This window comes from Bubalus bubalis, chromosome X (genome assembly GCF_019923935.1).
Source record: "Bubalus bubalis isolate 160015118507 breed Murrah chromosome X, NDDB_SH_1, whole genome shotgun sequence".
NCBI classification, from domain to species: Eukaryota; Metazoa; Chordata; class Mammalia; order Artiodactyla; family Bovidae; genus Bubalus; species Bubalus bubalis.
Window position 1 is genome coordinate 8,472,739 of NC_059181.1, and position 288,358 is coordinate 8,761,096.

Genomic DNA, 288,358 nt, shown 5'->3' on the forward strand with positions numbered 1-288,358 from the left:
TTTCTTTGCCTTGAGTGTCTTTAGTTTCACTTTCAGTACAATTTATTTAGGTGTCATCATTTTCTCATTTATTCTGCTTGGATTTTATTAGAATTTCTAATTCTGATGATTCAAGTTTTTCGTCAATTCTGAAAAATTTTAGTGATCGCTTCTTCACAAATCACCACTCCTGAAATCTATTATTTCTTTGGAACTCTTTTCATGTGATAGATCTACTCACTGCATCCTCTATATTTCTCTTATATTTCTCTATACTTCTCTATATTTCTCTCTTTCATGTTTTCAAATTCTTTGTGTCCTTGTGCTATCTTTCCAGACAATATCTTTGGTCTCTCTTGCAGTTCGATAGTAATCTCATATGCTATATCTAATATGATATTTAAATAGCTCATTGATTTGTAAATATAAATTATTACAGTTTTAATTTCTAGGTATTGTATATAGTTCTTCTTGAGCCACTTATTTCTCACTCATCCTTTGCTTCTATAATTGTTAAACATGATTAATACATTTATTCTAAGTTTGATACTTTTAATATCTGAAGTGTGTGAGTGTCTTTATTATTCATTGCTTCTCTTGGCTCTTTTGGAGGCCTTGTTTCATCATATGTACTGTGATTTTTGTTTGCAAATCAATTTAGCTGAAAGAAAACTTTGAAGTGTGTGTTGAAATGTATCTCTCTCAAGTGGACTAGCATCATTTCCACCAGAGGTGTTTGAAGCCATCAACTTAGAACAACTTTAAATAAGTTCTTGGTTTGAGGTGTTTGAAGTATATATGTAGTATCACAAGCCCATATGATGTCTTCCTGTGGTTACAAAGTCTCAGATATGTTTTAGTTTCATTTAGAGTCAAGTTTTAGGTAGGCAAATGCTTCTGCATTCTCTCTCCTTTTCTGTGGTTTATACAGAGGGTCTCCAAATAGACTACCCACCTTGTCTAGGATCTAGGCTTTCTCCCTCATTCTCCCTCTCCCAACCCACCAAGCTGCCATTAAAACTGAAGTCATAAATCTTGGGAAATAAAGAGATACACCAGGGCAACTCCCGTCTTTAGCATTTAAATTGTAGTCTGGATTCATGCTCTCCTGTTTTGGGTCCCGGAGAATTTCTCTCAGTTCATGGCCCATTCAACTTTGCTTTTAAAAACATATTTTATCCACAAATTTTAGGTGTTTTGTCTTAAGAGGTTTTTCTACTCTATCTATTCTTTATTGTTTGAATTGGAAGATGACACAACACTCTCTGCAAACAATACTGACAATCCTTTGACATGGTTCCTATAGTTAATTTTCAAAGACAATTGCCCAGTGAACCATACCCCCTAGTATTCATACCCTAGAGAAGTCTCCTTCCATATTGAAACTGAGTTGGCCATGTGTAACCAGTAACATGTAGCAGAAGTGACACAGCATGACTCCCAAACCTGGGTCATAAGAATCCTTGCAGCAGTATCTTCCTTATTCTTTTAGAATGCTAACTGTTGAGACTCACCTTCTCAGAACTTATGGCACCATGGTGTATGAAGCCCAAATCTTAGGGAAAGGCCATGTGTAGATCCTCTGGTTGACTGTCCCAGCTGAGTTCTCATCCAATACCTAATATGCAATATTAATACCAGTCATGCAAAGAAGCCATCTGGAAGTCTGACCTAATTGAGCCCTCAGATGACTCAAGCCTCAGCTTCCACACTACAGCTTGAGAGATCTTTGACAAGAATATCCAGATGAACTAATTCCACATACAGAAACTTGAGACAGTAATTCTAATAGTTATTTTGTTTGTTTGTTTTTAAATCAAAGTTTATTGAACTGCATGTAATGGCATTCTACTTGGACATCTTTGTTGTCATTAAGTCACTAAGTCATGTCTGACTCTTTTCCGACCCATGAACTGTAGCCCACTAGGCTCCTCTGTCCGTGGGATTTCCAGGAGTCTATAAATGTACTTGTAGTCTGGGAAGAAATATAAATTGGCAATTGTTATTTTATATATTTTTCACATAGGCAGAAAAGTATGAATTGTTATAAAAGTAAATATGTTACTTTCTGAGTTTTCTACTTTATCTTTTTCTAATCATAAAAGTTAAATATGTTCCTAATAGAAAATCAGAACCTATATTTAAAACAGAAATACAAAAAAATTCAGTAGTTCCATCATCCAAAACCAGAGTTAATATTTTTGTACATTTATTATGATTTTATATTGAAGTTTGTTTCTTTCTAAAAATTATTATATTATTTCCTTTTCTTATTATACATCTAACATTTTTAAAATTTATTTATTTTTATTGAAGGATAATTGCTTTACAGAATTTCGTTGTTTTCTGTCAAACTTCAGTATGAATAAGCCATCAGTTCAATTCAGTCCCTCAGTCGTGTCCGACTCTTTGTGACCCCATGAATCGCAGCATGCCAGGCCTCCCTGTCCATCACGAACTCCCAGAGTTTACCCAAACTCATGTCCATCAAGTCGGTGATGCCATCCAGCCATCTCATCCTCTGTTGTCCCCTTCTCCTCCTGCCCCCAATCCCTCCCAGCATCAGGGTCTTTTCCAAATGAGTCAACTCTTCTCATGAGGTGGCCAAAGTATTGGAGTTTCAGCTTCAGCATCAGTCCTTCCAATGTACAACCAGGACTGATCTCCTTTAGAATGGACTGGTTGGATCTCCTTGCAGTCCAAGGGACTCTCAAGAGTCTTCTCCAACACCACAGTTCAAAAGCATCAATTCTTCTGCGCTCAGCTTTATAGTCCAACTCTCACATCCATACATGACCACTGGAAAAAACATAGCCTTGACTAGATGGACCTTTGTTGGCAAAGTAATGTCTCTGCTTTTTAATATGCTGTCTAGGTTGGTCATAACTTTCCTTGATGCAATCACCATCTGCAGTGATTTTGGAGCCCAAAAAAATAAAGTCTGACACTGTTTCCACTGTTTCCCCATCTATTTCCCATGAAGTAATGGGACCAGATGTCATGATCTTAGTTTTCTGAATGTTGAGCTTTCAGCCAACTTATTCACTCTCCTCTTTCACTTTCATCAAGAGGCTTTTTAGTTCCTCTTCACTTTCTGCCATAAGGGTGGTATCATCTGCATATCTGAGGTTATTGATATTCCTGGCTTGGAAAATTTTGAGCATTACTTTGCTGGTGTGTGAGATGAGTGCAATTGTGCAGTAGTTTGAGCATTCTATGGCATTCCCTTTCTTTGGGATTGGAATGAAAACTAACCTTTTCCAGTCTTGTGGCCATTGCTGAGTTTTCCAAATTTTCTGGCATGTTGAGTGCAACACTTTAACAGCATCATCTTTTAGGATTTGAAATAGCTCAACTGGAATTCCATCACCTCCACTAGCTTTGTTCGTAGTGATGCTTCCTAAGGCCCACTTGACTTCCCATTCCAGGATGTCTGGTTCTAGGTGAGTGATCACACCATCGTAGTTGTCTGGGTCATGAAGATCTTTTTTGTATAGTTCTTCTGTGTATTCTTAATATCTTATGCTTCTATTAGGTCCATACCATTTCTGTCCTTTATCGAGCCCATCTTCGCATGAAATGTTCCCTTGGTATCTCTAATTTTCTTGAAGAGATCTCTAGTCTTCCCCATTCTGTTGTTTTCCTCTATTTCTTTGCATTGATCGCTGAGGAAGGCTTTGTTATCTCTCCTTGCTATTCTTTGGAACTCTGCATTCAGATGCTTATATCTTTCCTTTTCTCCTTTACTTTTTGCTTCTCTTCTTTTCACAGTTATTTGTAAGACCTCCTCTGACAGCCATTTTGCTTTTTTGCATTTCTTTTCCATGGGGATGGTCTTGATCCGTCTCCTGTACAATGTCACGAACCTCTGTCCGTAGTTCATCAGGCACTCTGTCTTATCAGATCTAGTCCCTTAAATCTATTTCTCACTTCCACTGTATAATCATAGGGATTTAATTTAGGTCATACCTGAATAGTCTAGTGGTTTTCCCTACTTTCTTCAATTTAAGTCTGAATTTGGCAATAAGGAGTTCCAGTATACATATATCCCCTCCCTCTTGAACCTCCCTCCCATCTCTCTCCCCATCCCACCCCTCTAGATTGATACACAGCCCCTGTTTGAGTTTCCTGAGACATACAGCAAATTCCCGTTGGTTATATATTTTACATAAGTGTAAGTTTCCATGTTACTCTCTATATACATCTCACCCTCTCCTCCCCTCTCCCTGTGTTATAAGTCTGTTCTCTATGTCTGTTTCTCCATTGCTGCCCTGCAAATAAATTCTTTGGTGCCATCTTTCTAGATTGTGTATATATGCACTAGTATATGATATTTATCTTTCTCTTTCTGACTCACTTCACTCTGTGTAGTAGGCTCTAGATTCATCCACCTCATTAGAACTGACTCAAATGGGTTCCTTTTTATGACTGAGTAATATTCCATTATATATATGTACCACAACTTCTTTATCCATTACTAATAGCTATTTTAAACCATAAAAGTTTGGGGGTACTATATTATACAATCACACATTATCAGAACAACATTTAAGTCTTTTTTGGATTAGCAGCCATTTTATCTTTTTAAGTGCCTTTGCAAAATTGGGCTATGATGTGCTATGCTAATATCATAGGACATTTTAATTTCCAAATCCTTAGAAGGACAGCATCCAATTTCTGTTTTCATATATGATCTACACCCATCAATTAACAGCTAAATGTGCATGACAGTCACATAGACAATTAAAATAGACAACATTTGCTCTAGGTATGAATCATTTTAAGTGTGAATAACATTAGAAACTTAGAAGATAATAGAAGAACACATCCTCATAATCACAATATTGATACTTGTAAGCCAAAAATAACAAAAAGCATAAGGGGAATATTAATAAATTTATATTAGTAATACAATAATCCCTTCATAGATCACAGGCTTGTCATGGCAAAAGGGCTTGCACAACTCAATGAAGCTATGAGCCATACCATGCAGGGCCATAAAGGTTAACGGAGTTTTATCAAGAGAACACACTTTTTTCCAACAACCCAAGAAACAACTCCACACAAGGACATCATCAGGTGGTAAATACCGAAATAAGATTGTTTATATTCTTTGTAGCCAAAGATGGAGAAGCTCTATACATTCTGCAAAAACAAGACCTGGAGCTGACTGCAGCTCAGATCAGCTCCTTATTGCAAAATTCAAGCTGAAGCTGAAGAAAGTAGGGAAAATCAGTAGGCCATTGAGGTATGATCTAAATCAAATCCCTTATGATTATATAATGGAGAAGATGAATAAATTCAAAGGGTTAGATCTGGTGAAAGAAATAATTGCTCAGTCATGTCCAACTCTTTGCAGCCCCATGGACTGTAGCCTCCAACATCCATGGGATTTTCCAAGCAAGAATACTGAAATGGGTTGCCATTTCCTTCTCCAGGGGATCTTCCTGGCCCAGAGATCAAACCCGGATCTCCCACACTGCAGGCAGACTCTACCATCTGAGCCACCATGGAAGCCTTAGGTCTGGTAGACAGAGTGCTTAAAGATCTATGGATGGAGGTTTACAACACTGTAAAGGAGGTGGTGACCAAAACCATCCCCAAGAAAAAGAAATGCAAGAAGGCAAAGTGGTTGTCTGAGGAGGCTTTACAAATAGCTGAGAAAAGAAGAGAAGTGAAAGGCAAGGGAGAAAGGGGAAGATGTATCCAACTGAATGTCGAGATCCAGAGAATAGCAAGGAGAGATAAGAAAGACTTGTTAAGTGAACTATGCAAAGAAATAGAGGAAAACAACAAAATGGGAATGACTAGAGATCTCTTCAAGAAAATTGGAGATATCAGGGAACATTTATTGAAAGGATAGGCATGATACAGGACAGAAAGAGCAAGGACCTAATAGAAGCAGAAGAGGTTAAGAAGAGTGGCAAGAATACACAGAAGAACTATACACAAAAAAGATTTAATGACCTGGATAACCATGATGGTGTGGTCACTCACCTAGAGCCAGATATCCTGGAGTGTGACATCAAGTGGCCCTTAAGAAGCATTACTATGAACAAAGCTAGTGGAAGTGATGAAATTCCAAATGAGCTATTTAATTTCATAAAAGATGATGACTGTTTAAGTGCTACACAAAATATGTCAGCAAATTTGGAAAACTCAGCAGTGAGCCACAGGACTGGAAAAGGTCAGTTTTCATTCCAGTCCCAAAGAATGTTCAAACTACCATACAATTGTGCTCATTTAACATGCTAGTGTAGTTATGCTCAAAATCCTTCAAGTTAGGTTTCAGCAGTTTGTGAACCAAGAACTTCCAGATGTACAAGTTAGGTTTACAAAAGGCAGAGGAACAAGAGATCAAATTGCCAACATTTATTGGATCATAGAGAAAGGGAGAAAATTCCAGAAATTCTTCTGATTCATTGGCTACACTAAAGCCTTTGACTATGTGGATCACAACAAACTGTGGAACATTCTTAAAGAGATGGGAGTACCAGACCACCTTACCTGTCTTCTAAGAAACCTGTATTCAGGTCAAGAAGCAACAGTTAGAACCAGACATGGAACAATGGACTGGTTCCAAATTGGGAAAGGAGTATGTCAAGGCTGTATATTGTCACCCTGCTTGTTTAACTTATATACAGGGTACATCATGCAAAATGCCAGGCTGGATGATGACAAGCTGGAATCAAGATTGCCAGGAAAAATATTAACAACCTCAGATATGCAGATGATACCACTCTAATAGCAGAAAGTAAAAAGGAACTAAAGGGCATATTAAAAAGCAGAGACATTACTTTGCTGACAAAGGTTCATCTAATCAAAGCTATGGTTTTTCCAGTAGTCATGTATGGATGTGAGTTCACTTCAGTTCAGTCACTCAGTCATGTCCAGCTCTTTGCAACCTCATGGACTGCAGCACACCAGGCCTTCCTGTCCATCACCAATTCCTGGAGTTTACCCAAACTCATGTCCATTAAGTCAGTGATGCGACCAACCATCTCATCTTCTGTCATCCCCTTCTCCTCCTGCCTTCAATTTTTCCCAGCATCAGGGTCTTTTCAAATGAATCAGCTCTTCACATCAGGTGACCAAAGGATTGGAGTTTCAGCTTCAACATCAGTCCTTCCAATGAACACCCAGGACTGATCATGAGAGTTGGAGTATAAAGAAAGCTGAGCACTGAAGAATTGATGTTTTTGAACTGTGGTGTTGGAGAATACTCTTGAGAGTCCCTTGGACTGCAAGGAGATCAAACCAGTCAATCCTAAAGGAAATCAGTCCTGAATATTCATTGGAAGGACTGATGCTGAAGCTGAAGCTCCAATATTTTGGCCACCTGATGTGAAGAACTGACTCATTGGAAAAGACACTGATGCTGGGAAAGATTGAAGACAGGTGAAGGGGATGACAGAGGATGAGATGGTTGGATGGCATCACCCACTCAACATGTGTTTGAGCAAGCTCTGGGAGTTGGTGATGGACATGGAAGTCTGGCATGCTTCAGTCCAAGGGGTCACAAGGAGTTGGACATGACTGAGTGACTGAACTGAACTGAACTGATGAGGGTGAAAGAGGAGAGTGGAAAAGCTGGCTTGAAACTCAACATTAAAAAAACTAAGATCATGGCATCAGGTCCTATCACGTCATGGAAAATAGAAGAGTTAAAAAGGGAAACAGTGACAGATTTTATTTTCTTGGGCTCCAAAATCACTGCAGATGGTGACTACAGCCATGAAATTAAAATCTACTTGCTCCTTGGAAGGGAAGCTATGACAAACCTAGACATCATATTAAAAAGCCGAGACATCACTTTGCCGACCAAGGTCTGTCTAGTCAAAGCTATAGTTTTTCCAGTAGTCATGTATGTATGTGAGAGTTGGACCATAAAGAATATTGACAGGTGAAGAACTGATGCTTTCTAATTATAGTGCTGGAGAAGACTCTTGAGAGTCCCTTGGATGCAAGGAGATCAAACCAGTCAATCCTAAAGGAAATCAACCCTGAATATCCATTGGAAGGACTGTTGCTGAAGTAGAAACTTTAATACTTCGGCCATCTGATGCAAAGAGCTGACTCATTGGAAAAGACTCTGATGGTGGTAAAGATTGAGGGCATGAGGACATGGGGGTGGCAGAGGATAAGATGGCTGGATAACATCACCAACTCAATGGACATGAATTTGTGCAAACTCCAGGAGATAGTGAAGAATAGGCCAGCCTGGTATGTTGCAGTCCATGGGGTCACAAAGAGTCAGACACAACTTGATGACTGAACAACAACAACGGTACAATAAATGTGAAAAGCCAGAACCTGGAAAAAGATATCTGTAACATATATTACTAGCAAAAGATTGCTAGAAAATAGATTTTACACATAAATAAGGAAAAAGAAACAACCTAATTGAATAGTTTTCAAAAGAAATAAACAGATTTTTCATAGATATAACACAAATGGTCAGTAAACATATTGAAAAGGTATTCAGGCTTATTAATAATTAGATAAATAAACATATACAGACTAAAAGCACAATGAGATGCTATTTAACATTGGCAGAAATTAAGAAGTCTGACAATGCCAAATGTTGGTGAGTATATAAAGAAACCAGAAACTTTCTCTCCTATGGTGAGAGTACCAATTATTAGAACACTGTAAGAAACAACGTGGTATCAGCCAGTGAAATAAAGCTGTGCGTACCTTAGGATTCAGTAACTCTCCCTCCAAATATGCACATGTACGGGAGAAGAAGTGAAGAAGAATATTACGCAGCAGTATTTATCATAGCAAAACACCTGGAAACAACCCAAAAGCCCATCCATCAGCAGTAGAATGGATGAATAAATTGTGAAATGCTCAGAGAACGGAGCAATACAGTGTGAAAATGAATGACTTCTTGCTACGTGCAATAACATGATATGGACCAAACAAAATAAGTCACAGAAAAATACGATCTCATTCAATTTATGTATGCATCAAAACATGAGAAACTACACAATATGTGTGCATGTGTGTGTTAGATAATAAAGCAAAGCAAGAATATGATGAGATCTTAGATTAGCATTCAGGGGGCTTCAGAAGTTTTGGTTTTCTATGTCTTACACCATATGTGGTTACATAGAAATTTGTTTTATCATTATTCTGCATATTCTATGAATATTTCACATACATATTTTAATAAAAATGTAATATTTCATAATATACCATTTTCAAAAAGCAACTTAAAGTATTAATCAGCCTGGCCTATGAGTGAGAGCTCAGTCGTGTCCAACTCTTTGTGACCCCATGGAGTGAAGCCTGCCAGGGTCCTCTGTTCATACTTCCCAGGCAAGAATACTGGAATGAGTTGCCATTTCCTCCTCCAGGGGATCTTCGCAATCCAGGGATCGAACCTGCATCTCCTGCATTGGCAGGTGGATTCTTTACCACTGCGCCAGCTGGAAAACCCTATTAATTAGCAGTGGAGTTGATTAGAAATAGAGCATGAAAAAGAGTAGTCTGAGAGCTTGAGATGTCTCTTTCACTCCATTTGAGATAGGATCTACTCAACTTTTTCACATTTCAACCATATGGTAGAGATCCTATACCTCTAATATCTGTAATTTCCGGTTTATCCCTGTTTATCATGAAACTTTCCAGGCAGAGTGCACACAAGAAGCTTACACATCACTCAGTCCACATGGGTTACCTGGCAGCCTGATAGCAACATTTTCATTCTATGTGGTTTCTATGTCAGGTTTATATCATATATAGTTAGTATGTCACATCCTAACATATTTGGGGCACAGATAAGATTAATTTTGTGAACCAGCCAAGCTAATAACCAAAGTTTAAACTGAAGAATCCATAGGTGAATGCCACATTTTGAAGCTCTTAGGTGTCAATAAGGTGATCTCTGCAGATGATACCCTGACCTAGAGACCCGATTCTATAGTATTTATTTTTCTTACCTTCACATATAGATCATAAGTCTCTAGAGGATCAAAATAATGTTGTATTACTTTGCCTCATCTTCAGAGAAATACAAGTATTTTGTATATAGTAAATGCTTGATTAATATTTGTTGACTGGTTGATTGACAGAACTGTTGATTACCTATATTCTTTACTGTCAGTATCTATACTACACTTTACAACAATAATAAAAATGCCATCATTGAATACAATGAATGGAACTCCATTTCAACTACTAAGTGTTATATTACTTGCAAATGTAAAACTATTGCTATTGTCCAACTGAAAATAATTCACTCTTTCAAAATCAGCTTCTTTTCAGTCTTCTGTGAACTTAGATGAGGCATTTTATATGGGTGGGGGCAAGCATCAAGTCAATAATGAAAAGTTAAAACCTGAGAACTCTCCAAAAGAAAATTTCAGCAAGAGTATAATAATAACTACGGTGATGTTGAAGTGGTTTTTGCATCAGTTGCAGAACCAAACTTAGGAAAGTCTAAGACAAGTGATACTGCAGCAGTCAATCTTATTGTTATTCATTATTTTCATTTTTAGAATTGTACCAAAGAAGGAACCTTTCTAATACATTCAAGAGGGACTATATTTGATTTATCCTCCAAATTATTGTTTGCCTTATTCATGTTTATGAAAAGAAATGCTGTATTTTTCACATTAGCCAACAGAGAAGCAATCATTTGTATGAATCATCACTGGAAATAGAAATTGTTTCAAGTGCTGGACACATTTGTGGTCTGTAAACATTGAGCACTAATAAGCAGAAGAATTCCAATCATAAAATGATTTTTCTGACTTCTAAGTCATTTTATCCAGAAATGCTCTGGACAGACATCCAATTGTCTGCATGGAACCAAGAAGAGCAGTGATTTCACATTTACACTTCATGGTCTTGAAGCCTGCCTCTCTATATGCGGAGCATCTTTATTCACACCACAAGATTAAGAAGAGAGAATTTAGCTGGATTTCTAAAAATTAAAAAGAATAAATATAGGGTGACATCAGCTCTTTAAGCATCCTTGCTCTGTAGACAATGTTGGACATTAAAAACAGCTTTAAAGTCCTGAATACTAGTAGCAGTGGGAACTATGCTTCATTTTTTTACCTCCCTGCTAAAATTCCAGCCCTCCTATCAATTTATTTAACCCAATGCAATGGGCTCTACAGTGTGTCTTTGATTTCCAATATAACCACTGCAAGGAGATGAAGGACATAAAGGGCCAGTGAGGGGCCATGCGAGTTGACAGCCAGTTGCTGACTCTGCAGTGGTAGCTTAGAGATCTAGGATTTAAGAGACAGACTCTCTACCTGATCCCTGAGATATTACATATAGCATGCCCACTGCGCCCCCCCGCCCCCCAAATGGCAGGAGCTTCCCTGGTGGCTCAGTAGTAAAGAATCCTCCTGCCAATGCAGGAGACACAGGTTTGATCCCTGGTCCGGGAAGATCCCACATGCCACGGGGCATCTAAGCCTGTGGGCCACAACTATTGAGCCCATCCTCTGGAGCCCAGGAGCCAAAAGTACTGAGTCCACGTGCCATACTACTGAAGCCTGCACTTTAGAGCCTGTGCTCCACAACAAGAGAAGCCTCCCAATGAGAAGTCCAGGCACCGCACTCCCCACAACTAGAGAGACACCTGCACAGCAACTAAGACCCAGCTCAACCAAAATAAAGAAAGAAAAATTTTTTTAAATGGCAATCACTAATCATTGATCTCACAAGCTATGCATTTTAACAAGTATCATAATAACCATTCAGGCTCATGTCAAAAGATTTTCTCACTCAGAAATCTATTCTAACCTAGGGCCCTCTAGTGAGAAGGTCTTTTGGATGCAGAAGAATTTCTCCTAAAATTCAGAAGGTGCATTTTATCAAAGTGAAATTGGCTTTATCATTTTCTGTGAAGAAGCATCCTTAAGCAACTAAAGGTTTGGTAAAACAACTTCTTGCCTTAATTTACCTCAAACCTCTGCTTCTCAGTTGGTGTCAATTATAAATTAATGATTCCTTTCTTAATCACTACTTCCTCTTTTCAATGGAAGACAGGATGCTCATATTTGAGAAGGACCATGTCTCTTCACGAAGACCTGTAAGAGTTCATGAGGCAACCTGATGCAGGATATTGATCTATTAGACATCTTTCAACTCTTTTCCTAAGGAAATAGACTTTGAGACTCTTAATAATGGGTTTTTCATTTGACATTCGTGTGTATGAATTTAATGGAGACCAAAATTCCATCAAGAAAGGGGCATTACTGCAATGGAATTATAAACATAGTTTTAAAATAGTTAGGTATATAGTAGCTTCTCAGTGACTTGAAAAATATGAGTCATACATATGATAAGAAATAAGTCCGTTCCCTGGATAGGGAATATAGAAAGGATGACTTTGTCACTTAACAGTCATGTGGACTTGGGAGAATTGATCAACTTACATGAGCTTTACAGGGAAGCAAGGCATGCTGCAGTCCATGGGGTCAGAGTCAGACAAACTGAGGAATGAACAACAACATCAAATTCCTCACTGGAAAAAATAGTGAGAAATCATTGTTCTGCCTACACATGGTATGTATGTTTGTATGCTACAAAGCACTATGTATGTTAGAAATTTATCAATGTCTGTAAATAATACTTATGTTCAAATGATACTGATGTTCATAAGAAACATCTCTTTGTTTACATCTATTTAGAATTTTTAAACATTTAGTATCATATAGACCAAATACTGTGTATTGATCCTTATGATGTTATAGGAAGGGTCAGAATCTTCTCATTTCTCTAATGAGTACAAAATGAGGGTGCCACATGCCTTAACCAGCTGTGATTTAGTGAATTACAACCATAGGTGGATTTGACTTCAGGATTCCATTGCATTGCAAATATGACCTTTTTCAAACTTCAGAGACTTAACTCTCCTTGAAAGTGGAACTGTCCAAGGGACACAGTGAAAACATGAATTTTAGCAGTCAATAGATGCTAAGAACTGAGATTAAGAACCCAAAACACACAGTCAGCTATGATTTCATAAGACTTTCAAGAGTATTCTATATTTTATATAGCAATATTATCATCCATATTTTATATATTATGACAGTGAAGCTCAAATGACTTGCCTAAGGTCATGTAACTGATCAGTGTTAGAGGTGGTACCTGAATTAAGGACATCCGGTTCATAGTCTCCTACTTGTATTTTCATTTCATGCTATAGACCCCCGAGCCACTGAGCTGGCTTTTCTTTCAAATAATTATATTCTCAACTTGTTAATCCCTTAACAAGTAATTTTTGACAGAATGATACATATTTAAGTATATTGGTTTTTTCAAGCAGCACTTTTGGGTGCTTTCAAAAAACTACATTCTAATCACCATCGATACCATTATGATTCCTGTCATTAACATTGAATGGATGGATATACTATGGTAGAAAAAACCAGAGGCCCTCCCTTCCCCCATCCATTACAAAGCTCACTGAAAAAATGAAAGTTGCTCAGTCATGTCCGACTCTTTCTGACCCCATGGACTATACAAGTCCATGGAATTTTCCAGGCAAGAATACTGGAGTGGGTAGCCTTTCCCTTCTCCAGGGGATCTTCCTAACCCAGGGATCGAACCCAGGTCTCCCACATCACAGGCAGATTCTTTACCAGCTGAGCCACAGGGGAAACCCAAGAATACTGGAGAGGGTAGCCTATTCCTTCTCCAGAGGACCTTCCCAACCCAGGAATTGAACTGGGGTCTCCTGCATTGCAGGCAGATTCTTTACCAACTGAGCTATCAGGGAAGCTCCACAAAGCTCATTATCTAAGCAATAATTGTACACATGTATACATGCAATGGTGACAAGCTCTTTGAATCAAAGTTGCTGAGTAGTAAAGAAATCTGTAATAGGGAGAGTTGACAGAGTCATGCAGGTTAGGAAAGCCCTTCTTGAGGAAATGACATTTGAAAAGAGATTTGAGAAATAAGATAGGCAAAAAAGACAAAATGAGAGGCATGAGCACTCTCTGGGATTATGCAAAATGGCAAATGTGAGGGACTAAAAAAAGACCAATATGGTTAGAAGAGAAGGAATAAGATGAAGGACAATGTGCTGCTGCTGCTGCTGCTGCAAGTCGCTTCAGTTGTGTCCGACTCTGTGCGACCACATAGACGGCAGCCCACTAGGCTCCCTCGTCTCTGGGATTCTCCAGGCAAGAACACTGGAGTGGGTTGCCATTTCCTTCTCCAATGCATGAAAGTGAAAAGTCAAAGTGAAGTCACTCAGTCGTGTCTGACTCTTAGCGACCCCATGGACTGCAGCCTACCAGGCTCCTCCATCCATGGAATTTTCCAGGCAAGAGTACTGGAGTGGGGTGCCATTGCCTTCTCCGGAAGGACAATGTAGGCATGGGCCAGACCATGTGGCACTTTCAGATCACGTTAAGTACTTTTCTTGTTCTACCTAAATATCAATAGAGAGTCATCATGTTAATCAGAGGGCATGACATAATCAGATTTTGATTTCTGAATAATTGTTCTGGCTGCAGTGTAATAATGAAGTGGTGGAGGATCTGCTGTTGGTGCGGGTAGAGAAGTAAGGTAACTATTGCTGCAATCCAAGCAAGAGATAGGCTAGCTAAACTAGGGTCATGGAGGCTGAGACAGAAAGAAGTGGACAGACTTGGTAAATATTTGAGAGAGAAAATCAATAGGGCTAGGTAAAGACTGAATACGGTAGGTGATGGAGAGACAGTCTTAGAGTTGATGCCTTAGCTTTTGTTTGGTGATAATGAAATAGGAGCAGCAGAACAGAAACAAGATTTGAAGGAAGTATTATTGGTTTGGACATGTGGACTTTATGGAACCTTTGAGACATTCAATGGGAATTGTTTAGGAAGAAGTTGGATGTGTAAGTCTGCATGAAAGTGAAAGTGAAGTCGCTCAGTCGTCTCCGACTCTTTGCGACCCCATGGACTGTAGCCTACCGGGCTCCTCCGTCCATGGGATTATCCAGGCAAGAATACTGGAGTGGGTTGCCATTTCCTTCTCCAGGGGATCTTCCCAACCCAGGGATCGAACCCAGGTCTCCTGCATTGCAGGCAGACGCTTTAACCTCTGAGCCAATATATTTGTGTGTCATCTGCATAAAAGGAAAATGCAAGTTATAGATGTGTATAGTATTGTCTAAGAGAGTGTAGAATGAGAAGATGAGAGGACCTAGAATACAAACTTTAGAAAATCCAACTAATATAACCCAGGAGGATGAGGAAACGCTTGCCAAGGAGACAATACACTAGGCAAGCCACGGGTGTACTGTGTCACAGGGTCTAGAGAAGAAAGCCCTTGAAGAGAACAGAATGGTGGCTGCTAGGGGTGGAGGACAGGGACAAATGAGGAGCTGCTAATCACTGGGTATAGTTTCAGTGATGTAAGATGAGTAAGTTCTAGAGATGCACTGTATAGTTTTGAGCCTACAGTTAAGAACATTGTAGCTTACACTAAAAAATCTGTTGAGAGAGTAAATTTCAAGCAAAGAGCTCTTTCCACAATAAAATAAAAATAAATTTAAATAAAAGAAGGGAAAAGAGATGTTAAGTGCCATGGAAATGTCAAGTAAGATGACAACAGAAAAAATATCCTTCGGCCTTAGTTACAAGGAATTCATTGGCAAACTCAGGGAGAGCCGTTTCTATAGATTGACAGAGCTGGAATCCAAACTGAGGAGAGCTGAGAAGTATAATGAGGTTACATTAGGTCTTCTCTAAAGTTCCCTCCAACTCTAAAATAATATATACTTTGATTTCATGCTGCTAGCCAGAGTCTCCCTTTGTCACAGGTTTCCCTACTCACCCTACTCTCGGTTACAAACATTGAAAGAAATGACTGGCAAAGAGTTTATTACTTGAAGCATCATTACAACCTCAAACACTTTTTGGACAAATAATCTTCCTATACTTTTACATATATAGTTTCGCTTTTGGAAAGAATCTTGAGCACAAAAAAAATCTTGTATGATTTTTCCATAGCACCAACTGAAGAAATATGTTTCCAGGAATTGATTTTATTTTTTGGGTCAGGACTGCAGGGATAAAATCAGGTCTAGAGTTTCCATGTGGATGAATTTGGAAGTGAACAGATTCAAACTGCAGTCCAGGGATGTCTCACTTTACACTAGACTGTTTTTCTTTTAAACTGAATCACTTTTTTCTGGGTTTTGTGAGTTAAGAACACACTTTCAAAGAACTGATTTTGTATGTAAACAGAATGCTTGTGCACTGCTGCTTTTCATCTAAAGAAAGGTCCTATATTCTCACTGTCTTGGTGAGATAGAAATCTGATAAAAGGGCATACATAACATTGCCACTCAAAGTGTGATCAGTGGGGCCAGCACCATCAACATCAGCTAGGAACTTGTTAGAAATGCAGAATCTCAGGCACCACCTCAGACCTACCAGATCAGATTATGCATTTCAATAAGACCATCAAGTGATTTATGTTAAGATTAAAAGGTAAAAAGAATGTGCATTTTTCCTTAGAATTTCCTTTTTAAAATCACAGAATTCCTTGTTACTCTGCTATGATATTTAAACTTATCCATGCACATATTAGTCATTTATGGAATAAAAACTAATCATTTTATTTTATTTTAAAATTAAGACCTGCAGTGGAGTGCCAAGGAGATGGACAAAGTATATTTTGCAGACAAACAGTAGGTTACTCACCCAGCTCATGGCAGAACATGAATTTTTCATCTCCCCTTGCCAGAAGTTGATAATTACTTACAGTGAACTATTTATCCTTCCTCTTTTTTATTAATAATATTTGTAAGTTTAATTTGAAATAGCAAGGTTACCTGTCATGCTTTTTGTACAGGATTTATAAACTTGCACTATTTTCTGTCTCTTTAGCCAATTTAGGAGAAGAACATTTACACTTTATGACTCATCCCTGGTGATTAACATCTGTAATGGGCAGAAGAAACTCAACCTGCAGTCTCACCCTTCCTTGCTCCAGCTCTTACTGGGAGCCCTAGTCTAACCTTTAACCAGGGCAGGAAAAGATTGCTACTGCCCCCTGCCGGCCCATTTTATTTTTTCTTTATTACAAATCCGTGACTTGAAGAGGAAGCCCAAGGATTTTGAGCCGCTAAAGAAAGCTCAGTGAAGGGGCTTTCCCTAGTAAAGAAGTAGAGAGATTCTTTGGGAACAGGCAGCTAAAATCAAATGAAAACACTCAAGGGGCGAGGAAGGTATAAAGGGCTTCTAAATTAAATTATCGATCCTCAAGAATCATTTTCTGCATATGGGTTTCTCTATGCCAAGGAAATGTCCCCTCCTTTTCAGTACAGGATTCCTCTTTTGCCTCTAGGTTCCACTGATAAGGAGTAGACTACCCACTTCCCTACTGTAATTTCAGTACTATCGATTCTGTTCTCTGCTTCGCCCAATTTTCTTTTCCCACGCCTAGATCGTATTCCCTTCTTTTTTTCAGCCTCAAACTCCCGTCCCACCCACCCACCAACAGACTCGCATTTCCAGGAGCTCAGACCCTAGCCTCCTTCACCCTCTCCATCTATCCTGACCTCTGCTCCTCTCTGGTCATCACCGCACCCCTTCAGCAACCCTTCGCTGAACAGCCAGTCACTCCTTGCCTTCAAATAGCAGGCATGTCCGCTCTGGAATGCCTCTCCCCGACCCCCGCCCCAAGCGACTGAAAAAGGAAACATGCGCACTTCAGAGCTAGGAGCTGTCCGAGTGCTGAAATTTATCGGCTGGGTAAGATCACGTCTCCGTCTCTGTAGCCCTCATTCCAGCACAGGATCTCAGCAATTTTGCCCTCTTCTTCCTACCCACTCTAGCACGCAGAGTCCTTTCTTATCCCTCATTTGCAACTTCTTTTAAAAAGAGAACATTTTCTAGAGAAAAGAGATTCGCTAAATAGAAAGGACATAAAACAAAAGCCACTGCAACCGACTTCCAGCATGGCATTGTCACCAGCCCCCTTTGCATGGTGATGCGATTAAGGTAGCAGCATTTTTATTATTCAAGAAAAGCAGCTGGGGATCCATCAGTTCTAAGGCTTTGTCTCTCCTGGGTTAACTGATGGTCCTAAGCCCCCGTTTGACCTGACCATGATGCCTAGTACTGGCACTTTTTGTTTTTTCTCAGCAAACTGTACAAACCCAAATCTCTTTTTGATTTTCAAGGAAACTAGATTCCTGCCAAATTTTGAGTCTGGACAATAAATAGATACTTTGCCCTAGCTTCTTTCTGGAATCATTTCGGGAATATTTTCCACAAGCATCACAGATACAGGAATGAACCGGCAGCTAGTGAACATTTTGACAACCTTGTTTGCATTTTTCTTAGAGACAAACCACTTCAGGTAGGTGAAACGACTTTGCATGCTGATATTTTCCACAGGAAAACTGTTTGAAAGAGAATGTGCCATGTAATTTTTATCTATTTTTCTATGTCCTGGACCATATTATGCTAATTTTATAAAGGAGAGTTAGAGTTCTTTTGTTCTTTTAAAAAGCTTAATTATGGTGGGAAGGTGGTAAATTTTCACAAAGGCAAGTTTTATGATGCATAATCCTACTTTATGCACTTGAATGCTTTTTCACAGCCAATGTGGTATTAAGATACTCTGATGAGTTGCATGCTCTTTATATTTCTATATAATGGTGATTTTTTTGTTTTCAAATTCTTCTGCAAGTCATTTAAAGGGATTATTGAATGCAATGCTTTTCATATGGTGCAACTGATTGAATTAATTTGCTAGGAGCCTGCTCATTTTATAGAAAATATAAAAGAACCCAAATTCTTAGCCAACTTGGGACTTCTATTGTATTTCAATAACTAGATGCATACTATGAGAACTACAATTCAGGAAATTTCTTGAAACATCAAAAACATTTAAAAACTCATGCTATCACTGTAGTCTACTGTTCAATAAATTTAGAAATGTTATTGCCTATCAAAACTAAATTAATATGACATCTTTGTATTTATCCATGCATGAGAAATGGACTATGCATAATTAAAATAAGCAAGAAATCATTATTTGCATGCTTGCATTTTCTACTTAATTTATAAATCATTTAATCAATTGATACCTCAAAATATCAGATTATTAGCAGTAAGTGAAATAGCCATCCTAATAGCTAAGAGGTTCTAAGACAAGATAGAGATAAGAGATGTTCGTACAACAAAGTATAGGACTCTTCATTTAATTTTCACCAAATTTTATGGTATTTTTTCACAGAACCAAGAGAAATGGAACATATAGCAATAATGCTATGAGTACTGGGAAAACCCTCTATGTTCCTTTCAGGTTCACACCTCCTACTATGATTAAGAAAAATCGTAGGCTGGGTTTTATTAGAATCATCATCATCATCATCTTCATCACCACCATCACCATTATAATCAAATAATACTTGATTAATCAGATGAATCTGCTTATGGGAATGTGAGTATTTCTAGGTGATTGTATCAATTTTAACTTTTACCAAATGTTTGTATCATCTTTGCACTTATATTTAATATTACTTCTTTGAAAAACTGTCAAGAATGTGGTATTTTCTTAGTGATAAGAATTAACAAGATTATTTGTTAAACTATTGAAAATAAAGCTTGAAAATACATACTTTGTGGAAGAAATCAACATTCAGTCAACAACTATGCATTGTGAAAGAATTCATTTCATTACAAACCAAATATGCTCTTTTTATAAGCCTTTTCAGGAAAATAAAAATCTGAGAAGTTGTCCAATTACCATTTAGTGTCTTAACAATGCAAAAGACAAACTGATTTAGAAGTTCTTTTTCATGAACACTTTACTAGAAAGTCAACAATTTAAATGCTAATATATAAATAACAATGATAAAATAGAAGTACAGACATGCTCACTGTTGACCTATTTTAGAATGAAGTTAAATTTACAAGTGAAGATTTTCTTTTAGACAACACATTGAAAATAGCTGAAAGTTGGAACAGAATCTAGCAGGTGAGAAAATAAGCAATGGGATAATTAGTTCATGGTTTACTTTGTTCTGCCCATCTTATTATATATATGTAGAGGACTTATATTAGGGGCTGAAATGCTGGAAGAATATTTTGAAAATCATGGGGAAATGAGACAATCACATAAATTTTAGAAATTATCATCATTTCCCTGATGACACTAGAAAGAGCTTTATATATCCATAAAACCTATAACCTAAAGCTATGCATGCTGTGTCATCTTAAACATCTTATGGCGAAGTTTGGTAACTTAGGAAATATGACTCAGGATTTATACCACTTAAAGTTACCTCAAGACCATATACAAGTTAGGAAGTTGACCAAAAAGTTTATAATTTTTTTCTTCTTATTAACATATCAAATATATTTATAAAACACGATGTCAAACATTGTGTGAACATTAGTTCTCAGGTGATAAGAATGGAATTGTTGCTAAAAGAGTTAATGATGTGTTTAGGGCGGCTTTCTGCAAAGACCATGACTCCAGGTCTGGAAAACAACCTTCACAGACCCTATCTCCTTCAGATTTCTTGGACAAATTAATGGGAAGGACATCAGGATATGATGCAAGAATCAGGCCAAATTTTAAAGGTAGGTTCCACTTAAACTTATGTTAATTAAGTCTATGGGAAGTCCAGATGCTTGAATACACTGAAAACAAGTTTTCAGGACTTCTTATTACGAAATGAAAACAAAAAGCACAGTATTCATTTCATTTTCCCATTCTTTCGAACTAGTTGATTTAATAGCTTAAATTTTATGTGTTGTTTGCACACAAACACATAAACTTGCAAAAACTTTCCTCATTTGTGTTATGTTCCACAAGAAAAACTAAAACCTGAGATTATTGCCACATTCCCTATGTTATCTTGAGTGGGAGTGTGACCAGAAACGAATATAAGAGCAAATGATGGACGTGATTCATATGAACGATTACACCAAGGTCTTTGGTTTGGGTTTTAAATATCTACTCCTAAAATGAAGTTTAAAATTCAATATATAACATGCCATTATATATACTTTCAAGCCCTCATTTTTAAACCTTGTAAAGGCTCTAATTGAATATATTACAAACTATTGGGTCCTCTTGTTTAAGCATTCTCATTGTTTATTTGAAATTATTTATCAGAAATTAACAAAGAAGATCATAGAATTGTAAAGTGCCTATGTCAAATATGGTGGATACTTTCTTTGTTCAATTAGAAACAAACCAAAAACTTTGGTGTTTTTGTATGTTTAGCATTACAAAAATGTAATTAATAGTCTGCAAAAATTACTTTTGATATATTTGATTAATTTTTATTCTGAATCAGAAAAATACTGAAATAAGAAAGAACCAGTTATTTATTGAATTGTTTTGATGTTTTAATTTTAAAACGTATTTTAAATAAGTGCATTTTATTTTGTAATTTAATTTAAAATAATGCTGTGTGAAATATTTATAATATTTTATAAAATGATAAACCTATGATAGTCTAGGTATTATGTCATAATTCATGCATTGCTTTGGTTTTGCTTATTAACTATTTAATTGGATTGCTTTCTTTGAGGGTTGATTAATTTTTATTATTGGCAAATATGAGCATGAAAACTAAATTCTAAATTCCTATCTTTTTTAAATGTTGCACCTCTGAATATACCCAGTGAAGGGCACATTACTTAAAGAAACATATAAGATTTTGGACAAAACAAATATTTTGATTTATAGATTAAATATAAAAAAGAGACAACAGAACTTAGTTCAAAGCTCAATTTTCCTAAAAATTTTCATGTTCACCCCATTTCATATTAATTTTATGGTTACTGGAAGTCAATATTTGAAATGAAATCCTATGAGTAACTAGTTGAGAATCAGCTTTGTCAATGAGACTGCTCACTCATACATTTATTCACTGAGCCATCTAATAACTTTTTAATCTGAACTACACACAAAAAACTAACTACTGCATGCTTTGAAAACTTGAGAGATGTAACAGGTTTGGATGCTACCACCACAAATTTCAGTGGAGAGAGCAGATGTTACATAAATACATGTATAATAATATAATACATAATACTAGATAGAAAGAGATAACTAGTTAATAGTTAAGTAACATTAAGAAGTACAGATAAAATACTACAGGATTCCAACAAAAGGAAAGATGATTTTCTATTAAGCTATTCATGGAAAGTTTCATAGAGAAGGACCAGAGATGGAATTGTTTCAAGTTTATGAGAATCCTGTTTAATAGTAGTTATTAACATTATTTTCCAGAAATAACTTTTTAAAAGGGAAGAAAAATACAAAGAGTAATAAAGCAAACACCCATGTTGCTAGTGCTACTTTCAGTTCAGTTCAGTTCAGTTCAGTTGCTCAGCTATGACCAACTCTGCGACTCCATGGACTGCAGCACGCCAGGCTTCCCTGTCCATCACCAACTCCCGGAGTTTACTCAAACTCATGTCCATGGAGTCGGTGATGCCATCCAACCATCTCATCTTCTGCTGTCCCCTTCTCCTCCCACCTTCAATCTTTCCCAGCATCAGGATCTTTTCTAGTGAGTCAGTTCTTTGCATCTACTTTACGTGACCACAGAGAATAAGCAATACTTTCCACACCGTTTTTTTCTGGTTCTTTTGGGGATGTCACTCTTTGGAAATGACATTTCTCATGATTCTAAAGAATAAATAAATGAGGAGAATATCAAGTATAGCAAAGCATCACCATGTTTTTGAGATCTGTCCTAAAGACCCAAGTACAGGATGTTTCAAAGACTTATCAAAGGGAAATAGGTGAATATAACTTAGGACTCTTAACATTAATGAACTTTACTGACTTTTCTCTCCCTTTCCCTTTAACTCTCACTTCAATGAACCCTGATACTCTTTCCTAAATGTTACTTATATGGACCGTTTATATCAGAACAATTATAGAACAGCTCCCACAATTCTCTTTACTGTGAGGATTTTGGTTTTTCCTGGATGTAAAACATTCCCCACTATTTTAGACAGATGTGATCTTCCCTCATTAGTGTTCCCATGGAAGTTTATATGTCTAATATAGTTCTATTGCATATTTATGATTTATCAACCCATTGCCATACCATACCTTATTTTATATATATAAATATATATATATATATATATATATATATATATATATATATATATATATAAAGAAACCCTCCTTTTCTCCAGAATGAGGAAATAAGGACCAAGAAAGAAAGGAAAATGCAGATCAATTTTTGAAAATTAGTGCTTACAATAAATTGTAGTAGAAGTTGAGGGCGGAGGGAACATTTTTAAGAAATGAAGTATAATTCACTCATGGTATTTTTTAGTTTTAGGTGTACAGCATAGTGATTCAGGTTTTTTTGCAGATTATATTCCATTATAGGTTACTATCAGATATAGGTTACTATCAGATATTGGCAAGGGGTGGGAACTTCTGAGGAACACACCAGTGGTTCTAGTGACCAGCAAAGATGATTTTAGCTGAGTTGAGGAGAAAGAAATAAAAGAGATAATAAGGAACTTGCAGCAATAAGGAGACTAGGAAAACAATAGTACTTACTATAGCTGATTAGCAATGTATCAATGAGAAATTTTATATAGTAGATAGATATGAAAGGTGATTAGGAAATGTGATTGTATCTGGAATAGTGACAGACTCCCTGTAAATGCCCAAACCAAACTATGATAACAATAAACATGGTGGCAATGAAGACAATGATACGGAAAATAACAATAATGATGATTAATAAGAAGACAAAAGGGCAAAATCTGACCACAAGAATACAAGCAAAAGCCAAATATGCGCTGTTGAGAAAAAGGGAATGGCTTTTCTAGAAGCTGTAAGAAATAACAGCATATTTCTCTGTTTTCTTTTTGATGCCATGTACTGGCATGGGAAAAAAAGTGTATATGCACAATTTTTTTTATTGGAAGAAATTTTCATGCATACTTTCAAGTCAGTAAAATACTTCATGTCTATTCCATATCCCTAATGGGCTCTGAAAGATGTCATAATGGGCATATATACAAGGAAGGAAGATGGATGTATGCTAGAAAAGGGAGCCAGAAATGATTCAGACTTAGACTCTGTAATTGAGAGCCATTCTTAGAAACTATCGAAAAAAAATAGCTTTTCTGATGTGCTGAAGCATAGTGTATAAACAAAGTCATGAGTCAGAGCTGCCAATTGCATTCCATCTATGAGATCCACAGAGACTTGGGTCAGATCTCGTCAAAACATAAATTTTGAAAATCCTCACTTCAGATAAAAACACAAGCTATATCTACTCACAATTACCTGTGTTGAAAACATGGTAAATGTCGATTCTGTGTCAACAGAGAAGCCTTTTTCCCCACTGGGGTGATTTGTCTCATTCTCAGTTGATTTATCATGGTGTTATTCCATCATCCTATCAGATATTCCTTTGTCAGTATTATTGTATCTTGAAAATGCCACTTTAAACATTAAGCTTTTCAAGAAGCCAAATGAAATGCTCAAACCTGGGCAAAATGCATTAGTTCTGATTTTCTCTCTTTGAAACAAAGCCTTTATCTATTTTAACGAAATTTTCTTTGAAAAGAAAATTAACTTAGAGTTATATCCTAAGTTTCATCCCAATGTGAATAAATGCATTTCACCAGAACATTCATTTGGGGATAGGATCTGGAATAGATAATGCCAGGAGATAATTATTCCCTCCACTTTTTTGTTCATGCCACGCACACTGATTTTTTCCCCATATCTGGAGACCTAAATTTGAAAGTGTGATGTGTGACATTAAAACCTACATTTGCATGCAATATGGTTTCCTTTATTTTCCAAGAAGTTATCAGCTCAAAAGGTGTTTCAGATGCAAGTAAGAAACAGATTCACTTCCAAAAACCTCGAGGTCTTCAGGTTTCTCCCCTTGAAAAGTCTCTTGTCTGTAGCCAACAGGAGCTCACATCATGTGTTGTGCTTATCAACCCCTGTAGGGCATGGCCTGGGCATAAATGTCCAGCAGGGACACTTGGAAAGAGTGATTCTCTCAGATGGTGGTAATGAAGCCCTAGCATAATCATTTCTTTGATCACCCTGGTAGATGCAGGCATCAGATATTACCATGGATTCTGAGAAAAAGAATAGAATGCTTACAAGTATCAGAAATATTTTTTGCAGAAGTATTTGACTTGAATGCAGAAAGCAGTCAAAACCTTCAGACACCTAAAAGGGTACAGCCATATTAGAATCACACAACAGGAGATAAAAGGGGGAACTAGTTACTGAAAGGAAAGTCTGGCTGTATCAAAGAGAAATTTATATATGATAGTTTTATTCAGGTATGATGTACATGAAGATTTTTGAATATCCAAAATCTACTAGCCGTGTCACAATTTAGTTTAGCTTCATTTGTATATACTACCCAGAGAAGGCAATGGCACCCCACTCCAGTACTCTTGCCTGGAAAATCCCATGGACGGAGGAGCCTGGTAGGCTATAGTCCATGGGGTCGCTGGGAGTCAGACATGACTGAGCGACTTCACTTTCACTTTTCACTTTCCTGCATTGGAGAAGGAAATGGCAACCCACTCCAGTGTTCTTGCCTGGAGAATCCCAGGGACGGGGAAGCCTGGTGGGCTACCATCCATGGGGTCGCACAGAGTCGGACACGACTGAAGCGACTTAGCAGCAGCAGCAGCAGTATATACTAGGCTGCTATGATGGGCCTGCAAGGTGCTTGTTAGGAATTTGAGGTAACATCAAGAAGGAGGCATCTACAGTATTCTAACACACTCAGGCAATGTCTACTCCAAAGTATAAGTTCATTTATTGAAAGTATGTCTTCCATCCATGGTGACAGAGTAGTAGAGTGGGAGGGGTCTTGGACTTGGATCCAGAAACCCAGGTACATGTCCTGGTTCAGCCACTTTGGAGAAGAGATGTCTCCATCTCTCTATGACTCAGGTTTTATTCTGACTTTGCTCACCTCATTTGGGTTGTTCTGAATATCCAAAGAAATCATAAATCTGAATGATTTGCTTCTAACTATTAAAATTATTACAAGTAATTTGTATTATTATTACCAGTCTTCCATTTCTCTTTTATAACTGACACTGACTATGTATTCTCAAAACTTACCCTTCATGGTGATTGGGTCCTTAAAAGTTGTTTGAATTTGTTTTAAATGGGAAAAAAAAGAGTCAAAGAAGTTCTAGCATTTTAGAGTCCTACCACAGTAACCAGGATGTAGATGTCATATGTCTCAACTGGTTCTTTTTTTACTAGTCCAGTGGGAAGATTTTCAACTTGAGAGGGCTATTGCATATTCCTAAATATGAAACAAAGAGGGAGCCATTTGTGTGAAGGAATTATCTTTATCAAATCTTTATTCAAATCTTATCCTTTATTATTTTCTTAGATTCATTTTTTAAATGAACCAAGTAAAAGACATAGAACCAATTTTGCTTGGTCTAGAAAGGACTCTGATGAATTTGATGCAGGATATGTGACTGTCCTTTCTGATGTATTTTCTCGTCCAGTTACTGCGGTTGCAAGGGTCACTGCACAAACGTGCTGAATTGATTTCCAATTTTAGAATAAGTATTTTAAACAGAACATTTAGTCTCTGCAACATGGCAGGTTAAGAGCACTGGAAATGGAAGCCCATAATTTAGTTTTTGAGAATGTATTGCTCCTTGGTTGATTCTGTGTGACTTCATATCCTTAATTTTCATTATTGAAAGAGCCTAAACATTTTATCCTGAGTTCTATAGTGCTTTCTGTTACTCCCCATGCTGAAGAACAATCAGTCCATTTTGTTGATAATCTGAGACCTCGTTTTAAGAAATAATGACATATATATCAGGGTGTCTCAGTACTTAAAGTGTAGACATTATAATGTGTCTAGTTGATATAATCAGGTTTAGAGAAAAATAGTTATCACCTTGTTCTTGGTGGTGTTGGATCAGACATGTTTGGTCTTAAAAATGAAAATATAGTTGATTAAGCCTCATTATAAGGTCTTTGGAAGCATTCTATGTTCTCCTCGGAGTTAACACCTAAGAGGCTGTCTTGACTGTAGGAGGCAACATTTTCTCATTGACTTTTTTCTTGAGAGGACTACTCTGAACACTTGTGACTGATTGCAGATACTTTAAGCCATGTGAAGCTCACTAAAGGAGGGACATGAGTAAAAAGAATAGGTCTCTAACTGGTATTCCTGTGAAGGACCTGTAGGAATAAAGTAACTAGATCTCCATTTTGGAGTCTAGTCTGGCTAGCCAACCAAATGTGGTCGGGGGCAAGTACAAGAGGGAAACTGGACACTCTCTCTGACTCATGTCCTGGCTTATGCACCCTCCACCCCTTTATAAAGTACATGAGTACACCAAACGGTGGCTCTGTTTCATTAACATATCCATCCAAGAGGGAAAATCAAATCCTGGGTCACATCAAAACGTGGAAACCGAATAGGCAGTTACCATGAATGTGACTGAATAAGTCTTGTTTTCTATTTTTTTTTTTTCTGTTGGGAGGTGGCTCATAATTTCTTGAGGAAAAATAAGCTACACCTGCCCATGCATTGTCAAAGCAACAGAATAAATTTGCAGCTAATGCTAATGCTAAGTCACTTCAGTCGTGTCTGACTCTGTGCGACAAGGGAGCACAAAAAATTACATGTAAAGGTTTTCCATCTTTATATTTCTATCTAAACATGCAATTCTTTTGTTTATTCCTTTAATAAATAAGCAGTGAGCAGCATCTATGTGCCAGGAACCATGTTCCTTGCTAAGTATACAGTGGTAAACAGAAAGTTAAGCTTTTAAATGTCAGTTCTCACTTTTGTAAAAGCTGGAATATAATTTGTAAGTTTAATGCTGTACCATCCAGGATCTTTGCAGGAAAGAGACGGCACATTCCAACTGGGTGTGGGAGAGTTTGGAAAAAACCAATCCCTAAAGGGAGAAGGTAGTACTCTGGGACTGTCAACAGTAGACCTGAAGAGGCGAGAAAGGAAGTAGCTGCCAGAACCTAGAGAAAGTGGCTCTAAAGAGAAGCCATGCAGTGAGATCTATGGAGCAATGGAGTCGATATGTGCTGGCTTAGCAAGGAGGAAGCTAGTGAATAAACACTCTGACCTCACTCTCCTCCTGTATTCCATTTTCTTGTGGACCCTCTCATTGGCCAAATCCAACTAGAAGTCTGAAGGCAAGGGAGCTCAATGATGTAACCCAGAAGGTCAGCTTCCCAGAGTACAGAGAAGAACAAAAAAGAGAAGACAGAATCTTGAGATGGGTGGGGAGTGGAAGGTAATCAGCATGAAGTCAGCTTATGAGCAAAGCCACCCTTCAACTTCGGGTGACCAAACAGACAGTTCCCAAACTGACAATAGGTTTAGTAAGCCTTCCTTTGTCACTCTCGGGAAAGGAGGGAAATGAAAACGGGATGCCACCTGGATATATTATCCCGATAGATACATGATACCTCCAAAAGCAGAGGAGAGAGAGGAAGATAATGGAACGTGATAGTTCTATTTCCTAAACAGATGAGTTAAAGAGGTGCAAAGGGGTGGGGGCAAAGAGGGAAAAAGGGAGGAGAGAGAGGTCTTCCTGTGGAATATACAAAAATAATTAATATTGTTTCCTTTCTCTCTGATTTAACATGTTTATATGTTTGCTAATATTGTTGTGTTTGCCCCTCAGTAATCCACCCCCCTCCCCTGCCCCAGGCTTCCCATGCTGGAATGTGTTGTGGGCTTAGATTTGAAGCACAAGACTTAAATGCCAAGTCTCTTGGGGCAGCATTTCTGAGACACAGCCTTTCCTCCTTGCTCTTCTGTCTGTACAGAGCTGAAGAAGTGTTAGATGCCTAGGGGCAGAGAAGTGTGTATTCTGAGGAAATGGTGGGTCTAAGGGACAGTTGCTTGTTTTCCACTCTTGGTTGGTTTGATTACTGCACCTGAAATACAGCTACTTATCATGGCAATTCTAACTACTTTAGGAAAACCTCAGAACCACTTTACCACCTAATTTTTCTTTCACTTTTAAAACCCAAGTGTACATAGAAGATAATATAATCTATCTTCTTCTGATTTATTTACATTTAAATACTTCAAGATGTGGGTTTCTAAGAACAAATTCATGCCCGACAAGGCAGCTGAGATTTCTTTTATCAGGCTTTCTCTTAGCAATAGATAAAGCACCCTTCCCCCTTAAATGTATTCAGAAAACAAGGAGTCTGTTTATTTAGCTTTGAATCTCCAAGTCTGAAAAGTGAAGGATACACACATTTGGTAAACCACACTGGAACAACCCCAGTAGGATCATAATTCAGGATAATTTATACATATTCTCACAATGGATTTCTCATATTCTACTTTTTCTTTTGAATTAACTGTGGTTTTAATACGTGAATGTTTTATAGAGTATGCCAAGTCAAATGACTTAGGATTTAATGCTAAACCAAACTGGGAACCAGTCAGATGTTTTTCTCAAACCACGCTTTTCAGAACACCTGCTTTAGAGCCCTGTGAGTACTGTTAAAAAGGCACATGGCTGGTCCCACCTTTCCAACTCTACCTCTCTAGAATCAATGAATGATGGGATGTTTAAACACCCACTTTAACAAATTCATTACTCCCTATAGTTTAAGAACTACAGGTCCAGAGTGAGAAATTTTGCTCCTGTAGCCAAAGAATAATATCTTCCTTATAGTATTTTTCCCCAAGATACTGTGCTCCAGTATTGCCTTACCAAATAAAGGTGGGGGACATCCTACAAGAAAAAAAAATCTAAACTGAGACTCATGAGGCCTTGTTTTAATTACAGTTTTGCCTGCTGTGACCTAGAACATGCCACGCAACCTCTCTGGGGTTAATTCTTGTCATCTCCAAAATAAAAGACGGACCAAGATGTCTATTTCACTTCTAATTTGGATAGTCCCTAGTCTTTACAGTCTAAGTGAATATTTTTGAGTATGTCCCTTTCTAAATTATTGGTTCACCCACAGAAGAGCTTGGATGCAACCAATCTTCCCAGAGAACTGGTCTCTGAGAAATTATTCTGCCCAGAATTCTTTACAGTTGCTTATATCTTATTTCAACTCCCAATATTTCAAGGATGATCATTATTCTCTGGAAGACTCTGGAAGCTTCCGAGAGGATTAGTGAAGGAATCAGCCATTCACAATTTTTTTTCTTGCTCTTAAAAGATTTGCATGTAGCAAATTCATGTACAGAGGCTGCTTCTAGGAAAAGTAGCTATCGTGTTTCTTTAGTTCAGCATCTGGTCAAAGATGTTTCTCAAAACACTAGTTCCATGAAATGTTCTCAGATATAAGGTTTAAAATGTAAAATAAGAATGGAAATTCTGCAAAACATCCTCTAAGAGACTCCAATATTCATTAGCATGTTAAAATGTTTTGAAAAAAGCTACAGTAAAAATATACAAATAAATATTTTAAAAACTTTTATTTGTAACACAAGGGCTTATCCTCCACTTATTTGATCATAGATTCCTTAAATGAGTAACATTCTCGGGAACTAGTGTTTTACAGACTGTACTTTGGAAAATGTGGTCTTGGTAATGTGGTCAAAGATGTAATGAAAGCAGAGTTGCCTGAGATGAAGGCGGATGAATGAGTTAAATGAATTGAGCTCATGTTGAACAAGTCCACGGTGCTTCGAGGACACGTGATACAGACTGTTTACTGACTGGCAACCCAGGCCGACACCTACAGGGCGGGGGCTGACCTCAGACACAGCAGCACCAGCACTCAAGGTCAAAGAAGAGCCCAGTCGGACTCGCCTCCAGCAAAACAAGCAGATATACTGTCTTCTATTCCTCCCACAAGTTCAGCCTAAAACTCAAGACATTCCAGAGAGAGTAAGGAGAGAGACTCTGGAAGGAGGAGAGAAGGGCAGGCTGGCCTCGGGCCTCGGGCCTGAGGGGTAATGAGTGGGGCATGTTGTCGAGATTCAGCCTCTGTTCACTGGTGCTGAACAGAAATGCGGAGACAGTGTTTTGGGTGAAGTAGAAAAGAATCGCTTTATTGCTTTGCTAGGCAAAGGGAGCCATGGCAGACTAATGCCTGTAAGACTGTGTCCAGCCCTGGAGGGCGTAGTGAGGAGTCTCATAGTGATGGTTCAAAGAGGAGGGCGTGAGTAGTTCATGGACATCCTTCTGATGGGCTGGTGGTGAGGTAAGTGGGAATCAGCATCATCAGGCTTCTGGTTCCAACTGGTCTGGGGTCTAGTGTTTATGGGCAGCATGCAGTTAACTTCTTCCACCTTGTGAGAGTTTCAGTAGCTGTAAAACATCTCTTAGGACGTAGCTCAGAATATTACCTATAGACCTTGAGGAGGAAATAAAGGTCCTTGACTTTGCTTAAAAAAAAAAAAACAAAAAACTATGGGACCAACTGAAATTTTTTTTAACATGAAAATAGCTGCTGCTGCTGGGAAACCTACATATATATATATATATATATATATATAATATGATTATCTGCTAGAAAGATAATATTCATAAGAGTAGGAAGGCCCCAGAATTCAGTAAACATGGCTTTTGTTTTGATACATGGTCAACATTAGCATTCCGATGCCACAAGAGAATTACGATACAAGTTAGATTATTATTGCAGACTATTTATCTCCTGCTTCATTTACATGAATAAATAAGCAAACAGTGGCATTTTGAAAAAACAAACATTGAAAACAAAAGAAAAGACATTAGTCAGTACAGCAAAATACTTTGATCTGATAATCACCTTCTGTTTTAGTCTTTATGATTCTTGAATGCTGAGTGACAAATATACACTTAAATAAGTGACCTTTAACCTTGAACTAAAGACATTTTTTTCAGCAGAACATGACAAAATTTCATGGCTACATGGAAAATTTCCTTTTGGATTGCCATTCTCTTTCAGGCAGTTTTCCAAGATGAATAAATCTCGTATAATTTCCATTCAACTGTTTGTTAAGATTTTTTTCCCTATCACTTCTTTGAAATTAAAAAAATTTGAATGCATACTAAAAAAAACACTTCATTTAACAATTGAAATTATGCAGTATTTATCTCAATGTGTGTAGATTTAGGGTTAAGGTATTCATAGTACTAAAATATATTCTAAGTTGGTCTGCTCAAAATTGATGCTTCATGTGCTGCTGCTGCTGCTGCTGCTAAGTGGCTTCAGTCATGTCCAACTCTGTGCGACCCCATAGACGGCAGCCCACCAGGCTCCCCCGTCCCTGGGATTCTCCAGGCAAGAACACTGGAGTGGGTTGCCATTTCCTTCTCCAATGCATCAAAGTGAAAAGTGAAAGTGAAGTCGCTCAGTCGAGTCCGACTCTAGTGACCCCATGGACTGCAGCCTACCCGGCTCCTCCGTCCATGGGATTTTCTAGGCAAAAGTACTGGAGTGGGGTGCCATTGCCTTCTCTGGATGCTTCATGTAGTTAGATATAAATTCCCAGGAAGAACTATTGAAAATTGTTTTCAAAGAAGATAGATGCAGAAAGAGAAATGTCTTTGAAATATCACTAAATGTCTTGAGAAAAGAGTTACCTATATATAAAAGTTTTTAATTACTAGTTCTTCCCTTATACTTTCTCTGAATTTGTCAAATAAACAAGTATGATTTTTTTCTTCCTGTTTCTTATTTCAAGGTCTTAGTAAAATTTGGAAAACAAAGTAGGGGGTGGGGAAATACTAAACCTGTGCATGTGCGCTCAGGCATATCTGACTCTGCGACTGCCAGGCTCCTCTGTCCATGGAATTTTCCAGGCAAGAATACTGCAGTGGGTTGCCATTTCATACTCCAGGGGATCTTCCCAATCCAGGGATGGAACTCGCATTTCCTGCATTGGCAGGTGGATTCTTTACCATTAAGCCACCAGGGAAGCCCAATACTAAAGCTCCCTTAGCCTGAATGGCTCCTGATCCACATCATTTACAATTGACTCTCGAACAATGTGGGGTTGGGGTGCCAAATCCCAGCAGTTGAAAGTCCATGTGTAACTTTACAGTGGGCCCTCTGTTATTCAAGTTCTGCATGGGTGGATTCAACCAAAGAGAGTGGGTTGTATACCACTAGTAGGCTTTTATTGAAAAAATATTGCATATAAGTGGATCCATATAGTTCAAACTCATCTTGTTCAAGGGTCAACTGTATCTCATACAGTAGATGAAGACACATTGATGATGGAACTGCTACACATTCTATAGCAAACAAGCCCCTTATTTGAAACATTGCTTCAAGGTATCCATGTAATGGCATTGGTGCTGATATTCCACTGTACAACCCACAGATAATGGAACAGCAATTTTTCAGCTTTTCTGGTCATTGAGGGCTTCCCTCATAGCTCAGTTGGTGAAGAATCCACCTGCAATGCAGGAGACCCCGGTTTGATTTCTGCGTTGGGAAGATCCACTGGAGAAGGGATAGGCTACCCATTCCAGTATTCTTGGGCTTCCCTTGTGGCTCAGCTGGTAAAGAATCTGCCTGCAATGCGGGAGACCTGGGTTCGATCCCTGGGTTGGGAAGATCTCCTGGAGAAGGGAAAGGCTACCTACTCCAGTATTCTGGCCTGGAGAATTCCATGGACTGCATAGTCCATGGGTTGCAAAGAGTCAGACATGACTGAGCGACTAGCAATTTTTCAGCTTTACTGGTCACTGAAGGTTGGTATAAATTGGACCCAGCAGAGGAACTGAGTGAAGATGAACTATATAGAAGTGATTTAGCAAGCACACAGCTTGCTTGCTCTGTCTTCAGATTTTGTATCATATAGCCTGAGTGCCTGACTCAGATTCATTGCTATCATTTGCTTCCAGTATCAATGCAGCTTCTACATTTCTAGGAGGCAGATAGTGGCATTATACTGGGGGATGAGGAGATGGCTTTGCTGAATCCTAGTTATAGAAGTCATGGGATATGAAGATAAGGATAACATTTTCCCTAGTATTTTCTGAAATTTGATAGTAAAATGATGTATGTAGTGTCTTCTCAAAGTATAAAAATTTAAGAAGAGATCATCTCTGTTTGAAAAGAAATGTCACAGAGGTCCAATGCCACACCTTGTGAATAGAAAACCCTGGCACCACAATTTCTATTTTTTTCAGGAAGGTGTTTTTTTAATAGATAAAATGCCACTCTGCTTGTTCTCTCTAAAATTTGAGGTCATAGCTTGTTAACAATAAGGTTGCTATACTACTCAGCATTAATTTTCTCTGGAATATTCCTATTTTATTTTCTTGAGTTAGTGACCTCTCTGTGACCAGTGGCATACTTGACCTGACCCTTGCTAGACTAATCCTATATTATCAGACATGTTTCTCTAGTTCGAAATAGGAGGAATTACCCACAGTCTGGGATATGTATTCCTTTTATTTCCCCCAAGCACCTACATTTCCGATATTCACATTTGTTTATTGTGCACATATGCCTCATTTAAGCTCATCCTTTATTCAAATCTTCAGAGCAAATATTCCCACTTAAAACTCAGCAGGCAGCTTCCTGTTCCACAGATTTGATGCCAACCAAGTTTGTAACATGGAGGGCTTTCAGCAAAATGTATAAATCTCTGACTTGGGGCAAATATCCCAAAGCCCATAAAAAAAGAATTTCCTCAGCAAGAGAATACACTTATCTCAAGGGGAAAAATTCCACATTTCTACTTGTCAACAAGACTTTGCAAATGGCATAATCACATATACACACATAGACACACATACATACACATTTTTTATTTCCTGCCTATGGCAAACTGGGCTTGCATGAGCCCCTGGGTGAAAAGTCTTCTTTAGCACCCATTTACCTCAACTGTATTCATTTAAGAGATGTCAGTGTACAATTAACAGCAATATAGCTTGTGTGAAGGAATCTTTGAAGAACTCAGTGGAAGTGGATGAACACGTGAGGTGTCCATGATTGAGTTACGTGTCCTTTACCATGAGACCTTCCTCACTCCTCCATACATTGAAAGAGCATAATTATTACATAAGAATCTGAAACCAGATGCTAATAACATCTGCCACAATAAACTGCATATGTAAAGTCTCAAGGAAGCAAGTATCACCTCAGTGTCTAACTTTCCACATACATGTCAGAATAAATTATCTGCTTCAGTGATAAAGCAAAGCAGTTGAAGGTATTAACAAAAAGTACCCATTAGTGACATCATGCAAAATTCCATATAAATCACAGAATAATGCCTCTGAAAAAAGTCACAGACTTTTGAGGGAGATGTGGCAGGTGCAAATAAAGCAAAGAATTATAGCGTGAATAATAAATAGATTCTTAAGGAAAGCTAAGATCAGAAATAAACTCTTATACTTTTTTTAGAAAATCCATAGTGCAGCTGCTCTGGGGTGCCTGATTGGCTATGTCTCTATTTGAATGCATAGGAAAAGCAAGCTGAACTGTCATTCGAGGGAGTGAAGAGCTCAAAATACTAGTATCCTTGAATTTCTAGACCCTTCCATGACTCTTAAAACTCTCCTGGGACTTCTCATCACTTCCAGATAAAGTCTATACACCTGTACATGGCTTACTGGGGTTTTCACGGTTAGAGTTTTGACTACATCTGTTTGAGGTTGGGTTTCTGAGAAGCAGATGCTGTGTGGAAGTGATTTATTAAGGATAACTGAGCAAGGGAGACATATAAGAGAGTGATGAAATTAGACAACAACGGGTGGTAAAAACCCAGTTAAGAACATGATCTCAAGCCAAGCCCAATAGTAGGTGAGTGTGACCTGATCCCTCAAGGGAACTCTGAAGTGTAAGATATACCCCAGAGTTGTTCTGACTAGAGATAAGAGAGCTGACTATTCATATCCCCCTCTGTTAGTTATTGGGTAAAGATGGCTCTCAGGATGTGTATGGGTGGGTTGGGAGAGTAAATTCCCAGATAGAAGGTGGGTAAAGTGAGCTTCCCCGGTGGGTCAGAGGTTAAAGCGTCTGCCTGGAATGTGGGAGACCTGGGTTTGATCCCTGGGTCGGGAAGATCCCCTGGAGAAGGAAATGGCAACCCACTCCAGTACTCTTGCCTGGAGAATCCCATGGAGGGAGGAGCCTGATAGGCTACAGTCCATGGGAGTCTGACAGGACTGAGCAACTTCACTTTCACTTTCACTTTCAAAGTGAGTTCCAATAGCTCTGGAACAGCCCTCTGTGAGAAACCACATGTTCTGGCTGCTGGTGCTAAGTCGCTTCAGTCGTGTCCAACTCTGTGCGACCCCGTAGATGGCAGCCCACCAGGCTCCCCCATCCCTGGGATTCTCCAGGCAAGAACACTGGAGTGGGTTACCATTTCCTTCTCCAATGCATCAAAGTGAAAAGTGAATGTGAAGTCACTCAGTCGTGTCCGACTCTTCATGACCCCATGGACTGTAGCCTACCAGGCTCCTCTGTCCATGGGATTCTCCAGGCAAGAGTACATGTTCTGGCTACTGGAAGCAAAAGCATGACATTTTGCCACATGCAGCAACATGGATGGACTTGGAGGGTATTGTGCTTAGATAAGCAAACAGAGAAAGACAAATAGTGTATGATATGACTTACATGTGGAATCTAAAAAATACAACAAACTAAGGAATATATATAAAAAAAGAAGCAGACTCACAGATCTAGAGAACAAACTCTTGGTTGCCAGTGGGAAGAGGGAATGGTAAAGGGGTAATATAGGCATAGTGGATTAAGAGAAACAAACTATTATGTAGAAAATAAACTACAAGGATATACTATACAACATGAGGAATACAGCCAACATTTTTAATAACTGTAAATGGAGTATAACCTTAAAAAATTGTGGAATCCTATATTGCACACCTGTGCTTGCATGCACGCTTAGTTGCTCAGTCGTGTGCAGCTCTTTGTGACCCTATGGGCAGTAGCCTGCCAGGGGATTCTCCGTGGGTTGCCTTGCCCTCCTCCAGGGGCTCTTCCTGACTTAGGGATCAAATCCCGGACTCTTATGTCTCCTGCATTGGCAGGCGGGTTCTTTATCACTGGCACTACCTGGGAAGCCCTGTACACTTGTAACTAATATTTTACATCAACTCTACTTCAATTTTCCAGAAAAAGCATACTGAGGTGAGGGGTGCACGATGATAAATGGGATCCAAGGACCTTGGGGGGAGTATCAATATCATCCTCTTCAACGTCATTATTCCGCATCCCAAGCCATGCCTTCCCACTCTGTTCCAACCTCAATACCCTGTTTCCTGTTCCTCACACTTTTCATTGTTGTGCTTGGCACTTTTGTTTCCCTTTACCATGCCTGCCTTTTCACCAGCCTAATTCTTACTCATCCTACAGGCTTCAGCATCAGTACCATTTCCTCTAGAAAGCTTCCTTTAAACTGCTAAGTCCATCCTCTCTTACATGCACAGTCTACAATCTCTCTTGTGACTGGCTGCTTCCTTGTCCCTTCCCCTCCTAGACCAGGTCAAAGAGGCCATAGACTGGGCTTATCTCATTCTTCATTGTTTTCCTCCAATACATGACAGTAGACAAGGAGCCAATAAACAAGTATCAAATGAATATAAGAATTCATAACACCAATTATCAATCCCAGAATCTGAAAAGGTGGCTGGGTGTGAGCAACGGAACTAAAATAATAAATTATTATCTAATATTTGTGATTCTTTCAAAATGCATGAAGTCTTTTCCCATATATTATCTCATTTCATTCCTTAGGCATTTCTCATAATGGAAAGCAGCTGTAATTTTGCTCATCATTCTTGCTATTTATCGGGGGGTGGAGGGGGGAGTTCTCTTATTGCCAGACAGGATTTAGATCAACACTGCTCTCCAGATACATAAAGCCTAACATGGAGAGGAATATAAGTCATCATTTAGGTAATGATGACAATGACACTCGTTCCTGACCTGCAATACTTTATTGAATGTGTTTGTAACACAGATGTCCCCCCTTTTCTATATTACAGAATGATTCTAATTTATCTTCAAAGTTGCAGGGTTTTGTGTATTTCCTGTCTTTGTAGGAGTTTAACAAATGTTTAATCCTGAATGAATGGATTCATTCGCATATAGATACATATCAAGCATTTACTACGCACATGGCATTGTACTAGGTATCAAGTAAAGGAGAATTAAGAATTGTTAATGTACCAGCATTCTTATCCCCAGCCTTTCTATCCAACCCCTTCTACTTTACCACTATTCCAGGACCAACATCCCATGTATAAAAAGCTTTATTTCCTATAACCAATACTGAATAGGGATGTATGGTGGCATTAAGGTTACCCAAATAGAATCCACTGGCAACTCTCCTCTTCAGTGCTAGAAATGTTTAGTAAATAAAATCAATATAACCAATTGTTAATTTCCAACTGCTAAAGTAATGCTTGATGAGGGTGAAAGAGGAGAGTGAAAAAGCTGGCTTAAATCTTAGCATTCAAAAAACTAAGAGAATGGCACCCAGTCCCATCACTTCATGGCAACTAGATGGGGAAAAAGTGGAAACAGTAAACAGAAAAAAAAAAAAAAAAAAACAGAAAAAATGGAAACAATAAACAAGACTTTATTTTGGGGGGCTCCAAAATCACTGCAGATGGTGACTACAGCCATGAAATTAAAAGACACTTATTCCTTGGAAGCAAAACCATGACAAACCTAGATAGCACATCAAAAAAAAGAGACATCTCTTTGCCAACAAAGGTCTGTACAGTCAAAGCTATAGTTTTTCCAGTAGTCATGTAGGGATTTGAGAGTTGGACCATAAAGAAGGCTGAGTGGCAAAGAATTGATGCTTTGAAACTGTGGTGCTGAAGACTCTTGAGAGTCCCTTGGACAGCAAGGAGATCAAATCGGTGGATCCTAAAGGAAATCAACCCTGTGTATTCACTGTGAGGACCAATGCTGAAGCTGAAGCTCCAATACTCTGGCCACCTGATGCGAAGAGCTGACTTATTGGAAAAGACCCTGATGCTGGGAAAGATTGAGGGCAAGAAGACATGGGGGCGGCAGATGATGAGATGGTTAGATAATATCACTGATTCAATGGAAATGAGTTTGAGCAAACTCCAGGAGATAGGGGATGACAGAGGAGTCTGGCATGCTGCATTCCATGGGGTCGCTAAGAGTCGGAAACAACTCAGCGACTGAACAACAACGCAATGCCCGATTTCCTGGCATCGTGGTTATAGCGTTTAACTCCTTCCAACCAGTGAGCTTGTGGTTGATCCTTCTAAAGATTCTCCTTTTGGGCCTCATCTGCCATTCTCATCAAAAATTGAAAAGTGGTTCTCAAGCTACGGGATTGTCCCAGATTATGTATTAATGAACCAAAAATCTTTATAAAATCTGGGAAGCCCAACTAAGGTAGCTTCCACTGATGATAATGTTAATATTTCTCTGGAGCCCTTTACATGTAAGAACTCAGTCTACAGAGGAGAAAAAGAAGTAGCTCTAGGCTTCATATAGAAGGTGATGTTTTAGTTGGGTCTTGAGAGATGAGTTGGCATTCAAGGAATGGAAAAGGGAACTTCAGGTAGGGAACTCTCATGTCTGGAAAGAATTTGGCTAGTTTGGGGGATAACAAAACATGAGTATACCCAAAGAAAGTAAAAGGAGGGAAGTCATAAAAAATGAGGCTAGAGAATAAAGCTAGTTAGAGCTAGAGGGTCAAGTTGATTATTAAGGCATTCAGATCTAACTATAGGTAACAGGAAGGCACAGCAAGATTTTTAAGCAGAGAAGGGGTATGATTAGATGTAGATTAGATTCTAAGAAGATAATTCAAGATGCCTTTAGAAGGATATACTAGAAAGATGGTGGATCAGTGTATCATGACAATCATTCACAAGAGAGAAATGATGAAAGTTCAGGCTTCAGCTGTGGGATTGGAAAGGAGAGGCTAAATTAACAGGATAAAGTGAAAGTGAAAGTGAAGTCGCTCAGTCATGTCTGTCTCTTTACAACCCCATGGACTGTAGCCCTCCAGGTTTCCCTGTCCATGGGATTTTCCAGGCAAGAGTACTGGAGTGGGTTGCCATTTCCTTCTCAGGGGATCTTCCCGACCCAGGGATCGAACCCAGGTCTCCCGCATTGCAGGCAGACACTTTACCATCTGAGCCACCAGGGAAGCTAATTAACAAGATAAATGGAAGTCAAAATGCATTAAAAAGGATATAGAGGGTACAAGAGGAAGAGTAATGTTTGACTCAAGGTTCCAAGTTAGGCAACTGAGCAGATGATGCTCTCATTTGCTCAAAGAGGAGATGTTAAAGGAGGGAAGTGCTGAGGAAGATAATGAGTTCAGTTTTGAGCATTTTTTCAGATGACTGCCACAAATTCATGTGTCTAATCTGCTGTTTAAAATGTTAATCTGGAACTAAAAACAGATGTTGGGGCTATCAATGCAGGAATGGAGTCATCAGATCATGACAGTATTAATTCAGATCACTCAGTGCAAATGTGTAGAATGAAGAGAGGAGTAAGGATGAGACTTCCATGAACATGACCATTGATGGCATGGGGGCGAAAGAAGGACTGGACAAGAAATATGAACACATGGTCAGAACATCTAGAAGAGAATCAGGAAAAGATGTAGTCATTGATGTCAAGGAAAGAGAAAGCTTTTGGGTAAGGAAATCAAACCTGCCAAGTGCAGCAGGAATGCTGAACAGAAAGAGGTAAGGAAATGGGCAACTGGATTTGGTCAGTGGGACATTTTTAACCTTAGTGAGGGTGATATCTCTAGAGCAGTGAGCCCAAAGCCCAGATTGTAGCTGATTACAGAGTGAATGAGATCATAGAAAGTGGGAAGAAGTGTGTGTGTGTAGATTTCTCATTTAAAAGACTAATGCCAGCCCGAAAAAGGGAGATTAGATATTAATTCACAAAGTTTGAGGGAAGGGAGGTTTTTTGTTTTGTTTTTGCTTTTAATATTAAATGGCCTCTTTTCTTGGTGAAGCAGTGCTCTGTCATCTGGCACAGATGGGCCACCACCACCAGCTGGGCTGGCTAGTCCTGAGTACAGTAAGCATGAAGCTGAAAAAGAGCGCTAGGCCCTCGGTGCTTTGTCTTGATGGCCTTCTTTACCATCAGGACAGACCACCCAGACATTCAGGAAACACTTGTAAAATTTAAATACATCATAAAATAGAGTTTTCTATGAAAATGTACTTCTCAGTAAGCTTCTTGAGTAGGAAGAATGTTTTAATGTATTTTAAATGTAAGACTCAGAAGATGAAGACAGAAGGTATCAGATGCAATACTCAAACAGAAGATGAGGGGAAGTAAAGGGGCTCTGGGTCCAAGTTATCCATCATCTTCCTTCTTGACCAACACTTCACTACATCTATCCATATACTTTGTACCATTTTAATTGTAGCAGCTCAGAAAGCATTAACAATAACATTATTTATTTATATTATTTGAGTCCTTACCATGTGTTAAGCATTCTTCTAAGTACTTTGCATATTAATTCATTTAATCCTCCCAATAACTTTACAGAGAAGTACATGCATGTTATTATTATCTCTGCTTTAGAGATAAAGAAACTGGTAAAAGAGAGCTGATGTGTTTGCTCATAATTATATGGGTAATAAGGGTGCAGAGCTAGCTTTCAATTCCAGGCCATCTGGCAGGAGTCCATCCAGTTACCAGTGGTAAAGGCCTAGAAGATTTGTCTATTGTACACCAAGTTCATGAGTTAGCCTTATATATGTTTCTTAATTACAGAGCTATGCTAGGAGCTACGAGTCTGGAGGCCTGCAAGAGCCTTTGAACATTTTGCTTCAGAATCTGTTTATTATTCAAATTTGCATCCTCAGATTCAAGCACATTATTCATCCTCCATAAATGTTTGATGAATAATTAAATGAATGAGAAAAGCTGATTCCTCTCCAATCACCCAACAGCTTTCTGCTTGGAATGTATCGGAACCAGCTTGTAGATTGTTTGAGGGGGAATGGGGGAGGCAGTTAGTGGCTGAGCAAAGGAGATTGGATGCAGCAACTGCTACCTTGATGGGTTACACATTCTGTGATTCTGTCTCTGACTAATGGCATTTTGTAATCATTTACATCTCCTTTCAGTACAAATGTGTGAGGCATTTAAATATATTTCAGGAAAATGCTGACTATGACATACCAAAAGCATGTCCTTCCATCTGGCATTTTTCTCCAGTCCTATAGTCTGCTTCCTAGCGCAGTTTACTATCTGGGCTCTAGGAATGTTTTCATTTAATAATCTCAGTCGTTTGGGTGTAGTGGGAGAAAATGCTAAGTCTGAGACCAGAAGCTTGCAATTTGATTCTCTTTATGATTACTTTCCAACATATATGAGGAGTCCAAGCCTGCCAAGGAAGAGAGGAGGGAATGTTCTGAGCGCAGCTTACTTGCTAGGATAGCAGTGTTAAATAATTGAGACTGTTACCGGAAACAATGTAAATGGTTGTTTCTCAAACAGAGGGAGTACTCACTGCTTATGTACAAAGTCAAGTTTACTTTGTAGCAAGCTACAAATGAACCACAAAGTTTTGTGCCTAATTTACAGGGGCTTTGGGAACTTACTGAAAGCAGTATCAGACAACCCCAGTCTTCTAGCAATGTGATGTCTTGTGGAGCAAATGAAATTGCACACAGAAAACAAGTCTGAGCAACATAAGCCAATTCTTGTCGTATAAACATGCAGCTACATAGGGAATGATGTCATGGAAACTAGGAGCTCTAAGTAAGTGGAGTTCATGGCTCAAGTATAAGGAAGAGGTAGGAAACAAGTGAGGGTGTGAAGTGCAGGTGGGGTTTACAGAGACAATGGCGTGCATCATGACGTGCCAAGTAAATGTTAAGTGTGTTACCTGCATGATCTCATTTGTTCCCAACAAAATTGCTAAGTACCACTGTTATCAGTTCCTTTCTTCTAAATCTACACACTGATGCTCAGAATCCTTACATCTGGCACAGCTGTGAGAGGCAGGGCAGCCAGTCAAATCCAGGCTATTTGGGGCTGCAGCCTTCACACTTATCCACCACTCTTCCTTGTGGTGGTCTAGGCAGGCTACCACTGTCTGTGTGTGCACATGCACAGAACATCTGCCTGGAAGGGAGCATTTATAGAGAGGTGTGTGTTGACTCAGGCTAAACCTCAGAAAGAAGACCTAGAAGGGTGGATGGAGGGAAGGGAGGGAGGCTCATGAGGGATGGGATGTATATATAATTATGACTGATTCATGTTGTTGTATAGCAACAGAAAGCAACAGAACATTGTAATTTACCTCCAATTAAAAATAAATTTATAAAAAAGAAAGAAGACTCTCTTAGAAAGATTCCTGCCTTTTAACTTGAGGGACATGCTCTCTTCCTTCCCTGAGAGTTTGAAAATGGGGCCATTTCTCATCAAGTGATTTTCTTTGCTACAAAACTGCTCTATTGTGTTTGGTACAACACACCAAATTAGAACCTTTTTAGAAGCCTCAACAAATCTTGTCTCTAGTGTGAAAGGATTATGAGTACAAACCCCATTCTGTTTGTACCCCCATTCAAACTCCCATGTCTTCAAATTGTAAGCCTCTTGAGGTCCCAAGGGGATGATGCAGCCCATTGTCATGAGCCCATAAGAAGTATTGGCATCTTGTAGGAAAAAGGCATTTTTCACTTTAAGCATAAACTCAGCTGTGCTAAATGCAAGGAGGCCACTTAGCTTCTTGACTTAGCTTCTTGACTCTTGGAGGGACAGCTCTACTCAGCTCAGTATCGGAAATCCTGTCACACTGAGATGGAGGTGGAAATACATGATATTAAAACCCAGACATAGGAAAGTTTCCCCACAACTTAAAAAATTCTCTAACAGCAAAATTTGAGGATCTTTGAATTTCAAGGAAGATATGCAAAACAAAGATCAATAACACAGGTAAAACTTTCAATGGCTGATTACACTTTCCTTGTGATATGTACTTTTTATAAAATAGAGCCATATCTCTGTCCTCCTTTGTATAAAGAAATTCATCAACATCCCTACAAAGATTCTCTCTTCTTCTCTCCCTTTCTCCTTTTCCCCTGCACAATTCATTGCCTCCTCTGCTACAGTTTTTTAACATGTTAGACATTATCATGTTACATCATAATTAGTCTAATTCATGTCTTTCTGCCATGACAGATTGTGAGCTTATTGAATTCAAGGATCATGTACATGTTGGTATTCCCAACACCACAGAGACACCACCGTTGGCACTCAACCTATATCCCCAACCCCTTCCCATACCATGGTACCATCTGACTTCCCAACTCCACCACTTCAATTTCTTTGCTTGAGGGCTTTCTCTCACCTAAGCCACTTTGCCCACCCTTGTGACCAGCCAGAAGTGAAGATGAATTAATGCCCCCAAGAATATTCCCGTCTAATGACTGATGGGTGTTGATACAGAATAGCTTAGAAGAGTGTGTCTGCCAGAGCTACTTATGGGATAAAGCTTCATGCGCCTTTGGGAGATACTGGATTCACTAAAGCACCTTTCCTTGGCTTCTTTCCCAACTCTGAATCTCTTCCCTACATCCCAGCTGGTGCATTATTTACCTCCTTTATAAACTACTTTTACCCAAATCCCTGATTCCAGGGTAACCCAAACTAGGTAAGCACCCCATATAGAGAAAAAGTCCATTAAATATCATTTTAATTAAACTGAGTTACAAAGCTGGCTAGTATAGCATGAGATAAGAGAGATGGAAGCCTCTGCTACATAAATGCAAAAGGCTCATCAGTCAAATATGAGCACACAGATGGACAAGCACCACGATTTCAGGGCTTCCCTCTGCAGTAGGGAAGCGGCTGTCCTAGTTGTTAGTAGAGAAGAGTGCATGTCAGGAACTCTGGTTTCTATTTTTAGATAGCTTGCTGACATAGAAAACTTCTGTTTCCTCCCAGTACAATGGTGACCTTCCTACCTCCGAGAAATGGTGCAGAATGCCTAATAAGGAAACAAGTTCCCATTTGTGAAAGCCACAGATGAGCAGAGGAGGGGTGGGAGAGCTTAGGTACTATTCATTGGCAGACACGGTGTTCTAAGATCTCTTTTGACTGTGGAACAGGAAGTGCTGGGTTGCCTGGCACTGTCATGGCCTTGAACAGGATTTTGGTCTTTAAGTTTCCACAGCCTGGCTCTGGGTCTAACAATTCCAAAGGGTGATAATGTTTCTAAAAATTCACATAAAAAGATGATTTTCAAAAAAAAAAGATAAAATCATAACTCTTGTGCAGATATAAAATGAATACATGTTAAAGATTTTAACTCATTAATCAATGAGGGAACCAGGCAGATGGCATAACCAGTTCAAAATAAAAACCTAAGAAATAGACACATTTATAGATGAAGAATATTGGCCTGAATGTGCAAACAGAGGCAAAAACCAGACGCCTTCACAGTGGAGGAGGGCAGTCACTTGAACTTCTTTGGGACAGCACATGACAGGATTTGCATGTCTCTAAGCAAGCAATGGCAACCCACTCCAGTGTTCTTGCCTGGAGAATCCCAGGGACGGGGGAGCCTGGTGGGCTGCCGTCTATGGGGTCGCACAGAGTCAGACACGACTGAAGTGACTTAGCAGCAGCAGCAGCAGCAGCAAGCAAGCAATATTTCCCATTGCTATCAGTTATACAATTTAAAGAGTTGTAAAATAGCTCCCAGAGAATGAGAAGCAGGTGAGAGGAAGGGGTATACTATAGACAATCCACAGTTTGTTCTTAAAGCACAATTTTCCCCTACACTCATGATTGTAAGATTCAGTAATATACTCCATCTCCAAAAAGAAGAGCTCTCTTTTTTTTGCTAGAGATTATTTCAAATCCAGGTATTTTTCTTAACACAGTGAGTAGGGGTGAGCACAATAAAATGTAAAGCAGAGAGATGGTGCTTGAGAAAAGTACATCTGATTGTTAAATAAAGGGGAAAATCTCAAGGTTTAAGAGGGAGACCCTTCCTTGGTAGGGGAAGGAGATGGAAAGAGGAAAGAAGAAGGTGGCATATCACACACAGTATGAGATTCAGTCCTCCCAACAAACCTGTGATTTAGGCAAAGATTTTTTCTTTTATAGATGAGGAAGTTAGGGCCCAGAGTGATTAAATAGCCTACAGAGAGTTACACAAGTAGTAAAAAGCAGAGCCAGGTTTTAAATCCAGTTCTAGCTCTGAAGTTTATGATTTTTTCCACCATTATTCCATGCTGTACTGGTGAGGGATGTCAGGAGGGAGGGCAACAGTCTAGAAGTTTCCCTAGCCCAACCTCAAACATGGCAGCTCAGTAGTAGTTTCAAAGGGCCATGTTGTACTGCTGCTTGTTGGTGACTGTGATGTTTTTGTCATAATTTTCTCATTTTGTTGAGTGCTTTGGAAAGAGAGTAAACAAAATTCACTTTTGATTTCACAGGCTGAGATGAAATTATTGATTTAAATGAAAGACTTTTTGAATGAACTCCCCTTTGGAGCTGAAAGGATGGAGGCCAACTGATGGGTTAAAATGCCTTGTGTTGAAAGTAGCTCTGAAATGGAATGGGAATGCAGATTTCTTGGCATGCCACGGGCATCTGCTTATACAAAAAGGCTTATATTCTGCTCAACAGCATTCACTGAGAATTTATTGAATGCCTACTACGTGCTGAGTACTATAGAAATGCCTTGAGAAACATTACAGTGTATCAGATTTGAATCATACTCTGTCTAGAGCATACTAGAAAGAATTAGACAAGCGTGAAAAAAATTGACTATATTACAATATGGTAAGGGTTATGGGGCTCTAGAAGTTCCAAGAAAGATGATATTCAAGTGTGGAGAATCATGGGAAAATTCACTGAGTAGGTATTAATTGAAGAATAAGAAGATTTGAACATGTTAACATATATGTATATATGTGTAAATTATACCCACCAATTTCATTATCATAACCTCAAACACAGCATACTTCCCTCTTCAAAAATTAACTAATGCAAAACAAATCTATTTTCAATTTGTCAGGCCCTAACAAGTTGATGAACTTGCTATTCATTTTGCAAAGTAGTAGAGGATTCAATTAACGAGAGAAAGTCCTCTTTAATTCTATTTTTGTTGCTTCCTAAAATGAAAGGAAATATCATTTGGGTTGATGAGAAATTCTCAGATCTCCTCATTTCAAAACTAATTCCAAATGGCATTTAAAATTGTCTTCTTCTAAGGCTAAATGGGCCTTTATTTATTATCTACCCTAATCCCAAGATAGCAAGAACCTTATGTTTTCCAGCAATTCTCCATCTGATGACATTTTATTTATAGCATAAATAGAAATATATGTAGATTACACTTACAAATTATTCCCAACATGAAGGTTTCCACTTAGTATCTGAGATCTTTAAAATAGAAAATGAACCTTGTCACCACAAGCAAAGTGCCCTAAATCTCCCAGAACATAAACTGCTCACTTTAAGGGCACTATGATCCTGCAAAGAACAAAAAAGCAGCAGTTCACTTGTATTAGAAAGAGGCTTAACAAAAATGCCCTCTCTGTGATGCTTGGTTGAGCACACACTTTTTGTTTCATCTGACATTTCTTGCAGAATGACTCAAGGGCTTTTCAGCAAATTGTTTCTGACTTGTCCTTAATGCCCAATTTTCTTATATTTTGTCCCACAATTCACCATCTAAATGTAAAGGATAATTAGTACAAGACCAGCATATAATGGATACTCAATAAATGGTTGCTGATTGAGTGAGTGAATGAAGAGGTATAAGATGGAAATGCACAGAATTTAGCAAATGCCTGCAGAGAAGGCACCAAATTTAATTTCTTGATGAACACACCCAACAAAGGAGTACAAGTTCCGTAATACTGCCATGTGTTCATCCAAAGTATGTTTAAATATTTTTTAAAATCCACATTCTTGGTTGAAACACATGAGAAAGATGACTTTCTCATCATAAAGTCATATGACCAAAAATATAATACATCCCTAGCATTTGTTTGGCTATGCAGCAGAATACTCTGAAGCTCCTTTCATTGTTATATAACATTAAGTATCCTTATTAAGTAGCCTGTCCACTAATCCTGCATTTTTACCTGACTTTTATAATCTAGTAGTTCTCAACCAGGAGTGATTTTGTCCCCCCTCCCGGGGAGGGGGCACTTGGCAATATCTGGACACGTTTTTGGTTGTCATGGCAGGGGCTGTGGGAGGTGGGGTGCTGCCAGTATCTAGTGACTAGAGACCCAAGATGCTGCTCAACATCCTACAATGCACAGGACGAACTCCCACAACAGAGAATGATCTGTCCCCAAATGCCAATAGTCCTTAGGTTGAAAAACCCTAGCTTAAATAAGGAAGCTAGCAGGAATGACCCTGAGTCTATAGTGCTGTTTAGTAGTCCAGATGCAAAGAATGCGTATGCATAATTCCTGGAAGCAAGCTACAATTTATTTAACAACTATTATGGGCTTTTCTTACATCACTACTAATTCTCATAATTAACATCAAAGTAGGCACCATTATTCCCATTTTACAGAATTAACAAACCCAGAGAATTTCTATATCTGTTTAAAGTTCACAGGTCATAATAAGCAAAGCTAGTGGCAAAAACAAGACAGATTGGTAGTTACCATACTTCATATATCGGCTCCTGTCTTATTCCTTCTTTTTTAATCATGGAGAAATCCACAGTATGAAAAGATAGAGACTTGTCAGCATTCTCAAAGCCCTCTGACATGGATCTGAGCTATGTGCACATATGTCCACTCATTCATCCTTGTGTGAGAACAGTTGACAACTGGCAGCCATTAGTGGGAAGGACTCACAGGATCTGCCATTTGCTTCTCTAGATTCAAGCTACCTTAGTTGCTAATTCATTGCTTTGTCTGGCAGTTCTAACCTTTTATCAACAAGGCTGGTCCAAAGCAAATGGTTTGCTAGACTATCTCATCAGCCTGTGGGAATCAGCACAGACCTGAATGTCAGCAACTAAACTGAATGTAGTGGAACTGATAAAATCATTCTGACCATGTGTTGGGCAGAAGAATCAATAGTATATAATTTATTATATGAATTTTCAAGAAGATTTTAAAAATGCAATGAGTTAATTTGTGTGACTGTTTCTAATTAATGTCATGACGTTAAAAGAAAAAAAATCTTTCTTCATTCTTTGAATTAGATGCCGCAAATTACCCCTCACAAAAGGGAGTGCCACCATGAAAAGCCATTCCCTCCCTTTGCAACTCTCTCATCCTCCAAGACTCTCTCTTTCATGGGCATCAAAGCACCATACAACACAGGAAGCTGTCATAAGAAACACTGCTTCCCTGTGTTCAAACAAGTCTCTGACCATTAACTATACATCTTCTTGATTTCTCTATGTGCTTTATTTCCTCCCTTTATCACTTGAGCTAATGGTGACACTCTTTTTGCTAGATAAAAACCTTCTTATTCCAAAAGAAATTTAATTTCTATAGATATCAAGCACATAGAGTTACTACTGCATTCCCACCCAGGGGCCCCACACTAAGTCAACTGTGATACTTGAGGACACATTAAATTATTTAAAAGGAATAAAATGCAAAATCAAAATGTCATTCTTGTCTATTTGTGACAAGAGAGAAAAAATAACATTTTCATCTTAGAACTGAAAGAATGCTGGCTCTCAAGTCTTTTGCCCTAAAATGATGTTGGAAAATAACATAACTGAGGCAAAACTAATGAATAGTGACTAGTTGTTTTGGTGTTACAGAGATCTTCTACTCTTTTCTAGTTCTTATTTTTTACCTATGCTGTGGCCTTCATTTAAATTTTTTCAAGCTTTATTGAGATAAAATTGATATATAATACTGTGTAAATTTAGGGTGTACAATGTGTGGAGCTTATATATTGCAAAATTATTACCATGTAGTATTAGCTAACACCTCTATTATATCACATAATTACAATTTCTTTTTTATAGTGAGAACATTTAATATTTACTCCCTTAGCACTTTCAAGTATATAATACAGTATTGTTAACTATAGCCACCACCACTAAACTGTACCTTAGATCCCCAGAACTTACTCATCTTATAACTGTGTGTATCCTTTGACCAACACCTCCCTATTTCCCCTCCTCCAGCCTCTGGTAACCACCATTCTAATTTCTGTTTCTATGAATTTGGCTTTTTAGAGTTTACAAATAAGTGACATCACACAATATGTGTCTCTGGTGATTATTTTTAAATAGAATCCATCACAAAGCTTTAAAAACAGTATGTATTGTTAATTTAGAAAGCTTTGTTCAATATGAATATATATAATCTTATTTTAATATAGTCACTATGAATAATAGATAACCCTTTCATTACCATGGTAGAAGTTATAAAAATCAGTTCCAGGTTTTAAATATGCAGGATACAGAGTGCTCTTTTCATTGATTCATTTTTATGAGCAAGTCTGAGTCATATTAAATATAATTGCTGAGTCAAATATTTGTTATCCACGTGATCTGTCCTGGCCTCACTTTTCTTCCAAACTGCCTCCTAGCTCTTGTGACAATGCAGTGGTCTGACTGGAAATTGATGGTTTTCATCTGGGACCGCTACAGTGCAGCTGGCCCAAAGAATACCATTTCCCATAAATCCTTTCTGCTAAAGTGGATTTTACTCATTCATGCCACAATGCACAATATAAAACTCTTTACTCACATAAATAGTTCTACGGACAGTCCCTATGATCCTCCATGTCCATGGCCAGTCCTCACTTACAGGTATGGAAAGATTATGGAATTCCGGGACAATTTCTGTTTCTCCTAATCTCTGACTCTAAAAGTTCAGAGGAAGGCCCAGCAAACTTGTTGTTGTTCAGTTGCCAAGTCGTGTCTGATTCTTTGTGACCCCATGGACTGCAGCATGCCAGGCTTTCCTGTCCTCCGCTATCTCCCAGAGTTTGCTCAAACTCATGTCCATTGACTCAGTGATGCCATCCAACCATCTCATGTTCTCCCACCTCCATCTCCTCTTACCCTCAATCTTTGTCAGTATCAGGGTCTTTTCCAATGAGTTGGCTCTTCATGTGAGGTGGCCCAAGTACTGGAGCAAACTTAGCCAAATCTAGTTCACCACTTGTTTTATGAATAAAGTTTTACAGTAACACAGCCACATTCATTTATTTACATACTCTTTATGGCTACTTTCACTACAAAGACAGAACTGAGTAATTGTAACAGAGACCTTTGTGGTTCACAAAGCTTAAAATATTTACCATCTGGCCCTTTACCAAAAAAAAAAAAAAAAATGCTGCTAACCTGTCATTTAGCTCACTGAGTTTTTAAGAGAACTCATCTAGAAATTAATACATTTATAAAATCTGATTACAAGAAGAGTTTGTGACCTGCATCCCTGAATTACACTCCTAGACTACAGGACCATTACATAAATTGAGAGTCTTAGGCAAATACCTGGAAAAGATTAAGCTGATCTTTATTGATTCTTTGTTCCTCTTCCATTACTTCCTCATCCCAGGCACTGACGCTGCAGCCCCCAGTACAACATTCCCTCCTTGTAGAATCACAGGGTTTGATAAAAACCTCTACAATTGTCTTTAGTCTTATGATTATTATTATCTAATATATTTATTGTTCAATAAGAATTTGTTAATTGAATTCATAAATAAATTACTGTAGGTCAACATTTTCGAATGATGTTTTGAAGGATGCATGTCATCTTCGAAATGTGCTCCATGAATGGGATGGCTTATTCTACATAGAGAACAGACTTGTGCTTGCCAGAGGAAGAGGGGTTGAGGAGGGTTGGATTAGAAGTTTGGGACAAGCAGAGGCAAACCATCATACAGAAAATGGATAAACAACAAGATGCTACTATATATAGCACAGGGAACTACATTAAATATCCTGTGACAAGCCATAATGGAAAAGAACATGAAAACCAGTATGTGTGTGTATATATATATATATATATCTGAATCACTTTGCTGTACACCAGAAACTGACACAACATTGTAAATCAACTATACTTCCAATTTTTTTTTTAAAGGATGATCTATTTCAAAAAAAAACATAAAGTCTCCTATGTTCAAATCAAGTTGGGAAACAACAACACATACTTTGTTCTCCTTTAGAAGCACCATGATTCACATGAATGCATTAAAGTTTTGGGGAGGAAAAAGTTGACATCAACAAAACAGCAGAACAGGCAGCTCCAAGCTCTTGTTCCCCCCCTCCCCCACAGAAGTGTCAAAAAGTAAGTAAGATCTGTCAGAACTAATTTTGTTAGAGTTCTGGAAAATAGTCATAAGTCTATAGCAACCAAGAAACTACTGAATCAAGAAAAAGCTAACTTGAAAATGGCAGGAAAGTTTTGTGGTGTCTTTACTTGTCTTTGTCCCCTCCCCTCCCCAGCGGTGATTTTGTTTTTGAATCAATGGCAACCTACATTTCCAGTGTGGAACCCTGGTCCCTCATTGTGGAGAGGGCAAAGTAAACAAGCAAACATTATTCACGAATTATTCTGTCTGTCTATTCTAACCTGTCTGTGTGCTACCAGAAGGACATATGCAAAAAGCTTGTATTAGTTTGCTAGGACTTTCATAACAAAATAACACAGGCTAGGTAACCTAAACAATAGAAATGGACTTTCTCACAATTTTTTAGGCTAGAAATCCAAGATCTATGTAATAGCAGTATTGGTTTCTCCCAAGGACTCTCTCCCTGGCTTGCAGATTGCTACATCCTCACTGTGTCCTTGTATGGTTTTTCCTCTATGCACACACATCTCTGATATCTCTTTTCCCCTCTTCTTTTAAGGACCTCATTCATGTTAGATTAGGAACTACCTTCATGACCTCATTTACCCTTAATTACCTCTTTAAAGACCTTCACTCCAAATACACGTACATTCTGAGGTACTGGTGGTTAGCACTTCAACATATAAAATTTGAAGGAACACAATTCAGCCTATAACAGTGCTCATCTTTGTTCCACCTAATCCAGTAGAACTCGGGATAGAAAAGCAGTAGATATTGATCAAACACACTGCAAGAAACACTAAAAACATTCAGATGCCTGGAGTAAAAGATTATAGTTGAAACATACAATAGACCATTTAAAGGCCTGAGAGCAAAAGCTGAGAAGTTTCTTGGGGAAATCAGGAAATTCAAAATCAGCCATGCATGCAGGAGAATTTAAAAAGCCACAGGCATTCTCAGGGCAAGATGAATACTCAGAAAGGATCTGAGCAGATCCTAAGAGTTCACCTTGGGCTGATCGCTAGATTCAGTTCAAGACTGTCTAAGTATCAAAGGAGTGCCCCCAGAATAGAGACAATGAATAAAAACTGGGAGAGGTATTTTTTGTTTGTTTGTTTGATTTTTTTTAGCCCTTGGTGTTTAAGAAAATTTCCATCAAAATCCTAGTACATTACAAGCTGAGAAACAGACTATAATGGCCACACAAAAGTTAAGAAACATAGTCTTTACAAAAATGGTGTTACATTGTCACCAAATGGATGGCTTACAATAGCTTTCAACAACAAAGTCAAAAGCATCCAGAAAACTCTGGCAAAGGGGAAAAATCTACTTTCCCCTTCTCTCCTTGAGTTACCAGTTATAAAAGTCAAAGGTCTAGTTATCAACAAAAATCACAAAGCATACAAAAAAACAGGAAAATATGTCCCATTTGAAGGTAAAAAATAAATGGACAATAATCATCCCTGAGGAAGTTAACACACTGGACTTACTAGATAAATTCTGTAAAGCAACTGTCTTAAATATGCTTAAAGATCTAAAGGAAAACAAGGACAAATAATAAAAGGAAATTAGGAGATTGGTGTATGAATAAAATGAAAATATCAGTAAAGAGCTACAAATTATAAGAAGGAACCAAAAAGAAGTTCTAGAGCTGAAATGTGAAAAAACAGAAATGGAAAATTCACCAAAGGAATTTAATAGTATATTTGAACAGGCAGAAGAAAGAATCTGTGAATGTGATGATTGGGTAAGTGAATTATTGAGTTTGAGGAACATAAAAGAAAAAGAATAAAGAAAACTAAACAGAATCTAAAGGACCAATGGAACACCAACAGACCAACATACACATTCTGAGAGTGAGAGAGGGGTAGGAAAAATCTTTGAATAGAATATTTGAAGAAATAATGGCGTCTCAAATTTGATGAAAGATAGAAATCTACAAATCCACAATCTTCAATGAACATCAAGTAGGAAAGCCCAAAGAGATTCACACTGAGAAATTTTACAATCAAACTACTGAAAGCCAAAGACAATGAGAGAATTTTTAAAACAGCAAGAAAAAAACCAAATCATTACTCACACGGGATGTACAATAAAATCATTAGCCAATCCCTCGGAAGAAGCCTGGGAAGCCAGGCTACAAGAGACGATATATTTAAAATGCTGAAATTAAAAAAAAAATTGTAGCTAAAAATTTATATCCAGGAAAATTATCTTTCACCAATGAAAGATAAATTAAGACATTCAGAGATAAACAAAGGCTGAGAGAGTTCATTAGAACTAGACTTACCCTACAGGAAATGATAAAGGGAGTCTTTCAGGTTGAAATGCAAGGATGCTGGACAGGAACTTGAAGCCTAACAAAGAAATAAAGTTCTATGCTATTCGATGTATAATAAATAAAGATACTATTTGTGACAAGAAAAACCTAAAAGGAGGATGATGTAACTGTATAAGAGTAGAGTTTTATATGTTATAGAAGTTCAGTTGGTATCAATTTAAACTAGATTATTATAAATTCAGGATCTTAAATGTAATCCCCACAGTTACCACAAAGAAACTATCTAAAAAGTATATCTCTTTGAAATAAAAGAGAATCAAAATAGTTTACTAAAAGAAAAAATCAACTAAATACAAAAGAGGATGGCAATAGACAAAGGGAAAAAAAAATGCTGTAAAATATAGAGATCAAATACCAAATGGCAGAAGTCATTCCTTACATAAGTAATTACTTTGCATGTAAATGCACTAAACTCTTTCACACAAAGGATAGAGATAGGAAGATTGTATAAAACAAACTATGATCCAATTATACGCTGTCTATAGGAGACTCACTTTAGATCCAAAGACATGAGTAGATTGTGAAAGGATGGAAAAAGATATTCGATGGAAATAGTAACCAAAAGAGAGTGGAGGACTTATGCTAACATAAGTCAAAATCTCTTAAAAGAGACAAAGAATGACAATATACATTGATCAAAGAGTCAAATCATCAAGATGATATTACAGTCCTAGAAACACATGCACCAAACAACAGAATCCCAAAATAATGACGTAAACCTTAATAAAACTGATAGAAAAAATAATACTTTTACAGTAATAGTTGGAAACTTTAATACACCATTTCAGTAATAGATAGAACATCAATACAGAGATTGGTATGGATATATAGGATATGAACAACACTATAAACAAACTAGACCTAACAAACATATAAAGAACACACCACCCAACAACAGGAGAATACACAGTCTTCTCAAGTGTACATGCAACATTCTCTAGGATAGACCACATATTGGGTTACAAAATAAATATTAATAAAATTTAAAAGATTAAAATTATAAAAATATCTTTTCCAAATATAGTCAAATGAAGCTAAAAATCAATAATAAAAGGAAAACCAGGGACTTCCCTGGTGGTCCAGTGGTTAAGACTCCATACTTTCACTGTAGGGGGTATGGGTTCAATAATGGTCAGGGAATACAGATTCTGAATGCTGCATGGCACAGCCACAAGAATTTAAAAAAAAATTTTAAGAACAGGAAACTCAGAAAATTCACAAATATATGGAAAATAACACACTCTTATATAACCAACAGGTTATAGAAAAAATCACAAGGGAAATTAAAGAATGGAAACAAAAATGCAACATACCAAAACTTATGGGATGCACTGATAGTGTTCAGAGGGAAATTTTTAAGGTAAATGCCTACACTAAAAAAGAAGAAAGACCCCAAATCAATAACGTAATATCACATCTTGAGGAACTAGAAAAAGAAGAGCAAACTAAACACAAAGCTAGCAGAGGAAATAAATAATAAAGATCAAAGTAGAGGAAAAAATAGAAAAGCAATTAGAGAAGCAATACAACTAAAATCTGGCTCTTTTAAAAGATCAACAAAAATCACAAACCTTTACCTAGACTGACAAAGAAAAAAAAGACTCAAATAACTAAAATCAGAAATGCAAGTGGGGGCATTACTACTGACCTCACAGAAGTAAAAAGAATTATAAACGAAGATTGTAAACAAATTAGATAACCTAAATAAAACTCAACACTCTGAAACTAAGATCATGGCTTCTGGTCCCATCACTTCATGGCAAACAGATGTGAAAACAATGGAAACAGTGAGAGACTTTATTTTTTTAGGCTCCAAAATCACTGCAGATGGTGACTGCAGCCATGACATTAAAAGATGTTTGCTCCTTGGAAGAAAAACTGTGATCAACATAGACAGCATATTAAAAGGCACAGACATTACTTTGCCAACAAAGGTCCGTCTAGTCAAACCTATGGTTTTCCCAGTAGTCATGTATGGATGTGAGAGATGGACTATAAAGAAAGCTGAGCACCAAAGAATTGATGCTTTTGAACTGTGGTGTTGGAGAAGACTCTTTGAGAGTCCCTTGGACCACAAGGAGATCAAACCAGTCTGTCCTAAAGGAAATCTGTCCTGAATATTCATTGGAAGGACTGATGTTGAAGCTGAAACTCCAACACTTTAGTCACCTGATGCAAAGAACTGACTTATTGGAAAAGACCCTGATGCTGGGAAAGATTGAAGGTGGGGGAGAAGGGGACGACAGAGGATGAGATGGTTGGATGGCATCACTGACTCGATGGATGTGAGTTTGAGCAAGCTCTGGGAGTTGGTGATGGACAAGGAAGCCTGGCATGCTGCAGTCCATGGGGTCACAATGAGTTGGACACGACTGAGCGACTGAACTGAACTGACTGAGATAAAATGGACAAATATCTAGAAATACATAATTAACCTAAACTTACTCAAGATGAAATAGAAAAATCTTGGGCCTATAACAAGTAAATAAATCTATTGAAAACTCAAAACCTTTCAACAAAGTTTAGGACCAGATGGCTTCACTGGTGAATTCTTACAACACATAAGGAAGAAATAACACCAATCCTTCTCAAACTCTTCCAAGAAATAAAAGAGAAAAGAATACTTCCTAACTCATTCTATGAGGCCAAAATTACTTTGACACCAAAGACAGATAAATACACCACAGGAAAATAAAATTAAGGACAAATAACCTTTGTGGATATAGATGCAAAAATCTACAACAAAATAGTATCAAAACAAATTCAACAGCATAGTAAAAGGATTATACATCATGGCCAATTGAGGTTTATCCCATTAGAGGAAGTTTGTAAAGTTTGTAAAGTTTGTAAAGTTGATCTTTTAAGATAGTCAACTTTTGGTTCTGTTGAGGGCAGGAGGGAGGAAGGAAGGAGAGAATAGTGATATGAGTGATTAGATGTCTATATAATTCTTCTTCCCAGTCAAATTCTCATCAAATTCACTTTGGAGTAGCTTTGCTGATAAACCAATTAGATGAGTTTAACTACTGTTAACTCTTTCTGCAGTTTATACAACACATTCATTTGCTGGTGATCACATCTAAGAATGTGTTAATGTTAATTAGAACACCTTAGTAAATTATTGGGCTAAAACACAGATGGAAGGTTGTGTTGGCACATGTCAGGATAACTCTTAACAGTGAAAAACAATTCTATTATTCAACCCAAAGAACTTGCAGACATTGTCCCATATTCAGGTAACTTCTATCCTCAGGGTGATTTTATTGGCCTCAGGCATTTTATCCTTCTAGTTAAAAAAGGTGTCCCTAAAATTAGGCAATTTCTGCCTCTTATAAACTCTGTGACCTTGGGAAAACTAATGAATTTCCTTTGTGCCTCAGTTTCCTCATCTATAAAATGGGAGACATTCAGTTCAGTTCATCAGTTCAGTCGTGTCCAACTCTTTGCAACCCCATGGACTGCAGCATGCCAGGCCTCCCTGTCCATCACCAACTCCCAGAGCTTGCTCAAACTCATGTCCATCGAGTCGGTGATGCCATCCAACCATCTCATCTTCTGTCATCCCCTTCTCCTCCTGCCTTCAGTCTTTCCCAGCATCAGGGTCTTTTCCAATAAGTCAGTTCTTTGCATCAGGTGGCCAAAGGATTGGAGTTTCGGCTTCAACATCAGTCCTTCCAATGGATATTCAGGACGGATTTCCTTTAGGACTGACTGGTTGGATCTCCTTGCAGTCCAAGGGACTCTCAAGAGTCTTCTCCAACACCACAGTTCAAAATCATAAATTCTTCAGTGCTAGCTTTCTTTATAGTCCAACTCTCACATCCATACATGACTACTGGAAAATCCATAGCTTTGACTAGATGGACCTTTGTCAGCAAAAGTAATGTCTCTGCTTTTTAACATGATGCCTAGGTTGGTCATAACTTTTCTTTCAAGGAGCAAGCGTCTTTTAATTTCAAGGCTGCAGTCACCATCTGCAGTGATTTTGGAGCCCAAGAAAATAAACTCTCTCACTGTTTCCATTGTTTTTCCATCTGTTTGCCATGGAGTGATGGGACTGGATGTCATGATCTTAGTTTTTTGAATGTTGAGTTTTAAGCCAGCTTTTTCAATCTCCCCTTTCACTTTCATCAAGAGGCTCTTTAGTTCCTCTTTGCTTTCTGCCATCAGGGTGGTGTCATCTATGTATCTGAGGTTATTGATATTTTGCCCTGCAATCTTGATTCCAGCTTGTGCTTCATCCAGCCCAGCATTTTGCTGGGAATGGGAATGGGAGACATGGTAGCATGTAATTATTGAAGAATAAAATAAGGCACTTATTGGCATACAGTAAGGTTTTAATATATGTGAGCTCATTATTAATACATGCATGTGAAAGTTACTTCTTTTTTCATTTCCAAGGTTTTATATCCAAATGCAAATGATTCTTAAGGCAGTGTCCAATATTGAAATGATCAGATGTAAAGGATCAAATTATCCCAGAAGTATATAAACCAATGAAAAATAACATGGTTTGCAGGTCAGAGGATATTATGCAATGAATCTAGTACAGCAAAGTGATTGAAAATTTAGGATTTTGGAATCAGAATGATGAGACCTTGAGTCTCAGCTTCTTTAATTACTGTGGCATGACTTTAAGCAAGTTACTTAATTTTTCTAACCCCCCGTTTCCTCATCTGAAAATATTTATTGGAGCACTAAAACAATTCCTTTTTTGTGAGGATTAAAACAGACAGTTTTTTAAATGTGCTCAGTACAGTGTGTCAATATGTGGTAACTTAAAAATTATTTTGAATTCTAGCAGTATACTCACACTGCCATGTACTGGGAAGGATAAAAACAGATGTATGATGGTATGGCCCAGCTTTCTAATTGATTCCAAGCCAGTCGGGGAGGCCAGACAATCAGATAATCTACAGTACAAGAAAACCTACATTTGGATTTTCAAATTCCTCCTTTTAAGATGACGTTTCTCTCTTTCCTGTTTCTTTTCCCACATTATTCATTTTCTATCTCATATATAAAAATTCATGAAAGTTTTCCACCCTGAATTGGACCATCTAAAATGAAATATCTTGTTGTTAAGAGAGGAAAAAAAGTAATTTTTTACACACAATTTCTCATGACTTGACTCTACCTTCTCTACTTTATCTCTTACGCACAGTCGGACACGACTGAAGTGACTTAGCAGCAGTAGCAGCAGCATAAAAATATATTTGTTATAGAATAAAATTCTATGGACAAGAAAGAGACTCTTTTTTTTTTTTTTTTGGGCTGGGTTTTTTTTTTTTTTTTGAGTAACCTAAATAGAAAAACAAAATAAAGCAGAGCAGGAAGTGACCATGGAAAAGAAGTCATCTTAGCAGATGATGAAATAACAAGGGGATATAAACTAAAAAGACGTGGAATATTTCAAAGATGTAGGCTGAAAAATGTTTTGGTAATATGGTGATGTTTATGATCTGATGCCCAAAATCACTTTAAAAAAAAACCTATTTTTTCATTAAAAGCAGAGAAGTTAGTTATATTAAAAAGAAAAACAGCTTACTACATCTCTTTTATCCAAATTCTTTGTTGCTTCTTTTACCAAATGTTTCCTTGCCTGGAAATTTACATTAGCTGTTGAGCCCTTTTCTTTTTTTCATTTTGAGAACTCAACATGGACTTGAGAAGTAAAAATATGGCACTCAAGCGTTGCTGCAGCTGTGTTTTACTATCAGCCTTTGAAGGAGGCTTCAAGCCAAACTCCTCCTCATTCAGATCCTACCTACTTGTTGTGAACAGAGCCAACTGGGGTGTAGCTTGAACCAGGATACTGACACAGGAGAAAGCAATGAGTGAATAGACGGTTCATGGCAATATGAACCATTTCGTATCTTAGAAAGCATTCTGTGGAAACCACATGAGGGCAATAAATACATTGCCCAGCATAACATGAAACTCGAAGTCATTGGAAAGTGATTCATCTATGGTCAGACGGCAAAGAGTTTGTCGCTGAACCCTTTGAACATGCCTGATTTTACCTGATCTCTGAAGCCAAACAGGGTCAGTCTGGTTAGTGCTTGCTTGGAGGAAAAACAAAGGGCAAGAGGAAAAGAGAGTTGTTCCCTATGTCTCTGGAGGAAAAAGCATGCTCTTTGTTCAAAGTACATCTAGGATTAATAAACCTCCATGGAATTTTCCAGGCAAGAATACTGGAGTGGGTAGTCATTCCCTTCTCCAGGGATCTTCGCAACCCAGGGATCAAACCCACGTCTCCTGTGTCTCCTGCATTGCAGGCAGATTCTTTACCGTCTGAGTCACCAGGGAAACTAAACCTTGCTTTATACTACATTTATTGATGTAACAATCTGGACATTAAGTGACACTGCTGGGTTTCTTTCTTTCTTTTTTTTTTAATTTTTTTACTTTACAATATTGTATTGGTTTTGCCATACATTGACATGAATCAGCCGTGGGTGTACACGTGTTGCCCATCCTGAACCCCCCTCCCACCTCCCTCCCCATCCCATGCCTCTGGGTCATCCCAGTGCACCAGCGCCGAGCACCCTGTCTCATGCATCGAATCTGGACTGGTGATTCATTTCACATGTGATAATTTACATGTTTCAATGCCATTCTCCCATATCATCCCTCCCTCGCCCTCTCCCACAGAGTCCAAAAGATTGTTCTATACATCTGTGTCTCTTTTGCTGTCTCGCATATGGTGAGCTAATTTTCTTTGGTTTTGTATTTCTGTACATCATTTCTCATTAGGCAGTCACAGGGTATAAAGAAGGAATGGGGTAAATTCAGAGGTATCATGAAAATCAAACTAGACCCATTGATTTAAAGGGTATTCCACAAAAGGAGGTGGATATTCCTGACCCATCCACCATTCAAAATGTAGCTCCATTTGAACTCATGAGCCAGGCTATTTCATCGTCATGTGTACCCGCTGTTGACATCTACAAGGTTGATGAGCCTAAGGTCAAAGAAAGCCACTCATCCAAAAGGCAATTTTGATCACAACTATTGACAATGAATTCCATTTAATAGTCTTCAGCTTATATTTTCCAAGTCCAAAACTCTTCAGGGTAAGTTATCATTGCTTAACTGTCATTATTTGAAATGCTAGTGGGAATGTTATTACTGTGAACCTCTCTGGGTAAAACTTTCTCTTTTTTTTTTTTTTTTTTTGCAATCTCACCATCGTTTTAATTTTGTTTACATCTCTAGTCATTTGCACAGATGTTGATGGAGCTGTATTTTTGCTTCAATGTCTATTGCAACATTTTTATTGCGTTCTGCAGGTCCTCCAGTAAACGTTACTTGCAATATTTTTATCAACAGTTTTGGATCAGTCACAGAAACCACCATGGTAAGTGCTACAATGCCACTGGCAAGAGAAAAACATGACTTGATTATGCCATGAACACAACCTGTCAAATTTTCTATTTATTGTTCAACTTGCAGGACCTCCTGTAAATGTTACCTGCAACATATTTATCAACAGCTTTGGGTCAATAGCAGAAACTACAATGGTGAGTGGGACTGAGCATTGAAGCCATCGTGTGAAGGAATGGGATGTGTGATCAAAGAGCACTGTTGTACATTTGTGGGACATTTACTGAGTGCTAATTTCCAAGTTCATTCACCTCTAGAAAGCAATTAGTTATACTCTTTCACCTTAGGAATTCATTAGTCAAATATTCATTTGCTTAAAATTCAATAATCTTTCATCCATCATGCCAGAGAAATTTTGGAAACACTTGATGTTTGGTTATATTTAGGTAGAATTATCAGTAATGAGCTGGTGCATAATTAAGGATATTTAATTATTTGCATCTCCAATGTTTCAGAAATACAAATTTCAAAGTTTAGGAGATATTTTCATATAATGGGACACTTTAACATAATCAAGCTTCAGACATGCTACATTTAAGATATATGCCAAGAAGCTGACTGTAAAATGAACACACACACACACCCCCCAATTTGATGACAGTAGAAAGTTGTTCCAAATCCACAGGAATTACATAACATGCATGACTCCCTCCCCCCAAAATAAACATAAAACTAATAAAACCCCATCATATTCTAAGTGCAGACATGTTTCACATACATGAAAAAGATTTCAGATACTTTAAAATTCAGATATTTTAAAATACTTTAAAATAAAGACTCTTTATTGGTGTCAAAGTGGTATTGTTGCCTGTGACACAGCCCATTAGATCAGTAACCTTATAGTGCTAGGGTACAGTGTGGAGATTACATTTTGAGTGAAATATTTCCTTAGCCTCTATATAATTTAAGTCCACTGACTGGTTCTAATTTTCATGACTATGTAAAAGTATGTTGTTGTATTAAGTCCCTTTAGTCATGTCCACCTCTTTGCGACCCCATGGACTATAGCCTGCTAGGCTTTTCTGTCCATGGGATTTTCCAGGCAAGAATATTGGAGTGGGTTGCCATTTCCTCCTCCAGGGCATCTTCCCAACCCAGGAACTAAACCAGTGTCTCTTAGTTCTCCTGCATTGGCAGGCGGATTCTTTACCACTAGCGCCACCTGTATATGTAAAGTACACAGCTGTATTATTGGATGAGATCAAAATGAAATACAGTTGAGTTTGACTAAGTACTATGGTGGCTGATGTCCTAGAAACACTCAAGAAATGAAATAATAAGCCTAGTGCCATTGAGAAGTAAAAAACGGTGTTCCACTGTGTTTATGAATTCTCTTTTAGACTATAGGATTGTGTTTAACAAATTACTGTACTTCTTGATGTTCTTGATGTTAGAAAAGAATAATTTACCTCAACATTCATTTCCACTGGCAAGCCAGACATAATACAACTCCACCATCCATTTTAATACTATTCAGACACAGCATTGTCCAGAAATGAAACTTTTGGGACTTCGACCATATGTAGTGCATTAAGAATTTTACTCAACTAAGATAGTTTTGATAGGATTATTAATTAACTCATAAGAAAAGCTCAACACGGAAAGAAGACTCCAACTTTGGACTTGGCATTCAGTGTCTGTCCTCCCCTCTTGGTTTTATCTTGATAACAGAGGGGCAGATATTCCAGCCGCCCAAATCACTATCTCCAGCTTTACACGATGGCATTCAATGACAATACTTGCACGACCTAATGCTGATTGCATTAATTAGACCCCTGTTGCTTTGATTAAATTTCCTCATTGCATCTTACCCTCAATCAAAAATGTAAATATAAACCTTTTCAATGTTCATTAATGCAAGATAAAGCTAAACATTTAAGGAGATGAAAATGAAACTATGGATATCCTTGTTTTCCTGTGTCTTTAAGAGCTACTGAAGGTGTTTAATAAATGGGCTGCCTAGGTGCTTCCTGGCCACTTACTAAAGTGTCCTTTGTCATGTTTCCTATGAGAAAACTTGGAAATCGTTGCCCAAGCGTAGTATCAATGGCCTGTCTATTCTGCTGTATGAGATGTATTGAATCGCATGATCAGAAGAATGATGCCTATATGCTTCTTTTATTTTAATTCTTAGCTTCTGATGTAATAACAAACTGAATTTGGCTTTTAAAAAGTATCTTTATTTTCTTCAATCATGGCTCTTGTGTGAAACTAAAAAAATTTTTTGGAAACTCTACCATGCTTAAATCAAAGAATAAATTCTCATGTCATGTAGGGTAGGGACTAGCAAACATTCTCTAAAACGCCAGACAGTAAATACTTAAGACTTTGAGGACCAGACAATTTCTGTCACAACTACTTAATCCCACCCTTTCAGCATAAAAGCAGCCATAAACAACAGTAAGGAAATGGGTGTGGCTGTTCTCCAAAAAAAAAAAAACAAAAAAAACACCACACTTTACTTATAAACACAGATTATGGCCAAATTTGGCCCACAGGCCATAGATTGTCAATTTTGGGATGTAAGGCATCATTATTTAAATAGACATTATGCAGGTGATCATAAGAACATGAGAATTGCTTCACCTTGAAAAGATCTTACCTTTCCAGATCTTTTAGGCTCTGCCTAGGTATCTACCTGATGCACCCAGAGAGTGTCATCAGAGCCCAAGTTTCCCTTACCAAAATCCTGAGACTCTACTGCTCATGAATATACTCACAAAATATGTCTCAAAAGATGGTCAAAAAAAATTAAACAGAAACAAATTCTTCCTTGAACTCTTTAGTTGACAAGACATCAGACTCTTAGTTTTTATGCACAGTAATGCATGTAGTTATTGAGGATGTTGATTAGTGCTATGAATGGGGGGGAGAATAATAGTTTTGCTTTCCCTATGTTTTCTGGAACGATTTTTTTCCCAAGAATGTATCCGAATTTTGAGTTTCTAAACATGTTGATTTCTCTCATATCCCACTCTTATCCCACAACACTTGGCAGCACTATTGAAGAATTTAGTTTGGATGTTTGTTTCTAAATAAGAGGCAATAAGTATCTGTTTTAAGAACTCAGTATGACTTTCTTTTGGTGCTGTCCAGTGTGCCCTATTATGCTTGATGAAATCCCACTAAATTACTGTTGTTACTTACTCTCTGCAAAGAACAGGCTCACACAGGGACTCATATTGCCTCTTACTCCTTTGGTATATTAGTGTTGAAGATGTGCACTCACAGGACAATATATTCGTGTTATTCTAAGGAATATTTTTATGGATCATTATGGTCATACACATTATTTCAAAATATATACTTCTGTTCATTAAAAGTCACAGGGATCTGTTGATGGTCATTACTAGCTGACTCTGTGTTAAGAGTATTCAGTGGGACAATTTTTTGTTGTTGTTTATGATTCCAAAAGACTCATTAGACCAGAAAGGGGTGTATGATGAGACAGGTTATAATTTAGTTTTGGTATGTAAGTTTACCATTTCCTTTTCTTTCTTTCCCCTTTTTCTTTAGTTAGTGATGGCAAGTTAATTTACAGGATGAGGGGTGTATTTGCAAGCCCCTCCTTCCTAACACAAAGGCATAGTTCGGGAATACTGCTAGTGTCAGTAAAGGTCAAGAATATTTGCAAGCCATCTGCATGCAGCTGTCCCCAAGGTTGGGCCATTAGAAAACAGAGAAGAGACAGTCTCCTCAAACCTTCCAAATAACTGCCTGGAAGGATATGGGTGAACAGAATGTGGCTTGAACCTGTGAGTGCTGGAACATTCCCCATGCCAAAGCAGCAAGAAATAGATTGCAACAGCAGGGAGGAGGTAGAAAGAGCTGAAAGTGTACAAAATGTGTCTACTCAGAGAGTATCTCTAGAATATGATTCCAGCTCCCCAGAATCTTCCCCAAATTCCACATCTTCTGCTGGTTACTGCTGCAGGGTGAAGAGTTGTTTTATCTCCAACCTGAAATCATGTTCCCAAAGAACTGGATAAGATGTATGTAGATAGCCCCTTAGGAGACTGTATGGTTGCTGTAACTGCTGGAATGATGTTACAGGCTCCTTTTCATTCTACAGCTGCATATGCTAACTTACCAGGAATAGCAGGTACCTACATTCTTTATTTCTAACTTCTTAAGGGAGAACCAAGAATCAACCTAACATTTTGTTAATCTAAGATGCAAGGTGACCTGGTCTCTAAATTTAAAATGCAATGTTAAAACCTGAATTGATCATAAAGCAACTGCTCCTCCCATAATTTCAAATTCAAAGCTAACTTTCCATATTCAAAGCTAGCACAAACTCAAGTTGATGAAAACATTACTGCAGGGTAGCTGGAAGTTAAAACCAAAATGCCATATAGGTCTATGAAAAATCCACAAAGCATATCTTTGCACTGGGATGACCCAGAGGGATGGTATGGGAAGGGAGGTGGGAGGTGGGTTCAGGATGGGGAACACATGTACACCCATGGTGGATTCATGTTGATGTATGGCAAAACCAATACAATATTGTAAAGTAATTAGCCTCCAATTAAAATAAATAAATTTAAATAAAAAAGAGAAAACTTTATGACATAATTGGACTGAAAAATATATACATATAAAATAAAGAGAGAAGTAGTGAAGTTCAGGATGAATGCGGATGAGATAGAGTGGCAATCCCCAAGTACAAACGCTAGACTAAATATAACAAAATAATTCAATTTAAGGAAACAATCTTTGTGGCATGGGCATAGAATTAGAAGGTACCAAAATAGTAAAACTTTAGAAATTCTAAATTTGATGTGAAGTAATAGTATGGAATATAGGTACCTGTATTACCTGTGCTAAGAATATATAAAGATTCTATGACTTACACATAGCTTTTGAAAAATAAAAGATATATGTATGCATTTACACACATACAGACATGCACACACACAAATAAATAAATATATATATATATATATATATACACATACACATACATTTTTAATTTAAATGTTTCCATTATCTAATCTAGTACCCAGGGAGTCAATCATAGAAAATCAAATTTTAATACAAGGAGATATGTCATTTACTTGAAGTAGAATCTGTCTCTGGAGAGACAAGGTAGTATAAAAGAAAGTTCAGTCTGCACTTAAGTATGTCTCTCAATGTTTACTTCTCCTTTAATATTTCATTAAACCTAGAAGCAAAAATAAAGACAAAGAAAGGCTACAGAGCAATATAACTATCTTTGGTGGTTTGGAATATCTTGAGAGAAAAAACCTATCTGTAAATAAACAGAGGCAGTGCATGGATAAATCATGTGTCAAATTTGTACCCTATATTGAAAATGATAGTGAACTGAAAGAATTATACAGGCACAGACCTGGAAGACCTTTTCTTTGGCTATCTACTTCTTTATATCCTTGGATGTTCTTTTCTATTCTTTAAAGTTTTAAGGGTTGCCATTTATTCTGGAATAATGTATCATCATCATGAACAAAATTAAGGAAAATTTTAATTCCTATACATTATAAAGAAAAAATACTTCCAAAAGATCTAATAAAAGTCTTATTTCATATAATTCCTGTCACTATGGCATAAAATATATTTTCTCCTCTAACTTTTCCACTTATCCTTGCTTATGAACAGGCTAATTAATTTATTTTAAATTAACTCTTAGACATTAAGTGGTTCTATTGTGATAAGATAGATTCAGTGCTCTTTTTTAAAGTTCTGATATTGGAAGAAAATTCAAAATAGAAAAGTAGGAAACACTGGAGAAGAAAACTTGTGGGAAAGACTCTTTTAAAAGATGTACATTAGCTGTGAAAATTTATATTGAGATATTTTTAAAAAGGTCAATGTTTCATATTTTATGTCACTAATGTAATATTCTCTGAAATCTCTCAACATGCATATTTGAATCATTCTCAGGTTCAAAGGAGGACTATAGTGATGTTCTCCTGGTGATTTTGTTGCTGAATACTCACTCTGACTTTTCATGGCCTCTGTCATTCTGTTTCCTTCCGGGGTAGGGGGTCTCCCTATGGCCTAAGAAATTTAACCCATTCATCTCTGTTATTTCCAGCTGTCATTATTTCCTATACGTAGAATTTTTCTACCTCCAGAATTGACTAAGAGATGACATCCTCTTCTCTCCTACCTCCTACTGAAACAATCTCATAAACCCTCACACAAAAATTTTTATTAAGGATAATTGGTTCCCACCCTAAGGAAAATAAAAGGGGTAGTTGTCACATAGTGGAGACACTGCATTTTTTCCTTCAGGAAATCTTCAGAAAATATCACAGTTGGTCTATCTAGTACCTATTTATATGCATTTTGGATTATTTTATTTTCAACAGCCCCTGTTTTGGTTTTCCACAAATCACACATTTCCATTCTTTACTCACACAAAACTCCAAAGCTTCCAATAACTCCTGTTGCCAATGAAACACTGAAGTGGTCATCTATTTCCAGTTACCATCCTCTGATTCCTTTCAGTTCAGTTCAGTCGCTCAGTCGTGTCCAACTCTTTGCGACCCCATGAATCGCAGCACGCCAGTTTGGATAATTCCAAAAATGCAAACTATGTGATGGGGAGAACTTTTAAGATTTTGCCATTCTCTTGGTTCACTCTTGAAGGGAGGGGACAGCCAATGAGCAAATAGAATAGAATGGAAGCTTCCCTGGGCCCACAACAGCACACTCTTAGGTCTGGGAATTTGCTTCGCAGGCCTGGTATAAAGTAAAATGAAGTTGTTCAGTTGTGTCCGACTCTTTGCAACCCCATGGACTGTAGCCTGCCAGGTTCCTCTGTCCAATAATCCCAAATAAAAGTCAGCTGATAAAATTTTCCAAGTCAAAAAGTCCTTATGTTGTACAATAGAGAAACATACAGTCATTAAATATATATTTCAGCTTTTCCTAAGAAGCTAGGCTTTGATGACTGATTTCAAGACGTTAGCAACTATTTGATTATTAGCATTCTTTAAACCCACATGGGGCACTCTTTCTAAGAACTGCCATTTCCAAAATACTCTACTAGCCTGATTGTCAAATGGCTGTATTATGGGGAAAAGTCATGAGAATTTGGAGTTTATTGATTAAGGAGAGGGAATTGGATTGATGCTCTTTCATCCACCCTGAACTTTACAACCTAGTTACCAGTTTTCTTTTGGCTCTAAAGGGATTAACCAAAACAGACAATCCTGAGGTGGTCTCCATTGTACCTGATAGAAAAACCAACCATCCAAGTTTTGCCTATGACTGAGTGGGTTCCCTGAATGTGGGACTTCTGAGGCTAAATTGGAAAAATTCTTATGCAAACTAGGACATGTTGGTCACTGTTGCAGAAATGTAAGCAATGATCCAAAATCCAGATGCCAAAACAAAGATGTGGAGACAAAGCAAATGAAGGTGGAAAAGGTAAAGAGAGTAAGATGGGATGAGTATATATCACCCTGAAAGCCCACAGGTGGCAGATGTGGACAACTGTTAGCTCTGAACCATAGTCCCGCTTAACTAGGGAATACTGTTGAAGCCTCTATTGGGTCTGCTCTGTCAAGCAAAGCAACAATTTCCATGAACCTAAAGACCTTTGAGTAAAAATCCTCTGAAGAGAAGTTACTGCCTCACGCTGATTCATTAGCACAGAAGAAAATTTCCAGGCCAAGTGGGAATGACAGGGTGTACCTGAGTTTCCACGGAGAGGAACACCTTTATCAAAAGGTGCTCAGATTAGGAAAACATGAAAGAGATTTCTGTTTTGATGAAGCATCAAGTCGACTACCGTATATACAACCCATTCAGAGAAATGATAAAATATTTAAGAGTTTCAAAAGTAAGTAGCTGTAAGGGAATTATCTTGTCAACATGAAACATCTTAATATTTATGTTGATGAATTTAAAAACTACTGCCCCATCATATCAGAGTTTTATAATAAGATTTCCACTACAAAATTAGAGTGGCTTTTCTTCTGCCTAAAGCATCTGAGAAAAATTGAAAACAGAGATCATGTCATTTCTGATTTGGAAAATATATCAGTTTTATCTGACAATCTGCCATCACAGACTGACTGCTGTACTTACCATTATCTTTTTCTACAGCTAAATCGGATGGTTGTTATTTGTTTAGTCGCTAAGTCGTGTCTGACTTTGCAACCCCATGGACTGTAGCCCACCAGGTTCCTCTGTCTGTGGGATTTCCCAGGCAAGAATACTGGAGTGGTTTGTCATTTCCTTCTCCAGGGGATCTTCCTGACCCAGGGATCAAACTCACATCTCCTGCATTGCAGGAAAATTCTTTCTACCCAGAATGATTAAATTAAGTAAGAATTCAACCAATTCAACTTGTTCCATTAGTGTTCTGGTTTGGTTGAGTCTTCTTTTTTTCTCCCCTCTGTTCCCACTCCTAATAGAATTGAGTGGTTTATTTTGACCAAGATATACACAGTCTGGTTTATTCAGATACCAATATGGCATGCATCAAATCAGGGAGAAGAGTGAGGGGAAAATATGTCAGAGTGGTTGATAGATAACTCTTATGCATGGCGTTTCTGTAGGACTACCGAGTGAATATTTTTCTGAGACAACAGTGGAATGATTCACGGTTGGCATATAGCGAGTACCCTGATGATTCTCTGGACCTGGACCCATCGATGCTGGACTCCATTTGGAAACCAGATTTGTTCTTTGCCAATGAGAAGGGGGCCAACTTCCATGATGTTACCACTGACAACAAATTACTTCGCATTTCAAAAAATGGCAAAGTACTCTACAGTATCAGGTAAGCTTCCTTCAGCTACCCTTTGCTCCCTTCTCCATTTTCCTCCTGACCTACAGCCACCTGACTCTGCAGGGCAAGATGGATATGAATATTATCCTTTGTGGTCTCTTGCTTATTATTTGAAATTAAAGTCATTGAGCGTGCCAGTGGTTCTCATTGTCTCAGAACTGCAATCTTCCACAACCAAAATATATTTGGTAGGATGTTGGTTAGGTGGTGGTATCATATAAATGTCTGCACAAATATGTTTTTTGATTGATTCAATTAAGGAAGTGCAGGCCATTTAGTTCAATTACTACTGAGCAAAGCATACAAGTTTTTGTATGTTTCATTCAACATACATTTCATTTCAAATAATTATGCCATTCTATAGCATTTAACCACACACACACACAGAGATTCAATGGTTCAATATGGTCACCGATGGCATACTTATGCTCAGTGAATGGAAAACTGGTTCTAATCCCAGCTCTACTTCTAACTAAACATCTGACCTTCATCTGTTAACTTTTCTTGGGCTTGAGTTTGGGACACAAAATTCCTCAGATGCATTTTTACTTTTGTATTCAAATATAATCTTCTCCAGAATCTTTATCACCCTATGATCAAAATAATCTCTCTTTTCTGAACCCTAATAATAATTTTCTGTGACTCTATAAGGCTCTGACTTCTTCCTGCCCCATATTTTGGCTACTTCTATACACAAACATAGCATAAGAACATAGATTTTTGGAACCAGATAAATCTAGAATTAAATCCATGCTTTGCCACTTGCTAAGTTATGAAAGCTATACCTTCAGTTACCTTAATTGGAAAATGGGAAAATCTGTATTTATCTCTGAGTATTCTTGTGAGAACAAATTATATACAGCAGAGGTCAGCAAATATTTTCTATAAGGGCAGATAGAAACTATTTTAGTTTTGCAGGTCAGACTGTCTCAATGCTGTCATAGCTACTCAACTCTGCCATTATAGCACAAAAGAGTCATAGACAATACTCAAACAAATAGATGTGGCTGTGTTTCAATACAACTTTATTTACAAAAACAGATGATAGACTAGATTTAGCCCTTTGGCCATAGTTTGCCAACCCCTGATATACAGTATATACAAATACTCACCACAGTTCCTGACACACATGGTATGTTCTCAATAAATGAAATGATGGCTTTTTATATTTTAAAATTAACATTCTTTCTAAATAATAAGTCCTTTAAAGTCAAGATATTTGGATTTTCCATCTTTTACACCCCCTCCCAAACAGCCAAGACTGTGTATTGTATAAGAGAGATATCAAATATATTGAATAAATATTGACATTTTAAAGATCACATTTTATATATTACATTATAGAATCCCCCTTTCTCTCTAATCTTACTACCAAAAAACAAAGTGGACAGCAAGTACCTTTGCAAATGATTTTCACAAGTTTGCAGACTCAGCACTCACCACCACCAAAATTGTATTTCACAATTCTATATACAATTTAGTTCTGTACTGTACATTCCATTCTTAACCTAGTGATTTCGCAGCTTGCTGATAGTTGCAATGTCTTTTGGAAGTAAAGAGGCTGCTCATTTGTAAAAAGTGGCAAAGTCACTGCTTTCACAAAGAATCAGGGAAACTTCCCCTACTTTATTTTTAAGGAATTTAACTTTATTTTTATAATTTTTTTAAGGAAACAGAATATTCCACATAGTGATGCATTTGGTATAAGATGCAGTATTGCGCACAACTTAAGTTGATGTGACCTGATGAAATGGGACATACGTAGAGCATGGTGCTGGGAAGGAGAGTTATAAAAAGCAGCACAGAGTATCAGCTGCTCCAGCTAACCCTCGGGGCCTTGGGTGGCATTTGCTCTAGTAAATACCTGGCATCAGGCACTGCTGAAATAAAACTAGCTCTTTTCCCCCTTCTGTTCTATAAAGCCCTTGCATTCTAGAACCATGAAGAATATAATTTTCGTCAGACTAGATCCAAAGGCAATTCTTCTATCTCTGCTTCCCAGTAGGCTCTGAAATACCCCCCAACAATTGTTTTGGGTTGGGTGGAGTTTGTCCTGTGACAGACTAGTTTCGACCTTTCCTTCATGGTGGGTATTCTATGAAATGAGGGGAAAGCCCCTTGGTGTAAGAGAACTTAAGGAAACATAGCTGTAGGCAGATTTGAACTGCAGGAATCTAATTATTTGTCAGGAAGGGTTTTCAGTGAGCCAGACACCATGCCGGGCCTAGAGATCCAAAGCTGAGAAAAATGTGGTCTCTGCCCTGGAAGGGCTCCAGCCTAACAAGGCAGGCACATATCAGATAATTCAAGTAGCAGGAATAAATAGGAACAAGGGAAAGAAAAGTGGCTCTAACTCTGCAAATGAATTCTGTGACTCAAATATTGTTAGAATTTGGGGGTTGGCACCTACACTCCTGTTTATCTGAGTCACTTGGCCCATCTTAACTAGAGGGTAAGCAGGAATTAGTGCTAATACATGCCCAGCTACAGGTCCAACTCAAGTTTAAAGATCAGTTTCTGATGTCTAAAAGGTGCTGGAAAGTCCTGGCTGACATTCCATTAGGAAAGACTTTCTCTTACCTCTCAGGTTTACAATGCAAATACCCGCAGGAGAGGGAACATGTTGTCCTCAATTCATACTAAACTATAAAGAACTGACACAAAATTTTCTTTCAGATAGTAGGTTTAATGTCTGTGAAGAATAGTGGAACAAGCATGTTGGATGCCTGAGAGGAAAAATCAGATAGGACGAAGAGAGTTAAGAAAGATACAAGGAAGGGATACAACAGAAGCACCAAAGATAAACTAATGAATTGCCTCCATCTGACACATTTTAATAATTACTTCAACATTGGTCCACATTAAAAAAAAATGATGTCCTATGGGTATGCTTCATATTTGAATTTTCTTGAAACCTAAAGCATATGGGTAGAAGTGCTGCATCCAGGAAAAATTCTACACTTTCTTAATTTTGTAGGAGCAGAATTAACTCTGCATGGAGACCAAAGCCCAAGGCTTTGACGGCCAAACAAAACACAGTGAGAACTATGCAGCAACTGACTTTATAACAAGCAAGATCACACTTCCCACAATGTAATATATCTGTTAGTCAGAAAACCAAAGTTTAAAAAAGGAAGTAACAGTAGACCAGAAATCCGTAAGTGTCCTGCAGATGCAAATACCTGGAGTATCTGAGTAAAATTTAAGCAAATACACAGTGATGCAGGACATAGTCTCTGTTGGCAAAAAAGTGTCAAATTTGTTCCTGTCTACTTAACCTCTGATTTCTATTTTTTAATTATTCACTTCCCTGACATGTTTGATCTTACCCTGTTTTGAAGCTTTTTTGTTGCCCCACCCCATTAAGTATTGACCATTCTTGACCAAAGTGTAAACAAGGACACACATCTTGCTTTGTACAGTCTCTTCAGAGACACTCAAATTCTAAATTTATATTACTTAAAAGGCCAAAATCCATAGTGAAAGAAAGAAGTGAGCCTTGAGTATCATACATATTATTGCTCAAATAATATTTACTGAATCAAGTATAGTAAATTGTAGTAGAAGTTAGGACATCATAGCATATGGTGTGCATTATGAAAGACAAAAGGAGAGGGTGAGCATTTTTAAAGAGAAGCAACTGGTCCCAAATGTCCACAATGTCTTTGCTAATATCTATTTTCTTCCCTTCCTTCTCATTGCTTCTGAGAATTTTCTGCCAGAATGCTGACTTTTATAGATGCATAGGATTTTTTTTGAAGGTATTACCTTGCAAAATATCCTTATTTTACTGATAAGGAAGTGACTTCTTTCAAAAGTTAAATGAGTTAAAATAATGGAGCCCATAAATAGGAAAGCTCAGACCAACAATCAAAGCTCTTGACATCTGTTTCAGAGCTATATCATCTCCTACCTCACATTGATCTTCATTTACTCCAATTCCAATTTAAAGACACAAACAAATACAATTCAAAAGACATATGGTTTTGGAACCAATCTTTTGGGGACTCAATTTTCAAAGGACTATTAGAGGAAGGAGGTAAGATTTAAGACGTGGATATAAAGTATCTTCAAATTTCACAAATGACCAAAAAGACTGTTTAAATTCAAGATGCCACAGTTTCGATTTTGTGTTTGTGCTCACTCGTGTTCAATTCTTTGCGATCCCATGGACTGTAGCCCGCGAGGCTCCTCTGTCCATGGGATTTACAGGCAAGAATACTGGAATGGGTTGCCATTTTCTACTCCAGGGGATCTTCCCCACCCAGGATTGAGCCTGAGTCTCTTGTGTCTCCTATATTGGCAGGTGGATTCTTTACCACTGAGCCACCTGGGAAGCCTTTCAAATAGGAAGCTCATTTGATAGTTTTATGTAGCATGTATAGTTTATATAGCTTGCCTGGAGAATTCCATGGACAGAGGAGCCTGGTGGGCTACAGTCCATGGGGTTGCAAAGAGTCAGACATGACTTAGCGACTAAATGACAACACAAAACAAAGTTAAGTAAACTCCTTACCTTCAGGCAACTTGTTGAGAACTTATTCTATTTTTAAAGACCATCAAAGAAGCAGATTTTATATAAGTTACTCTAATATTGTGCATAAATTATTACTTTTAAATTTATTTATTCGTTTTGGCTGTGCTGGGTCTTTGTTGCAGGGCACAGGCAGTTTCTAGCTGCTTGCCATGGGCTCTAGAGCACATGGGCTCAGCGGTTTGGACTGTGGTCTTCTCTAGTGGCAGTGCATGGACTTGGTTGTTCCATGGCATGGGGGATCTTAGTTCCCCAACCAGGGATCGAACTCATGCCCCTGGTATCGGAAGGCAGATTCCTAACCATTGGACCACCAGGGAAGCCTCCAGAAATTCTTCCTTATATACCTTAAATCATATCTGCTACAACTTAAATTAGTCTCATGTTCCTACATTTGTTAACATGATAAACAAATGGCTACCATTTTTATAAGGATGGAGGGATTACATCACTGATTTTGCTTTCATAAATTTTCATCCCCCCAGAGTTAGTGGACATATGTTTGGTCACCAATATTATGTTGCTGGTTTAATTTTACAGTGTGTAAAATCAGCACCAAGAAGTTCTTCATGTTGCAGTTTTCAGTTTGCTGCACAGTTTGAGGCCCCTACTCTGAATTTTGTGATATTGAATGCTATCTTGGTTCCTTCTAATACTATAGTCAACGAGGCTTTTAGAGTCAAATACCCTTGAGCTAGGGTCTCTGGCCTCAGAACTAACTGTGTAACCTAGGTAAAATTTGTTCTCCCTCTGAACCTCTATTTCCTCAGCTTTGAAAAAGAGATGATTTGCTTAAGAGTTTTAGTAGAATACGCTATATGCATCAGTTCAGTTCAGTTCAGTCGCTCAGTCGTGTCCGACTCTTTGCGACCCCATGAATCGCAGCACGCCAGGCCTCCCTATCTATCACCAACTCCCGGAGTTCACCCAGACTCATGTCCATTGAGTCAGTGATGCCATCCAGCCATCTCATCCTCTGTTGTCCCCTTCTCCTCCTGCCCCCAATCCCTCCCAGATAGTCAAAAATGGCATTGCCCTCTGTTCTGGGGCCCTTGGTATTTTCTTGTAATTTCATGATTGTGCTTTCTGTCCCAGTCTGTAAGTCAAAGAGTAAACTGACCAGAATAGAGCCCCACAATTTCTGGACATGACTGTTTGCCTTCACTGTCTTCTTATTTGACTGATCAGGTAGCTGGGGGTCCTATGCTATCTGCCAACTGCATAGAGTTCTCCAAACAATAAATAGTTCTGCGATTGTTCCTCCATAACAGTATTCCACGTCACTCTCATCATCAACTTAATCTGACCTGAAACTTACTCCTTTATGGTGTTAGAGGTGATTTCCTTGTTAATTCCTTTTGATTCGATTCATAAATCCAGGCGTCGAGGATTCAGTGTCCCACCATCCCAATAGTATCTGAGTTGTCATAGAGAACTCTTGGGGACTGACATGCCTTCTCTCTCTCTAATGATAGATTACAGGCAGCAATGAGGGTAGTTGAAGTGTAGATTTCTAGACAAGTATCCAACCGTGCTCCCCAAATAATCCTGTCTAATGACCTGTCTTTATCCACACACATAAAAGGTCAGCTTTTCTAACATCACCTCCTACTCTTGACTCATCCCTATGGCCTGATGCAAGAACTTCAAAGATTCTAACTTCAGCTATAGAATGATTGTTATAGCACAGGGAAAAAAGAATATGCTTTATTTAGATGTCAGAGCTGAAAATGGAATGCACAGCGAACTAAGACCTGCCTAAATGTTACCAGTGGTGATGCTTTGATTATCTTACTCTCAGTTTTGATGAGACACATAAGCCCATATTTTCTATTAGAAGGCAGCTATGCAAAGCTGTGATTTCTTCTCTCTGTGCATATTTGGACCATGTTTATCTTTATATCCTATAATCCAGGCAAAATTACATTCTCATTTTCCAACTCTGTGTCCAAATCCTCATTAGTTTTGTGACTTGACTTATGCAGTAATTAATGACGGTAACATAAGTGCCCACATCGGAATTAAGCAGTGAGGCTTCAGAGAAATGCTGGAAAATGCCATGGAAACCACGATTCCTTTCTTCCTAGAGGCAAGCAAGGTTAGGAGGCTGGGAGGTGCTGGCATGCATATGCGCTGGTGGCTTCAGCAGGAAACTGAGCTAAGTGGCGCGGAGGGGGTGCTTTTGGAGAGTGGGCCTCAAAAGAGGTGCTGCTGCTGCTAAGTCGCTTCAGTCATGTCTGCTCTGTGCAACCCCATAGACAGCAGCCCACCAGGCTCCGCCGTCCCTGGGATTCTCAAGGCAAGAACACTGGAGTGGGTTGCCATTTCCTGCTCCAATGCATGAAAGTGAAAAGTGAAAGTGAAGCCGCTCAGTTGTGTCCGACTCTTAGTGACCCCATGGACTGCAGCCCACCAGGGTCCTCTGTCCATGGGATTTTCCAGGCAAGAGTACTGGAGTGGCAGCTGAGGGTAAAAGCATTAAAGTCTAGAAAGCATGTTCTGTACATGACAGATTCTCCTACAGCACAAGAAACTGCACTCCTGATTGCGTTCAGAAATACACATACACTTAAGGGCATAATACTGGTTCAAACACAACAGAGTAAGGATCTTACCCTTGTTTGAAGGAAAAGAGGAATTATGCAATGAAATACAAGGCAGGCGGCATGACCACGTGTCCTTGACTGTTTACCTGATTGGACTAGCAATAGCAACCAGTAGGTTAGTCTCTTTTTGGAGGTAACTTTCCACTGCATTAATATTCATTAGAGTTTGCTCTGAAGGTGATGGAGCACCTTCAGAACAGAATACCAAGAAGGTAGCTTAGGGCACAGGAGCACCACACTTCCTTCCATCATTTACTGTATCCTCTAGGCTCAAAGACTAACCTCTCTAAGCCCATCAGTTTATCATTCTGAGTCTCACTTTCCTTACTATAAAATGAGATTGAACCAGGGGATTAGATGAAGTCTGAGGCTCTGTCCTAAGTCTATAATAATTTTCAAAATGATCTCCTCCTTCCTAAGCCACAAGATTCCTTTGGGATGAGGAAAAATGAGTGGGTTCTTCATGCTCCTTAGGGCTTGGGAGACAGAAATAGGAGATTCTGAATTGTGAGGCCTATCTCAAACTACTTTTGGATCTTTGAACCTTTTTCTCCCAAACTGAGTATCTAACTTCTGAGGAGAGGAACCTGACTTTGGAGTGGGGTAGGGAAGGTTGGACTACTTGCTGTTTAAGAGGCAGCCTTATATTCAACATATAGTTTGCACAGAGACTAATACTTAATACTAAGCTCCCTACTGAGAAATTTCCCAATCGCAAATTAGATCATGCATACTCTCTGATTCAACCAGCAGGAGTATCCAAGAGATATTATTTTAGAATGTGTTCATGAATTATGGGTTTATATACTTTTAGACAATTATACAAAGATGGTTGACTGAGATAATTATTATCTGGATAAATAGACTGAAGGAAATCACCTAGTAGATTTGAACCAGTAGAGTTCAAGGGCTAGCATGCCATTATTCATCACCTGAATTTTCTTATGACAGGAAACCAAAGGAAATTCAGAGGTCCTGATGAGCCTGCTCAACTTCTGTTGATGTAGGCTTCTGCCTGGTCCATAGTGCTCCTTTTCAAAGGCTTCCTGGATGGCATTAATCCCAAAATAAACACACATAATATCACCATGATGCTCATGAGACACACGAATTACTTTAGTGCATTCTCATAGTACATAACCCAAAGGAAGGACATTCCCATTTTAAAATGGGAAAATATTGTCCAGCCTCAAAAGTCAGCAGGCCCCTATGTTAGCTGCTTGTTAAGAGTCAACTAAGGAACTGTACTTGGTTCCAAAGTGTTATCTAATCAAGAATGGACTATCTTTCCATCTGACCAATACTTCATTCTCTCTCCAACCTTAGCCATGGAGAAACAGTGGCCAACAACTTTCCATCAGTTACTACAACTGAAGTTGTAATGCAGAAAAATGCTAGCAAAGTAACACAATTTTGCTCTCAGCTGTCAGCAGATAAAAGTTACCTTGGTTTTCTTAAAATCACATTGGCAGTTCTTTTTATTTTTTGCCAGAAGTAAAATAATCCCAAATAAAACAGTAAGAGAATTGCTATACAATGCTATTCCCTCTTTTCTCAACTCAGCATCACCATTAAATAGCTGTGAACTCAGACAACAGAGTAACCATGGACAAGTTAGTTCTCATTAATTTAATGTGCAGGTTAATAGCATTTTATCTTCATGAATATTTGGTGTATAAATAAATAGTAGCTGTTAAATGACTGAAATTTAAAACGTAACTAAAATGTGGGCAGAATTGGTTATTTGAATCTTTGATCATCTGAGCTCTTCTTTCTGATGGTGTTCATTGTAGCCCTCTCCTATTCAACACCTTGATAACATTTTCGTTCAGGAAGCATCAAAGCATTTGGAAAAGTTTTAGCTGCAGATTTATCTGTTGCTCTCCAAGTTGAATCCAATCCATATTTGGACTTAATTAACATGGGCCCACCATATGTGTGCAGATTTTCTGAAGGGACAAGGCACAGATGGGAGCAGATATTGTATTTTTGTCCTTCCCAGCTAGTATTGCTGAATGTATATGGGTATTTTCTGTGATGCCTTTATGTTTGGTAAACATAGACCTTCCTCGTCAGCCACTGTTGCCATTCACTCCCTGCAAAACCCAAGGTCAGCATGGAGAAACAGGTCTTAGACTTATTTGGAATTAACTAAAAGGATAGACTCTAATAGCAAAGCTTACTACCAACCTTGGGTTTAGTTTCAATCTTAGATAAAATTGAAGAAATGATTTCTCACCAGGGTCCTGCTGCTGCTGCTGTGTTGCTTCAGTCGTGTCCGACTCTGTGCGACCCCAGAGACGGCAGCCCACCAGGCTCCCCCGTCCCTGGGATTCTCCAGGCAAGAACACTGGAGTGGGTTGCCATTTCCTTCTCCAGTGCATGAAAGTGAAAAGTGAAAGTGAAGTCGCTCAGTCGTATCCGACTCTTAGCGACCCCATGGACTGCAGCCTACCAGGCTCCTCCGTCCATGGGATTTTCCAGGCAAGAGTACTGGAGTGGGGTGCCATTGCCTTCTCCACACCAGTGTCCTAGCCACATGATTTTGAGCCCTGTTATCCATCTAGCTTCATCCCTCCATTTGATACTCTCAGTATCAAAGTCTGCTCTTGGGGATACTGGTAAGGAACCTGAGAATCTATCAACTCACATACACAAAGGAGGAAATGACTAACAGTACTTGAAATACTACTCTCTCCCTAGATTTTCATCTTAGTAGTCAGGGAAGCCTTTAGCCAAATGTCTATTATCCCATTATGAAAGTGTTAGTAGCTCAGTCACGTCTGACTCTTTGCAACCCCATGGACTGGAGCCCACCAGGCTCCTCAGTCCATGGGATTCTCCAGGAAAGAATACTGGAGTGTGTTGCCATTCCCTTCTCCAGCAGATCTTCCCAACCCAGGGATAAAAGTTGGGAGGAGTTTGATCAGGAGCATGCACTGGAATCTTTCCAGAATCCTAATAATTTCCACACCATGACTTTTCAATCTTTACTTATAAAAACAGTCTTACCAGGCAATGCCACATCTGCACCTGCCCGTGGACCAGGGGAAAGGCTTAGGGCTGGAATGAGCAAGACCGTATTTATGCTTTACATGATGCGCAAGGTCAAAGCAGCCATTTAATTACAGAGCTTTCAGAAGATGAGCTTAAAAACTTCATGCCTTACCTCTTAGCCAAACTTGGACTGATTTACTTTTGTTCTCTGTGGACAAGGATCCTTTTGTGGGCACCTTGAGTTTTAACTCAAGATCATCAAATAATTATTGTAAGTCATACTTCCCTGACAGACCCAAAGGACCCTCTAAGGATCTAGATCTGTAAGGTAGGTTATCCACTCTACCCAACCAGTGTAATAAAAGGGAGTAATGAAAAGCCTTTTAGTTGACTGAGTTCAGCTATGTCTGGTTTACATAACCTGGAACATTCTTTAAATGAGAATTTGAAAACAACTTTAAAAAGATGAATAATAAATGCACAACTATTCAAATAGACTCCATAAAAAGAATACATATATGTATACATACACACACATATATATTAATATATTAGTGATATTAAACTATGATCCCTTCAAAGAAACTGTTATTTCAGGTGTCTGATAAGCATGATGCCCAATAAATGCTTGCCAAAAATTGCTGAATGGATATACTAGATTATACCCCAGATGGAGTTCTGTTTAACATGAATCCCTCCTGACTAAAGACATGAAGCTGGTCTCCCTCCATGCTCTGTCTTCATCCCTGACCAGTACCAGGGGTTTTTATAAATCTTTAGTTGGGGATCATCCAGTGAATGTTTCAGCCACCACCCCAACTCTCTTTAAAATTTCTCAATGGCTCTCGGGGATATTAGATTTTCTAGTCAGAGACCAGAGACAGCACTCTGACACACTGCTACTGCCCTGAGTAGAGTTCCACTGCCTACTTTTGCACACTTGTGTGTGCTAAAAAGCATCTGCTTTGGGTTCTTCTCTGCTGCACCTTCCACTCTTCTTAGCAACTACCCCAGTTTTTTCTAGTCACACCTACCATATTCTTGGTTGCCAATGAATTGACCTTGTGTGTTCTGCCTTGACCTTAGCAGCATGCCTCTCCCTGGTCACTGAGGTTCATGACTAACCTCCCTCACTGTCTCACTAGCCCTGATCCAGTCACTTAGAAGTCTTCTTGAGCCTAATTGTCCAGACAAGGTTTTTAGTAGAAAGTCTTATTTTCCAAAGAGAGTGCTAATGCCACTGAAAAAAACAGACCTCTTTATCAATCCCTGCCTATTTCTCTTTCAAAATGTTCTCCTCTTATTCCATCACATGGACAGTTAACTAAAGTCCTCCTTGGGACATGCTGAAGTAGAGCTTCTTAAAATGTGCTCCACAAGATCAGCCCAGCATTAACTGAGCTGTTTCTCAGGAGGGCCTGAGAATCTGCATTCCTACCAAGACCCTTGGATGATACCTACATCGACCAGAGTTTGAAACCAATTGTGCTAAAGAAGACCCTGATCAGCCAACTAGCCTAATGGTATCTTTTAATCCAATGGCCACTCTAACTCCTTTCCTCCATCTCCCCATATGTGTGGGTTGTATAAATGATGCATGTCTAACTTGACTTCTAACTTGCTCCAGGCTAATTTCACTTAAGAAGGACACTCTTGTTTAATACATGATGCATCCTGTCAGATCTCTCTGGCATTAGAATGTCACATGATTCAGAAATTTCCAAGTATACCTGAGAGGAAAGAGTCAACAGACCTACACGACCACACTGTACAGTAAAGCTGTCCTTAACATTTTAGGAGAAAGAGTGAATAGTGTTCTAGGATGTGGTATGACAAAGCCCAACAGGGACAACAAATATAAACCCAGATTGCCAGAAAGTTCTAATTTTAAGAAGCATTATTATTTAAACTTAAGGCTTTCATCACATTCAAGAGTGGAAATTCACCTATAAGAGGAAATTTTTATGCTGATCACCTTCACTTGCAGTTTAGAATCATAGAAATTTTGAGTAGGATGGAGTTGTGGGTAAGGAATGAGGCTCAGAGATATAGTTAGGGTCAAACTGCTCTTTCTCTATAAGCCTGGTCCACCACCCAGGCCCCTGGATCCCCAGTCAATGATGCTTCTACTCGAGGAGGTGGCCAGGGGAGGCTAGAGGAGTTTTTAAAAGGAAAAGTCATGGGAAGCCTGGATAACTGCAGAAAATATGAAGACAACCAAGGTGTCTACAATCTATTCTGCTAGCTCTACAGACAAAAGAAGATGATAAACTAGAAACAGATTTTAAGAAGGAACATTGTAGAGTAGAAAATAATAAACAAACTTTGACATCAATTAAAGTTGGGTTCAAATCTAATTTTGGTTGCTCACTGTTTTTGTGACTTTGTAGAAATGGCATAACCTCTCTGAGCTCCAATGTGCTTATCTCAGAAACAGAGAGAATTCTCTGTGCCTCCTGGGATAGTACTCCACAACTGCAAAATAATGAGAGCACTCGAGCTACAGCAGGTGCTCACAGAATGATTATCAATACTATCGAAATCACTTGAAGTTTTCTTTTTCCTTATTAAGCATTTTAATCCTAAAAGAACATAGGTTCTATACCCTCTGCTATTTCCATGTACCACTGAAGGTTTGCATATGCTACACAGAGTGTGCTATGCATGGTCCCTGAGAGAGGAATGGCAGGAATATACCTGAGACTCTTGCTTTTCCTAAAACACAAAAGCATCCCTTTACTCTTCCTTTCCAAACAAGACAGACTACTATATCAGAATTAACTCTCTTTGAATGTTGGAAATCTTGTCTTTAGGCAAGAAGATCCCTCACGACAATTTGTAATTCCATCTGAAAATTTGTTTTCTCTTCAAATGGCTTTTTCTTCCCTCAAGAATCTTTTACTGGGAATGGTCTTCCACTTACATGGAATTCCTTATGAATGATGAGTAGTTGCTTTACGAGTCAAGGAACCTTCTATCCAACATGAAATTATAAAGTGATTAATATGCATGCTTCTAGCAATATGAGAATAGTCCTGGCCATGGACCCAGCTACCTGATCAAGGCTAGAGGACAGGTGGACATGGCTTTCTGGCTTTCTTTCCACTTGGTTTGCCTTATTTCTAGTTCCCACTAGAAATGCTAGCAACTTACAGAGAGGGGCCAGGCAAGCTTTCTGGCTTCCTTTGCCAGTCTTGGAATCTGGCAACACCCCATGGGCTCTGGAGTGTTTTTATACGTATAATTACAATTACACGTACGTACAATTATAACAATTACATATAATTATGATTTTACACTGTATAATTACGATTATACAGTGGAAGTGACAAATAGATTCAAGGGATTAGATCTGATAGACAGAGTGCCTGAAGAACTATGAACAGAGGTTTGTGACATTGTACAGGAGGGAGTGATCAAAACCATAACCAAGAAAGATAAATGCAAACAGGCAAAAGGGCTGTCTGAGGAGGCCTTACAAATAGCTGTGAAAGGAAGAGAAGTGAAAGGCAAAGGAGAAAAGGAAACATATACCCATCTGAATGCTGAGTTCCAAAGAATAGCAGGAGAGATAAGAAAGCCTTCCTAAGGGATCAATGTATAGAAATAGAGGAAAACAATAGAATGGGAAAGACTAGAGAGCTCTTCAAGGAAATTAGAGCTACCAAGGGAACATTTCATGAAAAGATGGGCACAGTGAAGGACAGAAATTGTGTGGACCTAACAGAAGCAGAAGATATTAAGAAGAGGTGGCAAGAATACACAGAACTATACAAAAGAGATCTTAAAGACCCAGATAACCATGATGGTGTGATCACTCACCTACAGCCAGACATCATGGAATGCAAAGTCAAGTGGGCCTTAGGAAGCATCACAATGAACAAAGCTAGTGGAGGTGATGGAATTCCAGCTGAGCTATTGCAAATCCTAAAAGATGATACTGTTAAAGTGCTGCACTCAATATGCCAGCAAATTTGGAAAACTCAGCAGTGGCCACAGGACTGGAACAGGTCAGTTTTCATTCCAATCCCAAAGAAAGGCATGCCAAAGAATGTTCAAACCACCACACAATTGCACTCATCTCACACGCTAGTAAAGCAATGCTCAAAATTCTCCAAGCTAGGCTTCAACAGTAAGTGAACCAAGAACTCCCAGATGTTCAAGCTGGGTTTAGAAAAGGTAGAGGAACCAGAGATCAAATTGCCAACATCTGTTGGATCATACAAAAAGCAAGAGAATTCCAGAAAAAAAAAATCTGCTTCATTGACTATGCTGAAGCCTTTGACTTTACAAAGTCAAAGTTTGTTGACTTCACAACAAACTATGGAAAGTTCTTCAACAGATAGGAATACCAGACCGTCTTACCTGCCTCCTGAGAGGCAGAAGGGGATGACAGAGGATGAGATGGTTGGATGGCATCACCGACTCAATGGATATGAGTTCAGCAAGCTCCAAGAGATGGTGAAGGACAGGGAAGCCTGACTTGCTGCAGTCCATGGGGTGGCAAAGAATCAGACATGACTGAGCGACTGAATGACATGGGCTCTGATGACCCTCCTCTTCTAAATCCTTTGTGTTTTCCCATTTCTGCTGAATAAAAGCCTTACATTCTCCCACAGAGCTTGAGGATGCTGATTCATTCATTCAACAAATGTTTACTGACTACCTACTCTGTTCAAGGCATTATTTTAGATAGTAAAAAGGGAAACTTGTAGCCTTTGTGGTTATTGCATAAGGGAAGAACCTTGCATAGGAGAGAAATAAGTAAATTTTAACATTCATTTGATTTAAAAAACTGTAATATTAACGTGGTTTACAATGTCTGCATCTATCAGGCATTTAAACTTTAAGTAAGATATAAACGTAAGCTAGTATGATGAGCAAGGTGAACTAAACAGGAAAGTAGTAAGGAATGGAATGGGGGAAGCTGATTTCCTGTGCTTCGTCTTATCCTTTTGCTTTTAAAATAGAAATGTTCGCTCAGCCTTCTCACTCTGTATAAAGAAGCAGGGTCTCTATAAGGGAACTTTATTCTTTCTCTTGGGCAAACAGGAGCATGGGTGCTCTGAATACCTGAATGTCTTCACAATAACAAAGGGAGATGTGTTATAATGCTTCAGTAAATGAGTTCTTTAAGAAAAATCAAATGGGTTGGGAAGATCCGCCGGAGAAGGGATAGGCTACCCACTCCAGTATTCTTGGGTTTCCCTGATGGCTAAGCTGTAAAAGAATCTGCCTGAAATGTGGGAGACCTGGGTTTGATCCCTGGGTTGGGAAGATCCCCTGGAGAAGGGAATGGCTACCCATTACAGTATTCTGGCCTGGAGAATTCCATGGACTGCATACTCCATGCTGTTGCAAAGAGTCAGACATGACTGAGTGACTTTCACTTTCACCTAAAAAAGATGGAGAGCCAGAGTAAAGGAGATAAAAGATTAGTCACATTTTGGTATATGTTGTATGTGTCAGTCTTATCTGGTGCAATTTCTACATCTCTTGGGCTTCCCTGAAAACTCAGTGGGTAAATAATCTGCCTGCAATGCAGGAGACCCCAGTTCTATTCCTGGGTTGGGAAGATCCCCTGGAGAAGGGATAGGCTACCCACTCCAGTATTCTTGGGCTTCCCTTGTAGCTCAGCTGGTAAAGAATCCACCTGAAATGTGGGATACCTGGGTTCAATACCTAAGTTGGGAAGATCCGCTGGAGAAGGGAAAGGTTACCCACTCCAGTATTCTGGCCTGGAGAATTCCATGGATGGTATAGTCCATGGGGTCGCAAATAGTTGGACACGACTGAGTGACTTTCACTTCACTCTGTATCTCTGTACAAAATAATATCAAGCTCACTTTTCTCCTAAACCCAAGTTTTTAAATTTAAAGATAGCTTTTAAAAATCAGTAGTGGTTACTTTGGAGGGTTCTTGACAGAAGAGAGCTCAAGGGAGTGTTCTGCAGTGATGGGAATATTCTAAGTCTGGATCTCGGTGCTTGTTAAACAGGTAGGTATAGATATAAAAAAGGTATCATGCTGTAACTTATGATTTGTGTATTTTTACTGTGTTTAACATATACTTCAGTGAAAAAGGAAAAAAATCTAAGTAAAACGCAAGTCTGTTTTAGGCCTGCAGATGTGTGGTAAACTAGACATCATAAATTATAGGCTCTGTGGTCCATGAAAGAACTGATTAGATCTTTCCAATCGCTTCCCATTTGCTCAGATGATGACATGATTTAGCAGTGTGGGGAGCTGTGAACTTGCCTCCTTGTTATTGACACCCATTGGGCTCCCATACAAAACCTATCTAGAAAGGGAAATAGGAAAACAAATAAGGAAGGAGGCAAATACACACACAGTTCTCCGCTGAGACTGAGATTCAGAGAGTTTCAAGCTCTTCGGGAATTTCACTCAGTGGGGCTTTTCCATGGTGTTAATAGTTTTGACCCCAAGAACTCTGGAGGATTGTTACATCTGCCACAAAGCCAGAAATATCATGTCTGAAACTTTTTTCCCTAAATAAATGTGAAAAGTTCATAAAAGAATCCAATTAAGCAAACCTATGATTAAGAATATTAAAATTGGGTCACTTCCAATAGCAAACAAAATACCACTGAATTCCTTGTTGCATGTTTTTTTTTTTTTTTAATTTTATATTTTATTTTTTTTAATTTTTAAAATTTTTGTATTTTATTTTTAAACTTTACAATATTGTATTAGTTTGGCCAAATATCGAAATGAATCCGCCACAGGTGTTGCATGTTTTAAAACTATTCATTTCTGCTATTATTAGTTTTTAATTTCTCAAAAGTAAACTTTTCAAAATCATAATGAAATCTCCAGGTTTTCTGGTTTTGATTCAATTAAACTATGCACATGTCCTCTGATTATTTTTATATGATGGACATATTTTTGTTTGATGAAAATATTTCCTCTGTAAAAAATGAAAAAAATAGATTCTTACTGTTAATAACAATTTTAAACTCACAGATCCTTTTGAAATTCCCCTCCCTTAACAAAGTGTCAAATTTTTTTAAATTTCTGATTACTAGAGATTTTCATTTTGATTCTTTTATTCTTCCTTTTGTTAAAGACTTCATGGCATTGATCTCAATAAAATAAAACCTCAAAAAAAAACAAAGTCTTTATGCTAGGAAGAAATTTAAATATATTTAACTATATTTATATTGATATCTGTAAATGAACTCTACAACTGACAAAAATCATTTTTCTTGTCTAAAATGTTATTTTAACTTGGATATTTAGAACTCAAAACTATTGCTTTTCCTTTAGAAACATGGTATTTGTGTTCTCAGAATAGCTCACAGAGGTAGGTTATTTATCTAGCAATGAAGGTGAAATACTGTATGTTTGTGGCAAAATTTTAACAATAATAATATAATTATAGTAATAAGACATTACTGAATACAACATAATTTAATAATTTCACCTTTCAGCTATTGTTTGAAGGCATGCTTAATAACATAAAATTGATCATCTTCAAATAGCCTATACTTGTCAATATAAATAACACAGAATGAATAAAGAGCTAAAAAAATAGTATGAATCATCCCACAAACCAAAAATAACTACTCTTAATATAGTGCTGTGTTCACTTCTAATATTGAAAACATTTTCGCATGATTGGGAGTACACTGTACTGTTTTTGTATCTTGCTTTTCCCTGTCATTGTTGTATTGTAATGATTTTGAAGATTGTCAGCATGGATTCTTTGTCTAATCTCACCTCAAATCCCAAATCTTTTCTTTCTTTAAAATAACTGGGCCACTCTTTTATTATTATTATTATTTTGCTTTGGATTGAATAGGTATAACACAAAGCTGAGAAAGGAAAGAAAAGGGAATCAGGAAGGGAGAGCATGACAAAAGGAAGAGTTCAGGTAGCAGTCCAAGAGTCAGAGGGGTCTATGGATAGAAAAGATATTTGAGAGAAAACGAATAGAAACTTGAAACAGTGAACTTCAGAATAACATGGATTCTAGCATTAGAGCTAAATGGCAATAAGCATCATGTGATTCTACCCCATCATTTGATAGTGAAGTGAAAGTCACTCAGTTGTGTCCAATTCTTTGTGAACCCATGGCCTATACAATCCATGGAATTTTCTAGGCTAGAATATTGGAGTGGGTAGCCGTTCCCTTCTCCAGGGGATCTTCCCAACCCAGGGATCAAACCCAGGTCTCCTGCATTGCAGGTGGATTCTTAAGGATGCATGTTTATTGAGTTTAATGTCTTGCTTTGGGGACAGAGACAGTTGGAGGCAGTTCTTGAAAGGGAACACAGATATGCTGATTCTCAACCTTAATTTCGTTCTTTAATCTCTGAGGTATGAAAAAACTGAAGAGCAAGAGGTGTGCAGCATTTCCTTGAGGACTAAGAAGGGAAATAGTGGAAAAGAGATGGTGAATTAATCAATATCCTGATAAAAGACTTGATCAGAGGTGGCTGGAGCCTGGAAAGTTAAGGCAAGGGAAACACAGTAGTCCCTCAAGGACGCAGAGAAGTGAAGACCATGTACAAGCTACGGTCCTCAAATGGCATTTTCGATCCGGAATTACCTGCTCCAGATTTGTGAAAATTCTAGAACGAATGCTACAATATACAATTGACCTGTCCATGTAGTTAGCAAATGAAAAGATAGTGAAGTATTTGCCCATTTGATGGAAGGAGAGCCAATACTTGCCACAACCAATTATGCTTATTACATCATTTTTTGTCCTTGAAGCAAAGCCCACCTGTCCAACTTCAAAGCATGATAAACTTTACAGCTTTTGGACATCAGTGTGCATAAGAGCCCACTTTCCTGTTACATTATTTCTCAATGTTCTTCTTTATTTATTTAATTACCTAAATTATGTATGTATTTATTTATGTAACTTTAAAGTTTTAGTATTGTAATTGGGGTATAGCCGATTAACAATGTGGTGGTAGTTCCAGGTGAACAGCAACGGGACTCAGCCATACACATACATTTAGCCATTCTCTCCCCAAACCCCTCCCATCCAGGCTGGCACATAATATTGAGCAGAATTCTGTGTGCTATATAATAGGTCTTTGTTGGTTATCCAGTTTTAATACAGCAGTGTGTACATGACCTTCACAAAATCCCTAACTATCCCTTCCCCCCAGAAACCTCTTCTTGATTCTAGAATAAACTTGAGACCAGTGCTGCTGGGGAGGTGACAGTCAGAGACTGGAAGATGGGAAATGGAGAGTAAGAGGTTACAGCAAAATTCTATAGTATTTTAAAAATTTACCAATGACTACTGCTCATTTGAAAATTAGAAAACATTGTCCTGAGTGACAGCTGAGATTTCATCATCTTATCAGTGTCACTCCACTTAATACCAAATATATTTTTGGTTTGCTTTTCAAGAATCAGATCTCACAAATTAAAAACTTGTTTTCAATTTTCTTTTCTTTGCTAAGGCTCACCTTGACCTTATCCTGTCCCATGGACTTGAAGAATTTTCCAATGGATGTCCAGACTTGTACAATGCAGCTGGAGAGTTGTAAGTCATTACTACTTAAATAACCACCTGCTTGCTTTAAGCCATGACCTGGTTCTTTTCAGTGTGTCATTAAAGAGAAAAAAACCCATAAGAGTCAATCTATACCTATTTAACAACTCCCGAGGTCCTAAGGGAAGGACAAGGAAAAGTGTGTGTGCATGACTTATACCCAAGAGCACAAAGACCATTTTTCAAAGTAAAAAGCCAAATAACTTGACCTTCCTCAAAAAACAAGCCTTATTTAGTAAGCTTTTCTTTGAAATGAAAATGTCTCCTGGGAAAATTAAGATTATTAGTCATTTAACCTCTATAATGAATCACTCTAGTCAGAAAATTGTATTTCCTTCTATCTTGTGCTTGTATAGACCTTCACTCCAAAGGAATTTTAGAAGGAAGGGATAATTGATTTGAGGACAAGATACAGGGGACTTAGTTCAGTTCAGTCGCTCAGTTGTGTCCAACTCTTTGCGACCCCATGAATCGCAGCACGCCAGGCCTCCCTGTCCATCACCAACTCCCGGAGTTCACACAGACTCACGTCCATCGAGTCAGTGATGCCATCCAGCCATCTCACCCTCTGGCGTCCCCTTCTCCTCCTGCCCCCAGTCCCTCCCAGCATCAGAGTCTTTTCAATGAGTCAACTCTTTGCATGAGGCGGCCAAAGTACTGGAGTTTCAGCTTTAGCATCATTCCATCCAAAGAAATCTCAGGGCTGATCTCCTTCAGAATGGACTGGTTGGATCTCCTTGCAGTCCAAGGGACTCTCAAGAGTCTTCTCCAATACCACAGTTCAAAAGCATCAATTCTACGGCACTCAGCCTTCTTCACAGTCCAACTCTCACATCCATACATGACCACAGGAAAAACCATAGCCTTGACTAGATGGACCTTACTCCAAGGAGTAAGCGTCTTTTAATTTCAGGGCTGCAGTCACCATCTGTAGTGATTTTGGAGCCCCCAAAAAATAAAGTCTGACACTGTTTCCACTGTTTCCCCATCTATTTCCCATGAAGTGATGGGACCAGATGCCATGATCTTTGTTTTCTGAATGTTGAGCTTTAAGCCAACTTTTTCACTCTCCTCTTTCACTTTCATCAAGAGGATTTTGAGTTCCTCTTCACTTTCTGTCATAACCTCTGTCATGAGGTTATCGATATTTCTCCTGGCAATCTTGATTCCAGCTTGTTCTTCTTCCAGTGCAGCGTTTCTCATGATGTACTCTGCATATAAGTTAAATAAGCAGGGTGACAATATACAGCCTTGATGTATTCCTTTCCAGATTTGGAACCAGTCTGTTGTTCCATGTCCAGTTCTAACTGTTGCTTCCTGACCTACATATAGGTTTCTCAAGAGGCAGGTCAGGTGCTCTGGTATTCCCATCTCCTTCAGAATTTTCCACAGTTTATTGTGATCCACACAGCCAAAGGCTTTGGCATAGTCAATAAAACAGAAATAGATATTTTCCTGGAACTCTCTTGCTTTTTCGATGATCCAATGGATGTTGGCAATTTGATCTCTGGTTCCTTTGCCTTTTCTAAAACCAGCTTGAACATCTGGAAGTTCACGGTTCACATACTGCTGAAGCCTAGCTTGGAGAATTTTGAGAATTACTTCACTAGCGTGTGAGATGAGTGCAATTGTGTGGTAGTTTGAGCATTCTTTGGCACTGCCTTTGTTTGGGATTGGAATGAAAACTGACCTTTTCCAGTCCTGTGGCCACTGCTGAGTTTTCCAGATTTGCTGGCATATTGAGTGCACCAATTTCACAGCATCATCTTTCAGGATTTGAAATAGCTCAACTGGAATTCCAGTGGCCTTAGAGGAGGATGTAAAAATGAGGGGCATTGAGATGACATGGAATAAGGGGATCTCCCTTAGATGGGAACTGGACATACAAAGAGAAGGTGAAGGAAATAGAGAAATGCTACTACTTTGTGCCCTTTATGTCCTGGCTCTGATGCCACTGAAATCTCTAACATGTGCCATAAGTTGCTGATGCCTCCAAGGTAACGGAATTTTCAGTCAGCAGACATGAAATTTTTTTCTGGCTTGCTCTGTCAGTTGCTCTGTTTGTAAATGCAGAGAATAGTAAGTGCTACTGACCTACAGGGATGTTAGGAGATTTAATGAGGCAGGGGCAAGAAAATACTTTTAACTTCTTGGTTTAGAAAAATAATAAATGTAAAAAGACACATCAACTATTATTTAAAAAGAGGCGGTGACAGGGATTTCTTCTGATCATTTAAAATCATTGTAGATTTCCCTTGAAACTTTCTACAAAAATAAACAAAATAATGACACATCTTTGTTTGAAGAGGATGTCAGGGATAAAATGAGAATTTCTGATTTACAATAGGCTTTATGTATTTATTTTTCCCCTTTGCCCCTTCTCTTCAGAAGATAGTTAAGAAAAACTTTTTCTTATGTAATGATTCCTTCTTTGTGCCTTCTCTACTGCTCCAAAGTCTCCCCTGCCTCAACTTAATACTCAGTTTTTCTATAAAGTAGCAACCATAGCTATCATCTGAGGTTCCTCCAAGGCTTAGTCATGTCCGACTCTTTGTGACCCCATGGTCTATACAGTCCATGGAATTCTCCAGGCCAGAATACTGGAATGGGTAGCCATTCCTTTCTCCAGGGGATCTTCCCAACCCAGGGATCGTACCCAGGTCTCCCACATTGCAGGCAGATTCTTTAACAGCTGAGCTACTAGGGAAGCCCCCTTCAAGGCTTAAAAACTCCAATTAGTAAATATGCTTGGTGCTTGCAGGATCTAGAAGTAATGAAATCAAAGAAGCAGTGATGTGTTTACCACTAACTTTGACTGTGAAGGATGGGAAGTGTCCTTTACTTTTCTACCCTCATATTATACCCTTCTTCCCCACATTTTTCCCTCTTCTATTTGACCCCAAGCTGCAGCTTCCAAGTGGCTGACAAGGACTATTACTGTAGCGGTCAGCAAGAAAAGGGTGCTTGGCAAGCCTCTAGTATTTGGTGGAGATATCCAAGAAGTCCTCATACAGTACTGATGTGGAAGAGATAGGGTTGACCACTCTCTTTGTGGACCATCAATGCTTGTACAAAGCCCTCTTTGTGACTCCTTGCTTGTTTTTAACTTCTGGCTTTGAATGGAAAAGGTGGTCCAAAGAAAGAGGAAAGTAGATTCCAATTAATTTTGCAATTGATTTCTGAGTAGCTTTGGTGAGTCATTACCTTTCAGGAAACAAGAATAAGAATCTATAACCTTAATAAACACGCTGAGGTTACTGGCTAGCCAAAACCTCACATAATAACCCTTGTCTGCCTCACTCTCCTTTTAGAGTTTATATCACACATAAAGGAAGAGGAGAGAGAACTGATGCTTGAAAAAAGAGTAGCCTTCATTTCCAGGGTGCAAAAAGATCCAGGAGTACCTGACATAACAACCTAGTTAGCAGGAGCTTGGAGACTAAGAGCTGACTTTGGTTTACTAAACTGATAATAATCTTTGAATGGTTCAAGAGTCATGTAACAATATGACTATATAACAGAGAATCTGTTTTACTTCATATTCAGCATTGTGATGAGTAGGCCCCTTTAGCAAGAAACTAGCACAAATGAATATGCTTAATTTGCATATTCTACAACTTTCTCTTAGGTTACCTACCTACAGCCTTTCCCATTTGCTAAAGTAATTGAGGATTGACCATAAGGACTTGAACATAAATTTTCTGAAAACAAAGGTAATAGACCCAAAGAGAGGAGCCAAGTTTGTAATGCAAATATTTTAAGCAGGGCTGTGATGAACCCATGGAGAAGGAAATGGCAACCCACTCCAGTATTCTTGCCTGGAGAATCCCAGGGATGGCGGAGCCTGGTGGGATGCTGTCTATGGGGTCGCAGAGTTGGACACAACTGAAGCGACTTAGTAGCAGTGATGAATCCAACCTCATTTTTTTAAAAATGCTTTTCATTTCTCATACTGAGACTGGTGCCATGAACTGCACTGTTTTATTGGATAACCACAGACACAGCTCTTTCAAGTAAAGACAATCTTCAAAGCATTTCTGTTTGTTTACTAGTTTGTTCTTCAGAAGATTTAGTGGATAAAGAAGGCAGAGGAAAAATGGACTTTATAGATTCCATTCTCTCATTATACAGAAAAAAATCCTTCAGAAATAGCTTGTTATCTTCCATTTCTTTGGTTCCAATGACATGTAGTTGTCATGATGATCACAGCTCTTTTATTAAAAAATGCTCTTGAATTGACCGATCATGTCTGCTTTAGATGACCCCCTTGATTGTTTCTTTACCTGGCTAGGCTTTCAAGCTTTCTTGGAAAGATGCATTCAATTTTTCACTATGATTTGTTTGCTCCAGTTGGGTATACAATGAATGACCTGATATTTGAGTGGTTAAGTGATGGTCCAGTTCAAGTTGCTGAAGGATTGACCCTGCCTCAATTTATTTTGAAAGAAGAGAAGGAACTTGGCTATTGCACAAAGCATTACAACACTGGTAAGTTTCCTTTCAGCTGCTAAACTCAAATGGGCTCCATCTGCAGCTTGGCTTATATATCATATCACCCTATTTTCTGCATATTGATCAAGAAAGTGGAGCTACAAAGAACTGCCCTGGGCTTGGCTCAAAATCCCTTCAACCCATAAGATGCCTATACCCCTTGGAATGGGTCAGAGAGCACGACAGGTAATTTTTCCAAAAGAGAGGGCGAAGAAAAGAGACTTGGGAATCTTGTGCTATTCTCTTGCTGACCATCTACTATCAAATGACTTTGAGGAAGGATGTATGATACCTTGTAAGTGGTACAGGAAATGTATAAATTTTGGCCCATTCCCAGCATCCACTCTTGACATTGGCTCCTCAGATCAATTTGCACTTTCAGGACTTCTGTGGGCCAGTGGTTAAGAATTCACTTGCAATGCAGGGGTCAAGGGTTCGGTCCCTGGTCGGGGAACTAAGATCCCACATGCTGTGGAGCACCTAAGCCTGCGTGCCACAACTACTGAGCCTGTGTGCTCTGGAACCCGTGTGCCACAACTAGAGAGACCATGCACCACAACAAAAGATCCCACATGACACAGCGAAGATCCTGCTTGCCACAATTAAGACCTGAGGCAGCCAAATAAATTAATAAATCAATTTTAAATTTGTACTCTGCCTTAGTGGAAGAGAGAAATTATAGGTCTTTGCAAACCCAGAAATACAGCTGTTGTACTCTCCAGTCCTAAACAGCGTGCATGAAAATCAGTTGGTGGGAAGTCAGCTGGCTCTAAAAGTCATGCATTATCACTAGCGCTGACAGACACATGGTGCAAGGGGAGAGTCTGAGGTAGTAGCAACAAGTGGGCATCTGTTGTTACCAGGAAGATTATGCCCGCCCAGTAAAGTCGACGGCTTTTCCTGTGAATGTCCTAGTCTTTCATATCACACAAGCTGATCAAGGAGAAGCAATTGAGACATGATGGTTTGTTCAGTGACTGCTCAGGGAGTCACTGCTGAGTAAATGGTCCATGAACATTTGTTCTAGAAGTCAACAATGCTTTCTATGAAATAACGAAAATCTGATTCTAAGGTCTTCTTCCTGAGCAAGAAGAACCCAACCCTATCTCTTTTCATTTGTGTGGGCTAAGCCAAAATTATCTCTGGGCTTCTAATGCCAAGCCAATTAAAAAGGAAGGGAAGTGGTAAGGGGCAGGAACATCTGTCTCTTAATAGTGTGCTAAAAGTTGTAATGTCTGTACATGTACTCTATTTTAGAGGCAATGCAACACTGTAAACAGATTCTAGGTATATTCTAAATGTCCTCAAGTAATTACACAGGAGATTATGAAATTTTTACAATGATCAGATTAAATTCACAGCTTCTAAAAATGTCTATTTTTCTCTTGCTATTGCTAACATGAAGATAGATATACAATTATCCAAATCCTTTAGGAGCCTCACATGAACTTCACTGCTTAGGAAGGCATGGTTTCAACTATTTCATATTATATGTTATGTATTAAATGCCATATAGTGTATGGTACACATATACACTGTAGGTTACATATTGTATGCTCTGTATTACATGCCATAATTCCCACAAAACGTGAATAGTCTCTTTCCACTGAACAGTCTAGAAAATTCTGAAGCTCTGTCTAAACAACCACACTGCAAGAAGAACAGATTTGAAAACTAAATATGCCATATGGTTTTGAGCCAGTGACTCTTTAGATCACTCATTCTCACACTGTCATTTTCATTACTGGTTGAGTTGGAAAAGAGTTGAATTGGATATGTAGGGTCAGTGTTTTGTGCAATCTTTCAAATCCATCTTTAATATTCTTTTTTAATAAAAATAAAGTGGGAGGCTGGAATGGGAAAGATGATTTCAAATTGGCTTTTAAATCATCATTTCCTGTTTCCAGGAAAGTTTACCTGCATCGAGGTTAAGTTTCACCTGGAACGTCAGATGGGATATTATTTGATCCAGATGTACATCCCCAGTTTGTTGATAGTCATTTTGTCCTGGGTCTCTTTTTGGATAAACATGGATGCGGCCCCTGCCAGAGTTGCACTGGGCATAACGACAGTCTTAACAATGACCACCCAGAGTTCAGGCTCCAGGGCATCTCTGCCAAAGGTAAGAAATCTCCTCACTTGACAAGTGACCTGAGAAGTTTGTCAAAGGTCTTACGGGCTGGAGAATTCTGTGAAGACAGAAATGTTTGCTCCCGTGCGGCACTGCTGGAGCTGCAAATGCAGTAAGAGAATGGAAAGCTGAGTTTGAGAGCATTAGAGTTCTTAGAACAAGGGGGGATCTTTGCAATCAGATTAATTAGGGGAAAGGGGATTCAGGGTTGAGAGAGAAGAGGAATGAGTGGAGGCAGAAACATGGCTCAGGAATTCTCAGAAGCCCGTGAGTACTTTTGACCCCATGTTGTTTACGAGGCATGAAGCTTGCAGGAATTGGAGTAAGATTGATACAACTTATGTTGTATTGTCAAGTATTTATTGGGGAGGCTATTGTGATTCATATACTCAGTGAAGTCATTTACTGTAATAAAAGATTGAATTTGTTCTTGTTTAGTCACTGAGTTGCGTCCGACTCTTGTGAACCCACGGACTGTAATTAAGCTACTGCAAATTTACACAGAAAAGCCATATGCAATGAGTGTACATAGGAAATGAATGTGCAGTATTAGGGTGCAGCAAATCAGATATCTGTTTGTTCGCTATGCCTTAATTTACCTTAATGGCTAATAACATTACTATTTTGAGTAACATAACAGAGTAACATAATAGAGAATAACAGTGGAGTCACTGAAGATGGTAAAAATTCTGGCAACTGTGGCAGGTTTACAAAGAAGTATGGAGTGGATATTAGGGGCAAAAAGACATTTTGAAGTACCTCGAATAATAAATCATAATGGTTGCATAATCTATTTTTATGTAAGAGTGGCCGTCTGCACTTGTAAATATTTCTCAGGAAAATAATGATAAACATCCTGCTTGTGAAATGCCTCAGCACCTCAGAATGTTCCTATGTATATTTGCCCCTTTCGCTGAGTACATTGAGTCATTAGCCTCAATTTTCCAGGACTGTGAGTTCAATTTAGTATTCAGTATACACTGTCTCATACTGGTTTAGCAGTTACTACAAAATCCAGTTCCAGAAAGTAACTGAGATGTAATCCTCTATCTTTGCTGGCTTGGGCTTATGTTTAGTTGTGCTGCAACTGACACGATAAGAAATGTTATATCATGTTCCACATTATCGCCTGTGTTGGAAGATAAGATGACATATGGAAGAGTTCTGTGGCTTTAATGGAGTTTGGTTGAATAGTGGGAAAATAGTTATACTAATTTTTCAAGTTTCATGCCTCCAAAGATAAATACTAGATAATGTATGCTAATAGAGAAAGGAATAGATCTGTCTCTCATACTTTTTTACTTTATAGGATAACAAATAGTACAAAACACTTATGTCATATTTCTACTGGAATACAGATGTCAGAAATGGTAACAGCTTTTTTTTTCAGCTACATAATCACATATCAGTACTGCCTAACAGAAATTTTAATCCACTCTGTGCCTCCTCCCAAACAGGTTCATTTGTTTATTTCCCATTATTTATTAGTTACTGCCATCACTGTATGCCATGCCATTTAACCTTAGGACACACAAATATATCACACAATTTAATAGATAGTTAAAGTATTGGTGGTACACTGCAAACAGATAATGTCAAAACAAGATATTTAGCCTCCAACAACTCACTGATACAAAAAGAATAGTCATTTATTTCAAAATGGGAGCTTGCGATTTTATAAATTTGTTATTCATTCTTATTAGCCATTGTGACTACATCACGGTCAAAACTATTGCTAAAAAGGAGATTAATCAAGATGGTAGAGTAGGAGGACGTGGAAGTCATGATGTATTCATTTGCCATGAATACATCAAAAATATATTTGCATGTGGAACAATATTCATTGAAAACTAAATGGAAACTAGCAGAAAGACTCTTGTACAAGCAAGGCTAAGAAAGATACATATGGAATCGAGTAGGAACGGGAGAAAAACAAGTCAGGGCCCGTGACCCTGGGAGGGCTCTCAGAGGAAAAGAGAGATTACATGAACAAACACCAGCTTTGGGGAGTGAGCAGTGAAAACCACGGACTGGATGCCCCAGTCGGGGGGTCATACACAGAGTAGATGAGCCCTCTTGGCTGCTTGGAGGACACTGGGACCAACAGGAGGTCTGTAGGAAGCCTGGTCTCTGCTCCGGAGGCGTGCTTGTGCACTGGTTTGCCTCGGGATAGGGCAGTGAAGATGGTTAGAGGACTGCTCCAGGGGCTATTAAGTTTCCCACAGCTGCTTGGTGTTTGCTCCAGCAAAGCTTACTACATGTCTCAGTGTAGTATGTGATCTAGGGCTGCCACAGCCAGGGCTAAAGCTAGGCCAAGGGATACAGAGATGACCTAGTCCCAGGGCAAAGGATGGGTGACGCAGCAGTAACTATTGTTGGCACATACTCAAGTATTGTATCAGAAGCAGCCCAGAACTCTGAGGGCGGCTACTCCACCACAGCTAACCCCGATACACAAAGAGAGTACACGCTGGCCCCTCCTGCCCTTCAGTGCAGCTCCACAAAAGGGCGGCAGTGTCACAGACTGGGGGAACTGATCAGCAGTGAGGGACAAGTGGGACTTGGACCTGAGGCTGCATCTAAGCAGATAGAAATAATTGCTGGCACCTGCACAGGCAGCACGGAGAAGGCGATGGCACCCCACTCCAGTACTCTTGCCTGGAAAATCCATGGACAGAGGAGCCTGGTGGGCTGCAGTCCATGAGGTCGCGAAGAGTCAGACACGACTGAGCGACTTCACTTTCACTTTTCACTTTCATGCACTGGAGAAGGAAATGGCAACCCACTCCAGTGTTCTTGCCTGGAGAATCCCAGGGGGAGCCTGGTGGGCTGCCGTCTCTGGGGTCGCACAGAGTCGGACACGACTGAAGCGACTTAGAAGCAGCAGCGCAGGCAGCACATTAGAAACAACTCAGACTTCTGTCTATGGCAAAAATGAGCTGAGAGGGCTCACATGGGCTTCCTTTCTTCTGCAATTTCCATCTCTGGGGCTAAAGTCCCAGTGCTGGGAAAGGGAAAAGCAGACACCTAAATGGAACAGAGCCAGCTCAGGTCCAACCCACAGGGCTTCTACTCCAGATACTTGGAGGGCAGTCCTGGCCACTGAGTAGAAGGAAAGTCCCAACTCACACCCAGCTACAGCTCTAGCTCCTCCATCTCCAGCCTCATATCAACATAATAGCTACCAACATAATAGCTACCAGCACAACTTGAGGAAAGACCTCGCTTATGACCACATCAAATCTGCTCTCTCTCCAAAGGCATTAAGCACACACAGTCTGCATAGGGATGCTTCCATATATGACACCTCTTCCAGACTGGAATAGATAACTGTTTCACTTGAATTCATATAGGCAAAGAAAGTTAAGGAAAATAATAAAGCATAGGAACTACTCTCAGTTGAAACAGTAAGAGAAAAACCACTGAAAATACATAATTCAGGTCAGCTCAGTTCAGTTCAGTCACTCAGTCGTGTCCAACTTTTTGCAGCCCCATGGACTGCAGCACGCCAGGCCTTCCTGTCCATCACCAACTCTCAGAGCTTACTCAAACTCATGCCCATTGAGTCGGTGATTCCATCCAACCATCTCATCCTCTGTCATCCCCTTCTCCTCCCGCCTTCAATCCTTCCCAGTATCATGGACTTTTCAAATGAGTCAGTTCTTTGCATCAGGTGGCCAAAGTATTGGAGCTTCAGCTTCAGCATCAGTCCTTCCAATGAATATTCAGGACTGATTTCCTTTAGGATAGACTGGTTGGATCTCCTTGCAGTCCAAGGGACTCTCAAGAGTCTTCTCCAACACCACTTTCAAAAGCATCAATTCTTCAGTGCTCAGCTTTCTTATAGTCCAACTCTCACATCCATACATGACTACTGGAAAAACCATAGCCTTGACTAGATGGACTTTTGTTGGCAAAGTAATGTCGATGGTTTTTAATATGCTGTCTAGGTTGGTCATAACTTTCTTCCAAGGACCAAGCGTCTTTTAATTTCATGGCTGCAGTCACCATCTGCAGTGATTTTGGAGTCCCACAAAATAAAATCTGTCACTGTTTCTGCTGTTTCCCCATCTATTTGCCATGAAGTGATGGGACCAGATACCATGATCTGCATTTTTTGAATGTTGACTTTTAAGCCAACTTTTTCACTCTCCTCTTTCACTTTCATCAAGAGGCTCTTTAGTTCTTCGTTTTCTGCCATAAGGGTGGTGTCATCTGCATATCTGAAGTTATTGATATTTCTCCAAGCAATCCTGATTCTAGCTTGTGCTTCATCCACCCCAGCGTTTTTCATGATGTACTCTGCATATAAGTTAAATAATCAGGGTGACAATATACAGCCTTGTCGTACTCCTTTCCCAATTTGGAACCAGTCTGTTGTTCCATGTCTGGTTCTAACTGTTGCTTCCTGACCTGCATACAGATTTCTCAGGAGGCAGGTCAGGTGGTCTGGTATTCCCATCACTTTAAGAATTTTCCACAGTTTGTGGTGATCCACACAGTCAAAGGCTTTGGCATAGTCCATAAAGCAGATGTAGATGTTTTTCTGGAACTCTTCTGCTTTTTCAATAATCCAACAGATGTTGGCAATTTGATCTCTGGTTCCTCTGCCTTTTCTAAAACAAGCTTGAATGTCTGGAAGTTCATGGTTCACGTACTGTTGAAGCCTGGCTTGGAGAATTTTGAGCATTACTTTACTAGCATGTGAGATGAGTGCAATTGTGTGGTAGTTTGAGCATTTTTTAGCTTTGCCTTTTTTGGGATTGGAATGAAAACTGACCTTTTCCAGTCCTGTGGCCACTGCTGAGTTTTCCAAATTTGCTGGCATATTGAGTGCAGCACTTTCACAGCATCATCTTTCAGGATTTGGAATAGCTCAACTGGAATTCCATCACCTCCACTAGCTTTGTTCGTAGTGATGCTTTTTAAGGCCCACTTGACTTTGCATTCCAGGATGTGTGGCTCTAGGTGAGAGATCACACCATCGTGATTATCTGGGTTGTGAAGATCTTTTTTGTATAGTCCTTCTGTGTATTCCTGCCACCTCTTCTTAATACCTTCTGTTTCTGTTAGGTCCATACCATTTCTATCTTTTTTGTGCCCATCTTTGCATGAAATGTTCCCTTGGTATCTCTAATTTTCTTGAAGAGATCTCTAGTCTTTCCCATTCTATTGTTTTCCTCTATTTCTTTGCACTGATCACTGAGGAAGGCTTTCTTATCTCTCCTTGCTATTCTTTGGAACTCTGCATTCAAATGAGTATATCTTTCCTTTTCTCCTTTGCTTTTGGCTTCTCTTCTTTTCACAGGTATTTGTAAGGCTTCCTCAGACAGCCATTTTGCTTTTTTGCATTTCCTTTTCTTGGGGATGGTCTTGATCCCTGTCTCCTGTACAATGTCACGAACCTCCATCCATAGTTCATCAGGCATGCTGTCTATCAGATCTAATCTCTTGAATCTATTTCTCACTTCCACTGTATAATCATAAGGGATTTGATTTAGGTCATACCTGCATGGTCTAGTGGTATTCCCTACTTTCTTCAATTTAAGTCTGAATTTGGCAATAAGGAGTTCATGATCTGAGCCACAGTTAGCTCCAAGTCTTGTTTTTGCTGACTGTATAGAGCTAGAGATACTCTTTTAATTATTAAAATACATAATTAAATAGAAATAAATAATTGACCTGATAAAGAAAGCTGCTGCTGCTAAGTCACTTCAGTCATTTCCGACTCTGTGTGACCCCATAGACAGCAGCCCACCAGGCTCCCCAGTCCCTGGGATTCTCCAGGCAAGAACACTGGAGTGGGTTGCCATTGCCTTCTCCAATGCATGAAAGTGAAAAGTGAAAGTGAAGTCGCTCCGTCATGTCCGACTCTTAGCGACCCCATGGACTGCAGCCTACCAGGCTCCTCTGTCCATGGGATTTTCCAGGCAAGAGTACTGGAGTGGGGTGCCGTTGCCTTCTCCAGATAAAGAATGCAAAGCATTGCTAATAAGAATGTTAACTGAATTAAGGAAAACAATAGATAAATATAGTGAGAATGTTAATAAGGAACAAAGAATATAAAAAAAGACTCAATCAGAAATAAAGAATTCAATAATGGAAAATAAACACACTAGAAGGAATGAAAAGCAGACTGACACAGAAGAATGAGTAAGTGATCTGGAAAACAAAGTAATGGAAATCACATAAAAGAAAACAAATTTTTAAAAGTGAGAACAGTTTATGAGATCTCTGTCTTAGCATTAATTGTACCAATATTCAAATTATAGGGTTCCCAGCAGGAGAAGAGAGAGAAGGAGATTGAAAATGTATTTGAGAAAATTATGGCTAAAGACCTCCCAAACTGGTGAAAAAGGAAAGAGATATCCAGGTACAGGAAGCACAGATAGTTCCAAATAGTATAAAACCAGACAGATATATCATAATTAAAATGGCAAAACTTAAAGACAATTTTAAAGGCAGCAAGATAAAAACAGACTCATATACAAGGAAACTCCATACAGCTATAAGCTGATTTTTCTGCAGAAATATTGCAGGTAAGAAGAGAGTTGCATGATGTATTCAAAGTGCTGAAATGGAAAAACCTGCAACCTAGGATACGCCACCCAGAAAGACTGCTATTATCATCAAAGGCGATATAAAACTCCTCAGAAAAGCAAAAGCTAAGAGTTCATCAATACTAAACCTACTGTAAAAGAAATGTAGAAATGTTAAAGGGTTTTCTCTTTGAGGGAGATGGGAAAAAAGTAAGAATCTATAGAAAATTGAAGTTCCAAAAATGAAAGGAAAGGAAAATATATAGTAAGGATTGAGGATCTACCACTTAACTAAGCCAGTACAAATATTAAAAGACAAAAAATTGTAAAAGCAACTATAACTACAATAAAGAGTTAAAGGGATAAACATGAAGATGTAAAATATGACATTAAAACACAAAATGTTGGGGAGAGGTGTAAAAAATGATCTTTTAAATGTATTTGAACTAAAATGCTTATCAGTTTAAAACAGGTAGATTTGGTTATAGGTCAACATATATGAACCCCATGAAAACCACAAATAAAAAACCTACAATAGAAACACAAAAACTAAAAAGAAAGAAACATAAGCATATTATTACCAAAGAAAATCATCAAACCACAAGGAAAAAAACAAAAAGAAATAACCAGAAAAAACTATAAAAACAGCCAGAAAATAAGTAATAAAATGTCAATCAGTACATATCTATCAATAATTACTCTAAATGTTAAAGGACTAAATGTTTCAATCAAAAGACATAGAGTGGCTGATTGTATTTTTTTATTTTTTTTTATTTTTTTTAAATTTTATTTTATTTTTAAACTTTACATAACTGTATTAGTTTTGCCAAATATCAAAATGAATCCGCCACAGGTATACATGTGTTCCCCATCCTGACCCCTCCTCCCTCCTCCCTCCCCATTCCATCCCTCTGGGTCGTCCCAGTGCACCAGCCCCAAGCATCCAGTATCGTGCATCGAACCTGGACTGGCAACTCGTTTCATACATGATATTTTACATGTTTCAATGCCATTCTCCCAAATCTTCCCACCCTCTCCCTCTCTCACAGAGTCCATAAGACTGTTCTATACATCAGTGTCTCTTTTGCTGTCTCGTACACAGGGTTATTGTTACCATCTTTCTAAATTCCATATATATGCGTTAGTATACTGTATTGGTGTTTTTCTTTCTGGCTTACTTCACTCTGTATAATAGGCTCCAGTTTCATCCACCTCATTAGAACTGATTCAAATGTATTCTTTTTAATGGCTGAGTAATACTCCATTGTGTATATGTACCACTGCTTTCTTATCCATTCATCTGCTGATGGACATCTAGGTTGCTTCCATGTCCTGGCTATTATAAACAGTGCTGCGATGAACATTGGGGTACACGTGTCTCTTTCCCTTCTGGTTTCCTCAGTGTGTATGCCCAGCAGTGGGATTGCTGGATCATAAGGCAGGTCTATTTCCAGTTTTTTAAGGAATCTCCACACTGTTCTCCATAGTGGCTGTACTAGTTTGCATTCCCACAAACAGTGTAAGGGGGTTCCCTTTTCTCCACACCCTCTCTAGCATTTATTACTTGTAGACTTTTGGATCGCAGCCATTCTGACTGGCGTGAAATGGTACCTCATAGTGGTTTTGATTTGCATTTCTCTGATAATGAGTGATGTTGAGCATCTTTTCATGTGTTTGTTAGCCATCTGTATGTCTTCTTTGGAGAAATGTCTATTTAGTTCTTTGGCCCATTTTTTGATTGGGTCATTTATTTTTCTGGAGTTGAGCTGTAGGAGTTGCTTGGATATTCTCGAGATTAGTTGTTTGTCAGTTGCTTCATTTGCTATTATCTTCTCCCATTCTGAAGGCTGTCTTTTCACCTTGCTAATAGTTTCCTTTGATGTGCAGAAGCTTTTAAGGTTAATTAGGTCCCATTTGTTTATTTTTGCTTTTATTTCCAATATTCTGGGAGGTGGGTCATAGAGGATCCTGCTGTGATGTATGTCAGAGAGTGTTTTGCCTATGTTCTCCTCTAGGAGTTTTAGAGTTTCTGGTCTTACGTTGAGATCTTTAATCCATTTTGAGTTTATTTTTGTGTATGGTGTTAGAAAGTGTTCTAGTTTCATTCTTTTACAAGTGGTTGACCAGATTTCCCAGCACCACTTGTTAAAGAGATTGTCTTTAATCCATTGTATATTCTTGCCTCCTTTGTCAAAGATAAGGTGTCCATATGTGCGTGGATTTATCTCTGGGCTTTCTATTTTGTTCCATTGATCTATATTTCTGTCTTTGTGCCAGTACCATACTGTCTTGATAACTGTGGCTTTGTAGTAGAGCCTGAAGTCAGGTAGGTTGATTCCTCCAGTTCCATTCTTCTTTCTCAAGATCGCTTTGGCTATTCGAGGTTTTTTGTATTTCCATACAAATTGTGAAATTATTTGTTCTAGCTCTGTGAAGAATGCTGTTGGTAGCTTGATAGGGATTGCATTGAATCTATAGATTGCTTTGGGTAGTATACTCATTTTCACTATATTGATCCAGATGACATGATCTTCTACATAGAAAATCCTAAAGACTCCACCAGAAAACTACTAGAGCTGATCAGTGAATATAGTAAAGTTTCAGGATATAAAATTAACACACAGAAATCCTTTGCATTCCTATACACTAACAATGAGAAAACAGAAAGAGAAATTAAGGAAACAATTCCATTCACCATTGCAATGAAAAGAATAAAATACTTAGGAATAAATCTACCTAAAGAAACAAAAGACCTATATATAGAAAACTATAAAACAGTGATGAAAGAAATCAAAGATGACACAAATAGATGCATGTCCTCCTGATGAAAGTGAAAGTGGAGAGTGAAAAAGTTGGCTTAAAGCTCAACATTCAGAAAATGAAGATCATGGCATCCGGTCCCATCACTTCATGGCAAATAAATGGGGGAAACAGTGGAAACAGTGTCAGACTTTATTTTTTGGGGCTCCAAAATCACTGCAGATGGTGACTGCAGCCATGAAATTAAAAGACGCTTACTCCTTGGAAGGAAAGTTATGACCAACCTAGATAGCGTATTCAAAAGCAGAGACATTACTTTGCCAACAAAGGTCCATCTAGTCAAGGCTATGGTTTTTCCTGTGGTCATGTATGCATGTGAGAGTTGGACTGTGAAGAAGGCTGAGCGCCGAAGAATTGATGCTTTTGAACTGTGGCGTTGGAGAAGACTCTTGAGACTCCCTTGGACTGCAAGGAGATCCAACCAGTCCATTCTAAAGGAGATCAGCCCTGGGATTTCTTTGGAAGGAATGATGCTAAAGCTGAAACTCCAGTACTTTGGCCATCTCATGCGAAGAGTTGACTCATTGGAAAAGACTCTGATGCTGGGAGGGATTGGGGGCAAGAGGAGAAGGGGATGACAGAGGATGAGATGGCTGGATGGCATCACTGACTCGATGGACGTGAGTCTGGGTGAACTCTGGGAGTTGGTGATGGATAGGGAGGCCTGGCATGCTGCGATTCATGGGGTCACAAATAGTTGGACATGACTGAGCGACTGAACTGAACTGAACCATGTTCATGGATCGGAAGAATCAATATAGTGAAAATGAGTATACTACCCAAAGCAATCTATAGATTCAATGCAATCCCTATCAAGCTACCAACAGTATTTTTCAGAGGACTAGAACAAATAATTTCACAATTTGTATGGAAATACAAAAAAACCTCAAAGAACCAAAGCAAACTTGAGAAAGAATGGAACTGGAGGAATCAACCTGCCTGACTTCAGACTACACTAAAAAGCTACAGTCATCCAAACAGTATGATACTGGCCAAAGACAGTAATAGAGATCAATGGAACAAAATAGAAAGCCCAGAGATAAGTCCATGCACCTATGGACACCTTATCTTTGACAAAGGAGGCAAGAATATACAATGGAGAAAAGACAATCTCTTTAACAAGTGGTACTGGGAAAACTGGTCAACCACTTGTAAAAGAATGAAACTAAAACACTTTCTAACACCATACACAAAAATAAACCCAAAATGGATTAAAGATCTAAACATAAGACCAGAAACTATAAAACTTCTCGAGGAAAATTTGGCAAAACACTCTTACATAAATTACAGCAGGATCCTCTATGACCCACCTTCCAGAGTAATGGAAATAAAAGCAAAAATAAACAAATGGGACCTAATTAAACTCAAAAGCTTTTGCACAACGAAAGAAATTATAAGCAAGGTGAAAAGACAGACTTCAGAATGAGAGAAAATAATAGCAAAGAAGCAACTGACAAAGAAATAATCTCAAAAATACACCAGCAGCTCATGCAGCTCAATTCCAGAAAAATAAATGACCCAATCAAAAAATGGGCCAAAGAACTAAACAGACATTTATCCAAAGAAGACATACAGATGGCTAACAAACACATGAAAAGATGCTCAACATCACTCATTATCACAAAAATGTAAATCAAAACCACAATGAGGTACTATATTATGCCAGTCAGAATGGCTGCTATCAAAAAGTCTACAAACAATAAATGCTGGAGAGGGTACAGAGAAAAGGGAACCCTCTTACACTGTTGGTGGGAATGCAAACTAGTACAGTCACTATGGAGAACAGTGTGGATATTCCTTAAAAAACTGGAGATAGAACTGCCATATGACCCAGCAATCCCACTGGGCATACTCACCGAGGAAACCAGAATTGAAAGAGACACGTGTACCCCAATGTTCATCGCAGCACTGTTTACAATAGCCAATACATGGAAGCAACCTAGATGTCCATCAGCAGATGAGTGGATAAGAAAACTGTGGTAAATATACACACTGGAATATTACTCAGCTATTAAAAAGAATGCATTTGAATCAGTTCTAATGAGGTGGATGAAACTGGAGCCTATTATACAGAATGAAGTAAGTCAGAAAGAAAAGCACCAATACAGTATATTAACACAGATATATGGAATTTAGAAAGATGGTAATGATGACCCTATATGTGAGACAGCAAAAGAGACTCAGATGTAAAGAACAGACTTTTGGACTCTGTGGGAGAAGGCTAGGGTGGGATCATTTGAGAGAATCTCATTGAAACATGTATATTATCATATGTGAAATAGATCACCAGTCCAGGTTCAATGCATGAGACATGGTGTCAGGGCTGGTGCACTGGGATGACCCTGAGGGATGGGATGGGGAGGTAGGTGGGAGCGGGGTTCAGGATGGGGAACACATGTACACCCATTGCTGATTCATGTCAATGTATGGCAAAAATCACTACAATATTATGAAGTAATTAGCTTCCAATTAAAATAAATAAAATTTTAAGAAAAGAACAAAACAACCCTGCTGCTATTTTGATCTTGGATGCTGAGCCTCCAGAACCATGAGAAAATAAATTGCTCCATTTAAGCTAAAAATAAAATAAAATAAAATCAGAAACAAGACAAGGATGCCCAGTCTCCTCACTTTTTTAAACATAGTATTGGAAGTGCTAGTAACAGTACTCAGATGGAAGAAAGCAAGAACAAGCATCCATATTGGAAGGGAAAAAGTAAAACTGTCACTTTTTGCAGATTATATGGTACTTTATGTAGAAAATACTAAAGTATCCACCAAAAAACTAGTAGAATAAATAAATAAATTCAGAAAAGTTGTAGGATACAAGGTTAATATATAGAAACCTGTTGCTTTTCTATACACTAATAATGAACCATCAGAAAGATAAAGAAAAAATCCTATTTAAATCACATCAAAAAGAATAAAACATCCAGAAATAAAACTTAACAAAGGAAGTAAAAGACCTGTACTTTGAAAAGTATAAAACAATGATGAAGGAAACTGAGGATGATACAAAGGAATGGAAAGACATCCAAAAACAATGCTGTGATATCATACTCCCTGATTTCATATAATATGACCAAGCTACAGTAAGCAAAACAGCATGGCATTGGCACAAAAGCAGACACATAGGTCTGTGGAACAGAATAAAAAGCTCACAAATAAACCCAACATACACAGTCAATTAATCTATGACAAAGTAGGCAAGAATGAACAATGGAGAAAACACAGTCTCTTTCATAAGTGGTGGTGGGAAAATTGTACAGCTACACATAAAAGAATGAGATTAAAACATTTCATCACATCATATGTAAAAATAAACTCAAAATGGATTAAAGTCCTAAATATAAGACCTGAAAACATAAAACTCCAAGAAGACTCCAAGGCAGAACACTCTTTGACATAAGGCATAGCATTATTTTTTTTTGGATCTGTCTCCTAAGGCAAAAGAAATAAAAGCAAAAATAGACAAATGGAACCTGATTAAACTCAAAAAAGCTTTTTCACAGCAACAGAAACCATAAACAAAACAAAAAGACAACTTACTAAATAGAAGAAAATATTTGCAAATGATATGACTGACAAGGGGTTAATATCCAAAGTAAATAAATAGCTCATATAACTCAAGATAAAAAACTAAAAAACACAATCCAAAAGTAGGCAAAATACCTACATAGACATTTTTGCAAAGAGGAAAAGCATATGGCCACCAGGCACGTGAAAAGTTTCTCAACATCATTAATCATCAGGGAAATGCAAATCAAAGCCACAATCAAAACCTCACACCTGTCAGAATAGCTAGCATCAAGAAGCCTACACAAAACAAATGTTGGTTGGTGAGGATGTGGTGAAAAGGGAACCCTCATACATAGTTGGTGGGAATGTAAATTTGTGTAGCAAATTGTGCAAAAACAATATAGGGATTCCTCAGAAAACTAAAAATAGAACTACCATGATCCAGCAAATTCACTCTTAGGTGTATGTCCAGAAAAAAATCGAAAACACTAATTCAAAAAGATACATGCACCCCAATGTTCATAGCAGCACTATTTGATATAGGCAAGATATGGAAGTAACATAATTGTTCATCAATAGACAAATGGATAAAGAACATATTACTCAGTTGTATAAAAGAATGAAATTCTGCCATCTGCAGTAATGTGGATGGAGCTAGACAATATTATGTTTAGTGAAATAAGTTAGAGAAAGAAAGACAAACACTGTATGACATCACTTATGTTTGGAATCTTAAAAGTAAAACAAATGAATGTATGTAAAAGAACAGAAACGGTCTTACAGATATAGAGAACAAACTAGTGGTTATCAGTGGGGAGAGGGAAGTTGGTGGGGGAAGACAGAGTTATGGGATTAAGAGATTTAAAATACTATGTATAAAATCAAAAAGCAACAAGAATACATCATACCTCACAGGGAATTCTAGTCGTTATTTTGTAATAACTTATAATGGCGTGTAATCTATAAAATATTGAATCACTATGCTGTACACATGAAACTAATATTTAAATCAAGTATATTTCAATTAAAAAAAACTGCTAAATAAGTGGCCACTGATTAGTAATCTTTGTATGAGAGGCAATCAGGAATTCAGATAAACCTAAACAGAGTATAATAAAAAAATTTTTTCATTCGGCTCTGAACTCATCATGATTATCCTTTTGCTATCACAGGTTTATCTTTCTATGTGTATTTTTATTAGGCTATTATTAAACATGATTGGCTCTCAACTGACTGTGGGGAGATGTGACTCATATGGATGACAGTGAGAAAGGAAAATGGGATAAAAAAATGAATCATGGAAAACAAAGACTTACTTACATACACATGCTTATTCTAATTTATACACATAGCAGTCCGTGAGAAAGTGCTTCACTATACTGATTGCACAGTTCCTCCAGGGCCTATGGCAATGCCCTATACAGAATAGGTATGTGCATTGCACTATCTTACCTATAACAAGTAAGACATGCTTGTTATAAATAAGACAGAAAACAGAAAAAATATCGTTGACATTAATGAACCAGTATATAACTATTAAGATTTAGATTTATGTCCTTCAAGTATATTTTTCCATGTACATTTGTAGCCAAACCTCACACACGCACAAACAGAAAATTTAGATCAAAGTTGTATACATTTCTATATATTAATATGTGCCACTTCAAATCGATCATGACTATATTTGCAGTAACTTAACAGTAAATTTGATGTATTCAGTTCAGTTCAGTAGCTCAGTTGTGTTTGATTCTTTGCAGCCCCATGAACTGCAGCACACCAGGCTTCCCTTTCCATCACCAACTCCCTGATCTTGCTCAAACTCATGTCCATCGAATCGGTGATGCCATCCAACCATTTCACCCCCTGTTGTCCCCTTCTCCTCCTGCCTTCAATCTTTCCCAGCATCAGGGTCTTTTCAAATGAATCAGTTCTTTGCATCAAGTGGCCAAAGTATTGGAGTTTCAGCTTCAGCATCAGTCCTTCCAATGAATATTCAGGACTGACTTCCTTTAGGATTGACTGGTTTCATTTCCTTGCAGTCCAAGGGACTCTCAAGAGTCTTCTCCAACACCACAGTTCAAAAGCATCAAACCTCCAACACTCAGTTTTCTTTATGGTCCAACTCTCACATCCATATATGACTACTGGAAAAACCATAGCTTTGACTATACCAACCTTTGTTGGCAAAAAGTGTCTCTGCTTTTTAGTACAATGTCTAGGTTTCTCATAGCTTTTCTTCCAAGAAAAAACGTTTTATCATTTCATTGCTGCAGTCACCATCTGCAATGATTTTGGAGCCCAAGAAAATAAAGTCTCTCACTGTTTCCATTGTTTCCCCATCTATTTGCCATGAAGTGATGGCACCAGATGCCATGATCTTAGTTTTCTGAATGTTGACTTTTAAGCCAACTTTTTGACTCTCCTCTTTCACTTTCATCAAGAGGTTCTTTAGTTCTTCACTTTCTGCCATAAGGGTGGTGTCATCTGCATATCTGAAGTTATTGATATTTCTCCTGGCAATCTTGATTCCAGCTTGTGCTTCATCCAGCCCGGCATTTTGCATGATGTACTCTGCATATAAGTTAAATAAGCAGGGTGACAATATACAGCCTTGACATACTCCTTTCCCGATTTGGAACCAGTCTGTTGTTCCATGTCCAGTTCTAACTGTTGCTTCTTGACCTGCATTCAGATTCCTCAGGAGGCAGGTAAGGTGGTCTGGTATTCCTATCTCTTGAAGAATTTTCCACAGTTTGTTGTGAGCCACACAGTCAGAGGCTTTAGCATAGTCAATGAAGCAGAAGTAGATGCTTTTTTTTTTTTTTAATTCTCTTGCTTTTTCTATGATCCAATGATGTTTCCAATTTGATCTCTGGTTCCTCTGCCTTTTCTAAATCTAGCTTGAACATCTGGAAGTTCTTGGTTCACGTACTGTTGAAGTCTGGCTTGAAGAATTTTGAGCTTTGCTTTTTTATTGAGCTAGCTTTGCTAGAGTGTGAGATGAGTGCAATTTTGTGGCAGTTTGAACATTCTTTGGCTTTGCCTTTCTTTGGGACTGGAATGAAAACTGACCTTTTCCAGTCCTGTGGCCACTGCTGAGTTTTCCAAATTTGCTGGCATATTGAGTGCAGCACTTTCACAGCATCATCTTTCAGGATTTGAAATAGCTCAGCTGGTACTCCATCACCGCCACTAGCTTTGTTCATAGTGATGCTTCCTAAGGCCCACTTGACATTGCACTCTAGGATGTCTGGCTCTAGGTAAGTGATCACACCATCATGGTTATCTTGGTCATTAAGATCTTTTTTGTACAGTTCTTCTGTGTATTCTTGCCACCTCTTCTTAATACCTTACACTTCTGTTAGGTCCATACCATTTCTGTCCTTTATTGTGCCCATTTTTGCATGAAAAGTTCCCTTGCTATCTCTAATTTTCTTGAAGAGAATAATCGCCATTAATTTTAACATCTGGAATATTTAAGAGTTTCTTTTTTTTTTTTTTTTTTTTGCATTTCGCCATGATGCTATTTTTTTTTTTAATATTTAATCTGAAACTGGCTCTTTTACTCTCCTCCTTCACCCTCATCCAGAGGCTCTTTAGTTCCTCTTCACTTTCTGCCATTAGAGTGGTTATCACCCATATATATGAGGTTGTTGATATTTCTCCCAGCTATCTTGATTCCAGCTTGTAATTCACCCAGCCCCAGCATTTCTCATGATGTGCTTAGCATATAGGTTAAACAAACAGACAGCCCTGTCATACTGCTAGAAAGAAGTACTGGTGTTCATATTTTCATACAAAGCCCAAACTACTAAGGATACAAGACAGGTTCTCCTAGTAACTCGTTTACTGTCTGATCCCAGGGCAACTTGGAGTTTCAGCAGCTGAGCAGATATGACATGTGGAGGAGATGCCAACCTCTTCCCTTACTGTGATAGGGATAAACAACCTTCTCCTCTCTTCCCACCTTTAGAAGAGTGGGGAAAATGCCATAGCACTGTCAACATCCACAAATTCCATTATTTCAATTCATTCTTTTCAAATGTCTAGTCTTTCATATTACAGGGTGTCAGGTATAAAAGTCTCTAGATAGCAGTTCTTCTAGAAAGTCCTGCATCCTGAAAGCATATATGTAGATTCTCCCTTCACAGTGAGGCTTTCATAGAAATTCTGAAAAAATAAGTGTCTCCAACTCCAATGCTATTATCCTTATAAAATAAATAAATATGTTTAATTTTAGAGTTTTAGGCCTGTGAGGGCAAGGACTCTGTTGATTTGTCCATGTTTACATATCTACCATTTAGTACAACACCTGGCTCATAGGAGGTGCTCAGTAAAGAGTTGGTTAGTGAATGAATAAACAGTGTTGAAAAGGCTTGCAGTCAAGAGGTATTCCAAGTATAATTTAATTGGTGGTTCATTCATCCATTCATTTATTCACCTTAACATTTATCGAATATCTCCCCTGTGCTATTCATTGTGCTAGGGGCTGGGGAAACCAAAGATTAAAAAAGAAAAAAATAGTCCTTGCCCCTGCTCAGGGGCCTGTAATCTGGTATGCCAAAGACAGATATGTGGAATGTTGGTTATTAAACAATGTGGAATACAGGATATCAGTGAAAATGCCTAACTTATTAAATGGAGGAGGATGAAACAGAGAGAGAAGAGGGAAGGAAAAGAGGGGAAGGGAGCCAGAGAAGAGGGAAGGTGCAGTACTAGGAACATGACCTGAAGGAGGGATCCTTAACTGAATCTATGAAGCCAACTAAATAGGTGAAGTAGGAGGAGGTAAAGGTCATTCCAGGCAATGAGGTCTTTACTATTCATAATATTTGGGCTACACTTATAAAACAAGCTTTTCGAGAAGACAATCTGGGCAGGTTTCCAACATGCTTCACAAATTTTAAACACATTTCAAGAAAGAAATTGTGTTTATTGAATCCAAGTTAATTTCCTGCCTTTCTGCCAACCAAAGCTTTTTGTAGTTTTTATTTAGTTTGGTGTTTAGAAGTTCAGTCTCCTCCCTCAAAAAAAAAAAAAATGAAATAATGGCATGATATCTGTTCCATAGGCACTTTGCCATTTGAAACTATAAAATTGGTTTTTGAAATATACATTTTTTTACCAACCTCCAAGAAGCAGTTCTGCTGGTTATGTTCTAACAGTTCAGAGCATAGAACCCCTAGAGGCAGACTAAAGGCTGGGTATATTGTTGTCTTTTTGACCCACAGGAAAATATCAGGATGAACTGAATAGAAGAATGTGAGACATCAGGCAGGCTTTGAGTGTGGCCAAATGGAGTTAAACAATTCTTTTCCTTTATGCTGTTTGTTATTACAGCTAAATGATTTGCAGCCACTCGTAAGCATGTCTTGAGTCTAATTTGTGGCTACAGCCAAGAGGCTATAGAGCTGAGAGAAAGCACTGATAGGGGACAGTTGGGATGCAGCGTGCAGGTGACTCTGACAGGTCCATAACCATCTCCTTGGAGCAAAGTTCCAGAGGCATTATCCTTAGCCATTATTAACTGAGATGCCCTATTTCCTATATAAGGAAATTTTGCCTTACTTTTCAGCCATCTGGTCAACTAAGACCAGCTGGGCCATTTCAAGAAGCTGCCAAACCCAGGCAGCTTGGAATTTAAAACAAGAGTCCTGCCATGTTTGGTCATGCTTTATTCCCCATAAGAATGTTTCTATCAAGAGACTGCAGCAAGAGAAACTATGAAAGCAGCAAGATTGATACCTACAAAAGTTTTGAGATAATGAGTTTTGGGGGATGTCTGTTTTAACTTAAAAAATAAAGATGAATGCTCCTAATCCCAAGCTAATTGGAAGGAATTTCCTAGGTCACATTGGTATTTCTGAAAGAGGCGGGGAACAATTCTGTTTTGAGAAATCAGGATTTTACTGAGCTCTTGGATAAAATATTGAAAAGTAACAAAGCCAAGCTTTGGCATATTGACCTTTGGGCCTGCTTGCTTCAGCCAGATGTCTGTATACGTGGGAGATTTCATAAACTTTCCCTTCTGACATTTCCTGAGCCACAGCAAACTGAAGAATTGATGTAGTGAGTGTGTGATAAAAATATGCAAAGAGATGACATGTGCAAATTCTCTTGGGAGAGAGCTGGAGCACTACTGGTACTTTAATTCAGGAATGTCGCTGGGAGCCTTTACAGGGAGTTGACAGTAGGAGAAGCTATCCAGGCTGTGCCTCTGCTCATCTCCTGGTGAGGCTTATAAATATTTGGGGGACAGTATTTTGAGGTTCAGGATTATTTTGAATTCTCTTTCCATCTCACTAAAATGGGAACTCTATCTGGGTCATATAACCTAAGTGACTTCAGTTCTTAAAAATGCCACACAGTGAGGAAAAGCTGAACTATTAATGGAGCATGTACTATACACTCAGGATATAGACATGAAGAAACAGACTGATATATACATAAATTGGAGATTATAATTCAGTAAAGTAAGGGCAATGAGATAGAATTTTAACAAATATGGTTATAATAATCCCCTCTCTGTATCCATACCCTTTGAGTAATAGCCCCCTCCCACACTGACTGCCAACTTGGCCATGTGACTTGTCTCAGTCAAAGGAACAATGGCAGATGTGACATAAGCAGACACTTGAAAAATGCTTGCACATTGTGGCTAGCTTTCTCTTACTGCTCGTAGGACCCTATGAATACGACCATGTGAATAAAGCCAGGCTAGCCTGCTGAATGATGAGAGACAGACGATCCAGTTATTCAACTACCAAGATGGCAGCCAGCTAACCACCAACTTTCCTGCTCACTACTCCAGGCACACTAGCCTCCTTGCTGTTTTCCAAATATGCTAGGTACATGCTGTCATCCCTGGGCCTTTGCAGTGACTGTTCTCTGTGCCTGGAACACTCTGGCCCAAGATACTCACATGAGTAACTTCTCTACCTTTTCCAAGTCTTTATTCAAATCTTATATTCTGACCTGTTCTAGCCATTATAAGAATGACTAGATGCCCTAGTCATTCACCCATGCCCTCATCAACACCTTTACCCAACTCTATTTTTTGATTTGTTCCCCCTGTATTTTATCATTTTAGAGCAACACAGATTTGTATCAAATTCTATTATGTTGTCTTTATTGTATATTATCTGTTTCATTTAGCTTGAATATGAGCTCCATGAAAACAAAGATCTTTATCTGGCTTGCTCCCTATAATAGCACCTATTTTGTGTGTGCTCAGTTATGTCCCACTCTTTGTGACCCCGTGAACTGTAGCCTGCCAGGCTCCTTTGTCCATGGGATTTTCCAGGCAAGAATACTGGAGTAGGTTGCCATTTCCTACTCCAGGAGATCTTCCCGACCCAGGGATCAAACCCGTGTTTCTTGCATCTCCTGCATTGGCAGGCAGGTTCTACTAGCACCACTTGGGCAGGCGGATTCTTTACCAACTAAGCCACAAGGGAAGCCCAAGAATACTGGAGTGGGTAGCCTATCCCTTCTCCAATGGATCTTCCCAACCCAGGAATAGAACCAGGGTCTCCTGCATTGCAGATTCTTTATCAACTGAGCTATCAGGGAAGCCATTATAATAGCACCTAGCTTATAGTATATGTTCAATAAATGCATGTTGATTGAATTAATGAATATATATAATACATTTCTAAAGTCTAGTAACTGAGAAGAATTCATCTATCCTTTCTCTAGGAGATAGAATAAAAGGGAAATCACATAACCAGGGGCCCATCTTCCCTTAACCAACTATTCTTCACCACTTAGAATCTTGGCTAACTACATTATGTCACGCCAACATAATAATATTTTTATAAAGTTTTGCTTCTCTCATGGATTGTATCAAGTAGTGGTATATTCATTTTTCTTTGATAGCTGTTTCTTATAGAATAATGTAACTAAAGAAACACTAATAAAGCAGCAATGGTTTATGTGAGAGGGTACACAGATGGGCTATTTTTATCTCCATTTTGTTTGCTTCCTCAGTACTATCTCAACCGATCTGGAGGTTTTTCAATGTGATGATGCAAGGGTTCATCTCTGCTTCTAGCTCCTCCAATTTTCTGGATGCAAAGATATTCTTTGAATTCTGATAAAGGCATCTAGGGATCTCCTCCCCTGAACTGTCTACAGTCACTCTGGGCCAGAGGTACAGCCCCCACACTCTTCCATAGGGATCCAATCATCAGAAAACACCTCCTTTTCTTTACTGAACAAGAACCAAGTGGGTTTTTGTTTTCCTCTGATTTTAATGTGTCATTAAATGGTATCTGTGCATCTGAACCTAAGCATTGCTTTGGACTGTATCATCATCTAGGTCTTAAGAAGCCATGTAAACTGCATGATACGCCTAAAGCAAACCTAATCCATCTCTAGTGAAAAAAGGGGGATGATCTCAGTTTCTTTTTTCAAAATTGACTATGCTTTAATGAAACTCGAATATCCAAATATTTTCAAAACTACATATGAACTGATAAAATCTTAAACTTTTGTGTTGTTAACAGAAAAGGGGGCCCCAGCAATCTATTTAGGGATAGGAAAACTGATGGCTAGGAGGTTAATTTACTTCTCATTTAAGATCTCCTTGAATTAGATGCCACTTCTTACATGAAGCTCTCATAGATCTCCATCAGATACAAATGGCCTCTCTCTCTTCCTTGCCTCCATGGAACTTTGTGTCTTACATGACACGCTGCATTCAAACTTGTAGCTTAGTGATTCGAGCCCTATGTACTTGTTCTAATGTTTTATAAACTCTTTGCAGAAAGGAACAAGTATCATTCAACTCTGCATGACCTTACATAGAAGAGTCCCTCAGTAGTTATTATTTTGTGGGAACTGTGTTCAATGATTCCTAATTTTCTGTGATCAGAGTAAGTGAGGGTCTGATAAGGAAGTATCAGTAAAGCGAGTGTGTCAACCTCTGTTGCACATTTGAATCAGCAGAGATTTTAAAGTTATCCCAGACTCCACCACAGATAAATTAAATCAAACTATCTTGCAGTTGGGTCTAGGCATCAGCATTTTTTAAAGCTGTCCAGGTCATTTTAATGTGTAGCCAGGGATGAGAACCATGGCTCTAAATTTGTTGTCTTGGGAAGTATATTCACTGTGCTTATCATCTGTCAGAACATAGACACATTTAAACTTAACAACACTATGAACTACATATCATTATTGTCCTCACTTTGTAGACGAGGATATAAGGTGCAGAGGAGTAAAGTAAGTGGCTCAAGTTCCTATAGAGCTAGACCTTGAATCTGGGCAGTTGAGTCTGAGTTGGTATAATTCATCACTATGCCATACCAACTGTCACAGTTATTGTGTTTCTTCAACATGCCCTGCACCATGCTAAACCCTTTACATAGTTTATCCCACAGCAAATATATGAGATAAGCACTATTTCACATCACCAATTTATAGGTATGGAAAATGGAAACGTCAAGAGGTTAAGCAATTTGCCCACAGTTACGCTGCTAGCAAGTGAAGAACTAATAGTCAAACCACTGGTCGATTCAAATCCTCCCAGAGGAAGAACTAAGAATTTTAAGTGTCATCACATGGTCTGTACCAGGCTAATTACAGGTGGAAGCTTTCGAGTGTGAGGTACATTCTTTTCTAGGCTCTGCAATCCCTGTCTTTTGGCTATGCAGACTGCATTCACAGTTTATTACATGCAGTTGGCAACTTTGTTTATCATTTTGATGAAGAGACAATGTTTGCCTGATTTCCCTTTCTCTTTCATATTAAGAATAACCTACAATGATTCCTGAAGCTTCTGTTACATGTTCATCCTCAGCAGACTTTCTAACTGAACTCAGTTGCTGTCTATTGCTTGTGTTAGCTGTAGTCATTTGAACCTTCATTTTCATCAGTGTGATTGTGTTAAGAGCCCAACCTGGTAGAAACTATTATCTGTCATTTAATGTCAACTAAAAGGTTAAACAAAAGTAGGTTGGATGACCATGAAAAATAAAATGGTTAAATAAATTGTGACCTACTCATACAGAGAAATACTAGATGGAAATAAAAATGTCAGAACTGCAGTCACACATGACAGAGATTAATCTCTCAAATCTAACATTGAGGAAAAGTTAACAATCACAAAAAAATATTCACGGGCAAAATTCTTCTACAGTGCCCAAACTAGAATTTTGACGGGATTTCGGAAGTAGAGTTGGACTAATGATTGAGGGGGACAATGAGGGACTGAGCTTCATGGGGGCAAGAAATGTTTTATTTCTTGACCTGGGTGGCAATTAGATGGGCGTGTTCATTTTGTGGTGATTCACTGAACTGGACAGTTGTGATCCTGGTCCTTTGTTTTCTAATATGAATGAGACATTGCGTTTATAAAAAGACAAATAAAGGCTAGTTGGTAAAGCAAAGAAATATAGGTTCCCCAAGTAAGCTTAGGGGAACATTTTAGTACAAGCCCATTCTTTCTCTTCTTTTGATCCTGGTACTTTTAAATATTTTAATAAAGAAGTAAAAAAAATCCAGATTGCACCAATAATGAATAAATAATAGAGGATACACATACACTTTAGGCAGTTTCCTCCTCTCCCTTTTTCAGAATGAAAATAGCAAAAGCTGATACTAATTGACTCTATGTTCCAGACTGCTACTAAGTGCTTTTCATTTGTGCATTATTTAATCTTCTCAACAATCCTATGAGCTAGATATTATTGGTCCCATTTTCTGATAAGTAAATTTAGCCTCAAGGTTATATAACTAATAATTACCAAAGCCAGAATTCAAACTAAATGGCACCCTCCTCTCTATTCTTGTCTTACTGTGCTACTCTCCTTCTCACTCTATAATATAAACTCACGTCCCTTCAGCCTTTAAAATGGATGGCCTTTATGCCTCTTGTAGTTTATATGCTTGAAATTTGATCGATGGTGCTCAAAAGATTCAGTAACCTAGAGATTCCTTCTATATCCCTAAGATGTGGTTCAGTTTGGAGTAATCATAGTGAATCTTCCATATAGTTCTGACTTCTCCCTGGAAGAGTTCCACCTTTTATTTTGCTTTCCACTGCTGTTTTCTGCTCACTTTCTAAACAATCCTTTCTTATAAAAATGGAAATTAGCACCTCTCTGTCATTGGAGAGAAAATGAAGATACAAGATATTAAATAGGAATTTGTATCTATTAATGATTCTTGCCCCACGTAACCCTAAATAAAAGAGAAATTTGTAAAGGGAATTAACATTTTGTAACTGGTTCATGTAGAAAACCATTCCCCATAAACCATAAATTTTATTGTTGGTTCTAAATCATATGCATAGATTACTCTTTTGGGGAGACTCCAGAAAAAGTATGCTCTGCAAATACGGTAATATGTGTTATAGGATTAGTTTTTACCCATTCATTCAGTCTATTTACTTCTTCATGGTATATATTATAAGACGCTTTCTTCCCCTATTTTCACAGTTCTGAGACTGGATTGTAGCCTAACTGAAGGCAAGTCAGAGTTTAACTGGAGATGGTTTTCTTTCTTAGTGGTATGTAAAATAATAGTGCATTGTACAGTCACTAATATCTTAGATTTAATGAACTCCTATATTGAACTTCTTCTAGAGCCAGCCATTATGCTTGACACTGGGCATAGAGAAGCCAGTGAAACAGACATGCTCCCTGGCCTCATATCTCACTGGAGTCACAAATATTGAGCATGTAATTAGCTGAAGATGCGTTATTAAGAAGGGGCTTCCCAGGTGGCTGAGTGGTAAAGAATCTGCCTGCCAATGAAGGAGATGTAAGAGATGTGGGTTTGATCCCTGGGTCTGGAAGATCCCCTGGAGGAGGAAACGGCAACCCACTCCAGTATTCTTGCCTGGAGAATTCCATGGACAGAGGAGCCTGGAGAGCTACAGTCCATGACCCCATGAAAGAGTCAAACACGACTGAGCATGCATGCATACATATTAAGAAGTAATCCTGAGTGCCATGAGAGCATGCAACAAGGAAATGGGTGCTTTTCTGAGTCTCAGAGAATACTTTTCCCAAGGAGGTGAAGTCTGAGTGGGACTTGGAGGCTAAGTAAGAGATGCCTAGATGAAGGTGACAGAGGATAATCCCAGGGAGGGTAAGAGCTGGTCTGCAGGTTTTGAGGTTGAAAAGAGCCAGTGAACTTCAGGGAATTAGAAAGAAAACATAGTAGAATGTAGAAAAGTAAAACAAAGTGGCAAACACAAAACCACCCAGGTCAGTCAGAGCCTTGTAGGCACCAGTAAGATGTTTGAGTTTTCTTCCTGTAGGGCTGTGACATGATCTATCTTTTTAAAAGGGCTATGATGACCACTCTGTAGAGTGAGCTTTGAGAGGGGCCAGGGTGGGTGCAGGGAGACTAGTTGGGGAATGACAGCAATAGCAATGGAGAGGTAGCTTGGATAGGAATAAAGAGATATGATATACTTGAGATAAATTTTGGAGGTAAAATTTGACATAGTAAGAAACACATGACTATATGTAAGGAACTGGGGGAGACAGAAATGGAAACAAAGTCAACAACTGGAGGAAAACTCATCCTAAGGGAATTAAAAATGAGGGCCTAGAGGCTTGAGCCAAGGAAAACATCTCAGGATTGGAAGAAGTAGGTTTTTGAGTACAGCCTGGGATTTGTAACTCAGACATGAGTCCTAGGGAAGGAAAGCTGTGAGAAACCATGGAAGGCCTCCTCCACAAAGTGGTGGGAACACAAGCAGCACTGACTTGCAGCTTACATATCAAAGAGTAGAGTCATTGGGTGCCAAAGTATACTTCCCAGTTCAGGGTTATCATCAGAGTACCGTGGATTGAGTACCGCTTGTCTGAACCAAAGAAGTGGGAGAGTCCATGGCCTACTGTTTGGCATCAACAAGAAACAATAACTGCATCCCCACTTCTCTGATGACACCAACCTGTCAGGTTCATGACCATTAGTCCTTAGCAGAAAATCCTACCAGGGGTTCTTAATTGGAGTGCTTAGAATATTTACATTTAATATGATTATTGATATGGTGGTGGTGGTTTAGTCACTAAGTCGTGTCCGACTCTTGTGATCCCATGGACAGAGGAGACTGGCAGGCTACAGTCCATGGGATTCTCCAGGCAAGAATACTGGAATGGGTTGCCATTTCCTTCTCCAGGGGATCTTCCCAACCCAGGAATCGAACCCAGGTCTCCTGCATTATAGGACTCTTTACCAACTGAGATTCATTTTACTATTTGTCTTTTATTTGTCCCATATATTCTTTAACCTTTTCCCTCTTTCCCTCCCTTCTTGTGGACACAATACCTTAGAGGCTTGTTATGTGATATCTTTTGTTGGCCTATTGTCCATGCTCTTTTTGTATTATTTTTGTGGTTGTTTTAATGTTTATAGTATAAATGTTTAACTCATCAAAGTCTACCTTCAACTAATATTATATCCCTTCTTATATAGTACAAGAGCCCTACAAAGCAAACTTCCATTTCATCTCTCACAGCTTTTGCCCTACTGTCATATTTTTATTTCAAAATATATTATAAAGCATTATTTTTGTCTACAGTCAATTATGTTTTATGTGATTCTAATAATTTGAAAAATGTCTTGTATATTTACCTTTAGAGTTACCATTTCCAGTGTGCTTCATTCCTTAGGTAGATACATGATTCCATCTGGTATCATTTTTCTTTTACCTATGGGACTTTTTTTTTTTAACATTTCTTGTAGTGCAAATCTGCCAGTGATGAATACCTTCAGCTTTTGTATGTATGAAAAGTCTTTTATTTTGCATTTGTTTTGGAAAGATACTTTTACTGAATATAAAATACTATTTTCGTACTTTAAAGATGTTGCTCCACTGTCTCATTCTTTGCCCTGTTTCTAGTTTAAGAATCTGCTGTAATCTTATTTTTTCCCGTGTATATGTCCTTTTTCCTCTGACCATCTTAACTATTTTCTTTCAATTCCTACTTTTGAACAATTTGATTATGATGTGCCTCAATGTTGTCTCCTTAATTTTTCTTGGGGTTTATCAAGCTTCCCACATTTGTAGATTCACAGTTTTAACCAATTTTGAAAACATTTATCCATTTGTTTTTCAAATAATTTTTCTATACCTCTCTCTGTCTTCTCTTCAGACAATGAAATTACATGTATATTAGGCCACTTGATCTTGTTCCACAGCTCATTGAACCTCTGTTCTTTTTGTAACCTTTTTTGTTCCATTTTAGTTTCTCTTGTCATAGTTTTAAATTCATTAATCATTTCTTCTTCAAAGTATCATCTGCCATGAATCCAAATATACTATATTTTTTATCTCAGGTATTATATTTTGTCTCTAGAAGTTCATTTGGGTCTTTGTTTTCACATCCTCCATGTCTCTTATTACCCTGTCCAGTCTTTTCTCCAGGTTTTTGAATAGACAGAATACAATTACAATGACTTTTCATGTTCTTATCCTCTAATTCTAACATCTATGTCAATTCTGATTTGGTTTCAATTGGTTTCTTTTTTCCCAGTTAAGTGTCTCTTTGTGCTTGTTTGCATGCCTAGTAATTTTGTATTAGATGCCAGGCATTGTGGTTTTTATTTTGTTGGGTGCTGCATTTTCTTCTTCCACAGAAATTACTGAGATGGTGAGACACAATTAAGTGACTTGGAAACAACTTGACCCTTTTGATTTTGCTTTTAAGCTTTGTTAGGTAGGCTCAGAGCAGCAATTTAGTTAAGGCAAAGCCCTTCTGAATACACTGTCTAATCCCCCATGCATAATCAAATGTTCTAATCTGGCTTGTGGGAATAACAAGCACTATTATCAGGCTTGTGAGAACTCCAAGTGCTTCTTCCTCTAGTGTTTGTTTGTGTGTGCGCGCATGTGGTTCTTTTCTTGGCCCTGGCTACCTTCCTCACATGTATGCACTTATCACTACTGTGCTGACTGGTCCAAAGAAACCCTCTTTACACTTCTGAAAAGGGCCAGACAGTAAAATCTTTAGGTGTTGTGGGCCATAAGGTCTCTGTCACAACTACTCAACTCTGCAGATGCAGTGCAAAGGCAGCAGTAGACAATGCATAAACAAATGAGTGCGGCTGTGATCCAATAAAACTCTTGTTCTAATGGGAAGAAGATGAGAAATACATAAAAAATATATGTATTAAAATGATAACCAAAAGTAAGCCCTATGGAATGTCAAAGAAGGGAGATTTTTGTCTTAATAGGTGGTTTGTAAAAACAATGAATGATTTAATAGAAGCAGAAATATTTGAATTGCTGTATTAAGATTAGATAGAACTACAATAAGCAGAAGTGATAGGGGAAGATCTGAAATAAACATTATAGATGAGTAAGCACTGGAGATCTTACAGAAGTAACTTGTCCTGTTTATCTGGGATGTTAATCATTCTCAGGAGTAAGGTAGGAAAGTAAGAGACTGTAAGGCCTTTGGATGTCCCCATTCCAGACAGAAAGAATGTCTTCGCTAGACTGGTCTGAAAGGTGCTTAGTCATGTCCAGCTCTTTGAGACTCCATGGACTATATAGTCCATGGAATTCTCCAGGCCAGAATCCTGGAGTGGGTAGCCTATCCCTTCTTCAGGGGATCTTCCCAACCCAGGGATCGAACCCAGGTCTCCCGCATTGCAGGCGGATTCTTTACCAACTGAGCCACAAGGGAAGCCCAAGAATACTGGACTGGGTAGCCTATCCCTTCTTTAGCAGATCTTCCCAACCCAGGAATCAAACTGGGGTCTCCTGCATTGTGAGCGGATTCTTTACCAATTGAGCTATCAGGGAAGCCCAGACTGGTTTAGTTCCTCTCTTTAGCTCATGATCTCATTCTGCCTTACAGTATAGTGGTTTTGGGACTTCTTTTTGTTTCTCTACTAGACAATCTTCACCTTTAGGGTGAGGATTATATATTGCTCATAATTATATGTTGCTCATCTTTGAAACACCACTGTTTCTAGCCCAGAGATGGAACCCAGCAGCAGAGCAAAAGTATCTATGTGATTAATGAAAGAAACCATCCACTGCAGCCCAAACCACTTGGACTTACAAGAAACTGAGGCTCTGCAGAAAGAGTTTAAAAACTAGGTGGCTGACAAAGAGTGAAAATATTCACTCATTATCACGTAACACCTTGATTTTTCAAGTTTTGGTAAGACAGTTTGCAATTGTGCATGGGTTAATTCCTTTAATTCCTCCATCATGTATATTTGACCATAATTAGTAGTCACTTTAAATACAGCTTTTAAGTTGCAATTCTCCACAGTCTATTTCAAGGGAAAAATAAGTACTGGGGTTTTATTTTTTAATCAAAAGGTTAATTAAGTGAATTAATCTTTATGTTTGAATACATTTTTGCATGAAATTTGAAATAATTTAAACGGGTTAAAATCAAATGAGTGTGGTATTAAAATGAATAATAAAGCTAAGGGAATGAGTAAAAACCTTATGCATTCTATTAATTATGCAACAGCAGACAAAACTGCCTCTGGCAAGTTTAACCTGAAAAGACAGAAAAGCTGATAAAGATTCTCAAATTCTCTTGCAATGGCTAGTATTCCTATAGAAATCATTTTGCAAAATGTATAGCATTTCACAAAGACATAGCTTGTTAGCAGTTCTTTAAAGAAACACATGAAGCGGTTAGCATTTAAATGGACCTTCTGAACTGCACCAAGAGTAAATAACTGCAGAATTATAAATTGACTTTGTCATGTAAACTGAGAAAATGAAGACAGACAGCAAAAATGGAATCTGACTACACACGGATGGCTGAGAGAAAAGAGGGCCCAGAGTCATTTATGGAAATTTTTCTAGGAGCAAATAGTGACACCGTCCATCAGCAGGATCTGTTTATATAACACCTGTGTGTCTGTGAGAGTATGTAGGTTGTAGCTTATGAGTTGGAACCTTCTTTGTTAGTAAATATCACCAAATAAGCAAATAAGAGAAATATGAGGGCTGCAGTCTATGTCACTATTCTGAAGGAAATAGAAAGATATATGTATAAGAAGGATATAATGTACACTTCCTACACTTCACAATATGAGAATGTAAGACAATTTCTGTCACTCTCTTTGGGGGCCTCCAGAGAATTGTTAATATGTTCTTTATGTGAAATTAATTTGGTCATGCGAAACATGTATCTCATGTTCTCTACTGGAAACTCTAGGAAGGAGATTTGGGTACTGTACATGTCTCCTCTAGCCCCAAGTCACGGGGATAAAATATCACAGTTTTAATTGAGAGCAAAGAGATACTCTCCCTCACGCCCAAGTAGAATCACTGCTTCCCTGGCCATTCTGAGATTGGGATAAAGAAGAAAAGAAAAAAAAATGAGAATAGAGGTATGTCAAAGGGACACAGGAGTTAATTGAATGAGTTCCCAGTGGCCAAAGCTAGAATATCATAAGCAACAAAATAAAGTAGTATTGGATTATAACCCATATTATAAAATAAATATCCAGGAGTCTGTGCATGCTTGTGCTCAGTTGTGTCCAACTCTTTGTGACCCCATGGACTGTAGCCCGCCAGGGTCCTCTGTCCATGTGATTCTCCAGGCAAGAATACTGGAGTGGGTTGCGACTCCCTTCTCCAGGGGATCTTCCCGACCCAGGAATCAAACCCAGGCCTCCTACATTGGCAGGTGGAATCTTTACCATTGAGCCACCTGGGAAGCCCATCTAGGAGCCCATACTGATATAAATAAATGACTGGATAAAATAGTTGAGGGATAGTAGGCAAATCTCCCATGCAGAAAAATTCCAAATAATTTATGTAGATATTCTACCCTCAAGGAGGTGCAACATAGTTCTCCACTAATCTTAAGTGTGGGCTCTGTATAGTGACTTCTTTCTAAAGAGGACAATATGGGAAGAGGAATAAATAGGAGAGGAGAAACCTGACAGCCAGATGATCAGGGTCAACATCAATAGCGAGAAGTCATATTGGTAGTATGAACCTTTGATATGATGTGATGAGAAGGGAACTTGCCCTCTGTTGTCTTTCTTCCCAAAATCCATAACCCTGGTCATATTAGGAGAAAAACATCAGATAGTTCCCAGCTGAGGGGCATTCTACAAAATGCCTAACTAGTACTCCTTAAAACTGCCAAGGTCATAAAAGCAAGAAAAGTCTAAGAAACTGTCAAAGCCAAAGAGAGCCTAAGGCAAGAGCTAAATACAACTTAGTACCCTGGATTAATCCTTGAACAACAACAACAACAAATTAGGCAAAAACTAAGCTATCCATAGTGGTTTCTTAGGCACAATAAATGTACCATACCAAAGTAAGATGTTAATATCAGAGAAAACTGGGTATAGAGTATATAGAACTTCTCTGTGTTATCTTGGCAACTTTCTATAAGTCTAAATTTATTCTAAACTTCTTAAAGTTTATTTTTGAGATGTGATACCTGTTTTGCAACAACTGAAATATCCTATAAATCTAACAACTGATGTGCATCTGGGCATCCAAACTGGACTGGAGGATGAAAAGGACTAGGACAAACCTCTTTGCTGCTGCCGCTGCTGCTAAGTCGCTTCAGTCATGTCCGACTCTGTGTGACCCCATAGACGGCAGCCCACTAGGCTCCTCTGTCCCTGGGATTCTCCAGGCAAGAATACTGGAGTGGGTTGCCATTTCCTTCTCCAATGCATGAAAGTGAAAAGTCAAAGTCAAAGTGAAAGTGAAGTCGTGCCTTTGGCTGTCCCTAAATAAGAGACGTGATTTGTTCTCTTTCTCGCTTGTCTCTTATTTGCACAGGGTACAGAGCCTGGCTATAGATTGTGCTAGGATGTTCATTTTTGTAATTTGAGGCACCTAAAGAGGGACTGTTATTTCTCTTGGGTCCAGTCCCAGGTTCCCAAAGGAAATGGTCATCGGCTGTGGGACAGGAATCCACCTGTTTCCTGTCAGGGTCAGGGTCAGGCAGGGTCAGGGAAAGGACTCTGACTACCCTGGCAGCTCTGGTTGTCTGTTCACTCCAGACAATCAATTATCATCAAAGAAATAGTTACATGTATGTACATGGTTGCTCAGAGACCCCCTGCAGATAGTAGCGAGCCATGGGGAGGTGGGACAAGGAAGAGGAGTTTCTCTCAGGGTGGAGAGCAGTGGGGGGGGGAGGGTAACTCCCTCCAAATAAAGAATGGCCATAAGCATATAAGATTTGGTGGGGGAGCAGACTTAATATAAAATGTAAATACTTAGCACCTCTGAAAATATACAGCTCCAAAACCCCTATCCACACTTCTGAAACCCTCAAAGCTCTGCAAACCAAATGTTTTCCATAGCTCATTTGGCAGCAAACCTGTCCTGAACTGATGGGAGGCTAATTATAGGCTCTACAGATCCCATTTAGTGTGAATATTCATACCACTTGCCAAAGAAATATTAATGTGTTTGATTACAAGATTGTCCCTAAGCTCTACTAGAAGTAATATATAATAAATTGTATATGTTACAGTATTACCTTAATAAAATCTGAAAACCTCCGAATTACAGTGCTTAATTGCTCCCATGAGCTTCATTTAAGGGATACACATATAATAGAACATATATTGAAGAACATAAATGTCAACTGCCATGTAGCTCTGAAAATAAGAGCTACAAAAATAAAAACCATAGAAGAAAACAAAGAAAAAAAAACTTTAAAGATTGAAAGAAAAGTACATAGTATCTATGCTGGTTTTGGAGGACAGGCTAACTCTGTTATCAAGAATAATTCTTAGTCTTCAAATGTTATTTTTTTAATCATCAAAACAAGTTTGGACATAAACAGGGCAGATATTATCGACATTATTGCCTTTTATGGATAAGAGAGTGGTACCTAGAGAAGATTTTACTATGAAAAGGATAGGGTCTCAGCTGCATGCCTTCTAATCGCTAATCCAGCACCCTTAAATTCTAGCACTCTGTGTCTCAGATGGAAAGGAGTTATTTAATTGGCATTTTCAGCATGTAGGTAAAAGCATACCAAAGCTGCTTAATATGCAGTTTCTTTGATGCTTGAGGACTATGAAAAGAAAGGTTTGCCAAGGATCCTTGGGAAGGTTGGTGGTGAGGTAGCTTTCTGTAGTAGGATAAAATATCTAGGGTTCCTATTTCCTTGGATCTAAATCCCTTATCAGCCACAAGTGCCCTTGACCAAGCTACCTCTTCAGGCTACTGTGGGCTCTCACATGACATTTTATAAATAAAGTGTCACATGGTGTATTCCATAAAAGATAGTTTTTTTTCCTTCAAACTCCTTTCTCTGGAAGTCACCCAAACTTCCCTTCCCGGGTGAATCTTAACGGGAATCATATCCTCAATGCTGAGAAATACGAGATTGTAGACCATACACTTCATGAAAGCAGAGACCCATTGTGTACCCAGCGTAACACAGAGCTTGGTATGAAGCAGGTGCTCAATTTATATTTGTTGAATGAATAACTAGAGGAAGACTGGGAATTGCTCATTGGACGATATCTCACATCAGCATAAGGAAATCCTCAACAGTCAGTCAAATTAGGTGATTTAACACTCAGAATAAATTCCCTCCTGCACTGCAGTTATTTATGGTTTTCACTATTCAGTGACAATGCTTTTCTCGTTCAGTGTCAGTGTGGGAACCCTGGACTTCCCAGGGCGGGTCAGTGGATAAAGAATCCGCTTGCAGTGCAGGAGATGCGGGATCAATCCCTGGCTCGGGAAGGTCCCCTGGAGGAGGGCACGGCAACCCACTCTAGTATTCTTGCCTAGAGAATCCCACAGACAGAGGAGCCTGGCAGGCTACAGTCCACGGGGTCGCAAAGAGTCAGAAGCAAATGAGCACATGGGAACCCCAGGAATGATTGCTAGTCAGCTCCTCAGTTCTGGGCCCTGAGCCCCTCTGCTTTCTACTCAAGTGCTCCCCATCAATAGCAATTCTGAGACTTGCATTGCCTCTGTAAGATTCTAAACTCTTATAAAAGCCTAAAAAATCCACAAAAGGACTGAAATCTATCAAAACTTGAGAATTTAATCTTATTTAAATAAGCCTCCATTTATTTGCTACATTTGCTCCTTTTATTTTTCATGGGAATGTTTTCATATAACTTTTAAAAACTTGTATTATTTAAATATTTGTAGTAATTAAGAGAATTACTATAACAGATGTCAAAATAGCCATAGTAAAAAAAAAAAAGTTTTTGCATGGTATATAGAACAAATATGGGCTTCACAGGTGACACAGTGGTAAAGAATCCACCCACCCAGGAGAAGATTTAAGAGACATGGGTTTGATCCCTGGGTCAGAAAGATCCCCTGGAGTAGGAAATGGCAACCCATTCCAGTATGCTTGGCTGGAAAATTCCATGGACAGAGGAGCCCGGTGGTCAACAGTCCATGGGGTCACAAAGTTGGACACGACTGAGCACACACACACAGACACAGAACAAGTATATCTTATATGTGAATTTCATACATTTGGTGATCCAATCAGTATTTTAATATGGAAATTCAATTTTAATTCCTAATTGGAAGAATATTTTATAATTCTTTTTTCCATATCATTGCACAATTTCTTCCTCTTTGCATGGCCATAGTAGAGTGACACCCAACCCAGACCACAGCTTGTGGGCATATATTTTAAATGGATATAAATTTTTAAATGTTTGCTTCCCTTAAAGATTTGTGCTTGTGGTTACAAATCTTTAAATCTAAAAAAAGAAAAGTAGTCCATTTCTTTATCAAGACATAGGTAAAATATAGCAGGCATTTTTAAGGAAGAAAAATTGCAATGCCTCAACAAATGTGCTTGAAGGATGCCTAGAATAAACTCATCATAAGAAAAATAATCGAGTATTGCACCACGAGGGAAGGAATATCATGCAAATGAAAAAGAAATGAAAAAGTGCTAAAACGCCCTAACCACATGTAAAAAAATTTCCCAGGCACAAATCTTTTCCTTTTTTCTGGAGTTGAAAAAATACATAAATTAAAATGCCCTGAAATAAAGTGAATATAATGAATCTTAACATGTATACACATTTCAGATCAAAATAGAGAATATTTCCAGTACTTCAGATAGTTTTAGTTCCCCTTCACAGTCAACACCTCCCCTCAGAAGTAACTACTGTTCTGACTTATTTAACTATTGATTAGTCTTTCCACTTCTCGAATTTCATATTCGTGGAATTTTACAGTTATGTATTCTTTTATGACTGGCTTCTTTCACAGAATGTAATGTTTGTGAAATGTTCCCATGTTCATGTAGCTATAATTTCTTCCTCTTTGTTGTCCATTTTCCTGTTGACGGCATCACTTCCAGGTTTTAGTTTAAGTGTTAAATCTGCTATGAACACTTGATATATAATTTTTGATGGATATACACATTCATTCATTTTAAGACTATATCTATGAATGGAATTGCTGGGCCACAGGGTATGAATATGCTTGGCTCCAGTATATATTGACAGTTTAGCCAACTAGTTGAAGCAATTCACATTTCCCCAGTAATGTATGAGAGATCCAGTTGTTCCACATCTGTGTCAACACTCATGAATGTCAGTCTTTTTTCATTTTGTCCATTCAGATGGTCTTTAGAAGTACTTCGTTGTAGTTTTAACTTGTGTGTATGCTCAGTCGTTCAGTCGTGTCTGACTCTTTGCAACCCCATGGACTGTAGCCCACCAGGTTCCTCTATGCATGAGATTTTTCAGGCAAGAATACTGGAGTGGGTTGCCATTTCCTCCAGTAGGGGATCTTCCCTACCCAGGGATCAAATCCACATCACCTGCATTGCAGGTGAATTCTTTTGCCACTGAGCCACCTGGGAAACCCAGTTTTAACTTGCATGCCCCTAATGACTAACAATGAGAAACACCTCTTCATATACCTAGTGGTCATTTATATTCTTTTGTGAAGTGCTTATGCCAAGTTTTTGTACGTTATCTTATTGCCTAACCATAATCTTTGAGTTTAACTCAATTATCTGAGTATACCACGCTGAGTTCTACATAATTTTAGTAAACCAATCTAACAAGGTTTTTCAGAGGTAAGACCTTTTACCTTTTAAGAAGTTCTCTATGGTGGTTTTCAAAATACAATTTCAAAATGACTATTTTTTAAAGTGTAGAATTCTATATGATAGGGTTCTTATCCTATATATATTATTAGAAGTGAGAAAAAATCCTGCACAGTTTAGTAGTTCAGAGCATAGATTCTGAAGCCAAGATGCCTAGATTCAGGTCATATGATGTTGGTTGTACTTATATGCTTCTGACACCTCATCTGTATAATGGGTATCATGACAGCACTTGCCTCATAGTGGAGATGATTTGGGTTAACCCATATAAAGCTCTTAAGAGTATGTGCAGTGTACAGCATTAGTGATAACATTACTGGGAGTGGGGGGTTCAGATTATGCCCTCATTGTGTCTGTTCAATCAAAAGAAGGCTGAAACATCATCCAGTGAATTGAGGACGCACTCACACATGGATCTGGACCACTCAAACAAAAACTGTGAGATTGGATGTGATTCTGCAGAACTGGCTGTGTGAAACGACCACTGAAATGATCACTGAAGCCTGTTGAAAATGTTCTTTCTGGTCCATTTGGCTTTGAGGACCCAACATATGCCTAATGGCTTCATTGGTGTATGAGTTAGGAGGACCTAGGCCAAATTATACATATTCATGACTTGTAAATTGCTCAGTCTGGCTCTGAATAGGAAATAAAAGATTTAGGAGAAAAAGAACAGCTCCTCTTTTAGGCAGCCCAAGACACAGGAGCACTGTAATAAAATGAGAACTTGGGTTTCACAAGACTAAATTTCTAAAATCCATAATACACTCCTCTAAAGGTTATATATTCAAGGATATCCAAGTAGCCAGAGAACACAAGTCAAATATGGCAGGGGAGAAACTGCCTCAGTAAGAGCACTTCCTCTCTGTCAGTAACATAAAGAGGGCCATGAGCTTTTCCTTTCATTAAGTCCATCTGTCTAGGCTAGGTGCCTGGCAGTTCTTCTGCTAATGAGACTCTGCTCTTCCTGATACTGGAAGAAATAAGTCTTCCTCTCTACTCCTTTGCATGTGCCAGCATGATGTCAGGAACAATTTTTCAGAAATGAGACATTTCAACATACAATATACATACAGTGACCAAGCTCCTCAGTCACTTGATGCGATTTAGACAGAGGACAGCGTTGACTATCCTTCCTCTGCGAACTCAATAAATTCTGAGGGGAATCACACCATTTATTATCAATACCATCAGGATGTTAGCTTCCCATAAACACTCATGTAACAATGATGATTTGCACTTGGTCATAATTTTTTCCTTTTGTACAATTCAAGTTATAATTACATGGATTTCTTGTTATCAGTATGTCCACTGAGCAGATAGTTATTTTTATCTTGTTACCTAAGACTTCATGGATTTTAATAAAATGATTCTTGAGAATTATTTGGTTCAAAGGAAAGATAGTCTTGGGACCCTGTATCACATGTTCTTTGGCCCAGTGTGGTAGTGAAAATTCTAAAAATGCCCTTTCCCACCAAGACTCCATGCCCCTTTCCCCCAGAAAATGTGCATGTGATGAGATATCACTGCTATGACTATCTTGTGATGTGTGGCAAAGTTGACCCTAACATAGGTAGATAATCCAGGTGGGCCAGATCTAATCACATGAGTCCTTAAAAGCAGAAACCTTTCTCTGGCTGGTTGTGAAAAGTCCGAGTTTTGAAGCACACAGAGTATTCAACTCTGGCTTAAAGACAGAGTAGAGAAGGTCACAAGAGGAGGAGTGTGGGCAGCCTTAAGGAGCTGAGAGAGTCACCTGGCTGACAGAGATCAAGGGAATAGGTAACTCAGTCTACAACTACAAAGAATTAAATTCTGCCAATAATAGGAATGAGCTTGGAAGAGCACTCCAAGTTCCAGATGAGGACACAGCTGACTGACAACTTGACTTCAGCCTTGTGAGACCCTAAGCAAACAACCTAGCCATGCTGAGCCTGACTTCCAACCTACAGAAATCAGTTAATAAATGGGTGTTATTTAAAAGCCACTGAATTTGTGGTGGCATGTTACAGAGTAATTAAACAACTAATAGTTCTAGTTTCTTCTCTTTGCATTCTTTTAAAAGGCCAAGCAAGGATTGGTAGAGAAAATTAAAAGGCCTGAGAAACATGCAAAGATTAACACAGGTTATTAGAGATCATGGGGTCATTTCAAGAAGAGGAGGCTCCAGTTGACACCATCTTTATAGTAATTATCACAATACAATTGGGGCAAGGAAAAGAATATTGAGTATTCTAGTGGAAATATAAGCGAGTTCACCAAGTGCTGGATTTGACAGTTATTTTTCCTCAAATTTGAATCATACCAGGCTTTTTGTGCTTCCCTTTCTTCTTCAACTTAGAAGGGCTCTTTCTCATTCCCCTAGCAACATGGCCAAGATCAGGAATGCCTTGACAGTTCCATCAATGAAATGGGAACATGCTGACATCATGTGTCATCATCACAAAATCCACTATTAAAGCCTACAGAGCATAGGTGTCACAATCAATAGATTAGGAGTATGCATCCTACGTGTGTTTAACACAGAGCAAAAGTAAGAAGCCACTTCTCTACCCCCCACAACCTTCTAGTGGTTCTAAACTGATTAAACTATTGTTCTGTCCTTAAATATTCTTACTAGTCAAATTAAATGGTGATTTGAGGAAAAGGAACTAATAGGAGAAGATAATTCAGTTCAGTATTGGCTTTTGGCTTTAAAGTTTGATAAAAGTAATTTCTTGCTTGCTTGTTTATCCTATACCTTTCTAGTGCTAACCTCTAGGACTCATCACAGCATTTTAAAGGGTATTGTAAACAGTGTTCATTGTTCAATCTCTGAAACATATTAATGCTTAAGCCTCCATCTTCATATGAAGAATTTTGATCAAGGTATAAATAAAATGGCCTGAACAACTTTATTCTATGAGCATTAATGCGAAACATCGATTTTATATCACAGATATGACTTGTGATCCACAGTAATGGCATAGGCAGGTAAAGGTGAACAGCAAATCCCATTCTTGCTTTGTCCATGGTTTGATTACTCAGCTTGGGTAGATAAAAGATAATTGCAAGGTGAAGGATGTATATTTTCATTGATGTGAGTCATAGACTCTTTATACCTACAGATCAAAGTGTCTAATAAATATTTTTCCTTTTCTTGCACTAGAGTAAAGGTGAACATAATTGATGCCTTCATTTTTCTCTTCTCTGTTCCTGATGGCTGTACATGCTCCATTTTCCTACTGGGTTATATTTTCCCATCTCTTCCTCTGGGACAAGAATTAAGTTATACTCTTAGGAACAGAAAACAGAAAAATATGAAGAAATAATTGTAAACTCTATTTCTTCGACTTTTCTTCTTTGAGCCCATAATTACACACTGTGCACAAATATGTGTGCAAATGACAGAGTCATTTTTCAAAGAAAAATGCTTTGAACATAGATCTAAACAAAACACGGCTCTCAATCCATTATCTTGCCTCTTTGTAATTAATCTAAAGGAAAGACTAGAACAAGAACTCATCACAGCTTTTGGAACAGAGTCCACCTGGGGCCTGCCGAACTTGGTGCAATATTAGATAGCTGGTTTTCCCACAGTGTGAGATGATAGATGTGCTTTGAAAAATACTTAAAGGGCTTTTATTTGTTGGGTTAATTAAAACTGCTCATTTGCTTGCTTGTTCCCTTGCTTGTCTTCCTTGTACAATACCTCAGTTGATCCTCTGTGAGTTGAGAAGTATCACAATTCAAGTTTATGCAAAAATGAATCTTCTACCACCTGACCTGACTTTATGAATATACCATGAAAGCCATCCCTCTGGAATAAATAGAGACATTTGAACAGTGCTCCAAAAGACTAGTCATATAAGAAAAAAAAAGTATCCAATTCAAATGCATGTTTATGTACCAAGCATGATGCTAAAAGTTATTTGTTTTATAATACATGTTATTTAATGCTTAACATCTATATGGTGAAGATTTTATTATTAGAGATGAAGAAATTCAGCCTACAACGATTAATTGTTTAGACTCAGATTGTGCGACCAAGAAATGGCAGAAAGAAGATTTGAATCTAGACAGTTAAAGGTGAGAAGCCATATGATTTATGGCTCTGTATTAGGTGCAATTCAGTTAATAGGCATATAGCACTTGTACTGACTGCTTACTTGGTACTGGAAACATTAATGAATCTTTTGTGTGATTAACTCATTAAACCCTTTAACTGACTCACTTAATCCAACAAGGGATTTGATTTAGGTCATACTGAATGGTCTAGTGGTTTTCCCCACTTTCTTCAATTTAAGTCTTAATTTGGCAATAAGGAGTTCATGATCTGAGCCACAGTCAGCTCCTGGTCTTGTTTTTGCTGACTGTATAGAGCTTCTCCATCTTTGGCTGCAAAGAATATAATCAATCTGATTTTGGTGTTGACCATCTGGTGATGTCCATGTGTAGAGTCTTCTCTTGTGTTGTTAGAAGAGAGCGTTTGTTATGACCAGTGCATTCTCTTGAAAAACTCTATTAGCCTTTGCCCTGCTTCATTCCGTATTCCAAGGCCAAATTTGCCTGTTACTCCAGGTGTTGCCTGACTTCCTACTTTTGCATTCCAGTCCCCTATAATGAAAAGGACATCTTTTTTGGGTGTTAGTTCTAAAAGGTCTTGTAGGTCTTCATAGAACTGTTCAACTTCAGCTTCTTCAGTGTTACTGGTTGGGGCATAGACTTGGATTACTGTGATACTGAATGGTTTGCCTTGGAAACAAAGAGATCATTCTGTCATTTTTGAGATTGCATCCAAGTGCTGCATTTTGGACTCTTTTGTTGACCATGATGGCTACTCCATTTCTCCTAAGGGATTCCTGCCCACAGTAGTAGATATAATGGTCATCTGAATTAAACTCACCCATTCCAGTCCATTTTAGTTTGCTGATTCCTAGAATGTCGACGTTCACTCTTGCTATCTCCTGTTTGACCACTTCAATTTGCCTTGATTCATGGACCTAACATTCCAGGTTCCTGTGCAATATTGCTCTTTACAGCATCGGACCTTGCTTCTATCACCAGTCACATCCACAACTGGGTATTGTTTTTGCTTTGGCTCCATCCCTTCATTCTTTCTGGAGTTATTTCTCCACTGATCTCCAGTAGCATATTGGGCACCTACTGACCCAGGGAGTTCCCCTTTCAGTATCCTATCATTTTGCCTTTTCATACTGTTTATGGGGTTCTCAAGGCAAGAATACTGAATCCCTTCGCCAGTGGACCACATTCTGTCAGACCTCTCCACCATGACCCTCCCGTCTTGGGTGGCCCCACACAGCGTGGCTTAGTTTCACTGAGTTAGACAAGGCTGCGGTCCATGTGATCAGATTGATTAGTTTTCTGTCAGTATGGTTACAGTGTGTCTGCCCTCTGATGCCCTCTCGCCTATGGACAGAGGTTTGTGACACTGTACAGGAGACAGGGATCAGGACCATCCCCATGGAAAAGAAAAGCAAAAAAGCAAAATGGCTGTCTGAGAAGGCCTTACAAATAGCTGTGAAAAGAAGAGAAGTGAAAAGCAAATGAGAAAAGGAAAGATAGAAGCATCTGAATGCAGAGTTCCAAAGAATAGCAAGGAGAGATAAGAAAGCCTTCCTTAGCGATCAATGCAAAGAAATAGAGGAAAACAACAGAATGGGAAAGACTAGAGATCTCTTCAAGAAAATTAGAGATACCAAGGGAACATTTCATGCAAAGACGGGCTCGATAAAGGACAGAAATGGTATGGACCTAACAGAAGCAGAAGATATTAAGAAGAGGTGGCAAGAATACACAGAAGAACTGTACAAAAAAGATCTTCACAACCCAGATAATCACGATGGTATGATCACTGACCTAGAGCCAGACATCCTGGAATGTGAAGTCAAGTGGGCCTTAGAAAGCATCACTATGAACAAAGCTAGTGGAGGTGATGGAATTCCAGTTGAGCTATTTCAAATCCTGAAAGATGATGCTGTGAAAGTGCTGCACTCTATATGCCAGCAAATGAAAAAAATTCAGCAGTGGCCACAAGACTGGAAAAGGTCAGTTTTCATTCCAATCCCAAAGAAAGGCAATGCCAAAGAATGCTCAAACTACCACACAATTGCACTCATTTCACACGCTAGTAAAGGAATGCTCAAAATTCTCCAAGCCAGGCTTCAGCAGTATGTGAACCATGAGCTTGAACATTCAAGCTGGTTTTAGAAAAGGCAGATGAAACAGAGATCAAATTGCCAACATCCCCTGGTCATCAAAAAAGCAAGAGAGTTCCAGAAAAACATCTATTTATGCTTTATTGACTATGCCAAAGCCTCTGACTGTGTGGATCACAATAAACTGTGGAAAATTCTGAAAGAGATGGGAATACCAGACCACCTGACCTGCCTCTTGAGAAACCTATATGCAGGTCAGGAAGCAACAGTTAGAACTGGACATGGAACAACAGACTGGTTCCAAATAGGAAAAGGAGTACGTCAAGGCTGTATATTGTCATCCTGTTTATTTAACTTCTATGCAGAGTACGTCATGAGAAACGCTGGGCTGGAAGAAACACAAGCTGGAATCAAGATTGCCAGGAGAAATATCAATAACCTCAGATATGCAGATGACACCACCCTTATGGCAGAAAGTGAAAAGGAACTAAAAAGCCTCTTGATGAAAGTGAAAGTGGAGAGTGAAAAAGTTGGCTTAAAGCTCAACATTCAGAAAACTAAGATCATGGCATCTGGTCCCATCACTTCATGGGAAATAGATGGGGAAACAGTGTCAGACTTTGTTTTTTTGGGCTCCAAAATCACTGCAGATGGTGATTGCAGCCATGAAATTAAAAGACGCTTACTCCTTGGAAGGAAAGTTATGACCAACCTAGATAGCATATTGAAAAGCAGAGACATTACTTTGCCAACAAAGGTCCGTCTAGTCAAGGCTATGGTTTTTCCAGTAGTCATCTATGGATGTGATAGCTGGACTGTGAAGAAAGCTGAGTGCTGAAGAACTGATGCTTTTGAACTGTGGTGTTGGAGAAGACTCTTGAGAGTCCCTTGGACTGCAAGGAGATCCAACCTGTCCATCCTAAAGGAGATCAGTCCTGGGTGTTCATTGGAAGTACTGATGCTAAAGCTGAAACTCCAGTACTTTAGCCACCTCATGCGAAGAGTTGACTCATTGGAAAAGACTCTGATGCTGGGAGGGATTGGGGGCAGGAGGAGAAGGGGATGGCAGAGGATTAGATGGCTGCATGGCATCACCAACTCGATGGACATGAATTTGGGTGAACTCCAGGAGTTGGTGATGGACAGGGAGGCCTGGAGTGCTGTGATTCATGGGGTCGCAAAGAGTCGGACGCTACTGAGCGTTTGAACTGAACTGAATCTAACAAGGAGTGAGGTAGGGACTCTCAGCAGCCCATTTTACAATTTTATAAACTAAGGCAAGAGAAGTTCAAGAACTTGCAATCAATATAAAGAGAGTATGGGAAAGCTGGAATTTGAACTCAGAAAATCTTGCACCAGAGACTATGCTTTTAACCATGGCCTCTCCTTGTGTCACTAAATAACTAATAACTTGAACCTTCCCCATGAGGAGTCGGGAAAGAAAACTTAATTTGGGGAACTTGGCTCAGTCTCAGATCAATCCAGAGGGCTTAGAAGAAGATAACTGGGATGTGCAGGTGGACATGTGACAGAAATGACCAAGGGTGATAACAGTCCAGAGGGGAAGGTTTAATTAGAGTGGGAAGGGTCATTGGTCAAGGAAGGTGAGCACCCAAGTTGCAATAACCTCACAGTTAGTTTTGCCTTGGGAGGCACAATCCTTTTCTGGTGCTGAAAATATGAAAGTGAAAGTGAAAGTTGCTCAGTTGTGTCTGACTCTTTGCGACCCCATGGACTGTAGCTCACCAGGCTCCTCTGTCCATGAGATTCTCCAGGCCAGAATACTGGAGTGTGTAGCCATTCCCTTCTCCAGGGGATCTTCCCAACCCAGGAACTGAACCTGGATCTCTTGCATTGCAGGCAGATTCTTTACTGTCTGAGCCACCAGGGAAGCCCTGGTGAAAACAGGAAAGGACTGTTTACACTGGGTTGAAGCTTTCCTTTCCTGCAATCTGGATCCCTGGCCCTCATAAAAAACAATGACAGCCACATTTGGGCCAGGCTTCACAACTACAACAACCTGAGTAAAACAAGCAAAATAAGTCATCATTCTCCTTCACGTTAGCTAGAGAAAGCCTGTCAGGAGGAAGCATACACAGATGTTGAGCATCATCCAGAGGGATCCAAAAATGTCTAATTAAACATAAAGCAAAACAGGGAGGAACAAGAGGGTGGTGTTCAGGGCCCACTATGGCCACAGGGAGGCTCAAGAATTAAGGGTCATTTTGAGGAAATGCCATAAATACACTTGCCCTAAAACACTCCTCCCAAACACATCTGACTTCAACTGTGGGAGTTGAAAGATGCATGGAGTCCAGCTAAATGTTGATTTCAATAATAGCCATAATAGCCTACATTTGTGTGGCATGTGAAATTTACAAGTGACTTTCAATCCATTGTATCATTTAATTTCTGGAGCAGTCTTCAAAGGGAGGCAGGTCTAGATCTCCTTCACAAAGGAGACAATTAAGGGCCCAAGTCCCACTACCACTGCCTGACAAAGCTAGAGTTGGATCCAGATCTCATGACTCTTAGTCTGAGGATATATGAGGTTGAACAGGACTACTTGGAGGGAGGAACAGCTGGGGAGCAAGGGAAACCCATGAATCAAGGACAGCCACAGCCAGGACATAGGTACCAAGAGAAAAATGGTCTAAAGCTAAGGACAAACACCATCTATTTTAATTAAGGTAAGAAAGATGGAGGTGCGTGGTTGTGTAAGTGAAGGAGCAGTCACATTTAGCTGGTCGTTTACCTGGTCAGATCATGGGAAGGTACATTGAAGTATTGGCTTTTGAGATGAGTAGGATATTCTCAAGCAGAGATGGAGTGGAAAGAATTTTAAGGTGGAAAAGATGACTTGTATGAATGTGAAGAGGTAGGAATCAAGGGCATAAATGAAGAATAATAAATTGCCCAGTGCAATGGTTCCATTGGCTATGTGAAAGGGGAAAGCAGAAGACAAAGCTAGAAAGGATGGGGGGAATAATATCCGAGGCAGTTTTTAATATTAAGCTAAATAGTTTGATCTTAATACATTAGGCTTTGGAGAACCAACAACAGTTTGTAAACATGGAGGTAATACAATGTCTGTCTCATGAGTTTCTTGTAAGATGTTGGTAAAGTATGGATACTAAAGTGCTTTGTAAAAATATGATTTAAGGAATAAATATTAATATTATATAATTGTATTCTTTCATTTATTCATTCATCCATTCATTTCACAAGTATTATTTGAAGGCCTATTATATATCAGGCATCGTCTAGGCACTTGGTATTCATAAACGAGTAAGACTTATCACTATGCACTGAAGCTCACAGTCTAGTGGGGAAAACAAACATTTATATAATTGCAGTTAAGCGCTCTGAGGTAAATGTCCATATGGTTCTGTGAAAGTACAGAAGGAAGGTTTGATGAACTCTTCCTCGAAGAGTCACAAGGAAAGTGATACTTGAACTGAATCTTGAATATCCATAAATCTAAAAATGTAGGAGTTAAAATTATTAAACTTTAACAAAGCACAGGAGAAAATCTGAGATATTAGATTAGACAAAGTTCTCTCAGACAAATCACAAAAAGCACAAACCATAAAATTAAAAGTGCTAACATGGACCTTATTAAATTGAAATTGGCATTTAAGAAAATGAGAAATGCAAGACACAGACTGGGAGAAAATATTTGCAAGACATATAACTAAAGAGAAAGCTTATATCCAAAATATAAAAAGAGCTGTACAAGTCAATAATAACAAGAGATACAACCCAATAAAATGGTGGGCCAAAAAGTTTTAACAGACACTACAAAGAAGATATGCAAACAGTCAATACACACAACAAAAGATTCTTGACACCATTAGTCATTAAGGTGATGCAAAATCAAATCACGAGACACCATTATACATCTCTGGAATGCTTACAGTTAATGAGACTACAGTTATACTAATGTTGGTAGGAATGTGGAAGAACTGAAATCGTCATGTATTGCTGCCAGGAATGCAAAATGTGAAAGCCTATTTGACAATAATATGGCAGTGTATGATAAAGAGACACTTACCATATAACATAACAATCCCACTCCTAGGCATTTAGGCAAGAGAATAAGACATAAATCCACATAGAGACTTGCATGTAAGTGTTTCAGTTCAGTTCAGTTGTACCCGACTCTTTGTGATACAGTAGTATTATTCATGATATTCTAAAACTGAACGCAACCCAAATGTCCATCAATAGTTGAATGAATAAGCTCACTGTAGTATAACTATACCATGAACTTTAAGAGTATAAGGACTGATGGTCCTTATTTATTTGCAGACCTAAAACTAAATTAAGGTCATAAAGGAGAAAATATAGTACATAATGGCTTTATGCTTTGACAGTGTAGATACAGCACAGCTAGCAAAAATTAGAGGACTGTAAGTTCACTGCCTAATGATTTTAAAATATTTAAGCAACTTCAAATAAACGTTTTTAATGCAAAGGGACTAACATAACTTTTAAAGCAAATAAAGTTCAAGATGCAATATGTCATCTTTCTCCCTAATATTTGAGTTCTCCAACTTGCCTCATCTGATTCCAAACATATATTCCTGTTTAAGTCGTTTTCTCTATCAAGTCAGGGATACATGGATTTTGATCACTTACTCTTAAAAAAAGAAAAAACTAGAGCTAAAAAATGTTATAACTGGCGATTTCCAAAAAGTTGATCTTTACAATTCTTTACCACTGTATTAAATTAGTTACTTGACAAATATGTAATGTAATGACTGTTCAATGCAAGAATTCTGTTGTTTTTTAGTTGCTAAGTCGTGTCTGACTCTTTGCAACTACATGCACTGTAGTCTGCGAGGCTACTCTGTCTATGGGATTTCCTAAGCGAGCATACTGGAGTGGGTTGCCATTTCCTTCTCCAGGGGATCTTCCCACATTTCCTGCATTGGCAGGCAAATTCTTTACTGCTGAGCCATCAGGGAAGCCCACAAAAATTCTACATAAGACAAAACATCAAGTTATAGATTCATATGAAACATCATCTGCCAACCCAAGGAACATTATACTGTACTATTAAAGCATAATAGGAATATTTCAGTTTCTAATTATCACAGGACTCCTGCACTAATCACCTTCAAGAACTAATCAAACACTGGCACAGGGAAAACAAAATCTAAACACACCATCATGACTATAGGGAAATCTCTGATGAAATATTAATATATATAATAAATGGCAATTTTGAAACCTTTCTCAAACTCTGTTTTACTCATGTTTGTCTCCATTAAGCCTCTAAGTTAATTAAATAGGCAAACCGACATGAGGCAAGGAAATTGATTTTTTGCATAGGCCATTCTCAACAGAGTAGCAGACGTAAGAAAAAGGATCAATTTTTCTTCATGGTGTGCAAATTAAGCTCTGTTCAGGAAAAAAAAAATTAACAAAATCCCTGTTCCCTTGTTGCCTTGTGTTCTTTTGTTCTTTAGTGACATGTTAATCAAGTAAATATGGCAAGAAGGGAAAATACATCAGAATGTTCTTGTACCTTTGACCTTTGGGAAAACAATAAAGTCTCCTGGCTCATTAAAGAGTGCCTCCAACCACTCCTTTCAGCCTCCTCCTTAATGGAGCCTGAGCTTGGAACCCTAAGGGTGGATCCCAGCTCTTTCCCACTCACCAAGGAATTATAATAGCTGTCTATGCAGCATGGGCCAAAAAAAGAAAATGTGGCTTGTACATTGCATGTCTTTATTATAATAGAGACAACTTACTCCTTTGCCTTCTAGTTCATTACAATTTCATCTTCACCCCAATGCCCTCAAGTGCACAAGGATCTCATTTTCATTTGCATCCTCAAAAGAAACCCCAGAAAGACCCACATTTCCTGTATTTTTAAGGCTACAGAAAACTTAACTATGACAACCCAAGCTTGGCAAGCACTTTGATATGCGATTTTATTGCTTTAGTGACTTCATAAATATCCACTTATAATCCGGAATAAGTGCCGTGCTGCTTAACTAAAAAATCAAAAGAATGTTTTGTGAATGTGGGTGCTGAGAAGTGTGCTCTTGGATGGAAGGTAGAAGGAGGGATTTTTTCCTACATCCTTTTGATTATCTACATAATGATATTAATAAAACTCTGTGTATTCCAGATGTTTTTCTGGAACTCTCTTGCTTTTTTGATGATCCAACAGATGTTGGCAATTTGATCTCTGGTTCCTCTGCCTTTTCTAAATCAAGCTTGAACATCTGGAAGTTCATGGTTCACTTACTGTTGAAGCCTGGCTTGGAGAATTTTGAGCATTTCTTTGCTAGCATGTGAGATGAGTGCAATTGTGAGGTAGTTTGAGCATTCTTTGGCATTGCCTTTCTTTGGCATTGGAATGAAAACTAACCTTTTCCAGTCCTGTGGCCACTGCTGAGTTTTCCAAGTTTGCTGGCATATTGAGTGCAGCACTTTCATAGCATCATCTTTCAGGATTTGAAATAGCTCAACTGGAATTCCATCACCTCCACTAGCTTTGATCATAGTGATGCTATGGGGTAGCAAAGACTCAGACATGACTGAGCAACTGAACTGAACTGATTACAGAAGATGTGTGTCAACAGTTCAACTCTCATAGTGGAGTAGTCACTACAGAGCACGTCATCTCTGAAATGACTGCGTGCAAACTTGAATATATTCTTTATTCTTCTCCTGTTGAATTTGAATAACACTTAGACCATAATCATTTGTGAAAGTGGTATTGTTCATGAGGGAAGAATCTGCCTATAAATGAAGTTCAAGCAGTAGCTTTTAAGTTCAGTGGACTCTTGAACAACATTGGTTTGACCCACACAGGTCCACTTACACATGGCTTTTTTCTGATAGTAAATACTAAAGTACTACATGATATGAAGCTGGTTGAATGCACAGATGCAGAACCAAGGGTATGGAGGGCCGATTGAAAAGTGGCACTCAGATTTTTGACCACATGGAGGGTCAAGGCCCCTAACTCCCAACACTGTTCAAGGGTCAGCTGTAAGTCTTCACCACTGTTTATCTCACACTTTGTAATTCCAAACCTTTGGATGGGGAGCAACATACTCTTTTCAGATGTGAAGATCTGAGTGTTGAGAGATTTCAAAGTAAAACTAGGCCTGATATTATATTGTATATTGTAATATAACATTCTATAATTTTAAATTTAAAATATATTATTATATCAAAGTATACATATATATCACACAATTATAGCTTAATTCCATGTTATTGTATTCAGATGTTCCACAATAAAATCAGGTTTGTTGAAAAGTAATGCTCCAAGGAACCAGCCTAACTTAGAACGCAGGCAACTACCTTTGCTTTGCCTGCTTTCTCAAGGCTGTCATCTAGTCAGTGCTTAGCCTGACTGAGCAGAAATCAAATCAGGGATGTAAAATGAAGGCAGAGAGTCATCCTGATGTCCTTGAGGTGGGAGAAGAACACTGCTTTGGTCTCCCTCTCCAAGCTCACTCTCCACACATAGTTAGCATGTGAGTGTTTCTTTCCCTTAATGCATTTGTAGTCCCTGAAATCAGCATCCATCTCTGGTAAGCTAAGCATGACAGATCCTGAACATACTTGGGGATGAAAGGTGTGGTACGTAAGATTTTTCAAGGTATTCTGAGATGTAGTAGAGAAGAGCTGCTTGGATAGACACCAATAAGACAGGTTTCATTTTGGAAATAGGAGATGCCAGATAAAAACAAACCAGGAGAGATCAGAGCCAGGCTGGGTTGTGTGGTGCATCTGTGAGCAGGGAGGCTTGCCTGCCAGAGCTCTCTATTACTCTCGCGGTGATGAGCACCCCTTCTTCCCCTCTACTCTGGCCAAGGACACCTGGACCGAGCCTCACTTTATTTTCTCTTCAGCCATCCCTGATTTACTCCCTGTTGTAGATCTGTAAGGTCTTCCCAGGTAGCACTAGCAGTAAAGAACCCGCCTGCCAATGCAGGAGATGTAAGAGATGTGGGTTCGATCCCTGGATCCAGAAGCTCCTTTGGAAGAGGAAATGTCAACCTACTCCAGTATTCTTGTCTGGAGAATTCCATGGACAGAGGAGCCTGATGGGCTACAGTCCAGGGAGTCACACAGAGCCAGACACAACTGAAGCAACTTCGTATGGCAGCACGGTAGATCTGGAAAGGTAATGACCAGATCAGATTCCCATGAGACGTCTGTTATTTTGGTGAAAATAATCCAAACTGAAGGTTCCTATATAAACCTCCTCTGACTCTTCAATGGCCACTATTCCCTGAAGGAATCTGCAGTCAGCTTCTGCAGCTGTACTTTTAAATTTGTTCTATTCTCAGAACCTGTCCAGAAGAAGGTTTCCATAGCTTGGTACTTATTTTCTGTTCTTAGGATTTTTTTTCATTATAAACATTTTTTTTAATGAACTACAGCTGATTTACAATATTGTGATAGTTTCAAGTGTACAACACGGACTCAGTTATACACATGTGTGTGTGTGTATATATATATATATATATATATATATATATATATATTCTTTTCCATTATAGTTTATTACAAGATATTGAATATAATTCCCTGTGCTATACAATAAATCCTAAAATCCTTTAGGATATTTTCTTAATTGCTTCCCTCTACATGCTCCTAATATTTGTGGGCTGAGTTGCTTGTATTTGCACATTGTGGTTTTTCAATTTTTCCCCAAATATAAGGGAACTTCACTGTGAAATATGTAGTCTATGCCATGTATCCATCTTTGTTATAGCATGCATGCATGCTTAGTCACTCAGTCATGTCTGACTCTTTGCAACCCCATGGACTGTAGCCCACCAGGCTCCTCTGTCCATGGGATTCTCCAGGAAAGAATACTGGAGTGAAAAAAAAAGAATACTGGAATGGGTTGTCATGCTGTCCTCCAGGGGATCTTCCCAACCCAGGGATCGAACCCAGGTCTCCTGCACTGCAGGCAGATTCTTTACCATCTGAGTCACCAGGGAAGCCCAAGTTATAGCATGGTTCTATGCAAATCTATTTCATAACAATATAAAGACATTATTTTCTAACATAGATCACTTCCTGTACTCAGAAACCTTCGTACTGTGGTCAAGGACCAGTAGTATGGGCATCACCTGGAAGCTTGTTAGAAATGTAGGCTCTCAGGCTCTGTCCCAGACTTACCCCACCATCTGCAATTTAACAAGGCCCTTAGGTGATTCATGTGCACATTAGCAGTGGCTTTGAGGCAGGGAAAGTACATCAGTCACATGAAGAATTCTAAAAAATTACCAAAGTTGGGTCCCACGCCTATAGATTCTAAATTTAATTAGTTTGAGGAATAGCCCCAATATAAAGTTTAAATTTCACATTTAATTTAAAGGGCAGTCACAGATGAAAAACACTTCTCTAGCATAAACAACAGAGAAGGCAATGGCACCCCACTCCAGTACTCTTGCCTGGAAAATCCCATGGATGGAGGAGCCTGGTAGGCTGCAGTCCATGGGGTCCTGAAGAGTCGGACACGACTGAGCAACTTCACTTTCACTTTTCACTTTCATTCATTGGAGAAGGAAATGGCAACCCACTCCAGTGTTCTTGCCTAGAGAATCCCAGGGACAGCAGAGCCTGGTGGGCTGCCGTCTATGGGGTCACACAGAGTCGGACACGACTGAAGTGACTTAGCAGCAGCAGCAGCATAAACATTAGGTAAAATCTGTATGGTTAAAAGCCATACATGTTGTGTATTCAATGTTAGATTGGAAGATCCTTGAGGGTCAAATCCACCTCTTCTCTTTTTTATGTGTCCTCCAAATTGCCTTCTGTACAGTGCTTAACATATGGTGGTTACTCACATGTTCATGCTTGAGGAGGTATTACAGCAAAAGGTTAGGGTTCATGTCCTGGTTTTGCACGATATGACATCTTTGACCTCAAGCAGCCCCCTAAACTTGTTGGGAAGTCAATTTTTTATCAGTCAAATATGAATGATTTTATATTAGTTATTAATCATTCATCCAGTTGCCAAATATTTATGAGCACCTATTCTGTTCTAGGTGCTGTTACAGGCACTGAAGATACATGCTTAAATAACAAAGACAAGAGAAGCTCTTGTCCTCTTACAACTCACATTATAATGAGATATGAATAACAAACAAGCAAATAAAAAACAGAATGCAGAATAGAGGCATAGATAGTTGTAAGCACTAATAACAATGAAGCATAGTAAAGTATTGGAGAGTAGTACATTGTTAGGTGAGAATGAGAAAAGCTAACTCAGCTGGGTCATTGGAGAAGAACTCTGAGGAGGGGACATTTGAGCAGAGATCAGAATGATGAAGAAGCCAGCCAAGCAAACACAGCCTGAGATCCTGTAAGAATAAAAACCCTGTGCCAGAAAAAAGCTAGGAGAGGTCAAGGGGGAGACAGAGGGCAAGAGTCATTGCAGCAGGATTCTTTGTAATTATCTCTAGTCTATGACTTAAGGAATCAGATAGATTTCTTTCTTTAAGTCTTGAAACTATCAAACCTTTAAGTGCATTTATGAGGAACATAAACTACTTGAAGGCAAAACTAGCTCATCCTTGGGATAGCAGAAAAGTAACAGAAAACCAGAACATCATCATCATTGGCTCAACCTCTCTACTCAGTATAATATTCTGCTTTGGGATCTGCAGGAGTCTTCTCCCCAAACCATCACTGCACTAGGCAGTGCCTTGAGTTCTGTGGATTTACTCCTGCTCTCTTGGATGATGAAAGGTCCATTTAGGTACTCTCTTGCTTCTGTCTCCTCTTCTCTGACTTATAGAAGCTCTGTGAAGGGTTCAGAAAATCAGGATCAGGAGAAAGCCAACCCTCTGGGCCTGGAGTCCATGGCTCTGGTTCCAGAGTTCATGAGTCTCTTGTCCCAGCCAAGATATGGAACATCATTATTCGAACTGTGGTGCTGGAGAAGATTCCTGAGAGTCTCTTGGACAGCAAGGAGAACAAACCAGTCAATCTTAAGGGAAATCAACTCCGAATCCTTGTTGGCAGGACTGACATTGAAGCTGTAACTCCAGTATTTTGTTCATCTGATGTGAACAGCTGACTCATTGGAAAAGTCCCTGATCCTGGGAAGGATTGAGAGCCGAAGGAGAAGAGGGCATCAGTGGATGAGATGGCTGCATGGCATCACTGATGCAGTGGACATAAACTTGGGCAAATTCTGGGAGATGGTGAGGGACAGGGAGGCCTGGTGTGCTGCAGTCCATGGGGTCCCAAAGAGTCGGACACAACTGAGCGAATGAACAACAACAGCTTGCTTCTTAAACTACTTACCCCCACCCAGATGTCATGGTTTTATTTCTACAGTTCAACTGCCAAAATCCATCTAGGTTTCAGAGACTTATGTCCCAATTATAGAAGTCCTAACTGCACAATCCTCAAGTCAGAAATATAAGCTCCCAAAGAAGCAGTGTTTGATGATGATGATTTGTGATTATGATAATGATTAATATATCCATGATGGGTGTCACCTTTTCCACATGCTATTTGTCTCTAGTATAGCAGGTTAAATATACATAATTACAACAACATTGACCAATATAAGATAAACTTAACTGTTTCATTTCCCTTATAAGCACCTCACATGTGTTATCAAATTAGATCCCCACAATCTTCTTATGCATTAGTTACTATCATCTTCACTCCCAGGAATCTGAGTCACACAGAGATTGGACAACTTATCCAAAGGCCAACAAGAAGTTACTGAACCAGGTCTGAAACTCCAGATTTTCTGATTCCAAAGCCTGAGCTCATAAATTAGCTTATAAAATTCAACTTAGAGTCTACTCTCTATGTAGCATTCCCCTCTCTCCCCCTCATCAGGTATAAATACTAGAAGTAAAACTACATAATTCCCATTTTTTAATTCTTATTCTGTGTCAGGCTCTGAGCTTAGTGCTATACTTATGTAACTGTTATAAAGTTAGGCTGCCTCCTGGATAGGCAATAAAATGATTGTACTTCAAGTCCTATGCTGTAAAATTAAATTGTAGTTCTAGTCTTCATTGCATACTCTAGAAACTCCAGAAAGAGAATTACATTCATAATACAGAGCAATACTTCTTAGGATCATTCTTTCCCTCCTTCACCATCCCCCTCTATGCACCCTCCAGCCTACAAAGCAGTGCATGAGAGCTTCCTCCAATAACCCACTTCTTTCAAACTTCTAAAACTCTCCCCCTGAAATCCATCCCAGTATGGTTTTTGTTCTCCTTCTGCCTCCTTCCTCATCCTTTCCAAATCCAGTTTTTTTTTTCCCTTGAGTAGCTTTGTATCCTTTCCAATATAAACAAGTCTACTATATTTTAGGCTTCTTTTGTCTGGGTTCTACACAGCTAATAGGATGAATGCTGAATCAACTGACCTCACCACAGAGGCAGAAGATCAACTAAAACCTTCCTCTTACAAGAAAAACAGAAGACACAATGGCCATCCATATGCTTATATTTTGCCCTTGTCATATACAGTCTCTCAACTTATTATCACCACTCGGAGATGGGTTTAAATTTTTGCTATTTTAAGATTTTTTTAACATGAAGGTTAGCTCATTTACTTAACCAGATAGGTTAAATTAATGCAGAGTCAGAATCTGAATCCAGTCTGAGTAGATTAAAAATCCTTGAGTTTAGCCACTGGGGATGTGACCTGTCCCTTCAACCTCCCTTCAGTGCTCCAGGGTCCTCTAGACCTGAGGTCAACAAGGGATGGCCCATGGGCTAAATTTAGCTTACTCTTTTTGTAAATAAAGTTTTACTGGAAGGCAATAACAGTCATTTATTTGCATAGTGTTTATAGCTGCTTTTGCACTACAAAGGCAGAATTGAATAGTTTTAACAGCGAATGTGGGCTTCCCTCAGAGGATGCAATGGTACCCCACTCCAGTACTCTTGCCTGGAAAATCCCATGGATGGAGGAGCCTGGTGGGCTGCGGTCCATTGGGTTGCAGAGTCGGACACGGCTGAGCGACTTCACTTTCACTTTTCACTTTCATGCATTGGAGAAGGAAATGGCAACCCACTCCAGCGTTCTTGCCTGGAGAATCCTAGGGACGGGGGAGTCTGGTGGGCTGCCGTCTATGGGGTCACACAGAGTCAGACACGACTTAAGTGACTTAGCAGCAGCAGCAGCAGTGGGCTTCCCTGGTAGCTCAGCTGGTAAAGAATCCGCCTGCAATGCAGGAGACTCCGGTTCAATTCCTGGGTCAGGAAGATCCCCTGGAGAATGGATAGGCTACCCACTCCAGTATTCTTAGGCTTCCCTGGTGGCTCAGATGGTAAAGAATCCTCCTGCAATGCAGGAGACCTGGGTTTGATCCCTGGGTTGGGAAGATCCCTGGAGGAGGACATGGCAACCCACTCCACTATTCTTGCCTGGAGAATTCCCATGGACAGAGGAGCCTAGTGGGCTACAGTCCTTGGGGTTATAAAGAGTCAGACATTACTGAGCAACTAAGCATACACACAAACACACAAAAGCGAATGCATGGCCCACAAAACCTAAAATAATCACCATGTGGCAATACCTGTAATCACTTTACAGATAAAGTCTGCTGACTCCTGCTCAAGTAGATGACCCTCGCAGCATGTCTAGCAATTAACTGGAAACAGCAATTCATCACAAATGGTTTTTAAATAATTTGGTAATTTGATAAGTTTGTTAAATATGGTAAACTGGTCATTCAATAAATTTATTTGTTATGAATTGGGTTCTGGAAAACTATGTCAAGCAAATCCATTCAAGAAATATTTATGGAGTATCTACTATCTACTATGTGCCTGATTCTCTTGGGATTTGTGAATAAAAAAGACCCTCTGTACTCTTATAGGTTTCATTCCTGCAGGAGGAGACAGATAACAAACAATACATACAGTAGATAAGTAAACAATATGGTACTTCAGAGTAATATGTGTTTCGGGGAGAGGGGAGGAAAAGTCGAGGGGAGATGGAGAGGACAAACGAAGGGATGCAATTTTAAAAAGTGTGGTCAGAATTGATTTCACTGAGAAGATGATACTGTGTGTGTGTGTGTGTGTGTGTGTGTGTGTGTGTGTGCTAGCCACTCAGTCGTGTCCGACTCTTTGAGACCCCATGGACTGTAGCCTGCCAGGTTCCTCTGTCCATGGAATTCTCTAGGCAAGAATACTGGAGTGGGTTGCCATTTCCTACTGAGCAAGGACTAAATGGAGTGAAGAGAAAGGCACATCGATATCTAGGAAAGAACATTCCAGGCAGACAGAATAGTCAGTGCAAAGACTCTAAGGCAGGAACAACAAAGAAGACTGCTTCTGGAGTAGAAAGTAAAAGGGACAGTAGATGAGGTCAAAGTGATTATGGTCCATGGTCCATGTAGATTCTTGTTGACCACTGGAAGGATTCCAGTTTATATTCTAAGTGAAATACAGGCCACGGAAGGTTTGAATAGAGAAGCAACAAGATGATTTATGTTCTAAAAAGGTTACTACCGCTGCTTTGTTGATTATAGACTCTGGAAGACCAAGGAAGGGAGTGGGGATACTAGTGAGGAGTCTGTTACAGTCATTCAAATGAGATGTTAGAGAGTGCACCCAGTGGCTGCAGTGGGGAGATGAAAAATGGTCACGTTCTGGTGGATGTATATTGAAGAAAAACCAACATCTTCCTGATAGGTTGGATATGGAATTTAAATGAAAGAAAGTAGTATAGCATCTAGAATGATGGAGTTACCAACCAACATGACAGTGAGAAAGATGGCAGGTACAATGGGTTACTACATATGCCCACTAGACATAAAAGTAGAATTATTCAAGTGGCATTGGATATACAGTTCAGTTCAGTTCAGTCACTCAGTCGTGTCCGACTCTTTGCGACCCCATGAATTGCAGCACGCCAGGCCTCCCTGTATATCACCAACTCCCAGAGTTCACCCAAACTCATGTCCATCGAGTTGGCGATGCCATCCAGCCATCTCATCCTCTGTCGTCCCCTTCTCCTCCTGCCCCCAATCCCTCCCAGCATCAGAGTCTTTTCCAATGAGTCAACTCTTTGCATGAGGTGGCCAAAGTATTGGAGTTTCAGCTTTAGCATCAGTCCTTCCAAAGAACACCCAGGACTGATCTCCTTTAGAATGGACTGGTTGGATCTCCTTGCAGTCCAAGGGACTCTCAAGAGTCTTCTCCAACACCACAGTTCAAAAGCATCAGTTCTTCAGCACTCAGCTTTCTTCACAGTCCAACTCTTGCATCCATACATGACCACTGGAAAAACCATAGCCTTGACTAGACGGAATTTTGTTGGCAAAGTAATGTCTCTGTTTTCAATATGCTATCTAGGTTGGTCATAACTTTCCTTCCAAGGAGTAAGCGTCTTTTAATTTCATGGCTGCAATCACCATCTGCAGTGATTTTGGAGCTCCAAAAAATAAAGTCTGACACTGTTTCCACTGTTTCCCCATCTATTTCCCATGAAGTGATGGGACCAGATGCCATGATCTTAGTTTTCTGAATGTTGAGCTTTAAGCCAACTTTTGTATGGAGTTAATACAAGGGTCTGTCTAGAAATGCAAATTTCATTGATTTTTATTGATCACTGTATTTCACTGATGTTCAAAAATTCTACAGGAATAAATGAATGAATAGATGAAAGGACAGATACTTTCACGAGACTGATTTATGCACTTTAAGAAAACAGTACTTTCAATCTGTGCAAGAACGAAGACCTCAAATTGTCTCATTTACCTTTAATGATACTTAGGAAGACATGTTCAAGTAGGTCATGGTAAAGGATCAAATACAACCTTAAAACTTAGCAGTATACTGTCTTTCTCATAATTTTAGTTGTATTATGAGATAATACATTGACAGTCCCAGTTCTTATTATTTCTGTCATAAGAGAATGGTTCATATCGATCAAAGAAGGGTTGTTGATTTCTGGGCAAGCAAGATGATCAAACAAATTGAATTCCAAAGAAAGAAGGCCAAAAATGAATTCATCTGGGAAAAACTTATAGCTGAATGTTACTCCAAGAGAAAAAATAAATTCTAGGAATATTTAGCTCACTTAATTTTAAAATAGAAAAAACTTATCAACATCATCCAATCTAAGGATTACATACATTTTCAGAGATTATTAATAATTTTTGAGCTGAATAATATTAAGCCTATGATTTATTAAAATTTACAACTCTGTCCAAATAAATGTAATAATAATATAAATAGTTCATCATTTTTAATTTCCATATCATATCTGAGAGAGGAGGTAGGTGGAAAGAAATGAAGTGCCAGGACATCTGGGATTTATTACTTTCCTGGATACTCATTAGTTTGTCACTATAATTCTATTTGGTGACTTCAGACAAATAAAGGTGAATTATATATTATAAAATTGATCTCTTTAAATTCATGAAGCAGAACAAAACACACACTTGTGCATGTATACACAAACACACACACTTACACTCAAAGACCTATTAAATAAAATTCATGACCAACAAGCCAATTTTACTTAAAGGGACAGATTTAACTTGATTTCAGAGATCCAGAAAGCTCAGTTCAGATTTTTTCACATTAACTTCAAGTTATATATTACTGCACAGAAAGATGAACAACATAATTCACTTAAACTAACTCAGTTTCAAAACTATATTTTAGGTGTGAATAATGATTTAAAAATAGAGAAATTATCTTGGTAAGAATGCCAGGGTTTAGATTTTTAATTGCACCTGACTTAAAAAATATTTACTTATTTTTCTGAACAGGTAATACACTTGCATGAATGCCTATGTAAGGTAATTTTTTAAAAAGTCTCCCCCAATCCCACCTTCCACAGGCACAGGTCCTAAGTTTGTATCCCTCTCAACAGGTCAACATTTCATCTATTTATGAGGAACACATTATAGTCACAAATTTAACACATAAAAGGATTAAAACTTAAATAATATTGTACCATCCTACACAAGTACATGGAATGTCTTCTCATTTGTTCAAATCAACTTTTGCATTCTTATGTATTTCCTATTCAGTTTAGTTCAGTCGCTCAGTCATGTCCGACTCTTTGCGACCCCATGGACTGCAGCACTCCAGGCTTCCCTGTTCATCACCAACTCCCAGAGCTTACTCAGACTCATGTCCATCAAGTCGGTGATGCCATCCAATCATCTCATCCTCTGTTGTCCCCTTCTCCTCCCGCCTTCAATCCTTCCGAGCATCAGGGTCTTTTCAAATGAGTCAGCTCTTTGCATCAGGTGGCCAAAGTATTGGAGTTTCAGCTTCAGCATCAGTCCTTCCAATGAATATTCAGGACTGATTTTCTTTAGGATAGACTCGTTGGATCTCCTTGCTGTCCAAGGGACTCTCAAGAGTCTTCTCCAACACCACAGTTCAAAAGCATCAATTCTTTGGCGCTTGGCTTTCTTTATAGCCCAACTCTCACATCCATACATGACTAATGGAAAAACCATAGCTTTTACTAGACAGACCTTTGTTGACAAAGTAATGTCTCTGCTTTTTAATATGCTGTCCAGGTTGGTCATAACTTTTCTCCCAAGGAGCAAGAGTCTTTTAATTTCCTGTTAAGTTTGCTGAAATACTTTATTATTTTTCTATTGTTAATATTTTTATTTTATATAAATAAAAGTTTTTATTCTATATATTAATTTTATACTTTGCTTAAATAGAGAGAATTATACTGAATTCTCTTAATTCTTATAGATTTATCAGTTGATTCTCTTGTGTTTTCCAGGTAGACTGTTCTATAATTCACAAGTAGTTATATTACCACCACCTTTGCAATTTTTATACCTCTAGATAAAGTTCTTTTGTTTAACTGCTTTAATATTTACCTCTAGTACAATGTTACATGATAATGTTAATGTTGGCATCCCTGTCTTGTTCCTAATACTACTTGTAATTCTACCAGCCTTTCCCCGTTAAACGCAGTTCCGGCTTTTGCATACATATTTTCTATAAATTAGTACTATTAAATATTTCATTAAGATTTTATGTTGAATTTCCTCAAATACCTGCTTATCATGTTATCAGTAAATGGTCTTACAGTTTTTCATATTAGATGTCACAAGTCCAGATGGTTTCACAGAGGACTTCTAGTATACCTTGAAAGAATAAATAATTCTACTCTGTTTTGTCTATTACAGAACCTAGTACATGAAAGAAAAACTTATAAACCATAAAGCAAACCTAAGAGTGATGTCAAAATTCCCCAGAAAGATTAGACACACACACACACACACACACACACACACACGCATGCAGACACACACACATGATAACTGCAGGCAAGTCTTACCTGGGAAAATGAGTGTAATAATTTTGGGTGGCAAACAATTTGGTAAGGTATTAAAAATAGTAAGTTATTACCAAGTGGGATGTATTCAAGAATGCAATAATTTGCTATAAGCAAATCTAATACTAAAATAGTTCATACGATCACATGGTTATCTATATGTTGAAAAAGCCCTTGAAGCACCTGAAGAAATGTCTCTATTTCTTCCAGGGAAATGGTCTACTTAGATTTTTTTTTTTTATTTCTTCTGAGATCACTTTTAGTAAATTGCATTTTTCTACAACATTGTCCATTTCATCTAGGTTTTGAAATACATATGTTAAGCTGAACAAAGTGGTCTAAGTCTTAATTTTCTTTTTGTTTTATTCCCCATTATCATGTCCTATTTTATATAGTTATATTAGTCTAGTTATCAGTTTTTTGTTATTTTACATAAAAAGCTAGTTTTTCATTTATTTTTCAAATAATTTTTTTCTAAATCATTACTTCCTGCTTTTATCTTTATAATTCCTTCCTTCTACTTTCCTATACTCTATTATTATTGTTAAAATATTAAATACAAATATTCAGAGTCAGCTCTAAATATGTCTTTCAAATTGTAATACATAGTTTTATTACAATTTTCTAGATACTGTGCAATTTCAGTTTATATTTCCTCTTTGATTCAAGGATTAAGAGAAATTCCTTTTCCCCCCAGAATGTAAGGACTTTTTATATTCTGAGCATTGCTATTCTTTATTTTGTTATTTCTAGTTTTGCCATATTATCATGAGAAAATTTTTGCTGGGCTATTTCCAATTTTTGCAGTTTATTCAGGTTGTCTATGTAGTCTAACACATGGCTGATTTTTGTGAGCATTCTGTGGATATTTGCAAATAAGCCATATTCTCTACAGAGTTAGAAAATATCAGTTAGATATTAATTCATTGATTACGGTATGAGGTCTTCCATTTGTACCTGCTTCAGGTTTCCACTTACTGAACATTTCCTCTAAGACATGTTTTCAAACCAGGTACACCCTAAGCCTAGATAAGTTCTTTGTCTATCTGCTCATCTAGCACCTGTACTTCCTGCTATTTTAACAATTCTTGCGCTGAATTATAATTACTTATTTACTTGTCAATGAATTCAAGGTCCTTAAGAACAGAAAGCATGTCTCATTCACTGTTGTATTCTCAGAACCTGACAGCTCCTGGCACACAGAGGGCCTCATAATCATTTGTTGAATGAATGGATGAATATTTCCCTAACTTTCCATTCTTTAGGATTCCTCTTAGATCCAGAGACTGGAGAAAAGGAGTGAGACACTGGGAAGAAAATATTAAGGATAGATTGGAGGTGTCTGGCAAGTACGTAGTCTTCCAAACAAGTCCTATGATTTTCCCATCCAGACATTGGCAGTCTACTCAGATGTGATCCATAGCACATCATCCGCAAAAGTGAACTAGCAAAAATTGCAAAGTGGCCAGTGTCTATCATCAGCATTTTCTTACCTGTGGTGGATTCATTTTGATATTTGGCAAAACTAATACAGTTATGTAAAGTTTAAAAATAAAATAAAATTAAAAAATAAATAAATAAACTAAGGGCAAGAAAAAAGAAAAAAACTAATAATAAAAAATAAAAAAACTTTGTATTTTATACTGGAATACGGTGGTGGTGGTGGTTTAGTCGCTCAGTCATGTCTGACTTTTGCGATCCCATGGACTGTAGCCTGCCAGGCTTCTCTGTCCATAGGATTCTCCAGGCAAGAATACCGGAGTGGGTTGCCATTTCCTTCTCTAATATAGTCGATTAATAATGTTGTGAAACTTTCAGGTACACAGCAGAGTGACTCAGCCATATACATACATACACCTGTTCTCCCCCAAATTTCCCTCCCATCCAGGCTGCCAAGAGCTCCATGTGCTATACATTAGGTCCTTGTTGGTTATCCATTTTATTACCAGCATTTTATACATCCCTTATTCTGTACCCTGCCCCTGAAGCAGCCACTACTCTCATATGACTGCTCTGGTTCCAACATTCAGAAACCTCCTCAGTCGTTTTTTCACTTCTACAATGGAAATTCCAGGCAATTAGGTTGGTCTCAGTTGAGTATTGGTTTTATTAAAGTAATCTGCTATGAGTTGTGACTGACTCTGTAAACTTCATTTTTCATCCCCAAATGGGAGCTTGCTAATCTGTATCCTGTGGCTACTTATCTTTTCCGAATATCCCCTCCCCCACCATGCTTAATTATGCTTTCAAAATGCATGGAATCTGCAGAGTTTAAAGCAGGCAGACATATAAAATCTCGCCCTTTTCTTTCATTTTCCTCATCTGAAAAATGATGGAATTCAATTAATTGATTTAGAAAGTTGTCTCAGTTCTAAATTTCTATGATTAGTGTTCTGTCATCTACCCTTTACAAATTACTCTGAATAGATTCAATCACCACTGGAGAATTAATAAGGACAAGCAAGGTAAATATTTAATTCTACAGATCCTCAAATTAGGGGAGAGGTCTGTAGTCAGTCTTTGACCATCCACAACAATGATGCATGGCAAAAATCATCTTAACACTGAATAAAATAGCCATTCCCTTCTCCAGGGGATTTTCTCAACCCAGGGATTGAACCTAGGTCTCCTGCATTGCAGGCAGATTCTTTACCATCTGAGCCACCAGGGAAGTCCAAAAAATCTGTTATCAATTACCAAAAACAAATAAAAGAATGGGGAAGGGTCTAAGAGAATATCTGGTTCAAACCCTTTTCACAGGCATAAATTACCTGGCAAATAGGTATTGTAAGAAGGATTGCAGTTAATAAAATATTCTGATTAATAGACCTAAGATATTAGGATATAAAATATTGAAAAAATTACAATATTTACAAGAAAAATGTTTCAAGTGTTAAAATTAGAATAAATAGGTGATGTTACAGTAGAAATATGATTAGAGCAAGATTAGACCTTTGATCTTAACTGGTTTTTTGACATTAGGAAAATCTTTCAAGCTCTCTGAACTAAATATCTGCACAACTGTAGTCTGTGGAGACAGAATGAATTATGAAAGTGGAAATGTTAGTCACTCAGTCATATCTTGGAGAAGGCAATGGCACCCCACTCCAGTACTCCTGTCAGGAAAATCCCATGGATGGAGGAGCCTGGAAGGCTGCAGTCCATGGGGTTGCTGAGGGTCAGACACAACTGAGCGACTTCACTTTCACTTTTCACTTTGATGAATTGGAGAAGGAAATGGCAACCCACTCCAGTGTTCTTGCCTGGAGAATCCCAGGGACAGGGAAGCCTGGTGGGCTGCCGTCTATGGGGTCACACAGAGTCGGACACGACTAAAGTGACTTAGCAGTAGCAGTAGCAGCAGTCATATCTGATTCTTTGCAACCCCATGGACTATAGCCCATCAAGCTCCTCTTCCGTCCATGGGATTCTCCAGGCAAGAATACTAGAGTGGGTTGCCATTCTCTTCTCCAGGAGACCTTCCCAACCCAGTCTCCTGCATTGCAGGCAGATTCTTTACCAGGCATCTAAGCCACCAGGAAAGAATGTATTATATATTGAAATATTTTTGAAAGATCAATGTACCTTACACAACATACATAATACTAATTATGTATGCTGACAATACACTTCAGAATGTTAGAGAAAACTGGACAAAGTTGAAAATCCCATAGGCAGAGGAGCCTAGTAGGCTCCATGGGGTCACAAAGAGTTGGACATGACTGAGTGACTAACATAAACATGCAAATGTATTGTTTTCATGATGTTACTTATAAACTAAATACCTTCAATATTGCCACCATGAGTCATAATATTGGATAAAACTCAACCAAAGTTCATATAAAAGATCAAATTCAATTATGAATTATAAAAACATTCGCGAAATAGGATTTGACAGAACATATAGTATGCATCCTTTTTATCTAGAATTCCACAGGAATAATTTTTCCCAGTTCTCAGAAAATTCAGTTTGGAATTTAAACTGAGCCATTTCAGGGCAAAGGGTAACTTTAAAACAAGAACGTAGCAGAAAAATTAGCCCCTCGATGATAGCATTGATTTCAAGATACAGCAGTTGCTCGAAATCTTTTAAGTGCTTCCATCCAGAAAGAAGTCATGCAAGGCTGGCTCCCACATTTAATTTCAATGAAGATCCTAAATTGGATAAAACTATTAATTAATCTAACTAATTTGCAATACTCAAGGCATTAACTCTAATGACAGGACATGAGTTCAAGAGGTCAACTCCACCATGATGATGAGAGCTGACATGTTTGAACATTTGCAAGGTACCAGACCCAGTTCTAAGCACTACACCTTTGTTATTTCATGTGTATCTCGATCCTTAGAGCAGATTCATGAGAGGGGCTTCATTATTGTCCTCATTTTTCAGCTGAGTCTGAGGCACAGAGAGATTAAGTATCTTGTCCAAAGTGTACAGCTAGGAAGAGGCAAGACCTGATTTGGACTCTCAAAGTCGAACGCTGGTGCTAATGGATTTTACCATCACGTCTGGCAAACAGTGGAAACAGTGACAGACTTTATCTTTTGGGGCTCCAAAATCACTGCAGATGGTGACTGCATGCAGCCATGAAATTAAAAGACCCTTGCTCCTTGGAAGAAAAATTATGACCAATCTAGACAGAATATTACAAAGCAGAGACATTACTTTGCCAAAAAAAGGTCCGTCTAGTCAAAGCTATGATTTTTGCATTAGTCATGTATGGATGTGAGAAGTGGACTATAAAGAAAGCTGAGCACTAAAGAATTGATGCTTTTGAACTGTGGTGCTGGAGAAGACTCTTGAGAGTACCTTGGACTGCAAGGAGAGCCAACCAGTCCATCCTATAGGAAATCAGTCCTGAATATTTATTGGAAGGACTGATGCTGAAGCTGAAACTCCAATCCTTTGGCCACCAGGTGCAAAGAACTGACTTATTTGAAAAGACCCTGATGGTGGGCAAGATTGAAGGCGAGAGGAGAAGGGGACAACAGAGGATGAGATTGTTGGATGGCATCACCAACTCAATGGACATGAGTTTGAGCAAACTCGATGAGATAATAAAGGAGAGAGAAGCCTGGGGTGCTGCAGTCCATGGGGTCACAAAGTCAGACACGACTGAGCAACTGAACTGAATAAACCAGGGTTTCCAGAGTACATGCCCATCATCTATTTTCTTATCTTTCTCTACTTTTAGAAAGCAGGTTTCTGAAAGGAAAAAAAACAAATATTAATTATATTTGTATATGTCTCAGCATTTCATACATGGGGAACAGTTTACAATCATTTGTGGACTGACTGCTAAAAATATGCAATTTATTTTGGGATCCTATATCTGTATTGGCAAACACAAAATTGAGAGAGAATGTAAGTGATTCCAGAAGTAAAAACCCTACAGGGGAGTTCTGGATTATGAATTGTCCAGTTTTATTTTCTATGTCAACCAAAGTATACAGAAAATTTATTAATTTGGACTACCATAGTGGTTACCTTAAACCACAATATATGATTAGATTGGGAGATCACTAAAAAAAATGTTCTGTAAAGGACTAGATGGCTTTCTGGGCTGTATGATTCCAACTGTAACTATTCAACTCTTTAAGTAGAGAATAGAGAGCTACAGACAATGTGTAAAAGAATGAGCATGGCTTTATTTACAAAAGAAGGCAGCAAGACTGATTTAACCCATGGGCAACAGTTGGCCAATCCCTGGACTCCAGGAAGGTAAATTAATTTTGTTTTGGGTGGCATTTTTTTGGTAAATTTATTTTAATAACTACTTGATACATGTTTAAGCATGTATCTTATTTGAATGAATACATTTAAAAATAATGCTGATGAAAGAAATTGAAGAAGACATAAACAATGAAAAGATATACCATGTTGATGGGTTTGAAGAATCAATATTGTCAAAATGACTATATTATCCAAGGCAATCTACAGATTCAGTGCAATTCCTATCAAATTACTAAAGGCATTTTTCACAGATCTAGAACAAAAAAAAACTCAAAATGTATACAGAGACACAAAAGACCCTGAAGAGCCAAAGCAATATTGAAAAATAAAAATGGAGCTGGAGGAATCAGGTTCCCTGATCTCAGACTATACTACAAAGCTATAGTCACCAAAACAGTATGGTACTGGCACAAAAAAAAGAAATACAGATCAATGGAACAGGCCAGAAAACCCAGAAACAAGCCCATGCACCTATGGTAAATTAATCTATGACAAAGGAGGCAAGACTACACAATGTTGGAAAGACAGTCTCTTCAATAAATGGTGCTAGGAAAACTGGACAGCCATATGTAAAAAAATGAAATTAGATCATTAACTCCATACACAAAAATAAGCTCAAAATGGATTAAAAACCTAAATATGAGACCAGACACTATAAAACTTCTAGAGGAAAACATAGGCAGAACACTCTGACATAAATCACAGCAACATCTTTTTTGATTCATCTCCCAGAATAATGGAAATAAAAACAAAAATGAACAAATGAGAACTATTTAAACTCAAAAGCTTTTGCACAGCAAAGGAAACAATAAAATGAAAAGACAACTCACAGATTGGGAGAAAATATTTGCAAATGATGTGACCAATAATGGAATAGTCTCCAAAATTTATAAACAGTTTATGACACTTAACAGCTTCAAAACAAACAACTCACTCAAAAAATGAGCAGAAGACCTGAATAGATATTTCTTTGAAGAGGACATACAGATGGCCAATAGGCACACGAAAAGATGTTTGATATTGCTAGTTATTAGAGAAATGCAAATCAAAACTACAATGAGATATTATCTAACACTGGTCAGAATGGCTATCATCAAAAAAATCCATAAACAACAAATGCTAGAGAGGGTGTGGAGAGAAGGAACCCTCCCACACTGTTGGCAGGAATGCAAATTGGTACAGCCATTATGGAGAATAGTATGGAGGTTCCTTAATAAACTAAAAACAGAGCTAACATATGACCCTGCAATCCCATTCCTAGGCATATATCCAGAGAAAAACATGATCTGAAAGGATGCATGCACCCCAATGTTCATTGCAGCACTGTTTATAATAGCCAAGATATGGAAGCAATCTAAATGTCCATCAACAGAGGGATGGATAAAGAAGATGTGATACATATATACAATGGAATATTACTCAGCCATTAAAACGAATGAAATCATACCATTTGCAGCAACATGGATGGACCTAGAGAGTGTCATACTGAGTGAACTAAGTCAGACAGAGAAGAAGAAATGTTGTATGACATCCCTTATAGGTGGAATCTAAAAAGAAATGATACAAATGAACTTACTTACAAAACAGAAAGAGAATCAAAGACTTAGAAAATGAACTTATGGTTGCTGAGGGAAGGGACAGTTAGGGACTTTGGGAAGGTCATATACATACTGCTATATTTATTTTTTTAATTTTCTTCTTTTTTTATTTTTTAACTTTACAATATTGTACTGGCTTTGCCATATATCAAAATGAATCCGCCACAGGTATACATGTGTTCCCCATCCTGAACCCTCCTCCCTCCTCCCTCCCCACACCATCCCCCTGGGTTGTCCCAGTGCACCAGCCCCAAGCATCCAGTATCGTGCATCAAGCCTGGACTGGTGACTCGTTTCATATATGATATTATACATGTTTCAGTGCCATTCTCCCAAATCATTCCACCCTCTCCCTCTCCCACAGAGTCCAAAAGACTGTTCTATACATCAGTGTCTCTTTTGCTGTCTCGTATACAGGGTTATTGTTACCATCTTTCTAAATTCCATATATATGCGTTAGTATACTATATTGGTGTTTTTCTTTCTGGCTTACTTCACTCTGTATAATAGGCTCCAGTTTCATCCACCTCATTAGAACTGATTCGAATGTATTCTTTTTAATGGCTGAGTAATACTCCATTGTGTATATGTACCACAGCTTTCTTAACCATTCATCTGCTGATGGACATCTAGGTTGCTTCCATGTCCTGGCTATTATAAACAGTGCTGCGATGAACATTGGGGTACACGTGTCTCTTTCCCTTCTGGTTTCCTCAGTGTGTATGCCCAGCAGTGGGATTGCTGGCTCATAAGGCAGTTCTATTTCCAGTTTTTTAAGGAATCTCCACACTGTTCTCCATAGTGGTTGTACTAGTTTGCATTCCCACCAACAGTTTAAGAGGGTTCCCTTTTCTCCACACCCTCTCCAGCATTTATTACTTGTAGACTTTTTGATAGCAGCCATTCTGACTGGCGTGAAATGGTACCTCATAGTGGTTTTGATTTGTATTTCTCTGATAATGAGTGATGTTGAGCATCTTTTCATGTGTTTGTTAGCCATCTGTATGTCTTCTTTGGAGAAATGTCTATTTAGTTCTTTGGCCCATTTTTTGATTGGGTCATTTATTTTTCTGGAATTGAGCTGTAGGAGTTGCTTGTATATTTTTGAGATTAGTTGTTTGTCAGTTGCTTCATTTGCTATTATTTTCTCCCATTCTGAAGGCTGTATTTTCACCTTGCTTATAGTTTCCTTTGTTGTGCAGAAGCTTTTAAGGTTAATTAGGTCCTATTTGTTTATTTTTGCTTTTATTTCCAATATTCTGGGAGGTGGGTCATAGAGGATCCTGCTGTGATGTATGTCGGAGAGTGTTTTGCCTATGTTCTCCTCTAGGAGTTTTATAGTTTCTGGTCTTATGTTTAGATCTTTAATCCATTTTGAGTTTATTTTTGTGTATGGTGTTAGAAAGTGTTCTAGTTTCATTCTCTTACAAGTGGTTGACCAGTTTTCTCAGCACCACTTGTTGAAGAGATTATCTTTAATCCATTGTATATTCTTGCCTCCTTTGTCAAAGATAAGGTGTCCATATGTGCATGGATTTATCTCTGGGCTTTCTATTTTGTTCCACTGATCTATATTTCTGTCTTTGTGCCAGTACCATACTGTCTTGATGACTGTGGCTTTGTAGTAGAGCCTGAAGTCAGGCAGGTTGATTCCTCCAGTTCCATTCTTCTTTCTTAAGATTGCTTTGGCTATTTGAGGTTTTTTGTATTTCTATACAAATTGTGAAATTATTTGTTCTATCTCTGTGAAGAATACCGTTGCAAGGACCTATTGTATAGCACATGCAACTCTCCTCAATATTATATGCCAGCCTGGATGGGAGGGTGGTTGGGGGTAGAATGCATACATGTATATATATGGCTGAGTCCCTTCACTGTTCACATGAAACTACCACAACATTGTTAATTAGCTACACCCCAATACAAAATAAAATGCTAAAAAAAAATTTCCCAAGGACTATTTTAGTTCAAAAGTAAATACACACACATACACATATATTATGGTTCTTGTTCTCTTATATCAATTATACTCACAGATATCTCACTAGTTTTCTTATTTAAATTTTTCCTCTTTAAAAAATCCAAAATAAACAATCAAGTCTTACCAAATTCTAGATTCATGAGGTCAAAAGTAAACAATTTATCTCTCTTCTCTCTTCCACCTTCTCCTAATGACACCATCTATGAATTACCTACTATTGCCTAACTAATTCCCACCTGCCCCAACTTAGAAGCTTAAACAACAAAATTTTTTCTCAGTTTCCATGGGTCAGGAGTCCAGGCACAACAGAGCTGAGATCTCTGTTTCAAAGTCTCTCAGAAGACTAAAATCAAGGTGTCAGCTAGGACAGCAGTCTCACATTAAGGCCCAACTAGAAAAGGATTCACTTTCAAGCTTATTCAAGTAGTTGTTGGCAAGATTCAGTTCCTCCTGGGCTGTTGGACTGAAGCCTCAATTCCTCACTGACTATTGACTGAAAACCACACTCAGTTCCTTGCCAGGCAACCCTCTCCATCATGGCAAGCAGTGAGGAGAGCCAGAGAGAATGCCAGCAAGAAAGAAAATGCAAGAAAGATGAAACTCAATCTTTTACAACCTTATCATGAAAGTAACTTCCTGGCATTTTTGCCATGTTGTATGTCAGAAGCAAGTTGCTAGGTCCAGCCCACAGTCAAGTGGAGGGGGTTAGCCAAGAATATGAATACCAGGAGGCAAGAGTCACTGGGGTCTATTTTAGAAGGCTGCCTACCACATGATAGTAAAACCAAGTTTTCATTGGTCTTTCAGTGTAATGCCATTAACATTTTTAACTGATGTCCTGACAATCAGAGTGTATGGCTGTTAGCCCAAGTGAGGCCATCTTGGGCCCTTAGTTTCTTCTGTCCTTTCACTGATCATACCCAGAACTATATTATGCAGTAAGGCTCTTTTCTGTCAAGGAAATTTTGTAATTAACTGCTATTGTTCAGTCGCTAAGTTGTGTCTGACTCTTTGTGACCCCATGGACTGCAGCACACCAGGCTTCCCCGTCCTTCACTGTCTCCTGGAGTTTCTCAGATTCATGTCCATTAAGACAGTGATGCTATCTAACCATCTCATTCTCTGTTGCCCCCTTCTCCTTTTGCCTTCCATCTTTCCCAGCATCAGGGTCTTTTCCAATGAGTCAGCTCTTTGCATCAGGTGGTCAAAATATTGGAGCTTCAGCGTCAGTCCTTCCAATTAATATTCAGGGTTGATTGATTTCCTTTAGGACTTAGTGGTTTGATCTCCTTGCAGTCCAAGGGACTCTCAAGAGTCTTATCCAACAATTGTTTAATAATCATTAGAACCCAGATGGCCTTTATGGTCTATTAGTCCCAAATTATAATGAAAATTTTTGCTGACATATTCCTGGTACCCACCAGACTAGTTACCCTTTTATGAATTCTGACTTAGGATGGCATGGCTATTTCCAAGCTTCTACCCCTATACTCTAGATTAACTATAAAACTGTACCAGTGGCCCCCTGGCCATGTGGAGTGCAGTTGCAGATGCTTCCAGTTCATTGTCTGCCTGATCCTGATCTCACCCTGTGAGTATGCTACCCTATAATAAAGTGATTCATTAATAATATGGAGTTGCCCCTCTCATTTTTTGGTCTCAAGATGCCTTCTCAGTTCTGTGGGCACTTTTCATTCCCTCCATTCTCCAACGAGGAGTAATTTGCACCTTCATAATAGCTACAGCCCGTGGCTGATTCATGTCAATGTATGGCAAAAACCACTATAATATTGTAAAGTAATTAGCCTTCAATTAAAATAAATTAATTAAAAAAAATAAAAAAATAGCTACATCCTTTTGGGCTCAAAATATAACTGTGATTCAATCTCCCTAACAAACTCCATACCTAGCATGGAACAGTTTCTATGATGTTTCTACAAATAAGCTACTCTCATTATTTCCCTGGCCCCAGGAGGGTTGGTATATGCAGAATTGCATAGTAGTAGATTGGAAATTAGTTTTTGTTATAGTTACACAATTCTAATTTTGTCAATTTAAAACTAGCTGTGAAGAGCAAAAGGGGATGTAATGGTTGTTAAATTGCATAGGTAATACAGATCCCAAATTGATTTGATGCTTACTTCTCCAGATTGGTTTTTGAACTGTGTTGACATTCCATTCTCATTGATGATGAGCAAACCAGCTAGGTATAGGGCTTTTGTGAATGGGAAAGGAATTTTCAGGAGGACCTGTGGTTTGTTTGCTAATCTGGTTCTAAACAGTGCATGATATGACAGGCATCACTTTCACATCAGGTTTCCTTGATTTAATTGTAGGTTTGTGCCACTTGCTTTAGAAAACTACAGCTCACCTAACAAGTGTTGGATGTTACTTGCATAACAAGTGTTTGGGAGGCAGTCTCAGGAAAGGGCTAGTGAGAGAGCATGGAGAGTAAACAAGGAAAGGAGAAAAGCCAATAAAGTCTATTACTGATCACTTACCATGAACAGCAAGTACAGTTCAATCCTGCTTGGGATCCTTTGAAAATCATATAGAATTCTTATCAGATTTATCCCACCAAGTAACCAGAAATTCAGTCTTTATCAATTCCTATCCTTCCATGGTTTACAGCTTCTTTGTATGCAAGTTGAGAGTTATTAAAGTGCTCCCCCAAAAAAATCTCTTAGGAAAAAAAGCAGCAAGGTTCAAGAGCTTAAAGTAAGTTGTTGATGATTTATAGGAGATTTTATTACTAAACTTGCAGATGAATTCATAGCACATTTGCTCCACACAGTCTTATGCAGATAAATGTTTTTATCAATACAATTTCTTTCTGAACAAGGAATTTACCATTTTAGACAGGTGCTGCCTAGAACACTGAGGTACTCAATGAATACACATTACTGGATGACATTGAATGTGGTAAGATGGCAGAGCAGAGAGCCTGGAGGCTGGTTCTGGTACTCATGGCCCCTATTACCTTGAGATTGGGACCCCATCCTGCTACTGACTTGGTTTCCTCTCTCATCACTTTCTCTTTCCCTTGAGTCATAGATTATCAGAAACCTTAGAGATAATCATCCAACACTTTTATATTTCCAAGAAGGAACCTGAGGCCCAGAAGGGTGAAATAATGTGGTCATGTTTGCAATGTCAGCCAGTGGCAAAGCCAAGACTCGCATCCCTGGCATCTTCTCATTGTTCTCTCCATCACAGCCCTGATCCCTTTTCTTAGCTTTTGTAATGCTACAGGATTGATTTCCACCAAAGGAGTAGGACTCATTTAAACTGTGTGAAGCAGATACATGCAGCTCACATATCAGAAACTGATGGGCTCAATAAGCCCAACCCAAATCTTTCCATATTCCCATTTTTTCTTTCTTCTTTTTTAGCATTCTGTACACTTAACATATTGAAATATTCAAATGCCTCCTGATAGCATGGCCTTTTAAATTTTGTCAAAGAGCTTGCTTATCTGTGTCATTTTATTCAAGAGGCTGTAGGATTTCTTTTGAATTACAAACAGACTCCCGTAGGCTCATATCTAGTGTAAGTAAGTCTAATTTTTAGTGGGTAGTTTGCAAAACTTCTCATTTTGTGGTGAGGAGAAAGGCATGGAACTGACTTGCTTCAAAATGCTGCTCAGGAAATGGAAAGAGTAAAGACCAGCTCTTTGGTAATTTACAGTAACAAAAAGTGAGATCACCAGCCCAGCCAGAGACTCTTGTAGCATGTTAATTCCCAGCCTCTGACTGACCTGGAGCTCTTTTTCTTGTTTTCTTCTCCCCATATGTAAACTTGAATGTGATGAGGGCCTGGAATATTTCCATGTCAGGTTCATTCTGAATGCTACTGAGACAGTAGGTAGCTGATTCGATTCAGGAGCTTGAGGTTGGCATGCCCCAGGCATGAGTGCCCAGGGTCTCAAGCCAAGAAGGGAAGGTTTCTGTCAAGGCGGCTCCTGTGGAGCCATCCCCACTGATCTGCTGCCTGCATCATGAGCTCACAGTAAAGTACAGAGCTGATGCTAAACCAGGTCATAGGCCAAGGGGTGGGTGCAAAGCTTCTTGGCTACCACCAACTGCCGTTCAATTGATACTGCTATCTCAGTTGTGACACGCTCTGGTCCTCTACCAAAGGAACACCTGTCCTCATCCACAGGCAGTGGCATCCCAGTGCTCAGAGGATTCAGGTGCATTGTGGGGAAGACCAGCGCCTGGAGAAGCCTCTTTGTACCGCAGAGTCATCACAGGATCCCAGATGTTCTTGAGGAAATGACTCCTCTATCACTGCAGGTTGAAATGGGCTTCTCAGACTTCCATGGTTCTGTAGTCCAGAATCATCCATTGCCCATCTATCTCACCAACCCCAAGCATCTCGGAAATTGCTTGTATCAGAAGTCTACCACCATGTTTGCCCTGGGATGATACAGAGCCTGTGCATGTTCCACAGTGGCCCACCCACTCACTCTGCAAAGGTTCAGGGTTTCAGAAATGGTTGGGAGTGAGAGATTTGGCCTGTGCTGCCTTCCTGATCCGGCCTCCACATCCTACTCCAGGGAGCACAGGCAACTTGGAAATCACAAATCAATGAGCCCAGTCTCGGGGGTGAGACTGCTCAACTTCTCCAGATTTCCTCTCCTTTCCAGCCTCCTCTCTGGGGAGCACCGGATGGAGGGCAGGAGAAAACATTTGTCACCACTGCAAAACCTACCCACCATTCCAAGGCCTTTCCCTCAGGCTGAGTCCAAAGAAGGAGACTGGACAGCTTTTTTTATTTTGCCACACTTCTCTCCTCTGCTTCCTTGTTCACAAGTATGAAATTTGAACCTGGGGTGAGGTGGGTGGTGGAGTAAACAAAGATGTAGGAAAAGCAGTCATGGCTGAGAAAGAAAATGGAAAACTGTGGTTCATCTTTCAACATTTCTTTTCATGGAAGCTACATGGCTGCAGGTGTGACGCTGCTCTTCTGTACTCACCCAGCCCACTGCCTGGATTCTCTTACCTCTTTTACATCAGATGTTGTCCTCTGGTGAAATCACAGTCCATAATGCTCCTGACTCACTCCTTGGGGACAGAGGTTTCCACAGGGGTCAGGGAACCAGAAAACCCCTGAGGGTAGAGTCAAGCCACAGTTCATGTGAATGGCAGCTCATCCACTTTTCTGCTGTGTGATCTTGGTAAAGTTAAGGAGTAACTCAGTTTTCCTATCTTTGTCTCAGAGATAACTCATAGAGTTGTGTGCTTGCAAGCGTTTCACTTCTGATGGTGGTGAAAGTTTGTTGTTTGGTTTTTGTAACAGCACATTTCAGCTCTCCTGACATGTATGAGAACTCACTACAATGAGGTGCCATTTTAGGTGAACTTAGCTTATGTGAATTTGAAATAGGGCAGTATAAAAACACTAATAAAGTCTCACTGCATGCACAGAACATGAAATACAACAAATTTACATTTATACCTCCAGGGAAAACTGTCTTGAATTATGCGAGTTTTGAATTATGTAATGTCTTCCAGAACACATCCCTGGCAAACCAATGTGACTGAGGGTCTACAATCTGCCAATTAAGAGTTAAGATTTACCTAAAGTATCTTATTCAATCTCTCAATGACACTGGAATCCTTGGGTCCCTACTTTAATATGAGAAACTTGAGATTCTAAAATGTTCATTGGTCATTCAGCTAGGATTCAATCCAAGGTGGCCTGGCTCCAAAACTCTTTATTACCTTCCTTCTTTTCCCATCTTCATATTCTCCCCAATTTTCCTCCTCTCTCTCTAACACGCACACACACACACACACACATGCACACTGACTACACAGATATCTATTCAGTGGAGCATCATCTCATTATCCAGCAAAACCCTGTGGTTGTCTTTCCAAAACTGAGATCATCCAATTGGCTCTTTTCTTCACTGCAGTTATTCTTACACTGTTGGGCAATTTGCTCCCAACTCCCTCCTCATTTCTGACCTTGCTTAAGAAGCAATGTATTGCACTTCTTTTGTCATTGAAGGTACACCCATACGAAGTAGACTATGGAAGGAGTCACTATTCCTGCCTATCAGCTGAGAATATGGTGAGCTACGTGGCAGACACAAACACAAGGAAGAAGATCTCCCCTAGTCCTGCTTCCTCCCCTTCTTCAGATGCCACTCCCTTCTCACCTTGGCTCCCTCACCCAGATGCCCACAGTTGCTGAGCCTTGGGGGTGCCTTTTTCTAGGGTGTCAATTTGTTGTTGTTTAGCCGCTAAGTCATGTCCAGCTCTTTGCAACCTCATGGACTATAGCCTGCCAGGCTCCTCTATTCAGGGGATTCTTCAGGCAAGAATACTGGAGTGAGTTGCCATTTCCTTCTCCAGGAGATCTTCCCAACCCAGAGACTGAATGGGCATCTCCTGCATTGGCAGGCAGATTCTTTACTGCTGGGCTGCCAGGGAAGCCAAGGGTGTCCCTATGATGCCTCTAACAGCAGGTGTCACCTAGGATTACTTGTGCGTTCTGGGGCTGGCCGTTCTGCCCTTCTCCTACCTCTCCACTCACAAAATTCACATGAATAGTGTGCTTTGCTTTGAACAGTTTTCTGACTACCATAATGAAACTTATTCATCTTTGGAAATAATACCAGCTAACGAGACTTGTGTGCCACTCAACACCAAAATTATCTGGTCCCTGAATGATGTTCAAATCCTGTCCTGATGATCTAAGGAGTGTCGTTGGTAACTAGTTGGTTCCTGCAGGTACCAGGCTTGGAGGCACTGCCACCTAATGGCTGTTTCCACAAACAGCACTCTCACAAGAGTTTTCGTTTGTTCAGTACTCTACCCAGAACCCAGCAAGAGCTTAAGACATGGAGAGAAAATGGGGTGGGGTGGTTACACTGGAACAGGCCAGGTAGTCAGTGCTGCCACCATCCTTCTCTGCCAAGGAAATCTGATTTTCCTGGCATCAAACAGCAGATGTGAGCTCTTTAATTAGGCAATAAAAATGGCAACTTGACAGTAAAATTGTAAAGATAAAAATGTACAACACCATGAACCTTTGGCACTGGGATTAATTCGACTGTCTATATTTTTCCTGATGACATTTTTTTACCATGACTGAATGTAGGTAAGAGACAAAAAAGAAAGTCAAAGCCAGAATTCTCATTTTCATCTTTGTTGATTGCTACCTGTATAAGGGTTAGACATGCATTTAATACACTTATTTTTCTCCCCATAAAATAAGGATGGAGAGGGTGGTGTATACTTCATAGCACTCAATAAAAGACAAATTTATTGAAGCTACCAAAATCTTTTTTCCACGTAATGGAAGCACAAGTCAGGCTACTGTGACCAATAGGTATCCATTTCAACAGCTGCATTAATCAGGGTTAATTAAAATTTTTCTTTCTAAATTGGATAAAAATAAACTGTACTGTACAGAGCAGAAAAGCTTCTATTCCAGTTTAGCAAGGGCTTGTATGCATACTTTGAGAATAATTAAACATTGACTCAGGCAGATGGGTGTGAGACATCATTCCACTTAAAGCAAGAAAAATATCTTAGTATTTTGAGATTGCCCTATAAATTCCATTTTGGATCTTTTCTATTAAAATAATAGTTGGTTTACCACAATCACTTGTGATTTTTCTCTATTGTAGAGAACTTCTGTCCATTCTTGTTCACAACCCATCCTCCTTGACTGGCTACTGGAGGAATGTCACAGTTCTCTGGGGTCAGCCTTAGGGGCTGGGAATGCGGATATATTTTAGTTGGCACACTGTCAAATAGGAGTGCTTGCTCATGATGGATGGAGAAGACACACATGCTGTAAGCACATTTAGGCAATTTTTATACAACAACAAGCCACTTTTCTATGCTGCCAATAAACATTGGGTAGGAAATGGCCCAACTCATGAATAACTGGCTTCATGACACAAGAAATAGACAAAACAAATTATGGGACTAAAGTAAATACATTCATGGCTTGATTCTCCATTTTGAATCTAATCTGAATATATAATAAATGAAAAGATTTCCTCAAGAAAAACGGCCAAGGTTTTTAAAAATACCTAGACAGAGTTGGGAAAAAAAAACACTAATAAAAAACATCTCTAAGAAATGTTAATATGATGTTAAAGTAACTCAGCAATGAACTAAACTGTACCAACTAACTAATCTGTTCAAATATCAGATAAATGCTTATTTAGTGTCATGAAAACCTAAAAAACTTCACTGACTCTACTGTTTCACCAGATATATTTGTAAAGTACATGAATTGTAAGTTCAACAGAGTAAGTATTCTTCTTTCCCTTAGTGAAAATAAATCTAGAGTAATCTCAATATCATCAGTTATTGGCTTTAAAAGATGTAAGATAATTTTATCCCTTTAGTGATTGTGAAAGGAATTTGAATTTATATGCAGCTTGAATAACTTGCCAACGAACAGAAACTATGAGGCACTTAAAGAACAAAGACTTGTCCTTGGTGGTACAGATAGAAAAGACATCCCTGAGTCTTTATCCTCCAGGAAGCCTATACTTTCGTTGGACACATAATACATGCAAACATTTAGCAAACTCTCAACTATCTGATCCTCACTGTAAGTGTATTACAAATGCTAAAGATGAGTAAGGCTATTGTGGCCTAGATTAGGCAGAAAAGGCATGGAGATGGACTTTGAGCTAAACAGAGAAAGCAGGAAAAGGGAGGAAGAACTTCCATGCTAGAAGAGTGTAGACCAAATTTCTCAGACCTTAACACTACTAACATTTGAAGCTGTATAATTCTTTGTCATGGGGGATTAAACCTGGGTCCCCCGCAGTAAAAGCACAGATTCGTAACCACTGGACCACCAGGGAATTGCCTGGGCCTTTTAAAATTAGTACAAGAAAGCTTGTGAGTGATGAGGGCTGAGTGACGGGCTTGAGAGTGTGGGAAACACAAAACCCTGAAATCTCCATGGCTTAATAGAATAAAAATTAATTTCTCTCTCACATTACATTCCACTGTGAATTGAGTGGCCCCGTGTCTTTTAAAGCAGTGTGTATTATTTCTTCCCACATTTCACTGGGGATCCAGCTGAACTGGAAATTCTAGTTTACTAGTGTCCTAAGTTCAGTTCTTTTAGAACTGACTGGTTGGATCTCCTTGCAGTCCAAGGGACTCTCAAGAGTCTTCTCCAACATCACAGTTCAACAGCATCAGTTCTTCAGTGCTCAGCTTTCTTTCTAGTCCAACTCTCACATTCATACATGGCTACTGGAAAAATCATAGCTTTGACTAGACAGACCTTTGTTGGCAAAGTAATGTCTCTGCATTTTAATATGCTGTCTAGGTTGGTCATAATTTTTCTTCCAAAAACCAAGCGTCTTTTAATTTCATGGCTGTAGTCACCATCTGCAGTGATTTTGGAGCCCAAGAAAATAAACTCTCTCACTGTTTCCCCATCTATTTGCTATGAAGTGATGGGACCAGATGCCATGATCTTCATTTTTTGAATGTTGAACATTAATCCAACTTTTTCACTCTCGTCTTTCACTTTCATCAAGAGGCTCTTTAGTTCTTCTTCACATTCTGCCATAAGGGTGGTGTCATCTGAATATCTGAGGTTATTGATATTCCTCCCAGCAATCTTGATTCCAGCTTGTGCTTCATCCAGCCCAGCATTTCGCATAATGTACTCTGCATATAAGTTAAATAAGCAGGGTGACAATATACAGCCTTGATGTATTCCTTTCCAGATTTGGAACCAGTCTGTTGTTCCATGTCCAGTTCTAACTGTTGCTTCCTGATCTGCATACAGATTTCTCAGGAGGCAGGTCACGTGGTCTGGTATTTCCATCTCTTTCAGAATTTTCCATAGTTAGTTGTGATCCACACAGTCAAAGGCTTTGGCATAGTCAATAAAGCAAAAGTAGATGTTTTTCTGGAAGTCTCTTGCTTTTTCGATGATCCAGAGGATGTTGGCAATTTGATCTCTGGTTCCTCTGCCTTTTCTAAATCCAGCTTGAACATCTGGAATTTCATGGTTCAAGTATTGCTGAAGCCTGGCTTGGAGAATTTTGAGCATTACTTTACTAGAGTGTGAGATAAGTGCAATTGTGTGGTAGTTTGAACATTCTTTGGCAGTGCCTTTCTTTGGGATTGGAATGAAAACTGACCTTTTCCAGCCCTGTGGCCACTGCTAAATTTTCCAGATTTGCTGACATATTGAGTGCAGCACTTTCACAGCATCAACTTTCAGGATTTGAAATAGCTCAACTGAAATCCCATCACCTCCACTAGTTTTGTTCATAGTGATGCTTCCTAAGGCCCACTTGACTTTACATTCCAGGATGTCTGGCTCTAGGTGAGTGATCACACCATCATGGTTATCTGGGTCATGAAGATCTTTTTATTATTTTTTATTTTAGCAGTTCTGTGTATTCTTGACTGATGTCCTAGAAAAAGGAAATTGGATTCACAAGTACTTGGCCAATCTCTGCTATAGGACACAGAGAGAGAGAGAAGAGAGAGAGAGAGCGCGCTATAGGAGTGAATGAATTTATTGAGGACCTGAAAATACAGGGAAAACTGAAGAGGTAAGAGTTCAAGGACTACAAATAAATCAAAGAAGATTCAGCAAAGGATTCAGATACATTGTTAGAAAGCTTGGAAGCGAACCAGCCATGTGTAGAGTTGAGAGTGTCAAGAGGAGAGAAGGCAAATTTCTATAAGGAGGGAAAATGTCCACTTGTGCTAAGACTCTTGCTTTTAAGACAAAGAAATTCAAGCTAATTAGAAAAGGACTTACACGTCTATACCCCACCTCAAAACCATCCTTAGCTTATATTTACTGGCACTCTAAAGCCCATATGCCTCTGCTTGGCCTTCAGTGTGCTGCTCCAGCCTGTTGTCTATACCTGACCTTGCACTTCTCACGTACACAGCACGTCCTGTCACTGGATTGTTCACCATCCTCAAGCCCACCTACCCTCTCCCACCTTCATGGTTTTGCTTTCACAGCTTCTTCCACTCACCAAAGTCGTGGCTTTCCTCAAGCCCTAAGTAATATGCCATGACATTCAGTAATGAACCCATTTCTGATTTTCCCTGTCAACGTGGAACTCCCCATCGTCCCATCACCTTTTGGTTTTTCCTCTACTTTGGCACATGAGACCATCTGCTTTATATCTGTTTTATGTTCACCAAAATGTCTCCCTCAGGAGACTGCAGTTTTCTCAAGCACCAAGCAGGACTACCAAGATGTACATCCCCAGGACAAACGAGAGAGAGAGCCCACCTTTACATTTCATGCAAAGATGGGTTCAGTAAAGGACAGAAATGATATGGACCTAACAGAAGCAGAAGATTTTAAGAAGAGGTGGCAAGAATACACAGAAGAACTATACAAAAAAGATCTTCACGACCCAGATAATCACGATGGTGTGATCACTTACCTAGAGCCAGACATCCTGGAATGTGAAGTCAAGTGGCCCTAGAAAGCATCACTACGAACAAAGCTAGTGGAGGTGATGGAATTCCAGTTGAGCTATTTCAAATCCTGAAAGATGATGCTGTGAAAGTGCTGCACTCAATATGCCAGCAAATTTGGAAAACTCAGCAGTGGCCACAGGACTGGAAAAGGTCAGTTTTCATTCTAAGCCCAAAGAAAGGCAATGCCAAAGAATGTTCAAACTACCACACAGTTGCACTCATCTCACACTCTAGCAAAGTAATGCTCAAAATTCTCCAAGCTAGGCTTCAAGAGTACATGAACCATGAAATTCCAGATGTTCAAGCTGGATTTAGAAAAGGCAGAGGAACCAGAGATCAAATTGCCAATATTTGCTGGATCATCGAAAAAGCAAGAGAGTTCCACAAAAACACCTATTTCTGCTTTATTGACTATACAAAAGCCTTTGACTGTGTGGATCACAATAAACTGTGGAAAATTCTGAAGGAAATGTGACTATCAGACCACCTGACCTGCCTCTTGAGAAATCTGTATGCAGGTCAGGAAGCAACAGTTAGAGCTGGACATCGAACACAGAATGGTTCCAAATTGGGAGAGGAGTACGTCAGGCTGTATATTGTCACCCTGCTTATTTAACTTATATGCAGAGTACTTCATGAGAAATGCTGGGCTTGATGAAGCACAGGCTGGAATCAAGATTGCTGGGAGAAATATTAATAACCTCAAATATGCAGATGACACCACCCTTATGGCAGAAAGTAAAGAAGAAGGAAAGAACCTCTTGATGAAAGTGAAAGAGGAGAGTGAAAAAGTTGGCTTAATGCTCAACATTCTAAAAAAAGAAGATTATGGCATCCAGTCCCATCACTTCATGGCAAAGATATGGGGAAACAGTGAGAGAGTTTATTTTTGGGAGGCTCCAAAATCACTTCAGATGGTGACTGCAGCCATGAAATTAAAAGACATGTGCTCCTTGGAAGGAAGGTTATGACCAACATAGACAGCATGTTAAAAGCAGAGACATTACTTTGCCAACAAAGGTGTGTTTAGTCAAGGCTATGGTTTTTCCAGTAGTCACGTATAGATGTGAGAGTTGGACTATAAAGAAAGCTGAGTGCTGAAGAACTGATGCTTTTAAACTGTGGTGTTAGAGAAGACCCTTGAGAGTCCCTTGGATTGCAAGGAGATACAACCAGTCCATCCTAAAGGAGATCAGTCCTAAGTGTTCATTGGAAGGATTGATGTTGAAGCTGAAACTCCAGTCCTTTGGCCACCTGATGTGAAGAGCTGACTCATTTGAAAAGACCCTGATGCTGGGAAGGATTGAAGGTGGGAGGAGAAGAGGACAAGAGAGGATGAGATGGTTGGATGGCAGTACAGACTCGATGCACATGAGTTTGAGTAAACTCCAGGAGTTGGTGATGGACAGGGAGGCCTGGCGTGCTGCAGTCCATGGGGTCCCAAAGAGTCGGACACGACTGAGCGACTGAACTGAACTGACCTGTGTGAATGACAGTTTCTGGAGCACCATGTGAACAGGTTCCCCAGAGTCTCATCTGGGGAGTCCTGAGAAGAATAGATGTGCACGTTAGTTACTGTCATGTCTTCTGCCCCGTCTTCCATTCAGCACCTACTACAGTGCCTTTCACATAGGAGGCCCTCAATGTTTATGTTTCTGAATTAAATATACCTGGAAAACTAACAATTCAGTGAATCATAATAGCATTTTGAGAATTTCATTAATATAAAAAGTATTTTGCAAGATTGTAGTAAAGTAGTTCAGGAATGGCTCATGTAAGCCCCCAAATCATAAAGATAATGTGACAGGGAAAAATGTGAGCTAAAAACATGTAAGAATTAGCAGCCAAAGAGAGAGAATGTGACATCAGAGCTGGATAAAAGTAACAAAAAGGCATTTCAGCCCTGAGAGAGCAGCACTGAAGGACATCCCATCATATGTAATAGATGTCTCACAGTACCTTCTACGTCCGTGTGAATAATGCATTTAATACCAGCACTTCAATGCTCGAAAAATGATCATGATTTGGAGGAAACTTGGAGACCAACCAAAATGATTAAGAGATGAGAAGGATTCATTTATGAGCAGTTATAAAAGAAGCCATTTATGTGCCTGGTCTGCTGATGGCTAGAAGGGGGGTGGGGGGCTAGGTTCACAAATGACTGAATGCTGTAAACATCAGGAAGGGGAGGAATGATGGTGAATTCTACTGGACTTTCTTCATATGGACAATCTAACAGGCATTGACAAATTCTTCTCATTATTAGGTCTTAAAACATTTAAAGGCCATCTGAATAATATATAACCGGGAATGCTGTGATTGGAAATATTCTATTATTACAGGAGCTGTGATTGGAAATATTCTATTATTACAGGAGAATAGGACTGCTCCAGAACAGCAAATACAAAAAAATTTTTATTGCTTAGTAAGGAAAGAAATATTCCAGGAATGCTTGGTGAACAGAGAGACTTAAACTGCACTAACAGTCCACTCTCAGAAATATTCAATATGTGCAATTGTGGGTAATGTTATATAGTGAAGAACTGTTGAAATTACAGGACAAAAATGGAAAGACAATGAGGTATTTCCTTCATTCCTTCCTTCTGTCATTTAAACATCTGTTTATTCATTCATCCCACATCCAATGTTTACTCACTATTTGCCAGGTCGTGGACTGGTGATACAAAGAGTAATACTATATAGGATCTTTAAAAAGTTTACAGTCTAGTGAGTCTAGTGGTGGGGTAGGGAAGCTGGTGGGCTAAAAAGAAACAGACAGGTTCAACAGAGAGTTATAAGGGAGCAAAGAAAAGTGGTCCCTAACCCAGATGAGACAAAAGTAGGAGGAATCTTACTCTTACATGTACGTAGGAGGTTTCCCGGAGGAGCTGGTATCCGAGCCAACTCATGAAGGATTCTGAGTCAATGGTTAATCAGAAAGACTGAGAATAAGCATCCCAGGTGCTGTACCACTTTGTCACAACATATGTGGGACTGACAAGTAGTTCAGATTGATGGAGACAAATAATGTAAGGCAAGTGGTAACCTTAAAAATAATAATTGGAATATACTAGGACTGTAGGTGATTTTTATTTTCCTTCTTGTTTTTCTGTCTCTCCCAAGATTTTTCCTTAACAAAATCACACCCTTATGTAGTCAAATAATTGCCAACATTTACATAGGACTTACTCTGTGCCAAACAGTACTCTAAGCACTCTGCATACATTAAGTGATTTTATCCACATAACTCTATGAACTAGCTACTATTATTTTCCTTTATACAGATGAGGAGGGGACCACTTCATGGGAAATAGATGGGGAAACAGTGGGAACAGTGTCAGACTTTATTTTTCTGGGCTCCAAAATCACTACAGATGGTGACTGCAGCCATGAAATTAAAAGACGCTTACTCCTTGGAAGGAAAGTTATGACCAACCTAGATAGCATACTCAAAAGCAGAGACATTACTTTGCCAACAAAGAGAGGTTAAACAACCTGGCAAAGTCAGAGTAAGGAATACAGTAGTGTTTCTTAACTTCAGGCATCTTATTCTAGAGTTTCTGCTTTTACATCTTCTATGTTCCTAATAACTTTCTAGGTCAGAAGCCTATTTTCTTACAATTTACTCCCATAGTCCCAAGTCTAAAAGCTGACCTAGCAAATAAACAGAAACACAGTCAAATATTAGGGAAAGGATATTCATAGCCCCCAAATTTATAGTAGCATTAACTAAAACTAAAAATCACCTAAATATCCTATCATACAGAACAATTAATGATGGTTTAGAAAATTACACAAGCACTGGAAATTATGATTTAGAAGAAAGTTAAAAGACATGGGAAATGCTTACTATAAAGATCAAAGAGAAACAAATGCAAGATACAAAGGGTATAATCCTAGTAGTATGTTTGTGTATGTTCAGAAAAGAGAATCACCAGTCCTACTGAGTTTCAGTTTCAATCTTAGCTCTGCAACCTTTTAGCTTTCTGATCTTCAGTAATAATTTAACTTCTCTGTAACCCAGTTTCCTCATCACAAAGTGAGGGTAATACAGTTGTTATACTGGTTAGAAAATTAATATATATAAAATGCTTAAAATTCTGGCTGGCAAACATTCAGTGTCAGCTATCAAAACTTTGGAAACCCTATTTAAAATTGGAAATAGATAGTACACATTCACAGGCTTCCCTGGTGTCTCAGATGGTAAAAAATCTGCCTGCAGTGCAGGAGACCTGGGTTCGATCCCTGGGTTGGAAAGATCCCCTGGAGGAGGACATGGCAACCTACTCCAGTATTCTTGCCTGGAGAATCCCCTGGACAGAGGAGCCTGGTGGGCTACAGTCCATGGGGTCACAAAGAGTTGGACACAACTGAACGACTAAGCCCAGCACAGCACAGTACACATTCACACAGACAGCTGAATAAGAATCCTTTGTAGTCTGTTGTCCAATATGTTACAACTTTATCTAGTTATTTTTCCCCTCATATTTTAAAAAATAATTGGAAGTTGAGTGACATGAGGGGAAATTTGTATTGCAAGTAAAAGTATTTGCTTTCAGATTCTGCTTTATCAAATTCTAAGATATATGAAATATTCAGCCACTCACCAAAGGGTTATGAAAGTTTCCTTTTTAACCAGATACCTTCCCAAGGCCCAGAACACTGATATTTTATTTTGGTTAAATAGTCCTGAATTGTGATAGCTTAAAAACATTTAACTTCAACATAATAAAAGCGGTATATGACAAACTGACAGCTAATATACTCAATGGTGAAAAGCTGAAGGCATTGCCTCTAAGATCAGGAACAAGGTAAGGTTGCCGAGTCTCATTTTATTTAACATGGTATTAAAACTCCTGGACATAGTAATCGGACAAGAAGAAATAAAAGGAATCCAAATCGAAAAAGAAGAAGTAAAACTGTTACTGTTTACACATGATACTATAAATAGAAAATCATAAAGATGCCAAGCAGTACTAGTAGAGCTCATCAAGGAATTCAGTAAAGTTGCAGAAAACTAAAAAAATAACTAAAACTAAAAAAAAATAACACAGAAATCTATTGCATTTCTATATACTCACAATGAATATTCAGAAAGAGAAATTAAGGAAACAATCCCACTTACCACCACATCAAAAAGAATCAAATACCTAGGAATAAACTTACCTAAGGAGGTAGAAATGGCAACCCACTCCAGTGTTCTTGCCTGGAGAATCCCAGGGATGGGGGAGCCTGGTGGGCTTCCATCTATGGGGTCACAGAGAGTCAGACATGACTGAAGCGACTTAGCAGCAAAAGCAGCAGCACTCTGCATAGAAGTTAAATAAACAAGATTACAATATACAGCCTTGTCATACTCCTTCCCCCATTCTGAACCAATCCATTGCTCCATGTCCAGTTCTAGCTGTTGCTTCTTGACCTGCATACAGATTTCTTAGGATACAGGTAAAGTGGTCTGATATTTCCATCCCTTTAAGAATTGTCAACAGTTTGTTGTGACCCACAGTCAAAGGTTTTATCACAGACAATGAAGCAAAAGTAGATGTTTTCCTGGAATTGTCTTGCTTTCTCTATGATCCAACAGATGTTGGCAATTTGATCTCTGATTTATATGCAGTTTCTAAATCCAGCTTGTACATCTGGAATTTCTCAGTTCATGTAATGCTGAAGCCTAGCTTGACAGATTTTTGAGCATTATCTTGCTGGAAGGTGAAATAAGTGCAATTGTATGGTAGTTTGAATATTCTTTGGCATTGCCCTTCTTTGGGATTGGAATGAAAACTGGCCTTTTCCAGTTCTGTGGCCACTGCTGAGTTTTCCAAATTTGCTGACATATTCACTGCAGCACTTTCACAGCATCATCTTTCAGGATTTGAAACAGCTTCGCTGGAATTCCATCACCTCCACTAGCTTTGTTCTCAGTAATGCTTCTTAAGGCCCACTTGACTTCACACTCCAGGATGTCTGGCTCGAGGTGAATGACCACACCATTGTGGTTATCTGGGTCCTTAAGACCTTTTTTTGTATAATTCTTCTGTGTATTCTTGCCACCTCTTCTTAGTCTCTTCTGATTCTGTTAGGTTCATACTGTTTCTGTCCTTTATTGTGCCCATCCTTGAATGAAATTTTTCCTTGATATTTCCAATTTTCTTGATGAGATCTCTGATCTTTCCCATTCTATTGTTTTCTTCTATTTCTTAGCATTGTTCACTTATGAAGGTCTTCTTATCTCTCCCTGCTCTGCTATTCTCTGGAACTCTGCATTCAGTTGGGTATATCTTTCTTTCTCTCCTTTGCCTTTCACTTCTCTTCTTTTCTCAGCTATTTGTAAGGCCTCCTCAGGCAACCACTTTGCCTTTTTGCATTTCTTTTTCTTTGTGATGGTTTTGGTCACTGCCTGCTATACAGTGTTATGAACCTCTGTCCATAGTTCTTCAGGAACTCTGTCTACCAGATTTAATCTCTTGCATCTATTCATTACGTCCACTGTATAATCATAAGCGATTTGATTTAGGTCATACCTGAATGGCCTAGTGGCTTTCCCTACTTTCAAATTTAAACCTGAATTTGGAAATAAGGAGTTCATGATCTGAGCCACAGTCAACTTCAGCTCTTGTTTTTGCTGACTGCATAGAGTTTCTCCATCTTCAGCTACAAAGAATATAATCAATCTGATTTCAGAACTGACCATCTGGTGATGTCCATGTGTATAGTGGTCCATTGGGTTTCTGGAAAAGGGGTTTGCTATGACCAGTATGTTCTCTTGAGAAAACTCTGTAGGCCTTTGCCCTGCTTCATTTTGTATTGCAAGGCCAAATTTGCCTGTTACTCCAGGTATCTCTTGACTTCCTGCTTTTGCATTCCATTCTCCTATGATGAAAAGGACATCTTTTTTTGTTGTTGTTATTGTAGAAAGTCTTATAGGTCTTCACAAAACTGTTCAACTTCAGCTTCTTCAGCATCAGTGGTTGAGGCATAGACTTGGATTACTGTGATGTTGAATGGTTTGCCTTGGAAATGAACCGACAGATGGAGCACAACCTTTAAAAATTGTGAATAACTGTATTGTACACCTGTAACCTATATTATTGTACACATCAATAAAAAAAAAAAACGAAAAAATGTGCTTCCACATCAGTTAGGATCAGTAGTTGAATGGAAATTATGAAATGGTTTTTCAAGGACCCAAGGCCACATATAGTTTATTTCTCATCTGAGTTTTAGAATTATCTTAATTAAAAGATGCTTACTCCTTGGAAGGAAAGTTATGACCAACCTAGATAGCATATTGAAAAGCAGAGACATTACTTTGCCAACAAAGGTCCATCTAGTCAAGGCTATGGTTTTTCCTGTGGTCATGTATGGATGTGAGAGTTGGACTGTGAAGAAAGCTGAGCGCCAAAGAATTGATGCTTTTGAACTGTGGTGTTGGAGAAGACTCTTGAGAGTCCCTTGGACTGCAAAGAGATCCAACCAGTCCATTCTAAAGGAGATCAGTCCTGGGTGTTCATTGGAAGGACTTATGCTGAAGCTGAAGCTCCAGTATTTTGGCCACTTCATGTGAAGAGTTGACTCACTGGAAAAGACCCTGATGCTGGGAGGGATTGGGGGCAGGATGAGAAGGGGAGGACAGAGGATGAGATGGCTGGATGGCATCGCCGACTCGATGGACATGAGTTTGGGTGAACTCTGGGAGTTGGTGATAGACAGGGAGGCCTGGTGTGCTGCGGTTCATGGGGTCGCAAAGAGTCGGACACGACTGAGTAACTGAACTAACTGAACTAACTAACTAATGAATTTTTAAATGTTAAGAAAAATATAAGGAAATGAGAAGTTTCAAGAGTAACCCTGACTCAGTTTTACCTCAAAATTTTGTTTTTCTTCCTTTTTTTTTTATAAAGGCAATTCTTGTAGTTATCTTTGGGGCTGGTCTCAGGGGCTACTTGAACAGGTGGACTATACTGAGAAAGATAGAACAAGGGCCTGGGGCGGGGTGTGGAGAGGGGGCTGTAATAGTCACTGCTCTGCTCAGAATCTGCAAAGTGGGATGGAAAATGCTTAAGTATTTTCTTAAGGAAAGTCTAGAAAATAATCCTTGTTGAAGGGAACTGAGGTTTGTCTGCTGCTCACACCATAAGGAACCTGGTTTCCCCAGCAGTTTTCATGGTACTTCTCTCTCTCCCTTTCTGTCAGGTCTCCTACGTAAAAGCGATTGACATCTGGATGGCGGTGTGCCTTCTGTTTGTGTTTGCAGCCTTACTGGAATATGCAGCAGTGAACTTTGTCTCCAGGCAGCACAAGGAGTTTCTGAGGCTCCGGAGAAGACAGAAGAGGCAAAATAAGGTACCGTTGACTCTGAGTGCAGACAAAGTCAGGTAGAGTTCGAGGTGTTTAACCAGTCAATGTAATTTAGAAAATAGAACAACACATAGTGAGCAATAAGCTGAAGTTAATTTTTGTCCTGATTCATCCTACTATACTGAATTACTGCTCAGGTTGGTCCTTTAAAATTGGGACAGAGTTGTCACATTTAGCAAAAAAAATTCATCAAGAGATGAATGGATAAAACAGATGTGGTATACACATACAATGGAATATTACTCAGCCATAAAAAGAATGGAATAATGCCATTTGGAGCACTATGGATGGACCTAGAGATTATCATACTAAGTGAGGTAAGTCAGAGAAAGACAAATATCATATGATACCATATGATATTCATATAGGTAGAATATAAAAAATGATACAAATGAACTTATTTATAAAACAGAAATAGAGTCACAGACGTAGAAAACAAACTTATGGTTACCAAAGGGCAAAGGGAGAGGGGGGATAAATTAGGAGATTGGGAATAACATGTACACACTACTCACTATGGAGAACAGTGTGGAAATTTCCTTAAAAACTAGGAATAAAACCACCATATGACCCAGCAATCCCACTACTGGGCATATACCCTAAAAGTGAAAGTGAAGTCGCTCTGTCGTATCCAACTCTTTGCAACCCCATGAACTCTTTGCTCACCAGGCCCCTCCATCTATGGGATTTTCCAGGCAAGAGTTCTGGAGTGGGTTGCCATTTCCTTCTCCGGAGGATCTTCCTGACCCAGGGATTGAACCCAGGTCTCCTGCATTATATACCCTGAGAAAACCATAATTCAAAAAGACACAGGTACCCCAATGTTCATTGCAGCACTATTTACAATAGCTAGGACATGGAAGCAACCTAGATGTCCATCAACAGATGAATGGATAAAGTTATGGTACATATATATAATGGAATATTACTCAGCCATAAAAAGGAACAAATTTGAGTCAGTTCTAGTGATGTGGATGAACCTAGAGCCTGTTATACAGAGTGAGAAAAACAAATATCATATATTAACACATTATATACGGAATCTAGAAAATTGTACTGATGAATCTATTTGCAGGGCAGGAAGAGACACAGACATAGAAAACAGACTGGTGGGCACAACGGGGTAAGGGGAGGGTGGTGCGAATTGAGAGAGCAGCACTGAAATATCTACATTAGCATATTTAAATTAGATAGCTAGTGAGAAGTGACTTTAAAACACAGGGAGCTCAAATTAGTACTCTGTGACAACCTAGAGGGGTAGGATCAGGTTGGGGGTGGGAGGGAGGCTCACTAGAGAGGGGACATACATATATTTATGACTGATTCACACAGTTGTATGGCAGAAACCAATACAACATTGTAAAGCAATTATCCTCCAATTAATAATTTAAAAAGAGGCCAAAAATCATATATATACTACTATATAAAATAGGTAAATGACAAAGGACCTACTGTATAGCACAGGGAACTTTAATCAGTATCTTATAATAGCTGATAATGGAAAAGAATCTGAACAAGATTGCATATATATATACACACATATATACGACTGAATCTCTTTGCTGCACACCTGAAACTAACACAACATTGTAAATTAACTATTCTTCAATTATAAAACATACAGGCACACAAGCCTGAATTTCAGATAAATGATAAACAATATTTAGTATAAGTACATCCCAGATGTTGCATGGAACAGACTTATATTAATACATTATTCCTTGTCTATATGAAATTAAAATCTAACTGAGAGCCTTGTGTTCTGCTACAGCCTAGCAACTGTAGTTGGAGATATATATTCATCTGACAAAATTACTTTAAAGCCTTGTTGTTTTGAACATTAGTAATTTGTGTGGCTTTGAGCACAAAACTACTTTGACTTTTTCATGAATTGCTTGGCTTTATGTAAATAAGGTCCCTAATCATGTTGATTTCAACCTGATAAATCCAATTAGACTGATTTCATTGTCTCAACTTAAATTTTAATGCAGAAACCCCAAATTTACATTACCTAGAAGATTGAAGTTGGAAATACATGGCTCAAAATCTCCACTTCAGTGGTTCCCAAACTTGCCTGCACATTAGAATAGCCTGGAGATCTTTCAAAAATCCCAAACCTTGGTCATACCTCACACCCATTAATCTCAGTCTTGGAATGGGGCACAAGAGTGCCCCATTCTGAAGCTCCTCAGGTAATTCCAACTGCAGACGCATTTGGGAAGCAGTGGTCTGGTTTATAATTCAATTTCATATAGGACTCCAGAAGCCTTGCATTTATTTTCAGTTTCAGATTCTAGGAGAGAAACATGCTCTTTGGTATGTAGAACATTAGTGCCTGTAACAATATCACTAGAGAACTGAAGTTAAAGTTTTACACACAGGAGATTAAAGATAGTTTTCAAAATCTCCTCCCCCTAAAAAATGATAAATTGAACCTGTTGGTAAAGCCATAATTACATACTACTCTGTCAGAGCAAAAACAAAAATGTTTCATTGTCAATTTTAATGCTTCCAAATACCTAGATGTAAAGCTGAACATTGTAAGGTATGTTATTTTTAAAATTTTTATTTATTAATTTTTGGTTGTGCTAGGTCGTCCTTGCTGCTGAAGGGATTTCTCTAGATGCAGAGAGTGGGGGTTACTCTCTAGTTGCGGTACACGGGCTTTTCATTGCAGTAGCTTCTCTACTGGCAGAGCATGGGCTTAGTTGCCCTGTGGCATGTGGACTTTTCCTGGACCAGGTATCAAACCCATGTCCCCTGCATTGGCAGGCATATTCTTAACCACTGGACCACCAAGGAAGTCCGAACATTGCAATTTAGATGTTGCTTACATTGACGAGCTTATATGTGTAAAAACTGAGTCATTACAGCATGTGCCAACATGTTTCCTTTGCATACTCTGGGCTGGTATCCTGTGTGCTGCCCCCTTTCTCTCTTTCCCTCATCCCAGCAAACAATACACATGTACACGCCCTTTGCTGCACATTGCTCAATATCAAGCCTCTCTCAATTTTCACCTCCCTGTTGGTGCTAACCATTTCTTGAACCTCTTCCATAGGTGTCTAGCACAAAGTGGCAGAAGTTTGAGGTCACATGTGCCACTCAGGAAATATTACTAGAATGTAAAGCTATTACAGTTACATAAATTGTATTCTCAGAATTCCCTGGTTTAGCTTAGTAATTACCCACTGACTGTATGCTCTCCCAGACCAGAAATAGAAAAGGAGTTTCATTTTGCTCCCTGATTCTGAATAACTGGGAATACTTTCATGGAATGCTGTGTGGAGGATTCTTAGGCTATATCTATATCTTATCATAAGACACCCGGAATGCTTGTTAAGAATAGAGAGAGTGTCACACTCCAAATCTTGTGAAACAGAGTCTGCAGGGAGGTCCCTGAGAATTACTACTTTTCACAAGTGTCCCAGTGAGTCCTACAATAAGGTTGTTTGGGGGAAACATGGGCAGTATTAGAGCAGGTGGTAGAGAATGAGAAAGATAAAAGAGTAGGAAATGAGGTTGGAGGAATGGTAATTTCAAGTTCATATAAGACTTTGTAGACCAGTATGAAAGAATAGATTTTATTCTGATTGGATTAGAATCACTGGCTAGATTCAACATAGCAAATATCAGGATGTTGAGTGGGTAGTTTATGAGAAGCAGCAGCAGATTAGTCAGGAGGCTATCACAGAAATATGGGGACATGTTGCTGGCATAGACTGTGGTACTGGTCATCGAAGTGGTCAGAGTCAAGATTCATTCATTCATTCCAAAAATATTTGATTCATATTGTGTGCCAGGAGCTACGTACATCATTAGAATATATAATTGAACAGCACAGACAAAATGCAATTCCATGATGAAACTTAGATTCTAGTGATTATTCTTTTGGGGTAAAACCAACAGGTCATGCTGATGCATTTGATGTGGGGAGGTGAGGAAAAGAGAGGAATATGTCTCAGATTCTTGGCTTCAGCAACTTGTTAGGTAGTGTTTAAGATGGGGACTACTGCAGACTTGGGGTAGAACTCAGGTCATTTTGATGCCATTAAATTTAGATGCCTGTAAGACATGCCAGTTGGAGAAGGAAATGGCAACCCACTCCAGTGTTCTTGCCTGGAGATTCCCAGGGGCAGGGAAGTCTGGTGGGCTGCCGTCTATGGGGTCGCACAGAGTAGGACACAACTGAAGCAACTTAGCAGCAGCAGCAGCAGCAAGACATGCCAGTAGGGTTAGCAAGTAATTATATAGATAAACACACCTAAGGGAGAGAAGAAATCTGAAAAAGGATCTTTGAGAGTAACCAGCAAACAATGTTTTAAATCCACACAACTGGGTAAGATCACCTCCTAAGTGTAAATTCACAAAAAAGGTAACCATGTGAGGTGATGGATATGTTAATTAGTTTGATGGTGGTAATCATTTCACAGTGTACGTTTATAGCAAAACCTCACACTGTACATCTAAAATACACTCAACTGTTTTTTGTCAATTATAAAGTTTGGGGGGGTAACTTAATTACAACATTGAGTACTGAAATCATTCCTCAAAGAAAAGAAAAAAAAAAGCTCTGAGAATGGAACACTCCACCATTTAAAAAGCCTGTCAGGAACAAAGGAAATGATGGCAGAGTTTAGACCTCACTTCCATTTGCCTTTGCCATGCAGGAGAGCCTAGAAGATAGCATGGAAGATAATGTGGGATAATGGGAGGGACCTTTTTTCAAAATGGAAGATAAAAGAACATGTTTAACAATAGGAATACTGTAGCAAAAAGGGAAAAATCAACACTGCAGTGAAAGAACACCAGAATTTCAAGGGGAAAAAAAACACCTTGAGAAGAAAGGATGACAATTCAGAGCCAAGGGTCAGGGTTAGCCTTACATGGGGACAGATATTTCAGCCATTTCAATAATGACTTAAATTAGGGTTAGTTCATTCAGGAGGATACCAAAGCAGTTAAATCATTTGCCCATGCTCATAAGCCACAAAGTAGCACAGCAAGATCTGAAGTGTGAGACTGTCTCCAGAGACCATGTGCTTTACCACTGTACAGACAAGAGGGGAGAATGACAGTGGGTGCTGACCCATTGGTAGTTTGATGATGGTACAATGTAGGGACTCCTAATTGCTCCTATCATTTCCAAGGATTATCAGGGAAGTTATAAGCTGAAAATAAGATGGAAAGAAGGGATACAGAAAGTTTAAGGATGAAAGAGATATGATATTAAATAGTAGTTTGGGAGAGTAAAAAACCAATGCTCTCAAGAGAGAGATGGGGTCAGGATGCTGAGGCAAATGTAGTGGGAGACTGCATCTGAGGTCCATGGTTATGAATTTAAAGTTTAAGCTGAAATTTAAAACTTTAATTAAAACAGCAAGCAGGTGTGTGTCCCTTTGTAGTCAAGGCTCTTACTACCATTGACAATTAAATTTGGAAAAAAAAAAAAAAAAAGAGGCATTTCCAATTATTTATCCCTTAGGAAATGACATCTTTCCAAGCCAGTGCTTTTCACATTTTTTGAGTCTAAACTATGTTAACAAAAAATGGTAACAAGAACTCGCAGTGATTGAGGGCTTACTATAAACCAAGCACTAATCTAGGTACTTTCCATACAGGAATTTATTTAATCCCCACAACTGTGAGTGCCGTGATCATACAGCTGGCTTACTACAGAAAGTCCTAGTTCTGCCTATTTTTCTGATGGCCTGTGTAATTTGGCATTTGTCCTGAATTATTAGTTCTAAACTAAAACACCTATTAATAGTTGCACTAAAATAAACTGAGATGGGTTTGGTAGACCTTTACTCTGTATACATCTGCTTTCTGTCATGGTGTGATCTTCTGGGGTGGGGGCCTACAGGTGCAGTACACAAGTTCTCACTTCAACATGTGCTGAAATCTAAAAAAAAAAAAAAAAAAAAAAAAAATCACCACCTGTGGCCTCTGCTCTTGAACCTTTCAAAAGCAATGTCAGAGCTAACACTCTTTCCAGGATAACTGGAACAGAAGTTGCTGATAAAATGAAGTGCACTCAGACAAAAGAGGCTGGGGATAAATAAATCTTTCATTTGGTCTGTCAGTGGTGAGATACTGCTGTCCTGCTAACAAGCATTTGGGGCACCAGCCTTGGCCCACGACATGGCATGCAAAACCCATTAAGCCCCTAGGCAACTACTTGGTGGGGTCAGTGGAAAACACAGGAAAATCATAGGTTTGGTGAACATGAGACCATCATCATAGAGGCTGAGCAGTCTTGCTGTGGGCATCTGAATGCTCATGATTGAATGGCTTTGTGATTTTTTGATCATTTAAATCTGTAATTGCCTTATTATTTGATAATTACTGCAAAATTAAAAAAAAGCATTATCATTATAGAGCTGGATGGTCCGTGCCACTTTCCACTATCAAAACTGTCCTTGTTTGGATAAAATGTGGTCATCCTGTCAATAATGAAGGCAGTATTCTTATCTCCATCCTACAGATGACAAGAGGAAAGCACTGAGAGGTCAAGTAAAACAACCAAAGCCACACATGCAGGCAACTTGCTTCAGTGTCCCTGACCTCAGCTGCTGCTGTGCACAGTTCATGTTTTACATCTTACATTCTGATCCAGTATCTCTCGCTCACTCACACACTTAAACATCTCGGCTGCTGCTGCTGCTAAGTCGCTTCAGTCATGTCCGACTCTGTTCAACCCCATAGACGGCAGCCCACCAGGCTCCCCCATCCCTGGGATTCTCCAGGCAAGAACACTGGAGTGGGTTGCCATTTCCTTCTCCAATGCATGAAAGTGAAAAGTCAAAGTGAAGTTGCTCAGTCGTGCCCGACTCTTCGCGACCCCATGGACTGCAGCCCACCAGGCTCCTCCGTCCATGGGATTTTCCAGGCAAGAGTACTGGAGTGGGGTGCCATTGCCTTCTCCAAACATCTCTAATGTACCCTAATATTTTCTACTATGTTTTTTTTAAGGCTGGTCCATCAGGGATGAGGTTGGAGTGAGGCAAGTGCAATTAGTCATATGAGTACAGGGTCAGATCTTGTTTTTATTTAAATCTGGTATTTTTTTTCACCACGGATTTTTGCATTAATAAGGAATTTTTCAAATATTGCATTAAAATAATGCCTTGAAGTACTGGTGTTTTGGCACCCCTTACATTTTGCACCCGAGACCTTTCTCACCTTGCCCTAGTTTCAGCCCAGCTGGTGATGAACTATTAAATTTTCATAGACCCTACTAGGTTGTAGCCTGAATATAAAACAAAAACAAGCCACCATTTTTAAATGTTCAATGTTTCCAATGAAAAGAGCATCTCTTTAGTTTCCCACTAGGAAACTGACCTCCTCAGCACAATACAGTAGATCCTTTAGACAGTGTAAGAATATCCAAGAACAGATTACTTCCCAAAGTGACACTGGCATGATGAGTTATTCAAGGAAGGTGTTTATGGAGGGAGCCCCTGAGACTACAATTACTTATGTGGGCAGAGTATGTGGCGCTTACTGAACAAGTTATGAAATGGGGTCACTTTCAAGGAGGGGCCAGGCAATTTGCAACCAGGTGCATTCGCTTTTCCTTTTCTATATCTCAAAAAGCAGCCAATTTTATCAAAGCTGGGTTTCTCAGTAACAATCAAGCCAAGATCTTCACTGACAGATCCTGCAAATCCCTATGATTGGGCCAACCTTGGTCTATTAGAAGTTGATGCCCAGGGTCTATGTAGTAAAATCCTATTTTTATGTTATAGCCTCAGCTCCAGTAAGTCTTCACACCATGTGGTAGTTTAACAACTGTCCCACAAGAACTTTAAAGCCTCACTTGCACCTCACTCACCCTGTCTTTTTATATTTGGCCACACCACTCCTGACTTTGGCATTGTGCCTGATTTCAGAGGTTTCCAGTTACCCATAGAGCCCTGACTTCTTTATTTTCAGTAACTAAACAGAAATTGAAGCTCTTTGAGAACACAGTTATGGCTTCTAAGCCACTTAAGGCTGAGCTGCCTTTTAAAGGGAATGTTGCAAACACACTGTTTAGACTTCAGTCTCCCCAGAAGAAAATAAGAGGTCTTAACCTAATTGGACAACAGGGTGAGAATGTGAGGCCCTGATCAAAATGTCTCACATGAAACTAACTTGGGAAAGTACTCATTCTCTGCAGTTTTCTCTTTCCCTCCCTTTATTTATCAGTCCTTCAATTCTTAGCTAAATTGCTAATTTCTCAAAAGATAACTTCTTATTAATTTGAAATATGTATACATATAACTGAGTCACTTTGCTGGACACCTGAAACTAATACAATCTTTTAAGTCAACTATGCTTCAATTAAAAAAATAATTTCCTGACCCTATAGGGCTAAAAGGATGCCATTCTTTCAAGCATCCATATTACCTAATTTGTTCCTTTTATAAAGTGTCAGTTTCTTCCCATTTGTTGCATGTTTTACAGAAGAATATAAAATTGACATGTATTGTGGGTATTATTTAGGACACTGTACCTAGAAATACCTGAGTCTTGCTCTCAACCAATCATCTTCCCATTGACCTATTAGAGGAGAATAAACCTACAAGCACAGTAACTATTTTACTATTATCCAGGCTTTAGCCTTGGAGAAGGCAATGGAACCCCACTCCAGTACTCTTGCCTGGAAAATCCCATGGATGGAGGAGCCTGGTAGGCTGCAGTCCATGGGGTTGCTACGAGTCGGACACGACTGAGCGACTTCACTTTCGCTTTCCACTTTCATGCATTGGAGAAGGAAATGGCAACCCACTCCAGTGTTCTTGCCTGGAGAATCCCAGGGACGGGGGAGCCTGATGAGCTGCCGTCTATGGGGTCGCACAGAGTCGGACACGACTGACGTGACTTAGCAGCAGCAGGCTTTAGCCTCAAATCCCAGGGCCATGCCTCAGGAGGAGAACACCTTAGAAGAAGCCCTGTCCCTCCACTCAGTAGGTCCAGAAGCTCTGTGCTATTTCCGCCCCAATGTTTCAGAGCCCTTAGATCTCCCATCCCAGTGGGACCCAAGCCCCACTGCTGAAGGCCATAAGACAAGGACCCAGAGCAGATGTTCATCCAGGAGTGGCTTTTTCACACCCATGGGGTCCTGGAATGTCCCCAGTCAGACCAATACTCCTCCTTAAGGACCAAAGTCTCCTTCCTCTCTTCCTGGGGACATCCCTTTAAACACTTAAACATGGTGAACTGGAAGGCCTTTTCAAAGTTTCTGGGCTAAAGTGACCAAGTCCTTCCTATGATATGGCTTATAGCTCCTCAGCATACTGGCCACCCTTTCTGTAGTTTGCTAGTGACATCTTGAAGTATGAGTCACAGAATGTGACAGCCCAGGCATGATCAGGATGTAACAGAGAAAACCAGCAATATCCCCTCTGTTTATCTGCACTTTTCATAGAACATTAAATTGCAGTAGTGCTTTTCAGTAGTCATATTCCACATTTGACTCATTTTGATGTTGCTAATGCTTGTTCATTTCCCAAGTCTTTTTTCCTATTAATACAAATAGCTGTCAAGTTATCTGTTCTTAATTATGTGCTTGATTTTTTCCAAACCTAAACAAAGGGCTTTATATTTATTGTTACAAAATTTTACCTCATTGAATTTGGCCCATTTTTTTAGATGGCATTAATCTTCTTCATAGTGATTTAGTCATCTGGAAAATTAGCTACCACATCTAGCTCTTTAACACTGACAAATAGGTGCCAATGCCCTTCAAGCAAAGGCCACCAGGAATGAGCCAGTAGTTAAGTTAGGCTTACTGTTCTTTGCAGCAAGGAAGAACATGTACTATAGACAGGACTCTAAACTGGGCGATTTGGGAAGAAAGTCTAAGGAAGCAGAGGTCTGCTCTAGACTGGATGCTGTCAGAAAGCAGGGGAAATTCTAGGATTAGGTATCTCAATAAATCTTATTTATAGGACGGCCGACTAGAGTTGGAATAAAATTTTATTTGGTAAAGAAGAAGGAATCACTCATTTTAACTTAGATGTTGAGTGTTTTCTGAGTGTCATAGTGATCTTGTTCTCATCTGTGCTTAGTTAACATTATGAAGTGACCTTGTTTTGTTTCACTACTCTGATCATAGTCTCAGAGTAACCCTGAGGATGGTATTCTGCAAGATGATTTGAACCACCAACATACAAACAGACGCTCTGTAATTTACCAGTTATGTGACTTTGGCAGGTCACTTTTAAAAAGAGTCTCTGTGCCTCTATCTTCTCATCTGTAAATAGAGTTAAAATGTATTTATCTTATACGACTGTGGTGAAAATGAGTTTCCATGGGTAAAGCTCCTACAACAGGCCCTGGCACGTGCTAAGTTCTATGCATAGTGAGTGCTTGTTTGAGTATCCGCTTTCTTCACCTCTAAGGTATGTGTATCCTTTATGAACAGGATCATAAAGGTTTTGCTCAATTTATGAGAGAACGTATTCTATACATTGGGCTTCCCATGTGACACAGTGGTAAAGAATCTGCCTGCTAATGCAGGAGGCATGGGTTCAATCCCTGAGTCAGGAAGGTCCACTGGAGTAGGAAACGGCAACCCAATCCAGTATTCTTGCCTGGAAAATTCCATGGACAAAGGAGCCTGACAGGCTACAGTCCATGGAGTTGCAAAGAATCAGACACAACTGAGCTACTGAGCGCGCACACACACACACACACATTCTACAGATTAAAATCAACTATCTTAGAATACAGCAATAGGCTGCCAACATGCCCCCTCCCCTATTTTTATTCCTCTTATCTTTCTTTCACAAAGGGAAATTAGACTGCACAGCAAGATGTCACCCATGTACAGCTATTTTTATAATCATAGAGTTGAAATACTGAATTTGTGCTTTTACTCTACAGTGTCTACACAAGAGAAGCAGAAAGATTAAGGGCAACTTGAATTCTTCCATTTTACCTCCCACTGCTAAGATGTAGTTTAGCCACAGTCAGTCTGCACAAGACCACTTTTCTCAAAGTCAGAGAGCCCATTAAGACGCTGCCAACTCCATCCTCAAGTCTGCTTGCTTGTAAGCCTCATAAGCATCCTATTCTAATAAATCACTTCTTATCTACAAAAAAAAGACCCTGCCAATTCAATTAGAATGTAAATGGACTTTAAAAGAAGGCTGTTGAAATGCAGACGTCACTACCACTAAGCCTAACTGCCAAACAAATCTAAGCAAATGGGGAATCCATTGAACTATAATTAGAGTAGGGTCATCCTTTGAGAATCTTGCTTTTTAAGGTCTCTCACCTTTCTCTTAGTCGGACAACTATGCAACTGAACTGAATTGAACACCTTTCTCTGCCTCTCCAAAGGTTTGTTGTTGTTCAGTCACTCAGTCATGACCATCTCTTTGCGACCCCATTGACTGCAGCACACCAGTCTTCACCATCCTTCCCTATCTCCTGGAGTTTGCTCAAATTCATGTTCATTGAGTCGGTGATGCTATCCAACCATCTTATCCTCTGTTGCCCTCTTCTCCTCCTGCCCTCAATCTTTCCCAGCATCAGGGTCTTTTCAAATGAGTCAGCTCTTCACAGAAGGTAGCCAAAGTGTTGGAGCTTCAGCTTTAGCATCAGTCCTTCCAATGAACATTCAGGGTTGATTTCCTTTAGGACAGACTGGTTGGATCTCCTTGCTGTCCAAAGGACTCTCAAGAGTCTTCTCAAGCACCACAGTTGGAAAGCATCATTTCTTCGGCACTCAGCCTTCTTTATGGTCCAGCTCTCACATCCATACATGACTACTAGAAAACCATAGCTTTGACTATAAAGACCTTTGTCTGCAAATATGCTGTCTAGGTTGGTCATAGCTTTTCTTCCAAGGAGCAAGCGTCTTTTAATTTCATGGCTGCAATCACTGTCTGCAGTGATTTTGGAGCCCAAGAAAATAAAGTCTGTCACTGTTCCCATTGTTTCCCCATCTATTTGCCATGAAGTGATGGGACTGGATGCCATGATCTTTGTTTTTTGAATGCTGAGTTTTAAGCCAGCTTTTTCACTCTCCTCTTTCACCTTCATCAAGAGACTGTACAGTAGGACCTTGTTGTCTATCCATCCGATATATATAATAGTTTGCATCTGCTAATCCCAAACTCCCACTCTTGGAATCCCTGGGAGCCAGTGTAGAACAAGCCTCAGAGGGAAGAAGAAGTTGGGATGTTTACCCCCTGCCCTCAAGTGTTATTAACAGAGGGCTGTTTCTGGAGTAAGTCCTCAGTATTGCCAACTTGCCCTGCAAAACTTGAGCATGCGTTTGGGGCCTAAGACACTCCCCTTTTTCTCACAACAAGGTAGAGCAGAGCTTGTAGCAGAAAACCATGATTATACAGTGAATGCTGTAGGGATATGGGTGAGGCATCCACAGTGTTTACATACAGCCTCTATCATGATATCATGACAGCCTCTATCATATGTACATAGACTAATGAGCAGACACATTTTCTGTCTCTCCCTGGACTGTAAGCATCTCAAGGGTGAACTTTGAGGATGGCTTATAGAAGGTATGCAATACATCTAAACTGGGTCTATGAATGAATGAATCAATAAAATAGTCTCAAAGCAAAGGAAAACAACAAATTTTGAAGAGAAGAAAATCAGAGTCAGATATGACCCAGTAGGAAGGTAGTAAAGAAAATATAGACAATGGGAAATAGCCTGAGATAAAAGAATTAGAGGAAAACAGTAAAAAGACAGGGATTTAATTTGCAAGGCTGCTTCTGCAAGTCACTTTTCTTTTTGCAAAAGGGAATTCCATATTGCATGCCCGAAAGTGAAAGTGAAGTCACTCAGTTGTGTCCGACTCTTTGCAACCCCATGGACTGTAACCTACCAGGCTCCTCGGTCCATGGAATTTTCCAGGCATGAATACTGTAGTGGGTTGCCATTTCCTTCCCCAGAGGATCTTCCTGACCCAGGGATCAAACCTGGGTCTCCCGCATTGTAGGCAGATGCTTTACTGTCTGAGCTACCAGGAATGATCATGCATGCCCTAAAAGAACAGTCAATCATAATAACTAACAAAATGGAAAAAACTTGGAAGAAGGAACATCTGAGAAATATTTTAGGACTATATACCCCTGACAAGCACCAGCTCTTTACCTTGATGAAACAGGGAAATTACAAAGTACCATGACATTTTTTTTTTCTTGCTGGCTTTCACAATTAAGTCCAAACTCCTAATCCACTCAGGTCTGTTAAAGCGGAATCTAAACCCCTCAACCTTTAAGACAAAAAATAAACATGCTGCCTACCTCCCAGGTGAATCATTTACAACCTCTTCAAAATCCTGCTTGCTAAGGAAGCAGTTGTTACCTTAATTAATGATCTATGAAATCCTCTTTAAATACTTTGTGCAAACCTGTGGCAGAATATGGAAAAAATGCTAAATGACTGAAGAGAACATGCATTGTTTTACTATCTTCATCTTGAAAGAAGAAAATTTCCATCCAAGGACCAAAAAATAGGAGCCTTGCATTTTCAATCTAAAAATATCTTTATAAAGTATTTTATGTTTGTTAATCTTTCAATGGCTAGTTTCCCAACATGGAATCTGTGGGGTTAATGTCCTTGACATGACTATGCACACATTTATAGCAAAGGTGTGAGGCAAACATGGCATTTTATTAATGAAAGGCATTTTAGAAATTCTCTGGAACCTCATTACCCAATGTATGGGTCTCTGGACTAGCAGCATCAGCATTACCTTGCATGCAATTGTTGGAAAAGTCTCAGGCTCTGACCTACTAAGTCATAATCTCTTGGGCTGGGGCCTGGGAATTGGTATGTTATCTAGGCCTCAAATGATGCTCGTGTGCATCAAAGTTGGAGAAGTACTGATCTAAAGCAGGACAGTCAAGATGGAGTCCATACACCAGCAACTCCAGTGAGTTGTTAATTACAGTCTGCAACTGGGAAAGTGCATTTGTTATTGGTTATTCTCAATTCCTGCGCTAGTATAAGGAGTGAGGATTCCTATGTATTCTCCCAGTTTGAGTAACAAGCCAAGGGTAGAAATACCTTTCTGAAGCCATGTACTCCATGGAATTAAAAGATGCTTGTTCCTTGGAAGGAAAGCTATGACAAACCTAGATAGTGTATTAAAAAGCAAAGACATCATTTTGCCAACAAAGGTCTGTATAGTCAAAGCCAGGATTTTTTCCAGTAGTCATGTACAGATGTGAGAGTTGGACCATAAAGAAGGCTGGGCACTGAAGACATCATGCTTTTGAATTGTGGTGTTGGAGAAGACTCTTGAGAGTCCTTTGGACAGCAAGGAGATCAACCCAGTCGATCATAAAGGAAATCAACCCTGAATATTCATTGGAAGGACTGATGCTGAAGCTGAAGCTCCAATACTTTGGCCACCTGATGAAAAGGGCCAACTCATTGGAAAAGACTTTGATGCTGGGAAAGATCAAAGGCAAAAGGAGAAGAGGGCAGCAGAGGATGAGATGGTTAGATAGCATCACTGACTCAATGGACGTGAATCTGAGCAAATTCCAGGAGATAGTGGAGGACAGGGGAGCCTGGTGTGCTGCAGTCCACGGGGTTGCAGAGTCAGACATGACTTTAGGACTTAGCAACAATAAAGATTATGCACGGGGCTTCCCTGATAGCTCACTTGGTAAAGAATCTGCCTGCAATACAGGAGACCCCGGTTTGATTCCTGGGTTGGGAAGATCTGCTGGAGAAGAAATAGGCTACCTACTCCAGTATTCTTGGGCTTCCCTTGTGACTCAGCTGGTAAAGAATCCGCCTGCAATGCAGGGGACCTGGGTTCGATCCTTGGGCTGGGAGGATCCCCTGGAGAAGGGAAAGGCTACCCACTCCAGTATTCTGGCCTGGAGAATTCCATGGACTGTATAGTCCATAGGGTCTCAAAGAGTTGGACACGACTGAGAGACTTTCACTTTTCACATACAAACCACAGTGCCTTACACACAGCCAACACTCATCAGATATTTCCTTTCTCTTCCTTTGTTTTGTTTCGTTTTAAACCCACAAGAAAAGGTCATCAGCAATCTTCTAAACAGCAGAGGCTATCATTCATCTTTCAATCTGAAGAGCCTGTCACATTGTCTAGTACATACTAGGTTCTCGAGAAATGTTGAATGAATTGCTGGTTTCAACTCAGGGCTCCTTGCTCAGAGGCCTGACGGTGGGAAACCAGTCAGCAATAAGTCATTAGAAGTCATGTTATTTTTTATGCAGGGCATTTTAAAGATCCAAAATTATGTCTTCACAAGAATCCAGCCCACTGGCATCTGACTTCTAGCCCCAAACAAAAATCTATGGGGAAAGGAATAGACAGTTACCTGGAATAGTATAATTGAGTTCTTGATGTAAAAGTATCTCCACATGCTCCTTTGACTCTTGAAAACAATCCTGCATATTATTTTGATTGATTTCACTGCTTACTGTTCAGTGCATAAGAGGCTCACAACTATATTATTCAACTCCAACCTAAAAAAGGGAAGCATTTAGGAGAGAATAGGGAAAAGGTGTGGCTACTGCTAGAAGGGGCAGGAGGAAGTGCCCCTGGGAGGGAGCTATCATTCTCCAGCTAAGGATGGAAGGTTGAACTGTCATTCAGCAGGCAGACAAGTGAAAGAGAAGAGGACATGGGAAGGCCCAGGGAGGAAGAAAAGTCTGGGTTATTGAGGGAACAGAGAGTTTGTAAAGCAAAGGGTATGTCATGAGAAACAATGGAAAATGAAACTCAAACAGTCTGTTAGGGCCTGATTATAAAGGGCCTGGCAATCTGTGCCAACAGGATATGGATGTTTATCCTGGAGGGAAACTATCAGTTCATGGATAACCAGAAAAGTGAATTCAGAAACTTTCATCACTGGATCTTAATTCTTGTAACACAAAGTTGCTTCCTCTGAGAAGTTCTTGAAAACTTGGAAGCATTTACTGCTACCCCAATTGGTAAAATCAAACAAAAGCTGTATATAGGTAGAGTCTAGGGCTCAGCAGAAGTGTCAGGGCCTACTACCATGCCTGATCACAGCAGGCTGTCTCCCAGTCTCCCTGTGAAACCTCAGCACCTTTTCAAGCATGACAGATGACAGCAGCTATGTGTTTAAACAGAACATGTGACTCTTGGTCAGGACTCTTCTGTGGATCTGAAAGCCTCTCTTTTAAATTTTCCTATGACAAGAACGTACCTATCATAGCACATGCCTATCATACAGCAGATACTCAGTAAAGATGTGATAAATGAATAATGATAGCAAAGAAACCAACCAAGGCCATTAAACATACTACTTTTCAAATTGTGGGCTGTGAGTGACTTGTGGGTCATTAAATCAGTTCAGTGGCTTACCACCAGCTTCTTGGCAAAATAAAAATTAGAAAAAAACTAGAAAATGTCAGAGTGCATCCTGTTTTGGAAAATTAAATATCACTTTGCAAACCTCTTGTTTTTGTTAGATATATCAATGTGTTTGGGATGTGTGTGCATGTCCTGGCTGGTAATGGAAAATATGTGCTCTATCTTGGGTCACAGCAAAGAAGTGACTTCGGGGTACAGCAGGTTAGGTAAACAAGTTCATCTGAGCTTTTGTGGATTAAACCTTCTCAAATACCCTTAAGACTCAGTCACAAGTTCCAATAGCACAGGGTCCTTATTTGGTTGCTATGACGACAGGGACAGACGGCTTACCTTGCACTCACTTTTGCGCCTCGCCACAAAGCACTGAGCCCCTTGCCCTACTTACTAGCCCCCATCCACACCCCACCTGATGACTGTGGTACCCAAGACCCTGTGGGTTCACCAGGAAGCAACCTGTGTCTGTAGCATGGAAGCTGTGTCATAAGGAGGCATACACTGGGGGAAAGAGATACATCTACTCAGGATTTCAATCTGTTTTCTATGAAAATGTATCTTCTTATCACCACTTAAGTTTTCCTCTTTGACTCTGCTTGTAACTATTGCGTTGGCATCTTTGAAAAGGAGAAGGAGGCTGAGTCTCCATTACATGCCATGTCCTATGCTACCTACCTTCACATACACTCTCTTAATTAGAAACTTGACTGGTGGACAATTAGATCAACAGATTCCGGTATTATTTTCAAATTGTGCCCAATCTCTGTCTTCTGAGTTTACTGCAATAAATCTTCCCTCTGGGCCTACAGACAATTTTCTGCCCGAAATCTCAGATCTGGTAACCATAGTAATGAAAGAGAAGGAGGGGACATCTTGGAAATGCAGCACAGATACTTAAAAAAAAAACTCTTGTTATTTTCCATTTTCCTTTTCCTAATTTTTTTCTGCAAGAGTTGCTTACAAGAAGCTACAGTTGAAGTGCTAGTGAATAAATGGTTTCAGGGAAGGATGAAGAAAGCTGAGGCACAGATGATCTACAGAAGTAAACAATCATCCAGAAGAATGGAGCATAGACTGTGTTTCTGGTTCACTTCACTGCCTTGCATGTCCTTGGAAGAAGCAACAGGAAAGTGCCTCCTGATGGTTTACAGTCTTCATTTGCTACTAATTTTAACACAGAATCTATAGTCCATCCATACTCAACAGAGTAGACCTAGCTTATGAGGATCATTCAAATTCCAAAAAAAAAAAAAAAAAATATATATATATATATATATATATATATGATCAGCCACAGAAAGTAGGTTTACAGTTCTTCACCTGGAGAAAACGTGTTAGTTCTGCAACTGTGCAAAGCAATGAAGTGATGGCCCAGGGACGTCTCTTTTTTCAGGACACACCTCACTGCCCCTCTGTCAAACGTTCCTAAGGCTTCTCCAAGTCACACCTGGGTGATTTCATCATGATGTTAACCTGCCTCTTCAAAGTTGGGAGGAAGGGATCAAAGGCAAGACTAAATATAGGTCCAATTCTGTGGCTAGAGTTCTCAGTTTTTGAGTTTATTGAGCTCCCTGCAGAAATGAACAGTTTGCCAAACTTTGACAGCCAACAGCACTGACTGCTCTCCCACTGAGCAGCTTTCAGCAGAAATGGAGCAGTGGGAGGGAAGAGGAGAAAGAAAGAAGTGGCTATTTGGAAGGGTGTTATTATAGTATGGAGCCTCTAGGCTGTCAAAACTGGCTATGACAAAGAGAGACCACCACAAACATGTTGTGTAGACCTCTAAAAATACATCCATTCTGTGCCTAGTTTACATAATAAGAGGTTACACATTACTATTTACAGTTTTTTAATTATTCCATATTATATATTTTATATATTTTGAGAATGAAATGGCTACCCACTCCAGTATTCTTGTCTGGAGAATCTCATGGACAGAGGGACTGGTAGGCTACAGTCCATGGGGTTGCAAAGAGTCGGACACGACTGAACAACTAACACACACATATTACATATTATAATCTTCTTCAACATTATAACAGCAGCAAGGGACTTGCTGCTTAACTGAAACCCTTAGAAATGATGACATAGAGTAGTATGCAAGTCAAAGATAATCAAAAGAGAAAATACACCAGAACCAAACTGTTGCTGTGTGCTGACTATATTAGAGCAGAATTTCTCAAATGGGATCAGAATGACCAGAAACTTCTGGGAGATAATGAGGGTCATAGCAGGCACAGCTTACTAAGTACATCTTTCCAGCACTTGGGTCAGCACCTTCAATATGGTTTGCCCTCCTGGACCTCTTAGCAATTTTCATATACAACCAGAGACTCTCATAATCAGAAGGTATATAAGTAGTCATCTTGTCCCCTAACCCACATCGATACCCAATACTGCCAATAAATGATCAAACACTTGAATATCTCTAACAACAAGAAATTCATTACCTTTCAAGATGTTGTGCTCCATGTTCAGGCACAGAGTTGTTTAAAGTTCTTCCACACGTTGAGTTGAATTCTGTCTCCCTGCAATGTCAACCAATTGTTTTTGATAAGCGACCTTGGAATCATTAGTACAAAGAGTCTTCCCTTTTCTGAAAACACCTGTTATATGAGCCAGCCTCTCATCTTCCCGCTGCTGCCGCCGCCGCCGCTAAGTTGCTTCAGTCGTGTTCGACTCTGTGCGACCCCGTAGATGGCAGCCTACCAGACTCCCCCGTCCCTGGGATTCTCCAGGCAAGAACACTGGAGTGGGTTGCCATTCCCTTCTCCAATGCATGAAAGTGAAAAGTGAAAGTGAAGTCGCTCAGTCGTGTCCGACTCTTAGCGACCCCATGGACTGCAGCCTACCAGGCTCCTCCGTCCATGGGATTTTCCAGGCAAGAGTACTGGAGTGGGATCCCATCGCCTTCTCCGCTTGTTCCTGCTATGGTTCCTCATTTGGTGTGCTTTCAGGAACACTTAGCATCCTGGAAAGGTTCCCTTGCCCCCTACCCTGCACTCAGTCTGTCCTATCTATATCTCTTACCCCTTTTCCTATTCAATGATTCAAGGACAACAGTCCATCAACTGGGATATCAAAACAGTTTCTCTTTCAAGATTTTGAGCGGCCTAATTATGGCAATGGCACCCCACTCCAGTACTCTTGCCTGGAAAATCCCATGGATGGAGGAGCCTGGAAGGCTGCAGTCCATGGGGTCGCTGAGGGTCAGGCACGACTGAGCGACTTCACTTTCACTTTTCACTTTCATGCATTGGAGAAGGAAATGGCAACCCACTCCAGTGTTCTTGCCTGGAGAATCCCAGGGACAGGGCATCCTGGTGGGCTGCTGTCTATGGGGTCGCACAGAGTCGGACACGACTGAAGTGACTCAGCAGCAATTATAGTAAAGACTTGCACTGAAAAGGTTCCCGTAGAGTTGAAGTTGGGGTGGCTCAGTCGAAATATGCATAAGTAAAGGAAGCTGAAAGAAGAAAAGCAGAAATATGGGAGAATGACCGCCCTAAGAAAATGTGAATAAATCTCACTTCCTGACATGGTCACTAGAGTTCCTGGATTGGGTAGCCCTGCTGATACCTTCATCAATATCATCCTTCTTGTTAACATTTATTGAGTACACATTATACACCAGCACTGATATAAGCCTTTAATGTGCATTAGCTCACTGAATCCTTTCAAAAACTCTCAAAGGAAAATGCCATTATTCCCCTTTTTATTGCAGAGGAGACTGAGGCACATAGAGATCTGAGTAACTGATCCAGCTCCCACAATGGTTAGTAACAGAGCCAAGGGTAGAAACCAGGAGTACTGGATCTAGAATCCAGGTTTCTTACCTTTACAGGGCGTTATAGACTCTTCAGATTTTCTTACAATATTTTTATAGTTATTTCTTAAAGAAATTCCCCATTTAAGTTGTCATGAGGAGCTTTCTGTCCTTTGTAACAAATCCTTAATCATTAAGATACAAAAAGATTACAATCTACTTAAGTTAAAATATACTGAATATATAGTTATAATATACTGAGGTTCAGTTCAGTTGATCAGTCGTGTATGACTCTTTGCGACTCCATAGACTGCAGCATGCCACGCCTCGCTGTCCTTCACTATCACCCCGAGTTTGCTCAAACTCGTTTCCATTGAGTCAATGATGCCATCCAACCATCTCATCCTATGTTGTCCCCTTCTTCTCCCGCCTTCAATCTTTCCCAGCATCAGGGTCTTTTCCAATGAGTCAGTACTTTACATCAGGTGGCCAAAGTATTGGAGCTTCAGCTTCAGCATCAGTCCTTCCAATGAATATTCAGGGTTGATTTCCTTTAGGATAGACTGGTTGGATCTCCTTGCAGTCCAAGGGACTCTCAAGAGTCTTCTCTAACACCACAGTTCAAAAGCATCAATTTTTCAGTGTTCAGCTTTCTTCATGGTCGAACTCTCACATCCATACACAATTACTGGAAAAATCATAGCTTTGACTAGATGGACCTTTGTTGGCAAAGTAATGTTTCTGCTTTTTAATATGCTGTCTAGGTTGGTCATAACTTTTCTTCCAAGGACCAAGTATCTTTTAATTTCATGGCTGTAGTCCCCATCTGCAGTGATTTTGGAGCCCCCAAAAATAAAGTCTGACACTGTTTCCACTGTTTCCCCATCTATTTCCCATGAAGTGATGGGACCAGATGCCATGATCATAGTTTTCTGAATGTTGAGTTTTAAGCCAACTTTTTCACTCTTCTCTTTCACTTTCATCAAGATGCTCTTTAGTTCTTTGCTTTTGGCCATAAGGGTGGTGGCATCTGCATATCTGAGGTTATTGATATTTCTCCCAGCAATCTTGATTCCAGCTTGTGCTTCATCCAGCCCAGCGTTTTTCATTATGTACTGTGCATATAAGTTAAACAAGCAGGGTGACAATATACAGCCTTGATGTACTCCTTTCCCAATGTTGAATCAGTCTGTTGTTCCATGTCCAGTTCTAACTGTTGCTTCCTGACCTGCATACAGATTTCTCAAGAGGCAAGTCAGGTGCCCTGGTATTCCCATCTCTTTCAGTATTTTCCACAGTTTATTGTGATCCACACAGTCAAAGGCTTTGGCATAGTCAATAAAGCAGAAGTAGATGTTTTTCTGGAACTCTCTTGCTTTTTCAATGATCCAGTGGATGTTGGCAATTTGATCTCTGGTTCCTCTTCCTTTTCTAAATCCAGCTTGAACATCTGGAAGTTCATGGTTCATGTACTGTTGAAGCCTTGTCTGGAGAATTTTGAGCATTACTTTGCTAGTGTGTGAGATGAGTGCAATTGTGCGGTTTGAGCATTCATTGGCATTGACTTTCTTTGGGATTGGAATGAAAACTGACCTTTTCCAGTCCTGTGGCCACTGCTGGGTTTTCCAAGTTTGCTGGCATATTGAGTGCAGCACTTTCATGGCATCATCTTTTATGATTTGAAATGGATTAGCTGGAATTCCATCACCTCCACTAGCTTTGTTCATAGTGATGCTTCCTAAGGCCCACTTGACTTTGCATTCCAGGATGTCTGGCTCTAGGTGAGTGATCACACCATCGTGGTTATCTGGGTCATGAAGATCTTTTTTGTACAGTTCTTCTGTGTATTCTTGCCACCTCTTCTTAATATCTTCTGCTTCTGTTAGGTCCATACCATTTCTGTCCTTTATAGTGCCCATCTTTGCATGAAATGTTCCCTTGGTATCTCTAATTTTCTTGAAGAGATCTCTAGTCTTTCCCTTTCTATTGTTTTCCTCTATTTCTTTGCACTGATCAATGGGGAAGGCTTTCTTATGTCTCCTTGCTATTCTTTCAAATTCTGTATTCAAATGGGTATATCTTTCCTTTTCTCCTTTGTCTTTTGCTTCTCTTCTTTTCTCAGCTATTTGTAAGGCCTCCTCAGACAACCATTTTGCCCTTTTGCATTTCTTTTTCTTGGGGATGGTCTTGATCCCTACCTCCTGTACAATGTCACGAACCTCCTGTCCATAGTTCTTTAGGCATTCTGTCTATCAGATCTAATCCCTTGAATCTATTTCTCACTTCCACTGAATAATTGTAAGGGATTTGAATTAGGTCATACCTGAATGGTCTAGTGGTTTTCCCTACTTTCTTCAATTTAAGTCTGAATTTGGCAATAAGGAGTTCATGATCTGAGCCACAGTCAGCTCACCTGGCTAAATAGCACAGAGAAGTGTCTCTGAGCTGCTCTTTAGTTGCACTAAAAAGCAGGGTCAGTGAACCAAATGACAGTGCTTTCACATTCTATAACATATCTGTGATATTCATGTATTCTGCCAGAAGCAGTGCATTCCAGGGTACTATTAAAGAAAAAACCTGCCATCTAACTTTCCTTTAATTACTCTAGCCTAACATCACCTCTTCTATAGTATCTTGTGGCCTGTACGTTCCTTTACCAGGTAGCAGATATCACATTATACTGGAATCATTTGTCTGTATCATAGTTTCCCAGCCTCAGCACTATTGACATTTGAAGCTAGATAATTCATGCTTTGTTGTGAGGTGCTGTCCTGTGTATTGCAGGCTGTGTAGCAGTGTTCTAGCCTCTACCCACTACATGCCAAAAGCACGCTCTGCTCCACTGTGACAACCAAAAATGTCTCCAGATGTCATGTAATGTCCCCTGGAGGGTGGGGGGCAAAATCACTCTTGGTTGAAAGCCACTGGTCCACATATTCTAGACCTCTTCCACCAATCCCACAATGACTTCAAGGGCAGGACTGTCTTTTGTACCCTTATTTCTTTCCAATACTTGGTACATTCTGATGCTCAATAAATCTTAATTGAAGAAAACTATAGTAACTTGCATCAAGATGGTTGGAAGCCTAGATTACCTATATATCTATATCTGGCTGGGTTTAGTCAGGAAAACAGACACCATACATACTACTAGGAGAAGGGGTTTACTGTAGAAATTACAACTTATATAAATATGAGAGTAACTGGGGAAAGGAAGGTCTGGAAGGCTACAGTCAGAAGACAGAACTTTAAGCTGAACTTCTTGTGACGTAAGCAGGTATTAACAGGAAAATCTGAGAAGCTACCATATTTTGCCTCTAAAGCAGGATCGTAAAATTGGAGCCCATAGAAAGGTGTGGAATGCCACTTTATCCAACAAGTCAGCCTCATCTGACCCCCAAACACTCCCCAAAATAATGGCCTCTCCTTCCCTTCTACCTTCCAGATCTCCCAAATTCCTCTCACTGGCAAACCCTTACCTGGAATCAATCAAGGAGGGAATTCTGGGAAATGCAGTTTTTCCAGCTGTAGGCAGGCACTTCTACAGGAGTGGAAGTGCCAGGTAAACAACAGATAATCTCACACAGTAACCACTTTTTGACACCAAGTGTGCATGTTACATATAGAGATCAAACCATGACAATAGTCTAAAGAATTTGGCAGTCACAGTCATTCACATTAGAAAGCAAGTGAGTGTGTGTTATGATGGGTTGTTTCTATTGTTATTGCTTTTAGTTTGGCAGTGGACTCACCCTCTGATCACCTGTCCCCTCCAGTCTGTGCTGTGTAGACAGTCTCAACACTCACTTTGCTTACACCTTGAACAGATGGCAAACTATGTTAATAATTGAACAGCTCACACTCCAGATGGAAGATGTTCACCTTCATGCTTCTTAGACTTTAGTGTGTCTTCTGAGCATTCTGGCCAGACCAGAATTGACAGAGACTACTGGAAAAGAATTTCCATATGCAAGGCATTGCTTCCCTCTTGAGGCATTGAAACATCACAACCACGTTATTGATTCCTAAACTACTTTCTAAGACTGCAGTTGACATTAAGTGAAAATATTTCTGCTTTATAGATTTTGAGTCAAAAGTCAATTATTTTTAAATAATTACTTCCAGTCTATTAAAAAAAATAGAGTGCTGGAGGTGAGGTGTGGTCCAAAGTAGAGTGAAGTATATAGCTCACTTTAGAAAATTAGATTCAAAATATGCATTAAATGGACCTATATCTTTAGGATAGCCCATGAAGTCTAACATATTTACACCTGGCCCTTTAAGGAAAATGTTTGCTGACACCTGGACTAGAGGGAAAGCAACAAGAGCTGAGCCCTGAGAAGTAAATGGGACATTACAAAGAGTTGTATTTTACTGAAGTGAGAGCCACTGGAGGTTTGAGCTCATGAAGATCTGACCTGACTCACATTTTAACAGGATTCCTCTAGTTGCTGGATTAAGAATAGACATTCTTATTGGGAGGGAGGGTCTAGAAGCCAGGGGATCAGGTAGAAGATGATCACTGTGATTCTGGCAGAAATGATTCTGATGAATCACTGTACGGTGGCTCGGTCCACATGGAGTGGATGAGCTGGTAAGAGGTGCCTAGCAATGGCACCCCACTCCAGTCCTCTTGCCTGGAAAATCCCATGGACGGAGGGGCCTGGTAGGCTGCAGTCCATGGGGTCGCTAAGAGTTGGACATGACTGAGCGACTTCACTTTCATTTTTCACTTTTCACTTTCCTGCATTGGAGAAGGAAATGGCAACCCGCTCCAGTGTTCTTGCCTGGAGAATCCCAGGGATGGCGGGGCCTGGTGGGCTGCCGTCTATGGGGTCGTACAGAGTTGGACACGACTGAAGCGACTTAGCAGCAGCAGCAGCTCTGGTCTGGAGATTGAGCTGGTTAGACTTCCCGGTACTAGATATGTTACATGCCCTGCCCCTGCCATATACAGGGGAGGCTAGATACAGTCATGCACATGTATGACCAACTAAAGCAGAGCTTCTTGAGTAGGCACAATGTTGCCCCCCAAGGGACATTTGGCAATGTCAAGAGACATTTTTCATTGTCACAACGGCAGTGGAAGTATGTTACTTCTAGCAGGTAGAGACCAGGGATGCTGCTAAATATCCTAAAATATACAACACAGTTTTCTACCACAAAAATAATTACTTGGCCCCAAATGTCAACAGTGCCATAAGTAAGGAACCTTGACCTCAAGAAAGGCCCACTAATGGAAGAAAAAATAAAGATGGGTTTTCATGGATAACTAGGAGTCTTAGCCCAGCTCAACTGCCAGTGCCCTAACTCCTGCAAGGCATCTGCAGGCTGTGGCAACAGCAATTTTGGAGTCCCAGCTCATACCAAACCTGAATCCTGCTTGTCCTCTCTTGCCCACATATCTTTCCCCAGTTACTGGAAGTGAGCTTTGTCCCAAATAAGAAACTCTGCTGCCTTTTTTCTGTGTGTGTATATATATATATACACACACATACAGAAGCTTTTAAAAATAACATGTGTGATTGAGATGATGAAAGAAATTTTGTGTAATGACAGGCAAATGGTGCAGAGCACTACAATGCAGGTATTAATTTGTTTAAAGAGATTTGTGAAGAAAAATGTTCTATTAATTAAAATTTCAAGACTTAAAACTTAAAGATGTTTGGTGATGACTGTAGATCTACAAGAATTTTACTCTCTTCATCAAACCCAAATGGATTGCATATGAATTCAAATACCCTTAATATTGTGCAAATATTCCTTAGTCTTTGCTATGGGTAATAACTGATAAGGTCTCATTTATTTGGTGAAATACTTGCATGTATATAAAACATACTGGCTTTTCACTTACCTAGCTTTATTATTTTGATTTGTGAGTAGATGCATAAATGAAAAACATTCCTTCGTATTCTGGCTTGTCTATTCCATTTATTTTCTTTGCAAAGAAGTATGCATTTTTTGCTAAGATTGTTAATAAGATGGATCTAATTTTATATATTTTCACAGTATCTGGTCTACTCACTAGCTTAACACTGGAAAAAAATGGACAGTGTTTCAAATATAGATCATAAATACCTCAGCTCTTGAGTGGCACTGTGGAGTTTAAGTTTGCCTTAATTTTCTATAAATTCAATATGTAAAAACAGACCATGTGATAAGTAAGCTAGAAAAGCATTTTTCATATCATGAAAGACTTTTCCAACATTCATCTAAGAAGCATTTATCTTATATACGTGCTTAGTCGTTCAGTCGTGTCTGACTCTCTGTGACCCCATGGACTGTAGCCCGCTAGGGCTTTGTCCATGGGGATTCTCCAGGTAAGAATACTGGAGTGGGATGCCATGCTCTCCTCCAGGGAATCTACCCAACTCAGGATTGAACCCAGGTCTCCCACATTGCAGGTGGATTCTTTACCAACTGAGCAACCAGGGAAGCCCAAGAATACTGGAGTGAGTAGCTTATCCCTTCTCCAAGGGATCTTCCAGACCCAGGAATCAAAGCGGGGTCTCCTGCATTGCTGGGAGATTCTTTACCAGCTGAGCTACCAATAGTATTCAACACAGGCAGCTTTAGCCCGGTATTGTTCTATGTACTGGGGCATTCAAGGTATGCAAAACTGGGTCCTTACACTTGAAGGTCACATAAAAGAGGCTGACATATAAGCAGCTAAGTTTAACGTATAATGCAGCAGGTTCCATTATGGGGTCAGCTTCAGTGCTACAGACCCATGGCCCAGGCACAGGGGTCAAGAAAAGGGATCCTGAATGAGATGAGTAGAATCTTGAAGAACATGCAGGAGCTCACCAGGTAGAGGGAGGTGAGGACTATTCTATGCAAAAAAATAAAGCCAAAGACCATGAAACACCATGAGAGAAGCAAGTATAAGGCAAGATATAGTGGGTCCTTGAAAATCACAAAGGAGCTTGGGAGTGGTCATTAAGGAGATGAGAAACTGTTGAAAAGTATTAAGCCAGGAATGGAAGCAATGTGCATTCCTTCAATTTCACTAGAGCAGAAAGTAGGGCTGGCTTCAAAATCTGTGGGACCTGGTACAAAATGAAAACGTGGGGTGCTTGTTCAAAAACCATTACGAACTTCAAGATGGCTACAGCAAAGCATTAAACCAAGTATAGGACCCTTCAAAGCACCAGGGTGTGTGTGACTGCACATATGCCTGCCCACAAGGCCGACTCTACCAGAAGGCATCAGGGCAGGGGGAGGAAGGAGAGATTAAGACCTTTGTTTGCATACTGTCCAGTCTGTAGTTGAGAAGAAAAGTCTTAAGCATATCAACCAGCTAGAGATTAGTCTCGAGGCAATATACTAGACAGCATTATAGTCCCATACTCAAACTCAGAAAATGGCCAAATGGCTAATTTCTTCATTTTAAAGAGGAAATAGGAGACCGAAAATGTTGAGAGACTGAGGGAATTCAATCCAAGCCTTTTAGATTCTATCCCAGTTTCTCCTCCTCCTCTTCAATGTCAAGGCAGTGAATCTGCAGTGAAAGGGATAGGATGGAAGTTCTTTGGACAAGACTGATCCAGAGGCCGCAGAAAGGACTGCAAGTGACCAAGAAATGGAAATCAGCTAGGAGACAACTGCTGTCCCCTCCCTTCTCCCAGGGAGCACATCCTTTCTGAGACCTTTCTCAGAATCAAGAGGATCTTTCCAAGCACTATTTTAGAATAACTCATGGGCCTAGCATTGTGCCAGGGAAGAAGGGTACAGAAATGACTAAGGCACACTCTCAAGAGTTTATCCTTTGGTGAATGAAGACAGTAGTGGGAATCTGCTATCACAATCCACAGACTCTGTCTACCTATTCTTTAATATGATTGGGAAGCAAAAATTTTAAATAATAAAAAAGAAAATTGGAAATGAATTCTAAACATCAATAGGTAGCTACAGAGTTTTCTTTCAGATTCAGGGGAGTATAGATGATTTGTAGATTGCCTTGTATATCTCTCAGTAATATTATCATCCATACCCTCACCAACTCTAAAGGCTTCAGGCTCACCTGAGCCCCAATAAACCTTTGTACATATCTCAAGAATCTCTCTCATATCATTCTCTTCAGTTCTCCTGACCCCCCGGAAACCTAAGGTCTTATTCATTTTTTCCTTCTCTTGGTTCTTAATATAAGGCTTTAAACCAGCACTATGGCTTGCAAGGCCCTATATAATCCAGTCCTTGGTCATTTCTGAAGCTTTGTCTCACCCCACTTTCTTTCTGCATTCCATGGGCCATTCTACCATCTCTCAACTGCAGGAAACTTTCCTATCTCCGACATCTCCCAACTCTGCTGTCCCTTCTTTAATGCTTCTCATTTTTTCAAACCTCTAATGAAATATCACTTCCCCAAGGAAAAGCTTCTCTTATCTGATCTGGCAGATAAGAGGACCACTATTCATAAGCTCTCATAGCACCCTATACTTTTCCTTCAGAGCCCTATCATAGTTAGTAATTCTGTATTCATGTGATTCTTTCATAAACGCTTGTCTTCACCTCAAGGCTGGGAACTACCTGAAGGCAAGAGTCTGATCTGTTTTGCTTATCACTGGATTCCTGGCAAATGGCACAGTGCCTGGCATGTCCTTGGGACTTTTCTGACCATTCAGTCTAAAACATCCATTTCTCTGCCTTTCATCTCTCTTAGGTGTCTTACCTTGATTGTTTTATTTCAAGGCATTCATCATTATCTGTGTGTGTGTGTGTGTGTTTGTGTGTACACAAATATGTGGGAGTGTCTTAACTGTGTATATGTATATATATGTACAAATATGTGTTTGTGTGTGTACACATGATTTCTCTACTTGTTACCTGTTTTCTCCAGTAGCAATGTAAACTCCAAAAAAGAAGAGACTTCACCTCCTTGTTTACTGCTGTATCCTCACCACATACCTGGCACATAATAGGTGCTTGAGGAATTATTTGCTGGAAGTATGAATACATAAATGGCAAGTGCTCAAGAAATGAACACCAGAAGTTCATTCTGCTTCAAAAATCAACAATAATAGGAGGAATGGAGAGAGTAGCATGCAAACATATACACTACCATATATAAAATAGGTAGCCAGTGGAAATTTGCTGTATGACTCAGGGAATTCAAACCTAGAGGGATGGGATGGGATGAGATGGGAGGTGGGAAGGAGGTTCAAGAGGGAGGTTATAGAAACCAATCCAATATTGTAAAGCAATTATCCTCAAATTAAAAATAAATGAAAAAGAAAAATCAATAATAATGATATCCTGCATTGAAAAAGAGATGATCCACTGATAATGGCTTTCTTTTGGGAAAAAAATGCTATTCACTGTCTACCCCCAAATGACACTGTAAGAGTTTTAATTCATTTCGCCACATCATTAAGCAACAGGGATTATATTTGGCTTACTTTATTTTAGATCAGTTTTTCCACAAATTTCGATTGGATTCTTCATCTATAATCTTGAATGGAATTCATTTGGGGCCTGATAGAGACAAATTCATAAAACCCAGAAACTTCCAGAGTGTTCAGAATCAGAGAGTTTGGAGATCTGATAAATCAGATTTGAATTTCAGCTTCCACATTTATTAGCTATATAACTTCAGGAAGCCACATAACTTCTCTCAGTCTCAGTTTCCTCTGAAACCTTGTGACTTGTAGGGACAGTTTGGTGATAGGATTGACTGTGGTTTTAAGTGCATGGTTTATAATTATAATCAATATATGGTATCTATTATTCGTATCTACTCCCAAGTCCCCGTGATACAGAGAAGAAAACTGAGGCCATAAGAATTGGGAATTTCTCAAAGCCATCCCTCTTCTCCAAGTCTAGGTGATAGAAATCAGCAGGTCTACAACTAAGCACCACCTAGAATTGGGCTTCCCTGATGGCTCAGCAGGTAAAGAATCCACCAGCTGTGCAGGAGACACAGGAGATGTGGGTTCAGTCCCAGATCCGGGAAGATCCCCTGGCAAAGGAAATGGCAACCCACTCCAGTATGCTTGCCTGGAGAATCCCATGGCCTGAGGAGGCCTACAGTCCAAAGAGTCACAAAAAGTCTGACATGACTGAGCAACAAAGCATGCACGCAAGGCTTCATTTGCTCAGGGGACTTTTTTGGGGAAAACCTGCTTGTGTTTGGACTCACACTGCTTCCTAAGTAGGGCTGAAGACTCCATTATGTCCTTGCATTGACTGAAGCTCACTGCAACTTTCACTTGCAACTGGGCCATATCCTGGCCCCAAAGACTGAAGATTCAATCAAAGAATCTGGGTGAGAAATGGAATGGAGTTTTTCCCCACCTCAGTTTATAGGAGTCCTTTTATTTCCTCCTTTTTAGGACATAAAAGAAAAATTAGAAATACTGGTCCCACTGAAATCTTTCACCGCATAAATCCCATAATCTTTAATTATATTGAAATTATTTGCTTATAACAAACAATTCAGTACCATGCAATTCTGCTGAGCTTTAGGTTCAATTTCACATCTAGACAAGAGTTCCAAACACAGGAATGGGTAAATCTTATAATAAGTAAAACCAATGGCTAAGACAAGTAAAATAAGGTGATAAGTCTCCAACGAATTGCATAGTGCCATGGCAGTTCTTCCTATGTAGACAGGATTTAAGGAGATTTTATCAAAGTGGGATACAGAAATTGCATGTACTGAAACTTTGACTGGATGATTCATTTTCTATGAAATTGAATTGGTGAATAACAAAACAGAGTGAGCTACAAGTATTCACTGCTCAAAGATACTGAAGATGGTAGGTCAGCAGCAATAATTAAGTAATTAATTTTCTGGCTAATTAGAAGAAATGGAGAATATATGCCTGAAATTCTTTCCTCACTGAGAGAATCACACTAACTCTCCCGGTGAATACATTCAACTAAGCTGTGCCTTCAGATTGTTCTTTATTTCAGCTTTAGTTTATCCATGACTCAAGCTCATCTCCATTTTGCCTTCATATAGGAATCCTGCCATATTACCATAGCATTTTATTCTGAACCTGCTATAAAGGCAATTAGTCATTCATTATAACACCAAAATTCAAAGTGGTTGCAATTATGTTTTCTGAATCAAGCCCTTTGATGTGGGTAATTTAAGGTTCTATATTTAAAATGCATTCAATGAGTCATAATGGTAAATAAGAATACCCTTAAACTAGCATTCATATCTCCTGCACATGAAAAATTAAATGGATAATTTCTACCTACGACAGATTTATTTTGTGGTGGATAATTTTAAAGAATTGATTTAATTAGTTGTAACTATGCTCAGAAGTATAATTTGAAATACCATTGAATGGAAAGGGAAAGTATTTTCAAGCAGAGAGAAAACTTCCTTAAAATTTCCTTTGTTCATTAGTCAATGAACGTTTATTAAGCACCTACAGTTTGTACGGCAATGTATGACATAATAATAACCTAATTTGGCATTATTCTATTCTAGTTCTGCTAGTTAATTGAATGAGTTAATTGAATGAGCTGTCCATTCACAGTATGCCAATAGACAACAGGAATTGAATGAATGAGTAAATCTGAAAAAAAAAACATGGATGTATTTAGGTTTCCTTTTGTTTCATGTGCTAAAAACCAGTTACCAGCTAACTACTCTTTTTTATTTCTTCAGGGACCCAGGAATTTTAAAAGAATCTTATTTCACTCAGGCAGTGAACTATACACTTAATCATGACTTTCTAAGTGTTGATACAGAACAGCAATTTGTAAGATTCTACAGATAAGGAAAGGAAAAACAGCACAGTAATTTTAGGCAGATAAGGGGAAATATATTTTGAGGGCTGATTTTCACTTAAAAATTATCTTAGATTTAATAACATAGACTAGGTTCAGCATTTTAGAGCTGGACATTAAAGCTGATCTAGGCCACTGGTTTCTAACCATTTGTATTAGAGACATTGGATTTTTTTAAAAAAAATATGGATTCTCAGTTCTCATTCCCAGAGATTGTGATTCACTTGGTCTGGAAGAGGCTGGGAGGGGAAGCAGGCAGAAATATAACTTGTAAAATTTCCCTAGCATCCAAAGCTGAGACCCACAGACCTAGTCAAGCCTCAATATTTTGGCATGGGGTCTCCAAGCCTTGAAAGAATAAATATCCTGCCTAAGAAAAAACACAGCTTATAACCCTTGGAGCCATGCTTAGAACCCAAACAGCCAAATTCCTAGTCTAGATCTATTTACTAAACCAATTGACAGCATTTCTATTTCTCTCACACACTGGTTCAGATCTAATTACAAGTTAGTAGGTAGGAAGAATAAGACTGCTTATAACTCATAACTAACACATTCCCTCCTCCTAGAGACCTGTGTGTTTCTTTACTTGCTAACTAATGAGTCTTCCAATGATGCTGTAATGATTAATATATCTGTTTATTCCACATTTTTAAATACTTATTTGAAACTTTTGCACCTATAAAATATATCATTCCCATTTTAAGGCAAAGAAAGTAGATTTACTATTTGAATCTGAGTCCAGTTGAAGTCTCTATTATAGAGCTTATAGAGCTGAGCACGTAGCAGTACTCAAATATCCAGCTGGGTTTTCCTAGCCACGTCCCTTATATGAAAATGTCTTTAGTTTGGCCACTTCCACTGAGTTCTAAAAGCATGCAGGTAGGGCTCTTGTCCAACTTCATCAACTGTCTCCCAGCATCTAGCAAAATGCTTGCCATAAACTCAACATTCAACAACTAATTGTTGAATGAAAAATCCTACTTACATTTTGTTAAGAAATGAGACAGAGTATCCTGAACCAACTTGTGAAAGACAGTCTCAAATACAAAAAAGTATTGGGAAGATGGTTTTATAAAGGAGTAGTTTTACAATTATTTTATTAGAAGAGCTTTGGCCTGACTTTCCTCACCTAAATTTGTCTTTGTTGTACCATTTGGGTTACAGTTGGGCTTTCCCTCACTAATATTATGTTAACAGTCCTTCATTCAAATGATAAAACATAAATAGACTCACAGATTTCAAAAACAAATTTACAGTTACCAAAGGAGAAATGTGGAGGGGCAGGGATAAATTAGGAGCTTGGGATTAACATATACACACTACTATGTATAAAATAGGTAACCAACAAGGACCTACTGCATAGTACAGGGAACTCTACTCAATATTTTGTAATAACCTATGTGGGTAAAAAGTCTTAAAAAGAATGGATATACATATATGCATAACTGAGTCACTTTGCTCTACACCTAAAACTAATATAACATTGTAAATCAACTAAACTCCAATAAAATTTTTAAGAAGTCCTTCATTTAGTATACCTTTTATATGCGTGAAAGCGCAACTGACATGCAATAAATAGTGATGAAATAAAATACCGAATTTTACTGTCTTTTGGAAAAATGTAACCAAATTAATTAACATAATATTATTCTCTGGAAAGATAGAGAGTGCGATATCTTTGGTGAGTCAAAAGGGTGGCACAGTATTATAGAAAGCACCAATCTAGTTGCAGAAGATGATTCAATCGATGACTATTTAGAATTAAATTTTTATTAAGCAGATCATTTCAATCCTACCTTTTCAACCCAACCACACACCCAAATTCCATACTTTTGTCTCTATGAAGGGTATTTTCTCTTTACCCAGAGGTTATGACTTTGCAGTCTTTTATCTGATTCATGTAGAAATAAGGTACTGACATGAGCTAAAATAACATATGTTTAAATATGGTAGAGATGAATAGCCAAAGAAGCAATGTAAAAAACTGACAGTAGAAAAATTAGCCATGGTAGAAATATTGAGCACCAAACAATGAATATTTAATCTCTGATATCTAACTGAGATGAACTAGAGGGTTGGAGGGGGGAAAGGTATACATTTAAGGAGTTAATCTTAAATCTAACACTAATATTAAAGCCAAGGTTAATGGAAGGAACTGGGCTGTGAATGGGCCACAACAGCTCAGGAACATGATGAGGATTCAGTAAATGCTTTGTTGAATGAATGAATGGGTAAATGAATCATTAAGTGAATGAGTGAATGAATGAACTGTCCTCTTTAGAAATCTAGAGTATAGTACTTGGATTTGAAGACTTGGCTTTAAAAACAAATCTATCCAAAGCTGTGGATTAATAAACTAGATTTCGGGAAAGTCAGTGCTGGATATAATATAGGTGTTTCTATTTTTCATTTAATTAAAATGACCACAGAGTCATTATTCTTACCCTTAATTTCTGAGCCTTAAAAAGTTAATGAACTATATCTGTTCCATGAATAACTGAGTTGAACTTGAAAGACAACTTCCCATTCCAAAAGCCTCCCACACTACCAGTTAACTGTGATTTACCCTTTTCCTTCTGAGGAATTTTAAGCATCTTCCATCTGATTTGACTGACAACCAATCTGTACTTCCTCTGTCTTTATTCTCCCAGGAAGAAGATGCTACTCGTGAAAGTCGTTTTAATTTCAGTGGTTATGGAATGGGTCACTGCCTTCAAGTGAAAGATGGAACAGCTGTCAAGGCCACACCTGCCAACCAGCTCCCACAGCCCCCCAAAGATGCAGATGCCATCAAGAAGAAGTTTGTGGACCGGGCAAAAAGGATTGACACGATTTCTCGAGCTGCCTTCCCATTGGCCTTTCTCATTTTCAACATCTTTTACTGGATCACATACAAGATCATTCGGCATGAAGATGTCCATAAGAAATAGATGTGCTCTTCAGATCCTGGGACCTTCTTGCCTAACTGCTGTGCTTGTAAATACACAGTGAAATTGTCTTCATATCACTTTGACAGAGGAGAAGACTGGGGGAGGGGGGAGGGAGGATCATGGGGGTGGGTTTCCTGGCACCTACATGAATAAAGATAAGTTATCCGGGTGATGAAGGAAAATGTTTGCACAAAATTAAGGTTTTGCAGAATCACGTGAGCATAATTACATTCATAGTCTTTAGCATTGCTCTTTCAGATGATGCATTAATTAGACATGATATGCAAGGTCAAGTACTTGAGGGCTATTTGTTTTTTGGTTTGGTTTGAACTAATTCTGGAACTGAAAAGATAGTTTGAACACATGTGTGTGCACATGCGCGCACACACACACACACACACACAAGGAAAATGCTTACCATCTGACCATAGTGACTAGCCTATAGTGAGTTGAGGACCAAACTTTTTCAGGAAAATGCTGCCTTGTTTTTAAAACAGCCTCCTGAGCTATGTTCTTTACAATGTCTGTAATTAGTGTTTCACCTGAGAAATCCTTTTGTGGTCATAAATAATTTCTACTTATTGAGAAAACAACAACAATACATACCAATCACAAAGAACAGGTTTCTACTTTATTGTCTGTGTAAGTGTGCATTTTAATATTCTTTTTCTTTCCTAGATGCAATTTGGGGATTTGAACTGTATATTGTGAAATAGATTTGATCATATACCCTCTTGAAAATGAATGCCCATTTTCTTTTAGATCCAAGTTAGCACACAACATTTTTTTTCTGCTTTGCCTATATTTATGTGCAATTAAGTGCTCAAGCGTGACTTAGCCATTGCAGCCTCTCAGGCACAGTATTTATGAAGATGATGTGTCCTGAACGATGTAGCTCATATTAGCCTGAACTTCCCATTTCTGCTTTCATTGTAGGTGTAACTATTAATCTTAATGTCAACTGACCCATGATTTCTACTGTCAATCCAAGTGAATATTGTTTGAAATATCTTTAACTAATTTAAAGAATTTTAAAGTTGTACTGTGATTTTCATAACCTGTTTCCTTTTTGGTACCAGAGCTATGTGGTTTGAATCCTGGCTACATGTTTTAAGTAAGAAAAAAAAAAAGACGTATTTTTGCTTACTCAGATAAAAGACAACCTGTAAAAAAATATAATGAAAAAATTAAATTTTACATGTGCTGTAAAAGGGGTTATTAAAAATATTTGTTCAATTTCAATAAAGCTAAGTGTGCCACAGAAGCTAAGTCTTTTCACTTTTGCATTACAATGTAAATAATTTAGATGAGAATGGTAACTTAGATTTTTGTTTCTGGTCTTCCTCATAAACTTGAAGTATTTACATAGCTATTATACTTTTGTTGTAATATAAAAATGTAGCTCATAGTACCCCCATGAAGAAAGAAAAAATACATCATTCTTATTGTAGAAACAGGGAAATGGAGATAAGGAAGTATTAGTAGTCATTGTAAACAGAAGCTAATACTGGACATGAGATACAGAACACTTCCAAGAGCACTTAGGAATCATAAAATACCAAACTGAAAAGAAATTTAAAATATCAACCTGTCCACCTATCCATCCATCAGGAATAGAGTTCCATGATGAAAAATAATTCTGAGAACCCCAGTGAAATAGACGTAACTCATCTTGGCCCTTGTAGATAAAGTGAAGTCGCTCAGTCGCATCCAACTCTTTGCGACCCCATGGACTGTAGCCTATCAGGCTCCTCCGTCCATGGGATTTTCCAGGCAAGAGTGCTGGAGTGGATTGCCATTTCCTTCTCCAGGGGATCTTCCCGACCCAGGAATCGAACCCGGGTCTCCCGCATTGCAGGCAGATGCTTTACCATCTGAGCCACCAGGGAGGCCCTTTTCTTAACTAAAGGTATCCATCATAAAATTTTCAGGAAGACGTGGATTACTAAGCTGATGTTTATGGCCTTTTAAACCTATTCAAATATTGAATCATTTCCATAGAAAGGAATATTGCAGAACAGCTAAAAGCATGAATTTTAGAGTTAGACAGACTAGCTCAGCCACCTATCAACAGGGTTACTGTGGATAAGTTATCTGCTTTTTCTGAGTAGCTCCTATTTCAGAGACTTTTAAGAGGATAAACTGATAAAAATGCAAGTAAAGCCATTAACTTGGTGTCTAGCAGATAGTAAATTCTCAATAACTAACAGATAATAATAAAATTAGTATTATTATTATGAATTGTACTATACTGGGTAAGAAGCTACACAATTCCTAGCTCAGCTAGATTAATGCCATGCTTTTTGCCTTTTTCCCAAAACACTATTTCTGTCTTATTGCTGACTCCTTCCCAAACAAATAAGGCAAAGTCTTTGATTGGTCTCAAATCTTTTGCTCCCATGGAAAAGTAGTAAAATTGAGGCTTACTCAAATCTCTTGCCCCCATGGAAAAGTAGTAAAATTGAGGCTTAAAATGCCTCCCAAAGATGGGCCTGACCCCATAAGTGTACTAGGAAGAGCCCTGAGGCTACATATGGTGGGATGGGGAGGCACCTTGGTGGAAAATCCAAAGCTAAATAATCATGTCTAATCAAAGTGTATACTGACTGTATAATTTTCAGAGGGAGGGTGTAGTCCCCACATTAGAAAAAAATGTTTGAATATTCACCTCTAAATGTATCTGCCAGCCACACAAGTAGGTAAAGACATCCTAGATGACAAGTAGTGTTCTTGACTTTTCTCTAATTATAGTCCACATTCAGTGGGAAGACCCTTTTTAAAAATTAAGTATAGTTGATTTATAATGTTGTGTCAATCTCTGATGTAGAGCAAAGTGACTCAGTTATATACATATATATATTCATTTTCATATTCTTTTTCATTATGGTTTATTACAAGATATTGAATACAGCTCCCTGTGTTATACATTAGAACCTTGTTGTTTATCCACCCTATATAAAACAGTTTGCATCTACCAACTTCAAACTCCCAGTTCTTCTCTCTCCCTCCTCCCCTCCTCCTTGGCAACCACAAATCTGTTATCTATATCTGTGAGTCTGTTTTTGTTTCGTCTATAGGTTCATTTGTGCTGTATTTTAGATTCCACCCATAAGTTACATCATATGGAATTTGTCTTTCATTAGAAATCACTCTTGAATTTAGGTTTATAAATAAAAATCTCAAGGGAAAGATTTTTAAGCACCACATATTCTGACAAAATACATAATTCCCTTATAATGGAGGAATTGAGGACATTTTTTCTTTCACAATAGTACAAGAAAATAGTTCAAAAGTAAAATCATGGCTCTGAGGAAAAGAATTTACCACTAGTTTTCATTAGACTGGAAGCTTCTGGAAGAAAATGGTTGTTTCTAAGGGTTTTCTGCACTGCCTGCCAAAGCTGGAATGCTCAATGAGTATTATTACTATCACTAAGCGAAAAGTTGGTGAAGGAGGCTATGCTGTGCCTGTTGGACAAAGTTTACATAAGTTTTTTTCCACTCAAGCAATGAGAAGTAACCAACTACTGCTACCACTTTTCAAATAATGGATTACTTGGGGATTTGACTTTTAAACATTTTTCAATTCCTACCACTTGGTTTTATGAACAGACTGAGATGATTCAAGGCTTAAGACTCTTTACGGCACTCTCAAACACCTTGGTCCAAAACAGATTCTACAAACTAGACTGGCTGTTGATTTTTAAAAATCCTTTCAAACAGTATTAGCACTAAGCTCCTCATCTATGAACAGAGAAGCCTGGAAGGGTACAGTCAGTGGTGTCACAAAGAGTCGGACATAACTGAGCCTACGCACACATGCTGCATCTATGCCACTGCAAAAAACCTGTCAAATTCTGAAAGCAAATTTTCCAATAAAGATTAAATGAATGTCACTTTACATTTTGCTTACTCCTTTAATATCAAATATGTAGGTTCTAACCAAAACACAGCATAAAATTCCATATCATATGATTCACCACTTTGGAAAAAGAAAAAAAAAAAACACTTTGGAATATTTTTTAGGATTTTTGCATCTCCTAGTTTAAGCCTGAAGCCAATTTGTTGAAAGAATATAAGCCATATATCTGCCAAATGCTCTTTTTAAATTCCTTTTAACTTCCGCTTTAAACTTTTTCTTATTTTCACCAGTTTGGGTTTGGCTTTTTTCTCTTTTTTTCAGTATAGACTGAATGATTCAAGTAATGTATGCTCTTCACAGATCACAAAGTATAAAATAGCACCACAACTTCATATTCATATAGTGTTTTCAACATAGCAACATGATTTTATGTCTACAACAGCATTCAATTCTAATAATAATCCAAGGTAGCCAGATCACAAAGAATTGATAAATAAACAGAAGCTCCATGAATCATATACCTCACTCAAGTCATCTATCATATTAGAGGTTGAACATCTGCCATGTTTGTTTCCTAACTCCTCAGACTATTTCCTTTTACTATATCCATGGGCTTCCCTTGTGACTCAACTGGTAAAGAATCCGCCTGCAATGCGGGAGACCTGGGTTTGATCCCTGGGTTGGGAAGATCCACTGGAGACCACACTGTCTAAGAAAATAAAAGCCCGGAAAGTAAAAAGTCATTGTCCAATGACCCATACTCATGGATAACTAAATAAATTGGTAAAGGACAACATACAATATTTCTGTTGAAAATGCCTAAGAGAGGTAGTTCAAATGGTGCATATAGTATTAAGAACATGTTCACTGAGAGTATATGTCTTGTGTTACTGAATGATCCAAAACACACTGGAGTTGAAAAAAAGACCAATGGAATTTAGTTTACAAGTTATTTATTCCCATTTTTGAAGGAGGGAAAATTACCTTCACACTGTCACACATGTCCTCACTAAAGAAAAGATACAATATTACTACTTTGGTGAAAATGCATCTCAAAAATAATAAGTAATTCAGCTTCCTCCAAGGTGAGGGTAATGTGTATTAGATGTTTTTGGACAATGAGCCAGAATTTAGAAAGTTCATTATTCAGTTCACTTCAGTTCAGTCACTCAGTCTGTCTGTGTCTTTGCGACCCCATGAATCATAGCACGCCAGGCCTCCCTGTCCATCACCAACTCCCGGAGTTCACTCAGACTCACGTCCATCAAGTCAGCGATGCCATCCAGCCATCTCAGCCTCTGTCGTCCCCTTCTCCTCCTGCCCTCAATCTCTCCCAGCATCAGGGTCTTTTCCAATGAGTCAACTCCTCGCATTTGGTGGCCAAAGTACTGGAGTTTCAGCTTCAGCATCATTCCTTCCAAAGAACACCCAGGACTGATCTCCTTTAGAATGGACTGGTTGGATCTCCTTGCAGTCCAAGGGACTCTCAAGAGTCTTCTCCAACACCACAGTTCAAAAGCATCAATTCTTCGGCGCTCAGCCTTCTTCACAGTCCAAATCTCACATCCATACATGACCACTGGAAAAACCATGGCCTTGACTAGGTGGACCTTTGTTGGCAAAGTAATGTCTCTGCTTTTCAATATGCTATCTAGGTTGGTCATAACTTTCCTTCCAAGGAGTAAGCGTCTTTTAATTTCATGGCTGCAGTCACCATCTGCAGTGATTATGGAGCCCAAAAAAATAAAGTCTGACACTGTTTCCCCACCTATTTTCCATGAAGTGATGGGACCAGAAGCCATGATCTTCGTTTTCTGAATGTTGAGCTTGAAGCCAACTTTTTCACTCTCCTCTTTCACTTTCCTCAAGAGGCTTTTTAGTTCCTCTTCACTTTCTGCCATAAGGGTGGGGTCATCTGCATATCTGAGGTTATTGATATTTCTGCCGGCAATCTTGATTCCAGCTTGTGCTCTTCCAGCCCAGCGTTTCTCATGATGTATTCTGCATATAAGTTAAATAAGCAAGGTGACAATATACAGCCTTGACGTACTCCCTTTCCTATTTGGAACCAGTCTGTTGTTCCATGTCCAGTTCTAACTGTTGCTTCCTGACCTGCATATAGGTTTCTCAAGAGGCAGGTCAGGTGGTCTGGTATTTCCATCTCTTGAAGAATTGTCATTATTAATTTGGCATAAATGATTCATAAATAGGTGAATGGGTCTTCAAAGAGAAGAGCAAAGCTCTGGGTTGCTCTTTGTGTAGTGCGTGCTACACCAGCCTTTTCCCAGTAGGATTGGTCATGGAGTAGACAGTTCGGTCAGTCCTCATACACACTGAAGTCTCGTCAGAAGTTCCCGGTCCTCAAAAATGATAGAATCAAGAGCTAGGAGACTCTTCACATGCAAGGATTAGAACTAACCAAGGCTGCATCCCTTCCATGGCTAATCATTTCTTAAGCTAGCCCTACTTTCTGAGGAGAAGGCTTTAGTGGCAGGGTAGTGAGAAAGGCAGAAGAGACAAAAGGAAGACAGTAGCAAGAAAGCTCCTTTCCAGGCATAAATCAGATCATGCCGCTCTACATTTAACCTCCAATGGTGTCCCATCTTACTCAGAGAATAAGTCAGAACCTTCACTATGGCCATACGATCTGACCTCCCCCGCCAACCCTCTTCCGATCTGACCCCCAACCCAACCCTTTTCCACCCCTCCCTCCAGGAATAGCGCCCAGTGCTTAAACATGCCAACCACACTTCTACCGCAGAGCATTTGCTGGTGCTATTTCTTCTGCCTGGCACTCTTTCCCTAGACCAGAAGTGGTCAAACTTTTTAAGGCCAGATAGTAAAATGGTTAGGCTTTGTAGGCCATACTGTCTCTGCTAAAATTACTCAACCCTGCTCTTATGGAGAAGGCAATGGCACCCCACTCCAGTACTCTTGCCTGGAAAATCCCACAGACGGAGGAGCCTGGTAGGCTGCAGTCCATGGGGTCACGCAGAGTCAGACACGACTGAAGCGACTTAGCAGCAGCAGCAGCTCTTATGGTATGAAAACAAAGACAATATGTAAACAAATGGAGGCTTCAACAATACATGAACCATGAACTTCCAGATGTTCAAGCTGGATTTAGAAAAGACAGAGGAACCAGAGATCAAATTGCCAACATCTGTTGGATCATTGAAAAAGCAAGAGAGTTCCAGAAAAACATCAACTTCTGCTTTATTTACTATGCCAAAGCCTTTGCCTGTGTGGATCACAACAAACTGTGGAAAATTCTTAAAGAGATGGTAATACCAGACCACCTGACCTGCCTCCTGAGAAATCTGTATGCAGGTAAGAAGCAACAGTTAGAACTGGACATGGAACAACAGATTGGTTCCAAATCAGGAAAGGAGTATATCAAGGCTGTATATTGTCACCCTGCTTATTTAACTTCTATGCAGAGTACATCATGAGAAATGCTGGACTGGATGAAGCACAAGCTGGCATCAAGATTGTTGGGAGAAAAAGCAATAACCTCAGATATGCAGATGACACCACCCTTATGGCAGAAGGTAAAGAAAAACTAAAGAGCCTCTTGATGAAAGTGAAAGAAGAGAGTGAAAAAATTGGCTTAAAACTCAACATTCAGAAAACTAAGATCATGGCATCTAATCCCATCACTTCATGGCAAATAGATGGGGAAACAATGAAAACAGTGACAGGCTTTATTTGGGGGGCTCCAAAATCACTGTAGATGTTGACTGCAGCCATGAAATTAAAAGACCCTTGCTCCTTGGAAGAAAAGTTATGACCAACTTAGACAGCATATTAAAAAGCAGAGACATTACTTTGCCAACAAAGATCCATCTAGTCAAAGCTATGGTTTTTCCTGTAGCCGTGTATGGGTGTGATAGTTGGACTATATAAAGAAAGGTGAGTGCAGCAGAATTGATGCTTTTGAACTGTGGTGTTGGAGAAGACTCTTGAGAGTCCCTTGGACTGCAAGGAGATACAACCAGTCAATCCTGAGGGAAATCAATCCTGAATATTCATTGGAAGGACTGATGCGGAAGCTGAAACTCCAATGCTTTGGCCACCCGATGCGAAGAAATGACTCATTGGAAAAGACCCTGATGCTGGGAAAGATTGAAGGCAGGAGGAGAAGGGGATGACAGATGATGAGGTGGTTGTATGGCATCACTGACTATATGGACATGAGTTTGAGTATGCTCCAGGAGTTGGTGATGGACAGGGAAGCCTGGCATGCCGCAGTCCATGGGATATGACTGAGTGACTGAACTGAACTGAACTGAACTGGACAGCACCAAGACACGTAGCATTAGTGACATGCCTCATACCACACAGCATATAGGTGTAACTTTGGGCTCAGAAAGCACAATCCCCTGAATACTATCTTGGTTCCTTTCTAAATATCCCACCAGCTTTTTCCATGTATCCCAGGTAGAAACAGAAATGGAACTTTTTCTCCTTCAAATGATTTTACCTCTATGTAATTATTTGCCCATTCTTTTGGAAGGCAGGTGGCATGGTTGTATAGGCATAGTTTGTGGAGTGAGAACTGAGTTCAAATTCTCCCTTTGTCTCATGTTTGTCAGGGTGACCTTTGGCAAAGTTTTAATGTCTCTAAGTCACAGTACTGAAGATATTGTAAAATATATATAGCATAATAATATCTACTTATACAACTCTAGGTAAGAGCTAAATTAATTGGTACCTGAATAAACAGTAATTCTAATTTCCCTCTATATCTACCTTTATTTTATGTTTTATTTCACTTAGGACATCATTCAGAATCTATCACCTGTGAATGAAATCTATTCTTGTGTGGCCTACTGTAACTCTTACAATTTTAAATTATCATCTAAACATCAAAAAGCCTGACTAAAAGTGAAAAGACCCTTTCTATAGACAGTCTGAACAAATATCTTTGGTAAAAGGGAGAAATAGAATTCTTATTGTTTCACTTTGACCTAATACAGAGAGGAGACTATTTTCCTGATTGAAGTGTTGAAAATGTTTTAGTTGGCATACCAGGTCCAGTGGGAGAAAGTTACTAGGACTTTTGCTGTATTTAACTAACATTTGTGCAGCACCAGGACAGTTTACAAATTGCTTTCACAAAAAATTCTGCCAGATATCCTGTGATCACAGGCATGGTAGCCTTGGGCAGTTTCTCTCATAGCCTCAGTTTATTCTCCTGTAAACTAGAGAAGAATGTTTTCCCATCAGAGATCCTAGCCTGATCTGTGCATGTGATGCATGACAACCACCATCATCACTGCCATTATCATTCTAGGGATAAAGAAACGGAAACAACACTATGCTTTAGCATGTGACACTAGGCAATGGCTGCAGAATGATGATGATATTTGCCTCACCTGCCCACCTTTCAAGGATGCTGTGAGACTAAAATGAAACCACAGATGTCAAAAGTATCTGAAAACTTTTAGGGATGCGGAAAGTAGGGCACAGGGAGGTAAAGTAACTTGCCAAGAGCACAAAGTTCATAAATGAAATGTCACAGCCGAGATTCAAATTCACTCTTTCTGCATAATCTGTACTCTTAGTCATGTTATTTTGCATCTTCAATATAAAAATGATCTTGATATACATTTATATACAATTATATATACAATTGGAGAAGGCAATGGTACTCCACTCCAGTACTCTTGCCTGGAAAATCCCATGGGCGGAGGAGCCTGGTGGGCTGCAATCCGTGGGGTTGCGAAGAGTCGGACATGACTGAGCAACTTCACTTTCACTTTTCACTTTCATGCACTGGAGAAGGAAATGGCAACCCACTCCAGTGTTCTTGCCTGGAGAATCCCAGGGACGGGGAAGCCTGGTGGGCTGCCGTCTATGGGGTTGCACAGAGTCGGACACGACTGAAGTGACTTAGCAGCATATATACAATTATCATGATGAGTATAGTATATTTATTTTGGGCAGATTTCATGTCATTTAAAATTATTTATTTCCTTATCCATTTCCCCTACAGTCTCTGAGACTTTCAAGGGCACTCTATCAGGGATGCTATAACAAATTATCACAAACTAGGTGGCTTAATTTATTGAGAGAAATTTATTCTCTCACAATTCTGGAGGTCAGAAACATGAAATCCAGGTATGAACAGGGCCACATTTCTTCTGAAGATTCTAGGGAAGAATCCTTCCTTGCCTCATGGCTTCTGGTGACTGGCACTCCTTGGCTTGTAGCTGCATCACTCCAATTTCTGCCTGCATCTTCATATGGCTGTCTTACCTCTACATCTCTCTCTCTCTCCAAAACTCTGTCTGCTTATGAGAACACTGTACAGGGGCCACCTTAATCCAGTATGAGCTCATCTTTTTTAAAAAATCAAAGTATAGTAAACTTATAATATTATGCTACTTTTGAGTGTTCAGCATATTGATTCCATACTTTTATAGGTATACACCATTAAAAGTTACTACAAAATAACAGCTAGAATTCCCTGTGCTGTACAACATAACTGTGTTGCTTATCTATTTTATACATAGTAGTCTGTATCTCTTAATCCTATATCCCTATATTATCCTTCCCCTCTTCCTCTCCCCACTGATAACCATTACTTTGTTTTCTGTATCTATGAGTCTGTTTCTGTTTTGCTACATACATATTCATTTATTTTTTAGATTCCACACATAACTGATGTCATATGGTATTTGATATCTCATTAAGCATAATATTCTCAGGTCCACCCATGTTGCTATAAATGGCAGAATTTCATTCCTTTTTATGGGTGAGTAGTAATCTAGTGTGTGTGAGTGTGTGTGTGTGTGTGTGTGTGTGTGTACATACCACATCTTCTTTATCCATTCATCTGTTGATGGACACTTAGGTTGCTTCCATATCTTGGCAACTGTAAATAACACCACTAGGAACACTGGGGGGCATGCATCTTTTCAAAATAGTGTGTTCATTTTTTTTTCAGATATATGGTAGTTCTGTTTTCTGTTTTTTTGAGCAGCATCCATACTGTTTTCCATTGGCTGCATCAATTTACATTCAGTGTACAAGGGTTCCCTTTCTCCACATCCTCACCAACATATGTTATTTTTGATGACAGCCATTCTCACAGGTATGAGGTGATATCTCATTGTGGTTTTGATGTGCATTTCTCTAAGAATTAGCAATGATGAACATCTTTTCATGTTCCTGTTATCCATTTGTATGTATTCTTTGAAAAATGCCCATTCAGGTCTTTGGCTCATTTTTTTTTTTTTTTGATTGGGTTGTTTTTTTGATGTTAAGTTGTATGAGCTGTTTACATATTTTGAATATTAACCTCCTATAGGTCATATCATTTGCAAATATTTTCTCCCATTCCATAAGTTGTCTTTTTGTTTCATCAGTGGTGTCCTCTGCTGTGAAAAAGCCTTTAAGTTTAATTAGGTCCCATTTGTTTATTTGATCTTGCTTTTATTTCTTTGGCCTTAGGAGATAGCTCCAAAAAATATTGCTAAAACTTATGTCAAAGAGTGTTCTGCCTATGTTCTATTCTAGGAGTTTTATTATTTCCAGTCTTAGATTTAGGTCTTTAATCCATTTTTAGTTTATTTTTGTATATGGTGTGAGAGAATGTTGGAATTTCATTCTTTTATGGGTAGCTGTCTGGTTTTCCCAGCAGCACTAACGAAGAAATTGTCTTTTCTACAGTGTAGTAGATTAGATGCCTGGGTTTATTTCTGGGTTCTCTATTCTGTCCCACTAATCTATAAGTCTGTTTTTGTGCCAGTACCATACTACTTTGATTACTATAGCTTTGTAGTATAATCTGAAGTCATGACAGATAATACCTCCAGCTTTCTTCGTTTTCCTCAAGATTGCTTTGACAAGTTAGAGTCTTCTGTGATTCCATGTATTTTTAAAAATTATTTGTTCTAGTTCTCTGAAAAGTGTCATGGGTATTTTGACAGGGAGTGCATTACATCTGTAGATTGCTTTGGGTAGTATGGCCATTTTAGCAATATTAATTCTTCTAATCCAACAGTACAGAATGTCTTTCTATTTCTTTACACTCTTTTCAATTTTCTTCATCAGTGTTTTATAGTTTTCAGAGTATAGGTCAGTATGACCTCATCTTAACTAATTATATCTACAAAGATCCAATTTCAAAACAAGGTCACAATCTGAGGTTCCGAGTGGACATGAATTTGGGGGAAACACTACTCAATCCAGTATATGCACCAATTGTGTTTAATTTTTTACAACCTTATATGCATGTAGCAGTGTAAGGTACATACAGATTCAGCCAGATATAGCTTAGTGGTTGGGCATGCAGGTGCTAGGGTGAGACCACCTGGGATCAAATCTTAGTTCTGCCTTTGCTAGCTGTGAGCCTTTGGGCAAAGGTTTCAAACTCTACGTGCGTTGGAGTTCTAATGTGAAAACAGTACTTATTTCATGAGTTCTAATGCGATTTAAATTTGTCAATTCACATCACGTGTTTAGAAAAACCATTAGCCCATAACAAGTGCTTAACAAATAGTATTAGCATTATTTTTAGAGGAAAAAACACAGCATTTGCTAAATAAAATAATGAAATCAAGGAGTGTCAGAAAGCACTGAAAACAGCTTATGTTCAAGCTGTTGATATTATAAAATATTGTCACATTAGCCCTTTCTCTGTGCATGGTCTTTTTAGAGAGTGAATGAACATTCAATTTAAAAAAAGAGAAGGGCTATAGGAGCAAAGACAGTGAAAAGAAAAGCTTGCTTTTCCTTCTCCCTCAAGGGGAAAAAAATTCAACAGAGCCATGAAGAAGCAGTAATATTTCTAAAAGACCAATGCTAGGAAAATGGAATTGCTTTTCTGAAAGAAAAGAGATTAATACCTGGAGGGTCTAAAATGTAATTATGGTATTGATCTCAAGAAAGCCTTGGCTGGATCTATATTTTTTTTCCCCTTTTTTGCTCTCCAGTGTCATTAAAATGGGCTCATATGTAAGAGTCTGCAGAATGCAAATATCAGAACATCACACATCAAGACAGGTTAAGAAAAAAGTCTGTTAGTGAATTCTGGGAGATATCAAAGTGACATTCAATATGCTCAATGCAGGGTGCTCCTATTGGTTCCCTCTTACCAGGAATTTTCTTATTGGCTTCGGTGTCTGGTTTAACAAGCTGTTAATGAAGTGGCAAGACAACACCAGGCTACATATCAACCTTAAGTTACTGTGTCCTGGCTCCATCCAGTCTGTTGGTTGACTGCAGGGGTAACAGAACTCTAAACCTCAGATTAAAAATGAATTAAGGTTGAATTAATAGTCCCACTTTCCTTTCTAGTCCCACTGAGGATATGATTTTTTCTTGATTCCAGCTATATATTCTCAGCTTCTTGGCCTTCCAAACTATTCAGAATCCAACAATGACATTCACCTTTCCCATTTAGTTGGACAAACACACAATGCGATGCTTTGCTGGGAGTGTATGGTCACTTCTAAACACAATAAAAGCCTTGAAACTGATGACTGGGGACTCTGGATTTTTAAGAAACAGTCTTAACTAATTGTTAATATTTTAGGGGTACTTTGGGGCACTTAGTGGGCAAGTTGGAGCTGTATTTGAGACCTTTTGGGAATCTGATTCTATGGTTATATTTTTACTAAATTATTCAGTGTTCACTATTAGTGTTCCACATTCTCCTTCATAGAGAAACTATGCCAGCCGCAGATAACTTAAAATGACTGGCTCTTATTCTGGAATGGGAATAAGAAATAAGTCTAGAAAAAAAAAAGCAGGGATGAAAAATATGAAGTTGCATGCCTGGTTAAGGACCTTGGGATTTCTCTTGTAAGTAATGGTATGCCATTATAAGGTTTTAAGCAGGGGAGGAACAAGATTGATTTTGCATTTCAGAACATAATTTTGGCTGCAGAGTATAACGGAGATCAGACAAAGATGAAAGAGAGGTGATCTCTAAAGTTTTTAAATTAAATATTCCTGTTGTAACCTGATAAGATTCATCTACTGCTGAACATAACCTAAGCAAAGGAGGAAAATTTCTGGCCTAGACAAAGACATAAACAAAATCGATCCTAGAAATGCAGATACAATTTTTTACTAGTTAAAATTTGTCTAAATTCACCATGTTATCAGCTAAAAATTCAGCAACATTTCACTTCTGGTTACAATCAAGATTTAAGTATTGTATGCAAAACAATAGAGTATTATCACTCTGTGGCTATAGGATTTAGCATTGGATAGAACTGGGTTCAAGTCTCAAATGTGTCATTCTCTGTCCCTTTTTGTCCCAGGTCCTTTGATGTGTTGCTTAATCTCTTACAGTCTCAGATTCCCCATCTGTAATGGCAATAATGACAGCAACACCTGATTTGCAACACCATTGTGAGATTCATGTTTGTTAAGTGTTAGAACTATAGGATTTGCAGCAAGGGTCTTGTCTCGCAAACTCAGGGGCTTTCTTTACATGTGGAGAGATCTTACTGGGGTATTTCTTCTGGCCTCTCTCAGCTCCTTCCTGGAAAAGTGACTGAATCTGATTGGGAAGTTTCAAAGTGTTTTCCTGCCTGTTCCTCTCTCCTTTCTCTTAGGGAATGGCTGATCTTCCAAAATTACATGTTGTGCTCTGGTCTTGCCATATGCTTTCAACATAATGGAAATGTTTCCCATAAAGGAAATGTTTTCAACATTTCCCTTTAGGGAAAGCCCACGGTTCTTCAGCATGATGTATGACTCAATAGATAAGTCTGAATAATTCTACAGAGCAGAGTTTTAGAGCCTGCTCACCCACAGATGTAAATCACATTTTCCAATATCAGCACTATTTGCAAAAAAAGTGACACAGGTAGATACCACACAGAATGTATCTTTGGTTAATGTTTTCTCAGGAAAATGTCTCTTGGTTATTAATATCGAAATTTCACCTGAATACTTCACAGGGGAATGAGGGTTGTATTAAAAAATTACATTTATGCCTTAAAAATCAATACAACCTTTTTAACAAAAGAGTGCGTGAGAAATGTTCTCAAGTTTCACTCCTAATACAATTGGCATTTAGAATAAATCAAGTTTGGATGAATCAGAAGCATGCAGAGACACTGTGACATTCTCCAGAGTGTCAGCAGAGGGCTAGGATGTTGCTGACACTAAGAGGTGACTGTGACTACTGGCGTCAAGGAAGCCATGTTTTAAGCATTTTACCTCATGATATGACAGTTTGCTCTTTACATATGGGCATTTTAATGTGCTTTAGTTGGTTGGGGGCATGGGTTGATTTGTAATACATAATATTTCTTCCCACTTAAAATAATTGCGAAAGGGCTCCTTTAGAATTTGTGTGCAGAACATATAATTTAACTAACAGAAAACCAGTATTAAGCAAGAGATGTCTGCATTTGGCCTTCCCACCTGCCTTACCTATCTGTCTGACTTTTCAATTAGTTTACAACTCAATGGAAAAAGCAGACAGCTCTTTGCTGGTCTCCACTAATAAATTAAATACGGCAAAAGGGACAGGATGTCACTTCTGGGGTCAGATTACAAAAGATTGTGATTTCTGTCTTGCTCTCTCTCCTCTTATTATTTACTTGCTCTGAAGAAGCAAGCTCCATGTTGTGAATTGCCCTACGGAAAGGCTTATGTGGCAAGGAACTGAGGGAGGTCTCTGGTCAACACCCAGCAGGAAACTGAATCCCTTCAGACCCTATGAGGCCTACAAGAAACTGAAGGCTGTCAATAATCATATAAATGGTCTTGGGAACAAATCCTCCACTGTTTGAGCCTTGAGTTGATTGTAGTCCTGGCTGACACTTTGCTTCCAGCTTTGTAAGAGACTCTGAGCCAGGGAGCCCAGTTAAGCCCTGTACAGATTCCTCATCCAAAGAAACTGGGCAAAAATATATGTGAGTTGTATTAAGTTGCTACATTCTAAGTAAATTTGTTGTGCAGCAATAGATAACTAATACATTCAGTAAATGCATGCTGAAGAAAGATTAAATGCATGACAAATTATTCCCCAAAGAGCTCAACTGATTTGAATCCTTAGGTACTTACTGCTAGGAAATGAACCAAGACTTTCTGAATCTTCTCTGGTATTTATATAAAACTAAACAGGGCATGAGCCCCAAAATTGGCTGGATCCCATCAGTGTAAATCAAGCCTAAATTCAGAGAATTTCTTTCTGGAAAGGAACTTTAAGGTCATCAGCCAAATGCCCTCATTTTATAGAAATGGAAACTGAGGCTCAGAAGCACTATGCGACTTGCCCAGGGCCACAAAGTCCTTGGAAGTGTCAGAGTAGATCCAGGACTTCTGGTCCCTTCTCCAGGGCTCTTCTGTAGCATCCCATGGCAGTGTTTAGAGGACAGGAATATGAGAAGGGCTGCAGAAACTCTGATTATAGAAAGTAAGGCTCATGCAGGGCTAGGAAGAGTAGGTTGGATGAGGGAAGGCATTACATACCAGAGGCATAAGACAGAAAAACAGTGATGGGACAGCACCTCATGAGAATTAAAATCTTCATGGTTTGGTCAATTAACTTGAAAATCATGTGAAAGCTAAGGGTGGGAAGGCCTTGCAAAGAAATTGTACCTATAAGGAAGAGAAGTCAGCAGAGAAAAAAGGACAAATCTTGATGGACAGACAAACCAAGAAAGGAATATTCACATGAGACTATAGCACGCAGCCAGAGTGAATCTGGAAGTAAGAAAAATGGATAGGCAGTGGAGGCGGAACTGGATAAAAGGCAGTCAAAAAGCACAAACTTCAGTAATAAGATAAATAAATACTGAGAATGTGATAAACAACTTGATAAATATAATTAACACTACTGTTACATATGAAAGTTCTTAAGGGTAAATTCTATGAGTTCTCATCACAAGAAAAAAAATTCTATTTCTTTAATTTTGTATGAGATGATGGGTGGTCACTAAACTTGTAATCATTTCATGATGTAAGTTAAATCATTACACTGTACATCTTAAAGCTATACAGTGTTGTATAGCATCCCCATGTCAATAAAACTGGGAGAGAAAAAAAAGAAAAAAGGCCAGCAGAAAGAGTTAGTAAGCATCAGAATTTGGGAAACTTGCTCGTTTCCCAGTCTTAAAGTAGAAGAAAAGAGGAAGGGCTTACATCTATAGATAGAGGGCTCAGATCTGTGCTTAAAATGTGCCAAAATCCTTACCCAGATCTTGTGACAAGAGTATTGTCATTGTTATGACCATATGAGCTGCCAGATGTGGTCATATTGTGATCCATCCACAATGCTGTACAACACAGCCCCGTGATAGTCTACTAAGGCTTTGCAAACTAACATGTAAAATTAACCCACAAGAAGTCAACAGTAAAGAAATTATTAGGAAACTGATTTCTTTATATTACTAATTCTTCAGACCCAGATTGAAGAATCTTAACTGTAATAATAGCCCATCATAATGAGGTCCGGTAGGTTCTGCCATAATTCTCTGACTCCTGACACAGACGTAAGGGCATCAGAGAGGAGTCAAAAGGACAGCGGACTGCAGTCACTAGTCTGGTTTCTAGTTCAGCATGACTGAACCTCTCTGCACTTCATTTTCTTCAACTGCCCACTGGAGATAATAAAAGCTACCCGTCCCATGTCACAAAGCTTCTGTGAGGGCTGAGGTTTGAAAAGCATAAAAGAGCTGTACAAATTCATGGCTATATATAAAAAAGCTTCCACTAAGTTTTCTATTGTTGCCACTGAAAAAGCCTTTTTTTTCATTCTATAATGGCTTTCTTCACAAAGAACAAAGAGGTTCAAAGGCTAAATTACATTAAATTACATCACATTGTCAGAGCACACGCAATAAATAATGGGGCTTAAGATGATTCACAAAGATAATCAGATCAGGGCCCTACAAGAGCACAGCATTTACTTCCTATGATTCTAGCCAGTAAGAAAAGGCAGGGAATTAAGTCTTTAGGGTTTCAGACACGAAAAAAGTACCAGAATCCAAATGATGGAAGTAGGAGGAAATGGTGAGATGAGCCTGGAGATGTCCCATGTGTATTAGTTGAGGTAACTGTGTGTGTGTGTGTGTGTGTGTGTGTGTGTGTGTGTGTGTTAAGTCACTTTAGTTGTATCCAACTGTTTGCAACCCTATGGACTATAGTCCACCCACAGGGCTCCTCTGTCCATGGGATTCTCCAGGCAAGAATACTGGAGTGGCTTGCCATGCCCTTCTCCAGGGGATCTTCCTGACCCAGGGATGGAACCCGTGTCTCTTCTGTCTCCTTCATTGGCAGGTGGGTTCTTTACCGCTAGTGCCACCTGGGAAGCCCTAAGGTAATAATAGCTGCTGTAATAGACAAACCCCCAAATCTCAGAGGTTTAGCACAACAGAAGTTTATTGTTCTTCACTCCTGCAAAGTCCAAATGGGCATTCCTGATGTGCAGGTAGCTTTCATCTCTTTCAAGCTGTGATTTGGGACTCAGACTCCTTTGATGGCTTCAGTATCACCATGGACTTAAAGGCCCACACTGAATTGTCTATGTCTGTCTGACATGCAGAAAAAGACAGGGAGAAGGAGGAATACCAGCTTTGAACCATTTATGCCTGGAGATGACACACATCACTATCACATACATTTCTGTAGTGAGAATTTGTCATGTGGTTCCAATAGATACAAGCAAGATAAGAAACAGAGATTCTGGTTTGCCAGCACTAACTCAACACTACAACCAGGGAGCTCAAATTTGGGGGAAACAAGTAGCATCTCTGCCTCACCTGGGAACAGGGAGAACAGAGATCTCTACCATTTTGCATTCTTTTCTTTCCCCAGCATTTCTAGATAATACACACATTAAAAGATTTTATAACTAGAAATGTTATCAATAAAATAAAAAGCATTGCTTGGAAAGACACTACCATTTATCATTAAATTGTATGAAAATAGTCTGGCATAGCTCTAAATCTGAGATCATATGTATGGTAAGCTTATGGTAGGTATCATTTAAAATAACAACAACAACAACAGGCTTTGAAGTCAAGTCAGGCTGGGTTCTAATCTCTGCTCTAATCCAAATAATATGGGACTCTGCACAGTTTACTTAACCCTTCTAAACCTCAGCATCTTCAGAAGAAGTGTAAGCTTCATGTAAGATGGCATGGAAGGTGCTTGGGCCATAAAAGTCATGTGCAAATAAATTATAAAGTTCCAACCAGACAAAATTTATATGCTATGAGAAGTCAGAATGATGGCTATCTTCAGAGGGAACTATTGACTAGGAATAGAGTGAGAACGGCTTGTGGGATGCAGGTAGTGTCCTCTTTTGAAATAGGGGTGGGTGTCTAGCAACAAAGTGCATTCAGTGTGTGAAAAGTCATTAAGCTGTACTTACAACAATAAGAAGTTTTTTTTACAAATAGCATCCTTCCCTTGAGAGACTCTCAAAGTGTTTAAATATTGCTCCTGAGTGCCACCAGCCTTTGAAGAGGGGTGGGGTGCAAAAAGGATCAGAAGGAGAGAAATGTGAAAGCAAGCCATGAAGAGGGAGGTGAGATGGTTAGGATGCATAATAAGGCTGCAGAGTACCAAGAACCAGAGATATCTACCACTTTTCTAAAAAATGCCATTTTGTGTTATATATCCCAAATCCCTGACAATAACAAAAGGGTCCAAGACACTGTTACACAGTGACATTGGTATTCTTATTTGGGCTAAGTTTTAATGCTGCTAAAAATACAAATCTCTCCTATGGGCACACCACTACATGTCTTCCAGATTATAATGTGTCTTTCTGTTCCATATGCCACCCTGTCATTTCTGTCATTGTGATTCTTCTCTCCTGTGTCATTTTGGGGAGCTAGGGTTATATGTATGTGTGTTTATTGAGAGGGAGGAGAAGGTGTTGATCCTAGCTAATGCCAGTCCTTGCAATCTATATCACTTACCCCCATCACCAATGAGGCCCTCCAACATCATGATCATGTAAAAGTCATTCTCTGCTAATATCACCCCAGATAGCCTAGCTTCTACAGGGGGAACCATGCAATAACTCAAGCCCATGCCCACTATACTTCTATATACGTACCTATCTACAACCATAAATACATGGCTTGTGTAGTTATTACATAGTAACAAAGGGTCACTGAGATTACAACATTTGAAGTCACTGATCAACACATTTGGTTTCATTTTATAAGTATTTTGTAAATGTTAGCATTAGTAGCGGAGAAGGCAATGGCACCCCACTCCAGTACTCTTGCCTGGAAAATCCCATGGATGGAGGAGCCTGGTAGCCTGTAGTCCATGGGGTCGCTAAGAGTCAGACACGACTGAGCAACTTCACTTTTACTTTTCACTTTCATGCATTGGAGAAGGAAATGGCAACCCACTCCAGTGTTCTTGCCTGGAGAATCCCAGGGATGGGGGAGCCTGGTGGGCTGCCATCTATGGGGTCGCATAGAGTTGGACACGACTGAAGTGACTTAGCAGCAGCAGCAGCAACGTTAGTAGGACCCTTGAGAGATTACTTTCCCATGTAATATATAAAGAAAACTGAGGCCAAGGGAGTTGAATAACTTGCTTTAAAACTTAAAGATAGTTGTGGCAGAAAGAAGACAAAAATCCAGATGTTCTGCCCCCTCTCCCTCAGCCTCTTCACTACCTCTTAAAGAGCTTCTGTTGACCTCCACATGTCTTGGGCATAAAATGAACAAGATTCTAGCATCCTCCATTTCCCATTTCAATCATAAGCCCCTAGATCTGATGTCTATATAAATACCTATCTTGGCTTTGGCCTACAACAAATACATTGAGATAATGTTTTTAGGGGTTTCTGAAGAAAGCTACATCAGTTAATATTTTATTTCTTCAATTGCTGAGTTTTTCCTTTCTCCTTTTTAAAAATATTTTTTGACTTAAAGATACAAGAATAGTATAAAAAACCTTTCTATATAACTCTATCCAGGCTGATCAATTTTTAACATTTTCCCCAACTGCTTTATAATTCTCTCTTCCTCCCACTTTCCTCCTCCTCATTCTCTCCCTCTCTCTTCCTCCCTCCCTCCTTTCTCTCTCTCATACACATTATAATTATTACTTATTCTTTAAGAGAAAATATAATTATTGCTATTTTTCTCTGAGAGTAGGTTGCATAAATCATGTCACTTTACCTCATTACACTTCAGTGTTTATTTCCTAAGAGCAAAGATATTTTCTTACAGTCACAATATAATTACCAACTTTAAGAAGATTGATACTGTCACAATTATCTATTCTATTGCCCATATTCCAATTTTTTCAATTGTCCCCATCAATGTCTTTTAGAACATTTCCCCCACACAGTCTAAGACCTAATTCAGTAGGACATGTTACATTTAATTTTCATGCATCTTTACTCTTCTCCAATCTGGAACAGTTCTTCAGTCTTTCTTCCATGATACAGACATTTTTGAAAAATAGAGGTCTTTTTGGTAACAGAACATTCTTTGACTTAGATTATACAAGTTTAGTTTCTGCTATATAATAAACCATCCCGAAACTTAGAAGCTTAAAACAAAAATTTATTAGAAAAAAAATCTATCATTTCTCACAACTCAGCAAGACAGCTAAACAATTCTTCTGGTTTGGGCCACCTTGGCTGGGGCTGGATGGCCTAGGATGCCCTCTTTTATGTGTCTGGAAGTTGGCTGAACACAGGCTGGGGTGACAAGGATGACTTAAGGAAGTCATGAGGCCAGCCTGGAGTCAGTGAGGGAGAGCACTCACCTAGATCATGGATAGAAGTAGAACAATTGTAGCCATTTTCACAATGTATCATAGCAGCTCAATGAGGGGATAAAACTGTCGTCATTTTTAAGGAAGAAAATTTGCTATTAATGGAAGAAATGACAAGACAAAAGCCTCTGAAACAGTGATATACAAACACCTAAATGTATAACTTGAAAGAATTTGAAATGAAGATGCAACACCAGTGAGGGAAAAGGATCTATAACACAAGCTGACTAGGAAAGGGTTTGTCACCTGGATTGTTTTTATTCGTCAAAGGGGTCACATTTTAAAGGCTGTAAATGAACTGGAATGCTCACCCGCTGAAGCTTTAATGCACTCAACACAGATAACTGAATGACAGAGAGCTCTGTGCAGAGTAATAGGTCCCTATTACAAGAAAAACAACACAGAGAGAATGTTGATAAAGGGAAACTGATCCTCCCCTTCCCTGATGCTCAGTGCTGCTAGGTAGCAGGGGAGGCCCTGGAATACCATGCTGACTTTTTTTTTTTTTAATAAATAACAAAATCTAGACTTAAGTGTGAAATTTCCAGACTTCTAAACGTTGGTTTAAGTATCTGTAAGAGCACATTTTCAGGCTGAGTTAGGCCCAAAGGCCATATGTGAAATTTTAAAACTTGACTTTTCTAAACTAAAATTTAAAAAATCAACCTATAAGAACAGAGAGCATTTAAAAATTGAATACAAGAAATACTTATCCAATCCCCTTATAGAGATATAATACCTCTCTTAACCGGTGACTGTGTAAAACATACTCTTGATTTGTGCTCAGTAACTAAAAGACTCAGCATCGTGTATATAGCATGGCTATACCTTTATGTTCCATAACTATTGTTTTTAGCATGATATATCCTATATAGATAGTACTCTGTAATACTGGCATAGGCAGACATTCAAGACACAGTGGAAAACTGACAAAGGATAAGACTGTCACACAATTTCTGAAACCAAAAGCCTGAATTTCTTTCTTACATAAGTAAGGGAGAGTTTTACCGGACAGGTAGAGTCTCCCTGAGAAAAATAAACTGCTGATTCAGGGGATGGGTTTGTTCAGGTAACATTTGTCAAAGAAACAGGAGTGGTCAGCCTGAGAAATGTGAAGAATTGGCAGCTTTCCATCAGCTGACTGTCAAATTGTGAGACTGCTGCCGATTGGCTACCCTTCAGAGAGTAATTAGTGATGAATAAAACTGATCCTATTCTGAGGTTTGATTGTTACCATGGCTAGAGAGTGACCTGTCATTCGCCAGTTCCCTTAGAGAGATGCAAGGGCTTTTGTGAATTAGCAGAATCGTGTAGAACAATGGAAGATACCACAAGGGTTACACTGCCACAGCTTCACATAGGCATGGATGCTACTTCACAAGGAGCTGAGCTTAGTACCACATAGGGTATAGCACATGACTTCTCTGTGCTCAGACAGCACTTCACTTCTCTGTGAAGTCATGGCTGCCCAAGTATAAAGTCTGGGCCACATCTCATCTCAACCTAAGAAGAGCTCTATCAATGTAGATGGGTAGATCTTGCTCCTCTGAAAGGTAACGTTCCCAACATCACAAACTACAAAAACTGTAAGTCCACAAAATGATGTTCTATTGACAGCATAATCTAATTACCCCAATACTAGCACAAAAGGGGAGAATAAGAGAGCATGAGACACTGAAGAGAAACAAAAGAAGAAATAAGAAGCAAAGGTAAAGTTAGTCTTATGTCTTATTACAACTATGTTTGGAATCAGGAAATACATTAAAATTCAGACAGCTGGATAGCACTCATTTTTTATATACTTCTGTGAAAGAGTTCCTGAAACCCATGACTAACTTTTTCCCCCTTATTGATAGCATGTCCCTAGCTTTAAATTAAATAAGATGTGGACTACCCTTTAGAAATAATGAAGCACAGGTTAGATCTCTTGTGAGATTCCCTTCTCCTGACTTTTCATGTAAATAAGCGGCCTTAGAGAACTGGAGGGTCTCCAAAAAGGGCCACAGGAAGTAGGTGAGCTGAGAAGACCTTGCTGGGTACTCAGTAACAGATGCCACGTATCCAATAAGTTTTGTATCTATCTGACCCTTGCAGTGGGAAATCTGTCTGCCCTTTCTACAAAACATATAGATTTTATATGGCTTTTAAAACTATATGACAAGAGAATGTGTTATTTCTCATAAATGCTCATTCATCCATTCATTGCATAAACTGAGCATTTACTAAGGGTATACGGGACTGGATGAAGCACTTTCTGAAATCAAGATTGCTGGGAGAAATATTAATAATCTCAGATATGCAGATGACACCACCCTTATGGCAGAAAGCGAAGAGGCACTAAAGAGCCTATTGATAAAAGTGAAAGAGGAAAGTGAAAAAGCTGGCTTAAAACTCAACATTCAAAAAACAATGATCATGGGATCTGGTCCCATCACTTCATGGCAAATAGATGGGGAAACAATGGAAATAGTGACAGACTATTTTCTTGGGCTCCAAAATCACTGCAGATGGTGAGTGAAGCCATGAAATTAAAAGATGCTTGCTCCTTGGAAGAAAAGTTATGACTAACCTAGACAGCATATTAAAAAGCAGAGACATTACTTTGTCAACAAAGGTCCCATCTAGTCAAAGATATGGTTTTTCCAGTCATCATGTATGGATGTGAGAGTTGAACCATAAAGAAAGGTGAGCACCAAAGAATTGATGCTTTTCATCTGTGGTGTTGGAGAAGACTCTTGAGAGTCCCTTGGACTGCAAGAAGATCCAACCAGTCAATCCTAGAGGAGGTCAGTCCTGAATGTTCATTGGAAGGACTGATGCTAAAGCTGAAGCGCCAACACTTTGACCACCTGATGCGAAGAACTGACTCATTGGAAAAGACCCTGATGCTGGGAAAGATTGAAGGCAGGAGCAGAAGGGGGCGACAGAGGATGAGATGGGTGGATGGCATCACCGACTCAATGGACATGAGTTTGAGCAAGCCCTGGGTTGCTGATGGACACGGAGGGCTGACGTGCTGCAGTCCATGGAGTTGCAGAGTCGAACACCACTAAGCAACTGAACTGAACTGATAGCCTTCAGAGCACAATAAAATTCATCCTTGTGGCTTCCCTAGTGGCTCAGAGGTTAAAAGCGTCTGCCTGCAATGCGGGAGACCTGGGTTCAATCCCTGCGTTGGGAAGATCCCCTGGAGAAGGAAATGGCAACCCACTCCAGTATTCTTGCCTGGAGAATCCCATGGACGGAGGAGCCTGGTGGGCTACAGTCAACGGGGTCGCAAAGAGTTGGACACAACTGAGTGACTTCACTTTCACTTTGTGCTCAAAGCACCATAATCTTAAAAGGAGAAAAAGACACAGATAAATTTACACACCAGGTGAATACAGAGACAGGATCAGTGCCTGAAGGAGGCGGGTATTTGAAAAAGCAACATTCCTTGTGGACGTTGAGAATTCACTAAGGTGATATTTGAATTGGATCTGGAAGGGAAAGAAAAGGTTTGCCAGGTAAAGGAAGCTGCATGTCCACGGACTCATTAGAGATTCACTTTGGTTAATCAATCTACAGGATGAAGGTTCTTGGTGGGAAACGGAAATGAAAAGTAGGTCTGGCCTTGGATTTGGCAATATATTCTTAGTTATGATACCAAAAACACAAATGGCAAAAGAAAAAATAGATTAATTGGACTTCATCAAAATTGAGAACTTGTGTGCAGCAAATGGCACTATAAAGAAAGTGAAAAGACAGGACTTCCCTGGTGGCGCAGTGGTAAAGAATCTGCCTGCCAATGCAGGGAACATGGGTTCGATCTCTGGTCCAGAAATATTCCACATGCCACAGGGCAACTAAGCCTGTGTGCCACAACTGAGCCCATGTTCTAGAGCCCACAATGAGATACCCTGCATCACAATGAAGAGCAGCCCCTGCTCATCACAACTAGAGAAAGTCTGTGCGCAGCAGCAAAGACCCAACGCAGCCAAAAATGTTTTAAAAAATACAGAAAGTGAAAGACAACTTACAGAATGGGAGAAAATATTTGAAAACATGTATCTGATAAGGGTCTCATATCCAGAATATATAGAGAACTCTTAAAACATAGCAACAAAAAAGGATAAATCTATGTAAATGGGCAAAGGGCTTGAAGAGACATTTCTTCAAAAAAGATGTACAAAAAGCCAATAAGCACATGAAAAGATGCTCAATGGCATTAATCATTAAGGAAATGCAAGTCAAAACCAAAATGAGATACCACTTCACATGTACTAGAATGGCTACAATAAAAAATAAACAGAAAATAACAGCTACAGATATTAGACGTAGAGATGACAATGATGTAGAGATATTAGAACCGTCATACTGATGCAGGAAATAGATGGGCTCCACGTTGCACACGTGCTCAGTTGCTTCAGTCATGTCTGACTCTGTGAGACCCTATGGACTGTGGCCCGCCAGGCTCCTCTGTCCAGGGGATTCCCCAAGGCAAGAATACTGGAGTGGGTTGCCATGCCCTCCTCCAGGGGATCTTCTGACCCAGGGATCAAACATATGGCATCTCCTGCATCACAGGCAGATTCTCTACCGCTGAGCCACCTGGAAAGCCCTGTCTTTTCACTTTCTTTATGGTGCCATTTGTTGCTGGGCTCCAGGTTAGACATTTATAAGCAGCCTCCTGTTTGCATTTCCTGAGGCAAGAGATAGGTGGGCGCCAACTGAGGCATTTACAATCAGCCTCCTGTTTGCTCTCCAAAATGGAAGTAACAACAGAAACAGGGTAAATAGCTAGTGGATGACTCTTGTAAACACCTTAAGGTAATAGTCACGGCAAGAACAAAGAGGGGCAAAATCCTGTTTGAGTAAAGGATTAAGGGATCTCCACTCTCCCATTCTTTTGGGACAAGGGAGACACTACACATGTGCAGAAAGGCTCTTTGTGGGTCAAAAGTCAAGAGATAACTCAAGGCCATGATGAGTCTTGCTTACCTCAGAAGCCTTCACTTTGAGATCCATCTTGGCTGAGGGGTGCATGCACATCCCAGGTGTGGGTTCCAGGGTAGGTCAGGTGTGGACAAAGAAACCAGATCATTAGCCTGAAGGAAGACAAAAACCCAAAAGAACTGCCCAATATAAATGACTTAACCGTCTCTTCACTGCACTTCTCACTAAGGGGGACACCCATACCCTTTCTCTTCCAGTGTGCATCTCTGCCTTGCTTCTATCTCAACTAAACAAACTATTTCTCTAGGTACTCTCCCACTTGTTGCTGTGCAATATCTCTAATAATAAACTTTGTACCTGCATTTACAGTTTCTGCCTCCATGATACATGCATTTTTCACTGGGGGCAAAGATCCAGGGAAAATTAGTTTCTAGCCTCTAGCCCTTGCTGGTCTGGTGGCTAGGATTCCTAGTTCTCATCCAGGCTACCCGGGTTCAATTCCTGGGCAGGGAATTAAGATCTCATTCCATGCCACTGCTTGCTGCTGCCTGGCTGAGATCAATACCTCCCTGAGGGGAATGTAAAACAATGTAGCCCCTGTGGTAGTTACTCAAGAAGTTAAACACAGAGTTAGGATACAACCCAGCAATTCTACTCCCAGGTATTAATATATACCCAAAAGAACCGAGAGCAGGTATTCAAATAAAAACTTGTGCACAAATATTTATAGCAACACTATTCACAATCCCCCAAATCTAGAAACAACTGAAATGTTCATTCACAAATATATGGATAAACAAAATGTAGTATCTCTATACGGGGTTTCCCTGATAGCTCAGCTGGTAAAAAAAACCTGCCTGCAATGCAGAAGACCCTGGTTTGATTCCTGGGCCAGGAAGTTGCCCTGAAGAAGGGATGGGCTACCCACTCCAGTATTCACAGGCTTCTCTGGTGGCTCAGACAGTAAAGAATCCACCTGCAATGCAGGAGACCTGGGTTTGATCCCTGAGTTGGGAAGATCCCCTGGAGGAAGGCATGGCAACCCACTCCAGTATTCTTGCCTGGAGAATCCCCATGAACAGAGGAGCCTGGCAGGCTACAGTCCATAGGGTTGCAAAGAGTCAGACACGACTGAGTGACGAAGCCCAGCACAGCACAGTATATGTGTACAATGAGTACAATTAAATAGACATAAAATATATGTATTGTTACAGAGGTAATCTTCAAAAGTTTTAAAGAATAACATAGCAGTATAGTATTTGTGGAAGAGTCTAGATAATTGTAAATAAATTACATAAGGGGGGAGTGGTGACAGGGAGGTCAGTTGCAGATGAGTCCAGAGATGATAAGGGTCTGGATTAAAGCATGGCAGAAGAAGTATAAAGGCTAATATGACATAAGCTTTTGAAACAGAATGGGGAGCAGTTCATGACTGGGTACAGGGTGAGAGATCAGAAGGAGTTGGGGACACAGTGCTGGTAGAAGATGGCATTGTTACCCAGGTTAAGTGATAACACCAGGAACAGGTCTGAAGGGAGTCCTGGTACTTAAGCCTTCACAGACTGGGGGAAGGTGTGTAGACAATGGATTAGCAGCATGATTATGACATATGGGCAAAGACTGAACTTTTAGAATTGCTAAGAAACAATTACCTCCTTTGACAAGCCCCAAGGAAAGTAAGTCTATTACTCGGTTCATGTATCTCTTCACTTTTCTGAATAGTGACCATAGGCTTTATAGAATGGGCAGTAACAGTCTCAGAAACTCTAAAAGTGAATGCTGATTGTGGTGTAGGTGGAAGGAAAGTGTCCAAAAGACATTATTTTCTTGACATAAGAAAAAAAAATGAAGTAGGGTAGGGAGCCTGGGCAAGGAAGTCATCTGGAGTCATTCTGTCCAAGTCATTCAAGAGATGGTAAGTGCCTGAAAAAAGGGGTAGAAAGTTAGCAGTAGGTGTGGAAAGCAAAAATTGGTCTTGAAAGGGTTTTCTGAGATACAGTGGATGGGATTAGTGAATGGTGGAGAGAAAAACTATGACAGACTGGGGGAAATGAGTGGAGGGTGATGATGGGTGGATAGTGGATACATGGGGAATAGACATGAAACAGGTTTCAGACAGCTACGATCCTTGCTGGTAAGGACAGGCATATACTTCCTTAAAGAGTGAGCTTCCTATAAAAAGAGTGAAGGAGTCGCTCTAAAGGTGTGCATAGTGTAGATATAATAGCTAACCCTGGGTGGGGGTGAATAAATAGAGCACACTGGGGGAAGTCTAATCGTAACATGAGGAAAGTACCATTTTAGATGGAACTGTCTCAGTGCATGGAGGAGACACATGTCTAACCAGAGAGAATACAGGATGTCCCCTTTGTCCAAGCATAGCCTGCATTTCCATTACTAAAGTATTGGAATCATGGTCACAGGCACTTGGACAGTGGCCCTCAGGCTTTTTCTGTGTTCTTTACAGTAGCATCTGCATAATATCTGCCTACTATAGGAATGCATGATACTCAACAAAAGCAAACCAGCAGCTCCACGAACTTTCCCATTCTTTCATGAAAAATGCCAGCTAAGTCTTCTTGTTGATCCAGGAAAAATCAATGATTAAATGCAAAGTCCTTTACCAGAAAACATCAACACCAGACTCAATAAACTCTTTCAAGATCAAATATTTTTGTGGTTCACAATTATTGAAATAGTCAATGTGTCTGCCCATACCAGACTTGCTTCCTTTCAATTCATTCTCTAAAACTTAGCCAGGAAGATATATTTTAAATTAACTTTGAGCTTTCACTTACTTTAAGCCTTTAAATTGTTCCTTGGAATGAAGTTGAATTCAAACCTGGCTTGCAGGGCAGGAAGCAATCTAGCACTGGGCTACCCATCTGACATCTCTGTAGATTATCCTCTCCTCTGAATACTTGTATTTCAGAGGGTAGTCTAAACCAAGTTTGGAAAGGTAGGCTGGAGTTATATTGCTTTGTAGCCTGTAAGCCACATTAGAAGCCCCACTCCTTGACTTCAAAAGTCCAATGCCTTTATCCTATGACCCAATCCCACTCCTAAGTATCTACTCAACATATGTTGTAGTTCACCAAAGCCCTGAACAAGGATGTTCATAGCAGCACTATGCATGTGACAGCTCCAAATGGCAAACAACTCATCACCCAGATAAGCATGAGTAAAAGTGGTCTCTTCTTTAAAGGGGAATACTCCACAGCCATGAGCAAGAAGTAACTACAGCTACATGCAACAACAGGAATGGACCTCACAAACAAAACTGGGGGGAAACTCGGGCACAGAAGAAAGAACACAGGCTATATTAGTCTAAGTATACAAAGTACAAAAACAATCAAAACTAAACTATGGTATTATGAGTCAAGACCAGATTACCCTTGCAGTGAAAGAGAGCGGATTACTTTCTGGAATGGGATGGGGAGGGGGGTGGGCAGAGCAAGGCGGGGTGCTCCTCAGAGGCAGGGAGTACTGTTTGCTGAGCTGAGTGATAGTTGCATGGGTGGTCACTTTGTGAAACTTTGTCAAGCCACACACAGGATTTGTGTACTTTTTCTGTCATATCACAATAGTTTACACTTTTGAAAAATTCTCTGCCTTCATATTTCGCATCTCTTCTTTCTGCCTAAATAACTTGCTCTTCCAACTTTTAAAATCCCTTCCTTCAGAAGCCCTTTCCTGAATTCCTATTATTTTAACTAACCCTGTGTGTGTTCAAAGTCCCGCTGTTGTTCACTTATCTTAACAACTCTCCACATTTAATTACAACTACTTGTTGAATCAAGTTTTTGCAAATTGGCTTTCTATCTCTCTTCAGGCACATCGTGAAAGTGCACACTGTTTAATAGAGGGCATGTAAAAGGAGCAAGATTTAATAATACTCTCCTGAAGGTAGACTGTCAGCCCTAATGCAGCACAAAAGACAGAAAGGATGAACTAGTGCTCTAATGCTTTGTAACAAATTACCACACGTTTAGTAGCTTAAAACAACACACATTTATTCTCTCAGAGATTTTGTGCATCACAAGTCCAGTTTAGCCAGGTCCTCTGCTCTGGGGTCGCACAATCAAGGCATAAATCATCCTGTCACCAGGGATGTGTTTCTCCCAGTAGACCCAGGATCTTCTCCCAAGCTCACACAGCTGTTGGGTGAATTTAGTCCCTTGCCACTGTAGGACTGAGATCTCTACTTTCTTGCTTACTGTCATCCAAGGGCCACTTTCTCTCTACTCCTAAAGCCCACCTACCTTCCCTGTCACAGACTCTCTAGCTGACATCTCAACAGGGCAGCTTCCTCAAGGCCAGCAAGGGAGAGTCTCTCATTTTAGTAGTCTAAGAGGGACTCAAACAATGCAAAAGAATTTTGCAAATAAAATCTCATCTCCTTGACCATATAACATAAGCTAATCAAGGTAGTGACATCTCATTACCTCTGTCATATTCTTTTGGCTAGAAGAAAGTCCTAGCTTCTGCCCACATCCCAGGGGAGGGTATGATACAAAGGCATAACTCACTAGGGGTTACCTTAGAATCCGGTCTACCACTGTAGGGTAATATTTGGAGACTGAGGACCATCTTACTAGCCATGAAACTGCACAATGTAGATGAGGGAACCAGCCTCCAAGATGGTACCTATAGTCAGATCCTTCTATAAACCCCTCCCATGCTGCAATGTTACCAAAATGCCAGTCCGTGCACCCAACGCCGAGAGAGCAAACAACACCAAAACATCAGAATTCGGAGCACAGAAAGGTTTACTACAAGGCCCTGGAAAGTGATGGGTGGCTCATGCCTTAAAAACCCCAACTCCCCAAAAGTTTTCAGCAGAGCCCTTTTCTAGGAAAGGGGTGGGAGGGACAAACGTCTTGGTGTCAAATCCTTTGTTCTTGAGGTCGGGTGACAAAGTTCCTGCAAACCTCCACCAAGCAAGTATTATTCTCTGTTCTGATAAGAAAGGGCAAGGTCCCAAGGCTCAACCTTCAACCTCAGAGCTCCAAGTCCTGGCTGAGAGGAGGGGGTCCCTGTGCCAGCTGGTCACCCTACCCCAAAGTGTTCACCCAGCACCCAGGCTGGGTCCTTCCAACCAGTGCTGGGCCTGCTGAGGAGACAAATCTCAGCTGGCGGCACCCTCAGGGCCAGGTCCCCAGATCTCGCCTAGCCATCCTCACTGAGACAGCCAGGCACCCAGGGCCTAGCCGGCCCTCAGGCTCCTCAGGCCATCGAAATTGGGGTGTGGGGCGGAAGGTCCCACAGTCTGTAATCTATGCAGATGGCTGCTGCCATTAGGCTGCAGAGACAGGGGTGGGGAAGAAGGTCACTGCCACTTCAAGGCCTGGGCCCGGCCTGTGATTCCATGGACTCTAGCCCACCAGGTTCCTCTGTCCATGGAATTCTCCAGGCAAGAATACTGGAGTGAGTTGCCATTTCCTCCTCTAAGGGATCTTCCCAACCCAGAGATCAAACCCATGTCTCCTGTGGCTTCTGCATTGCAAGAGGATTCTTTATCCCTGAGCTACCAGGGAAGCCCCAATGAAAGTATCAGAGTTGGTCTATGTCACCAACAGAAATTGACAGAAATGTTGACATGTGACTTTTGAGGCTAGATCAAAACAGACAATGCATATTCCACCTCTCTGATACTCATTATCAGGAAGGCTGGCCATTATCCCATTGTTGTTGTTGTTTAGTCAGTAAGTCCTGTCCGACTCTCTGGGACCTCAGTCCATGGGATTCTCCAGGCAAGCATACTGGAGTGGGTAGCCATTCCCTTTTCAGGGGATTTTCCCAACCCAAGGATCGAACCTGGGTCTCCTGCATTGAAAGCAGATTCTTTGCCATCTGAGCCACCAGGGAACCCCTGGTCACCATGCTATGAGGACACAAAAAAGCCCCGGAGAGAGACATAGCAAAGAAAGTGAGACCTACTGCCAATATGGCTGTCAGATGCAAAAAGGACTGCCAGAAATTTGAATATCTGATAAACAATGAATAATAATTTGAGTATGTTCTAAATATTACTTGTAACACACTTATACTACAAAATTTATTTGTGGTTTATCTGAAATTCAAATATAACTGTTTTGTTTTTGTGTTTGTTTTCCACAATCTGCTAACTCAACCTGCCAACAGCCATGTGAGTGGAATGAATTCCTTTGCCCAGCTTCAATCAAATCTTCATCTCACTGAAGCCATAGCTGACATCTTGATTGCAACCTTGGGAAAGACTGTGAACCAGAATCTCCTGCCTAAGCTGCTCCTGAATTCGTGACCCACAGAAACTGAGATCATACATGCTTGCTATTTCAAACCACTAAGGGTAGAGAGTTCTTTGTTACACAGTAAATAATAACTAATACAATAGATAACTGTCTACCCATTATCTTGGCCAGTCAGCCTGTCTCTTTAATGAGACAAAAACCAAGAACGGTTCCATCAAATAAGAAGCAAACACCTTCTCTAGTTGAAAAGTAAGACGACAGCTCAGAAATGACAGCTGAGCTCGTCATTTATTAATGAAATGCCTCAGTATCTATTTGATTGAATTAAATCTGTCAAACAGGACCTCTTGGTTAGAGCAGTCAGAAGGCAGTTTTTGTTGTTCCTGCTTACTGAAGTTGGCAATGGCAGCTTCAACATAACAAAGCCTGACAGCTTGATTCAACCCCAAAATGCTGATGACAGGCAAGCAATGTCTGCTGTAAATATGAGGTTCTGCTAGTCCTCAAGCAAAGATGGGACTGGCAAATGCACATTCGACAACTGAGAGAGCCGGGATCCAATTGGCCACTGGAGGAATGGAAAGATGTTTAAAAACGATAAACATATTAGTAAACACATAGCTGGAGAGAAAGGAGGAAATGGGGAACTGAAGGATTTTAAGAGCCATGGTTCTCATCTGGGATGATTTTGCCCTCCAGTGAACACCTGGCAATTTCTGGAGACAATTTTAGTTGTCAAAATGGGGGCCTCCAATTAAAATAAATAAATTTATATTTTTAAAAAAAATGGGGACCAGAAGTGGTGGAAGCTACTAGCATCTAGTGAGAAGAGCCCTGGGACTCTTTTAACCATCCTACAGTGCATAGGACAGTCCACTTCCACATCAAATAATTATCTGACCCCAAATGTCATCAATGCCAAGGCTGACATATCTTGCTCAAGAGAAACAGAAATGAACAATCTGTTATACTGACAAGTCAGATTGCTGTAATTCTCTGGTATTCAGAAAATCTCTACTTTGCTTGGTTGGGACTGACATGCACACAGTGCTACACTTAAAATAAAATGCCTTTCCATGAAAAAGAAAGAAAATTTCTCCTTTGAAAACATTTTCGTCATTGATCTATTCTCTACTCTTTCATTTATTCATTCTGTAATCATTCATATACTCATACATTTATTTGTTCATTCAATACATTGTTGAGGTGCTTTGGGAAAAACTAACATAAGACACTTCACTTAACCATTAAATAAATTAGTCAGCACCTATATGTAATGTGGTAAATGAATCAAATTTGTGTCCTTCCCTCAAAAAACATCAAATTTCAAGTTAATACTAAATGAAAACAGAAGAGAAAACAGGAAAAATAAAGCAAAATCCTGCTGACTTAACAATCAAAACTTTATGTAATTCCAATAAGCAGTTGTCACAAGTCTATAAGCTAGGCAAAGACAGCATCATCGGGCTTCTGTGTGATGCTAGCTGGTCAAGACTGTTTTCATTGATTCACTTCCAATTTTCTTTAACCTTATACAGCATATAGCAATTTACAAAGAGGTTATTTTTAAAAGGTGTTTTAAAAAACAGCAGTCGAGTGAAACCCACTTCAATGATGATTGAAGAGCTAGCTTTAGGACATACACATGCCTTGCACAAAACTTCAGCTCAGAAGAAAGTCTGAACAAACATTTCAAGTTAGGAAAGGCGAGGGTCGTGAGTGCTCTGAATATACTTCTTATGAAAGGTGAAGTATCATAATAGTGCTATTCGAATCAGAAAATGAGAGGCTCTGGGAGTCTTGGAAGAGGTTTCAAAGGCAAGAAAGGTGTAGTCATAAAGCAGTCTGGCTGACATGAAGGGTGTGGGGAGGAATAGGAAAAAGAGATGCCTGTGGAAAGGCCATGACCACAATTTAGAGGATACTCAACACTCAATAAGATCCTCACATCTAAACAAAGGCATACAGGGAGGGAGGGAAAATCTATCTTATATTGCTCAGTATTATTTCAACACAAACTATCTTTATATCACCGCACACCTACTAGAAGGGTTACTACCAAAAAGGTGACAAGTGTTGGCAAGGGTGTGAAGAAAAGGGAACCCTCCTACACTGTTGGTGGGAATGTAAATTTGTACAGTAACTATGGAGAACAGTATGGAGGTCGCTCTAAAACCTAAAAATAAAACCACTATATGATCCAGCAACTGCAATATTTATCCAAAGGAAATGATACCTGTATCTTCAGATATCTGAACTGCCATGTTCAGCGCAGCACAATTCACAATAGCCAAGATACGGAAGCAACCAAACTGTTCATTAACCAATGAATGAATAAAGAAAAATGTGTTATAAAAACACAATGCATTAATAATATCATCTAGCCATAAAAAGATGATGGATGCTGTGAAAGTGCTACACGCAATATGCCAGCAAATTTGGAAAACTCAGCAGTGGCCACAGGACTGGAAAAGGTCAGTTTTCATTCCAATCCCAAAGAAAGGCAATGCCAAAGAATGCTCAAACTACCACACAATTGCACTCATCTCACACACTAGCAAAGTAATGCTCAACATTCTCCAAGCCAGGCTTCAGCAGTACGTGAACCATGAACTTCCAGATGTTCAAGCTGGATTTAGAAAAGGCAGAAGAACCAGAGATCAAATTGCCAACATCCACTGGGCCATAGAAAAACCAAGAGAGTTCCAGCGTAACATCTACTTCTGTTTTATTGACTATGCAAAAGCCTTTGACTGTGTGGATCACAACAAACTGTGGGAAATTCTTCAAGAGATAGAAATACCAGACCACCTGGTCTGCCTCCTGAGAAATCTGTATGCAGGTTAAGAAGCAACAGTGAGAACTGGACATGGAACACTGGGCTAGTTCCAAATTGAGAAAGGAGTATGTCAAGGCTATATATTGTCACCCTCCTTATTTAACTTATCTGCAGAATACATCATGTGAAATGACGGGCTGGATGAAGCAGTAGCTTAAATTAAGATTGCCAGGAGAAATATCAATAACCTCAGATATGCAGATGACACCACCCTTATGGCAGAAAGCAAAGAACTAAAGAGCCTCTTGATGAAAGTGAAAGAGGAGAGTGAAAAACCTGGCTTAAAACTCAACATTCAAAAAACTAAGATCATGGCATCTGGTCCCATCACTTCATGGCAAATAGATGGGGAAACAATGGAAACACTGAGAGACTTTATTTTTTGGGGCTCCAAAATCACTGTAGATGGTGACTACAGCCATGCAATCAAAAGATTCTTGCTCCTTGGAAGAAAAACGATGACCAACATAGCATATTAAAAAGCAGAGACATTACTTTACCAACAAAGGTCTGTCTAGTCAAAGCTATGCTTTTTTCCAGTAGTCATGTATGGATGTGAGAGTTGGACCATAAAGAAAGCTGAGTGCCAAAGAACTGATGCTTTTGAACTGTGGTGTTGGAGAAGACTCTTGAGAGTCCCTTGGACGGACTGATGCTGAAGCTGAAGCTCCAACATTTTGGCCCCTGATGCATAGAACTGACTCATTGGAAAAGACTCTGATGCTGGGAAAGACTGAAGGCAGGAGGAGAAGGGGACGACAGAGGATGAGATGGTTGGATGGCATCACCAGCTCAATGGACATGAGTTTGAGCAAGCTCCAGGAGGTAGTGATGGACAGGGAAGCCTGGCATGCTGTAGTCCATGGGGTTGCAAAGAGTGGGACATAACTGAGTGACTCAACTGAACTGAGCCATAAAAAAGAAGGAAATTCTATTATTTGTGACAACATAGATGAACCAGTGGAGCACATTATGCTAAGTGAAATAAGCCAGATGCAGAAAGAAAAATACTGTATATTCCCTGGTGACAAAGTGGCAAGGAACCTGCCTGCCAATGCAGGAGACACAGAAGACAGGGGTTCAATCCCTGGGTCAGGGAGATCCCCGGAGAAGGAAATGGAAACCCACTCCAGTATTCTTGCCTGGGAAATCCCATGGACAAAGGAGCCTGGTGGGCTGCAGTCCATGTGGTCCCAAAAGAGTCGGACACGACTCAGCAACTAAACAACAACAAGTAACCAGATTAAAAGAGTTGCTCACAAGAAAACATCAAAGTAGAGCTGTGGGTAGTGATGGTCGTTAGCAAGAGATGGAGGTGTTTATTTGTAGGCATGCCACCGTGAACCTAATAAGGATTTGGAGCAAAATGGGGCTTGCTAACACAAGGGCTGAAGACCTGCCATCTGGACCAGAATGGGTAGGCTTTGGGGCAGTCATGGGGATGAATCTAGGGGAAGAGGCTGGAATAGGAAGTAGAAAGAGGAAGAAAGGCAGGAGTCGTCCTCGGTACTCCTGTGAGGTTCATCTGGGTAGTTAGAAGACGCTTACAGGGGAGTGGTCAGAGACGCTGGCCCTGTCTACTGCTCTCTGCAGATATTTCTGCCTTCCCACAGGTAAGACTAGGTTGTTTCAGAAACCTTGCCAGGCATTCCTGGGTCTAAAAGCAGGTTTACCAAAATAAAAACAATCATTATAATGCTGAAATATTTAAAGGTTTACAAACCCAAATCCCCCAAATTCAAAAGCCTCTCTTAAACGAAGGTCTGGTGTAGTGTAAATTAGCTGGTTTTTCCCAGGGGTCTACCTATTAGGGCACCTGCTGGGATCAGTTTCTCAGCAGTTACCTATCATCACTTTGGGAAAGCTTGAAAACAGCAAATTATTTTTCTAGGATGAGAAAGTAATGACTTTGTACCTGTTCAAATTCCTGAGATTACAATTTGCAACACTCAATATTTTTTTCAATTCTATCTGCTCCTAATAGAGATATAAATATTCAACGGTGAAAACTGAATTAAGGGGATAATTACTGGATTAGGGTAAAGTTGCAATTATAGTAATTTGATGATTTCAATTACTCTGGCTTTCTCTTTGACAAGTATGACTGAAACAAGTTGAAATTGGAATCCATAGGTCATATAAAGATAAGATTACTAGACAACATTTGGTATGGAAATATTCACTCCTAGATATGCCTCATTAGAATCACAGTCAGAAAACACTGTCAATCTTTCCTTCTAAATAAGAAATTGGCACATGCTGTCTGACCCAATAACATTTACTCTATTCCTCTTGTCCCTAGTAAAATGTTATCAAGGAAACAATCAATCATTATCCAATATCACAGTGTGTCAATGGCTGCTTCTCAAATACTGGATGGAGCAAGGCAGTCTCCACTCAAATCCTGGCTCCTTCAGAGACTCAAGATATGATATATATGAACTCTCTGGTCTCGGAGATCCAGATGTTGCTCAAAGCATGACTCCTCAAATTCTTGAATTTGAAATATGTGAGTTTCTTCCCCTTTACTTTCTCCAATGTCAAAAACCAAGCAAAGCAAAACAGAAGTAACCAAAACACCAAAATGATGCACGAAAAATTGCATTATTTAAAGAGGAAAAAGGAGGAAAATATTTCCAGAATTTAAAAAGTCCTGCTATTATTCAACCTGCATGGTTTCCAAAATTGAAATCAACTCTTTGCACAGTTCCTAGGAATTTCTTTCATCCAGTGGTTCTCAACCACAAGTAATTTTGCTCCCTAGGGGACATTTGGCAATCTCTGGTGACATTCTGGGTTGTCATAACTTAAGGGAGGTCTACTCGGATGTACTGCGTAGATGTCGAGGATGCTGATAAATATCTCACAGTGCATGGCACAGCCCCCACCCCCCACATTACAAAGAATTATCCAGTCCAAAATGTCAATAGAGGTTGGGAAGTTCTGCTTAACTCAGTTACAAATAATGCATACTTGGGGATGGCGTTTAACTGGACTAAATAGAGAAGCTCTTCATTCATTCCATGTGTTTCAGAAGAGAGACTAATTCAAGATTATGGCTGAGAGAGTACGAGTTGCCAGACACTGGCAAAGTGGGACAGCTTCAGATTTGACATGTGCGGAAGACCTCTTATGTGCTAGCTTCCTAGATACATTTTTTAAATGACTTTATTTATTTATTTTTGGCTGTACTGGGTCTTCATTGCTGCCTGCAGGCTTTTCTCTAGTTGCAGAGAGCAGGTGCTACTCTCTAGTTGCACGGGCTTCTCACTGCAGTGGCTTCTTTTGTTGCAAAGCAGGGGATCTGGGAACAAGGGATTCAGTAGGTGCAGCAAAGTGGGCTCAGTAGTTGAAGCTCCCAGGCTCTAGAGCGCAGGTTCAATAGTTTTGGCACACAGGCTTATCTGCCCTCCACATGTAGGATCTTCCCAGACCAGGGATCGAACATGTGTCTCCTGCATTGGCAGGCAGATTTTTTACCACTGAGCCACCAGGGAAGCCCTCCTAGGTATCTTTTTTAATCTGCAGAGTAATCCTCTGAGATATACAGAACTATGCTCATTTAAAGAAGCCCAATCTAAGAGACTAAGAGAAATTTAAACATGACCAAAGTCTCTCGGTTGGGTAGAGAGCCAAGATTCACTTGCAGGGCTTACTTCCCATGGTATTAGGAAGTAGAAGGTGGTACCCACCACACAGCAGCACATGCTGGAGGAAACGATGTGAGAGAAACTGAGATCCCTCATACCACTTCTACGCACACTTCCCTAGCTTCGGCACGATTTTGCTCATAACAGATGTACTTGTGACTTTCTTTAGAAGACATCCTTAGATGCCAAGAGTCACTTGGCCTGCCCACATGGAAAGCCCACAGTGCGTGGGATTCTACTTGGCCCTGAGCAGCCCTCAGCCAGTAACTCAGGCCCCTCAAAGTACAGAAGTCTAGCTCCTGCTCTCAAGGCAAGGCAAAGGCTGAGAAGTAACACCCACCCCAGAGTTCCCCATGGGATGAGGCTGCAGTACCCTCTATGGGAGCTCACCTACAATCCCACTCTTCCCCATCCTGCACACCCCATCCCCTCACCTTTTTCTCGTGAGAGCACTTCCTTAAGAAATCACTTGCACACAAATCCTTGTCTCCAAGTCTGCTGCTAGGGGCACCTAATGCGTAAGAAGAGATAGCGTGGAGGCCAGGGAGGTTGGGGATGCTTCTCAAAGTAAAAGGACATTGAACTGGAGGATCGTGGGAGATAAGCTCAGCAAGATAGGTGGCATCCAGGACCAACTAAAGAATCTGCATGCAGCCTGTGAGCAATGGAAAACTATCCTCAATTTTTTTCTTTTTTTTGATAAGGGTGAGCATTCTCCATGAAATGGAATCCCCTCATTAATAAACCTTAGTTGATACTAAAAGTAAGTCATTGGATATTTTCCAAGTGTATTAGTAAGTAATGGGGAACTTGCAAGTACAGCAAAATGTAATAAAGGAACATGAAAAATTCTTACAAAGTGAAACACTTCTCTCTATAACAAGTTAAGTTTCTAACATGAAAGGAAAACTATTGACACTTGGTCTCTCAGAAAAGTATCGTCATTTTTTGTTTGCTTTACTATTGACTATTCCCTACTATGTGCCAAGCATTCAACAAGATTAGTTAAGGAGTAAATCTTAAGGTTAAACACTGAAATCATTCTCTGGGTTTTTAAAGTCTATGTGTTACACATATAACAAGAAGAGAGACATCACAGCACTAAATCTTAGTCTGAGGCCTAAAAAGTAAGTTATTAATGATAATTGGGTAGAAATACGTCTAAACATATGTCTAAACTTTCTAAATGCCTAAAATATTCTGAAATAATTGATTTTGATGTAACACAGAAGGTTAGATTTTAGTGTATACTTGATAGCGTTACAACTCAATTTTAGTAGAACATGTATTGCCCAGGTTCATTGGTCAGCAAGCTTTTACCGTAAAGAGTTAGATAAGAATTATTCAAGGTTTTGTAGGTCAGATGGTTTCTGTCACAATTACTCAACATGGCTCTGCAGTGCAAATGTAGACAGATAATACAAAACTTAATGAGTGCAACTGTGTTCCAATAAAACTTTGCACTGGAATGTGATTTTCATATAATTCTCATATGTCACAAAATATTTTGATTTTTTTAAACCACTTAAAAACACAAAAATCATTCACAGCTCATGAGCGGGCTACAGAAAAAGAGGCAGTAGGGTGGGTTTGGTTCAACAAACTAGGGTCCTAGTTTTGGGTGTCCCCAAAGTAGGGCTAAGGCAAAGGTTTGGGGGTACAGGTAGTTTATTTGCAAGGTGACCCCAGGAAGTGGGCGTGAAGGAGTATGGAGAGAGAGAAAGACTGGAAAAGAGAAACAGCCAACAAAGGATGTGGAATCATATCCGTTACTGAGGGCAGCTGGACTCGATGTCACCGGGGACTCTCTGAGTCTCTGTGCTCAGACATTCCCCTCTAAAGGATGGGAGGCTCCGGATGGCAGTGCCAAACTGAAAGCATGAGAACAAAAACCTCATATGCCTAAGCTTTCGCCTTGAGGCACAGATTAAAATCCAAGACTTTCTGTATCATGTTAAAACATTTTCTCTCTTAGAGCAATAAAAATAAAATACCCAAAAATCTAACTCTGACTTTGAGTGTGGTCACATTCAAGTTTGCCTGCTGAATCACAGTAGCGGTTGGATTCATAGCCCTGCCATGTCTTTGACGTGAGTGAAGACAGCGCTCTGGAAAGAGTGCAATTTTAGCAATTCGAATGGAAATATCTAGAACACTTTGACAAATACTCTGAATTCCCAATTCCCCGTGAAGTGCTTCCCACTGGGCCTCGTGAGTCTGCAGAGCAGTTCTCCTACCCTTGCTTAGAGAAACTCTTACTACCTTGCCTGAGTTTGTGCCCTCATAGAACAAATTAATATTTTGTAGCCCACCAATCATTGTCACCGGAGAAGGCAATGGCACTCCACTCCAGTACTCTTGCCTGGAAAATCCCATGGATGGAGAAGCCTGGTGGGCTGCAGTCCATGGGGTTGCGAAGAGTCGGACACGACTGAGCGACTTCACTTTCACTTTTCACTTTCATGCATTGGAGAAGGAAATGGCAACCCACTCCAGTGTTCTTGCCTGGAGAACCCCAGGGGCAGGAGAGCCTGGTGGGCTGACGTCTATGGGGTCACACAGAGTCGGACACGACTGAAGTGACTTAGCAGCTTAGCAGCAATCATTGTCACTCAGTCAATAACTATAATCACAGTTCAGCATGCCCTGGGAGAGAGGCTGAGGATGGCATCAAACTTAACAGAAGGTTTCTATAATGGAAGACCTTTAGGAATTTATTAAATTATAAAAAGGAAAATCAGAGGGATATTTTTGGGAATAGATCTTGAGGATTTTGAACCCAAAGGAAAGAATATATAAAAGAAGAATAAAAAAGAATGTAATGCACAATAAAAAAAAAAAACACTACATATTTCAGGATGGGAATGCTGGGGCATAACTAGAGGAGTTATTGACTACTATTCTGGAGTAGTCAGACACTTGCCTGTTCACTGTTCAGCTGTTTGCAGCAGCTGCAAATGCCCATGGATGCAGATGTGCTATGTTAGCAATACATGTGTGGGTTGGTATGAGTTTCCTATTGCTGCTGTAAGAAAGTACTACAAACTCGGTGGCTTTTAAAAACACAAATCTATCCCCTTACAATTGTGGAGGTCAGAAGTCTGAAATGGGTCTCCCTGGGCTAAGATCAAAGTGTCCCCTGGAGCCTTCAGATGAGTGCTCCCAAATCAATACCCTCTCTTGGATCCAACCTTTTGCTCTCTTCTGAATCCAGCACTCTCAAGCTCCAGTACCATAGTTCTCTTCTGGATACTAACACCATATGTTGGCTAGCTCATGCAGCAATTTTGGGACATAGTCCCCTTTCTCCCTTGGAAGGTCAGTGCTTCTGGCAGGGCTGTGCTGTGACATCACCCCAATTTCTCTCCTAACTGGCTCCAGGATATAAAAGCATTCTATCCCTGTTTGCCACCTTTGAAAGTTTTAACAATCCCACCTTCCAAGTTCTATTTTAGAGTGAGCTTCCTCAGATCATTTCTGGCACCAGATCTCTTAGGTTGTAGGAGTGCTCTTGGGAACACACATTAAGGTATGAGGAAAGCCAGTTTGGGCACATACAGAAGTTAACTGCAATGTTTTCACAACCTTGGCCTTAGGCAACCATATGTGAAGCAATCTGAAACTGAGATGGTCCCTTAAAGAGTCCTGCCTCGAGGCAAGGGGGGCCAGGGATTCCTACTGCATCAGCTAATCAACGGCTATGGGTGTCCCTGAGGAAGGGCTGTGACCATTGTGACGTGGCTCTCTTCAGAGAAGGGCAATTCTCAAAAAGGGACTTTAGCATCCAGCAGATGAGGGGATTGGTGCTTCAGTCCCCAAGGAAACCTGGGTGACAGCATCTACTACCGGGCAATGGTAAACAAACAAACAAACAAAACAAATCAAAAGTTCTTAAAATCATTGCCCCAGCAGCTTTGATATGTTGAGAGGGCTTTTCCTGGCACCAAAGTGGAAGCTGTGGGGTCTTGGACCTAACATCTAACAGTGGTGGGGTCTGGCCCTTCTTGTCATTGGTTGCCAAGAATGGAACCTGACAAATCAAAGGACCTCCCCCAAACGACAGGAACTATTTTAAACTCCCATTTGTGCTAATGACTGTTTCATCTCGTCTCTCTTAGGCCCTTGTGGTAAGGGAAGGGAGCTGAGGAAAAGTGTACCTTGAATGAGCCTTATCATATCCCTGATAAGAAAGTGAGGACAAGGAGCTCCATAATTAGTAGGCAGGCAGCAGACTTGGGTAAAATTGTCCAAGAAGCAGCCACATAATCTATTATCGGTCCTCTACTGGCATCAAGTTCACGACCACCTAAGAGCACCATGAGTTCAGCCTTGCCCCGGCTGCCATCTCCTTAGTGCCAAGTTCTCCACGTTTGTGACACCAGAAGGCCTTGTCTTGAATCCAATGATAATATATTTCATAGATAATGGATCTACAGCCCAGCAAGTTGAATGGTGAGAAAGGTCAGCATGCAAAATGCTTCACTGAAGAAAATGAGTCAAAGGCAAAATGGGGGTTATGATTCTGAAGAGAGGTAACTTACATATGGCCTTGGTCACTATATGGTGAATTTCTTGGGAGAATACGCCTCCCTGGGCTGGGAGCTCCATTAGGGGGAGTCAGAGAATTAAATGCAAGGACGTGAGAGGAAGGAACACCTCCATTTCCTTCAGCATTTAAAGTATTCCCTCATCAGCGCCCTCTGACACTCCCTCAGTTCTTGCTTTCTTCATGAAAAGTCATTTAAAACATATATGAAACAGGATTTCCCTGGTGGTACAGTGGATAGGAATCTACCTGCCAATTCAGGGTACACGGGTTCAATCCCTGGTCCAGGAAGATTCCAAATGCCACGGAGCAACTAAGCCCTCTAGCCAAAACTATTGAGCCCGTGTGCTACAACTACTGAAGCCTCTACCCCACAACAAGAGAAGCCACTGCATGAGAAGCCCACGCACTGCAGTGAAGAGGAGCCCCTGCTCACCACTAGAGAAAGCCCGCGTACAGCAACAAAGACTCAGTGCAAGCAGAAATAAATAAATAAAGCGTATATGATGTATACTCGTGTTCACAGCAACATTATTCAGAACAGCTAAAATGTGGACTCAATTCATGTATGCATTGACAGAGGACTGGATATACACATTATGGAATATTATTCAGCCTGTAAAAGGAAGGAATTCTGCAATATGCAGGAACATGGATGAACCTGGAGAACACTATGCTAAGTGTAATAAGGCAGTCACAGAAACATAAATATTGTAAGATTCCATTTATACAAGGTACATAAAGTAGTCAAAGCAATAACAGTAGAAAGTATAATAGTGATTGCCCGGAGCTAGGGGGAGGGGAGAATACCGGGTTATTGTTTAATGGGTATAGTTTCACCTTTTACGATGTTAAGAATTACAGGGGTGGGTGGTAGTGATGGTCGCACAACAACATGAATGCATTCAGTACCATAGATCTGTGCACTTAAAAACGGTTAAGATGGTAAATTTTATGTTGCATGTATTTTACTATAATATTCAAAAAAAAAGCATATATGAAGCCAAGAACAGGGAAAAAGCAAAGACAAATTGATAAATTAAAAATAAAAGAAAGTTAATTTGTTCATTTTAAAGCTTTTTTTAAAAAAATAAATCCACTCAAAATAAATTACAGGAAGGATAAATAAATGAAATAGATGAGATTTTAAATGAGGAAGTCAAGAATAAGACAGGAGAAAATAAAAAGACAAAACAAAAATAGTAATAAGTAAAAACCCAATTTAAAGAAAATGGAAAATTAATATGAATAACAAACAGATCCAGTGAGAAAAGCAACAAAAACAGAAACTGAAGGTGGTATGGTTAAAACAAACCTTAACATTTTTTGGTTAAAAGGTGAGGTGAAGAATTAGTAAGAAAAAAGGGGAAATCTGGCTGGACTGTGTCAGAGGTTAAGTTCCAGGTGAAGTCCAGGGGCTGGAGTTGCATTTGGCTGAAATAGCAGGAGTATGTCCCACACAGACTGAGATCCCAGGAGGCTGGTATCAGGCAAGGTCCATGCCAGGTATTTTAATAGAAAAGATTTAATCTGGAGAACTGACTGAACTGTTGTCAGAGAAACCATAAGAGAAAGGTAGGAAACTACAGCAGCAACCTGTCCCTATAGAAGACGTTAGAGTTCTCGGAATTTAAAGGTTTGGAGTCCCACGGAACTGGAACCCAGACCCGGGGGCATGGGTGGAAGGGGCGGGCACTGTCCAGCTGGTCTTGATATCTCTGAGGGGTCCAAACGGGCACACTACTAGGAGTGTTGCAAGTGCTGAAACCAACTGCCACTGTCGGACTGAAGAACCACTGCTGTGGTAACAACTGACAGGAACAAAAGTGGACAGGAAAAAACAGGTGCCGTCTCCTCCCAACTTTGACGTCTCCCTCTAGTGCCCCCTACTGGCAGAGCCTGGCAAAGGTTTGCAAAGTCTCGTCCCTAGCGTAACAAAACAGCGCGGTCCAGTCTGGTTGTCACTAGAAACAAGCAGCTATTTAAGTTTCAGTTTAAATCATGAAAATTAAGTGAAACTAAAAATTCAGTTCCTCAGTTGCACTAGCTGCATTTAGAGTGTTCAAGAGTCACGTGTGGCTAGTGGCTTCCGTGTTGTAGGAGATGGTGAGGCCCTAAATCACCTAAGAAGGAACGCAATTCATCTGGATTCGTTTCACTTCCTATGTTGTATTTTCAGACCCAGAGGAACCATCCACACTGTAGCAGAGGCACTCTTTCTTCAAACAAATAATGGTATTATGTCATTTAAAAAGAACTTTTCTTCAATATGATCGTGGTGGTGGCAGGGCAGTGGCAATATTTTATTAAGCATTTACATTTAAGAGCCAGGTCCTGTGCAAAGTATTTTGGTTTCAGGATTTCATTTAATAACACAACACTAACAGCTGAGTACTTTTTTGATCCCATCTTACAGATATAGAGCCTGGAATTTAGGGGGGTTAAGGAACTTGTCAAAGCCACATAGTTGATGGCCAAACCCTTGACTTAATCTCTGGAATATATTGTCTCAGGCTATAAAATCGTCACAAGGAGATTTTATTTGCTTGCCATTGTTTGGTAGAACATTATTTCCTCAGAAAAAAATTAACTGGGCCAAGAAAACCAACAATTAATAGTGGTGCTTAAAAACATAAGGAATTATGACAATGAAAGTAATTTTACTTTAATAGAATTCACTCCTAGCAGACTTGCAACAACCCAGTGAGGAGAAATAAAGGCTCTTTTTGGTTTTATGTGGAGTCATCACACTCCATCAGATTCAATGTTTAGAAATATCTTGGATTGAATCATACACCTTTCAAATGGGTTTCCCTAGTGGCTCAGATGGTAAAGAATCTGCCTTCAATGTGGGAAACCCAGGTTTGAACGCTGGTTCAGGAAGATCCCCTGGATAAGGGAATGATTTGTTTGCAAGATGATTGCTTAATTTATGAATAGAGATTAAACCTCCTTGTGTCCTCATTTTCTATTGCATTAACAACACAGTTATCTAAGTTACGTTAATCAGAGGCCACATGATCAAAATATGATTGGGTCAGTCATTAGCTTTGTGATATTAAATGGCTATGAAGCTCCTCTAAGCTTTAGTTTCCTTATCTCATACGAATATTGCAAGGATTAAATCAGATCATGCTGCTACTGCTAAGTCGTGTCCGACTCTGTGTGACCCCATGGACTGCAGCCTACCAGGCTTCTCCGTCCATGGGACTCTCCAGGCAAGAACACTGGAGTGGGTTGCCATTTGCTTCTCCCATGCATGAAAGTGGAAAGTGAAAATAAGTCGCTCAGTCGTGTCTGACTCCCAGCGACCCCCATGGACTGCAGCCTACCAGGCTCCTCCATCCATGGGATTTTCCGGGCAACAGTACTGGAGTGGGGTGCCATTGCCTTCTCCCAAATCAGATCATAGATATATGTAAACAATGTTGAACATTCTTGGACATGTATGATAGTGCTATTATTAATGGATGTTAGGTGGTCCTGTAACAGAAGGCAAAAGAGACAGAAACAATTATTTCTTGTCTTTCAAGCATGTTTACAGGTATTTTTTCACTCAACAAATGTTTGTCAAATGCCTACTATGTGCCATACACTATCCCAGGTTCTTCGGACATATCAATGAACATATCAGACAAAAATCTGTGCCATTATGGGACTAACATTATAACTAGTTAGCATCCATTTTATAAAAGACATTATCCCATTTGTCACAAATATAAATAGGAATCCTCCCTGCCTTTACAAATTTTATGTTCCATTACGTTAAAAAGCATATAAAACACCCTCTAAAAGGAACATCTATGAACATATGAAGTATTCCTGGCAACAGGAATTAAACATGTAGTGGGATATGAGTGTTGGACCATAAAGAAAGCTGAGCACTGAAGAACTGATGCTTTTGAACTGTGGTGTTAGAGAAGACTCTTGAGAGTCCCTTGGACTGCAAGGAGATCCAACCAGTCCATCCTAAAGGAGATCAATCCTGAGTGTTCATTAGAAGGACTGATGTTGAAGCTGAAACTCCAATACTTTGGCCACCTGATGCAAAGAGCTGACTCATTGGAAAAGACCCTGATGCTGGGAAAGACTGAAGGCAGGAGGAGAAGGGGACAACAGAGGATGAGATGGTTGGATGGCATCACCGACTCAATGGACATGAGTTTGAGCAAGCTCCAGGAGTTGGTGATGGACAGGGAGGCCTTGTGTGCTGCAGTCCATGGGGTTGCAAAGAGTCAGACATGACAGAGCGACAACTAACTAGGGAAAGATGCTAATTTAGGTATCAGAGAATTTAGGTTCTAGTCCTCTCTCTGCTTCTAGCTTCTTGTATTATCAATTATACTCTGTGAATTTCAGTTTTTCTCACCTGCCAAAATGGGAGTAGGTATTATCAGCAATAAAGTTATTTCTACACATCTACTATAGTCATACAGCAAGATGCCACATTTATGAAGAGTAGAAAAATATAGTTTTTCATAGTTAATATCATAATCAGTTGTCGTTTTTTTGTCACTAGTTGTGTCTGACTCTTTACAACTGCATGTACTGTAGCCCGCCAGGCTCCTCTTTCATGGGATTTCCCAGGCAAGAATACCGGAGTGGGTTGCCATTTCCTTTTCCAGGGGATCTTCCCGACCCAGGGATCAAACCTGCATCTCCTGCATTGCAGGCAGATTCTTTACCAATGAGCCACCTGAGAAGCTCAAATCAGGGGCACTACTATCATGCCTAACTTGATATGTAACCTTTTAGGGGATTGCTTAGTTTTTCTACCGAAGATTGAAAAAGCAGATGTTTGGATAGTCACCAAAACAGAGTTTGAGACAAAGAGATCGTGTCAGCAGAGTGTTGGTGATTTGTTTGAGGGAATCCCAAGAAGTTATAGTAAGAGAAAAGAACAGTGAGACGGGAGAAAGTCAACGTCTGGGTGTGTTAATGAAGTTGCTGTTGTAGCAATTGGGACCCAGTCTTAAAAGGACTTTTGAGAAAAGATGGAATACCTGCCAGAATAATCCATCAAAATGAGAGGAGTCTGGTGCATTTTTTCACCGGGTCCTGCCCCTGACTGATTGAGGACTGCCCCAAGGGTGTCAACAGCTTCACCTTCTGAGCCCAGCAGCTTCCACAGCTTCAGCTCTGATAAGGCCATGAGACAGAAAGCAACGTGTATTTAAGGTGTGACGCTGCTTTGGGCTGAACTGTGTTCCCCCACAAACTCTGCATGTTGAAATTCTAACTCCCAGCACTTCAGAAGGTGACATTATTTGAAGACAGATTCTTCACAAAGGTAATCAAATTAAAATGAGGTTATTAGGATACGCCTGAATACAACATGACTGGCATCCTTAGAAAAAGGAGGAAATTTGGACATAGATAGGGCTTTCTGGGTGGCTCAGTGGTAAAGAATCTGCCTGCCAATGCAGGAGTTGCAGGTTTGATCCCTGGATCAGGAAGATCCCCTGGAGGAGGGAATAGCAATCCACTCCAGGATTCTTGCCTGGAGAATTCCATGGACAGAGGAACCTGGTGGGCTACAGTCCATGGGGTCACAAAGAGTTGGACGTGACTTAGCGACTAGAGAACAACAATAAGCATACAAGGAGAATATCATGTGAAGATGGAAGTTCTGCTGCCACAAGCCAAGGAGCTGCCAGATACTGGGAGAGCAGCCAGGAACAGACCTTCCCTAGCACCTCTGGAGGGGGCGTGGCCTGTCAACACCATGATCTGGAATTTCTAGCCTCGAAAACTGTGAGACAATTCATTTCTGTTGTGTAAGGTACACAGGATTTTGTTACTGCAGCCTTAGCAAACTAATATACATGCTTCTGTGACGCATCTGCATGTGCAAGGAACTGTGTGACACAGAAATGGCTGAAGTTAGAAAAGGGAAGTGACATGGGCACTAAAAACATCTTCTAAAGAGTTCCTAGAAGGTGGACGTGCTGGAGCATGTGGAGAGATAACCCTGTTGCTTCTCGGCTCCCCTTCAAGAAAGGGTGAGAAAACTACAGCCTGCAACGGCTAAAACTATAACCCAGACTGTCAAAAGATATGTTCTGTGTGTTCATTATACTTAAAGCAGTGATAAACCCTCCTAGAATCCTCTCAGTTGTTAATATAACTTTTGTTCCTAAGGCAGCTATTGAGATTCTATGTCCTCTTTTATATGAATGAATTACATTTGCTAACACGTTTGACAAAGGGACATTTTAATAGCCTGGTTTCTAGAGCAGCCTCCATTCCTTCTAGGGTAAGGATGGCAAAAACAAAAAATGGATGACAACCATGTTACACCTAAAAATCTTACATTTATATTCATACTTTTTATTGGGAAAGGTTTAAAAATTGTAATGCATCCACTCAAATGTGTCATAGAACTGCCGAGGAAATTAGGAGCATTGATTTTTGCCTAAAATTTGAGTCTCTTTAACTGGGTCAGGAATATCCTGCTAAAACTGCTGTTCTCAGACACTGTCATTTTGTACTTTCCTTCCCAAAGCATCAATCTCAAAAGAAATATGTGCACAAATTAGTGATAAGAGTTTTTCATGACACTGAATATGTTTGATCTGAAGAAAAAGCAAGGCTCTCCATGGAAGTCATCATGCCCTACTTTGGTTAGAACATGACTCTCCCTCCCCACCTGGCTGACCTGTCCTTCCTGAAACTAAGCCATTTTCTGAGATGAATATATACACTGAACCCTGCTGGCCAACAGAGATCAAGGGCTGGATTTCAATATCAATGCCTCATTTCAAAAAAATTAGACCTATTGCCTCTTTGTAAAAGGAGTTCTAATTTGTCAAGAGGGTTTAAAACACAAAAAGTAAGTTGGAAGTAATTTGGACACTTTGTCATAAATAATATTTCCATTTGGAATACTGTAAATTAAAAAAAGGAAATGTGCCATTTAGGATCTATGTTGTTGGATAAGGAACTTAAAGTTCAGATTTTTCTTACATGAATTCATTTTTCTTTTCTGGCCACACGCTGCTCACCATGTGGGATCTTAGTTCCCCAACCAACCAGGGATCAAACTCATGACCCCTACACTGGGAGCATGAAGTGTTAACCAGTGGACCACCAGGAAAGTCTCTCTAACATGAATTCTCATTCCTTCCTTTTTTCAGCTTTATTGAGATATAATTGATATATAACACTGTGTAAGTCTATGCTGTATCATGTGATAATTTAACACATATATATTACAAAATGTTTACCACAATAAGGCAAGTCAACACATCCTTCACCTCACTTAATTACCATTTTGCTGCTGTTCTTACAGTGAGAACATTAAAGCTATACTTTTGCAACTTTCAAGTATAAAATACACTATTTTTAACTATAGTTACCATGCAGTATATTAGATCCCCAGAACTGATTTATTTTATAAATGGAAGTTTGAACGCTTTGACCAACATCTCTCAATTGCTTCCGCCCCTCAGCCCCTGATAACTTCCATTCCACACTGTTTCCATGAGTTCAATGTTTGTAGATTCCATATATATGTAGATTCCATATACTGAGGTTGTACAGTATTTGTCTTTCTGTTTCACTTATTTCACTTAGCATAATGCCCTTAAGATCTATCTGTATTATCACAAATGGCAAGATTTTCTTTTTTATGACTGATATTCCATTGTATACATATATACTACATTTTGTTTATCCATTCATCTGTCAGTGGACACTTAGGTTGTTTTGAAAGTAAGTATTAAACACTCTTATTATTATTTATCATTGCTTATTACTCCCTTCAGATATTACTATTTGCTCAATATATTTAGGTGCTCCGCTATTAGGTTGATATATATTTACAATTGTTACATTCTCTTGCTGAATTGATCCATTTATCATTATATAATGACCTCATCTCTTATTACAGTATTTGATTTAAAGTCTGTTTCACTTGATGTAAATATAGAGACTCTGTCCAATTTTAACTTCTATTTTCATGGAGTAACTTCTTCCATCCTCTCACTTTCAGCTTATCTGTGTCCCTGAAGATGAGTCTTTCGTAAGCAGCATACAGTTTGGTTTTGTTTTTTATCCATTCAGCTGCTCTGCACCTTTTAATTGGATAATTTAACCGACTCAATGGACATGAGTTTGAGTAAGCTCCGGGAGTTGGTGATGGACAGGGAGGCCTGGCATGCTGCAATTCATGGGGTCACAAAGAGTCGGACACGACTGAGCGACTGAACTGAACTGAATCCACTTAAATTTTATTATTGATAGGTGAGGACTTACTATTGCCATCTTGTCAATTTATAAGCTATCATTTTAGCTTGAAGACCTCCTTTAAGCATTAATATAAGGGAGCTGTAGTGGTAAGTCTTTATATCATCTTCATTTCTTTTTTAAAATTAATTTATTCATATTTGGTTGTGCTGGGTCGTTGCTGTGCACAGGCTAATCTCTAGTTTCACTACATGGGCTTCTCATTGCGGTGGCTTCTCTTGGGGTGGAGCACAGGCTCTAGGGCACATGGGCTTCAGCAGTTGCAGCATATGGGCTCATTAGTTGTCGTTTCTGGGCTCTAGAGAACAGGTTCAATAGTTGTGGTTCAGTTCAGTCACTCAGTCATGTCCGACTCTTTGCAACCTCATGGACTGCAGCACTCCAGGTCTCCCTGTCTTTCACCAACTCCTGGAGCTTACTCAAACTCATGTCCATTGAGTCGGTGATGCCACCCAACCATGTCATCCCCTTTTCCTCCTGCCTTCAATCTTTCCCAACATCAGAGTCTTTTCCAATGAATCAGCTCTTTACATCAGGTGGACAAGGTATTGGAGCTTCAGCTTCAGCATCAGTCTTTCCAATGAATATTCACAACTGATTTCCTTTAGGATGGACTGGTTTGATCTCCTTGCAGTCCAAGGGATTCTCAAGAGTCTTCTCCAACACCACACTTCAAAAGCATCAATTCTTCCACACTCAGCTTTCTTTATAGTCCAACTCTCACACCCATAAATGATTACTGGAAAAACCATAGCTTTGACTAGACAGGCCTTTGTTGGTAAAGTAATGTCTCTGCTTTTTAATATGCTGTCTAGGTTGGTCATAGCTTTTCTTCCAAGGAGCAAGCGTCTTTTAATTTTATGGCTGCAGTCACCATCTGAAGTGATTTTGCAGCCCCCAAAAATAAACTCTTTCACTGTTTCCATTGTCTCCCCATCTATTTGCCATGAAGTGATGATAGGACCAGATGCCATGATCTTAGTTTTCTGCATGTTGAGTTTTAAGCCAATATTTTTACTTTCCTCTTTCACTTTCATTAAGAGGCTATTTAGTTCTTCTTCACTTTCTGCTGTAAGGGTGGTGTCATCTGCATATTTGAGGTTATTGATATTTCTTCCAGAAATCTTGATTTCAGCTTGTGCTTCATCCAGCCCGGCATTTTGCATGATGTACTCTGCATATAAGTTAAATAAGCAGGATGACAATATACAGCCTTGACATACTCCTTTCTCAATTTGGAACCAGTCTGTTGTTCCATGTCCAGTTCTAACTGTTGCTTCTTGACCTGCATATAGATTTCTCAGGAGGCAGGTCAGGTGGTCTGGCATTCCCATGTCTTCAAGAATGTCACAGTTTGTTGTGATCCACACAGTCAAAGGCTTTGACATAGTCAATAAAGCAGAAGTAGATGTTTTTCCTGGAACTCTTGTGCTTTTTAGATGATCCAACAGATGTTGGCAATTTGATCTCTGGTTCCTCTGCCTTTTCTAAAACCAGCTTGAACATCAGGAATTTCTCAGTTCACATACTGTTGAAGCCTGGCTTGGAGAATTTTGAGCATTACTTTGCTAGTGTGTGAGATGAGTGCAATTGTGCGGTAGTTTGAACATTCTTTGGCATTGCCTTTCTTTGGGACTGGAATGAAAACTGACCTTTTCCAGTCCTGTGGCCACTGCTGAGTTTCCCAAATTTGCTGGCATATTGAGTGCAACACTTTCACGGCATCATCTTTTAGGATTTGAAATAGCTCAACTGGAATTCCATCACCTCCACTAACTTTTGTTTGTAGTGATGTTTCCAAAGGCCCACTTGACTTCACATTCCAGGATGTCTGTCTCTAGGTGAGTGATCACACCATCATGGTTATCTGGGTCATGAACATTTATTTTGTATAGTTCTTCTGTGTATTCTTGGCACCTCTTCTTAATATCTTCTGCTTCTGTTAAGTCCATACCATTTCTGTCCTTTAATGAGCCCGTCTTTGCATGAAATATTCCCTTGGTATCTCTAATTTTCTTGAAGAGATCTCTAGTCTTTCCCATTCTATTGTTTTCCTCTATTTCTTTGCACTGATCAATGGGGAAGGCTTTCTTGTCTCTCCTTGCTATTCTTTGGAACTCTGCATTCAAATGGGTATATCTTTCCTTTTCTCCTTTGCCTTTTGTTTTCCTTTTTTGTTAGCCATTTGTAAGGCCTCCTCAGACCACCATTTTGCCTTTTTGCATTTCTTTTTCTTGGGGATGGTCTTGATCCCTGCCTCCTGTACAATGTCATGAACCTCCTGTCCATAGTTCTTCAGGCACTCTATCAGATACAATCTCTTGAATCTATCTACCACTTCTACTGTATAATTGTAAGGGATTTGATTTAGGTCATACCTGAATGGTCTAGTGGTTTTTCCCTACTTTCTTCAATTTAAGTCTGAATTTGGCATTAAGGAGTTCATGATCTGAGCCACAGTCAGCTCCCAGTCTTGTTTTTGCTGACTGTATAGAGCTTCTCCATCTTTGGCTGCAAAGAATATAATCAATCTTATATCGGTATTCACCATCTGGTGATGTCCATGTGTACATACTTCTCTTGTGTTGTTGGAAGAGGGTGTTTGCTATGACCAGTGAGTTCTCTTTGCAAAACTCTGTTAGCCTTTGCCCTGCTTCATTTTGTACTCCAAGGTCAAATTTGCCTGTTACTCCAGGTATCTCTTGACGTCCTACTTTTGCATTCGAATCCCCTGTGATGAAAAGGACATCTTTTGGGGATGCTAGTTCTAGAAGGTCTTGTAAGTCTTCATAGAACCATTCAACTTCAGCTTCTTCAGCATTACTTGTCAGGGCATAGACTTGGATTACTGTGATATTGAATGGTTTGTCTTTGAAATGAACAGAGATCATTCTGTCATTTTTGAGATTGCACCCAAGAGCTGCATTTTGGACTCTCTTTTTGACTATGATGGATACTCCATTTATTCTAAGGGATTCTTGCCCACAGTAGTAGATATAATGGTCATCTGAGTTAAATTCACCCATTCTAGTCCACTTTAGTTCGATGATTCCTAAAATGTCAGTGTTCACCCTTGCCATCTTCTAGTTTGACCACTTCCAATTTTCCTTGATTCATGGACCTAACATTCCAGTTCCCTATGCAATATTGTTCTTTATAGCATCAGACTTTACTTCCCTCACCAGTCACATCCACAACTGGGCATTGTTTTTGCTTTGGCTCTGTCTCTTCATTCTTTCTGGAGTTATTTCTCCACTGATCTCCAGTAGCATACTAGGCACATACCAACCCAGGGAGTTCAACTTTCAGTGTCCTATATTTTTGCTTTTTCCTGCTGTTCGTGGGATCCTCAAGGCAAGAATACTGAAGTGGTTTGCCATTCCCTTCTCCAGTGGACCAGGTTTTGTCAGAACTCTCCACCATGACCCATCCATCTTGGGTGGCCTCTACAGAGCATGGCTCATAGTTTCATTGAGTTGGACAAGGCTGTGGTCCATGTGATCAGTTTGATTAGCTTTCTGTGATTGTGGTCTTCATTCTGTCTGCCTTCTGACAGAAAAGGATAAGAGGCTTATGGAAGCTTCCTGATGGGAGAGACTGACTGTGGGGGAAACTGGGTCTTGTTCTAATGGGCAGGGCCATGCTCGGTAAATCTTTAATCCAATTTTCTGTTGATGGCTGGGGCTGTGTTTGACCTGTTGTTTGACCTGAGACAAAACTATGGTGGAGGTAATGAAGAAAATGGTGACCTCCTCCAAAAGGTCCTATGCACGCACTGCTGCACTCAGTGCCCCCGACCCTGCAGCAGGTGACTGCTGACCCACCCTCTGCCAGACTCCTGGACACGCACAGGCAAGTCTGGGTCAGTCTCTTGTGGGGTCCCTGCTCCTTTCTCCTGGGTCCTGGTGCACACAAGGTTTTGTCTGTGCACTCTAAGAGTCTGTTTCCCCAGTCCTGTGTAAGTTCTGGCAGCTCTATGGTGGGGTTAATAGCGACCTCCTCTAAGAGGGTTTATGCCACACCCAGGTCTGCTGCACCCACAGCTCCTGCCCCTGTGGCAGGCCACTGCTGACATGTACCTCTGCAGGAGACACTCAAACACTCATAGGCAGGCCTGGCTCAGTCTTTGTGGGTGTCTCCTGGTGTGCACAATGTCTTGTTTGAGCCCTCCAAGCGTCTCTGGCGGTTATGGGGTTTGATTCTAAACATGATTTTGCCACTTCTACTGTCTTTCTGGGGCTTCTCCTTTGACCTTGGATGTGGGCTATCTTCTTCTGCTGGGATCCAACACTCTCCTGTCGATGGCTGTTCAGCAGTGAGTTGTAATTTTGGAGTTCTTGCAAGAGAAGATGAGCACACATTCTTCTACTCTGCCATCTTTCTTTATCTTAGTAGTTGTGGTGCACAGATTTAATTGCTCTGTGGCAGGTGGGGTCTTCCCAGATTAAGGATTGAACCCCTGTCTCCTGCACTGGCAGGGGGTTGTTTACCACTGAGCCACCAAGGAAGCCGTCACATTAATTTCTTAAAGGCAACTGTGCTGGGTAAACTATCCTTGGCTGGTAGGGTTTTTTTTTTTTTTTTTCTTTCAATCCTTTCAATAGATCATTTCATTCTCTCTTGGTCTGCAAGGTTTCTACTGAATAATCCACTGATAGCCTTATGGGAGTTCACTTACATGAGAGAATTTTTTTTCTGCTGCTGTTTAAAATCTCTCATCTTTGACTTTAGACAGTTTTATTATAATGTATCTTGGAGAAGATCACTTTGGATTGAAATTCGAGGATGCCTGTTAACTTCATGAGCTTCCCCCATGGGTTAGCAGGTAAAGAATCTGCCTGCAATGCAGGAGACACAGGTGACACAGGTTAGACCCCTGGGTCGGGAAGATCCCCTGGAGAAGGAAATGGCAACACACTCCAGTATTGTTGCCTGAAAAATACCATGGACAGAGGAGCCTAGTGGGCTACAGTCCACAGAGCTTCAAAGAGTCAGACACAACTGAGCAAATAAGCATAACTAACATTAGCTTCATGAATTTGAATTCCCAAGTCACTCCCTAGGTTTGGGAGGTTCTTGGCCATTATTTCTTTAAATAAGCTTTCTACCTCTTTCTCCTTCTCTTATTCTTCTAGGACTCCAAAGATGCATAGATTATTTCTTTAATGGTATCTCTAAGGACCATAGGCTTTCTTCACTTCTTTTCATTTTTTTTTTGTTTCTCACTCTTATTTTCTTTTTTATCTGGCCACACTGTGTGGCTTGTGGGATCTCAGTTTTCTGACCAAGAATTGAATTCTTGTATTATTTTCTTGATTTCATTAATTATTTGTGTTGCTTTAGAGTTCTTTGAACATCTTTAGAATAATTACTCAATTATTTAAAGAATTATTTCATTATTTGTTGGGCAATTCCTGTATCTTTACCTCTTTGGGGTCAGTTATTAGAGCTTTCCTATATTCCTTTGGTGGAGTCATCTTTCCCTGAATCTTTTTGATCCCAGTATACTTCCACAGGTGTCTACACATTTGAAGAAGCAGTCATCTCTCCCAGACTTTACTGGCTGCCCTTAGTAAGGAAAGACCTCCAGTGTGGGTGGGGCATACTGGTGTATGCAATGACCCTGTGCCTGGGTAAAAGGTACCAGGTGCAGGCATAAGCAGAGACTCTGTCTCTAGGGGGCTGTGGTGACTTGGTGGTCCTGGGTACCAGGGACCACAGCATCAACCAATACATGGTCCTTGGTAAACAATGTAAAGGGACCACAGAGGTTACAAGGGATGTTGAGGTCCTCAAGGACACTGTTACAAATGTGTCTTGTGTGTAATCAAATGAGAGGCATGCTTCTGTTTACATGGAGTCCAGGTTGAAGAGTCCAGAGTCAGAATCAAGAAGTTAGGAAGTTAGGAAGAAGAGGACATGTTGTCATTTTAAAGGCTGAATCAACAGCTTGTTGACTGACAGATCCTGGGGATTAAGACTGAGGGAGAGGAAAATTAAAGCTAGAGGATAATGCAAAGGTTTTTAGATTGGATGACTGAGTGATGTTGCTGTTAATTAAACTAGAAAACAACAGAGGAGAAAGGATGAAAGGAAAGATAATGAGTTGAGTTTCTGTGGTGAAGATGCCTTTATGAGATACCTTTGAGATATGCAGTTACAATCATGGGTTTGGATCTAAGGAGAAAAGTGAGGCTATATAGATTTGTAAGTCATCTGTGAATATAGAAGGCAAAGAGATTGCCACCATAATAAATGTTTTCAAAATTATTTCATTTAATGTCCATGACAACTCTGAGCTGTACATTATTTTTACTGATGAGGACACTGAAATTTTAAAAGACTAAATCACTTCCCCAAAGCTATGTAGCTAGTTAAGCAGTAGAACCAGGATTCAACTAACTCTTATTAAATACAAAGTTTACATTCTTTCCTTTGTGTCTTGCTGACCCTCTCTAAGTCACAGCAGTGACTGACTCTTCCATGTAAAGCCTACAGAGTGAGGAGAGAATAGGTACAGTACTGGGTGTGATGGAAAAATCAAATGCAGCCAGTTTGTAGTTTACATTCCACAAGGAGAATGTAAGAAATGGTGCAATTGAAAGAGAGAGACAGTAGCCACCCTGCTAAAGTGATTCTCACACCTGTTAATGGCTGTTACTCTACTTTCTAGGAAAAATGTCATCAGGCTCTTTGAGTGAATGTGACTTTCAGACTTTGCAAAGTAAAGAGAAATCAAGAACACTTGGGTAGCAATAAAAGAAAGAGTGTCTTAGGTCTCCAGCTTCTCAGTTTCAATATGATCCTTTAAATGCTGTAAAGTGGCCATTAGATTGCCAAATTGGTAGCTGACCACCAACCAGACACATGTCTATTTTAATACCTTTGTAGCTTCCTTTACTATATCTCTGCAGAAGAGGCTGTAACTTCCATCTTAGTTTTTCTTTCAAGAAAATGAAATAAAAATTTGGGGGTAGACAATGAAAAAGAATAACTACTATCTATTAAATGCTTCAGTATTTTCAAAATTAATATATTCACTCATGCATTCAATGACTCTTCATTAACAAGACACTGCTCTTGCCTTCTAGAATACTACAGTTCAGCTGGGGAAAGAGTTCAGTTTTCAATCACAATTAGTTTCAATGAGAAGAAGCTACTAGAGAGGGAGCAGTGAAGACACAGACCTGCCCTTGAGAACAGGGGGAGCCAATGTGATGCACAGCAGAGGTGGAAATATTAGCCTATGAAAAGAGGACATCTCTTTAAGAATAACAGCCAGAGGAGAAAAAAGATTGGGTACAAAAGCAGTTTGATGACAAGAAAATTAAGGGAATTTGTGTCTGGTGGCATCTATTATTTTTCTTGTGGAATTTTCTTCTGAAAATCAAGAGGAAAGTTTCAAATGAGCAGAAAATTTTAGAACAATATTATGTCTTTCATAGAGCTTTTGCCCTGTCCCAAACACAAAGATGCCTACACCCAAACATGAGGTAACAGAATTACTGGAGCTGGGAAATCAATTCTGACTACAAAGAGACAAGGACCAAAGGATTGTAATATGGTCCAGGTATGAAGCTCACTGATGGGAGGGTTTGCTTGGACATAAGGATGAAACTGGAAAATACTGAGAAGCAAAGAAAAGTCAGCACTACAGATCTGTGGCTTTACCTAGACATTTGACAGGCCCCTTACAATATAAGTAAGTGCTCAAGATCCCTTTGAGTGCCTAAAAAGCAGGTATTTCATGATTTTTACTGACAGAAGAGTAAGGTAGTGCTCCTTAAACTTGGCTGCATATTGGAATCACCTAGTGTGGTAGCCATCTATTGCTGTATAACAAATTACCACAACACTTAGTAGCCTAAAACAAAGAACATTTACTACCCCATGCAGTTTCTGTGGATCAGGAATATGGGAATAGCTTAGGTGGGGGTTCTGGTTCAGCATCTCTCATGAGACCACAGTCAAGATGTCAGCTCAGGCTGCAGTCATCTGAAGGCTTAACTGGGGCTTCCAAAATGGTTCTCTCACATGGCTACTGGCAGAAGGCTACAATATACAAGATTCTCCAGAGAGGAGCCAATAGGATATAATGTATATATAAAATGGAGGATTATCTTGCACAGTTACAGAGGCTGAGAAGTCTGAAGATCTGTAGTCGAAAAGCCAGAGATCCACAAGAGTCAATGTTGTAGTTCCAGTTCAAGTACAAAAGCCCAAGACCCAGGAAAGCTGATGGTGTCAGTTACAGTCCCAAAGCCAGCACGCTTGAGACCACAAAAGAACAACTGCTTCAGTTTCTGAAGGCAGGAAGACTTATGTCCCAGCTCAAGGACTTAGGCAAGAGGAGTTTCTTCTTAGCCTTTTTATTCTAGTCAGGTCTTTAGTTGATTGCATGAAGCCCATCCACATCAGGGAAGGCAATCTCCTTTCCTCAGTCTATCTATTCATATGTTAATCTCATCCTGAAACATGCACACAGACACACCCGGAATAACTTTTGTCCAAATGTCTGAGCACCTGTGTCCCAGTCAAGCTGACACATAAAAATAACCATCACAAAGTCCCCAGTTCCTTGCTGGCTGTTGATAGGAGGTCTCATAACATGAGACTCTCTAGGGCTGCTAAGGTGTCCTTATGGCCGTGGTAGCTGGTTTCTCCAAAAGTATGTGATTCAAAAAAGAAAAAGAAAAAGCCAGGAGGAAGCGTCACAGTGTTTTATGACACAGTATTATTGGAAGTCACATACAGTCACTGCGGCCAAATATTCTTGGTAGAAGCAAGTCACTAAGTCCAGCTCACTCTCAATGAGCTGAAGGAATTAAGTTTTACCTCTTGAAGAAAGGAGGCGTGACTACCTACCACCCCTAGCCCTTCTGATTTAATCAGCCTGGGATTTTTTTTTTTTAAGCTGTCCAGGTAATTCTAATGGGCAGCCAAGTGCTCCCTCTAGCATATGCATCCACTCTTCTGTCTCTTAATAGTAAGCCTTCAGTGAGCAAGCACACAGCCCCGTGATTTGCACTTCACCAGCCCTAATGTTGCATCGTATCATGCCAGTGGGTGCAAAAACTTCCTCTGATAAAGAACTCAATTTCATTAAATTTTTTTGAAATAATCAAAATACTTTTCTTAATGAGAAAAACCAAGCAGTATATTTTACATAAAGGCCTGATACTCAAGAGAAGAGCATTGAATACCTAGAATTTTCAAAATCATATGTATCACAAAGGAAGGCTATAAAGTAAAACAAATATAAGAGACTTCTGGTTAAGTATGAAGCCTCAAACTTATTGTTGTTATTCAGTCACTAAGTCATGTCCAGCTCTTTGTGACTCCATGGACTGTAGCACACTAAAGTTTCCCTGTCCTTCATTCTCTCCCGGAGTTTGCTCAAACTCATGTCCAGAGTCAGTGATGCTATCTAACCATCTCATCCTCTGTCGCCCCCTTATCCTCCTGCCATCAATCTTTCCCAGCATCAGGGTCTTTTCCAATGAGTCGCCTCTTCACAGCAGGTGGACAAAATATCAGAGCTTCAGCTTTAGCATCTGTCCTTCCCATGAACATTCAGGACTGATTTCCTTTAGGATTGACTGGTTTGATTTTGCAGTCCAAGGGACTCAAGAGTCTTCTCCAGCATCACAGTTCAAAAGCATCAGTTCTTCAGTGCTCAGCCTTCTGTCCAACTCTCACATCTGTACATGACTACTGGAAAAATCATAGCTTTAACTATACAGACCTTTGTCAGCAAAGTGATGTCTCTGCTTTTTAATTAACTGTCTAGGTTTGTCATAGCTTTTCCTCCAAGGAGCAAGTGTCTTTTAATTTTGTGGCTGAAGTCACTGTCTGCAGTGATTCTGGAGCCCAAGAAAATAAAATCTGTCACTGTTTCCACTATTTTTCCCATCCATTTGCCATGAAGTGACAAACACGCCATGAAGTGCCATGAAGTGACGGCATCCCATAGATGCCATGATCTTGGTTTTTTGAATGCTGAGTTTTAAGCCAGTTTTTTCACTCTCCTCTTTCACCCTCATCAAGAGGCTCTTTAGTTCCTCTTTGCTTTCTCCCATAAATAAACATATTAGCAAATGATACTTCAAGTTTATAAAGGATCAGATACTTAGTGATAATTCATAACATAATATGACCAAGTCTGACTTTGGGGGTGTGATGGCTAGTTTTATTTATCAACTTGGCTAGGCTATAGTTATTTAATCAAACACTATTTTAGATGTTTCTGTGAAGGTATTTGTAGGTGTGACTAACATCTGTAATCACTTGACTTTAAGAAGATTACCCTTCATACTGTGATTGAGTCTCATCTAATGGATTGAAGGTCTTAAGAGCAAAAACGGAGGCTTCTTGAAGAAGAAATTCTGCCTCAAGACTGTAACATCAACTGCTGCCTGTGCTTCCATCCTGCAAAACTAGACAGATATACATACATCTATAGATGTGGATATTTGATATTTAGATACAGATTAACATATCTGCAGGCTTCCCAGGTGGTGCAGTGGTAAAGAATCCACCTGCCAATGCAGGAGATGCAAGAGACTTGGGTTCAATCCCTGGGTCAGGAAGATCCCCTGGAGGAGGAAATGGCAGCTCACTCCAGTATCTTGCCTGGGAAATCCCACAGACAGAGAAGCCTGGTGGGATGCAGTCCATGGGGTCACAAAGAGTCGGGCATGACTGAGCACACAGACAAACACATGACATATCTGTATACATCTTACTAGTTCTGTTTCTCTGGAGATCCCTGACAGATGTAAATGTTGGTATGTGGAAGTGGGGTGTTGCTGTAACAAATACCTGAAAATGTGGAAACTGTATGAAATTGGGGAATTTTGAAGAGCTGGACAGAAGAAGCCTAGACTGCCTTGAAGAGATGGTTGGTAGGAATCTGGACATTAAAGGTGATTCTGGTGAAGGCTCAGACGGATGTGAGGAACACAGTAGAGAAAGCTTCTATTATCTCTGAGAATACACAGTATCATCATGAACAGAATGGTGATAGAAATATTGAACGTTAAAGGTGCCTCTAGTGTGGTCACAGATGGAAATGAAGAAAATGTTATTGAACAGTGAAGGAAAGATGATCTTTGTTAAAAAGAGGCAAAGAACTTGGTTGAATTGTGTCCTAGAGTTTTATAGAAAGTAGAATTTGTAAGTGATCATCTTGGATATTTGGCTGAGGAGATATCTAAGGCAAGTGTGGAAGGTGCTCTCCTTGCTGCTTATGATAAAATGCTAGAGGAAAGGGACAAATTGAGAAAGAACTGATCAGCAAAAAGCGACCAGCACCTGATCTGGAAATTTTTAAGCCAATTCAGAAAGCAGCAGAAAATGAGAAAGTGTGTAAGAACACCAAGAGTGTGGTTGGACAACAGTTTGTTAAAGGGCTGCACATATGATTTATGGATCCAATCAACCATCTCAGCAAAAGCCAGGAATAGAGAGGTTGTGATCCAGGAAAGGTCTGTGGAGGATTCTCATGTCTAATGGCTCAGACGCCTGCGAATTTCACCTGAAGACTGACAAATTTTTGAGAATTTTATACCAGCAAAAACATTGTCACCCTGTGCTGAGAGGGACAGAGAGACGAATACACTTGGGGAGACAGAGATACACAGGGGAATGTCACGTAAAGACAGAGGCAGATACTGGAGCAATGCATTTACAAGCCAAGGAAAGTAAAGGACTGTGCAAACCACCAGAAGTCAGGAAGAGGCAAGGAAGGACCCTCCACTAGGGCCTGGCTGACACCTTGATTTTAGGCTTCTCGCCTCCACAGTGCGAGAGAACACATTTCTATTGTTTTCAGCCACCTGGTTGGTAGTACTCTGGTTACAACAGCTCTAGGAAATGAATACAGGAAGCATGGAAAATAGATACTAGCTAGAATTTCCTCTTCCACTGAACTTATATACATTCTGTACCTGCTTGGCAGAATAACAGATACATGTTTTGATCTAATAAATAATTAGATTAAATTAACTAATGATTAACTAAGTTCATTTATGACGTGGCTTGAAAGTTCTACTACTTGTCATTTTGCACTGTTTACCTCTGCCTTGATCTCTCATTTCCTTTTCCCCTCTCACGTTGTTGTGAAAATACCGAACAAGATTTCTGCAGGTGAAATCCAATGGAATAAACAACAGTGTTCTCTTGACAAACATCACTGCTCATTAGTAAGGGATTTAAATTCTGCCTGGGCTTTGTTTACATACTCAGACACTAATTGTCAGTCAGCCTGGTATGCACAGTGAACCACAGCAGTGGAAATTACCAAAACAGAGGCACAACACTGATGAGACCGATCCCCGCCCGGTGTGGCTGCTGGAAGCGGCCTCAACTGCTGGAGCCATAGAGGAGGCTTCCAGATCCCTATGACCAAAGAGTTAGGCGTCGGCCATTCCAGTGACTGAGCTCAGGAGCTGTTAATCAGGCAATTGTATTCTGCTCTTGGGAGAGCCAGAATTCAGCTGCACTGCACATTTCTTTCAGTTCTCTAAAACTGCAAGGAATTCTCTTCCTCAGTTTGATACTGATGCCACCAACCATGCGTGGCTCCCTCCCACAAACAGCTGTTTGTCAGCAGGGCCTCTGGGAATGTGGCTGTCTTCATCTACACACAAGCAGGTACCTGAGTCAGAGAGAGGCCACATTGGCAACAGGATTCCTCAGAACAGGGATCCTGACCCACTGGAGAATTGAAACATCACTTGCTAGGTCGTAACCAGAATGTTTAAAAAACAGAATAGACCAGGCTAGACTAATTAGAACCGAAACATCAGAATGCATGCCGTATAGGAAAGGTAACCATGTCTTTTTCACTTGTTTTTTTCACATATGTTTGTGTATGTGTTTATGTGTATTAGATCACAACAAAACTGCATATCCTTCTGTTGGGGGGGATTATGTTTTTAAACGTTTGAAAAACAGAGCTCAAAGCGTAATTATGATTCCCAAATGCCCTTTCATCTAAAAGACCACTAGCCCCTTGCACAGTTAACACAGCCACCCCATCTCCACTTCTTTTTATTAACACTATGTCCCCAGGCCACTGGTGCCTGCTAGGGTAAATAAAGTGCAAAGAGCAAAGACTCCAGTCCCTAGGAAACACAAAGAAAAGAGCATGATGGACAATAAGAAGAGCTTTGTGGCTTATTCTCTTTTCAGAGCCCGGTAATTTCCTTGAAACCTTTGGACTGTGGCCACATGACATGACCTGTCTTAGTCTCTTCTTGTGGCTATTTAGGCATTAGGGTCAAATAGAAATGGATCATGGCTCCTCCCAAAGGTGTTCCCAGACTGACAGCAAAGCAGGACATTTCAGATATTACCACTGTAAGGTAATGTGAGTGCTTTCGAGAAAAACAAGGTAGCTGCTACCAAGGATGCTACTGCTGCTGCTAAGTCGCTTCAGTCATGTCCGACTCTGTGCGACCCCATAGATGGCAGCCCACCAGGCTCCCCCATCCCTGGGATTCTCCAGGCAAGGACACTGGAGTGGGTTGCCATTTACTTCTCCAATGCATGAAAGTGAAAAGTGAAAGTGATAGGATGTTCTTAAAAGATAACTAGGAGTTTCCCCATGAGAAGGGAGGAGGAAGGACCCTCCAGGCAGAGAATGGAATATGCAGGGTACATGAAAGGAATGGTGAGGCCATGGGGCCTGGCATGTCATAGGATGGCATGGCATTATATGATGTGGCCAAAACATTGGGTCACATGGCAGACTGTCAGACCATGGGGCAAGGAGCGAAGGCAGAGACCAGGTCACAGAGGAAAAGCTTTGGCAGTTACACTAGAGTTCAGACATTACTCAGTGGTCATTGGAAACCATCGAGGGGTCTTAAGTTGCAATAAAACAATCATATTTGCAAAACAGAAGGGTCATTTTGTAAGGACCAGAAGGCTGATTGCTGAGATCAGGGATGGTAAGCTCTTGGAAGCAGGAAAAGTTTGACAGAACACTATTACCTTAGATCAGGTAAGACATGGTGGGGACTTTAATTACACTGGTGTGGGAAAGCAGAGGGGAGAATAAGAGATTAAAGGGAGAGAATCAGGAGAATCTGGAGGACTTCCCTGGTGGTTCAGTGGTTAGGACTCCACCTGTCAATGCAGGGGATCCCTGTCTGGGAAGATCCCATGTGCCATGGGGCAAGTACGCCCACATGCTGCTACCACCGAAGCGCATGTGCCCTAGAGCTCATGCTCCACAGCAAGAGAAGCCACCGCAATGAGAAGCAAGCACTGCAAATAGACAGTAGCCCCTAGCAGCAACAAAGATCCAGCACGTTCAGAAGTAAAAATAAATATTTTTTTTTTTTAATGAGAGAATTGGGAGACTGGTGAAGAAGCAAGCAGAGTCTTGGATAATTCCCATTCTTTTCCACTGGATATGTGCATGGGTGGTGGTACTATTTATTAGGACAGGAATTATGGGAGAAGAAGCAACACTCGAGAGAGATAACAAATTCTGTTTGGGCTAAAATCAATTCATGTGACTACAGGACATCCAAATGAATAAGGATATTAGATAATAGAATTTGGTACCCTTTTTTTTTTTGCTTTCTAAGCTGAAATGCAGTCAAACAACTCAAGAAATGTATAGGCCTTAAATCAATGAACGTTTTCCTTTAAAGTCACCAGGCAGTGGTTCCTACTATAGCCCTTGAAAATAAATTTCAGAAGAAGAAAAAATTTGGCGTGTATTGAATACAAGAAATTCTGGAAAAATTAGGGCACCAATGCTGTTATCTTCAGATCGAGGTCCTGCTAAGACTTGAATAAATTCTCTTCATTCCAGGATATGAAAACCAAGCTTCATTTTGAGAGCCAAGACATTTGCACTGGTTTCTAAGAGTCAGTCACGAATTTGTCTCTGACTCCAAGAAAGCTACTGTTTTGTACACACCAAAAGGACTGGGTTATGACTCATTCAGCCTTGAGCTCTCCCAAAGGGAGTGATATTTATTCCTAGGGACAAGATGTGCAGATCACCCAGTGATTTCAAGACCTGTCTGTTGATTAGCCATGGGAAGATATGGAGCTGAGGCAAAACAGACATGCCACTTGGAT

At 39.4% G+C, this 288,358-nt stretch overlaps 1 protein-coding gene across 1 annotated transcript; it reads left to right on the top strand.

Annotated features, from left to right (window-relative positions):
- The first annotated feature begins 17,578 nt into the window (after nt 1–17,578).
- On the top strand, nt 17,579–222,479 carry GLRA2 (glycine receptor alpha 2). The gene is made up of 9 exons (XM_006067107.4): nt 17,579–18,312; nt 20,413–20,546; nt 61,768–61,835; nt 70,393–70,616; nt 90,205–90,287; nt 94,647–94,784; nt 96,695–96,909; nt 186,256–186,405; nt 220,937–222,479. Exons 1-9 carry the CDS (start codon nt 18,245–18,247, stop codon nt 221,213–221,215), a joined length of 1,359 nt encoding a protein of 452 aa, XP_006067169.1. The 5' UTR covers nt 17,579–18,244; the 3' UTR covers nt 221,216–222,479.
- The last annotated feature ends 65,879 nt before the right edge of the window (nt 222,480–288,358 follow it).

Bases quoted from the DNA above. Each gene is read 5' to 3' on its own strand.
- GLRA2 (XM_006067107.4), top strand. From the start codon at position 18,245: ATGAACCGGCAGCTAGTGAACATTTTGACAACCTTGTTTGCATTTTTC. The intron at 20,547-61,767 runs GTAGGTTCCACT...TGCGTTCTGCAG, and splicing joins AATCAGGCCAAATTTTAAAG to GTCCTCCAGTAAACGTTACT. The intron at 70,617-90,204 runs GTAAGCTTCCTT...TTCTTTGCTAAG, and splicing joins AAAGTACTCTACAGTATCAG to GCTCACCTTGACCTTATCCT.